The sequence below is a fragment of the Citrus clementina genome, unplaced genomic scaffold (assembly GCF_000493195.1).
Source record: "Citrus clementina cultivar Clemenules unplaced genomic scaffold, Citrus_clementina_v1.0 scaffold_2, whole genome shotgun sequence".
Taxonomy (NCBI): Eukaryota; Viridiplantae; Streptophyta; class Magnoliopsida; order Sapindales; family Rutaceae; genus Citrus; species Citrus x clementina.
Window position 1 is genome coordinate 30,701,427 of NW_006262688.1, and position 284,541 is coordinate 30,985,967.

A 284,541-nucleotide genomic window follows, 5' to 3' on the forward strand; every position below is an offset into this window, starting at 1 on the left:
TTAAGATTACAGTAAAATCAATACCTATGAGATTTAATAAGTCTGACAGTTATTTCAAAGTTAATTAAATCTCATATGTGATCCAGCTCAATGTAGTTAAACTACATCAGTAAATTCATACATGATTAAGACAAATCATTTAATTAATTTACTACAGTCTAAACCTAAATAAAGTGCCCAACTTTATTTATCAACTGCGAACTTAATTTATTTAATTATAAGATAACTTGTATTTATGTCTTCTGTGAATCCACATGGTGATCACATAAATACATATAATATGATTAAATAGACTTTACTAAAAAAATTATGCAATTAAGATATTTATTACAATTAAATAAATTATGCAATAGACTTTACTCAAAAAAATTTATTTATTACAATTAAATAAACACATATGCTTTGAAAGAACATATTTTCCCAACATCCTCCACCGGCACTAGGCTGTCTTTGTTTCAGAAACTAGCAAATAGTAAGATCACAGCAGCGAGCGACAAAATATTTCTCACCTCCCTTCTGCTACGATAACAGCTAGCTGTGTGACATTTACTGGGAAGAGTAATGCATCAATTCCTTCACTATGATCGTCAACTGGATTTTCTCTTTGGCTTTTCTCCTTGCTGTTACTTCTTTTATTAGATGATGAAGGCGTTGGCGTGTCTTCGTTCAAAAAGCTTGCTGTTATATCTTTAAAATCCCAACCTGTCAAATAACTTGGCTTTGAAACAACTGTGCCAACTTCTATATCCCCAGCAAGCATGGCCACAACGCGTGACATTGGTGGCCTCATCGTTGGTGATGTTTGAGTGCACAAGAGAGCTACTCCTATCACTCGAAGAGCTTCCTTGTTGTTAAACTCTGTTAATGTAGGATCTACAAGCCCCAAACTTTGATTATTTTCATAGAGATTCCAAGCCTAGAAACATCATATAGACAATAATTCAGATAAAGATTTAAAAAATTAAGTTTCTTTAACCAGAAGAATGCAGAGATAAGAAAGGAAGAAAGCAGAATGAAGTTCAAGATTATTTTCTTCACCCATTCGAGAAGATAAATCTTTTCCATATCCAAACTGTTGTCAGAGTTTGCTCTTCCACTTATGATCTCCAATGCAACAACGCCAAAACTGAAAACATCGGCCTTCTCTGTCAAGTGTCCGCGCATTGCATACTCCGGTGCCAAATATCCACTACAAGATCAATAGTTACCGATCAAAATCTTCAAACTCCATTGTATCCAAAAATTGGAAGATAAGGCCTGTATTATGCACTATGGAATTATCATTTTTGGAAGAATGGTAAGAAGAAATGTTAAAGGAGATTACACGGTCCCTGAAACTCTTGTGCTGATGTGGGTTTTCTTGTCATCATACAGCTTTGCCAATCCAAAATCCGATATCTTGGGGCAGAGCTCTGCATCAAGTAAAATATTACTTGCTTTGACATCTCGATGTACAATCCTAGGCCTGGATTCTTCATGAAGATAAGCCAGCCCTCTTGCTGTTCCCAAGCATATGCTGAACCTGGTAGGCCAATCCAGATGCAATTCATTGTCTCCTGCAGAAATGTTGGCTGCAGTGGTTAGAAATTTATGGAGTTACAGAAGGGCAAATTGACAATTCATTTATCTGCATGAGGTCTCACTGAGACATTGTCAATCAGCTTTAGGATAGTGATTGTGGCTAATTTGCAGTTATGGACATTGTCTAAACAATATATTCTGGATTTAAGATTACAAAATAGATCATGCTATTTCCAAAAGTCAGTGACTCAGCACTTTCTTCTTTGAATTCTTTGCCTCAGCAACCAAGTTAAAACACGGCGTTTGCGCTATTTTCTACTACTTATTTGTAGTAAGAATGAATTGATTATCATAGAGTAAGAATGAATTGATAATCATACCGAAAAATACTTGATCGAGGCTTTTGTTTTCAAGATACTCATAAACAAGGAGGCGCCTGGCTCCTTCAATGCAGCATCCATACAATCTCACAAGATTGCGATGTTGCACTGCAGATATGGTCGCAATCTCATTTACAAATTGATTCTTCCCTTGGTGAGATGCTATTGAAAGTTGCTTCACAGCTATTACTCTCCCATCAGATAGAGTACCCTGTCAAGTACAACATTTAACAATTTGAAAAATATCCCCTACATCCTAGTGAAAATTGCTTTGTTTTCTAGTTGCAATGTCAGGCTATGATCACCCATTGATGGCAAAGCCAGGATGCAAGACAACTATGAATTAGCTGTTACCTTGTACACAGGTCCATATCCTCCCTCTCCAAGCTTGTTTGAACGGTTAAAGTCTTTTGTTGCAGATCTCAACTCAGCATAGCCGAAAATGTTTGGTTTAGAGCCTATCCCAACTAGCACTGCAGGCCCAAACCAAGACAAAAATTATGGACAGAGTATAGGATGGGATACCATAACTGTTTGTGATATCAAAATTACAAAATAATGAAGGATTTATATGACAAAAGATGAATTAAGTGGAACATCTACCAATATGGAATTACAAATTCATTGAGTTTCATGAACAAGCTTGCTACAACTACTATTACATATTGTTAAATTGTCAATGGACTCTTCTTACCTTCCTCATCATCGTTGTCTTTTTCTCTCCACAAGTAGAACATTATAGATATCACTATCAAGCCCAAAATTCCAAGAGGTACTGCAATGCCAACAATCAACCCTGTGTGGTTCTTATTCCCCGGAGTACTTGGGGGTAATCCACTTACAGATGGTTTGAAAGCTGAGCAGTAAAAACTCAGTTATTAGGAGCAGAGAAGCATGTAAGCCATTTTATTTATTATATTCCATCTTAAATGAAGATTCACTCGAATCATATGCTTTACCTGAAACGACACTGAGAGCTGAAATTGCTGGTCCATAATTACCTTGTTTAGGTATGCAGCAGGTCCCTTTACCAGCCCAAAATAGGTGAATTTCGAGATGGTTTTCTGACACAGTAGCACTGAAGTTTTTTATAATAGCTCTGTTAGGCCCTCCCGCCTCCTTTGATATGTCAAAATCCTTCCACCGGAGAGTTCCCTAGAAGATCGACAATTAGAGATAGAATTATTATTTCTCAATGCATAAAAAGAGAGAGAGAGAGAGAGAGATTGTAATCTCGGAATCACATGATCTCCAGCTCCAAATTTTTGGTTCAGGGCATTTGTTTACCTGAACATAGATATCAAAAACACGCCTTCCACGACTCTCCCACCTTTCTGTGCTTGGATCAGGAAAATTTGTTTCTGCGAATAACAAGCTTACATTATAAGGTCCATTCACAAGACCCAGGCCATAGTATCTAAGTGATCCGGCGGATATCCTTGACGTCTGATAAAGCTTTGGAGTCCGGGTGCCCGTCACTTGATCTTGAGTGTTTAGCACATAAGATGCATTTTCTCTTCCATTAAACAGACCCACTTTACTAACTGCCCATTTTTCTGTATTGGTCACAACAAAGGCCGATGCGCCAAGATATGAGTTATCACCCTCATACACTATGTTATCAGCTCTCATTTCTGGACTAGCACATTTGATTGAGAAGTTTGCATCTGCAAATGCAAAGACAAAAATCGCTAGCTATTTTCAGATTGAATTCCGACATCAAATTTCAACAATTTTTTTGCATAAAGGTCAATAACTGGGTAATAGGAAATCATTCAGGCAGTGTTTTTTTTATTTACACATCCAGCACGTTACAAATATTTTTCAATTCTCATCACATGGAAACTCACTTTATCACATCAAAGCTTTTTAAAGCCAAGATGGCTTAATACACCAAATTTACAATGTAACTACTCTACAATTTCGACTGACAGTGGTAACAAAAATTATCCCCACTTGCAACAAAGCTACCTGAAGTCATATTTAAAACTTCTGTACTACTTCCTGCTCTTATTAAAGTTTTTTCCTCAGCAATTCAGAAGTATAGTTAGACAGGCGTTCTTTCTTCTTAAGTGTGGAGCCACAATAGCTTATGAAAATATGAAACTGCAAACAGCACAGAGAAGGCAGCTTACATTGTGGAGCATTTCTATTGCATGTGAAGTTCCTCTGAAGACAGTTCAATCCTGGAAAGACACTGGCAAGCACAGAGAACAATTAGTTCACATTATCTGTTAACATGATTAAAAGAAAAGTAAAGGACCAAAACTCACCTTATGTTTGATATGTCAAATTTGAAGTTGTTCACTGCCAGATTCCTATACAGTTCCATGCAATGCATTAATTGTAAAATTTTTGGACAGAGATGCAAGGGCAGGAGACTTCATGAAATTCTCATACAACTGTTATAGTAGAATGATAAAAGTAAAGAAACTAGGACCATTGGTTTAGTATGAGCAATAAGCTTGACAAGGTCTGAACTCCAGCACAAAGAGGCAATTCTAGAAAATGAAGATGAACGGAGCATTATCATAGTTTAAGAGACATACATTTGTAATTCTGAATTCACCCACAATGGAAAAGTTCCTGATAGATGATTATGAGATAAATCTCTGCAGGAAAAATTTTGTTAAGCACTAGTAAACAAGTTCAAACATGTGAACCAACGTATATATATGTTAGACAAATAAAAAACCTGGCTGAGTATATTGTTTTGTTGCCAGAGAAAGAAGCCAGAAGTCACAGCTGATGCATGCATGGAAGATGATAATCACTGGCCTAAATCTAAAACACTTTCAAATCGAAACATGCAACGTATATTCTCATGGTTTGAATTGCAAGTACTGAGGAGAAAATCAGTGTTTATCTGTGGGTATAAGGGCACATTGAGGAGCAAGCATAGGGATGAATTTCTAGAATTTTTCTTTCAATAAATCAGAAAGCTGAACCAAAGCTTACATTTTTTGAAGGTTTTCACTTTTTTGATCAGGAAGTGTTCCTGACAAACTATTGTTTCCAAGAAACCTGGCCATTGAAAGCAGCGTAAGCAGCATTGGCAATAACAAAACAATGACCAAAGTCCAAAAGTAAAAATCTTGAATTGATGAAGGAAAGCTTCAAAGAATTTACAAGTATTCAAGAGAATCGATATTGAACAAAGTTGCTGGGATTTGGCCTGTTAAGTTGTTGAAACTCAAGTCCCTGCAAAATATAGATAAAAATTTTGGGAAAAATATATATCAAAATGAGAAAAGGAAAGTGGCACTATATAATTTATTTCTTAATATCAACTTACAATATCTGTAACATTTGAAGCTCTCCAATTCCAGATGGAATAGTACCAGTGATCAGAGCATTTCTTAGGGACCTATGGAGTAGAAGAACAAAAAACCAACTCATAACTAATCAGAGTCAAAATGAGAAGGCTGCCAAACACAATGAAATATATAGGCAGTATACTTACAAGTCATTTAAGTTCTTCAAACTCATAACGAAATCAAGAGATGAACTCACGTTATATATATCGCCCATTTGTCTAAACAATCAATTCAAACATCACGGATATGATTCATGCTTCCAAAGAGAGAATGAGAGACCAAGAGATTGTCAGGAAAAGATTTACTCACAAGGATTCTAATGAAGCCAACTTAGACAAACTGGATGGGATAGGACCTTGAAAAGAATTCCCCTGAAATCTCCTACAGCAACATTTTGACAAACATGTTAGGAAAACTATCAGAAGCCAAGCAAAATCTTTAATGCGCTACACAGAACACAGATAATGTATATAGTCAAGGAGTTATACGAAGCATACAAGGACTTAAGCTTAGTCCAATTGCCAATGAAGTCTGGTATTTTGCCTGTAAAAGGATTATCTGATGCCCACCTGAAATTTAACAAATTAATCAATTTAGGCAGCACAATCTTTATGCCGGAGAGAAACAAAATGTCATATGTAAAAAACTTTGCTTACAGAGTTTGCATATTGCGAAGTTTAGCAAATGTGGAGGGAATTTCACCACCGGCCCCACAACTGTCTATGTAACTGTTGAATTTATCAATTGAAAATTACTTTGTTTCATAAACCTGCAGCTTTGCTAAATTGAAAAAAAAAATGATAATGATCAAATATGTAAAAAGAAAGAAAGAAATTTAGAAACTACAGTTGCTCAAGTTTGGCTAAGTTGCCAAGTTCTGGAGGGAGCGCTCCTGAGAAATTGTTGGTACCAAAAGCACTGCAATTTGAAATTAAAATTTTTACACTGATTTAAAAGAAGAAGAAGAAGAATAAAAATAAAAATGAAATTCCAATCTTACAGAACAGTTAACTCCTTAAGGTTTCCCAGCTCCCTGGGGACAGGCCCCGAGAAGTCATTGTGGGAAAATGACCTGTACACAAAAATATAACACTCCGTTACACAACACACAAAGAATAAAGAATTTGCAGCCTAATCCAAAAATCAAATCAGAGAATATTAGAAAAAGCCAATTTCAATACTTACAGAAACATCAATCGAGACAAATTTCCAATAAATGAAGGCAAGGGGCCAGTGAAGAAATTTTGATCAATTTTCCTACAAAATTCAAAGAGAAATTGTTAATCATGTTGATTACATAAATTTGATTTATACATACAAACTGAAGGACAGATAATATATATAAGTGACAAATCCATACAGAACTGTCAGGTATTGCAAAGTTACTAGCTCTTCAGGAATCACCCCTTTTTTGTTTAGTCCATATACTCTCCTGTGAAAAAAAAAAAACAAACCATTAGATTGCAGATGCATCAACCATTTTAGAAATTAATATTAATTAACAAGCGCAGAGATATACTAAGAGAGCATTACAGTTTAGTAATGTGGCAAGTAGCACCATTGTCAAAGGTGCAGTTACAAACAATAGCAGGATTGTTATTTGGGCTCTCAAATTCAGAATCAGTTGCATTGAGTGCAGATCCACTGCATGGGTTTCCACTTATGTTCCATAATGGCGCGGCCGGTGCATCCCATTGCTGCAGTATTGAGTTCAGTGCCCTCACTGCTCATCAAACACATGCATGCTAGTTTGTTACCAAATGAGATCATTTAATTCCATAAATTCATTAACATATTGTGATGCACCTGCATGCTTGTAAGCCAAACGCCGCTGATTTTCAAAAGCAACAGCAAGCTGTTTGTTTTAGAGTGCATTTGGGATTGAGATTCGACAGCTGTAACTTAAAAGTTATAGTATTTAAGTGTTTAATAAATACTAACTGCTGTATCTTTTAAGCTATTTTGATATGATTTTTCACTTATATAATGAAAAATATATTATATCTTAATAATTTTATCAAAATTATTATTTAAAAATTATATTCATTATATATTATTAATTTTTATTTTATAATTATAATTTTTTTTCCACAACAACTGAAGTTTAAAAGCTGCAGCACCTCAATCCCAAATAGACTCTTAATTAGAGCACACGCATACTTCACATGCGTGCTTGCCGTGCATGCTTATATACGGTGGGCACATATAAAGTGAAGAATTGAAGCAGCTCTCACCATTTTCATAATCGAACCATAAAAAACAATTGGAAGATAGAAGAAATTGAAAGAAAACGAGAGAAAGAAAGAAAAGAAAAGAAAAGAAGAGATAAAATAGAAAGAAGAAAATATAAGGAGAAAAGAAATTAAGAAGCCAAGAGTGAAAATCAAGTAATAATGAAAGCTAATACGGGAAAGTTGAGGGGACATGGAATTCAACAGTTAGATTTATATTTCGAGAATTAGTGGATAATGGATTTAGAAAGTATGAACAGTTATGTTATAATTTTTAGCATACTTTTGAGTTTTTATATCAGTCGTTAATTTTTTATAGTAGTTTTTTAGTCTAAAATTTTAAAGTGTGGAAAAGGTTTGAAATTTTTTTTAAATTACACATCTTTAAAGAATTATGAAATTAACACTTTAATACTGTAGGATTTAAAAGATTTATTGGACTTTCTCGCACTTTAAAATTTAAAATTAGAAAATTTCTATAATTTTTGAATCTTGTGTTTAAAAGAAATTTAAGTTCTTAGGAATTAACAAAAGCCCCACAAAACAAAACAGTAATTGAGTCAGGATTTGTGAGATGATTTAATAGTATGATTTAGTAGTATATCATGATTATATGTATGCTCATTATATGAGTGATTGAATCCCTAAATGTGATTGCCAAGCACCATATGTGTACTCTTCTTGTTAAGTACTTTGCGTATACATATTGAGAGTTAGAGTACTATACCTGTGTGATGAAGTTAAATTCCGTTGGATATTAAGAGGTTATTCCTCACTATATTCACGCAATGATAATCCCGACGAGTGCGACAATTATTTCCCCTGGGTATTATTTAGTGCATTTTTCTCATGTATGATTTTATGTTTTCTTATGTATTATGTTCAGTGTAGAATTATGTCATATGATTGTGTATAATTATTAGTGCACTACTTTATTTTAATATATATAATTGTATCTACTCATTGAACTGCAAGTTCACCATTTTCTTATTTATCCAAATTTTTCTAGGTTTTCGCAGGGTTTCATACAGTTCATTTTCCAATTAGTTGAGGTTGGACCACGACGTGCAGTGCTGCATGACTTGCATTTTAAGCACGTTTATGCTCATATGTATATATTTAAGATATATGCATATATAGTAAGATGTGAAGTGTGCAAATTTCAAATATGCTTTTGAATAAGGTATAGATGTTATTATATATTTTAACGTGATGTAGTCGTTCTTTAGTGTGGGTGCCATTTTTTTATGCGGCATGCTTTTAAACCATGGTATTTAAGAGAGTTATGTTTTTTTTACTCTTTTAAGCCATACGGTTTAAAAACGTGATATGCATTAAAAAAAAAAAAAAAAGAGGGCGCTTGCACCTGAGAATCATTTTCAGGTTCGAGTACTTTTTTTTTTTTAATGTGAACACACTGCTAAACCGTGCGATTTAGTAGCGTGTCTAGAGTTGACAAAAACACGGCCTTGAAGTCTGGTCGACATGAGTTGGGCCTGAATATGGGTTGAAAAATATAAAGTCGACACAAATTGGATCTAAATAAGGGCCTAGCTTTTTAATTTATACAAAAAAAAATTAAATTTAAATAAAAAACTCAAAATATTAAATTAATATTTTTTTCATATTAGTATTTGTGATTTATTATGTTGTGTTATTTTGTGTATTAGACTATTATTCTATTATCTATTGGATAATTATTTTTTATTTAAATATTTTTTATTTTATTAAAAAATTATTTTATATTTAATGGAACAAGCCCAAGTCTGGCTCAAGGCCTGTCCATCCAAACTTGGACTTATCTAGGCTTGTTGTCTACAATATGGACATGGGCTCAGGCTTGGAAAAAACTTAAATAAGTCCATATTTTGCCAACCTAAACGTGTTTGTATTGACTCTATTAAATTGCACAATTTAACAATGCATTCGTATGAAAAAAAAAAAGAGCTCACACATTAGAGAATGGCTATATATGTACACTTTAGAGTTAATGCACTTTAGATATGATTATATATAAAATCAATATCTGTTTTTTTTTTATTATTAATTAAAGAGTGAATACGTACAACAAATTTTAAATTAGAAGATTTTGAATTCCCTCGTGTACGATGTAAAAGTATAAACACAGTTAACAAATTTGATAAAAATTAAATTAAGAGTTTCTAGCAAAGAATGCCAAAATTCAGTCCTGCCTCTAAATTAATTAAGTTATCGCCTTTTTTTTTTTTTGGCCCTTTTGCGGTGGGGGTGGTGGCGTATGGAATGAACATTTATATCGTACTGTTTGGGATATAATTTGGAAGGTTTAGGATCACTCTTTTTCAGAACGTTTCAACTCATTTATTAAGAAGGATCCACATGCTTGACTAATAGGGGCTTGAAACCAGGCAGCGAAGATAGTCCTTAATTATTGTATGTATCTATGATATATCTCAATGTGAAAATTTCAATTATTATAATTATTATATTGAAAAAAAAAAGTGGTCCCATTAGATGAAGAAATTATTGAAGTTAAATAGTTAAAGGTCTTTATATATGTAGCCTCGTTTGTTTGAAGTCTAAAGAGATAATAATGTGAAATATATGATTTAGGAAAATAAATTGGAATTGCACAACTACTTTCACTTTTTGGAAACAGAAAAAGTCCACGATTTTTTTTTTAGGAATTTTAGGACTCAGAATTATATAAATATAAAATTTTAGAAAGTTAATTAATATAAAAGCTCACTGTGCATATAAAGTTAATTGTTTTCAGAAAAGAACCAAGCTACTACACATACACATAATTAATTTATGTCAAATTAAACAAAGAAAAGAAAAAAGAAAAAGAAAAGAAAAGAAAACGGCGGGCGGTGGCTGGCTAGCAAGAGAATTAATTAACGAGGAGAAATTAAATGTGTTAAAGAAAATGGATATATATACCTTCAGCAGGGTCGGTCGTAGCATTGGTGTTATGTTGAGCGTTGGATAAACAAATTAGCAGGAAGAGATGAGCGAATAGTAGTGAGGAAGAAAGCAGCAGCTTCAACGATCCCACTCCAAAATTCATCTTCATTTCTCGTTACAATTTACAAACCCAGAATAAGGAGAATTTAATGCTAATTTTTGAATCTATAGTTTTGTTAAAGTTAAAGAATATGTAGAAGAAGAAGAAGCTGGCCAGAGTCAGTCAATATTTGTCTTTTTCTCCAGTGTCGTGCAAGCATTTTAAGTCGTTCCATCTATCAAAGAAAAGTCGTTCAAAAACAAAATAAAAAATAAAATAAAATAAAAATGTATCAGAATTGACCAAATTCAACTCTCATATGTGCATAATAAAAACAATATAATACATTGCATCTTAACCAATACGATGAAATCTTAGTGTCTCTTTCCCACCCTCACCGGATTATTATCATCCACAGCACTTTTGCCGACGCAAACTCAACATAAAATTGTATCAACATATTCAATTTAGAAGAACGCAGAGTGTTACTCCCAGGGACACAGTACATTTGTACACACCCACAGCAGAAGAGGGGGAAAACAATATCTGCACATGCGGAAGAAGCAAAGCAATGAATTAATCAGAGTCTAGACGTTGGCTGAATTGTCGGGCTTGAATTTAGTAGCAGCAGCAGCAGGAGGGGATGGGTAAGTGAATGTAGTAGCTTCACTGCCTGTGCCTGGCTGTCAAGGAAGCTCATATTTGCAAGAGCAGAGGATCACAGCAGCAGCCACATTCAGTTACGAGTTGATGATATGGCATGCCAGCTGGAGTCTGGTGGTTATGTAAATAGTTGTGCATGTGTTAATTAGCTTAAGCTGTTATGATTAGTTGTTAGAATCAGTTAATTAGCTGTAGCTAATTACAACTATCTAAGCTGAGCTTCAGCTTAGTATAAATAGCAACAGCATTGTGTATATCATTAATAACATGATTAATGAAAATGATGTTCTAGAAAACTCTTAGATTCCGTTCTTATTTTCTCATTGATTTTCTCAGTTGCCAAACAATATTTTCATTCTTCAACTTGGTATCAGAGCTAGTAGCAATGGTTTCAGTCCATCTAGTTTCTTTTTCTTCTCAAGCGCCAGTCAATCACACAACTGTTAACTCAACAAATGTGACATTCACTTTCAATACACCTATTAAGCTAGATCAATCCAATTATTTGATTTGGCGATCTCGAGTTCTTGCTTTAATTCGTGGCAACAGACTTGAGAAATTCATTGATGACTCAACCACTCCACCTCCTTCACACATTGCTCAAAGAATTAGAGATGATCTGAGATCTGTAGAGAATCTAGACTTTGTAACTTGGAGATCACAAGATCAGGTGCTTCTTGGCTGGTTGCTTTCTTCAATGAGTGAAGGTATCATTAGTCTAGTTTTCAATCTAGAGACTTCTCATGAGGTATGGAAAGCTATTGAAGTTCAATTTGGATCACAATTTAAATCTAGGCTTCTACACTTGAGATATATGATGAACTCAACTAGGAAAGATGATCTAAAAATTACTGATTATTTCATTAAGATGAAAAATATTGTTGATAATATGGCTGCAGCAGGAAATGCATTAAGTGATGATGATTTAATTCTGCATATACTCTTTGGCTTAGGTCCAGATTATAACTCTATTGCTACCTACATTACTGGACAAGTAAGAGTGAGGAAAATGAATGTAAACGAAGCTTATGCTATGCTCCTAACTCAAGAAGTTAGGATTGAACAACAAACTCATATGCTGGCTAATACAGATGTGAAACAAAATTTTGAGGCTAATCTTGCTCACAACAGAGGTTATAAAAGGGGAAATATGTCAGGAGGAAAAGGTTTTGGTGGCTTTGGATATAATTCTGGCTATGGAAACATTAACAGTGCTGGCTATAAAGGAGGTTATGGAGGCTCTGGATTTAATGCTAACAGTGGAAATGCTTATGGCACCAATCATCAGTTCAAAGCTTATCAAGGAGATAATCAGAGAGGTTGAGGAGGAGGTAACTGGAATTAAAATGCTTGAAATAGTGGATTTAACAATAGTAGACCGCTTGGAAACATTAAACCTCAGTGGAATGTCTCTAAGCCAACCTGTCAAATCTGTTTCAGAACAGGTCACACTGTTAATATTTGCTAGAAACTTGAAGAGTTTATTGCATCTGGAGCTTACAGACCACCACCAAACAGAAATCCAAAATCTACATATTTGGCTAATATGGAGGGACCTGCTGATGCAAATTAGTATCTGGATAGTGGTGCAACACACCATCTGACAAATGATATCAACAATATGCATGTTTCTAAAGCTTTTGTAGGTACATCTAAACTTTTTGTTGGCAATGGTGCTGGATTAAATATAACACACATTGGAAGTGCTGCATCGAAATCATATAACTCCAATAATGCCTCCTTTAACTCTTAAACTAAATGATATCCTTTTAGTGCCACAAATTACTAAAAACCTCATTAGCATCTCTAAGCTCACAAAAGATAATGACGTTGTGATAGAGTTTACTGATAACTTTTGTTTTGTGAAGGACAAGGTGAGGAATTTGATCATACTGCAGGGCAAGGCTGAAAAATATTTATACAAATTGCTATTGGTTGCATCTAATAAGATAGTCTCTTCTACTTCTAATCAAAGCTATGTTGTGGAGTTAATTGTATCAACTACTCCTCTTTCAATGTTTTCAGTTGTCAATTCTACTATTTCAAATAACACCTCTTGCCTGTATACTGCAGCAACTTCTTGTAAAAATTGAGTGTTTGTTAAGTACATCTGTACTGCATCAAAGATTGGGATATCTATCTTCTAAGATCTTGAATCATGTAATCAAATCATGTTCATCTCTCAATCTTGTCAATAAGAATAAAACCTTTTATTTATGTGATGCTTGTAAAATAGGAAAAATGCACAAGCTTCATTTTCCAGCTACTGATATCAAAACAAAGTCTCCCCTGGAAATATTACATACTGATTTATGGGGACCAGTCCCTGTGATTTCATTACAAGGCTACGTATATTATGTAAGCTTTATTGATGATTTCACAAGATTTACTTGGATATTTCCTTTGAAAACCAAAAGTAAAACATTGTCAGTCTATAAAATTTTCAAAAACCAAATTGAAAAACAACTTGACAGACCTATAAAATGTCTTCAATCATACCGGGGTGGAGAATTTAGATCCTTTGTTAACTTTCTTCACACTGAGGGAATTCACTTTAGACATTTATGTTCATATACTCATAACCAAAATGGAATTGTAGAGAGAAATCATAGACATATTACCAAACTTAGTCTTACTCTACTTGCACAAGCAACTTTACCTATTAAATTCTAGTGGGATTCTTTCCATACAGCCACATACATCATAAACAGATTACCCACCCCAATTCTATCAATGAAATCTCCTTATGAATCTATCTATCATCTTCCTCCAGATTACAAATTCTTAAGAACATCTGGATGTTCATGTTTTCCCTTTCTTAGAAACTACAATCAACACAAGTTTCACTCTCATACATCTAAATGTATTTTCCTGGGGTATAGTCATTTGCATAAGGGTTACAAATGTGTCAATCCCTCTGGTAAAATCTATATAGCTAGTCATGTTATTTTTTTATGAAACCTCATTTCCATATTCATATATTTTCAGCTCATATTCTCCATCCAAATCTTCTGAATTTCAATACAATCTTCTTCAACAGTATATTATTCATGTTTCCAATAGCAATTTAAACACCTTTGAAGTCGATACTGTAGATAATGATACATATTCTCATCACCTTCATACCATATCTTCACCACTCTTTCACAATACATCATCTCAACCCTCACCACCTGCTACTTTATCCCATTCAGCCATAACTTCTTAACCAACTCAACCAATTCCCTTTATACCTCTAACTGATACAACACAAAATACATCATCCTTACAACCCATCATATCTCACTCTCAAATTCAACCAACACACTTATCTAAACCTAAACCAATTCTCTCCACACATAAAATGATCACTAGAGCATAAGCTGAGATATTCAAACCGAAAGCCTACTTAACAAATCACAACAGCCCGGAACCATCTACTGTTTCAGAAGCATTATCTGATCCCAAACGGAAAGCAGCAATGCAAACTGAATATAATGATATGATTAAAAACAAAACTTGGAATCTTGTGGCTTTGTGCTCAACCTATAAACTAGTTGGGTGCAAATGGGTGTTCAGAACCAAGTACAACATATATGGCTCAGTTTCAAAATATAAAGCTAGGTTGGTAGCCAAGGGATTTCATCAAACTGCATGTATTGATTATTCAGAAACATTCAATCTTGTAATGAAGTCCTCAACAATGAGATTAATTCTTAGCCTAGCTGTCATGAAAGGTTAGACAAATTGATGTCAATAATGCCTTTTAAATGGGGATTTGTCAGAGGATGTGTATATGATTCAGCTTGAGGGTTTTGTATCCAAAGAAGGCTACATATTCAAGCTTAACAAGGTACTATATGGATTGAAACAAGCTCCAAGAGCTTGGTATGATAAACTGAAAAGCTATCTTACTACTTGAAAATTCTTCAATTCTAAAGCTGACACGTCTCTCTTTGTTGAACATGATGAAAAAGGCATTATTATTGTCTTAATCTATGTTGATGATATTTTGGTTACTGGCCCTGACTCAGCATTACTTGAAGATTTCATTATTAAACTCAGTAAGGTTTTTGCTCTCAAGGACTTAGGATTAGTGGCCTATTTTCTTGGAGTAGAAGTTTGTTACACAACTCATGGAATGCATCTTTCACAGACAAAATATATTAAGGATTTGTTAAGTAAAGCCTCAATGCAAAATTGCAAAGGATCAGATACACCTTTTAGTACTGGTTTCAAACTGGAGAAAAATGTTAAGGGTCCATTGGGGCAAGAATTTGAAGAACCAGCACTTTATGGAAGCGTCATTGGGGGACTTCAGTACTTAATTCTCACCAGGCCTGACATTGCATATTCTGTACATAAACTCAGCCAGTATCTTAGCAATCTTACACTCCAGCACTGGTTAGCATGCAAGAAAGTTCTCAGGTATCTTCAAGCTACAACCACTCATGGTTTATACATTCAAAATGAGGGAACACTTGGAATTGCAGGTCTAACAGGTTACTCTGATGCTAACTTGGCACGTGATGTTGATGATAAAAAATCTATTGGAGCTTACTGTATTTACCTTGGTAATAATCTGATTTCCTGGTCATCAAAAAAGCAAGTTATTGCAGCTAAGTCCAGCACAAAGAGTGAATACAGGGCACTATCTTCAGCAAGTTCAGAACTCTCTTGGTTGCAATCCCTACTATCAGAGCTTAATATTGTGCAATTACCAACTCCAATTCTTTGGTGTGACAATCAGAGTGCTGGAGAATTAGCCCGAAATCATATTCTTCACTCTAAATCTAAACACATTGAATTGGGTGTTCATTACATTAGAGACAAAGCGCTTGGAAAAGAATTAGAAGTAAAATACATTCCTACTGAAGAACAAGTTGTTGATGTCCTTACTAAAGCTCTGTCATTTATCAAGGTTTACTACTTTTGATTCAAGCTCAATGTCATCAACAGGCCATTGAGCTTGAGGGGGGGATGTTAAGGAAGCTCATATTGCAAGATGGTCAGCAGAGCAGAGGATCACAGCAGCAGCCATATTCAGTTACGAGTTGATGACATGGCATGCCAGCTAGAGCCTGGTGGTTATGTAAATAGTTGTGCATGTGTTAATTAGCTTAAGCTGTTATGATTAGTTGCTAGAATTAGTTAATTAGCTGTAGCTAATTACAACTATCTGAGTTGAGCTTCAACTTAGTATAAATAGCAACAGCATTGTACATATTATTAATAACGTGATTAATGAAAATGATGTTCTAGAACACCCTTAGATTCAGTTCTAATTTTCTCACTGATTTTCTCTGTTGCCAAACAATATTTTCGTTCTTCAACTCTGGCGGAGGCGTTGGCACCCCAAAAACTTGTGGATTGGTTCTGATATCTTGTCTTCCTCTAGCTCTTCCCAAGTAAAAGCACCCAAATCCAAGCAATAGGCTGAACAACATCAACGGAATGATATCACCACCACCATACCCATCTTTATTTGATTTGATGATCAGAAATCGCAGCAGAAGAGAGGTTTATATAAGAATAAGAGAATGAGAGAGAGCTATGAATGAACTATGATGATGATGATGACGATGATACGGAGGTTTCGGATTCTCTCTTCTTTTAAGAACATGTTTCTTTCTTAACGGTTGGCTTAACGTTCAAGCTCTAACGGTTACTTTTATTGTTGGGCCAGTTAAATAATTCTCCTAATACAAAACAACGTTAAATAAATATTGAGATGGCTATTCATCCCGCAATTATAAAGGTATAGTATTTTGTTCATTCTTGTTTAAAAAAAAAAAAAAGACTCTATAGAGTTCAATGTATGGAGCCTTCTCATGGTGTTCGGATTCAACATGTGCCAAAGTCCTCTAATCAGCCGACCCATTTTCTATCTAAACTAACTTTTAACTGAAAGCTATGATTTCATAATTTTTAAACCAGTGTACTGGAAAATGAAGCGAAAAAGAAGATGGAAAGATGAAGAATAATAATACAACATGCTTGTTACCTCAATACATTAATAAGGGTAATTAACGGTCTACAAATACATTTTGTTTATTATTTTGAGGACTTGTTTCATTTTATTTACGTGCATTGATGTCTTCCCAAAATCAGAAGTTTTTAATGAACTTCGACAATGTTGCCTGCCACTCGTAGTCATAGAACAGTATTTCGTGCTGCACATATGCATGTACTGTAATTGCTAGAAATAGCTCGACGGGAGAAATTTAAGGCACCATAAGAAGCAGATCATTCCACCACCACAAGGCTGCTTTTGTTTCAGAAACTGTCAAATAGTAAGATCACAGCCGCGACGCGACAAAAATATTTCTCACCTCCCTTCTGCTATAATATCACTTAGCTGTGTGACATTTACTGGGGAGACTAATGCATTAGTTCCTTCACTATGATCATCAACTGGATTTTCTCTTTCGCTTTTCTCCTTGCTGTTACTTCTTTTATTAGATGATGAAGGCGTTGGCGTGTCTTCGTTCAAAAAGCTTGCTGTTATATCTTTAAAATCCCAATCTGTCAAATAACTTGGCCTTGAAATAACTGTGCCAACTTCTACATCCCCAGCAAGCATGGCCACAACGCGTGACATTGGTGGCCTCATCATTGGTGATGCTTGAGTGCACAAGAGAGCTACTCCTATCACCCGAAGAGCTTCCTTGTCGTTAAACTCTGTTAATGTAGGATCTACAAGCCCCAAACTTTGATTATTTTCATGGAGATTCCAAGCCTAGAAACGTCATATAGACAATAATTCAGATGAAGATTGAAAGAATTAAGTTTCTTTAACCAGAAGAATGCAGAGATAAGAAAGAAAAGGAAGCAGAATGAAGTTCAAGATTATTTTCTTCACCCATTCGAGAAGATAAATCTTTTCCGTATCCAAACTGTTGTCAGAGTTTGCTCTTCCACTTATCATCTCCAACGCAACAACGCCAAAACTGAAAACATCGGCCTTCTCTGTCAAGTGTCCGCGCATTGCATACTCCGGTGCCAAATATCCACTACAAGCTCAATAGTTACTGATCAAAATCTCCAAACTCCATTGTGTCCAAAAATTGAAAGATAAGGCGTGTGTGGAATTATCATTTTTGGAAGAATGGAATGAAGAAATGTTGAAGGAGATTACATGGTCCCTGCAACTCTTGTGCTGATGTGGGTTTTCTTGTCATCAAACAGCTTTGCCAATCCAAAATCTGATATCTTGGGGCAGAGCTCTGCATCAAGTAAAATATTACTTGCTTTGACATCTCGATGTACAATCCTAGGCCTGGATTCTTCGTGAAGATAAGCCAGCCCTCTTGCTGTTCCCAAGCATATACTGAACCTGGTAGGCCAATCCAGACGCAATTCATGGTCTCCTGCAGAAATGTCGGCTGCAGTGGTTAGAAATTTATGGAGTTACAGAAGGGCAAATTGATAATTCTAGGGTAATTTATCTGCATGAGGTCTCACTGAGACATTGTCAATCAGCTTTAGGATAGTGATTGTGGCTAATTTGCTGTTATTGACATTGTCTAAACAACAGATTTTGGATTTAAGATTACAAAATAGATCATGCAATTTCCAAAAGTCAGTGACTCAGCACTTTCTTCTTTGAATTCTTTGCCTCAGCAACCAAGTTAAAACACGGCGTTTGCGCTATTTTCTACTAATTAGTAGTAAGAATGAATTGATTATCATACAGTAAGAATGAATTGATAATCATACCGAACAATACTTGATCGAGGCTTTTGTTTTCAAGATACTCATAAACAAGGAGGCGCCTGGCTCCTTCAATGCAGCATCCATACAATCTCACAAGATTGCGATGTTGCACTGCAGATATGGTAGCAATCTCATTTACAAATTGATTCTTCCCTTGGTGAGATGCTATTGAAAGTTGCTTCACAGCTATTACTCTCCCATCAGATAGAGTACCCTGTCAAGTACAACATTTGGCAATTTGAAAACATATCGACTACATCCTAGTGAAAATTGCTTTGTTGTCTAGTTGCAATGACAGGCTATGATCACCCATTACAAGTACTGGATGGCAACGCTAGGATGAAAGAAAACTATCAATTGGCTGAAATCTTAATATGTATAGTTACCTTGTACACAGGTCCATATCCTCCCTCTCCAAGCTTGTTTGAAGGGTCAAAGTCTTTTGTTGCAGATCTCAACTCAGCATAGCTGAAAATGTTTGGTTTAGAGCCTATCCCAACTAGCACTGCAGGTTCAACCAAGACAAAAATTATGGACAGAGTATAGGATGGGATACCATAACTGTTCGTGAATATCAAAATTACAAAATAATGAAGGACTTATATTACAAAAGATGAATTAAGCAGAACATTTACCAATATGGAATTACAAATTCATTGAGTTTCATGAACAAGCTTGCGAAACTACTATTACATATTGTAAAATTGTCAATGGACTCTTCTTACCTTCCTCATCATCGTTGTCTTTTTCTCTCCGCATGTAGAACACTATAGATATCACTACCGATCCTAAAATTCCGAGAGGGACTGCAATACCAACAATCAAACCTGTGTGACTCTTCTTCCCTGGAGTACTTGGGGGTAATCCACTTGCAGTTGGTGGGAAAGCTGAGCAGAAAAAACTCAGTTATTACCAGCTGGAAGAGGCATATAAGCCATTTTATTTATTATATTCCATCTTAAATGAAGATTCACTCGAATCATATGCTTTACCTGAAACAACACTGAGAGCTGAAATTGCTGGTCCATAATTACCTTGTTCAGGTATGCAGCAGGTCCCTTTACCAGCCCAAAATAGGTGAATTTCGAGATGGTTTTCTGACACAGTAGCACTGAAGTTTTTTATAATAGCTCTGTTAGGCCCTCCCGCCTCCTTTGATATGTCAAAATCCTTCCACTGGAGACGTCCCTAGAAGATAGACAATTAGAGATAGAATTATTATTTCTCAATGCATAAAGAGAGAGAGAGAGAGAGAGAGAGAGTTGTAATTTCGGAATCACATGATCTCCAGCTCCAAATTTTGGTTCAGGGCATATGTTCACCTGAACATAGATATCAAAAACACGCCTTCCAAGACTCTCCCACCTTTCTGTGCTTGGATCAGGAAAATTTGTTTCTGCAAATAACAAGCTTACATTATAAGGTCCATTCACAAGACCCAGGCCATAGTATCTAAGTGATCCGGCAGATATCCTTGACGTCTGATAAAGCTCTGGGGTCCTGGTGCCAGTCACTTGTGCTAGAGTGTTTAGCACATACGCTGGATTTTCTCTTTCATTAAACAAACCCACTTTACTAACTGCCCATTTTTCTGTATTGGTCACAACAAAGGCCGATGCGCCAAGATATGAGTTATCACCCTCATACACTATGTTATCAGCTCTCATTTCTGGACTACCACATTTGATTGAGAAGTTTGCATCTGCAAATGCAAAGACAAAAATTTCTAGCTATTTTCAGATTGAATTCCGACATCAAAATTTCACCAACATTTTTGCATAAAAGTCAATAACTGGGTAAAGAGAAATCATTCAGGCAATTTTTTTTTTTTTTTTTAATTACACATCCGGCACTCTACAAATATTTTTCAATTCTCATCACATGCGAACTCTCTTTATCACATCAAAGCTTTTTAAAGCTAAGATGGCTTAATACACCAAATTTATAATGTAACTACTCTACAATTTCGACTGACAGTGGTAACAAAAATTGTCCCCACTTGCAACACAGCTACCTGAAGTCATATTTAAAACTTCTGTACTACTTCTTGCTCTTTTTTTCCTCCGCAATTCAGAAGTATGGTTAGACAAGCGTTCTTTCTTCTAAATGTGAAACTACAATAACTTATAAAAATATGATACTGCAAACAGCAGACAGAAGGCAGCTTACATTGTGGAGCATTTCTATTGCACGGGAAGTTCCTCTGAAGACAGCTCAATCCTGGAAAGACACTGGCAAGCACAGAGAACAATTAGTTCACATTATCTGTTAGCATGATTAAAAGAAAAGTAAAGGACCAAAACTCACCTTATGTTTGATATGTCAAATTTGAAGTTGTTCACTGCCAGATTCCTATACAGTTCTATGCAATGCATTAATTGTAAAATTTTTGGACAGAGATGCAAGGGCAACAGACTTCATGAAATTCTCATACAACTGTTATAGTTAAATGATAAAAGTAAAGAAACTAGGACCATTGGTTTAGTATGAGCAATAAGCTTGACAAACTCTGAACTCAAGCACAAAGAGGCAATTCTAGAAAATGAAGACGAACGGAGCATTATCATATTTTAAGAGACATACATTTGTAGTTCTGAAGTTGCCCACGATGGAAAAGTTCCTGATAGATGATTATGAGATAAATCTCTGCAGGAAACATTTTGTTAAGCACCAGTAAATGAGTTCGAACATGTGAACCAACCAACATATACATATGTTAGACAAGTAAAAAATCTGGCTGAGTATATTGATTGGTTGCCAGAGAAAGAGGCCAAAAGTCACAACTGATGCACGCATGGAAGATGAAAATCACTGGCCTAAATCTAAAACACTTTCAAATCGAAACATGCAATGTATATTCTCATGGTTTGAATTGCAAGTACAGAAGAGAAAATCAGTGTTTATGTCTGGATATAAGGGCACATTGAGGAACAAGCATAGGGATGAATTTCTAGAATTTTTCGTTAAATAAATCAGAAAGCTGAACCAAAGCTTACATTTTTTGAAGTTTTTCACTTTTTTCATCAGGAAGTGTTCCCGACAAACTATTGTTTCCAAGAAACCTGGCCATTGAAGCAGTAAAAGGAGCATCAGCAATAACAAAACAATGACCAAAGTCCAAAAGTAAAAATCTTGAATTGATGAAGGAAAGCTTCAAAGAATTTACAAGTAATTAAGAGAAGATATATTGAACAAAGTTGCTGGGATTTGGCCTGTTAAGTTGTTGAAACTCAAGTCCCTGCAAAATATAGATAAAAATTTTGGGAAAAATATATATCAAAATGAAAAAAGGAAAGTGCCACTATATAATTTATTTCTTAATATCAACTTACAATATCTGTAACATTTGAAGATCTCCAATTCTAGATGGAATTGTACCAGTGATCAGAGCATGTCTTAGGGACCTATGGAGCAGAAGAACAAAAAACCAACTGATAACTAATCAGTTTCAAAATGAAAAGGCTGCCAAACACAATGAAATATATAGGAAGTATACTTACAAGTCAGTTAAGTTCTTCAAACTCATTACGAAATCAAGAGATGAACTCACATTATATATATCGCTGATTCGTCTACAGAATCAATTCAAACATCACGGATATGATTCATTCTTCCAGAGAGAGAATGAGAGACCAAGAGACTGTCAGAAAAAGATTTACTCACAAGGATTCTAACGAAGCCAACTTAGACAAACTGGACGGAATAGGACCTTGAAAAGAATTCCCTTGAAATCTCCTACAGCAACATTTTGACAAACATGTTAGGAAAGCTGTCAGAAGCCAAGCAAAATCTTTAATGCCCTACACAGAACACAGAGAATGTATATAGTCAAGGAGTTTTTTGAAGCATACAGGGACTTGAGCTTAGTCCAATTGCCAATGAAGTCAGGTATTTTGCCTGTAAAAGGAGCGTCTGATGCCCACCTGAAATTTAACAAATTAATCAATTTAGGCAGCATAATCTTTATACAAGAGGAGAAACAAAATGGCATATGTAAAAAACTTTGCTTACAGAGTTTGCATACTACGAAGTTTAGCAAATGTAGAGGGAATTTCACCACCGGCCCCACAACTGTTTATGTAACTGTTGAATTTATCAATTGAAAATTACTTTGTTTCATAAACCTGCAGCTTTGCTAAATTGAAAAAAAAAATGATAATGATCAAATATGTAAAAAGAAAGAAAGAAATTTAGAATCTACAGTTGCTCAAGTTTGGCTAAGTTGCCAAGTTCTGGAGGGAGTGTTCCTGAGAAATCGTTGGTACCAAAAGAACTGCAATTTGAAATTAAAAGTTATACACTGATTTAAAAGAAGAAGAAGAAAAAATTGTTGAAAAAGAAATGCCATCTTACAGAATAGTTAATTCCTTAAGGTTTCCTAGCTCCCTGGGGACAGGCCCCGAGAATCCATTGTGGGCAACTGACCTGTACACAAAAATATAGCACTGCATTAGACAACACACAAAGAATAAATAATTTGCAGCCTAATCCAAAAATCAAATCAGAGAATATTAGAAAAAGCCAATTTCAATACTTACAGAAGCATCAATCGAGACAAATTTCCAATAAATGAAGGCAAGGGGCCAGTGAAGAAATTTTGATCAATTTTCCTACAAAATTCAAAGAGAAGTTGTTAATCGCGATGATTACGTAAATTTGATTTATACATACAAACTGAATGGCAGATAAAATATCTGAGTGAAAAATCCATACAGAAATGTCAGGTACTGCAAAGTTACTAGTTCTTCAGGAATCACCCCTTTTTTGTTTAGTGCATATACTCTCCTGTGACCAAAAAAAAAAAAAAAACAAACAAACCAATCCATTAGATTGCAGCTGCATCAGCGATTTCAGAAATTAATATTAATTAACAAGCGCAGAGATATATTAAGAGAGCATTACAGTTTAGTAATGTGGCAAGTAGCACCATTGTCAAAGGTACAGTCACAAACAATAGCAGGATTGTTATCTGGGCTCTCAAATTCAGAATCAGTTGCATTTAGTGCAGATCCACTGCATGGCTCTCCACTTATGTTCCATAATGGCACCGCCGGTGCATCCCATTGTTGCAGTATTGAGTTCAGTGCCCTCACTGCTCATCAAACACATGCATGCATGGTAGCTTTGTTACCAAATGATATCATTTAATTCCATAAATTCATTAATATATTGTGATGCACCTGCACGCTTGTAAGCAAAACGCGGCTGATTTTCAAAAGCAACGGCAAGCTGTTTGCTTTAATTAGAGCACACGCATGCTTCACCTGCGTGCTTGTCATGCATGCTGATAGACGGTGGGCACATATAAAGATAGAAGAAATTGAAAGAAAACGAGAGAAAGAAAGAAAAGAAAAGAAGAGATAAAATAGAAAGGAGAAAATAAAAGCAAAAGAGAAAGAAAATAAAAGGAGAAAAGAAATTAAGAAGCCAAGAGTGAAAATCAAGTAATAATGGAAGCTAATAAGGGAAAGTTACGGGGACATGAATTCAACAGTTACATTTATATTTCGAGAATTAGTGGATAATGGATTTAGAAAGTATGAACAGTTATGTTATAATTTTTAGCATACTTGTGAGTTTTTGAGTTTTTATATCAGTTGTAAATTTTTTATAGTAGGATTTTAGTCCAAATTTTAAAGTGTAGAAAAAGTCTGGAAAATCTTTAAAATTGTATAGTTTTAAAGAATTATGAAATTAATACTTTAAAATTGTAGGGTTTTAAAGTTTTGTCGGACTTTCTCGCACTTTAAAATTTTGCATTGAAAATTTTTTATAATTTTTTAATCTTGTGTTTAAAAGAAATTCAAGTTTCTAGGAATTAACAGAAGCCCCACAAAAAAAAACAGTAATTGAGTCAGGATTTGTGAGATGATTTAATAGTATGATTTAGTATCATATCATGATTATATGTATGCTCATTATACGATTGATTGAGTCTGATTGCCAAGCACCATATGTGTACTCTTCATGTTAAGTGCTTTGTGTATGCATATTGAGAGTTAAAGTACTCTACCTGTGTGATGTAGTTAAATTCCGTTTGATAATGAGATGTTATTCCTCTCTCTACTCACGCGATAATAATCTCGATGAGTGTTGCAATTATTTTCCCTGGGTAATATTTAGTGCAGTTTTCTCATGTATAATTTCATGTTTGCTTATATATTATGTTCAGTGCAGAATTATGTCATATGATTGTGTATAATTATTAATGCACTACTTTATTTTAATATATATAATTATATCTACTCATTGAGCTGCAAGTTCGCTATTTTCTTATTTATCCAATTTTTTCTAGGTTTTCGCAGGATTTCATACAGTTCATTTTCCATTAGTTGAGGTTGGGCCACGATGTGCAGTGTTGCATGACTTGCATTTTAAGCACGTTTATGCTCATATGTATATATATTTAAGATATATGCATACATAGTGAGATGTGAAGTGTGCAAGTTTCGAATATGTTTTCGGATAAGGCATATATGTTATTATATATTTTCACGTGATTTGGATTAGACCCAATAGTTGGGTCGGGTGGGGTCGTATCACACACACACTCATGTAGTCGTTCTCTAGTGTGAGTGCCATCATTTTTTTCATGCGGGCATACTTTTAAACCATGATGTTTAAGAGAGTTATGATTTTTCACTCTTTTAAGCCGTACGGTTTAAAAGTTTAAAAGCATGTCTGCATTAAAAAAAAAAAAGAGAGAGAGTGCCTGCACTTGAGAATGATTATGTATATATTTGTAATCATTCTCAGGTTCGGGTGCTTTTTTTATTTTTTAATGTGGACACGCTGTTAAATCGTACGATTTAATAACGTATTTAGGGTTGGCAAAAACACGGGCTTGAAGCCCCGTCGACATGAGTTGGGCCTGATTATGGGCTTAAAAATACAAAGTCGGCACATATTGGACCTAGATAAGGGCCTAGTTTTTTAATTTATAAAAAATAAATTAAATTTAAATAAAAACTCAAAATATTAAATTAATATTTTTTTCATATTAGTATTTGTGATTAATTATGTTGTGTTAATAATATTTTGTGTATTAGACTATTATTCTATTACTTATTGGATAATTATTTTTAATTTAAATATTTTTTACTTTATTAAAAAATTATTTTATTTTTAATGGAACAAGCCCAAGCCTGGCTCAGGGCTTGCCCGTCCAAACTTGGAAGGATTTTTGAAGGGCCTGGGCTTGTTATCTATAATATGGGCTTGAGCCAAGGTTTGGAAAAGTCCGACACAAGTTCATATTTTGCCAACCTAAGCGTGTCTGCATTGACTTTATTAAACGTTTAATAGTGTGTTCGCATGAAAAAAATGAGAGCCTCCACATTAGATAAGGATTATATATGTACACTTATTAGAGTTAATGCACTTTAGATATGATTATATATAAAATCAATGTCTTTTTTTTATTATTATTAATTAAAGAGTGAATTTGTAGAACGAATTTTAAATTCGAAGATTTTGAATTCCTTCGTCTACGATGTAAAAGTATACACACAATTAACAATTTTGATAAAAATTGAATTAAGAGTTTCTAGCAAAGAATGCCAAAATTCAGTCCTGCCTCTAAATTAATTAAGTTATCGCCTTTTTTTTTTTTTTTGGACTTTTCGGGTGGGGGTGGGTGGCGTATGGAATGAACATTTATATCATGTACTGTTTGAGATATAATTTGGGTTTAGAATCACTCTTTTTCAGAATGTTTCAACTCATTTATTAAGAAGGATCCACATGCTTGACTAATAGGGGCTTGAAACCAGGCAGCGAAGATGGTCCTTAATTATTGTATGTATCTATGATATATCTCAATGTGAAAATTTCAATTATTATAATTATTATATTGAAAAAAAAAGTGATCCCATTAGATGAAGAAATCATTGAAGTTAAATAGTTAAAGGTCTTTATATATGTAGCCTCGTTTGTTTGAAGTCTAAAGAGATAATAATGTGAAATATATGATTTAGGAAAAAAAATTGAAATTGCACAGCTACTTTCACTTTTTGGAAACAGAAAAAGTCCACGATTTTTTTTTTTAAAGAATTATACAAATATAAAATTTTAGTCGAAGTTAAAAGAATAACATCTCTAATTGGACAAAATGAAACACACATATTTATATCCTGGTTAAGAATTCAGTTTTAATTTATGTTTTTGCTAAACAATGAACCAATGGTTATTAGGCAAATATTTATATATATAATTCTGATCACGACTCAGTATGAAAAAAAAAAATTCAATATATATATAATTCTGATCATGACTCAGTATAAAAAAAAAAATTCAATTCAGTATTAAATCCTAATCTCTATATCCGTACGGGTTATATTGATGATATTGGGATGAATATATTTTATTGAAACAGAAGTTATAGACCTAACATCCCTGACTGTACAGTAATGAACTCTATATTACTACACTGCTAGCTTAATTATCATCTAACACTGTAATTTTAAATAACGAACTAAAGCTTCATATATTTTAGCTACTGGCTAGGTTTCTGACTTTCTGCAGCTCACTGTGTATATAAAGTTAATTGTTTTCAGAAAAGAATCAGGCTACTGCACATACACATAATTAATTTATGTCAAATTAAACAAAGAAAAGAAAAAAGAATAAAAAAAGAAAAGAAAAGAAAACGGCGGGCGGTGGCTGGCTAGCAAGAGAATTAATTAACGAGAAGAAATTAAATGAGTTAAAGAAAATGGATATACATACCTTCAGCAGGGTCAGTCGTAGCAGTGGTGTTATTTTGAGCGTTGGATAAACAAATTAGCAGGAAGAGATGAGCGAATAGTAGTGAGGAAGAAAGCAGCAGCTTCAACGATCCCACTCCAAAATTCATCTTCATTTCTCGTTACAATTTACAAACCCAGAATAAGGAGAATTTAATGCTAATTTTTGAATCTATAGTTTTGTTGAAGTTAAAGAATATGTAGAAGAAGAAGCTGGCCAGAGTCGGTCAATATTTGTTTTTTTTTGTTTTTTCAGTGGTGCATGCATTTTAAGTCGTTCCATCTATCAAAGAAAAGTCGTTCAAAAACAAAATAAAAAATAAAATGTATCAGAATTGACCAAATTCAACTCTCATATGTGCATAATAAAAACAATATAATACATTGCATCTTAACCAATACGATGAAATCTTAGTGTCTCTTTCCCCACCCTCACCAGATTATTATTATCCACAGCACTTTTGCTGACGCAAACTCAACATAAAATTGTATCAACATATTCAATTTAGAAGAACGCAGAGTATTACTCCCAGGGACACAGTACATCTGTACACACCCAGCGCAGAAGAGGGGAAAAACAATATCTGCACATGCTGAAGAAGCAAAGCAATGAATTAATCAGAGTCTAGACGTTGGCTGAATTGTCAGGCTTGAATTTAGTAGCAGCAGCAGCAGGAGGGGATGGGTAAGTGAATGTAGTAGCTTCACTGCCTGTGCCTGGCTGTCAAGGAAGCTCATATTTGCAAGATGGTCAGTAGAGCAGAGGATCACAGCAGCAGCCACATTCAGTTACGAGTTGATGACATGGCATGCCAGCTGGAGCCTGGTGGTTATGTAAATAGTTGTGCATGTGTTAATTAGCTTAAGCTGATATGATTAGTTGTCAGAATTAGTTAATTAGCTGTAGCTAATTACAACTATTTGAGCTGAGCTTCAACTTAGTATAAATAACAACAACATTGTACATATTATTAATAACATGATTAATGAAAATGATGTTCTAGAAAACTCTTAGATTCAGTTCTTATTTTCTCACTGATTTTCTCAGTTGCCAAAAAATATTTTCGTTCTTCAACTTGGTATCAGAGCTAGTAGCAATGGCTTCAGTCCATCTAGCTTCTTTTTCTTCTCAAGCGCCAGTCAATCACACAACTGTTAACTCAACAAATGTGACATTTACTTTCAATACACCTATTGAGTTAGATCAATCCAATTATTTGATTTGGCGATCTCAAGTTCTTGCTTTAATTTGTGGCAACAGACTTGAGAAATTCATTGATGACTCAACCACTCCACCTCCTTCACATATTGCTAAAAGAATTAGAGATGATATGAGATTTGTAGAGAATCTAGACTTTATAACTTGGAGATCACAAGATCAAGTGCTTCTTGGCTGGTTGCTTTCTTCAATGAGTGAAGGTATCATTAGTCTAGTCTTCAATCTAGAGACTTCTCGTGAGGTATGGAAAGATATTGAAGTTCAGTTTGGATCACAATCTAAATCTAGGCTTCTGCACTTGAGATATATGATGAACTCAACTAGGAAAGATGATCTAAAAATTACTAATTATTTCATTAAGATGAAAAATATTGTTGATAATATGGCTGCAGCAGGAAATGCATTAAGTGATGATGATTTAATTCTGCATATACTCTTTGGCTTAGTCCAGATTATAACTCTGTTGCTACCTACATTACTGGACAAGTAAGAGTGGGGAAAATGAATGTAAACGAAGCTTATGCTATGCTCCTAACTCAAGAAGTTAGGATTGAACAACAAACTTATATGCTGGCTAATACAGATGTGAAACAAAATTTTGAGGCTAATCTTGCTCACAATAGAGGTTATAAAAGGGGAAATATGTCAGGAGGAAAAGGTTTTGGTGGCTTTGGATATAATTCTAGCTATGGAAACATTAACAGTGCTAGCTATAAAGGAGGTTATGGAGGCTCTGGATTTAATGCTAACAGTGGAAATGCTTATGGCACCAATCATCAGTTCAAAGCTTATCAAGGAGATAATCAGAGAGGTGGAGGAGGAGGTAACTGGAATCAAAATGCTTGAAATAGTGGATTTAACAATAGTAGACCACCTGGAAACATTAAACCTCAGTGGAATGTCTCTAAGCCAACCTGTCAAATCTGTTTCAGAATAGGTCACACTGTTAATATTTGCTAGAAACTTGAAGAGTTTATTGCATCTGGAGCTTACAGACCACCACCAAATAGAAATCCAAAATCTACATATTTGGCTAATATGGAGGGACCTGCTGATGCAAATTAGTATCTGGATAGTGGTGCAACACACCATCTGACAAATGACATCAACAATATGCATGTTTCTAAAGCTTTTGTAGGTACATCTAAACTTTTTGTTGGCAATGGTGCTGGATTAAATATAACACATATTGGAAGTGCTGCATCGAAATCATATAACTCCAATAATGCCTCCTTAACTCTTAAACTAAATGATATCCTTTTAGTGCCACAAATTACTAAAAACCTCATTAGCATCTCTAAGCTCACAAAAGATAATGATGTTGTGATAGAGTTTACTGATAACTTTTGTTTTGTGAAGGACAAGGTGAGGAATTTGATCATACTGCAGGGCAAGGCTGAAAAACGTTTATACAAATTGCTATTGGTTTCATCTAATAAGATAGTCTCTTCTACTTCTAATCAAAGCTATGTTGTTGAGTTAATTGTATCAACCACTCCTCTTTCAATGTTTTCAGTTGTCTATTCTACTCTTTCAAATAACACCTCTTGCCTGTATACTGCAGCAACTTCCTGTAAAATTTGAGTGTCTGTTAAGTACATCTGTACTGCATCAAAGATTGGGATATCTATCTTCTAAGATCTTGAATCATGTAATCAAATCATGTTCATCTCTCAATCTTGTCAATAAGAATAAAACCTTTTATTTATGTGATGCTTGTAAAATAGGAAAAATGCACAAGCTTCATTTTCGAGCTACTGATATCAAAATAAAGTCTCCCCTGGAAATATTACATACTGATTTATGGGGACCAGCCCCTGTGATTTCATTATAAGGCTACGTATATTATGTAAGCTTTGTTGATGATTTCACAAGATTTACTTGGATATTTCCTTTGAAAACCAAAAGTAAAACATTGTCAGTCTTTAAAATTTTCAAAAACCAAATTGAAAAACAACTTGACAGACCTATAAAATGTCTTCAATCAGACTGGGGTGGAGAATTTAGATCTTTTGTTAACTTTCTTCACACTGAGGGAATTCACTTTAGACATTCATGTTCATATACTCATAACAAAAATGGAATAGTAGAGAGAAATCATAGACATATTACTGAACTTGTCTTACTCTACTTGCACAAGCAACTTTACCTATTAAATTCTAGTGGGATTCTTTCCATACAGCCACATACATCATAAACAGATTACCCACCCCAATTCTATCAATGAAATCTCCTTATGAATCTATTTATCATCTTCCTCCAGATTACAAATTCTTAAGAACATATGGATGTTCATGTTTTCCCTTTCTCAGAAACTACAATCAACACAAGTTTCACTCTCATACATCTAAATGTATTTTCCTAGGGTATAGTCCTTTGCATAAGGGTTACAAATGTCTCAATCCCTCTGGTAAAATCTATATAGCTAGTCATGTTATTTTTTTATGAAACCTCATTTCCATATTCATCTATTTTCAGCTCATATTCTCCATCCAAATCTTCTGAATTTCAATACAATCTTCTTCAACAGTATATCATTCATGTTTCCAATAGCAATTTAAACACCTTTGAAGTTGATACTGTAGATAATGATACATATTCTCATCACCTTCATACCATATCTTCACCACCCTCTCACAATACATCATCTCAACCCTCACCACTTGCTACTTTATCCCATTCAGCCATAACTTCTTCACCAACTCAACCAATTCCCTTTATACCTCTAACTGATACAACACAAAATACATCATCCTTACAACCCATCATATCTCACTCTCAAATTCAACCAACACACTTATCTAAACCTAAACCAATTCTCTCCACACATAAAATGATCACTAGAGCAGAGGCTGGGATATTCAAACCGAAAGCCTACTTAACAAATAACAACAGCCTGGAACCATCTACTGTTTCAGAAGCATTATTTGATCCCAAATGGAAAGCAGCAATGCAAACTGAATATAATGATATGATTAAAAACAAAACTTGGAATCTTGTGGCTTTGTGCTCATCCTATAAACTAGTTGGGTGCAAATGGGTGTTCAGAACCAAGTACATCATAGATGGCTCAGTTTCAAAATATAAAGCTAGGTTGGTAGCCAAGAGATTTCATCAAACTACATGTATTGATTATTCAGAAACATTCAGTCCTGTAGTGAAGTCCTCAACAATGAGATTAATTCTTAGCCTAGCTGTCATGAAAGGTTAGACAAATTGATGTCAATAATGCCTTTTTAAATGGGGATTTGTCAGAGGATATGTATATAATTCAGCTTGAGGGTTTTGTATCCAAAGAAGGCTACATATTCAAGCTTAACAAGGCACTAGATGGATTGAAACAAGCTCCAAGAGCTTGGTATGATAAACTGAAAAGCTGTCTTACTACTTGGAAATTCTTCAATTCTAAAGCTGACACATCTCTCTTTGTTAAACATGATGAAAAAGGCATTATTATTGTCTTAATCTATGTTGATGATATTTTGGTTACTAGCCCTGACTCAGCATTACTTGAAGATTTCATTATTAAACTCAGTAAGGTTTTTGCTCTCAAGGACTTGGGATTAGTGGCCTATTTTCTTGGAGTAGAAGTTTGTTACACAACTCATGGAATGCATCTTTCACAGACAAAATATATTAAGGATTTGTTAAATAAAGCCTCAATGCAAAATTGCAAAGGATCAGATACACCTTTTAGTACTGGTTTCAAATTGGAGAAAAATATTAAGGGTCCATTTGGGCAAGAATTTGAAGAACCAGCACTTTATGGAAGCATCATTGGGGGACTTCAGTACTTAATTCTCACCAGGCCTGACATTGCATATTCTGTACATAAACTCAACCAGTATCTTAGCAATCTTACACTCCAGCACTGGTTAGCATGCAAGAAAGTTCTCAGGTATCTTCAAGCTACAACCACTCATGGTTTATACATTCAAAATGAGGGAACACTTGGAATTGCAGGTCTAACAGGTTACTCTGATGCTAACTTGGCACGTGATGTTGATGATCAAAATCTATTGGAGCTTACTGTATTTACCTTGGTAATAATCTGATTTCCTGGTCATCAAAGAAGCAAGTTATTGCAGCTAAGTCCAGCACAGAGAGTGAATACAGGGCACTATCTTCAGCAAGTTCAGAACTCTCTTGGTTGCAATCCCTACTATCAGAGCTTAATATTGTGCAATTACCAACTCCAATTCTTTGGTGTGACAATCAGAGTGCTGGAGAATTAGCCCGAAATCATATTCTTCACTCTAAATCTAAACACATTGAATTGGGTGTTCATTACATTAGAGACAAAGCGCTTGGAAAAGAATTAGAAGTAAAATACATTCCTACTGAAGAACAAGTTGTTGATGTCCTTACTAAAGCTCTGTCATTTATCAAGTTTAACTACTTTTGATTCAAGCTCAATGTCATCAACAGGCCATTGAGCTTGAGGGGAGGATGTGAAGGAAGCTCATATTTGCAAGATGGTCAGCAGAGCAGAGGATCACAGCAGCAGCCATATTCAGTTACGAGTTGATGACATGGCATGCCAGCTAGAGCCTGGTGGTTATGTAAATAGTTGTGCATGTGTTAATTAGCTTAAGCTGTTATGATTAGTTGCTAGAATTAGTTAATTAGCTGTAGCTAATTACAACTATCTGAGTTGAGCTTCAGCTTAGTATAAATAGCAACAGCATTGTACATATTATTAATAACGTGATTAATGAAAATGATGTTCTAGAAAACCCTTAGATTCAGTTCTAATTTTCTCACTGATTTTCTCTGTTGCCAAACAATATTTTCGTTCTTCTAACTCTGGCGGAGGCGCTGGCACCCCAAAAACTTGTGGATTGGTTCTGATATCTTGTCTTCCTCTAGCTCTTCCCAAGTAAAAGCACCCAAATCCAAGCAATAGGCTGAACAACATCAACGGAATGATATCACCACCACCATACCCATCTTTATTTGATTTGATGATCAGAAATCGCAGCAGAAGAGAGGTTTATATAAGAATAAGAGAATGAGAGAGAGCTATGAATGAACTATGATGATGATGATGACGATGATACGGAGGTTTCGGATTCTCTCTTCTTTTAAGAACATGTTTCTTTCTTAACGGTTGGCTTAACGTTCAAGCTCTAACGGTTACTTTTATTGTTGGGCCAGTTAAATAATTCTCCTAATACAAAACAAGGTTAAATAAATATTGAGATGGCTATTCATCCCGCAATTATAAAGGTATAGTATTTTGTTCATTCTTGTTTAAAAAAAAAAAAAAAAGACTCTATAGAGTTCAATGTATGGAGCCTTCTCATGGTGTTCGGATTCAACATGTGCCAAAGTCCTCTAATCAGCCGACCCATTTTCTATCTAAACTAACTTTTAACTGAAAGCTATGATTTCATAATTTTTAAACCAGTGTACTGGAAAATGAAGCGAAAAAGAAGATGGAAAGATGAAGAATAATAATACAACATGCTTGTTACCTCAATACATTAATAAGGGTAATTAACGGTCTACAAATACATTTTGTTTATTATTTTGAGGACTTGTTTCATTTTATTTACGTGCATTGATGTCTTCCCAAAATCAGAAGTTTTTAATGAACTTCGAGAATGTTGCCTGCCACTCGTCGTCATAGAACAGTATTTCGTGCTGCACATATGCATGTACTGTAATTGCTAGAAATAGCTCGACGGGAGAAATTTAAGGCACCATAAGAAGCAGATCATTCCACCGGCACAAGGCTGCTTTTGTTTCAGAAGCTGGCAAATAGTGGATCATAGCCGCGACGCGACAAAATTATTTCTCACCTCCCTTCTGCTAAAATATCAGTTAGCTGTGTGACATTTACCGGGGAGACTAATGCATCAGTTCCTTCACTGTGATCATCAACTGGATTTTCTCTTTGGCTTTTCTCCTTGCTGTTACGTCTTTTAATAGATGATGAAGGCGTTGGCGTGTCTTCTTTCAAAAAGCTTGCTGTTATATCTTTAAAATCCCAATCTGTCAAATAACTTGGCTTTGAAATAACCGAGCCAACTTCTATATCCCCAGCAAGCATGGCCACAACGCGTGACATTGGTGGCCTCATCATTGGCGATGCTTGAGTGCACAAGAGAGCTACTCCTATCACTCGAAGAGCTTCCATGTCGTTAAACTCTGTTAATGTAGGATCTACAAGCCCCAAACTTTGATTATTTTCATGGAGATTCCAGGCCTAGAAACATCATATAGACAATAATTCAGTTAAAGATTTAAAGAATTAACTTTCCTTTAACCAGAACAATGCAGATATAAGAAAGGAAAGAATGCAGAATGAAGTTCAAGATTATTTTCTTCACCCATTCGAGAAGATAAATCTTTTCCGTATCCAAGCTGTTGTCGGAGTTTGCTCTTCCACTGATGATCTCCAACGCAACAACGCCAAAACTGAAAACATCGGCCTTCTCTGTCAAGTGTCCGCGCATTGCATACTCCGGTGCCAAATAGCCACTACAAGATCAATAGTTACCGATCAAAATCTCCAAACTCCATTGTATCCAAAAATTGGAAGATAAGGCCTGTATGGAATTATCATTTTTGGAAGAATGGTAAGAAGAAATGTTAAAGGAGATTACACGGTCCCTGCAACTCTTGTGCTGATGTGGGTTTTCTTGTCATCATACAGCTTTGCCAATCCAAAATCCGATATCTTGGGGCAGAGCTCTGCATCAAGTAAAATATTACTTGCTTTGACATCTCGATGTACAATCCTGGGCCTGGAATCTTCGTGAAGATAAGCCAGCCCTCTTGCTGTTCCCAAGCATATGCTGAACCTGGTAGGCCAATCCAGATGCAATTCATTGTCTCCTGCAGAAATGTTGGCTGCAGTGGTTAGAAATTTATGGAGTTACAGAAGGACAAAATTGATAACTCTAGGATAATTTATCTGCATGAGATCTCACTGAGACATTGTCAATCAGCTTTAGGATAGTGATTGTGGCTAATTTGCAGTTATGGACATTGTCTAAACAATAGATTTTGGATTTAAGATTACAAAATAGATCATGCAATTTCCAAAAGTCGGTGACTCAGCACTTTCTTCTTTGAATTCTTTGCCTCAGCAACCAAGCTAAAACATGGTGTTTGCGCTATTTTCTACTACTTATTAGTAGTAAGATGAATTGATTATCATACCGAACAATACTTGATCGAGGCTTTTGTTTTCAAGATACTCATAAACAAGGAGGCGCCTGGCTCCTTCAATGCAGAATCCATACAATCTCACAAGACTGCGATGTTGCACTGCAGATATGGTTGTAATCTCATTTACAAATTGATTCTTCCCTTGGTGAGATGCTATTGAAAGTTGCTTCACAGCTATTACTCTTCCGTCAGATAGAGTACCCTGTCAAGTGCAACATTTAGCAATTTGAAAAATATCCACTATATCCCAGTGAAAATTGGAAAGCATCAACTAAGTTTTCTAGTTGCAATGTCAGGCTATGATCACGGATTAAAAGTACTACATGGCAAAGCCAGCGTGCAAGAAAACTGTCAATTGGCTGTAATCTTAATATATATATAGTTACCTTGTACACAGGTCCATATCCTCCCTCTCCAAGCTTGTTTGATGGGTCAAAATCTTTTGTTGCAGATCTCAACTCAGCATAGCTGAAAGTGTTTGGTTTAGATTCTATCCCAACTAGCACTGCGGGCTCAACCAAGACAAAAATTAGGGACAATAGCATAGGATGGGATACCACAACGGTTTGCGGATATCAAGATCCCCAAATAATGAAGGATTTATATGACAAAAGATGAATTAAGCAGAACATTTACCAATATCAAATTACAAATTCATTGAGTTTCATGAACAAGCTTGCTACAACTACTATTACATATTGTTAAATTGTCAATGGACTCTTATTACCTTCCTCATCATCGTTGTCTTTTTTTCTCCGCATGTAGAACACTATAGATATCACTATCAAGCCCAAAATTCCAAGAGGTACTGCAATACCAACAATCATTCCTGTGTGGTTCTTATTCCCCGGAGTACCTGGGGGTAATCCACTTACAGATGGTTTGAAAGCTGAGAAGTAAAAACTCAGTTATTAGGAGCAAAGAAGCATGTAAGCCATTTTATTTATTATATTCCATCTTAAATGAAGATTCACAGGAATCATATGCTTTACCTGAAACGGCACTGAGAGCTGAAATTGCTGGTCCATAATCACCTTGAGTAGGTACGCAGCAGGTCCCTTTACCAGCCCATAATAGGTGAATTTCAAGATGGTTTTCTGACACAGCGGCATTGAAATTCTTTATAATAGCTCTGTTAGGCCCTCCCGCCTCCTTTGATATGTCAAAATCCTTCCACCGGAGAGTTCCCTAGAAGATCGATGATTAGAGATAGAATTATTATTTCTCAATGTACTTGAAAAAATAGAAAAAAGAAAAAAGAGAGAGTTGTAATTTTGGAATCGCATGATCTCCAGCTCCAAATTTTTGGTTCAGGTCATATGTTTACCTGAATATAGATATCAAAAACACGCGTTCCAAGACTCTCCCACCTTTCTGTGCTTCGATCAAGAATACTTGCTTCTGCAAATAACAAGCTTACCTTATAAGGTCCATTCTCAAGACCCAGGCCATAGTACCTAAGTGATCCGGGGGATATCCTTGACGTCTGATAAAGCTCTGGGGTCCTGGTGCCAGTCATTTGTGCTAGAGTATTTAGCACATAGGCTGGATTTTCTTTTTCATTAAACATACCCACGTTACTCACTGCCCATTTTTCTGTATTGGTCACAACATAGGACGATGTGGAAAGAGAGGAGTTATCAGCCTCGTACACTATGTTATCCGCTCTCATTTGTGGACCACCACATTTGATTGAGAAGTTTGCATCTGCAAATGCAAAGACAAAAGCGCTCGCTATTTTCAGACTGAAGTCCGACATCAAATGCATAAAGGTCAATATCTGGGTAATGAGAAGCCATTCAGGTCAATGTTCCTTATCATTACGCATCCAGCACTTTACAAATCTTTTCCAGTTCTCATTACATGCAAACTCACTTTATTACATCAAAACTTTTTAAAGTTAAGATTGTTAAGACACCAAATTTATAATGTAACAATTCTAAAATTTCGACTGGCGGTGGTAAAAAAAATTTTCCCCACTTGCAACCCTGCTACTTCAAGTCAAATTTAAAACTTCTGTACTACTGGTTGCTCTTATTAAATTTTTTTACTCAGCAACTCACTAGCATATTCCTTACATAACTTAGAAGCATAACACAGAAGTATAGTTAAACAAGCATTCTTTCTTCTAAATGTGGAACTACAATCACTTATGAAAATTTAATATTGCTGACATCAGAGAGAAGACAGCTTACATCGCGGAGCATTTCTATTGCACGGGAAGTTCCTTTGAAGGCAGTGCAATCCTGGAAAGACACTTGCAAGCACAGAGAACAATTAGTTCACATTACGTGTATTTAGGGAATTTTATCTCACCCAAGATCTTGTAATAAAAAATATCAAAAAAATAATAAGTAAAAAAATAGATGGTAAATAAAATCAATCACACAACATAAAAATTTACGTGGAAAACTCTTGTACTGAAGAAAAACCATGGCCGCCAAAGACGACGAGAGAAAAATCCATTAAATGAAAAATTATTACAATCACACAAATATTTTTTTTCTTGCACCCAAAACTCTAATAACACCCAATCTTTTAATAAACCTATTGTTTCTCTCGCAATAGAAGCTGTCTACTTAAAGAGAACTAATTGTTATAGTATGCAAATAAGTGAACTCAACCTCCTTATATATAGTAATTATTTATTGTAGGAGAAATATTCCTTTCCTTATACTAGTTATATTCCTCATTGAAGAAAAATTACCCATGACATAAATAGAAATTCTCTTGAATAAGAAAACAACTACATAAGAAAAGCCTAGGAAATATCCTAATTTAGGATTTAAAAATCCTTATTGAAAAAAGAGATATATTTCCTAACAATCGTCATCTTGGTGAGTTTTCAATTTTGCGACAAAACATGATCCACCGTGAATCTACACAACCATGTAGTCACCACCTTCTTTGCTCCACCAAAACCATACTCAAATAGGGTTTATGAGATTCACTCCATCATGGGTAAAATCTTATTCTCTGTTCAACAGCTATAATTATTTATATTGAGAATCTTAATACTCCATCTTATCCAAAGTACCCATATTCGGCACATGTCGATTGCCTTGCTAAAAATAATCACTCTCATATTTGGCTTCCTTAAGAGTCACAGCCATCAATATAAAAATTCCACCACACACCTTACATAAATGTCAAACCATTGTCTTATATATAAATCTTGTGGACCTACTAGCAGTAGTACATCCTCTTTCATGACACACTAAAAAGCATAAATCAGTCTCTTTGGAGAAAAGAGACATACAACTAGTTGAAATTATCAGTATCTTCATCTACTGGATTAGAGTTATTTGTCCAACTTGCTTAAGGTGCCTTGATTATCTACACATCTTCACTAGTTTCCACCAATGGGAATAAGACCTACATCACCTTTACTTTTCTTGTGTAACCAAATTGAATTAATATACCCTTGACTTGATTTGCCACAAGCCAAAATTGATTCTTCCATAAGACTTTTGTATTTCTCCCTTCATAGGTTTTGAAAACCTTATTACTAATATATTAGCTCTAAGTCACAATCTTAGCTCTGATATCACTTGTTAAGAAATTTTAATCCCACCCAAGATGTTGCAAGTAAAGATATCAAACAGATAATAAACAGAAAAATAGATGGAGAATAAAATCAATTGCACAACACAAGAATTTATGTAGAAAATCCATATATTAGAGAAAAACCACGGTCACCAAGGACGACAATAAAAAAATCTATTATGTAAAAATTATTACAATCACTCTAATATTTTTTCTCACACCCAAAATTCCACCAACATCTAGTCTCTCAATAAATTTATTGTTTCTCTCACACTAGAAACTGTCTACTTGTAGAGAACTTGTTATTTTGTTATACAAACAAGTGACCCCAACCTCCCTATATATAGTAATTATTTCTTGTAAGAGAAGTATTCGTTTCCTTATACTAGTTATATTTCTCATTGAATAAGTTAAGTTCGAAAAGCAAAATTACTTATTTCTTAAATAAGAATCCTCTTAAATAAAAAAATTACTAAATAAGAAAAAACTAGAAAATATCATAATTTTCAAATCCTTATTAAAAAAAAAAGGCATATTTCCTAACAGCTGTTAACATGACTAAAAGAAAATTGAAGGACCAAAACTCACCTGATGTTTGACCCGTCAAATGTGAAGTTGTTCACTACCAGATTCCTGTGCAGGTCAATGCAAACCGTTAATTGTCAAAGTATTGGACAGAGATGCAAGGGCAAGAGACTTCATGAAATTCTCATACAACTGTTACAGTAAAATGATAAAGGTAAAAAAACTAGGACCATTGATTTTGTATGGCAATGAGCTTGACAAGGTCTAAAGTCCAATACAGGCAACTCTAGAAAATGAAGATGAACAGAGCATTATCATAGTTTAAGAGACATACATTTGTAAATTTGAAGTCACCCACGATGGAAAAGGTCCTGATAGATGATTGTAAGATAAATCTCTGCAGGAAACATTATGTTAAGCACCAGTAAACGAGTTCGAACATATGAACCAATGCATATATTTGTAAGACAAAGGAAAAAACTGGCTCAGTTTATTGATTGGTTGCCAGAGAAAGAAGCCAAAAGTCACAACCGATGCATGCATGAAAGATGATAATCACTGGCCTAAATCTACAACACTTTCAAATTGAAACGGGCAACGTATATTCTTATGGTTTGAATTGCAAGTACCGAAGAGAAAATCAGTGTTTATGTGTAGATATAAGGTCATATTGAGGAACAAGCATATGGATGAATTTCTACAAGTTTTCTTTCAATAAATCAGAAAGCTGAACCAAAGCTTACATATTTTGAAGGTTTTCACTTTTTTGAGTAGGAAGTGTTCCTGACAAACTATTGTTTCCAAGAAACCTGGCCAGTGAAGCAGTGTGAGGAGCATCAGCAATAACGAAACAATGACCGAAGTCCGAAAGTAAAAATCTTGAATTGATGGAGGAAAGCTTCAAAGAATTTACAAGTAATTAAGAGAATCGATGTTGAACAAAGTTCTTGGGATTTGGCCTGTTAAGTTGTTGAAACTCAAGTCCCTGCAGAATATAGATGAAAATTTTGAGGAAAAATATATATCAAAAAAAAAAAAAAAAAAAAGTCGCACTCTATAATTTATTTCTTAATATCGACTTACAATGTCTGCAAGTTTTGAAGCTCTCCAATTCCAGATGGAATGGTACCAGTGATCAGAGCATTTCTCAGGGACCTATGAAGCAGAAGAACAAAAAACCAACTGATCACTAATCAGTGTCAAAATGAAAAGGCTGCTAAACACGATGAAATATAGAGGAAGTATACTTACAAGTCCTTTAAGTTCTTCAAACTCATAACGAAATCAAGAGATGAACTCACAAAATATATATCGCTGATTCTTCTGCAGAATCAATTCAACTAGCACGGATATGATTCATTCTTCCAAAGAGAGAATGAGTGACCGAGAGATTGTTAGAAAAAGATTTACTCACAAGGATTCTAATGAAGCCAACTTAGACAAACTGGATGGAATAGGACCTTGAAAAGAATTCCCTTGAAGTCTCCTACAGCAACATTTTGACAAACATGTTAGCAAAACTATCAGAAGCCAAGCAAAATCTTTAATGCCCTACACAGAACACAGATATTGAATATAGTCAAGGAGTTCTTCAAAGCATACAGGGCCTTGAGCTTAGTCCAATTGCCAATGAAGTCGGGTAATTTGCCTGTAAAATGTGCATCTGATGCCCGCCTGAAATTTAACAAATTAATCAAATTTATGCAGCATAATCTTGATACAGGAGGAGAAACAAAACGGCATGTGTAAAAAACTTCGCTTACAGAATTTGCATATTGCGAAGTTTAGCAAATGTGGAGGGAATTTCACCACTGGCTCCAGAACTGTCGATGTAACTGTTGAATTTATCAATTGAAAATCACTTAAGTTTCATAAACCTGCGACTTTGTATACTTTAGAAAAAAAAGGAAAAAAAAAATGATAATGATCAAATATATAAAAAGAGAGGGAAGTTTAGAACCTACAGTTCCTCAAGTTTGGCTAAGTTGCCAATTTCTGGAGGGAGTGCTCCTGAGAAATTGTTGTTCGCAAGAGAACTGTAATTGATTAAAAATTATACACTGATTTAAAAGAAGAATAAGAAGAAGAATTAAAAAAACTTAAAAAAGAAATGCCTATCTTACAGAAGATTTAACTCCTTAAGATTTCCCAACTCCCTGGGGACAGGCCCCGAGAATACATTGTGGGCAAGTGACCTGTACACAAAAATGTAACACTTCATTAGACAACACACAAAGAATAAAGAATTTGCAGCCCAATCCAAAAATCAAATCAGAGAATATTAGAAAAAGCCAATTTCAATACTCACAGAAGCGTCAGTCGAGATAAATTTCCAATAAATGAAGGCAAGGGGCCAGTGAAGAAATTTCGATCAATTTTCCTACAAAATTCAAAGAGAAGTTGTTAATCGTGATGATTACGTAAATTTGATTTATGCATACAATCTGAATGACAGATAAAATATCTGAGTGAAAAATCCATACAGAAATGTCAGGTATTGCAAAGTTACTAGTTCTTCAGGAATCACCCCCTTTTTGTTTAGTGCATATACTCTCCTGTGAAAAAAAATAAAAATAAAAATAAAACAAACCAAACCATTAGACTGCAGCTGCATCAACCATTTTAGAAATTATTATTAATTAACAAGCGCAGAGATATATTAAGAGAGCATTACAGTTTAGTAATGTGGCAAGTAGCACCATTGTCAAAGGTACAGTCACAAACTATGGCAGGATTGTTATCCGGGCTCTCAAATGCAGAATCAGTTGCATTGAGCGCAGATCCACTGCATGGGTTTCCACTTATGTTCCATAATCGCACCGCCGGTGCATCCCATTGCTGCAGTATTGAGTTCAATGCCCTGACTGCTCATCAAACACATGCATGCATGCATGCATGGTAGCTTTGTTACCAAATGATATAATTTAATTTCATAAAATCATTACTTAAGATTAATGCACTCTGGATATGATGATATATAAAATCTAAATCCGTTTTTTATTATGAATTAAACGGTGAATATGTCTAACACAGGAGTGTTTGAAATATTTGGTAATCAAGTTATACCAAGTGCAGCTCAAGTTCTTACATTAATCAAGTGAGCATAATTTCTATGCAGAAGGGGCTTTGGAATTAAACTGTACTGCATGAGATCGAATTAATTTTCGAGCCATACATCATTGGAAAGATATTTTTGGATATTTCTGTTAGCTTTCCAATGAATTTTACTAATCTAAATTTGGAGTTTTCTACAGTAAGTTATGATCAGTTAAGTGCAGACTGTTCAGTTTTGAGTCAAGAAGAATATTTCGGGACTTGAATTTTTTTTAATGTTCTTTGTTGTGTTTTAAGCATACCAATGTTTTATTAATGTCTAGCTTTAATGTTGGTCTTTAAAGTCAAGTTATTTGAAGGGTTTCTTTGTAGTAAATCTATGCTTGGAGGATTGTTCCAAGAAAGTTATTTAAACTTATGTAGTTGTAACCAAATGATGGAGATTAATTTTGGAAATTGAATGAACTTTGAGCTATTATCAAACTCTGTATCTCTTTGGTGGATTCCATTGAGTGGTGAGTGTTTTAAGCTCCGTATCCTTAGCTTAACAACTTTAGGTGGTGAATATTTTCTATATCCTTTTGTTGTTTGTTGTGGTGGTGAGTTTGTGATTTCTTGAGTGTGTGACGTTGTGCTTTCTCATCTATTGTGTCCGGTGTCAAATTTGTGAATATTTTCTGTATCCTTTTGTTGTTTGCTGTGGTGGTGAGCTTGTGATTTCTTGAGTGTGTGACGTTGTGCTTTCTCATCTATTGTGTCCGGTGTCAAATTTGGTATCAGAGCCAGGTTCTGAAAATTTATGGCTCAACGACGTCGGCGTAATGCAAGAGTTGCAGAGCCTCCTGTTCGTGAGAGGGACTTGGGTGATATAGAAAGGAATGATCTTAGAAGACAAGTAGAACAACTTCAGCAACGATTACAACACCTTAAAGGAACTCGAGAAGCTGCTCCTAATGGTAGTTCGGAAGAAGAAGGCTCAATCAATGACGGAGTAGATTATAATCCCTTTCATCAGGAACAAAGCTCTAATAGTGAATTTTCTTCTCATTCTCAAATTCATAGGCGTCGCGATTCTTATCAGCCTTTTGACTTCAAGGTCGAAATTCCTGAATTTGAAGGAAGAATGCAACCAGAAGAGTTTTTTTATTGGCTTAATACTGTTGAATGCATTTTTGAATACAGAGATGTGCCTGAAGATCACAAAGTGAAACTCATTGCCATTAAACTTAAAAAGTATGCTTCTTTATGGTGGGAAAATCTTAAGAGGCAAAGGGAACGAGAGGGACGGAGGAAAATTATTACTTGGGAGAAAATGAAAAAGAGCTTAAGAGAAAGTTTTTGCCCGATAACTACAGGCAAGATATCTACCTTAAGTTCCACAACTTCAGGCAAAATGAATTGTCAGTGGAAGACTATGCAACAGAGTTCGACAACCTAATGATGAAGTGTGATTTGGTAGAGGCGGAAGAGCATACGATCGCACGCTATTTGGGTGGTTTGAAACCTGAGATTGGTAATGTGGTCCAGTTCCAACCATATTGGACTTATAGTGATGTATGCATGTTTGCTCTTAAGGTGGAAAAACAACAAAAGGATGCTCGTGGTGGGGGTATTCGGTTCACAGTTCGTGATGTTAATCGAGGGAGTGACTCCGTTTCTAAGCATAATTCTGGTTCGAATTCTACTGCAAAGAAAATTACGAGGAATGATATTGGGGAAAGATCTAAACAGCGAGCAAGTGGTTCGAATGCTAGTTCTCGTCAATGTTTTAAATGCCATGGTTATGGGCACATTGCTTCTGAGTGTCCTAATCGTAGAGTGGTTGCCCTTGTTAAAGAGGAAAGTGATGATGAAGATGCGGAAGATCATGAGAATCCTAGTGTCGAAAAGGATGTTGAAGATGGAGAAGTTACATATGCTGATGATGGAAACTCTCTAGTTATTCAAAAGAGTTTGAGTATTGTTTGTGAAGATGGGGAAGATTGGCTGAGAAAGAATATCTTTCACACCAGATGCACTTGTCATGGAAAGATATGTAATGTCATTATTGATAGTGGCAGTTTTGAGAATGTAGTAGCAACTGAAATGGTGAAGAAGTTGAAGCTCAAAACGGAGCAGCATCCTCAGCTTTATAAACTTTCTTGGCTTAAAAAGGGAAATGAGATTGAGGTAAACACACGTTGCCTTATTTCATTTTCTATTGGGAATAAATATAAAGATGAAGTTTGGTGCGATGTTGTCCCTATGGATGCATGTCACTTGCTTTTAGGTCGTCATTGGCAGTACGATAGAAGGGTTGTTCATGATGGTTATAGGAATACTTATACTTTCATTAAAGATGAAAGTAAAGTCATTCTGGGTCCTTCAAAGGTAGAGAAAAGTTCCAAACCTATCAAATGAGTGGAAAACAATTTGCTGAATGTTTCAGATTGTAAAAAAGAATTTGAAATGGGTAGTGAAGTTTACGTGCTGGTGGTGTTTGAGGAAAATGAAGATAGCAATGAGCCGCCTCTGATTATGAAGTATTTGCTTGAAGAATTCTCAAATGTTGTTCCAGAAGAATTACCACATGGCCTTCCTCCCATGAGAGACATTCAACATTGCATTGATCTTATTTTGGGTTCTGTACTACCAAATAAAGCGGCTTATCGAATGAATCCAAAGGAGCACGAAGAATTACAGAGGCAAGTTGAAGAGCTTATAAGGAAATGGTTGGTGAGAGATAGTAAAAGTCCTTGTGTTGTTCCTGCCTTATTGGTACCAAAGAAATATGGGTTTTGGCGTATATGTGTTGACAGTAGAGCAGTGAATAAGATAACGATTGATTATCGTTTCCCTATTCCACGCCTTGACGATCTTCTAGACCAGCTCTATGGTGCTACAATCTTTTCTAAGATCGATCTTCGAAGTGGCTATCATCAAATCAGAATGAGACCTGGTGACGAATGGAAAACGACCTTCAAAACGAGGGATGGACTTTATGAATGGATGGTTATGCCATTTGGTCTATCTAATGCCCCAAGCACTTTCATGCGGCTGATAAATCACGTTTTTAAGCCTTTGATTGGTAGATTTGTTGTTGTTTATTTTGATGACGTCCTTGTGTACAGCTAAAATGAAAAATAACACTTGGAGCATCTTCGCCAAGTCTTCGAGATTTTGAGAAATCAAAAGCTTTATGTCAACTTGAAAAAGTGCAGGTTCCTCACTGATAGCCTTGTCTTTTTGGGTTATGTTGTATCGAAAAATGGAATTAAAATGGATCCAAGCAAGGTGGAGGCCATTTTGAGTTGGCCAATTCCTAAGTCGTTACATGACATCCGAAGTTTTCATGGTCTTACTTCCTTTTATCGACGATTTATCAGAGGGTTCAGTACAATTGTTGCTCCAGTAACTGAATGCTTGAAAGGAGAAGGTTTCAAATGGACCAAGGAGGCACAAGAGAGTTTTGACATCATCAAGAGAAAGGTGACTGAAGCGCCTGTTCTTTTCACTTCCAGATTTCAGCAAGGTGTTTGAAGTTGAGTGTGATGCCTCTAATACTGGAATTGGTGCTGTACTCAACCAAGAAAGGAAACCAGTCGCTTTCTTTAGTGAAAAATTGAATGACTCCCGCAGAAAGTACTCAACTTATGACAAAAAATTATATGCTATTTGCCGAGTTTTGAACCATTGGAGTCCATATTTGCTTTCAAGGCCATTTATTCTCTTCTCCGACCATGAAGCACTAAAGTTTATCAATAGTCAGCAGAAGCTTAGTAGAAAACATGTCGGATGGGTGGAATTTCTTCAAGCTTACAATTTTACCATCAAGCATAAATCGGGTGCTCAGAATATTGTGGCTGATGCTTTAAGCCGAAAACATTCATTGCTTTCTTCTATGCAAGTGAAGGTTGTAGGCTTTGAAATTTTAAAAGAGCTATACAAGGATGATTCTTTCTTTGGCAGGATTTAGAGAGAATGTGAGAATGGATCATATGATCAGTACCAATTGCATGATGGCTTTCTTTTCAAAGGGAATCGTTTATGTATTCCTCAGTGTTCTTTGCGGGAATCTATTATCATGGAGGCACATGGCAGTGCTGTTGAAGGTCACTTTGGAAGGGATAAGACGTTAGCCTGCTTGCAAGGTAATTTCTATTGGCCAAAGATGGATAAAGATGTTGTGCATCATGTGCAGAGGTGTAAAATCTATCATATTGCCGAAGCTCATGGTCAAAACACAGGCCTATACAATCCTTTACCAGTCCCTGAAGCTCCTTAGGAAGATGTTAGTCTAGACTTTGTTGTTGGGTTGCCAAGAACTCAAAGAAACAAAGACTCTGTCATGGTAGTGGTTGACCGATTCTCAAAAATGGCTCATTTTATTCCGTGTAACAAGACATTGGATGCCTCTCATGTGGCTGATTTGTACTTCAAGGAGATTGTGAAGCTACATGGAATTTCGAAAACCATTGTCTCTGATCGGGATTCAAAGTTTTTGAGTCACTTTTGGCGTACTCTTTTGAAGAAGTTGGGAACTACTCTTAAATTCAGCTCTTTTCATCATCCTCAAACTGACGGTCAGACTAAAGTGACAATGGGATCTTATTTTGCCTCAGATTGAATTTGCTTACAACCACTCCATACATCAAACTACTGGTTCAAGTCCCTTTGAAGTAGTTTATGGCAAGAATCCAATCAGTCCTTTGGATTTGGCTCCACTTTTGACTGATCATCAATTTAGTGGGGAGGCTGAAGAACGCTCTAAAAGTATCAAGAAGATGCATGAACAAGTTCGAGATAGAATATTGAAGCAAAATGAGAAGTATAAAAAATTTGCAGACAAGCATCGAAAACATGTTAAGTTTCAAGAAGGAGATTTGGTTTGGGTTCATCTTAGAAAAGATCTTTTTCCACCTGGGAAATTTGCTAAGCTTAGACCAAGGGCTAATGGACCATTTAAAGTGTTGCAACACATTGGTGATAATGCTTACAAGATTGAGCTACCAGATGGCTATGGTGTTTCGTCAACGTTCAACATATCAGACTTGTCTCCTTATCATGAAGAAAATGATCAAAACTTGAGGTCGAATTTTTTTCAACTAGGGGAGATTAACACAGGAGTGTTTGAAATATTTGGTAATCAAGTTATACCAAGTGCAGCTCAAGTTCTTACATTAATCAAGTGAGCATAATTTCTGTGCAGAAGGGGCATCTTTTGGAATTAAATTGTACTGCATGAGATCGAATTAATTTTCGAGCCATGCATCATTGGAAAGATATTTCTGTTAGCTTTCCAATGAATTTTACTAATCTAAATTTGGAGTTTTCTATAGTAAGTTATGATCAGTTAAGTGCAGACTGTTCAGTTTTGAGTTAAAGAAGAATATTTCGGGACTTGGATTTTTTTTTAATGTTCTTTGTTGTGTTTTAAGCATACCAATGTTTTATTAATGTCTAGCTTTAATGTTGGTCTTTAAAGTCAAGTTATTTGAAGGGTTTCTTTGTAGTAAATCTATGCTTGGAGGATTGTTCCAAGAAAGTTATTTAAACTTATGTAATTGTAACCAAATGATGGAGATTAATTTTGGAAATTAAATGAACTTTGAGCTATTATCAAACTATGTATCTCTTTGGTGGATTCCATTGAGTGGTGAGTGTTTTAAACTCCGTATCCTTAGCTTAACAACTTTAGATGGTGAATATTTTCTGTATCATTTTGTTGTTTGTTGTGGTGGTGAGCTTGTGATTTCTTGAGTGTGTGACGTTGTGCTTTCTCATCTATTGTGTCCGGTGTCAAATTTGTGAATATTTTCTGTATCCTTTTGTTGTTTGCTGTGGTGGTGAGCTTGTGATTTCTTGAGTGTGTGACGTTGTGCTTTCTCATCTATTGTGTCCGGTGTCAATGTCGGACGAATTTTAAATTTGAAGATTTTGAATTCCTTCGTGTTCGATGTAAAATGATACACTTAATTAACATATTCGATAAGAATTAAATTAAGAGTTTCTAGCAAAGAATGCCAAGATTCAGACTAGGGGTGGGCAAAATCGGGTTCGGGTCGGGTTCGGGTCAACCCGATCGGGTTTTAGGTTGTTCGGGTTAGACAAGGAACAATCCGAACATAACCCGAATTAATGACCCGACCCGAACATAGTTCGGGTCGGTTCGGGTCGGGTCATTAATTCGGGTTATGTTCGGGTTGGATTTAAAATGGGTAGAATTGAGTTCGGGTCAATTTGGGTTAGTTCGGGTCAATTCGGGTCAATTTGGGTCAGTTCGGGTCAATTTGGATCAATTCGGGTCGGTTGAAATAGGGTCAGTTCGGGTCAGTTCGGGTCGGTTGAAATCAGATCAATTCGGGTCAGTACGTTTTTTTTTTTTTTTAAGAACCCGATCGGGTATTCGGATCGGGTCGGGTTTGACCCGAACCGATCACAACCCGATCGGGTTTGTAAATTTCAAACCGATCGGGTTTCGATCCCGACCCGATCCGACCCTAACCCGAAATTTATCGGGTCGGGTAAAATGTCCACCCCAGACCTACCTCTAAATTAATTAAGTTATCGCATAGTTGATTTTTTTTTTTTAAAGAGAATCACTCTTTTTTCTATCACATCGAATCATTACAACTCATTTATTAATGAGGACCTACATGCTTGACTGATAGGGGCTTGCAACCGGCCAGTGAAAATAATCCTTAGTTTTAGTATATGTCTATGATATATCTCAATCATAAAATTTTCAATCATTATAATTATTATTTTGAGGAAAAAAAAAAGTGACCCCAGTAGACGAAGAAATCGTTGAAGTAGTTAAGGGTCTTTATCTAAGAGTAATTCTCATCTCTATTCTGTAGCCACATTTGTTTGAAATCTAAAGCAGATAATAATGTGAAATATTTGATTTAAAAAAAAAATAAAATTGCACAATTACTTCCAAACTTTTGAAGTTAAAAAAGGACCGCCATTGTTTTTTTAAGAATTATACAAATATAACATTTTAGTCTAAGTCAAAGAATAATATCTCTTGTTGGACCAAATTGAATCAAATATGTTTGTACAAGCATTATGTATTAAACTAAATTTTTGTTAAGCACGGAATCAATTGTTATTAGGTAAGAGAAATTAAAAAAAACAAAATTTGAAATAATATTCAATCCTCATCAAAAACTTCAGTTCAGCTCCTAATTCCTATATCCTTGCATTGTATTGATGATATTAGGATGAATAATTGTAATTAAATAGACCTTATTTGATATTAAATACTGTAATTTTTAAACTATAATTGTTGTAAAAAAATATAATGATAAAATATAATTATGTAATAAATATAATTTTTATATAATAATTTTAACAAAAATAATATAAATATTATAAATTTTTTATCATTTAAATATAAAATTAAGTTAACTCAACTTTCATATTATAATAATTAATACTTATCAAATATTATTACAATTTTTTAAATATAATTGTCCAACTATAATATTAAATTGGGCTTATAATCGTTGATGTCAAAGTACGCGATCTTTCAAAAGTTGACGTTTAATGAAATAAAAATTTCTTGACCTTCCATTAAAGTCCTCTTTATTGACTGTGAGTCAATAAAGAAAACTGTACATTACATTAAATGGAAGGGAGCCGCTTCCATGAAATAATCTTTTATATATACAGTGATGATAATGACATCACTGGTTTGAACTTTTACATGTCCTCATTTCCAAATTCAAAAAATAAAAATCTTTGACATCTGAGCACGCGATGCGCGTGCGGCCTAAAATAATCTCATCCCTGGAATTTATGTTCCCACGTCATTGGTTGAGATGATGATAACAATAGTGAGGAAGAAAAATATACTTTCTCACACCTGATAACCGGCAAAGTACGATAATATAATATATTTTAAATTGGACGATTTTTAATATAAAAAAAAGAGCTTTAAAAATGAAAGCATTATGGAGTCTTAGTTAATGAAATTAAGATCAGTTCGATCATCATCATCATCACACAACATGTTGAGATATGTATTTTTATTAAAACAAAAGTTATAGACCTGACATCCCTAACAGTACAGTGATGAATATCTGTCAATTAATGTCTTCTTCCTTAATTAGCATTCACTCTATTTTACTCCACTAAAAGCTTAATTATCATCTACCATGATGATTTTAAATTGAGGTGTTAAAGAAAGAGAAATTAATTGTTAATGTCTTCTGACTTTCTACAGCTCACTCTGAATATATAATTAATTGTTTTCTAAAAGAATCATGCTACTACGCATACACACAATGAATTTATGTCAAAATAAAGAAAGAAAAAGAAAAGAAAACCCCAGGGCGGTGGCTAGCTAGCAAGAGAATTAATTAATGGGAAGAAATTAAATGAATACGTTTACCTTCAGCAGGGTCGGTCGTAGTAGTGGTGTTATTTTGAGCGTCGGATAAACCAATTAGCAGGAAGAGATGAGCAAATAGTGTGCAGGAAGAAAGTAGCAGCTTCACTGATCCCACTCCAAAATTCATCTTCTCTCTCATCACGATTTACAAACCCAGAATAAACAGAATTTAACGCTAATAATTGAATCTATACTCTCATAGTTTTGTTGAAGTTAAAGAATATATAGAAGGAGAAGCTAGCCAGAGTCGGTCAACATTTGTTTTCTTATTTTTTTTCCAATCGTCCATTTTACGAAGTGGTTCAAAAAAAAAAATGCATCTTAAAGCTGTGGCAAGAGGTGTTTTTTAAAAACAAAAAATAGAGAAAGAAAAGGTGAACGGTAGACACAAGAGGTACAATAATTATACGTAACCTATCATATATAAAAGATGAAAGTTGGCAGCTTGACGAATCCTTTCATGTACATATTGGCAATACCCATATATATAAAAGCCAATTGACGGGCTTTTTTTTTTAAATTTTGGTGTTTTGCTATGCGTGTAAAGAAAAAACTTCGAGTGCATCAGAAATTGACCAAATTCAACTCTCGTGTATGTACATTGCGTCCTAATCTTGTTGTTATCAACTGCCCGTTTATTGACGCAAACTCAACATAACACTGTATACGGATGCGATTCGTGGTACATAAAAGTTAGAATACTGCAGAAAAATAATACATGACAACTAATGTACTCTTATTACAAAATTCTTAAAAGTTAAACAAAAATACTTGCAATGAGGCACCACCTCGACTATTACATTAACGGATTGTTGAACTAAACTTATTCCCTTATTATTATTATTATTATTATTATTATTTGTTGAGTAATAAAAAATACTAGGCAGGTATCTCCCCATTCCATACCTAGGGATGAATCTCCCCGACTGAATGATACGAGCAGATTCCTGGTAGTATATTTTTTATGGAGCACATGCCGACTAGAAACGAATACCGACCAGGTACTTGTCACTCAAAGAAAGAGGACATGATCTCACCAACACACGACAGTTTTGTCATGCCCCAACACAAGACCCTACGTTTACCCACGTTCGGTTGTTGAAGACCCATTAAGGCCCTTAATCACCCGAATATGACGGGCATGAAAAATACTCTGAGAAAGTGGGATAACGGCCTATAAAAGGCTGAGAAATCAATGAAAAAAGGGGACACAAAAAAAAAGAAAAAAAGAATGGGAAACTCTGCCAAATTAATATCACGCATTACTACATAAACATCCCGAATACACTTTTTCTAGACACATTACAGTTAACGTGCATAAACAAAAATCATATAGTTTTCATGTAAACCCCGCATACTGACTTAAGCATCGGAGGGTTTGCGCTGGAAAAACCACCGGCACCTCTGATTTGTTTCTGTGCACGCAGGTCTGAAATGAAGAAGACAAGTCATTTGAGTCCAAGGAGCTCGGGTAATTGCAAAAGCTTGTGGAGTGCAACCTTCTTGTCATAATCAATACAACCGTTGGTGATCCAATTTGGTCGGGCAAAGGGCGACCAGATTTCTGCATCAACATTATTATTATTATTATTATTATCTGTTGATTTTTTCAGAATCGACCTCTTTCTTATTGATTATTTATTCCCTTTTCTGAATTCTCTTTTCTTTCACGTGTTCTCACAACTCACATTCCACTTTGCACTTAATTTGCAATAGATATATGAACACATTGAACTTTTTCAAGCTCATGACATTGGCTCATCCTCTGTATATCTCTATGCATGAAATCATAAACCGGTAAAATATTAGTTGGCAAACCCTTAGAATTGTCAATTAGATGATTAATAACACATCAACTACTTCTTTTAAAATGTATATAAGTATACCAACTACTTGGACAAAATGAGAAAGTCTTAGGTTAGAGTACGATTTCATTGTGCCATCATGTAATCATCAAATCACGTAACAAGAAGTGATGTCACAATATCATAATTAATATACTTGTCAGTAATTTCAACGCTGTAACAATTGTATCATGCATAGCCAGGGCAGATCCAGAAAATTAGCTTATAGGGGGCCAACATAATAACAGAATAAAATTTCTTAATGAAAATAGATATTGATTATGTGTTCATTGGGGGCAATATAATTATGTAAGTAACTATGTAATTTCATGAAAATATTAGAAAACATATAGAAAACTAAGGAAAAATAAAAGCTCACCGGGTCAGTTGCCCACTGTACTGTAGGCACAATGTGAATCTGTCCCAGCGTATGGCACTAGGTGATTGGTGGTTCTGGTATTGCGGTCGTATACTGATCAATACAGTCCTCCTAACATAAAACTTTCTTCACTTCTTATATGCCTATTATAATATTTTTTTAAAAAAATTAAAAATTATTTTTATTTGGTTTTTTATTAATAATGTTTTATTATTCATTCCATCAAGTTCGCAAGCGAATTGAAAAGAAGAACTAGTGGTTTTGGCTTCTATGATCACATGCATTGTAATATTGATTTTGATTTTTTATTTATTTACTTACATAAGACCGAAACCGAGAGATTGAAAAAATCAAATTAAGAAATGCATGGGATTTTTATTCGTGATAAAAATTAAGAATGAAATGTTAAATTAGTGTGATATCGTGGTAATTAATTTGACCAACATGCAATCTCATTGATTGGTTTTTCATTGAAGAGCAACATGGAACTTAAGTAGGCAGCATAAGCATATGGTTGTTTTCAACTATTTATAAAGCAACAAACGATACAGAAGAGTTTTAGATTTCTATCTCGGCTTGGAAACTCTTTCATTGAAGACTTTCTACTTAAGACAATCATCTTCTTAGAGGAATGTACATTGTTTCTGCTGCCAATTTTGTGCAACTATGCGAGCGAGGAAACTATCAACCAGCTTTTTGTTAGTTGCCATTTTGCTAAAGAACTTTGGGATTGGCTGTTGTTTAACGATTGCTCCCCACCCCTGGCAATGTTTGCGATCTTCAAGAGTTTATTTTAAGCAAACTATTTCCTTCTCATACATCTCGCATGTGTGGTTGATGATTTCTCTTGTGATTTTGTACCATATTTGGAAGGTTAGGAATAAGCTGAAGTTTGAAAATATTAGACCTTCAATTACTCATATTAAACATCAATATTTTAGGCTATATCTCTCACTTGAGAAAGTTATGCTCAAGCTTTCTAAGCCTTTCTCACTTTTTTCCTATTTATAACATACTTAGTTTGAACAGTTATCTTTTCACTTTTCTAAAGATCTTTACAATTTTATGGCATCGTTCGATTTTTTTAGGGTTAAAGTTAATACTGATAGTCTTGCTACATTAAGGAAATTATGATCCAACTTCTTGTGGGGTTATTTATAGAGATTCTCATGAAATTTTTTTCGGTTGCTTTGCTATATCAATAGGGAATGAAACCTCTTTTTTTTTTTTTGTAGCTTCTGAATATATATAGCACAAGGGTTGTCATTTATTGTGGCTAGAATTTGATTCCATGGCTGTTTATTCTTTCCTAAAAAGCAATATCTTATCTCCTCCTTGATACTCCATAAAGCCAATTTCAATACATACAGAAGCTCCAATCGAGAAACTTTTCCAATAAATGAAGGCAAGGGGCCAGTGAAGAAATTTTGATCAATTTTCCTACAAAATTCAAAGAGAAATTGTTAATCATGATGATCACGTAAATTTGATTTATACATCCAAACTGAATGATCGAAAAATATCTGAGTGAAAAATTCATACAGAAATGTCAGATATTGCAAAGTTACTAGTTCTTCAGGAATCACCCCTTTTTTGTTTAGTGCATATACTCTCCTGCAACAAAAAAAATCAAACAAACCAAACCATGAGATTGCAACTGCATCAGCCATTTTAGGAATTAATATTAATTAACAAGTGTAGAGATAAATTAAGAGAGCATTGCAGTTTAGAAATGTGGCAAGTAGCACCATTGTCAAAGGTACAGTCACATACAATAGCAGGATTGTTATTTCGGCTCTCAAATTCAGAATCAGTTGCATTGAGTGCAGATCCACTGCATGGGTTTCCACTTATGTTCCATAATCGCACCGCCAGTGGTTCCCATTGTTGCAGTATTGAGTTCAATGCCCTCACTGCTCATCAAACACATGCATGCATGCTAGTTTTGTTACCAAATGATATCATTTAATTCCATAAATTCATTAATATATTGTGATGCACCTGCATGCTTGTAAGCCAAACGCGGCTGATTTTCAAAAGCAACAGCAAGCTGTTTGCTTTAATTAGAGCACACGCATGCTTCACCTGCGTGCTTGTCATGCATGCTTATAGACGGTGTGGACATATAAAGTGAAGAATTGAAGCAGCTCTCACCATTTTCATAAATCGAACAGAAAAAAACAATTGGAAGATAGAAGAAATTGAAAGAAAACGAGAGAAAGAAAGAAAAGAAAAGAAAAGAATAGATAAAATAGAAAGGAGAAAATAAAAGCAAAAGGGAAAGAAAATCAAGTAATAATGGAAGCTATTAAGGGAATGTTACGGGGACATGGAATTCAACACTTAGATTTATATTTCGAGAATTAGTGGGTAATGGATTTAGAAAGTATGAACAGTTATATTATCATTTTTAGCATACGTGTGAGTTTTTATATCATTTCTAACAGTTAATTTTTTATAATAGTTTTTTAGTCAAGAATTTTAAAATGTGGAAAAAGTTCGGGAAATCTTCAAAAACGCATGGTTTTAAAGTATTATGAAATTAACACTTTAAAACCGCAGAGTTTTAAAGCTTTCCCGAATTTTCTTGCACTTTAAAATTCTAGATTAGAAAATTTCTATAATTTTTGAATCTTGTGTTCAAAAGAAATTCAAGTTCCTATGAATTAACAGAAGCCCCACAAAACAAAACAATAATTGAGTCAGGATTTGTGAGCATATTCTTATTATTACTATTTTGTATTATGTGAACTATTTATGATTTAGGAGCAAAAGCTCGTTTAGTCCCTATATTTTTAAAAATACCTCAAAACATCCCTCTCGTTAAACTATTGACACCCTTGCGGTTATTTTTTTTTTCCTTTTCACTTGCTTTTATAATATTACTCTCTTACAATAATGTTTCTTTTTTTGGACATTAATAAAAAAAATTAACTTAACAATTTAACCCAAAAAGTGAAATAAACACAAAAAGAATATCTATTAATTTTTGTGGAAGCTCATGTATGTCCAAAAAAAATTAATATTATGTAAAAAATATTAAATTACCAATTCTTGGACATTAATAAAAAAATTAATATATTAACTCCTCAACGGAGTATTTCACAAAAACTAATATTAATTCTTTTTGTTTTCATTTTATTTGTTTGGGTAAAATTGGTAATTTAATTTTTTTTATTAATGTCTAAAAAATTATTATAAGAGGGTAATATTATAAAAGCAAACTAAAAAAAAAATAACGACAAGGGTGTCAATAGTTTAACAACATGGATCTTTTGAGGTATTTTTAAAAATATAGAAACTAAACAGGCACTAACCTCATAATGTAGGGACTAAACGAGCTTTTATCCTATGATTTAATATCATGTCATGATTATATGTATGCTCATTATATGATTGACTGAGTCACTAGACGTGATTGCCAAGCACCATATGCGTACTCTTCTCGTTAAGTGCTTTGCGTATGTATATTGAGAGTTAGAGTACTTTGCCTATGTGATTTAGTTAAATTCCACTGGATATTGAGAGGTTCTTCCCCGCTCTACTCACGCGATGATAATCCTAATGAGTATGACAATTATTTTCCCTGAGTATTATTTAGTGTAGTTTTCTCATGTATGATTTCATGTTTGCTTATGTATTATGTTCAGTTCACTATTTTCTTATTTATCCAATTTCTTCTAGGTTTCTGTAGGATTTCATATAATTTATTTTCCAATTAGTTGAGGTTGGGCCACGACGTGCAGTGCTACATGACTCGCATTTTAAGCATGTTTATGCTCATATGTATATATTTAAGATATATGCATATATAGTGAGATGTGAAGTGTGCAAGTTTCGAATATGTTTTCAGATAAAGCATAGATGTTATTATATATTTTCACGTGATTTGGATTAGACCGACAGATGGGTCCAGTGGGGTCGTGTCACACACACACACACACACACTCATGTAGTCGACCTCTAGTGTGGGTGTCATCATTTTTTTCATGCGGACATACTTTTAAACCATATTGTTTAAGAGAGTTAGGATTTTTCACTCTCTTAAGTCGTATAGTTTAAAAATGTGTCTGCATTAAAAAAAAAATATGAGGGCGCCTACACTTGAGAATTATTAGGTATATATATGTAATCATTCTCAGGTTTGGGTGCTTTTTTTTTTTAATATGGACACGTTGTTAAACCGTGCGATTTAATAGCGTGTTTAAGGTTGGCAAAAACACGGGCCTGAAGCTCGGTCGACATGAGTTGAGCCTGAGTATGGGCTTAAAAATACAAAGCCGACACATAATGGACGTAGATAAGGGCCTAGCTTTTTAATTTATAAAAAAATTAAATTTAAATAAAAACTCAAAATATTAAATTAATATTTTTTTCATATTAGTATTTGTGATTTATTATATTGTGTTAATAATATTTTGTGTATTACACTATTATTCTATTATATACTGGATAATTATTTTTAATTTAAATATTTTTTACTTTATTAAAAATTTATTTTATATTTAATGGAACAAGCCCAAGCTTGGCTTAGGGCTTGCCTGTCCAAACTTGGACAGATTTTTGAAGTATCTAGGCTTGTTATCTATAATATGGGCTTGACCCTAGATTTGGAAAAGTCTAACACAAGCCCATATTTTGCCAACCTAAGCATGTCATCATTGACTCTATTAAATCCCACGGTTTAACAATGTATTGGCATGAAAAAATGAGGGCCCTCACATTAGAGAAAGATTATATATGTACACTTATTAGAGTTAATGCACTTTAGATATGATTATATATAAAATCAATGTCTTTTTTTAATTATTAATTAAATAGTGAATATGTAGAACGAATTTTAAATTCGAAGATTTTGAATTCCCTCGTCTACGATGTTAAATTATACACACAATTAACAATTTTGATAAAAAGTGATCCCATTAGGTGAAGAAATCATTAAAGTTAAATAGTTAAAGGCCTTTATATATGTAACCTCGTTTGTTTGAAGTCTAAAGAGATAATAATGTGAAATATATGATTTAGGAAAAAAAATTGAAATTGCACAACTACTTTCACTTTTTGGAAACAGAAAAAGTCCACGATTTTTTTTAAGGAATTTTAGGACTCAGACTTATATAAATATAAAATTTTAGTCGAAGTTAAAAGAATAACATCTCTAATTGGGCAAAATGAAACACATATATTTATATCCTGGTTAAGAATTCAGTTTTAATTTATGTTTTTTGCTAAACAATGAACCAATAGTTATTGTGCAAATATATATATATTTGGCTAGATCACGTATTAACCAATAGTTACGTGATCTGGCTAGCAAGAGAATTAATTAACGAGGAGAAATTAAATGAGTTAAAGAAAATGGATATATATACCTTCAGCAGGGTCGGTCGTAGCAGTGGTGTTATTTTGAGCGTTGGATAAACAAATTAGCAGGAAGAGATGAGCGAATAGTAGTGAGGAAGAAAGCAGCAGCTTCAACGATCCCACTCCAAAATTCATCTTCATTTCTCGTTACAATTTACAAACCCAGAATAAGGAGAATTTAATGCTAATTTTTGAATCTATAGTTTTGTTAAAGTTAAAGCATATGTAGAAGAAGAAGAAGCTGGCCAGAGTCGGTCAATATTTGTCTTTTTCTCCAGTCGTGCAAGCATTTTAAGTCGTTCCATCTATCAAAGAAAAGTCGTTCAAAAACAAAATAAAAAATAAAATAAAATAAAAATGTATCAGAATTGACCAAATTCAACTCTCATATGTGCATAATAAAAAAATATAATACATTGCATCCTCACCAATATGATGAAATCTTAGTGTCTCTTTCCCCACCCTCACCTGATTATTATTATCCACTGCACTTTTGCTGACGCAAACTCAACATAAAATTGTACCAACTTATTCAGGCAATCCCTATCTTACATGCATGTAAGATACATCTCCCTCACATGAACAGTACATGTGTGAGACTCATGCATTGTTCATGAGAATGTATCTTATATGCAGATAAGATAGGAGAATCACCTATTCAATTTAGTTTTCGTTTTAAAAAGTATACGGATGGGATTCGTGGCAGATAAAAGTTAAAATAATGAGTCCATATATTGTATGCACACACACACACAAATGAATGATAATGTGCGCGTATTATAAAATTCTTAAAAGCTAAACAAAAATACTTACAATGAGGCACCACCTCGCCTTTTATAATAGCGGGTTGTAAAACTGAAGCTATTCCCTTATTAATTATTATTATTTATTTATCTGTGACCTCTTTCTCATTGATTCCGCTTTCCGAATTTTCCTTGCTTTCACGTGTTCTTACAAATTACATGCCACTTTGCAACTTGAAAGAAATGAAGAAAGTTTGTTTGGCTTGAGAGAAAATCTCAGAGAAAATGTTTCCAATGAATTCCAAAACTTTCATTGACTAATCAATCATTACAGTGATGCATTTATACATGCTTAACAACAACTGAGCTAATCACAATTCGTTACATAAACATTGTATGTTAACAACAATCCAACAAACTAGTGCTGAGCTGAAAGCTGAGTTGGCATTCTTCTTAACAACTTGTGCTGACCTGGCAGTATTGCTCTGTGTAAGCATGAGCTTGTTTTTCTTCTTATCTGAAAGTTCTGAGTAATGAGCTACTCAAACACAACTTGCACTACATTTTATAAACACGTTGAACTTTATCAAGCTCATGATACTGCCTCATCCTCTGTAAATCTCTATGCATGAAATCATAATCGGCAAAATATTCGTTGGTAAACCCTTCAAATTGTCAATTACATGATAATAACATGTCAACTACTTTTGAATAATAATAATAATAATAATATTATTATTATTATTATTATTAACAAATTACGAGAGTAAGAATAATAAGAATATAATAATATTTTAATCGAGGACAAAAATAAAATTATAAAATTTTAAATTTAAATGGGTAATATATTTCATTCTAGTTTTTACTTTTATTTATTAAATAAACACTATTCATTATTTTCATTCCAAATTTTGATATTTCAATCTAAAAGTAAACACACTAATAATAATATGAATGATGCACTGGATTTCATTCAAATGAAGGAGCTTTGGATGCTGATGATGATAATAAGAAAACTACAAGGTTGCTTTCTTGCAAATACGAATCTGCCCGTCTAAAAAGAAAATTTCAGAACAAAAAACAAGCTAAAAATTATTGAAATGATCTATTCATCCTATAAATATAAAGGTACCGTATTTTGATGATTAAAATTTAAAAAAAAAGGCCCTACTCTTCAACAACGTGTCAAGATCCCCTGTAATCAGCCGGCAGATTTTCCATCTACATTAGCTTTTAACTGAAAAATGAAGTCAATACGACTTATTGAAGGGTGATTCACCATCTACAAATACATATGTTGCAAATTCTTTTTTTAAAAAAAAAAAATTTGAGGACATTTTCATATTATTTAGATACATTGATGCCTTCCCAAAATGAGAAGTTTTGTTGCTGTTCGAACTACGAAAACTTTGCACTCCTAGTCATATAACAGTTATTTGCGCTATACATATGCATCGACTGTAATTGCTAGAAATAGCCCCGCAAGAGAAATTGAAGGCACGATAAGAAGCAGATGATTCCTCCACCAGCACTAGACTGTCTTTGTTTCAGAAACTAGACAATAGTAAGATCACAGCAGCGAGCGACAAAAATATTTCTCACCTCCCTTCTGCTATGATATCAGCAAGCTGTGTGACATTTACTGGGGAGACTAATGCACCAGTTCCTTCACTATGATCATCAACTGGATTTTCTATTTCGCTTTTCTCCTTGCTGTTACTTCTTTTAATAGGTGATGAAGGCGTTGGCGTGTCTTCGTTCAAAAAGCTTGCTGTTATATCTTTAAAATCCCAATCTGTCAAATAACTTGGCTTTGAAATAACCGTGCCAACTTCTACATCCCCAGCAAGCATGGCCACAACGCGTGACATCGGTGGCCTCATCATTGGTGATGCTTGAGTGCACAAGAGAGCTACTCCTATCACTCGAAGGGCTTCCTTGTCGTTAAACTCTGTTAATGTAGGATCTACAAGCCCCAAACTTTGATTATTTTCATGGAGATTCCAAGCCTAGAAACATCATATAGACAATAATTCAGATAAAGATTTAAAAAATTAAGTTTCTTTAACCAGAAGAATGCAGAATAGAGTTCAAGATTATTTTCTTCACCCATTCGAGAAGATAAATCTTTTCCATATCCAAACTGTTGTCAGAGTTTGCTCTTCCACTTATGATCTCCAACGCAACAACGCCAAAACTGAAAACATCGGCCTTCTCTGTCAAGTGTCCGCGCATTGCATACTCCGGTGCCAAATATCCACTACAAGATCAATAGTTACTGATCAAAATCTCCAAACTCCATTGTATCCAAAAATTGGAAGATAAGGCCTGTATTATGTACTATGTAATTATCATTTTTGGAAGAATGGTAAGAAGAAATGTTAAAGGAGATTACACGGTCCCTGCAACTCTTGTGCTGATGTGGGTTTTCTTGTCATCATACAGCTTTGCCAATCCAAAATCCGATATCTTGGGGCAGAGCTCTGCATCAAGTAAAATATTACTTGCTTTGACATCTCGATGTACAATCCTAGGCCTGGATTCTTCGTGAAGATAAGCCAGCCCTCTTGCTGTTCCCAAGCATATGCTGAACCTGGTAGGCCAATCCAGATGCAATTCATTGTCTCCTGCAGAAATGTTGGCTGCAGTGGTTAGAAATTTATGGAGTTAAGATTATACAATCTGAAAGTGATTTTGATCATTTTAAAGAAGGACAAATTGACAATTCATTTATCTGCATGAGGTCTCACTTGGACATTGTCAGTCAGCTTTAGGATAGTGATTGTGGCTAATTTGCAGTTATGGACATTGTCTAAACAATATATTCTGGATTTAAGATTACAAAATAGATCATGCTATTTCCAAAAGTCAGTGACTCAGCACTTTCTTCTTTGAATTCTTTGCCTCAGCAACCAAGTTAAAACACGGCGTTTGCGCTATTTTCTACTACTTATTAGTAGTAAGAATGAATTGATTATCATAGAGTAAGAATGAATTGATAATCATACCGAACAATACTTGATCGAGGCTTTTGTTTTCAAGATACTCATAAACAAGGAGGCGCCTGGCTCCTTCAATGCAGCATCCATACAATCTCACAAGATTGCGATGTTGCACTGCAGATATGGTAGCAATCTCATTTACAAATTGATTCTTCCCTTGGTGAGATGCTATTGAAAGTTGCTTCACAGCTATTACTCTCCCATCAGATAGAGTACCCTGTTAAGTACAACATTTAGCAATTTGAAAAATATCCACTATATCCTAGTGAAAATTGGAAAGCATCAACTGAGTTTTCTAGTTGCAATGTCAGGCTATGATCACTGATTACAAAGTACTACATGGCAAAGCCAACATGCAAGAAAACTATCAATTGGCTGTAATCTTAATTTATATAGTTACCTTGTACACAGGTCCATATCCTCCCTCTCCAAGCTTGTTTGAAGGGTCAAAGTCTTGTGTTGCAGATCTCAACTCAGCATAGCTGAAAGTGTTTGGTTTAGAGTCTATCCCAACTAGCACTGCAGGCTCAACCAAGACAAAAATTAAGGACAAGAGCATAGGATGGGATACCATGACTGTTTGCGGATATCAAGATCACAAAATAATGAAGGATTTATATGACAAAAGATTAATTAAGCAGAACATTTACCAATATGAAATTACAAATTCATTGAGTTTCATGAACAAGCTTGCTACAACTACTATTACATATTGTTAAATTGTCAATGGACTCTTCTTACCTTCCTCATCATCGTTGTCTTTTTTTCTCCGCATGTAGAACACTATAGATATCACTATCAAGCCCAAAATTCCAAGAGGAACTGCAATACCAACAATCAACCCTGTGTGGTTCTTATTCCCCGCAGTACTTGGGGGTAATCCACTTACAGATGGTTTGAAAGCTGAGCAGTAAAAACTCAGTTATTAGGAGCAAAGATGCATATAAGCCATTTTATTTATTAGATTCCATCTTAAATGAAGATTCACAGGAATCATATGCTTTACCTGAAACGACACTGAGAGCTGAAATTGCTGGTCCATAATCACCTTGTTTAGGTACGCAGCAGGTCCCTTTACCAGCCCAAAATAGGTGAATTTCAAGATGGTTTTCTGACACAGTGGCATTGAAATTTTTTATAATAGCTCTGTTAGGCCCTCCCGCCTCCTTTGATATGTCAAAATCCTTCCACCGGAGAGTTCCCTAGAAGATCGATAATTGGAGATAGAATTATTATTTCTCAATGTACTTAAAAATTGAAAAAAAAAAAAGAGGAGTTGTAATTTTGGAATCGCATGATCTCCAGCTCCAAATTTTTGGTTCAGGGCATATGTTTACCTGAATGTAGATATCAAAAACACGCCTTGCAAGACTCTCCCACCTTTCTGTGCTTCGATCAAGAATATTTGTTTCTGCAAATAACAAGCTTACATTATAAGGTCCATTCTCAAGACCCAGGCCATAGTACCTAAGTGATCCGGGGGATATCCTTGACGTCTGATAAAGCTCTGGGGTCCTGGTGCCAGTCACTTGTCCTAGAGTATTTAGCACATACGCTGGATTTTCTCTTTCATAAAAGAAACCCACGTTACTCACTGCCCATTTTTCTGTATTGGTCACAACATAGGACGATGCGGAAAGAGAGGAGTTATCAGCCTCGTACACTATGTTATCAGCTCTCATTTGTTTACCACCACATTTGATTGAGAAGTTTGCATCTGCAAATGCAAAGACAAAAGCGCTCGCTATTTTCAGACTGAAGTCCGACATCAAATGCATAAAGGTCAATATCTGGGTAATGAGAAACCATTCAGGTCAATGTTCCTTATCATTACACATCCAGCACTTTACAAATCTTTTTCAATTCTCATTACATGCAAACTCACTTTATCACATCAAAGCTTTTTAAAGCTAAGATGGCTTAAGACACCAAATTTATAATGTAGCAACTCTAAAATTTCGACTGCCAGTGGTACAGTTTTCCTCACTTGGAACACGGCTACTTCAAGTCAAATTTAAAGCTTCTGCACTACTTCTTGATCTTATTAAAGATTTTTACCCAGCAATTCACTAGCATATTCCTTACATAACTTAGAAGCATAACACAGAAGTATAGTTAAACAAGCATTCTTTCTTCTAAATGTGGAACTACAATAACTTATGAAAATATAATATTGCTGACATCAGAGAGAAGGCAGCTTACATCGCGGAGCATTTCTATTGCACGGGAAGTTCCTTTGAAGGCAGTGCAATCCTGGAAAGACACTGACAAGCACAGAGAACAATTAGTTCACATTAACTGTTCTTAGGGAATTTTATCTCACCCAAGATTTCGTAATCTCACCCAAGATTTTGTAACTAAAGATTTCAAATAAATATTAAGTAGGAAAATAGATAGAGAATAAAATCAATCACACAACATAACAGTTTATACGGGAGAAAAATTCATTATATGAAAAATTATTGCAATCACGTTAGTATTTTTTCTCACACCTAAAATGCCAATAACACTAATCTTTTAATAGACCTACTGTGTCTCTCACAGTATAAACTGTTTACTTATAGAGAACTGATTATTGTATTATGCAAATAAGTGAACCCAACCTCCATATATACAGTGATTAATTTTTGTAGGAGAAGTATTTTTTTTTCTTATACTAGTTATATTCCTCATTGAATAAGTTAAGTTGCAAAAAAAAAAAAATTACTTATTCCTTAAATAAAAGTTCTCTTGAATAAGAAAACTACTAAATAAGAAAACCTTAGAAAATATCCTAGTTTAAGATTTAAAAATCCTCATTGAAAAAAGAGATATATTTCCTAACAATTTTCATCTTAGTGAGTTTTCAATTATGCGACAAAACATGATCCACGTGTATCTACACAACCATGTAGTCACTACCTTCTTTGCTCCACCAAAACCATACTCACATAGGGCTTATGAAATTCACTCCATCATGGGTAAAATCTTATCCTCTGTTCAGCAGCTATAATTATTTATCTCGAGAATCTTTGTACTCCATCTTATCTAGAGCACCCATATTCGGCACATGTTGATTGCCTTGCTAAAAATAATCACTCTTATATTTGGCTTCCTTGAGAGTCCCAACCATCAACATAAAAATTCCACCACAAACCTTGCATAAATGCCAAACCATTGCCTTATGTACAAATCTTGTGGACCTACTAGCAGTAACACATCCTCTTCCATGACACACTAAAAAGGGTAAATCAGTCTCTTATGAAGAAAAGAGACATACAACTAGCTGAAATTATCAGTTTTTTCATCTACTAATTTAGAGTTATTTGCCAAACCTATGTATGCACTTCCATAGGTTTCCACTAATAGGAACAGGGCTTACATCATCTTTGTTTTTTTTTTTTTTTGTGTAACCGAATTAATATATCATTGACTTGAATTTTCCACAAGCCAAAATTGATTCTTCCATCAAACTTTTCCATTTCTCCCTTCACAAGTTTTGAAAACGTTATTATTGATATATTTGCTCTGAGTCACAACTTTGGATCTGATACCACTTATTAAGAAATTTTAATCCCACCCAAGATCTTGCAAGCAAAAATATTAAACAAATAATAAACAGAAAAATAGAAGGAGAATAAAATTAATGGCATAATAGAAGTATTTACGTAGAAAACTCTTATATTAGAGAAAAACCACAGTCGCCGCCAAGGACAATGAGTGAAAAATCTATTGTGTAGAAAATTATTACAATCACTCTACTATATTTTCTTACACCCAAAATCCTACTAACATCTAGTCTCTCAATAGACTTACTATTTCTTTCACATTAGAAAATATCTATTGGTAGAGAACTTATTATTATGTTGTACAAATAAGTGAACCCAACTTCCTTATATATAATGATTATTTATTGTAAGAGAAGTATTAATTTCCTTATGACTTATACTAGTTGTATTTCTCATTGAATAAATTATTCCGAAAAGAAAAATTAGTTATTTATTAAGTAGAAATCCTCTTAAATAAAATATTACTAAATAAGAAGACATATTTCCTAAGACCTGTTAACATGATTAAAAGAAAACTAAAGGACCAAAACTCACCTGATGTTTGATCTGTCAAATGTGAAGTTGTTCGCTACCAGATTCCTGTGCAGGTCAATGCAAACCGTTAATTGTCAAAGCATTGGACAGAGATGCAAGGGCAAGAGACTTCATGAAATTCTCATACAACTGTTACAGTAAAATAATAAAGGTAAAAAAACTAGGACCATTGATTTTGTATGGCAATGAGCTTGACAAGGTCTAAGGTCCAATACAGGCAACTCTAGAAAATGAAGATGAACAGAGCATTATCATAGTTTAAGAGACATACATTTGTAAATTTGAAGTCACCCACGATGGAAAAGGTCCTGATAGATGATTATAAGATAAATCTCTGCAGGAAACATTTTGTTAAGCACCAGTAAACGAGTTCGAACATATGAACCAATGTATATATATGTAATACGAGGGAAAAATCTGGCTCAGTTTATTGATTGGTTGCCAGAGAAAGAAGCCGAAAGTCACAACTGATGCATGCATGAAAGATGATAATCACTGGCCTAAATCTAAAACACTTTCAAATTGAAACGTGCAACGTATATTCTCATTGTTTGAATTGCAAGTACTGAAGAGAAAATCAGTGTTTATGTGTGGATATAAGGGCACATTGAGGAACAAGCATATGGATGATTTTCTAGAAGTTTTCTTTCAGTAAATCAGAAAGCTGAACCAAGGCTTACATAATTTGAAGGTTTTCACTTTTTTGAGTAGGAAGTGTTCCTGACAAACTATTGTTTCCAAGAAACCTGGCCATTGAAGCAGTGTAAAGAGCATCAGCAATAACGAAACAATGACCGAAGTCCGAAAGTAAAAATCTCGAATTGATGGAGGAAAGCATCAAAGAATTTACAAGTAATTAAGAGAACCGATGTTGAACAAAGTTCTTGGGATTTGGCCTGTTAAGTTGTTGAAACTCAAGTCCCTGCAGAATATAGATGAAAATTTTGAGGAAAAATATTTATCAAAATGAAAAAAAAAAGAAGAAAGAAAGTGGCACTCTATAATTTATTTCTCAATATCGACTTACAATGTCTGTAAGTTTTGAAGCTCTCCAATTCCAGATGGAATGGTACCAGTGATCAGAGCATTTCTCAGGGACCTATGGAGCAGAGGAATCAAAAACCAACTGATCACTAATCAGTGTCAAAATGAAAAGGCTGCTAAACACGATTAAATATGGAGGAAGTATACTTACAAGTCAGTTAAGTTCTTCAAACTCATAACGAAATCAAGAGATGAACTCACATTATATATATCGCTGATTCGTCTACAGAATCAATTCAAACATCACGGATATGATTCATTCTTCCAGAGAGAGAATGAGAGACCAAGAGACTGTCAGAAAAAGATTTACTCACAAGGATTCTAACGAAGCCAACTTAGACAAACTGGACGGAATAGGACCTTGAAAAGAATTCCCTTGAAATCTCCTACAGCAACATTTTGACAAACATATTAGGAAAGCTATCAGAAGCCAAGCAAAATCTTTAATGCCCTACACAGAACACAGAGAATTTATATAGTCAAGGAGTTTTTCGAAGCATACAGGGACTTGAGCTTAGTCCAGTTGCCAATGAAGTCGGGTATTTTGCCTGTAAAAGGAGCGTCTGATGCCCACCTGAAATTTAACAAATTAATCAATTTAGGCAGCATAATCTTTATACAGGAGGAGAAACAAAATGGCATATGTAAAAAACTTTGCTTACAGAGTTTGCATATTACGAAGTTTAGCAAATGTAGAGGGAATTTCACCACCGGCTCCCCAACTGTTTAGGTAACTGTTGAATTTATCAATTGAAAATTACTGAAGTTTCATAAGCCAGCGGCTTTGCTATACTTGAAAAAAAAAATGATAATGATCAAATATGTAAAAAGAAAGAGAGAAATTTAGAACCTACAGTTGCTCAAGTTTGGCTAAGTTGCCAATTTCTGGAGGGAGTGTTCCTGAGAAATTGTTGTTGCCAAAAGAACTGCAATTTGAAATTAAAAATTATACACTGATTTAAAAGAAGAAGAAGACAAAATTGTTAAAAAAGAAATGCCATCTTACAGAACAGTTAATTCCTTAAGGTTTCCCAGCTCCCTGGGGACAGGCCCCGAGAATACATTGTGGGCAACTGACCTGTACACAAAAATATAGCACTGCATTAGACAACACACAAAGAATAAAGAATTTGCAGCCTAATCCAAAAATCAAATCAGAGAATATTAGAAGAAGCCAATTTCAATACTCACAGAAGCATCAATCGAGACAAATTTCCAATAAACGAAGGCAAGGGGCCAGTGAAGAAATTTTGATCAATTTTCCTACAAAATTCAAAGAGAAGTTGTAAATCGTGATGATTACGTAAACTTGATTTATACATACAATCTGAATGACAGATAAAATATCTGAGTGAAAAAACCATACAGAAATGTCAGGTATTGCAAAGTTACTAGTTCTTCAGGAATCACCCCTTTTTTGTTTAGTGCATATACTCTCCTGTAAAAAATAAAATAAAATAAAATAAAACAAACCAAACCATTAGATTGCAGCTGCATCAACCATTTTAGAAATTAATAGTAATTAACAAGCGCAGAGAGATATTAAGAGAGCATTACAGTTTAGTAATGTGGCAAGTAGCACCATTGTCAAAGGTACAGTCACAAACGATGGCAGGATTGTTGTTTGGGCTCTCAAATTCAGAATCAGTTGCATTGAGTGCAGATCCACTGCATGGCTCTCCACTTATGTTCCATAATGGCACCGCCGGTGCATCCCATTGCTGCAGTATTGAGTTCAATGCCCTCACTGCTCATCAAACACATGCGTGCATACATAGTAGCTTTGTTACCAAATGATATCATTTAATTTCATAAAATCATTAATGAAGATTAATACACTCTGGATATGATGATATATAAAATCTAAATCCGTTTTTTTCATTACGAATTAAACAGTGAATATGTAGGACGAATATTAAATTTGAAGATTTTGAATTCCCTCGTGTACGATGCAGAATGATACACTTAATTAACATATTTGATAGGAATTAAATTATGAGTTTCTTGCAAAGAATGCCAAAACTCAGACCTGCCTCTAAATTATTTAAGTTTTCGCATAGTTGGTTTTTTTTAAAGAAAAAGAATCACTCTTTCTTATTATCACATTGAATCACTATAACTCATTTATCAACGAGGAGGTACATGCTTGACTGATAGGGGCTTGCAACCAGCCAGTGAAAATAATCCTTGGTTTTAGTATATGTCTATGATATATCACAATCATAAAAATTTCAATCATTATAATTATTATTTTGAGGAAAAAAAAAGTGACCCCATTAGATGAAGAAATCATTGAAGTTAAGTAGCAAAGGGCCTATATCTAAGAGTAATTCCCATCTCTATCCTGTAGCCACATTTGTTTGAAGTCTAAAGCAGACAATAATGTGAAATATCTGATTTAGAAAAAGAAAAATGAAATTGCACAAACTTTGACTTTTTTGACGTTAAAAAAAGTCCACTTTTTCTTTCTTTTTTTAAAGAATTATACAAACATAACATTTTAGTCTAAGCCAAAGAATCGTATCTCTCGTTTGACCAAAATGAATCACATATCTTTATGCAAGGATTATATGCTAAAGTAAGTTTTTGCTCAATATTGAATCAATTGTTATTAGGTAAGAGTAGTAAAAAAAAAAAGAGTAAAAATCTGAAATAATTTTAACTATTGATTCAATACTCAACAAAACTTCAATTTAGTTCTTAATTCCACTATTCTTGCATTATATTGATGATATTGGAATGAATATTTAATTGCTCTATCCTTGCATTATATTGATGATATTAGAATGAATATTTGTAACTAATTAGGCCTTATTTGATATTAAGGTATTATACATTTTAAACTATGATTATTGTAAAAAATATAACGATAAAATAAAAGTCGTGTAATAAATATAATTTTTAAATTATAATAATTAATATTTATAAAATATTACTATAGCTTTTAAAATTGAACTGTCCAACCATAATATAAAATTAGGCCTCACTATGGTTGAAGTCAGAGTATACCATCATTCAAAAGTTGGCGTTTAATGTTAAAAAATCTTCTATATAGACAGCGATGATAATGACATCACTGATTTGAACTTTGACATGTCTTCATTCCAAATTCAAAAATAAAAATCTCTGACATCTGAGCACGCGACGCGTGTGCCACCTCAAATAATCTTATCCCTGGAATTTATGTTCCCACGTCATTGGTTAAGATGATGATAACAATAGTGAGGAAGAAAAATATATTTTTTCACACGTGATAACCAGCAAAGTACGAGCACATAATATATTTTAAATTGGATTATTTTTTATGTAAAAAAAAAAAAAGAGCTTTAAAAATGAATGCATTATGAAGTCTTTGTTGATGAAATTAAGGTCACTTCGATCATTATCATCACACAACTTGTCCAGATATGTATTTTTATTAAAACAAAAAGTCATAGACCTGACATCCCTAACTGTACAGTAATGAATATTTGTCAATTAATTAATGTCTTCTTCCTTAATTAGCGTTCACTCTATATTACTCCACTAACAGTTTAATTATCATCTAACATCATGATTTCATAAATTATGGTTGCTGTAAAAAAAATTATTAAATAAAAATTTATAATACATAATAAATATAATTTTTAAATAATAATTTTGATAAAATTATTAAAGATATGATAGATTTTTTATCATACAAATGTACTTAATTTTTAAATTATAATAATTAGTGTTTACTAAACGTTTAAATACAGCTACAATTATTCAGTTTCGATCCCAATCAAAACCTAAAACTTTATATATATTTTAGTTGCTGGCTAAGTTAAGTTTCTAACATTCAGCAACTCACTGTGAACATGTAGTTAATTGTTTTCTAAAAGAATCATGCTGCTGCTACAAATACACATAATGAATTTTCATGTCAAAATAAAGAAAGAGAAAGAAAAGAAAACGGCAGGGCGGTGGCTAGCTAGCTAAGCAAGAGAATTAATTAATGGGAAGAAATCAACTGAATACATATACCTTCAGCAGGGTCGGTCGTAGTGGTGGTGTTATTTTGAGCGTCGGATAAACCAATTAGCAGGAAGAGATGAGCAAATAGTAGTAGTAACAAAGAAAGCAGCAGCTTCACTGATCCCACTCCAAAATTCATCTTCTTTCTCGTCACGATTTACAAACCCAGAAAAAACAGAATTTAACGCTAATAATTGAATCTACACTCTCATGGTTTTGTTGAAGTTCAAGAATATATAGAAGGAGAAGCTAGCCAGAGTCGGTCAACATTTGTTTTTTTTTTTTCTTTTTTTCTCCAATCGGGCATTTTATTAAGTCGTTCAAAAAAAATAAAAGCATTTTAAAGCTGTGGCAAGAGGTGTTTTTTAAAAAAAAAAAAATACAGAAAGAAAAGGTGAACGGTAGACACAAGAGGTACAATAATTATATGTAACCTATCATATATAAAAGATAAAAGTTGGCAACTTGACAAATCCTTTCATGTACATATTGGCAATACCCATATATATAAATGCCAATTGGAGGGCATCTTTCTTTTTTTTCAAAAAAAAAACAATTGGTGTTTTGCTATCCCTGTAAAGAAAAGACTAGAGTGCAGCAGAAATTGGCCAAATTCAACTCTCATGTATGTACATTGCGTCCTAATCTTCATGTCTCATTCGCCACCCATGAGGGTGGGGTACGTTCACTTAATAATTGTTATCAACTGCACGTTTATTGACACAAACTCAACATAACATTGTGTACGGATGCGATTCGTGGTAGATAAAAGTTAGATAGAATACTGAAGAAAAATATAAATGCCAAGTACTTATGTACACTTAATACAAAATTCTTAAAAGCTAAACAAAAATACTTACAATGAAGCTGGCACCACCTCGACTATTACATTAACGGGTTGTTGAACTAAAGCTATTCCCTTATTATTATTATTATTATTATTATTTTGAGACTGATTAATCATCAGATTACTGCATTACATAGATATTTACAACAACTGCTTATTGTATTACACAGATATTTACAACAACTGCTTATTGTAGCAGAGATATTACACTGATATTTACAATCAGATATACATGATTGGGACTTACATTATTACAATGAATTCTATGAAGTACATGCCCAATACAAATAACCCCTCACAGGAGAGGATGTCCATACTCCACTTACATTTCGCAAGGGAGAAGGATATAAAAAACATTTAGCCCCCACAATGCTTTTGTGGGGGCTAGAACCGCTGCCCTCACAATCCCACCACTTCGGCCAAGGCCGAAGTGGCATTATTATTATTATTATTAGTTACTTATCTGTTGATTTTTCCGGAATCGACCTCTTTCTTATTGATTATTTATTCCATTTTCCGAATTCTCTTTTCTTTCACGTGTTCTTACAAATCACATTCCACTCTGCAATTTGCAATAGATATATAAACACATTGAACTTTATCAAGCTCATGATATTTCCCTTATCCTCTGTACACCTCCGGGCACGAAATTCATTAACCGGTAAAATATTCGTTGGCAAACCATTAGAATTTGTCAATTAGATGATTAATAACACATCAACTACTTCTTTTAAAATATATATAAGTATACTAACTACTTGGAGAAAATGAGAAAGTCTTAGGTTAGAGCACAATTCCATTATTGCCATCATGTAATCATCAAATCGCGTAACAAGAAGTGACGTCACAATATCATAATTAATATACTTGTCAGTAATTTCAACGCTGTAACAATTGCATCATGCATAGCCAGGGCAGATCTAGAAAATTAGCTTATAGGGGGCCAATATAATAACAGAAAAAAAAAATTTCTTAATGGAAATAGATATTGATTATTTATTTATTGGGGGCAATATAATTATGTAAGTAACTATGTAATTTCATGAAAATATTAGAAAAACATATAGAAAACTAAAGGAAAAATAAAATCTTACCGGGGTCAGTTGCCCACTGTACTGTAGGCACAATGTGAATCTGTCCTTTCTTATGGTACCAGGTGATTGGTGGTTCTCGTATGGTGGTCAGGTATTGATCAAGACAGTCTTCCTAACATAAAACTTTGTTAACTTCTTATAGGCCTTTTATAATTTTTTTTAAAAAAAAATTAATAAATTATTTTTATTTAATTTTTTATTAATTAATAATGTTTATTTAATACTTCATTCCATCAAGTTCACACGCGAAAAGAACTAGTGGTTTTGGCTTCTATGATCAGATGCATTGTAATATTGATTTTGATTTTTTTTTTTTTATTTACTTACATAAGACCGAAACCGAGAGATTGAAAAAATCAAATTAAGAAATGCATGGGATTTTTATTCGTGATAAAAATTAAGAATGAAATGTTAAATTAGTGTGATATCGTGGTAATTAATTTGACCAACATGCAATCTCATTGATTGGTTTTTCATTGAAGAGCAACATGGAACTTAAGTAGGCAGCATATGCATATGGTTGTTTTCAACTATTTATAAAGCAACAAACTATACAGAAGAGTTTTAGATTTCTATGTCGGCTTGGAAACTCTTTCATTGAAGACTTTCTACTTAAGACAATCATCTTCTTAGAAGTATGTACATTGTTTCTGCTGCCAATTTTGTGCAATCATGCGCGCGAGGAAACTATCAAACCATAATATTTTTGTTTGTTGCCATTTTGCTAAAGAACTTTGGGATTGGCTGTCATCTTTGTTTAACGATTGCTCCCCACCCCTGGCAATGTTTGGGATCTCCAAGAGTTTATTTTAAGCAAACAATTTCCTTCTCATACATCTCACATATGTAGTTGATGATTTCTCTCCTCATTTTGTACCATGTTTGGAAGGTCAGGAATAAGATGAAGTTTGAAAATATTAGACCTTCAATTGCTCATACTAAGCATTAATATTTTAGACTATGTCTCTCACTTGAGAAAGTTATGCCCAAGCTTTCTAACCCTTTCGGACTCTTTTCCTATTTATAACATAGTTAGTTTGAGCAGTTATCTTTGTACTTTTCTAAAGATCTTTACAATTTTATGGCATCCTTCGATTTTTTTTAGGGTTAAAGTTAATACTGATGATCTCACTAAATTAAGGAAATTAGGATCCAACTTCTTGTGAGGCTATTTATAGAGATTCTCATGGAACTTTTTTGGGATGCTTTACTATATCAATTGGGAATAAAACCTATTTTTTTGTAGCTTATGAATTTATATACTACAAGAGTTGGCATTTGTTGTGGCTAGAATGTGATTTGATGGCTGTTTATTCTTGCTTAAAAAGCAATATCTTATCTCCTCCTTGGTACTCCATACTAAATGGTTTAATTGCCTAATCATGATAATGTTTGTAGGATTTTATTGTTCCCATATTTGCAGAGATGGTAATGAAATTGCAAACATTCTAACTGATATTAGATTTAATTTTTCTAATTTAACATGGTATTATTCTCCTCTATGAAAAAATTAAGAAATCTCTACTTAATAGTTCTTAAGAATGCCCTACTGATTTTCTTAATCATATTATTTTTTACTAATGTATGGAATATTTACAGGATTTTAATTGACTTTACCATTACTACATGGACTTTGTACCTTTATTTTCATCTAATATATTATACCTCTTCTGAGGTTTATTTAAAAAAAAAAATGTTTTGGAGGGGGAATCCAAAGTGGAGTGCTCTTGATATGATCAATGTTGAAGCTGCATGAATCACAGTAATACATTATTAAACAGCCCACAGTGAAGCCCATATATAATCACATGGACAGCCCAAAGATTAAACCTTTATAAGCTTGAATTACACATTTCTTTGGCCTCTTGTTTATTTAGTCAACTAGGAAATAGAACCGTGATTCACGCGGCTTTTAAAAAAATTTAATATTATCTTTTTTTTCTTATTCTACTTTTAACGAATTATTCTATTCGATTTAGAGGCAAAACTTCCAAATAAAAAATAAAAAAATAAAGTAAAACTAAAATCAAAAAAACTTTTTAATTATTTAAAATTGTATTAGTTAAATTAACACAACAGAAATAGAAGTGCCATAAATGCACCTTGTCTAAGCCAAAACCTTGGAAATCTGAGGCTGATATATCATTGCGAGGCCACCTGGAGAAGGAGCAAAAGATGCATCACAGTAGTAAATCCAAGAGAGGTGAGTATTGCAGGCCAGCAATTATGGGTGATGATATCAATGGCGCGGCAACAGTCAGGGCCAATATCAACCTGGCTATTAAGGAAGAATATAACAATCTCATTTCAGTGTGATTTCAGCTCCATTAACGCGTTCCAGCACTTCGTTAGGCCTCCGCTAGCTTCAAATCTTATTGCAAGATCGTAGTCTTGTTTCATATTATTGTTGAGGCGATCATTCCTGCTGATTGCATTTGCAATATTTGCCATGATCAGGCAAGTGATGGCCAAAATAAAAAAACATATATTTTAGAGCCATTGTTATTTTGTATTCTTTTATATTGTGTTTATATTTACGTGGGATATCATATTTTTATTGCTATTTATAAATTAAGGTGAGGTAAAGGAGAAGAGTGATTAAAAATGTTTATAAATTATTGCTTAATTTATAATCAAGAAGGTTTCAATTAGAGAAGATAGTGGGTCTTTTGATGAATTGTTACATATTAATTGTGTAATAACAATCAAATTAATTATGAGAAGATGAAAAATTAAATCTAAAAGAAATTTCTCTATTTATTAGATAATAGAGAATATACAAAGATGAGAAATGGTGATGACACATCACCTCTTGTAGTCCCAACTTTATATAAATATATAGATAGATAGATAGATATAGATAGATTGAACTTATTTGATCTACAAAATATAATCTAAAACTTTAAAGAATAATTAATAAATACGGAGGCATAAATGAATAAGTCACGTATAAAAAAAAATAGTGAAATTAAGCAAAAATCCACGACTATGGATGGCAACTGGATCGCTCCATAATGGATATCCACAATATCCATCCAATTGGATCGGATAATATCCATCCAAAAATTTTTAGATTTTGAAATGGATATTTTAAAATTATATCCAGATGGATATGGATGGATATGGATAATTATTTTTACCCAATGGATATCCGTTTAACCCAACACAAGTTTAAAAAATTTTAATTTTATAAAATTAAAAATAAAAAATATAATAAACAAACAAATGTAAAATTATTATATTAACTAGTGAAAATTTTAAATTCCTCTTATATTAAAAATTAAAAATTTTAAAATTATCCTTTAATTTTTTAACTTATTTAATATTATTAATAATTATTATTTTATTTTATTAATTTAATATTATAAATGGATATCCACCGAAAGTCGCCAGACCTTGCCGGACTAGCACCGGACATCGTCGGAATATCGCTGGAACACCACCGGACCTCGCCGGACCACCGTCGGACACCACCAGAAGGTCGACGGACCACCACCGGACCTCCCTGGATCACCGCCGGAGTGTCGTCGGACCACCGTCGGCTTTCCCGGAAAGTCGTCGGACCGCCGTCGGAAAATTACCGGACCGCCGCCACCGACCACCGAATCGCCATTTTATTTTATATATATATGTGTGTATATATATTACATATATAAATAGTTTAATAACTAAATTTAATATTAAAATTTTAACTATTTTATATTATTATTTTTATATAATAAAAATAAAATATTCATGGATCTCCATAGTTATATAGATAAAATCTATATCTATATCTAATATTAAATATTAAATATAAATATATTTATTATAAATAATTATAAATTTATATTTAGATAGATATTATCCATTCATAATTGAATATTTACCGTCGCTATCCACGACCGGTTTATGTGGTTGCACAGCGAAGCCACTTTATAGATGGGAAACATGGCCCCCTAAATGGAGCCTAAAAAATACACGTGGAAGGTGACAAACAAAAACGTTTCATTACAAGCTTCCCCACTAATAAATAAGAGCGCTGGCCCCTTTGAATTTATGAACAAATGAACAAGCAATTACGAAATAACATTAAATGCGGCCATTAATGAGCTCGCTCAGCAACATTTTCTTCCTTTGCTAATCCTTAACGAGTAAAATCAAAGGTCATTTAAAGCACCATCATCAAGGCCATTAAGTTCACATATACGTACGTTATCGTTGAAAAGTCAATTGCACTCCCCTATCTCAAAAATTGCACTGCAATTCACGGGATTTAATGATGGCCATTTCGTCATTTTGGACCCCAAATTAATGGCGTCCCATGTAGGAGCGTCGGCGTATGAATCAATCAGCTTCATTTATTTATTTATTTGTCGAAGCAGCAAGGCTTTATAGCCACCCATTCCGCCTTTTAAAGCCTCTTTATAAATCATATCACCTCTTTATTGCCTTCCGTTTCTGGAGCAGAGAAATGACTTCAGAAATTTTGATTACTAAAGACTTTCTTGGAGGATTATCAAATAACACAGAATCTGATCTCAACTCAAAGGTCGGTTTAGACAAATTATTCAATAAATATAAACTGTACCATTGGTTTTTTTTTTTTAAATTTTTTGCACTATTCTTCATGTAAATATGTTCTGTTCATTTTTTGTCCTCGTACAAAGCTTTTGAATTGTCCAATCATGTTGCAGACAGAACACGCAAGCCATGAGAGATGCAGCTCACCCAACTCGCCATTATCTTCATCATTATCGTCGGATCATCAGACACAAACAAGCCCAGCTGCTGATTTTGAAGCCCTTAACTTAAACTACCCGCCGCCGTCATCGTCCTCATCATCAGCAGCAGCACAAATGAATCTTTTCGAAGAAGCGTGCTTAGACCTAAAGCTTCAGTCTTCATCATCGTCTTCAAGCCATAATTACCAAAGTGTTTGTACGCTAGACAAGGTCAAGTCAGCCCTGCAAAGAGCAGAGAAAGAGACGGAGAAGAAACGGCAGTCGCCTTCGTCGTCGTCAGCTATGTTTGCCGCTGCCTGCCCTGGTTGCTTGCTTTACGTGATCACCCTAAAGACAAACCCTAAGTGCCCGCGTTGCAATTCTACTGTTCCTTCTCCTTTAGTTGTTAAGAAGGCCAGAATTGATCTCAATGCTTCGTTTTAATATATTTTAAAGCAAATTCCTTTTGCTTCATTCTTCCATGTAACTTCTTTTTTTTTCATTTCTTTTTCATTTTGTACAGTGAAATCATATCATAGGTTTTTGTTTTTCTGTACTTTGTTATTAGGGTTGGGGGATCATGGTATAAAACATTTTATAGATAAAAATGATTGTAATTACTTAATTAAGGTTTAATATTAAATATACGTGTAGTTATTTTTCTAATTCCCCGTCTTTAAAGTTTTCATGCGATAAATTTCAGCAGTTTGTAGTACTAGTAAAATATCATTTTAAGGCACCTGTTTACTTTTTATCTTTAGTTTTTTGCAGTATCTTGTTATAATGAATATATTTTAGATATAGTGGCAGCACAGACAGAAGGTCAGGACGTAAATCGGCTATTTATGAATTTTGTGTTTTATTTTCTACACCAAAGATTATAAAATTTTTATCTAACGATAGATGTTCTTAAATAGAAACTGTTCGATAGTTTTTGAAGTTTGATTAATAAGTAAAGAAGATTAGTTCTGATTAGTGTTGTATAGAAAGTTTGGAACTGTCAAGATTTTGCTCAAAGTCCCATCGAATTCATTCTGTCATTTGTTCAGTTCAATGGGACGATAAACTTTGTCTTTGTTTTTTTCCTTCCCCTCCAGGGCAGACTTTCGAGTTTCATGTTGACAGATTGTTGTATGTGATATAAAATATTTGTATCTAAAGTTTAGATTGAAAGTATACGTACCTGGATTGTGGAAATTTAAAAAAATTAAAAAAAAAAAAAAACTGTTAAGATTTTAGAAGTTAGTGGCCATATTTAATGAAACTGGGAGAGAAAAATCTGGAGTGGATTTTAAATTTAATACGACATCCCGTGACCGGCTGCAGCGCAAATACGACATCCCGTGAGGGACTGCGGAAGCGCGAAGTCTCTCTCTCATTTCCTTTTCCCTACAATGTAGCCAGATGACATCAAGACTCAATTAATGAGCCACGTCAACATCCGGGCAATTAAAACGCATCATCACCACTGTGGACAATTGACTGCACTGCTACCCACGTCCACGTGGCAGCGTCTGCTTTCGGAGCATTAATGTCCCCTTAGATTTATGTACTACGTGTCGGCGACTTTGACATCTGGTCATTTAATGCGGCTGTCGTTTTGGCGAGATTGGCGTTTTTTGTAACTGTAACGCGTCATGCAACTTACGAAGAAGCTCATAAATTGAGTAAACCAAATTAATAAAAAAATCGTGAGGCGGATATGAGTTTGAGTTCGAGATTGGGTATCTAATTAATATTTTTGAATATTTAATGAAGGAAATTGGCAATGGAAGGCAATTATGGCAAGCAATGCATTTAATTGGGAGCTGCCCCATTTCATGCTCCTGCGTTGATTAGAATAAAGCCGATGAGGGGGTTGCTCTCAAGCATTTAGAGTAGTTGGTTTTTGGTCATTGAGTTTGGTCTTGTTGCTTGTGCCAGCCTTGTTTCTTCCAGCCAGATATTTGATTTATTAATTTTGTCTTCTTACTACAGTCCATGTAATTTAGTCTGTTCCAATTAATAATCATATGATAATTCACTCATTAAAATTTCATTACAGCTCAAACTTATTGGAGGATGAGCAACATGCAGCACAAAAGAGTAAGTGAGAAAATTTTCAACACGGATATTACTTGAAAATTTTTGAGTTCTCTCCTTTTCGATATTTATGTATTGTATTTTTAAGTCACAATTATTGTAAAAAAAGTTATAATTATCAAATTAAAATTTATAATATATATATATATATATATATATATATATATATATATATATCACTTTAAATTTCAAGTTACAATAATTAGTGTTTATAAAATATTTTAATGTTGTAACTTAATTATAGTTACCTAATCTCAATATAAAATAAGACTTTTGCTTTTCATAAAATTAAAAAAAAAAAAAAGAGATGTGAAATCTACGCAGCTACTGCATCAGGATGGTTTCTTCTTCTTCTTTGCTGGTTGAAAAAGCCAAAATTAAATTTACTGTTGTGGTATGAAACAACTGTATTCACAAAAATAATTGCAAAATTATCCCAAACCTTTCCCGCCCGAGGCTCGTCGTTCATCACTTAGATAACATGTCTTGTGTTAACAGACCCCATGTCTTATTTATCACTTACTCTTACCGACTATGAAATCTTGGGATGAAATTAACTTTAATAAAAGCGTACTCCTTTTTTCTTTTTTTCCTTCCTGAAAGTTTTAATAAAAGCATCCTTAAAACTTAATTTTAGGTTAAAAAAAATGAAAAAAACTTAGCATTGAGGTTTGATCGAAGAAAAGTGAGACACAGACCCCGGGCCAAGCAGATCCAGGCCCAGCCCAGGTAATGCAGCATCTTGATAGTTGATACTAGCTCCCTTTCAAAACTAGTGTTGCCCTGGACCTGGGCTCCAAGCAGGAGCTCGTTCAAGCTGTCTTTTTGTGTGTTAAACTGACCGTGGCTAGATCTGATAAAATTTGATACGATCTAATTATCTTACACGAATACGATAAGAATAAATGAAAATGAGTCGTCAAATTTAAGATGATTATTAAATGGGCCGGGTTCTAGTCGACATGATTTTTTTTTCATTTCGGGTTAAGGCCAAAGTTCTTAACTCATTTACCTAATCAATGATATGATTATATTTTTCATTTTAAATTAATTTGTAGATTCTTATCATCAAAACTTAAATATTGGACATAATTATTTATTTCTATTTTTTTGTGGAAAGGATAAACATATGCACATTATTTTAGTTATAAAATTTTATATAGATTTAGCATTTCAAAAGTGTAAATGTGTAAAATATTTGTAGACATGTATATTTTATAATATCTATATCATATATTATTTACATTTGTACAATTAAAACTTCAATAATATAAATGTGTAATATTTTAGTAAATATGTATATTTTATAATAACAAAATATGTGTGTGTGTGTCAAATAGTGTGTAAATGTTTAATGTAAATTTTATTAAGTATATAGATATTAAGCTGAGTTATTGAGTAACTCGTTTATTTTCTGTTTTAGGTTATGATCAAAATATTTTGATATGATTATTAAATGGATCATATTTGGGTTGACCTAAATTTGATGCGACAAAAACTGACCCTGCGACCCGTTTTGCCAACTCTACCCGTGAAACAAACATCCGAACCCCAGTAAATATATAAAAATAACTGACCATCAAATTTATGATACTTGTTTCCTGTGCTGCTTTTCCTCGCCAATTTTCAATCATAACCTGTTGCCATGATGATGAAAGAGCAGCATTGTTAAGCTTCAAATCACAGCTTAATGATCCTTTAAACAGGGAAGGCCAAAACTGCTGCAAGCCTGCAAGGGGCATGGAATTTGCTGTTCAGCGTCACTCCATGTTATGGCTATCATTTATCAATCTGGGGAACCCGAATTCTGATGAATACAAATTAATTTGTTAATAAAATTCAGAACTCGTTCACATCTCCGACTCCACATCTACAGCCATTACTGGTATTATCTCTTCATCTCTATTGTCCCATGGCCGTCTTCAACGCCTTGACCTCAGCTTCAACAACTTCATACCTTTAGTGAAAGAAATGGAACAAGAACATACGTTAGGTCAAGTCCCTCCAAAATATTCACCCACCCCTTTAATTTTCTCAAAATTCTGACACCTGCATATGCAACATCCATAATGGTATAGAGTAGAACCTTTATAAATTAATACTCGATAAATTAATATCTCTATTATGTAATAAATTTCCATGGTTCCGTTTAGCCCAATAGACTAAACTAATAATTTACTAATAATTTCATCAAATATGACTCTGTTATTACTTGTTTACATAGTAAATGACTTTATTTTGAACATCTTTCAAATGAAAAGTAATTGTAAAAGTTCAAGTAATTTAAAATGAAATAAAAGAAGACTTAGTGTTTGTTCATATAAAGATTATTTTTAGTCCAATTTATTGAACACATTTAATTAAGTTAATTAACATGAATACTATCTAATTAAGTACATAGATAAATACAATGTATTTATTTTTTTGGTCAAACGCTTAGTTAAATACATTGAATATAACACGAATTAACTTATTTTTAATCTAATTCATTGAATACATTTAATTAAGTTAATGGAACATCAATATTATTGAATGAAGTAGACATGTCCAATGTATTTATTATTTTGGTTAATTGAATGTATAGTTTAATTCATATTCAATATTGGTAAAATATATTGAATATTTAGTTATTAAATGTATGTTAATTGAATTGTAAATAACTCTATAAATTAATAAATTATTAATTTATGAATTAATTAATAAGTTATTGATTTATCGATTATTTAATATCTCTTTTAATTAATATATTCTATATGGTCCTAATCCTATTAATTTATAGATGTTCTACTACACTTATGGTGTGTTTATTTCTTGGAATAAGGAATGAGAATCAAAGTTATGTTTACTTGACAAAATTGAATTTGGGAATGTGAATAAATTGTGTGGGTCCCACACAATTTGGGAATAAAGAATGGGAATCATATTCCCATGGGAGGGTTGAGAATGAAAATGTGGGAATGGGAATGAAACATAAATTTACTTTTCTATCCTTCTAATTTTTTCATATTTCTTAAATTACTCTTGTTCAAATCACAAATAATTTTATTATTTTAAATGTCATTAATAATAATTATAATTATTATTATTCTTAAATTTTATTAACTTTATTATTTTAGTTTTTATTAATTATTTTTATTTTTATTAATATTATAATTATTAACAATAAAAATAATGATAAAAATAATAATTAATAATAACTAAAATAATAAAGTTAATAAAATTTAATAATAATAATAATAATAATAATAATGTAATTTTCATTATCTACATACATGTATAAATATTATTATAAAAATGATATTAATTAAAATAATAATAATAAATTTTAATAATGATAATATTAATAAAAATAATATTAATAGTAATTAATAATAACTAAAATAATAAAGTTAATAAAATATAATACTAATAATAATAATAATAATAATAATAATAATAAATGTTAATAATGATAATATTAAAAAATAATATTAACAGTAATTAATAATAACTAAAATAATAAAGTTAATAAAATATAATAATAATAATAATAATAATAATAATAATAATAATAAATGTTAATAATGATAATATTAATAAAAATAATAATAACAATAATTAATAATAACTAAATAATAAAGTTAATAAAATTTAATAATAATAATAAATGTTAATAATGATAATATTAATAAAAATAATAATAACAATAATTAATAATAACTATATTATTAATTATTATTAATAATAACTATATTATTAATTATTGTTAATATTATTTTTATTATTAATAATAATAATAACAACAACAACAATGATAATATTGTCAATAATGATAAATTAATTATTTTTATTAATTATTAATACTATGGGTATTTTGGTAAATTGATTATCATTCACATTCCTCATTCCCATTTATTTTGCCAAATAAACACATCAATGGCATTCCAGCACATTCTCATTCCCATTTATTTTTGCCAAGTAAACATTGAAATCTCATTCCCATTACTCATTCACATTCCAGCCCATTCTCATTCTCAGATCATTCTCATTCCACCCCAATCTCATTCCCATGAAGTAAACACATCATTAATTAAGATTCACAGTGGTCGTTTGTTTTTCTAACTCAATGACTTAATTGAGTTTATTGACTTTGTTTTTTTTTTCAACTTAATGAGAATTCTCAGTCATTAAATTATTAAGTTATTAAGACAAATTTTTACAAATCTAAAATGCATGAATAACATTATTACAACATATTATCTAAAATATCCCTATTCGAATTAATTTATTTTCATATTTACCTTAATTAAACCTATGAATTAGCATTACTATTCGATTCTAAAACTTGTGATAATAGTAGGAGATTATTTTTATTTTTATCTTTTAATTTTCTTCAAACTAACATTATTTATCTTTATAAATTTTATGAATATTTTTCATATAAAACATCATAAACGACAATCAAATTGATTAATACATTCTAGTTTAGAATATAAAAGACTTATATTCTTTTGAACGTGGTGTATATTATTTTATTTTGATCTTTGAACATTAAAAATAAGGTCGCAAATGTAAAATTACTTAATTTTAGATTTTTTAAGTTTGAAAAAAAATTTGTTAGCACTTATTTTCAGAGATTCAAATAAAAAAATAATTATATCATTCAAATTGGATATTTAGGTATCATCAAAACTATTCAGATTCTTGGTATGTTTACTTACAAAGAAAGGGAATGTGAATCAAGATATGGGAGTGATTATTGTGTTTACATGCAAATTTTCTTAGAAAAATAAGAATCAAAGTGTGTAGAACTCACAAACTATTAGAAATGAAAAATGGGATTATGATTCTTGGGAGTTAAGAATCAGAATCCCATTCTCAAAATTTTTCATTTTACCTTTACTAAATTTTTAAAATGCACAATTGTCCTAATTGAAAAATGATAAAATTGAAAATACAAAAACGTAATTCCCAAATCATGACATTCACTCTTCCGCGTCAATCTTGCGCAGCACCTATCAAATTCGCGTTGCTGGCCTTCATCCAACGCCAACAGCAGGAATCAATCGACAGCCGCTTGTCGATCTTACTAGAAATATCAAACTAGCAACAACAGCAACAACAGCAACAATTTACCGATTACCAATGATGTGATGATGGATATTATTATTGGTATTATGAATAACCACCATTATTATTATTATTATTATTATTATTACAACAATAAGGATATTTTAATTATTGAAACAATCTATTTCAATTTTAAAACAAAACAAATGCGTTAATCGGAATACAATTCATTTTGATTCTTATTATTATTATGAATAACCACCATTATTTTAATTCTTATTACTCGTTTTCAATCCAACCAATTCCCATTAACAATCAGTAAACACAGTAGACATACCATTAGATTTGAAATTCAATATCCAATTTTGGCACGAGTTTGTTTTGCAAGTTTGTAAAGCAATTTTGCATTTGCACAATACAGTGTCCCTCCAATAGGGTTAAAAATCACCCAGTATCTGGGAATTTTGAAATAAAAGCTCAAATCTGTACCTAGCGATACAAGCTAAAACAGAAGAGAATTTCATGCAATAACTATAATAACATACAGAACAAAGCAAAACTGGCACAGCGCTATCTGTGAAATGTATACATCGGAATAATTTGAAGCTTTTCAGACATTGGCTAGATTAGCTAAAGGACAATTATTTAATTACAATATACAAACAGTAAATTGCAGCGCACACAAATGCACTACACTACACAAATAACTAACTGCATGAGGTCAGTGTGCTCTTACCAAAACTCTGCCACAACATTCAAGAAAAGAATAGTATGCGAGATCTACATACGGTGTGGCAACAGCACACTCCACTCTGCTCCTTTTCCATTTACAAGAATGGCATTTAACTCTCAAGTCTGCAACTCATATTATTGTTGAATTAAAGGGGTTCAATTGTCCCACTTTTTAGTCTTTCCATTCGGGCTTGAAGTCCTGACAATGCCTTCTCATCCATAGGGAGAACAGACCCCTGGGCAGGATTCTCCACACTAGCACGGTCTGAGGAACGGCTTTGACTAGAGAGTCCGTTATTTACATTATCATTCATGTTTATCAAAGGCCTGTTTCCAGGATCCGGATTTCCAGCAGCTGCAGCCAATTGCATGCTCTTCATTCTTTCTCTAATGGCATCTAGTGTCCCACTGGTTACTGCAACTTCCACAATGACTTTTAAACTTAGGTATGTCCTAATTTGTATTAAAAAAAGAAAAGCCAAAAACATAGACATCAGGTACAATACCTCCAAATCTCTCATTTCGTTGGTCACTCAATGGATTCTCGGGGGGAAGAACTTTTGAAGCAATGGCACCACCGATCCTGTTGTCTTCAGTGTATGAAGGCGGTAAATTAAAGTTTGTTGGCTCCGATTTTACATTCATTGATTTAGCATCATTCATTGAATTTGTATGTACTGGAGATAAAGGTGCAAATTCAGGGGAAGAAACACCTAAAGCTGCTGGAGGCGGGGTTGCCATTGGCACACTAGAAGGTGTCCTCCCAGCTGCTGCATTCTTCTCCATCTGAAGCATAAAATATAAGTATCTATTACTACGCTCTTCCTTCTAAACCATGTAATATGTACATTTTAGTTTAAATGACAAATACAAACCTGAGCTAGGCCATCCCTGATGTAAGTGCGGAATGCCTCACTAGCATTTTGGAGCTGAGCAAATATGTCAACCTGAAATAAATGTTACAAAACAAAGTTTGAAATAATAAATACATAAAAATGATAAATCAAACAAAACCTAAGTGGTTCACAAAAACAACTCATTAGCATCTCAAAATCAGCAACTCAAACACAATTATTTACCTTTGGGTATAGTTGAGTAATGCGATATAGTTCATATAGACCAATAGTGCATGTCTGCTTGTCCCCAATTTTCTTGAATATTGCAGCAAGCTCTTGCTGCAGATAGAGTATATCCAAGAGGTATTAGCAGAAAAACAATGAATACAAGTGCAAAAAGATAGATTAGCTTCAACAGTTGAAAAGTTAAAGATAAAAAATGGAATGGATAAACAAAAGGAACGAGAAAAAAGGTGCTGGGAAAAAAAAATAACCACGATAAATAAATACCATTGTCCAAGAATGATATCGTCTTGAAAAATAAAACAATTATTAAAGATGAAACTATAAAATGATACCTTCAACTGGGCATCAGCCGAATTTGTGGCAGATGTTGGATTGTTGGCCGCTGAATCACCCCAATGAGTTTGGCCCCCAGGACCAGTTGATGTCAACATTCTTGCTGCTGCTAAAGTCTGAAAATATAGAAAAATGTTATCAAAATAAGGGGGTAAAAAGCCTGAAATTTAACCAAAACAAACCAGTGAAGTTTATTGTTTGCTCAATTTACTACCTCAAGATTAAGATCAATATAAGCAAGAATAATTGGCTGAGGTTTCATGTCTATAGGAACCATTGACAGGTGACCCTTGATTGCAGCTCCACGAAGTTTAACAAGTTCATGAAGAACTGTTTTGACCATACGCAATGGTTTGTCATCAGCTCCAGCTCTTTCGGAATTCATATTACAACAGGTAAAGAAACCAGTTAATCATCCAGTGCAAAGAGATTGAGATAACAACCAACTGCACCAAACAGTTGTCTACCCCCTTTTTCCACAAAGGAAAAGTAAACAGGCACCTTATTCACCCCACAAAAGGAAAAAAAAAAAAATACCTTCTCCTAATTTCTTCCATTCCCAATTCCTGCAAGTATACATGAATGCTTTGAAGGATTCGGTCGAGATCAACATCATATATAGTGCTTTGAAGAACCTGTGGCAAAGGGTAGCAATTTATCACATTTTCAAGTTTCAACCATATGGCACTGAAAAATGAACACTGACATTCATGTGCCAACTCATGGAAATTTCTCCACTCTATCCATGAAGTAGTTAAGCTTATTATTATTATTTTTTTAAATGTTAATTCAAAGAACTAACTCAATTTGTCACTAGTCATCTTACATAGATTGTATTGTGGTATGGACACAACTTGCCCTACCAATTGACATGTTCAATAGTGTTTGTTATGTCTATACAATTACTGCCTCAATCCCCAAAAGTTGTTAAACATTTATCAAAAAGAAGGAAAATGATATATATAAGTTCAAACAATGAACTCAATTTGTCAGAGGAATTTCCAGAATCCAAAGTAATGAAGCACCAACAGCAAAAACTTACCTTTGTCAATTTGATGAGACATTTTACAACCAGATCGGAGAAACGCTGGTTTCTGGCAGCAAAGCTCTCATTAGATGCAGGTGAAGGCCACCTTGAGGGATCTAACGGACGCAAGAGATTAATCAGGACAACAAAAGACGAAGTTCGATCTGCATTATCCTGTACAAACAATCACCAGTTGCTTAAGCAAGAAACACGGAGAAACCATGCACTATTATGTAAAAAATAGAAACCATTTTCGGGTAAACTTTACCAGAATCTTAAGCATCAACACATTTAAAGCTTTCAAAAGTTGACTGCCATCATCCATATGAGGTACTCTTTCATCTAAAAGCCAAAGCAGAAGCTCAGTAATAAGACTGTCCAGAGTACTCTCCTGAACAGCATAAGCAAGCCTTTTATTTTGAAATGTCTGCAGCAAAGTTCATATGGTTAGTATGTTGCAATGAATGGTGTTTAACTGCTGATAAGATGAAGATAAAAGAGTTAAATAATACAAGTCAGAACATATTAGAAATGTAACAGCTAAAATCATATATCTACAAATGTAATAGCTGCATAAATTTCAGTACCTCTTTTTGCCCATAATTCTTTGGAACCTAAACAGCAGCATTAAAAAAAAAAAAAAAAGGATTGCAAACTTACCTGCATAAGCGTGTTAAGAACATATTTACAAGACCTTGATGATGCCCCCGTCAAACTGAAGTCAAATGTTTTGGCTACCTAGCAGTGAAAAGAAGACAAAAAGTTAATTTTCCAAACGAATAAGGATTTTCGTATTGAGATATTTAATGCCTATATGAGGAAGAAGGAAAGTTGAAAGGGAAAAGAAGACCCAAATTATTTTAAATGAACAGTAATTTTGATTACCTTATTAGCTAAGCATGAAACAAGTCTATCAGCATCCTTCACAAGTTCGTCCATTACACTACCTTCTGGATCATTGGTGGCCTGTGCCAACTCATGGCACACAACTTTCATCCCTTCAACAGACTGCAACAGGTTAAAATGTAAAATGTTAAATTTGGAACAGTTTTCTTTGTCTGCCCACTGGCCATTACTTAGGTGTGTATGTGTGCGTCTTTGTAGATGTGCCAGCCCATTACACCAAGAAAAAAAGCCCAAACAAGCCACATTTCTAATAAATCAGACTCCAAATCAATATATAGCAGTCTAAAACTAATGACAAGGCTTTTCTTAGAGGTTGATAACACTGACCACATTTAAAAAATGGAGATGTAGTGGAAAAAAGAAAAAAAAGGGCCAATGTAGGTTGGAAACCTGCTCAGGTGAACCGAAAGAAATAATATCCAGGGCTTCATTCCAGTCTGTAGGGCCACTGACACTGGCAAGAGCACGAGGCATTATACTTCTTTCCACATGAAGCTCAGAATGGCCATAGTTTCTCCTGGAACAGTGATGCTATCAATCTCATAAGCTAGAAGTGCATACGACCACGATAGTTGCATCCTTATGGAAATGCAACATACGCATGCCAAACCCAAAAAAAAAAGAAAAGAAAAAGAAAAAGAATAAACCTCATAAATGTTGGGCCAGAAACAGATTGTGAAACATCCCCACTTTGCTCCGCTATATCAGACCTGGAAATCAAAACACAAAAATTCACAAGTTCAAACTAAGCAAAATTTTAGCAATATAAAACTTATTCTAATATGATTTCAAAAGCTAAACAAGGCAAACTCTCAGCAATACAAACTTATTATTATATGATTTCACGGACTAGACTATCCTTTGGGGATAGCCTCATTTGTCTTTGTTTATTTCACATTTGATTATACAAGAAACAAAAATAACTGAAGTAGACCAATACAGCATCATAAAAAGATGACCAGTTAAAGCTTTTCTGAAAGCATGATGACCACTTAAGCTTTTCTACAAAGCATCAACAGCTTTAGGCAAGACAAGGTGATCATCATGGAAAAAAATTGTACCCAAAAAACCTCATTTTACATACAATCATCTAGCTGCAGCATATAAAAGAAACATGCTGGCGAAAGCAAAGAAATAAAGTTGTGCTGTACTATGATAAGTACATTCAGCTGCACCACTATTAGATATAACACTCACCCATTTTCCCTGACAGAACGCCTTAAAGCAGCTCTTGCTTCTCCTGGTTTACCTTCCTTCTTTTTCTCCATCTCTCGAACCTAACATGATGCAGCATTGTGAAAAAAATGAAAACAAACCAGAGACAGAAATGGGTAGAAACACCAAGGTAATCTGACCTTCCACTTAAATCTATCATCTAACATGCTTTTCTGAGCATCCGTTAGCTTGCCAACATATCTCCATATATCCTCACCTGGGAAAGAGTTGGGTAAAAGAGAAATTAACAAAGCCAACAACAAATGGTGAGAATACTAAAGCAATCCACACCTGCCTCAACCAATGGTAACAAATTTAAAAAGAATTTAAATTTTGCAGAAGCAAAAACCCTCTCATAAAAAATATGATCACTCCTTCAAATAATGCAACTCTCAAAACCGAGACTTGCATGACCCAACAAATTAAAAATAATAAAGACAGGCCAGTAATCTAAAGGCAGCATCGTACAGTTTCAAAGCTTTTTCCATACAAAGAGTATGACACAGTCCTGGAACATCATAATATGACACACCTAGAATCTTGTAACCAGTAGCTAACGTATTTAGAGCAGCTTTTCTAATTTCACCATCACGTTCTGCTGTCAAACTTGCAACAATTTGCAAAGATTTTAATTGTCCACTGATCTGTTAAAAAAGGAATAAATATAAGTTTTCCAGAAAAAAATCAGAGAATTAGAAAACGATAAAACATCCTTCTAGCACCTCGGCCCCATGATGATCGATCAAGAATCCAACAAGGTCAACGCATTCTATTCGAGTACGGTTATTTTTTGAACGCAAACCCTCCAAAATATAGGGAAGTGTTTTTGTTGCAGAATAAAAGTTGACAATTTGTTTTGTCAGTTCCCGCATTTTTTCTCTTACTTTCTCAATGTTGTGCCCCGACTGCAGCACAAGAATACAAAAGTTAGCAAATGGACCAAATTGGAAACAATTAGACCCATGTTTAACAGTTCCAAAGAACAAAGGTAGCATTCAAAATCTCAAAGGGAAAAAATGCATGGATCTAATTCCATCCAAAATACTCAAAAGCAAAATCTCTCAAATACAAAACAGCAACAACCATCAAAAAGTCATGTTATCAGATATTCAAATACACCTTTTCTACCAAACAGGGAAGAAATACAGCAGCTTCTGATTCAGGCAGAGAATAGCCTTCATCTCTTAAAGTGTCAAAAAGTTCAGGGAGAAACTCCAACACCTGTTTATTCCAAAGGATCATGAAAAGTTGTTATAACTAACAATGGAACACGTTTGTGAAGGGAAAAATCCCTTCTCATCCCTAGGGTTTCATGCAATAGCCCATTTCATCCCTACTTTTTAAACAATAACTCAAAACATCCTTCTATTAACTCACTATTAATTAAATGCCGTTTGTTAGTTATTCATTGAGGGTAAAAAATGATTCTCCATTAAAGAGAAAATTAAAAAAAATAAATAAAAGTTGATATATAACTAAAAATGATGTTTATCTAATCCCACTAAACAAGAAATACCCAAAAAGATGAAAACTTCTATTTCAAGCAAATATTTTGCACTTCTCTCTATTTTGGCGGCATGAAAACCCTATAAACCCTAGATTTAAGTACCAAAAATAATCACAATTTTCATATTCGTATAAGTATACTCTCTAATTACACTGTGAGCCGACTTGGGGAGACAGTGGTAAGGACTTGGGGAGACAATAATGGTCAAAGAAGAGTGGTGGCAAAGCTCAAAATAAAAATTGGTTAAAGATTAAGAAGATTTTCAGCACATGCAAGCACATAAAAATTGGTTGTATTTTTGAGTTTTTCTTCCAATGACTTAAAGATATTGTGCTAATTACAATTTGTTGCTTATGGCGATTATCTAGTGGCTATATCAAACTACTTTATCGTTGATTTCATTTAAGAAAAAATTAATGAATTTTGCATATTTCGTAGTGTTATTTAATTGTGCAAAAAATTTATTTTAATATAGTTTGTACCACTTTAATAAAAAAAAATCCTATTTTGCCCTCACTGAATTATTTGTTAACGGCATTAAACTAACGGTGAGTTAGCGGAAGGATGTTTTGGGGTATTATTTAAAAAGTAGGGACGAAATAGGCTATTGCATGAAACTCTAGGGATGAAAAGGGCTTTTTCCCCGTTTGTAAATGCTGAAGAACTAGAAAATAATAAAAAGCCTCTGAAGCAAGAAACTAAGTATACCTTCAGCAGACATGTAGTGTTAGACTTGCAGAACTGCAAAACGAACCATCTCAACAGAATATCCAAAACTTCAATAATGTCCTTTCGGATGGATGGAAGTGCCTGCAAGTAAAAATTATTATAAGTTAATATATTGATAATTTGAAGGGAACTCAAGTGGCAGGAATGTGAGCATCACACCTTCTGTAGCATCTCAAGCCCATCAACCTGCTTCTTAAAATCTATGCTCAGTAGACGCCTATGCAAATCCTCTCTGAAATACTTCATCATGTCATTCTGCAAGAAAATGAAATCTAGATCCATCACTGTTCACTTCTAAAAGAAGAAGCAGAGATATCATCATAAATACATTTAATATAAACCTCAAGCTCTTGAATTTGCTCTATCCGTGGGTCCTCAAACTTAAATCTGCGAACAACCATTCTCTCCCTATCCTCCTGTACATAAATAAGTAAGAATGAAAGATGCTCCATCAATATATTTACTTCATACAACGATGAATGCTTCATATGTCACTCAAACAGTACCTTATTTGAGTCCTTAACATTTAACAAAGCCTGTGACTGAACAGCAAAATCTTGGACAGACATAATTGACTCTGGCCTTGCACCCTTGGTTGGAATGACTCTCTTTCCAAGACATTAAAACACAAAAATTCAATATCTTCATTACATTCAGAAAATGTTGAAACTCAAGCATGGAAAACTTACCGAAGATACAGCCCTGTTTCCATGCTTAGACAAACCATTAGAAGCAGATTTTGGAACCTTTGAGCTGCTCTTTGAAGTTGGACCCATAGAAACTGCTCTTGCAGATTCAAACGATATCAAGGAAAGAAAAACCATAAGACAGAAGGTAAAGGAAAAATGAGGGGAACAATAAAAGAGAGCCGAGTAACAAAAGAAGAGACCTTGGGATGCCCCATTAAGTTTTATTCTTTCAAGGATAAGAGCTAAAGCTGGCCCTTGAATATCCTTAAGATTCTTTTCAATCTGGAAAACAGGCACACCAAGAAGAAATTATGTTCAACCAATAATCAAAACACATTTGAATGAGAAAATGTACCAGAAAATTAATAGCACACATACTGTTTCTTGTCCACCAGCTCTTAAAATTTCCACAATGCATGCTTCAGCAGCTTTTCGAACATCTGAAGATTTATCCTAGTAAAAATTTCCAGAAAGTAAGGTTATTCAGAAGGAAAACATAATCAGTAATGTTACGTGCAAATTTTGTACTTGGTAAAAAGAAAATTTGGTCAAGTATTACCGTCATGGCAATACTAGCTGGTTTCAGCAGATGTGCAGCATCTGGAAAACCGCTTAGTCCAGTGAGTTGCTTTGACAACCAATCAAAAAGATCCTTGCGCCCTTCCGCACCAAGCTTAGCATCAGTCAGTGCTGTTGTAACATATGGAACCTACAATAACAGAATTACCATGAAACCTGCCAATAAGAGATCAAAATTGCCCCAAATACAGATATGATAAAACAGTTACCATTTTATCAAGATGAACAGCAGCAAGCCAAGCATCTAACACAGTCAAAGTACATTCTCTCATATTCTTCTTGTTGTCACCGAGACATTTCAAGATATCTGACAAAACGCCCTGCAAGAAAACATTTTATGCTTATTCACTTCCAAGCTTCAAATTTACAATTGCATGACCACAAACCTTGCTTGACTTCTCAACAGCAGGACCCATGGCAGAAGCAACAGCCCCAAGAGTGGTCAAAGTTGCCATTACTAAATTTTTGTTGCTGTCGTATAGACGTCCTCTAAGACCACCAAATAACTCCCCTGACAATCAAATAAAGGAACAATAATGGGCTGATTGAAAATGTTCATAAAAGAGAACGACAAGGATATGTTCATTTATAATAAAAAATAATAATAATAATCAAACTGATCCCAGTTATTAAAGCTCACGGTGCATAATCCAAATGATCCCAAATATTAAAGTTACCAGTTCCAGCAGGTTGAATGCGCTTATTAGCCTCCTCCAGAATTTTATTAACAGCTTCAATTGATTCCAGACGAACCTGGGAAAAGAAGGAAAGGAAAAAAAACACACAAATCAGAATTATTCAAAACCAACTACTGCACCATCCACAAACAACATTGGCAGCAAACATGAACAACATATCAAGCTAGCTTTGTGCAAGTAAGCAACCAGACCTTCCAATCAGGGCTTTCCAAGCTCTTCACTAAAGTAGGTGTAATCTTTCCACTAATATCTTCACGCGGCAGGCCATCTGATCCGCCAGCAGACACAGATGAAGTGGATTCAGAAGCCCTAACAGTTTTCTTAGGAACTACAGTACCCTGAATATAGTATAGGAATGGAGTCAGTATTCTACAAAAGTAGACACTTACGTGCGACAATATAACCAATAAATTGCTATACCTCAAAAGGATTTTTTTCATATTCAGTATCAAGTGCACTAAGCAGAGCAGGTTTGACATCAGCCAGAAAGCCCTTGATGTCTGCAAAATAGAAAAGTCTTAAGAATCTTAAAGATGAAACTAAACTAGATGTAGAATTCCACATAAAATGAGTAGTCACCTGGACCAACAAATTTATGCAGAGCACCCAAAAGCTTAATTGTAGCATTTCTTGTTGCTGCAGCACTTGACTGGAGACCAGTATCTTTACAAAAATCAATTAAATCCTGCAAACAAATCACATAAAATTAATTACAGCAACTGAGTGTCAAATTGTTAAAATAACAAAGAAGGAAAGTCAAGGAATGACCGGAAAAACCTTAAGTTTTAAATGTGATACACCGAAGTCCTCAACAGCTGAAACCATCCAGAGAATTCCCTCGCTAAGAACCTTAGGATTCTTGTGGTCTTTCATGATCTTGTAAAGCTATAATAAAATAACAAATTAACACATAAATAAACTTTCTATAAAATATTAAGACTGTAAGTTTAAAACAAAACACGGATGAAAGGACATTATTCATATCTGCTTCACAGACCACTTACTGCAAATAAAATCTCTATAGAAGATACTAATGAACAGATAACAATAAAACGGTTCGATAGTACTTACTCTTTCAAAAATAAATCCCGGGCCTACTGCTTCAGAGAATGTAGTAAGGCACTTCATGGCATGAGCGCGGGTCTTGATATCTGCAACCCGTTCGCTTATACCTGTTTATTACGCAAAACAAGACCAGCTAAGGATGAAGAAAAAAGGACAATAAAAGCATCTTTGCTGTCACAAGAAAAATAAGCACAATCAGCTAAAAGACTCCTGCCAGTCCACATGTGGTGGATCTGTGCACCCCAGATATCTAAGTGCGCTATCAAACTTGAAATAAGAGAACATGTATCTGAGAATACCCACCCAGAAGACAGAGAACAACACATTTCTTGGGAAATTTAGTTGCAGTGGCAGCTAGGTAATTAATAACTTCAATAACCTGTTGCTGAACCTGCATCATTATTCAAGACATTAAAAAGAAAAAAAATTGAAAGAGATCAGTGTACTCCAGGAGAAAAAGCCAAACCTTTACATACCTGAACATTTTTCTCACTCCAACCGGGAAGCATGCATACCAAACGAACCAAAATCTCCACAGACTGGTCAAGGTTTTGTACAGCTTCAACTTGCTGTCTAAGAGATGATATTGCTGCAACCATGGAAGATATAGATTCAATAATACAATTAGATGATATTGCTGCAACCATGGAAGATATAGATTCAATAATACAATTTGATAAACAACTTTGGAAGAACATTCCAAGAAGAAACTGTACATTTACATGAAAGCACAAGCCAAATAAAGAGGCTGTTAAAAAACTCAACAAAACTCAACAACTATTGAGTCAACCAATTTACCACTTTTTAAGACTAACATAACATGAAAACATTAACATCATATTGCATGCATTCAATACTTAGAGCTATTGAGAAAACTCTGCCACTAAAAGCTTTTCTAATTCCAAGAGTTAACCTCTGAAACTATTTTCTCAAAATCTTCCTATAGATAATCTTATCCTGTTAAGCAGATTACAATTCTTCTACTACATTTTCATTTCCTTCATCAGATGGTTATAATTAACACTGCTAAAATCAAAAAGCAACACAAAAAATTGCTTCTGCAGTGCTTTCAAATGCATGGTACACAACAAAAGAAAACCCACAGGCCACAATCAACATATGGGGGTAAACAATGGTCCCATCCCATCAAGGTCAAAGGTCAGGCCATACATGAGCAGGGCCAACGGTACTTCAGCTTAAAATCTCTTAGAGCCATTCGCTCCAGAAAGTACATAACGCAGGCATGGTTACCACAATTAACAGACAATTTTGACAACCGTGCTATACATGGTCATTCTAGTTTAAGTACGTCACATGGACAGTAAACCACCACATAGCACATGCACGGAGTATAGCAGTGTTCGATGAGAGAAGGGTTCAACACAAATTCTCACCACCCAAACTTTTATAAATTGTTTAAAATGTAATCCTAACTATACTCTATGAGCTTCGCAACATCTATATCTAAAGGTACGTCCTAAGTGATCAATACATATTCTACTACTCACATAACAATCAGAAAAACTCATATGACAGGTTAAAAAGATATGGGCGGTTTAGAAGCCCTCTAAAATTACACTTAATTTTGCACTAATTACAGACCTTTAGATTAAAAGCTTATCAAAGATCAGGATTTAATGGATTAAATGACATTAATTATTTTAGTTTAATCATTAATGCACACTTTCTCTCTCCTCTCATCCGTATGCGTCCCCAATGTTTTCTAACATCTTCCACTCTCTACCATCAACATCTTTTCTCCTCTTTACTGCCATTTTTCATCTACGCTCTTATTTTTTATTTTGTTATTTAATCTCTCTTAATAATTGGTAGATTAGAAAATATTGATAGATTTACTCTAAAATTTTATAGATTCAGATTCAAAGATGTGTAACATACATATTTCAGTTCAAAAAATAATAACAAAAATCACTTACTCATTTGCGATTTCCCTTGATAAAAAAGAAGGTTACTTCCGCTATCTCTATTTATATTGGTCACATATCCACCTGAATTTTTTTCTTTTTTTGTAGTTTTGCAGGGAATAAATTTTATATTACTAATTTTTACTTTTTATTCAAAGACAGTTGCATTTGGACAAAACTGCGAGAGAAATCAATTGATAAAACAAGAGATGAAGAAAAAATAAAGTTAGAAGGAAAACAAACATCGACGAATGATAAGCAAGGGAGAAAGAGAGCGAGCACAATAACACTTAACCTATGATAAAATTCCATGTCATCAATCAATTAAATCCAAACCATTGATAAGCTATTACCCTAAAGGTCTAAAACCAATTTAAAATTAAGTGTAATTTTAGGGGGCGCCTGGTCCCCGCTACAAAGATATATGAATAGAGAACTTGCAACCATGGAATTGAGAAGGAAGGAAATCCATCAGATTCACTTAAGAAGAAAAATGCCAACTGTAGAGTGCGTAAAATTCTATTTTATTAAGTGAGAGAAATAATAAGCAACCTTCAAGGCGTTCTTTCCAAACAGCGCTCTTCAACTGTCCTACTGTATCTGCCGGTATACGGGATCCTAATCTGCTTTCAATCTCTTCAAGACTCATTTCTGAAGGCTGCAACAATTAAACAGACCAGAGAAATTGAAGACGTTAAGATCACTTATCATCAGGGCCAATAAAAGTTACAGAGCCATGGTAGACAGACAATAGGTTCACCTCCACATCTTCAGGGGCTTCGGTTAATTTAGAAGTTTCTTGTTTGCCAGATCCATCTTTTTTGGCACTTGGTTTAACTGGACCTCCCTTCTTGCTAGCAGGCTGTCGGGAAGGGAAAAAAATAGCAAAATAGAATCCAAAGTCAAAAAATATTCACCCCTCCTGCCAAAACACTATGAAACAAACACGTGTATGAAATACAAAAACTCACTGCTGCTGAAACAGGCCTCTTCCCACTAAGCATGCTTGCTGCTGACTTTCTAACAAACGAACTTTCTGAAGCCTGCATAAATTGGAATATATAATATTATAAAATCAAACAAATTGCTGGATAATTTAATGTCATGTGCAACACCACACTTGGACACTTAATTATTATTGATACTTTGAGTTTCTCCTTGGTAATCAGATAAAATTTCAAAATCTCAAAACATTTTTCTTCCCGCAGCTGGAATGGAACTGTTCAACATTACAGTAACATGGACATTCAACTTTAAATCTAGAGGAGAAAAATCAACAGGAAGGAGGAGAAAAGGGGACATGTCAAAGTTTAAGACCATATCAGTGCGCAACCTCTTTATATGACAAAATGAATCCCCCCAAATAAATATGTATAAAGATACTGTTCTTAAAGAATAAAATACACTTTACCTAATGTGATAAACATATTTCTCCCCTTCAAATTTAGCACTGTATTCATTTCTGGAACTTATGGAACGGAAAAGGGATTTGCCACAAAACTAGAGAAACGAGGGAACATGCGGGATGTTTTTAAGCAATTAAATAGGTACTCACCACTAACATGACAGAAATCAAAGCCAACATTTCCTGATATAGATCCCACTGAGCATTTCAATTCTGCTCCACAAACATTGTGACATCTTTCCTACACATTTTAATTTTTAGGATATAGAAATCTTTGTTCCTAACTATACAACAGGCAATATACTAGTTTACCTTTTTTATTAGTTTTTTCAGTTTAACTCAAGGTAATTGCATGTCCAAATGTTGATACCTATCTTATCACACAATTGTTCAAGTAATAGCTACCACAAGACACATAATAAAAGACAATAATAAGGAAACACACTTTGTGAACCATATGAAAACTGGGGTGAAAACAAAGCGTAAACAGTAAACTGAAAAGAAAAGGCAAACACACCTCCACAGAGGGTACACTTCCACCAGAAGTTTGAACTCTAGCTGCCATTGCATGATAAACATAAGAAAAAAAATGACGTAAAATTCAAAACAGTAAACTAAGAGCAATTATTACTAGACAAAAAGAAAAGCAACAAACCTGAACTTGTACCAGTGGCCACATCACCTCCAGCACCCGCAATCATTTCAGAAAGCTTATTCCTTCTAACGTCATCAAGTTTCTCAATTGACCTCTCTAAAGGCCTCATGCCAACAGACTAAGAGAGAATCCACAAATATGGAAAAAGATTTATGATAGCAGAACTTAAATTTTTTTATAAGATGACAATGGGAGATAAATAAATTTAAACCAACAAAATGCTGAATGCAAATTTGACAGTATTACCTTAGCTATTGCAGCCAGCACTGAAAAGGCTGCGTCCCTCACCTCAGGGGTTCCATCATTGAGACACTACAAAACTTAAATTGCTTAAATTACAAGTATTACATAATATATTACAAAAGGTAATAGCAGATGGTCCAGATTTCCAATAGTATACATGTACACAAGTATCAATCCACACAAAAAAAAAAAATTTTTTTTGGGAGTTCCTAATATTAGCATGTTGCGAAAAAAACCCAAAATTGCTGGCCACAGGCTTCTACAGAACAGGATTAAAGATGTTTCAACGTTAATAAATCCATGAAAAAAGGTGCAAATAGATGTTTCAGCTTTCATAAATTGATGGGAAAAGGAGAAAAAGCACACAAAATATAGTTAAAAAAATAGAAACAAGCCTCTTAAACAACGGATGCACTTACCTCCATACAAATTGGAACATAGTCCTTATGCACCTTGAGAACAACAGCCTTGCTACTCGTTTCAACACAAAATGTCACCCAATTCAAAGTTAATGACCGCACGAGCGGAACTTTATTTTTCACTGATGTTTTAACATCTGCAATGAACAGCAGTCATTAAGCTGTTGAATACATTCACAAGAAGCCAACCATGCAGTGACAAGTACATATGGAAAACAAATAAATTCACATGGCCCAGAACTCTTACAAAAAGAAAATGTCCATATCAATTACCCTTCTGAGATCACAAAACACTAATTAGAATAGAAAGGAAACCTGCCTTCAACAACATCAACAAGATTTAAACATCCAGCCTTGTGCATTGCCTGGAGAGTTTGTGTAAGTGACTCCGCCACTGTAGGTTTTTTCTCTTTCAATTTTTCCTATATGAGAGAAAACTTGTTAGGACAACTAAATGCTTCATACACAAATACAATACATAGCAATTATTTGAAAGATGAAATTCATAAACATACTAATAAGTTAACCAATCAAAAAAACTTGATGAACCAGAATACTAATGACTCACAACACAACAATTTTTCCTTGAGAAATAGAGAATAAATTTTCCTTTAGAAATAAGAAATAAACTGTTTTCCTTAAGAAATAAGAATAGAAAGGTAGGATGATGAGGGAATCAGGGATGGAGATGAAGGCCGGATTGGAGACCCTGACAAAGGTACAGGGGCATCATCTTCAGATTCCAGTGACTAATGAAAGCAACTCAGCTGTAAGAGAGTTACTGAGTTACTAGAAGTTTCTTTGTGGTAAGTTGGATTGTGCAGCACTATCTCTGTAATCAAACTTTAAAAAATGTTAACAGATGTCCGCTGTATTAAAATTATATTGATGGATCATTGATGGCCCTTTAATTGGCCTGTAATCAATAAAAACAGTGGACTAATAATTCTTGGTTTAAAAACCTGTCAAAGTCAAATGATCCATTACTCTGTTGTCAAACATATATAAATATTCATGATGCAAAACTTCCATTCAATATGGATACGAAATATCAGAGAAGTATAAAAACAATGAATGACACAGACTGCCAAAATAATAATAAAAATAATAATAATAATAAGGTGATTAAAATAACAGCAGAGCTATTATTCAAGAAACCTAATACCATTCAACAAAGAACAGAAAATAGCTACCATTCTCAATGCATGCAAGCAGGAGACGTCAAAAGTTTCTTTAAAAAAATGCAGCACAAGATAAATTAGAGCTGAGGTTTTCAAATGTTCTTATATGCTTAGGTCCATATATGGACAAGCCTATTGCATAATCAAAGGGAAACTTGTTGAAACAAAAAGGGCAGAGAGCAAAAAGGAGAAACAGAGACGGCCATAAAAATCCACTCAACATAATTTCTCATATATACCAGATAAAACATATGAAGATGCAAATATACTGATACAAATATGTATCAAAGCGTGTGTGTACAAAACTACATATTGTACTCACAAGTAAAACTGGCAATAGAAAGCGTGAACTGCCAGAAAAATGGGTCCTTAGACCACGGGCAAGATTGCCAATAGCTTGAATTGCTTCAACAGCAACAGCAATGTTCACATCCGTAATAAGCTGCGCAAATACACACAGTTAGAGATATGCTTGGTATAACAACTAACAACTGCATAACTGGCAATCCGACCACAAACAAGATTTGTATCAACATGCCAACATTAACATTCAAATTTCAATCAAAGGAACTCCACGTATATTAGAAAAATTGATCAAAGGCAGCTCTTTAAATTAATGCCAATAGCAATGTCCAACACACAATACTGTGTCAGAAAGCAATTCATCTATGGTCCATTGCCGACAAAATGCTGACTATACCTTATTGATAAGAGCCAAGATGTAACTTTCAAAAAGTGTCATCTCAGAGTGAACAATATAATATCACTGTGACAATATACTGTCGCTTTAAGGCAACATCATTTCAACCATTCATGGAATCATGAAAAACTTTGGGGGTCACTGAGAGAGAAGAAGGCACAGGGTTTAATATTAAGAGAGAACGGATCTGATTCTCAAATTGAATTGAACATAACAAGAATAAAAAATTAGAACAGGAAGTAATTATATTTTTAGATGTCCACTGGAGAGGCAAAAACAACTTTACACAGGCAGCAAAACTACACGAAAAGATGATAACTCATCTAAAATAACTATAGACCACAACTCAAGCCCCTGCAACTAAACTGTACAGGAATAACCATACCATTCCAACCACATACAAAAAATAAAATGCAAAAAGAAAAGCAGCGTACCAAAACAGCTCTGTCCCCTAACAGAAATAATGGAAGACATCACATGGCGTCAAAGATAAAAACAAATTCACTTCAAGTAAGAAGCTCAGAAAACCTTCTTTAAAGTCCGACAAACTTCTGTAAAATCACCAGGTGCTATCCTTTTCGTGGAAGCTAGCTTGGTTAGCTCTGCAATGGCGTCTTTCCTTTCTGACCACTTGGTAGCTTTCTATAAGACAGAAAAATTGGCAAAAAATAAGCAAGAGAACAACAAATTGCATAACCAAAACATCATTAACAAGAGATTAACAGCAGATCAAAATTACATAAACAATGAAATGTAAAGATATATCAAGTACCAATGAACAACAATTGAAGGACTAAGAAAGAGTACTAACCACTCCTTCCCAAAATCCAGACTTCTCTAAAGGAGTCAGTATATCAACAGGATCGACAAGTTCATACTCATCTATCTCCGGAGGAACTGCAAAATTATTTAAAATAAAAAAGTATGAGGCACTACATTAGATTAACCATAAGAAAATAGCATATTCCAGTCCCTAGATGCAAATGGCATTACCATCAGCTGTAGACTCTTCAGAAGGGCCCGGACCCACATCTTCAGAAATAAGTTCCTGCCCTAGCTCCTTATCTTGTTCAGCCCTGAAAATTATATATGTATTAATCCCACAGGGAATATGGCAAGATAGACCAACAAGATCATCTTAAGCCATCTTAAATATGATTACAATGTTGATACAGGGGCATCTACATAAAGTATATGTTGACAATGCTATAATGGCTATGAGCGCTGGTCGTCTGAGAATGATTAAACACAATCAAAACAAATAACATCTTATGGATTTTAACTAAAATCAGATCTATACAAATGAGACAAAAACGTTTTATTTGGACCAATTGGCAGTATAGTGCATCACAAAGGGTTTACATTTGACAAGACCCAAATTCATCAGATCTCCTGGTTCACAAATATTAGCCATTGAAACTTTAGGTGGACTTAACACCAAATTATTGCAGGACATGGACTAGCATTCATGCTGCCTCAGGTAACTGAACAAACCAAGAAGGACAGGTAAAAAAATAGAAAGAAAGAAAAAGAAAACTGTTTGAATAAATATTCTGGAGTTCACAGCACTAACTGCATGACCTGAAATGATGGAAAAATTCTAATTACAGAAAACACAGAGAAAGTCTTCTCAAGAACAGGGCACTGACCTTATCTTCCTAGTCGGCCTAGCTGTCCCCGACACATTTACAAGCTCAGCCTCCAGCTCTTTTTTCTAAAAATTACAAAAGAACATATAATTCACTAACTACTTCCACATAAAAGGAAAGTCGCACAAAAATTATTTGTCAAATTAATATTCACATACCATAGTATCTCTCATCTTCTCAAACAATATTGTTTTTACAGGATCTTTCCCAATCCACCGGCAGAGCTCGAGTGTCAGTCCTTTAGAGGAAGCACGAACATTTTGATCTTGATGGTCAAAGAGCTCAGGAAGCATCTTCAGAATCCTCTTCGGAGGTATAATTTTCGCTCCAAATTCACTAATTAAAAATAATAAAACAGCATGACCCAGTTAGATTTAAAAAAGAAAAAGAAAAATTTCCAACAAGTTACTCATAGTTTGCACCAAAATTATCTCATGTGCAGACCTTAATGCTTGAAACATGACGTCAATAGCAGGCACAACTGCTTTGGCAACCTTGTTCTTTATTGCTTTCTCCATTACATCCTACAATTAAACAAAATTTACCTCATAGCTTTCATTCCATCCCAGGTCAATAAATGAAGAATGAAACCGCATGCAATGTAAAGATAAGCAAAGGAAGAAGCGTACAAGAAAAACATCAACTGCCTCCAATTCAACCCAAAGCATAAACACCGCCTGAGCCTTCTCCACTGTCTTCGGTCTCCCCGTCAGGCATTTTGCCGCAATTGCATCACAAACTTCTTTGGCATATCTACAATGACAACATTACAACGTCAGTCAAAACTTTCCATTCATTTATATTTAAAATGATATAAATAATTAAGCAGCAATTGCACCTTCCGGCATCCGCATCCGCTGCTTTTAAGTAAGCAATCAACGCATCAAGAGCCTTATCTTGTACCGGCGCATTCGAATCCGCAACAGTCTTCTTAAACAACGGACCTAACATCAACACAAAAGAATAAATAGAAGTAAAACGACAGCGCATCATTTCACAACCACAATGCTCAATGCAGATCCATACAAAAGTCAGATCTGAGACAATGAAACTATACTGACCTAGTTCTCTGATGCGATTGTCCTTAGGATCAGTAATGGAGTCGCATAGAGCGGCCAAATCAATGTTAGCCTCGTTCCTAACTTTCCAATTCTTGTGCAGTAACCGATCTTCCCACGGTAATTTCTTCGCCTCTTTCAATAATTTCTCTTCTTCGGACATTTTCGCTTTGATCTAAGTTAATCTCGCAAATAACGAAATAAATTTAACTGAAGCTTTCTTTCTTTCTCTTTCAATTTTCTTTGATATTTTCTCGGCGAGTGCCGGCACTAGGAGACGGAAAGAGAGAGAAACCAAATGACAAAAATGAGGGTACTCTATCTTTATCTCACGCTCTTTCTCTCTCTAAAACAAAAGGGACAGAGAGAGAGACAGACGGGGTATTTTGGGTTGTACGTTTTGAACAAGAGTCATTCCCACGCTTCTATAAATGAGCGTGTTTCCACTGGCCAATCACTGGAGAATATCTGGAAATTCAAATTTGTTACGTCGCATTTGAGTTACTGGCGGTTTAAAATGGCGTTTAAGTTGGCGCGTGAGATATGTGATTGTGGTTGAGCAGTGCAATGTTTTAGGCCTAAGACGGGTCCCAGAGACACTTCAGAGAGGGAATAGAGTCGTGAGTTCTATATTAAATAAAAACTGAAAATTCAAAAAAAAAAAAATGAAAACTGTATTAATTTATGGGGTCTAGCTATGGTGCAACTGTAGTACCATACTACAGTTGTACCTAGCCATTAGATTCAGCTATAGTACATGTGTGCAGCTAAATCTAATGATTAGGTGTAACTGTAGTATAGTACCACAGTTGCACCATAATTTTATCCTAATTTATGATGATTCTTTATTAGCGATTCGGAGAAAATCTAATTTATTATTTGGTTTTGTCTTGATTTCGTAAATAAATAAACCATCAAACGGCCGTTAGATGGAACATCATATGCTTATCCTGGGCTTGATGATACCGAATCTAGACCTAAAATTCACTTTGCCGGCAGGTTTTATTAGTTTATTCCTATTGCCGTTGTATGAAATTTACCTACCCTCATCGGAGATTTGAATAATGTCTGAATTCATATTATAATAATTTCGGCCTTAGACAATAATTCCGCATCCGCGCAATTTGAAAATTTTTTAAATTGGTTTCCGTTGGAATTTCATTTTTTTTCTCTGCCATTTAAGGGTATATAAATTATTGAGCCTAATTTGAAGAAGTAACTGGTCCATTTCCCTGAAACTCAGTTAGAATTAACAATACAAAAATTAGATAAAGAAACAAGTAAAACAAAAACAAAAATACTGAAGTTTAAAAGGACTTGTGTACGAATATTGAATGATACATTTATTTGTATTTTTTAATGTCTAAATATAAATGGTATCCTATTTATATTTATGAATAAAAAAATCATAAATATGAATAAAAAACATCATAAAAACATCACAAAACAAACCCTTAGTTTGCCATTAAATAAGCCAATATCATATCATATGTTAATTAACTATGAAATCATACGCAATTTATTAAGTTTCGATTTTAATATATATAAGAACCATTTACAATTTTGAAACAATAAACTCAAAACCAAACTTCTCAAAATTTGGACATTGGAAATATATTTGTGTAAATTGTGGTTATATTACTTCTTTAAAGTAATGCACATACATATGTACACGGCAACTCATTGTCATTTTTTATTTCTTCAATATGTTATGATTCTTGAAAGTTCCTTTTTTTTTATTTAATTCATGCAACCTCATATGAGAGGCAAGAAAACCTTCTCAGCCCGGATTCGGACTGGACCGGTACTGAAAATCAATACCCAACTCTTCCCAAGCACAGGTACGGGCGTGACCCAGAAAATTCAAATCCCAAGTTCGTGCTTGGTTAAATTTTTTAATTTGAATAAATAACTTTCAAAAATAAAATAAAACTAATATATTACATTTTATAAACCCAAAACTCTCATTACACACAAAAGCCACCACCTCCACGGCTCCACCCACCTCTAACTCTCTAAGCCAGTGCCTAGCATCCACAACACTCATTCCTATTCAAACAGAAAAAATACCTCAAATCTCAATCCGATAATAAATTAATATAAACATGGGAAATTATCAGCCATATATCCTTGAATGACACCCGTATCAAACGTGTGTGAACACTTTTCAAGTGTATCAATCGTATACCCTAAGTTGACAAAACACTTCTGTCGTCCACCAATCCGTTAATTTCCGTTAGAAAGTTAACAGAATTGTGGCAAATTGACTATTTTGCCTTTGAAACTCAAAATGAGATAAAAAGATAAATTTACCCCAAAAATTAACATAAATTTTCAATACACAATTTCTTTTATTTTGTTATTAACAATACATTTTTTTGATTAAAAAAATAAATTATTAATGGTACATATTATTAACAATTATCCATAAAAAATATCCATATTATACAATAAAAAATTATTAACAATTATACATATTATACCATGAAAATTTCTAGTTGGAGTTTGGAGGAGTAGATCTTCAAAATTTAGGTTAAATTTTAGAGGAGTAGATTCAGTTGTAAAGTAATTTTGTTAAGCAATTATTAACAATTATCCGATAAATGGGATGACATGTCATTTTTATCAATATATATCATATGACATGTCATTTTTTACTAGGTAAATGGGATGATATGTCGTTTTTTTAATCAAAATTCTATCAATCTTAAAAGACTAAATTACCCTTATGATGTCAACGCTTGCAAACGGAAATTAACGGATTGGTGGACGGCAGAAGTGTTTTGTCAACTTATGGTATACGAGTGATAGACTTGAAAAGTATTCACACACGTTTAATACGAGTGTCATTTAAGGGTATATGACTGATAATTTCCTTATAAACATTTTCTTTTTCTTATTCCTATTATTTTTTTTATCTTTTTTTTTTTTACACTTCTTATATTTCTTATGTGATCCTCTATAATCTCTCGTGCACCGAACCACCACATCACAAGCATGTGGTAATTTCAAGTGATGGTGGTGAGTCATAAGTGTCAAGAAGCACAACACGAAGTTGTTATTTACTTATTTTACATGAGAATAGTTTTGAGACTTTTATGACCTATTTGTTAGTGGTTAGATATTTTGGGATTTTTATATGTTATATTGGTAATTATATTGTAATTATAAATTTATGATATGATAGAATTTAAATGTTACAGTTAATTAGATTTATTTGTCAATGTGATTATTGCACTGCTTAATTTAAGTTTTTGACAAAGAATCAATGAATTCAGGCAGTAAATTGAAAGAATTCATATTTTTCATTTGTTTAAAATTTAATTTGTATTGATACGATTTTTTTAAAAAATCACTTATTCAAGCAATTGAAGCCCAGATCAAAAACTCGTGCCCGGAAAACCGAGCTTGACTCTCGTGTGTCAAAAAACTGGGTATAAACTCGAGTCCGCACATTTACCGAAATAACCTGGGCCGATTGTAGATAGGCCCTAATTCAACCCCATCCCTACCTCAAGTCACATTTGATTAAGAATACGACAAAAGAACTTCGGCCTTCTTTACATACGGCCCAAATGGGTGCGTGTAATGGGCCTAATTCAAGATTCAAAGTCCAATAGGATTTTATATCATTACTATTTTCAAAATGTTTATCCTAAAACAATTTAAAAGAAAATGACAATAATTGCTTCATTTAGAAGGAAATCGAAATAACCGAATTTAAAACAAGATAAATTTATTATCATATGATATATCAAAGTTGAAAAAAAATTGTATAAATCAGGATCTGACCAGTGATTGGGAGAGGTTGGGAATTGGGAATTGCCAGTATTGCTATTTTAAATTTTTTAGTACGTCCTAGATTAGTTGAATGACCGCTCATTTCATTTTTCCTAACACTTAAAACCCTAAAAATCAAACAAAACCCCACCGCCAATCTCCGCACCCTCTTTTCAGAAAGTGCTTTCTGTTTCCTTTTAATTGGTTCTCTTTAATTTCACTCTTCTTGCCAATAATTTAACGAAGAAAGAAATATGATGTATTCGCTTCATCGAGTAATGGCACAAATCGGGCGATCGCAGACCACAGTGAAACGCATCATTTTGTATTCGCCCGCTCGTTTTACTCGGCCTTTCTCCAGTAGAGCTCATCAGTTCACTAAAGCCACGACGAAAACGACGACGTCGAAGGATGTGGTTTGGCCGAAGCCGAGCGAAATTCCATTTCAGGTGAAAGTCGCCAACTCGGTGAATTTGATTGGACATGTGGATGCACCGGTTCAGTTCCAGACTTCTTCTGACGGCAAACACTGGGCTGGCACTGTCATCGTTCAGCACGCCGCTTCGCATTCACTCTGGTAAATTCACTTAAGTATGCTCATTGAATAAATTTTTTTATCGGGTTTCTGATTACGATAAACTTGAAGGGGTTAGCTGAAATTTACGCTATTCGGTGTTAGGATTCCTATATTGTTCGAAGGTGATTTGGCTCACATCGCTTCTAGCCATTTGAAAAAAGATGATCATGTACATATAGCGGGACAACTGACTGCTGATCCACCTGCCATCGAAGGCCAAGCCAATGTTCAGGTTAAAGATTTCCGTTTGCTTTCGAGAAAAAGTTAAATTATGATCATGTTATAAGCTTATTATGGATGTCTATCAGTTTTTAAGTCTCCAAAAGATATCTTCTGAACAATTTAATTCTTGAAGAACCTCTTTCTGAAAGCCTTACAAATGCAAGCTTAATGGTGGTGAACTTGAGAAATATTAACATTAGAATCCTTGATTTTCACACTTCAAGGTTTTGTCACAAACTTTCAGAGAGTTCTCTTAGAATCTTCAAGTTGATATTCGCTGTTGATGATTGAACTGAACGAATTATGGGCTTCTACTACTTAGGAGTTAAACATCAAGGTAAAAATAACAAGTTCGGATTTTCGGCTGCTAAATTAAGTTTGATGCCCTGGCTTCCACTCAATTATACCAAAATGATACATTCAGATAGTTTAAGTGGCTTTCTCTCTCTCTCTCTCTCTCCCCCCCCCCACCCCCCCCCCCCCCCCCCTCTCTCTCTCTTTTTTTTTAAAAAAAAAATTTGGAGTGGTGTATGCTTACTTGTAAAAAGTGGGGCAAAAAGGAAAAGAGCGAAATCAATGGCATTGTAAATACGGAGGATTAGAACAGAGCCACTAAGCTGAATGGAGGAGTCATGACTCTTCGGTTCTTCGGCTTTAAAGTTACAGAATGATAAAGCACAAAAGAAAATGATGGGATGCATTGCAAGTGCAAGTGCCACCCCCCATATTGCAGCTGGGTTGCTTACAAGTTGTTAGTTTGAACACATAATATACCATCTATTGAAGTTTTCTCGCATACTGCTAAAATTGTTGATGGTTTTCTATGTTGAAGTCTGTTTGCTTTTTTATTAAAATCATTTTTACCGATATATTTTTACTTATGAATTAAGCACCTCCTGAAAGCATCATTTTGTTTCTTGGAGAAGTTGCCTTTAATCCTTATCTGCTGAAATTTCTGAGGTTATTTACCATTTTTTTTTGAGTAGTTTTTAATCAGTAATTTATAATCTAGGGTAATTTTAACCTGCAAAATTTCATGTTAGGTTATGGTCCATAGTCTCAACTTGATCGAGCCTACTTCTCAAAAGAGGATGTTCTTTGTATCAAAAAAACAAGAAGCAGCGACCGTGGATCATTCAGTTAAAATATGTAATGTTTGGTTCTTATTTTCATTCTGCATGCATCTCAGTATATCGAAAGATGTGGGGTTTCCTGATTTTTATTGTTCATAATAAGCAGGGAGATTGATAATGTTAAAAAGAGCCAATGATAGACATGTCCTTTCTTTCTTTTCCACCCAAAGGAGGGGGTGAGGGTGATGATAATGGTTCGAAGTCTTTTGACTATAAAAGAAAGCAATGCCCTTAAGATAATCTAGGATGTTACTCATTACTATTTTTGGTCATGCTTAAGCAGATTTTGAGAGGGCTTACAGGACTCAAGTCTGTCTCCATTTACTTTTTTTTTTAATCTTTGGGGTTGATAGTCAAAATTACTTGGTCATTACTTATATATTGACCTCTATATGTCACGTGGCGTGATTATTGATTTTCAGCTAGCTCAAAGAAAGATGGCGATTCTGCCTTGAGTTCTTGGCGTGACCTTCTTGATAATCCAGAACAATGGCGAGATTACCGCAGTGATAAGCTTAAGGGATTGGTGATGACCCCTCCTCTAGATATGTCCTTTGCATTTGGTTAATATTAATGAAATCTCAATTTTGAGTTTAATTTAACAGGCGAAGCCTAGATACCCTGACTTCAAACGCAAGGATGGCACCCTGCCACTCTGGCTAAACAGTGCTCCAGATTGGGTTTTGTCTGAACTCGAAGGAGTTGTATTTGATAAATCAAAGCCTGTGCTGGATGATCAAACTCGAAAATCAAACTATGTGAAGAAATCTAAAGGTATGAAACTACTCTTATTTTGTAGTAATCTAATGCAATGTACATTTGTTCATATTGGGTTTTGTCTGAACTCGAAGGAGTTGTATTTGATAAATCAAAGCCTGTGCTGGATGATCAAACTCAAAAATCAAACTATGTGAAGAAATCTAAAGGTATGAAACTCCTCTTATTTTGTAGTAATCTAATGCAATGTACATTTGTTCATATTGGATGACTGCACCATTTGATTTCAAAATTTTATTTCTGCAGATGAATAAAAATTCGATTGTAGTTAGAAGTAATCATTGCTTAGTTCTACGAACCCAGTGAATTCTAAATTCTTGCTATTAAACTATTTGAATCCAGTATTTTTATTGTTTTTATATTCATCGTCGTCATTATTTTTAGTTGCAGTATAATATATTAATAGTTTTGTGGAGGCTTGAATTATAATATCCTAAAATGTGGTTTATAGCAGTTCATATTTTGTTTTTAATGCTTAATGAATTCATATTTTTATCATGGATGGAAGCCTCTTGAAATAAACTCTGGGCATCTCTACTGAGTTTGGACATGGTCTTATTTTGATAAACAACTAACAAGCTTCAGTTTATTCATTTCAAGTTATTGTTTTCCCGAATGACTTATGAAAATGTGGAGGCTTCACTGTAGAGTATTGTCATTCAGAAGCTAAATAGATACATAGAACACCAAAGATGAATTTTGAGTGGACATTTGTTTGTTTGTTTAGTTGATGGGGGAAATAAGATGAAATTTGTGGCCTTAACCGTACTGTTCTCTGATATCTAGTGGATGACCTCTGGAAGGATTTGGTGGAAAATCCAGATAAGTGGTGGGATAATAGATTGGATAAGGTAATCCTGTACAATCTTTGTTTTTAATGTCTCTCTGTGTTTTTGCCCCCTTCTCTGTCTTTCATTCTGTAATTCTATCTGCAGAAGAGCGAAAAAGGTCCGGACTTTAAGCACAAAGAAACTGGCAAACCCCTATGGCTGAACTATTCACCTGCTTGGGTGAGATCACAGTTGCCTCCTGTAAAAAGTACAGTAAAAAGTAAATGAAATGCAGATACTGGTAAGACAGAAACCCTGTTTTTGTGAGCCACCTGAGGTCACGGGATGTATCTGTAGTCATCAATTGGATTCATAGTACTTCAGTTCAATCAATTTTCACTGCCTAGTGGTTTGACTGCATCCTGACATACTTCAGTGGAGAGCTTTTATAGTGTTTCACTATCCGCTATCCTATTGAGTTGCAGTTTCAAAGTGCTACATGCATAAAAAAGCCTGAGAGGAAATATTTTCTCCGATTCATTTTGTGATTCATTTTCATAGTTGATGAGGAGTGCGAAAGAACTATAGATGATCCTACAAGTTCCTCCTGATGATGAATATTATCAAGAACTTGTGATTTAATTTAGTTGTGAAGTTGTATACAAGGGTATATAAACGTTTTTATTCGTCATTTAATTCACTCTCTTGAATTATGCGTTCATTCTTCAATCCTTTTTCATGCTTGAAACTTGAGAAATTGCCTAATTTTCACTAAATAAAACCCAATGCTTTTGCCACGAGTTGGAGCTCCTGATCGAATCAAAATGTCGTCATTTTGTTGGTCCAAAGGGAAAATGAATTTCAGAATATTAAAGAGGAATAAGAGGTTTGTCCTTTTGACGTGAGGATTCATTTCGCAAAAAAAATCAAATCCTTTTGTTAGCATGATATATGTAATGGAACTAATCTTAAGATAAAACTAAATTGCCCGTATAGAAGAAGATTAGAAGCGTGTTTTGGATATAGATTCCCAGACTTTTTAACCTAAAACTGATGCAGAATTGAAGCATTAGCTGCTTGTGTACAAGTAAGAGAGTCATTGGTTAATAATTTAGTTGTCAAGAGTTGGAGCAAAATTAAGCACGATAGTCCTAAATATATTCCAAATCTTTGGGAAGGAAAGCATCCATGTAATGGGAAATAGTTTCAGTTTGATTCCTTGCATATCTATTTATTTATCAATTAAAAAAATCAAATAAATAAATCACTGCAGACAGCAGTCGCCCAAGGCCCTTTTTTCAGATGTTTTTAAAGGGGAAATCTTTTTATCAGCAAAACATTTGTATGATAAACCTAAGTACCTAACCTTGATTAACAGAAATTGATATTGCCAGAGTCAGGGGTCTTATCTTGTGACATAACACATAATTATGAGTTCAAAGGACATTATTTTATTAATTTTCTAAAGTGAAAAACTGGTAAATGAGAATATCTAATTCAATTAAGGAATGTTTGTTACATTGCATTATGGGGTATTAAAATATTATTCATATTAAAATAATACTAACCCTATATTTGAAGTAAATTTGCAAGGAATTAAAGTGGGTGGCTAATGCGGTAGTTGCTGCATTAGCTTGCTTGCCCTTTTTTTTTTTTTGCTTTTGCTTTTGTTTTAATATAATATAATATTATATAATGTTATTTTTTATTTTCATTTTTATATTATAATTATTAATATAAATTAATAAAGTTATAATATTATTATTCAATAATATAATTTTAATTTGTAATAATATATTATATTTTTACCTTATAATTTATTAATAAATTTATAATTTAATATAACTAATAATAAATATTTAAATTTGAATAATATTAATTTAAAATTAATAATAATATAAAATATTAATATAATATAACATAATATATCATTTAAAATAATAAAAAAAATTAATATAGTATAGTGCAACATCATACATAGCATAATTAAAAATTAATACAGTACAGTATAATATCAACATTATATAATATTATTATAATATAATGCTAATGCAATACACCATAATACAATACACCAACATTAAAATAATACAATACAGTGTGTCAGACGCACCGTTACGTATTCCAACATTATTCTTACTGTGGCCACGAGTATCTACCAAATTGAAAAAGCTTTTGAAAATAACCAATCACAATCTATGGAGCAGGCATCTCCATCCTGATCATATGCATCAAATTGAAGCTAAGGTGCTCCTTCTAGATTCAAAAAACAAGTTAACACGGTATTTTTAAAACTCCCAAAAACAATCCGCATTGTGATATTTATTTTATCCTTGTCACGGTGAAAATTCAAAGAACTTGCTATTACCTTAGTAGTTGAAACAAACACAAACAAAACTAAAACTAAAAAAGAAAAAAAGAAAAAGAAAACGATGTGTATACTTTATTTTAGAAAGAATATCCATTATTATTTTTATTTTATTAGAATGAGCCACCATTGAATTATAACAAGTGCAATGAAAGTTAAATATTATAAAAGGAAAGGATAAAAAATGGTAAAATAAATATATTCGTTTCCAACTAATAATTTGTGGTACAAAAGTCATGTTTATTTATTTTTATGGGTTTTTCTTCCATGTCACCACTAACGCAGACATGACATAAACTGATTTTCATCACTCACGCTTTGGCGTGTAGGTACTGATCCACCGTGAGAGGTTTAGGCCCACCAAACCAGTTAATCAAAAATATATCATCAATCTCCAATTTGAAGATCTGGAAGTTGTGATCCTTAGGCCAGCCCTTCATCTCGGGGTGCTTTGCGAACAGGGCATTCCTAGCAAATTCCGCTGCTTTAGAATTTACATCAACGAGCACCAACTTCCCAGTGAGTGTAATTTTGGCACAAACGGGGTCCTCAGGGTCTGTTTTACCGCAAGTTCCGAGAGGGTACTCACTGATTGCCAGTGAAGACCGCTTGTCCTTTAATGCATTACTTGCAGTTGGATCAAGAGTCGTCAAATAGAAGTACGGCACACCGCTACCCTCATTCGGAAGCCCATCGCTGAATGAAACAACATTCCCGAATGGTGCCCCTCCCAAGCCGCTTGAAATCGTGCTTAAGACCCCCCAAGAATTCTGGGAGACCAACCAACGAGCATAAGCAGCAGCATCATTTGGGTGAGGTTTGTTTGAGATTGCTGGTATCAAGCGACCCTCTACAGAATCTTGAGTGCCCACCACAACAAAAAGCAAGACCAGAGACAAAGCTTGTGAAAAACGAACCGGGCTTCTGTTGTTCATGTTTTTGTTTCCGTTTCTTTTACTGATTACAAGTCAATGAGAAGATGAAGATGAAGATGAACAGTTTTATGGTTGTAACAGATAATTCTTAAGATTGGGATAACTTTAAAAGGCAATTATAACAAGATTATTATATGTGATCCAAATATGTCCAAATGTGTACAATTACAGCCAATCTCATTTTCATTCTTTTATTTTATTAAATTACATGCCAACATTCAGTAGCTTACTAGCTTATTATATCAACCGGCAACCAAAGCATATCAATTTTGCACCGAATATAGAATCTATAGATATTGTACAAGCTAGACATCACTGTGAATTTTCTAGAGGCTTTTAAATTTGAAATGAAATTGTAGATTCAATTTGCATAAATGGAAGGGACAGCTAAAAAGTACCTTTATTTTTGGGTAAGGTCATATAACCTATCATTTCATTTATTCTCTAGATGGGTATTATCTGTTTAAAATTAAAATTTACGTGGACTATAATGTAAAAATATGAGTTTTAATTTCAAATTTAAGAGGTTCACACTTCAAATCTCAATGCAAATAATCATATTTTATAAATTACGAATTTGTTATATAATTCAATATTGAATTTCTCACAGACGCATATAAATCTCTGAACTATATAATGATTATATGCATATTCTTTTATACACTTTCATATGCGATATAATTTTATTTGATGAATATACTAATGAAGCATCATTAAATAAAATCGCTTAGTTATTTAATATTTCAGTAGGTCTCATAGTCCCTACATGCATTTCCCAATAGTCCCTTCGATAAATCTTGGGTACTCATGAAAACATGTTGGCCGAAAATGAAATATATGTAGGGACATTCAAAATTAATGGGGTAATTTTCATGAAGGTGACTGAAGTCCACAACTAATACATTTGCTTCATCATAAATGTAAAGAATTTAACCACAAGAAGAAGAAAAGAGCACACACGTATATATTCTTAGATTCATACACCCATATTTTTTTTAAATATTGACACGTTTTTAAATCGTACCGTTTAAAATAATTATTTTAAATAAATTATAAAATCATACAGTTTAAAAACATATCTACATAAAAAAATAAAAAATAAAGATGTTCACACTAAAAAATATATATATATATATATATAATTTAAATAAAGTTTCTCCAATATATTATAAAATTCTTACATATATTAAAACACAACCGTTTATATTACTTGCATATACACAAATTGAAATTAATAATTAATGTAGTGGCGGATCAGCAGCTCGGCTCGGACTCTAATTCGTCACAAGCGGCAACAAAGTAGGAACATATTAATCACAAAATAACTCGACTAATCGAATAATAACTCCAAGTAAATCTCTTGAATTTTTCCGAGCTAATTAATTAATTAATTAACAGCTTGAAGAAAGAGTTGATAGAGTCGTGGCCGATGATGTTCTTGGTGTGGGAATAATTGCGTGCTTCAATACCACAGTTGGTAAAATGCTCGTTTTTCTCCTTTCTTGCTCTTTGATTAACTCACCAGCAAACAATTCTAATTTGTCTAAATTTGTGCTTTCCACCATTTTCTTTCCTTGAAATAAAACCGACTCGTAGGTTTTTTCGGATAACATTTCTTCAACTGCTATCAGTATTTCTGACTTGTCGTTGGATTTCAATGCCTTCTCTAAACTCCCTTGCTTTTTAGATACAATCCCATTCGTCTGCAAACAATTTTTCCACAAAAAAAATAAAGTTATTTTGTTATTCAATTTTTGGAAAAATATATTTATAGACATAATCCCAAAATGTACACCAAATAAATTATTAGTACCTGAATTCGAGCATAATTGCTTGTTCCACGCTGGGTAAATGCCATTGAAACAGCTTGATCAACCTATAAAATAAGAGAGAATCTGTTAATTAACAATCAATTACAATTACAAACAGGACACAATATGTCTGATTATTAAATTTTAAGATTCTTTATCCTCTATTAAAAAAGTTATCAGATTAATTTTTATGAAAAGTGTTGGGTGAAACTTTTATTGTGGTCTCCCCCAACCACCAGGCAATTAGTACGATTATAGTAATTATAATAATGCTTTCGTAAGAAAAAAATAAATAACTAAAATAATTTAATTTAATTTAATTTAATTTGTACCATGTCCGAAGCTCCGTCACCGGCAATTCTAACGAAGGTTGACGGCAGCAAGCGGTGATTTGATCCAGTCCCAGAATCGGACTCTCCGTTTCCGAGAGAAACAACCACAAGATCCTCAACGCCGTTACAAAACGGAAACTCCTGCTTATTATTCAACACGTGAGTAATAGCAGAAGCCGTCGGATTGTTCATCGCAATGCACCCATCAACGCCGACGATCTTAGTCCTCCGGTCAACCGACCTCATCTCGACTGCCCCCGTTACCGTCGGGTTAACCGACGTGGCCAAACACACGTCCCTCATCTTGAAATCGTAGCCGTCCATTTCCAACGCATCAGCGCGGGAAAACAAAAACGGCGCGCACGTGGAAAGATCGTAGCACGTGATCAAAACCGGCTTCAAGGTGTCCTTCAAGGTTAAGTCCCCGAACGTTTTACGCAACAGTTTTTCAACCTTCGACGCCTTAAAACACCGGCGGAGAAGCCCACCGGAGGGCGACCGGAACAGTCTCCGGCGATTCCCCACGATGAAGTTAAGAGCTCCCTCGGCGGAGAACATGGGGTTACCGTCTTTCCCGTGAGTGAAGAGAAGAGCGGCGAGTATGCCCCCGGCGCCGGAGCCAGCGACGACGTCAAAGTAATCGGAGATGTGGGCGTCTGGGTTGCCCGATTTGCGGCGGATGAAGGATTCCAAGTGGGCAAGTGATTTGGCGGCGAGAATGCCGTCGGTGGAGCCGGCGCCGTCGATGGAGAGGATCCTGACTTTGCCATTGACATGTTTGGTGTTGAATTTCGATTTGGTTTGGTGGTGAAGAGAGAGTTTATTAGGTTCGTCGTAGCCGAAGAGGAACTTGTTTTCAAGAATTGAGAAGATTTCGCAGCTGAGCTTGTCTACGTCCAAGGCTGAGTCAAGCATTGGCAGTGCCATTTTTTTTTTTTTCTTTTTCAGATCAATTGAGTTTAAAATTGCGAAATTTGAATTTTTGTTGGAAGGTTTTTGAGAGTGTGTAATCAAGTGTAAAGTGTGAAATTGAGGAAATTGATTTTGATGGATGATGATGAAGATGGGAAGACAAATGGAGGGATTATATAGTGAGAAAACGAAAGGGAATTACACGTACGTTTCTTTGGTTTTTTTTTTTTTTTTTAAATTGAATTATGTAAATGTCAAGGAACATTCCTTTGCCTTTTGCCGATTAGTCGGCAGAGTTTTTTTTAAAAATGTTTTATTTTATTTTATTGCAGGTGTCCTTTTTAATTAGACTCGTTTTTCTATACGAGCAAATTTAAATTTGATAATAATTAAAAATTACAAAAGAAGAAAAGTGAACAACCTCTGGCTTTTCTTCTTCTTCTTCTTCTTCTTCTTTTTTAACTTTCTTCTTTATTATTTATTAAACCTTTCATTCAATTTGTTTTCCCTCTTCATTGATCGCCATCATTGAGCGCTCAATATCATGGTCTCTAGGCATGCTTCAAACTTTTCCAAATTCATAATAGTAACAGCCACTAGAATAAAATCCCTTAAGTCATGGCACTGCCTGGGCCACTATGGGACAAGCGGAGTAACAATAAAAAATTTCAGATGACATGTTTTTACTTAATTAGTTGAAATTATAAATTTATCTTTATTTAATTAATTAAATACATCACATTCAAGTTTAAAATTACACGACAATCTCATTCAAGTATAATTTATTATTTTTTAGTTGCACAATTTAAATACCCAAAACTTAATTGAATCAATTAAAAATAATAGGATCTAATTTGAATTTTTATACGATTTAGTCCAAATATGCAACTTAGTATTAATAACTAACCAAAATTAAATCTATTATTTAAAAAAAAAAATATTTAAACATACATATTTATTTACTCTTCAATTTTCATGATTTGACACTGAATCATGATGACGCACCAAAGATAAAGAGAAATAATAATAATAATAAAAATTGTTGATGTAGAAATCTAGTCGAAATCATTACTATGACCAAGTGACTACGTCAACACTTGAATTTGTAGTTTTTAGGGGCGACGGTGTTGCTTGAACTTGTTTTCTTCGAGTAGAAGTTGACTACCATGAACACTCTCACTTCACTTGCAAACACAATGAAAAGTTGGGGTGGTGTCGGATGTTTTTCCGACAAAAACTCTCCGACACTCAAGCCAGTTCTCGAGTCTTGGAAAAAACTTGCGCCACGCTTCCTTTGGCTCAATTGTAACTATTTGAAGTAAAGATGTTAATTCTCCACAGGAAAAAAAATAATTCAAAAAGATAAGTTTGATAATCAGAGCGACAGAGTTTCCCCCCAAAAAGAACTGTCTTACCTTGGTTTAGATTTTGTAGGATTTTTATAAACAGTCGAAGAAGTTGTGCCACCATTAACTTGTAGATCTTAGTGGGTTGTTTGAATGTGTCTGTTGAGTAATGGGTGAGTGCATCAGTTACTAGACAGTTGGAGGGTTGGCGTGGCAATTGTCATGGCATGGGCATCGTGCTTGATTTTTCTGAGACAACTCGCCGGTTGACCTTTGACCAAATCTTTGGATTGACATAATTTTTGCTCTTCTCACGGATTTTTTGATCATCCTCACATATGCGACCAGATGAAAACCTTCTCGAGGCACCACTCCCCTCGAAGATTGCTTATAGAACAAGGAGGTAACATTATGCTCAGACGTTTATCGGGTAGCGTTGTTTTAACCACCCAAACAATAATCATAAAAGGAAAGAAGCTCTGGGTATGGTAATCTCATTAATTGTTCTTCCTCGTCAGAATTTAAAATCGAGATATATTATAATAGATAATTTTACTGTAAGTGTCTTATGTTTTTTAGTTCTTTAAGACTATTGAAGATCAACTAAGCAATACCGCAATTTGAATATTTGAGGCTAGAAGAAAATTACCAACCCCACTGATTCACTCAAGAGTTTAGAATCCCTTTCCATTTGAGAGTAGGGGTTAATTGTTTACTTTCATATAAATTTTCCATCAAATTATGCAAATTCCACTTGGAATAGGAGGATGACACGACGTATAAATAAATAAATAAGTATATATATATATATATATATATATATTAGCCGAACTTTGGCGATAGCCCTAGCTAGCCAACAAGAAATATATCCACGTTGCATCATCCATCAAATTAAAAGTTAAAAATATCCACAAACAAAAATTCTTTTTTCATACCCCAGCTAATTTCACAGGTGAGGAAAGAATTAAATAAATAAAAGGAACAACTGGATACACCGAATATATAATAAAACATCTTATCTTTCTTTGTCAATAGTGTCCGAGAAACGTCAAATATGAACTTGGCCATCAATAATAATACGTACCTTGTGCAAAAGCCTTGACTGTGATAGTCAGATAGAAAATCCTTGTAGGCCCTCATAAGATGCGGTGGTTGCTACTATTGCTTCCCCCACCCCCCAATATATATATTATCATAATCTTCTGCTCTAATCACTCTCAATAGGGATAAAAAATAAATTGACCCTAACTTTGGATTGTTGTTCTGAGTATATATTAATTTATTAAAAATTTTATAGTAGCTTAAGAACCCAACAATTGGACAATAATAACAAATATAGTGTAAGCACATGGATCGTGAATGTAGTAAAGAATTGACAACCAAACGAGTGTTTGGCAGAAAAATATTGAGAAATCTTAAGATAGAAATTGTTAATTAACGTCTCAACCATAGCTGTCCGATAAATTATTAAGCTTAACTAATCACAATTCTAGCTGAATTGGAAAAAAATAATTTAAAAAAAATTTTTTTTTTTGAGGTGCGAAAGAGTCCGTGGCACAGTGCGTGTACGGCTGTACCGACACCCAATGTATCGGCAAATATGTTGTAATTTTAACCTCCAATCAATATCTCGACTTGGACTAACTAACAAGATAAGATAAAATCAACCACAAACCAAACAAATTTGTCATAAATGCATCGTACATCCAAGCGAAAAGAAAAGAGATGCAGAAGACGACGTGGGAAACCTAATAATAAATGTGACCAAAGTCTCGAAGTTTTCAATCACAGTTGTCCTTCCGATCCAGTGGTTCCGTACCAATCAAAGTTTTTGCCAACCTGTTAACTATGCCTTTTCGATTCGTACCCGAGGCCCATATTTAGTTGGTTTTGTTATCCTGGCCATTTCGTTCGTCGTTGCCATTAATTTCTCAACGTACTGAAGAAAAAAACGCAAAATGTACAAGGAAAATAAAAAGCAAAGCTGTGTGATTCATGAGTGAGAATTGGTTCAACATAAATGGCTTTGCTTACACGTTACTCGATCGATTTGATTTAAGATAGGGTTTGTTGTTTGCAGATTCTATATAATCAAATCGATCAAATATTATAATTTTATGATACTAGTTGGAGGCTTTTGCTACCTTACATGCAATGTAAGGTACAACCTCTCACAAGATTTGTGGATTCAAGTGAGACCCACAATTGAGTTTGTGAGAGATTGTACCTTACATGCAATGTAAGGTAGCAGCTCCCCTAATTGGAACGTACTTTTTCTTTTTTAGTATTTCAATCATTATAATTACATACCAATATTATAATAAAAAATTTATTGAAACCCATCTTGGTGAGCACAATAGCGATGATATCGTAAGTAGACTTGCACTAATTATTCTTATTAATTGTCTAATTAATGTGTTTGTATCCTAACTATTTTATGAAGAACTCATGTTCAGACTTATAGAACAACCTTATACATGGAGAAATTCTACTAAAAATAAATAACCATTTAGTATCATGCCAAGTGCGATAGTATTTTAATCTCAAATCAATGCACACAAGTCAATACATGATTTACTTGTGCCGTAGTACCTATGATATTATTCTAAAATTAAGTTGCTACAAACTATAATCTCAATGCTCAAAAATAATTTCTCTATATTTCTTCGTATATTCTTTACATACCCCAAAATTTTCAATATTTTCATCTCACGTCTCTTGTTACATATTCTTTTTTTTTAATTGGATTTCTCAATTTATTCATAGTAGTTACTTTAAGATAACTTAATAAGTTGATAAATTTTTAGCAGAGAATTTGAGAAATTTAACATCGTAATGACCATTTAATCCATGTGTGTGGAATCTACGTACAGTGGTTAAATTACATCAAACATTCTGGCGGCACTCTTCTTTTGACTTTGTAACTGAAAAATGAACTCAAATTTAAATCAAACAAGAGATCAATCTCTACTTTTTGACCATAACCCAAAAAGAAATAGCAAAATATATATATATATATTAATTGAAATTGATGGAAACGGAATTTGCTTGGCTGAGTTGACCACATTTTCATTAAAAGATCACCATTCATTGACTGGTCCAGATAGTAACCGCACGGGCTTCCCGCCAAATGAGCCCCACGTAAGTGATGGTCCTCACGATCCATTTCCTCGCCGATGTTTTGAACCCGTGCAGCTTCCTGCCACCTTCCCTCGCAGATCACCGACGTTTTTCTTTCATTATTGTACGTGCATGCTTCAGAAAACGACATCATTTTCTGAACAAAATAAAAAATATTACTCAGAGCGAATCAGCACCCGATATTTGTCAGCTGAGCGTGCCGGGCCTCGTGGGGACACCGCCAAATATAAGCGTTGGGTGGTGGTGATCATAAAATTACAAAATTAAATTAAAAAAATAAAAAATGAAACAAACAAAATAAAAAATATTGTCGCCCACGCATTGTTGTCGGACCACTCCCACTAACTAATTACCTCATGTTAATTAATTTATTAAAACGTTTTAATTACTCAATTTGTCCGACAATTGGATGGTCCTTCTTTTAATCATGTCTCGACTACTTTAATCATTCCGTTAGTTATGTACGATTACGTAATTTTACTAATTAAATGATAATCTTTTTTTTTTTTAATTTATATTGTTTTATCTGTCTGAAGGTCTGGAATGGTGGATAGAGGGGAATAATCTCAAAATATAGTTATATTTTAAGTTTTGCATGGTATGTTAAAAAATGCTATACGGCGCGAATAAGTTAAGATGCACACGTGTGGGAAAGAGACAGGAACAGGATGTCAAGTAGGAGGACTGCAGAAAAAATGAATTTCTTTTATTTTATTTTTATTTTGGGTCGAAGTTAATAGAGAAGTGGGCGAACCAAGTCTTGAGGGCCACCAAACGGACAATGTTATTGTGTAGTACATTATTTGTGGCCGACACTGCTACAGAAGATCTGTGTTTATCAGCCGTCAGATCAGCACGTTTTGAGATTGACCAAAGACATTTCTTGTGATTCATTTATTTAGGAAAAAAATCCACCGTTCACTTATTTTTTCTAACTTTTTAAAAATATATAATTCTTTTTTTAACTAAAATCCATCTAAAGTTACATTTTGTTTAACTTTTTCACTTTCATTTGTAATTCGTTAAGAAAACTAATGGAAACTTAAAAAAAATGATCATTTTACCCCCAAAATAAAGATTATAATTTCACCCAAAAAATACAAAAAAATAATCAAATTTAATGATGAATATCATTATTGATACATTAATGAAGTACAAAAAAATCTTAACTACTGAAGATTATGACTCAATGAATAATAAACTCTACTTATCTTAAATTCAATTGATGGCTTGTGAGATTGGGCTATTTTTAATATTACTGTTATAATTTAGCATTCTAATTATAAACATATTTCAAAAAAAAAACTCTGCATTTGATGGTTGTAGAATTAATTTCTTTATTGACCGATGGAGAAACTGTAATTTTAAGGTGAAACTGTAATTTTCGTTTTGGGGGGTAAAGTGGTCATTTTTTATGTTTCTGTTAGTTTTCTTAACGGATTCCAAACGGAAGTGGAAAAGTGAAATAAAATGTAATTTTAGGTGGATTCCAGCAAAAAAAAAAAAGAATTATGTATTTTTAAAAAAATTGAAAAAAAAATAGATGGACGATGGATATTTTTCCTTTATTTTTATTTAATTAGTAAATTTGGGGTTTGGGTAAGATAGATATTGTACATGTTAATCCTAGTCTCGAAATGAAAATATGTGATGTATTTCAAATTTTTATGTTTATTGATTGAAATGAATTTTCTCATAAGTGGATGGTGATTGTGACAGTTTAGAGAGAGCTGAGAGATGAACATGTATTATTTTATTAAATTTTGAAGAAGAAGGCATATTAAAATGTGCTGGAATTGAAAATGATAAAAAAAAAAAAAAAAGATCTACCGGCCAGAGCTCCCTGGCTAGAACCCTTTTTGTACTACTTTCGGCTGTAGTGAGGTGAGGTTGATGTCGTATTGGCTGGTGACGGCGGGTAGGCGCAAGTTGGTTCGCGGTTACAATGGCTAGAAAATAGGATTTGAAAAGCGGATCTGAAAGTCTGGAGGTTTAAAAATCAGGGGGTAATGGCCACGTAACTTCATGGTCGGTGATTGATCATAAAATTTTAGCCAGTTTTTCTTTTTTTTTATTATTTTTTCTATTTTCTTTAGTTTTATTTTCGTATCTACACATCTTATTGTACTTGTTTATATGCTGTGTTGTTTTGTATGATTTTACACTGCACCAACAGTGGTTCTAGTGGTCTACATTAATGGTTTTGTTTCAATGTTCGAATCGGAATCGTATCAGTGTTTGGACGGGAAGGATATGCCTGTATTGAAGCTATTGAGGGCAGAGGGCTTTAATAGTGCTGCATCAAGGTTTCTATGATCTGAGATGAGGTTATGATGACCTGAAATAAGGGCTCATCGAGGGATTTTTTGGTGAATAATAGGGATGAATTTTGGTTGAGCTTTTGTGGGCTTTTATTTTTTTTTTTTGGTTTAAACTACCCGATTTCCGGCGACCGCATTGGGCCCCGACTAATTCGGATTCGGGGTGTAGTCACAGTTAAGGCTCTTTACCCCTCCCAAATGGTGTGTTTAGTGGGGATCGAACCCGAGAGCTCTTCCCACTTACCCAGCCTGCGTTGCCAACTGAGCCACAACCGTTTGGTTGGGCTTTTATTTTTGTTTGTCTGTGTTCTGTTGTTAGAATTGTGTTGTGTAGTATTATCGGACACTACGAATTTTCCATTTCTGATTGAAAAAGGGGTTTTTACCTGCAGTAACGGAGGTTGATTCCGACCATACTTTATTAGATCTTAATGTGTAAAACTATTTAGTCTCCTTTCGGTTATTAAAAATTTCGTCAATTTGTAGTTGTGTAGTATTGTTAGGCATTACTCTAGCTTGAGTTTTAAGTTTTATCATATGTATTACACTTAAGCTTAATAAGATAATATATTTATTCCTACGTGATGATTTTTTTTTTTTTTTTTACCATTACTAGTGTTTTAATAAAACATGCACTTTTCTATCTAAAAAAGGGAAAAAAAAAAAAAGAACTTGAATCAAGTTAGGGCTAAGGTTTGATGAAAAAGGATTTGGGTTTGGGTTATAAATTGTAAAATTTATAAATGAGCGGTGATTTTGACTTACTCATTTTATCTCACCAACTACCAAAATTCTCAATTATCTCTATTAAAAATTTCAAAATAATTGTTATTTCTAAATATTACCATCTAATCTACATTTTATCCTTGTTATAATTTCAATCCTCTTTTACACTCCTCCACTGTATAAAACTTAAAAAGACATACTTAAAAAAAACTGATAATCTTTCTTTTTATGCTTTTTTTTCTTGTTACCAGTGCATCTGTGGTTCCATGCCGTGCAGGGTTGCATTTAGAGTGCGTTTAACACATTGTATTGTATTATATTGTATTATATTATTTTAATACATGTGTATTATATTATGTTATATTGCATTAGCATTATATTATAACAATGATGTATAATATTTAGTGCTATATTGTACTATATTAATTTCTAATTATGCTATGTTTGGTGTTGCATCGTATTGTGTTATTTTTTGTGATAATTTAAATTATATATTTAGAAAATAATATTTATTAGTACTTAGTACATGTAATACATTTTATTTGAAATATTTTTTTTTTCATCATACCAATATACCCGGATAAGAGACGGTTTATAAAATTGAAAATTGAAAAAACATTGGCTAAATCCGACCAAAATAAAATCAAAGTACCCCATGTGTGCTGAAATGCTCTTTCTCTTATTATTATTATTATTATTTAAAAAAAGCTTGTACTTTGCAAAAAAATTGGCTAAGGAAAACAAAGACCATTAAGTTTGCTTGTCTATTTTTCCTTTTCATAAAAAAAAAAAGAATAATGTCCAATTTCAATTTAGACATAAGAAGTCGTCTATTTGTCAACAAAATTACATCAAATACTTCAAATTTTAAATTTTTGTAGGCAAGTCGAAGATGAGACATTGTTTGTCATTTTACAAGGTAATGACATGACGTTTCCCTTATTTATGATGGAATGACATTCATTTACATAAACGACAATGTGTGAATAGAATGTGCTCGCACATATTGTTTATATCGTTTGGACTTTTTATCGAAATGACATGTCATTTATCTTATCTATGAGCAAACAACACGACATATGTGTACCTCATCCTAAAACGACAGGTCATATAATAGTTAGATTTCATGTGATTTTTAAGGAAAATAAGAGATTGTTTGTTTCTTAACAATTAATAATAACAAGCTATTCAATTATTCATATATTTTTACATATTTGGTTTCTCCAACATTGAAAATAAGTTGTTTTCATGTTTGGTAAACTCTTTAATTTGAAAATCACACTCAAATACAAATACACATTATGTAAAAAAAAAAAAAGCACATGTATTACAGTATTTGTGTGTATATAAGAAAATGATCCCTTGGCCTCTCGTTAGGTTTACTCAAAATTTGGTCCAATATATAAATATCATACATGATACATGCGGGTAATACATTTTATTTGAAATATTTATTTATTTATTTTTTTCATTACACTAGTATATGTGGATAGGCCATTCATAAAATTGAAAATCAAAAGACTAGCTAAATTGGACCAAAATAAAATCAAAGTAACTCATTTATGCCGAAATGCCCTATCTCTCTCTTTTTTTTTAATTGTACTTTGCAAAAAATTGCCCCAAAAAAAAGACAATTACATTTGCTTTTCCTATTTTTCCTTTTAAAAAAATGAATAATGTAAAATTCCACGTTAGATATGACATGTAGTATATTGTCAACGGTATTATATCAAATATTTAATATTTAAAAAATTTATGGAGTCGAAAATGACACGCCGTTTGTCATTATACTAGGAAACGACATGATGCTTCTTAATCTAAAGTCGGAACAACATGTCATTCTCCTCATTTACATAAACGGAAAATCATAAATAGTATGCACTGGCACATAATATTTATGATACATCCTTTGGAGTTTCCACGTAACCGATATATCATTTATCCCATCAACGTGTAAACGACATGTCATATTTGTTATTCACCCTGCAATGACAGGACATACAATATGTTGAATTCCACGTTATTTTTAAGGGAAGTAAGAGATCGTTTATTTCTTAACAATTAGATAGAATAATAAGCTATTTCAATTATATTTTTTTTTTTACACGTTTGTTTTATCTAACACTAAAAATAAGTTATTTATATATTCTTTGTATATATATGTTGTGCTTTATATATGAACTTGATCCCTTGGCCTCTCGCTTACTCAAAACTTGGTCTAATAATATAAAAATGTAGATGATACATGTAATACATTTTATTTGAAATAGTTATTTTTTTGTAACATTAATATACGTGGATAGAGAGACTATTCATAAAATCAAAATCGAAAGACCATAAGTCAAACTAGACCAAAATAAAATCAAAGTAGCCATTTGTCTCGAAATGCCCTTTCTTTCATTATTTATTTATTGTTTTTCTAAAAAAAACTTGTACTTTGCAAAAAAAATTGACAAAAAAGGACCATTAACATTAGGTTTGCTTTTCTATTTTTTCCTTTTTTAAAACATGAATATAATAAAATTTCATTTTAGACATGACAAGTCGTTTATTTGTCAATGACATTGCATCAAATGTTTTTATTTTAAAAATTTATTGGCAAATCAAGGATGACATGTTGTTTGTTATTATGAAACAATAGAATGTTTTTGTTTCTTAATTTAGAATGACATGTCATCCTCTAGTTTACATAAACGACAAAGAATAGATAGTATGCGCTGGTGCATACAATCTATGATATGGATTTCCATAGAAATGACATGTCATTTACCTTATTGATGCTTAAATAACATGACGGATTTATATTTCACCCTCCGACAATAGGTCATAGAATATGTTGGAGTCCATGTGATTTTTTAGAAAAGTTAGAGATCGTTTGTTTCTTAGCAATTAAATAGAATAATATATAAGCTATTTCAATTATTCATATAGATGACATGACATAATTGTACTTCACCCTCCAGCACAGGTCATATAATATGTTGGAGCCCACATATTTTTTAAAAAGTAAGAGATCATTTGTTTCTTAGCAATTAAATAGAATAATATACAAGCTATTTTAATTATTCATATTTTTTTACATGTTTGTATCTCCAACACTGAAATTAAGTTATTTGTATATTTGATAAAATCTTTCATTTGAAAACCAACCTTAAATATGAATTCACATTATGTTTAAAAAAAAATGTACATGTATTTTTGTGTTTATATATATTGAACTTTATATACAAAAATTATCCCTTGGCCTCTCCTCAAGCTCACTTAAAACTTGATCCAATAATATAAAAATTGCATATGATACATGTAATACATTTTATTTGAAATATTTATTATGTTATTACACTAATATATGTGGATAGAAGGACTGTTTATAAAATTGAAAATCGAAAGAACATTAGTTAAACCAAACCAAATAAAATCAAAGTGGCCTATTTGTGCCGAAATGCCCTTTCTCTTATCATTTATTTAAAAAACAAATTGTAATTAATGCAAAAAATTGACAAGAAAGAGACCATTAAATTTGTTTTTCTATTTTTCTTAAAAAAACAGAATAATGTAAAATTTCACTTTAGATATCACAAACTGTCTATTTGTCCACAACATTAAATCAAATATTTCAAATTTTAAAAATTTGCAGCACGTGAAAGATGGCACATTGTTTATCATTTTACTAGGAAATGGCATTACTTTTTCTATATTTACGTCGGGATGACATGTCACCCTCCTCATTTACATAAAGGACAAAGTATAAATCGTATCCAATGCAAACTATTTACAGTACATCGTTTGGACTTTCCATTTGAAAGAACATGTCATTTATCTTATTGATGCTTCGACGACACATCTGATTTATACTTCACCCTGCAACGATTGATCATATTATATATTGGATTCTACGTGATTTTTAATGAAAGTAAGAGATTATTTGTTTCTTATCAATTTTGTAAAATAAAGGCTTAACTAGAGTTTTGAATGCCTCCTGAGTGTTGGGCTAGTTATGGATTTGCTTAATTTGGGCCCATAATAACCCAAGTTCGAATAAGACTAGTGATTAGTGCTTATTGACAAAGTTTCTCATTCCCTTTTTTTTTGTGTTTAAAAAAAAAATAAAATTGATGAAGTAAATAGTTGCTTAGTTACATTAATGGTTAATTGTCCCATTCCCTCTTCCTCTCCCAGGCACCCCACTTCCCACCACAATAAACGTGTGGTGTTTGCTTGAAGTAATTAATTTATATTCAAGGTAATTTTTTTTTTTCAAGAAATATGTCAACTAATTAATTAAAAACAAACCTTAAACATCATTCTTAGTCATTTAATTATTTATCTATTAGAAAACGAGAATAGACTTTTCCTAATTTAATATAAGCCTATAACAATTGAAAACGATGGGTAATAGAAATAAAAGTAAAATGAAAAGATAACAAAAAGAAAAGCTAAAGCAAAAGCAAAAGCTGAAAGGTAAAAAAATTAATTTGAAAACTCGGACCACGATGAGGAAGCAAGATTGGACTTCTGTCCTTTTAATTATTTCCACTAACTAAATAACGAAATTCTTTTCACTTTCACGATAGGAGATATCAAAATTCGAAAACACTTCCACCACACTTTCATCAACTTGCTTGTTTCATTTTGCCTCCAATTGTTATGAACACTGAAATTAAATATGTATGATTGATTTGTTAATTACCAATGAAAGAACGCCCATCTAAAGTTTATTTATTTTTTATTTAAAATAATTATGAAGGCAAAAGCTAATTAAATTTTTTAGTTCTTATCTCTTTTAAAATTTGTATTCGGGTGGCAATCAAGTAAAACTTATTCAAAAACACCTAATCAAGCCCCTAGGAGGCTAGGACCTAACCAATGTTTTAATATATGTGGCTTGTGAAAAAAGTATGATCGATCCCCTAGACACGCTTCATTGATCTTTATGTCATGTTTGTACTTTGTTATGTTTATCAAGGTATTAAAGTATAAAAAGAAACTCTAAAAAATTTATTATAATCCTTTATTCAATCTCACAAGGCTTTTCAAATTAATTTTTTCTATCCTCTGAATTTGAAAATTTAATCATAAATTTCTCAAAGAAATACTATAGTCGTTAACTGTAGGAATATATATGCCAATTAAGAAGAAAGTACTAACAGGAAATTAGATTTAAAAAAAAATTTGTAGCAATAAACTAAGTACATTCAATTAATATTAATATTGATAATTAAATGGAAAACATTAGCATTTAATCTCGTAACAAGCATGTCTTAGAACAAGTTAAACTCCAGGAAGGATTGTGATATTATTTTGTTACGGTGAATTCTTGACTACAGTAACATTTTACAGGGCAAAATGAATACAAGAGCAAGGAATTAATATATATAATCATAGACATATACAAAATAAAATCCAAGTAAAATACTAAAGCAAGTGTAATAACCGATTTAATTGCAGCAGTGCTGCTGATCAATCGAAATTCTTCTGTAGCAGATTCACGGGATTAATCTTACAAGCTTTGGGGGGGTTGGTGTTGGGGGGGGGGGGGGGGGGGTCGTTCTTTTGTCGAAAAATTCCTTTGGAGTGGTGGGAAAGCATCAATAACTCTTTATATATTTGACGCGAATAAAGCTGAAAAGAAAAGAAGAAACAGGCAACGAAAAGAAAACCTTATATGTGAATTTGTAAACCCTAGCTACCTAGCTCCTAGTACTACCAAGACCAAATTAGAAAATTTATTAATTAATTTCAAGAACAGAAATAATTGGAGAAAGATATCACAGTCAGTCAACTTATCTGAAAAGGAAAAAATAATATCTTATTAATTAATTAAAGAAAGATTTTCAGCTCATATCCAGAGTGATGAATGTCTTCTTCTTCTCTTCTTACCTTTTCCGTTTTCTCCTCAAATGGGTTGAGTTTGTAACAATCCATATCTCAATATTATATCACCATCACATATCCCACATTTTTTAACGGTATAAAAGAAAACATAGGATACGAAAGAAGAATGGTAAAAAATGGGACAAATTTAGATACAAAACTCAAGAGGAATATGATGCTTTGAAAAGTCTTTGCATGCATTTATACCACATAGATTTTAGAATCAAGAAGCGAAAGGAATATGGAAAGTTGATGCTCACATACAGCTATGGATCTCCTAATGGTAAGTAATGAAACCTGTTTTCAAATTCAAATCACGTTTATTTTTACAGCTCTTTCTGTGTTGACTTTATTTCCGTGATTTAGGGTGTACTGAGAATACGTACACAAAAAAAAAAAAAAAGCTTTTGACAAAGTTAGTACAAATAAAAACATGTGACGGAAATAAAATATACAATCTCTCTACAATTCAAAGCGAAAACAGTTCATCATCGACTTTAGAACATTAACAATTTTGATCACTAACAAAAAGATTTAAAACAAAAGGATCAACTTATATAGCTAATTATGAATGAACATGCAAACATAAAATACAAAAAAACAAAAAGCATTAAATTTGTAAGCGCAGTTTGTATTGTCCAGTATTATTGTTCATGCATATAAAGAGAAAGGGAAGGAAGAATAGTATGCTTGGCTCCTCGTACGCCACCAGCAACGGCCAATCTCCGGCAGATTGTCGTCTGCTTGCGGCATACAGGGAGCCAGGCATAACCCATTAATTTCACCTTCTTTAGAAACCTTTATTTTTGTATATATCCTCTTGACACGTCTATTCATTCACTTAAGACTTGATCTTTGCTGTCTCTTTAAGAATGAAATATAAAGAGAGAAAAAGAGGTAGATATAGAGAGGAGAAGGAGAGAGGGAGAGAGGGAGAGGGATCACTGGCTGAGATGTCTATGGAGTCTCCTTTATATAGAACTTATAGGTGCCTAGGTGGGGAATTAAGAGTGGATTTTGTTACCATAAAAAATGAATCCCTCGATATGCACTTTCCATAAAAAAATGTTATAAAAAATGATTATTTCTCAAAATTGATGTTTAAATTTAAATGTAATCCCAGTAGGAATATTGAAGCAACCGCATCCGCATATCGCACACCAACCACCACATATACACCACCTAATAATCAGAACTAGAAATAAAGTTAACGAGTTAGCAAATAATATATATATATATATATCGATACATGGTGAGATAATAAGTAATATGCAATATACATGTCCAGAGAGAGAGAGAGAGAGAGCTCTTGAGTATTTACTGTGTAATTCTAATACACCTTTTTTTATTTATTAGAATTTATTTGTTTACACAGGGATTTTAGACTTTTAGGATGACATTAGTCACCCCACGAGAAGAAAATAATGGTCCCCCACCTTTCTTTTTCTTTCTCTCCTCCATACATGCATAATTCTCATTTTCTTTTTCAAAACAAAAAAGCAAACACAGCACAGCAGGCAAATTTGAATGCATTGGAAGTGCTTTAATTCATTTCTTTAGTTACCAAAGTGGGAATGCTTTTTCCCTTTTGGAGCCAATACAATTTTGTCGGTGTGAGTTCTATACATGGCATTGGAGGAGTTTCACATAATATCAGGCCGGATTCTTTTAATTTACTTTTACCAAACAAATGCCACTCTCTCAAACGAAACCTACCCGCACTATTTTGCCCCTTCGTGTTTCCACTTTCTTTGTTCTTTTACTTGTCTCTCTTGTCTTGCATTGCTCTTTAAATTTAATGCAATTTCATAGAACAATCACAATTTAGCAGACATGATAGTGACGGCCTTCGTTTTCCATAAATTTGGTATTTTAAATGCTTAAGCAAACTTGATATTTGTAACGTCTTAAGTTGCTTTCTCAAACATTAATAAAATTTCTCGAAAAACTATTAAGAAGTAAAGTTCATCACGTCTTTTCTAAAACAACTGGGAAATTATTCACTAACCACCTATTTTTTTGGGGATTTTTCAAAAATACACAATTTTTTTCGGCTGAATTCCACTTGAAGTTACATTATTTTGCATTTATCCATCTCCATCTTCAAACTGTTAAAATAACTAACGGAATTTTATATAAATGACTTTATTACCCTTAAATGTAAAAGGTAAATTATCCACCGACCACCTGATTTTTTAAGATATTTTTAAAAATACACAATTCTTAATTTTTTTTTTCTGAACTCCATTTGAAGTTATATTGTTTTGTACTTATCCACTTATGTATCGTTGTGAAATGACAATTTTACCTTTATGATGTCAGTAAATTTCTAACAGTGTTATAACGAGAGTGGACCAATGAAAAAAATGCTAAATTTAAGTGGAGCGCTGTAAAAAAAAAGATTTGTGTATTTTTTTAAAAAATAAAAAATAGGTAGTCGGTGGATAATTTCCCAAAACAAAATTAGGTTTACGTTGGAATCTTATTAAATCGGTCCAAGCAAATTTAGGGTTAAGCAGTTAACTAATAAATCATATTAGCAAATTTAGCATTTTTTTATTTATAGTTTATGCTATGCACATGCATGGGGATGCATGGGGATGGATACTATTAATTAGTTGATGTTAACAATTCAGTTGGTAGGTACATTCTGTAAGGCTTTTCCTAGATTTCTAGACCATTTTGTATTGTTAGAGAAATGTCAATCAAAGGAACAACACAATCACATGGCAGGCATGCAACTCAGAGGGTGACTTTTCACTTTAAATTCTTCTAGGTCAAAGATCAACAACAGCTTCCATGATTAACTTTCACTTTGGTGCTTAACACTTTGATCATTATATTAACTTTATTTGGACAGGGAAAATCTTCATGTAGGACCCGTTTTCTGCAGTGGTCGGTCCGTTTACATGATCTTTATCTGCTTCATTTCCGCCGATGATGAGTTTTCTGGTTTTCGGTTGTTGCTTGATATATGATTGATCATGATGTTGCCCACGTTCTTTTAGAAAATTTGCACAATCACAGCACACAAATATTACACTTTTAACAGCGCATGAGCATACATGAAGCTGTGGAAAAGTGCCCGTCATTCACTTATGCAGTCAGCGACTCGATTCCACATTAAAGAATAAAAGTACAATTGGGAAAATTAGGGTTTACTAGTCCTCACTTGTATAAGCTCATGCAGTCCCGTAAGAAAATAAATATAAGCCATATTTCTAATTTGAGCCTAAATTGATGAGGGTTTATTACTTTGGCCTTGGTAAGGATAAAAATGTTTATCTCTTTACCTGCAGGTTTTACGAACTGTTGCAGTTCATAGAACTTTACTACTTCGACGGTGGCCCCCCTAGAGGCCTAGAATCCCAATTCTGGCTTTGTCCCTGTTTATGCGTGAGAGTATGATGATCCCACAAGTCACGGCTCTCGTGTGCACAGTCTACACAACCCATCTCATGATTAAGATATACTAGAGTTATATTTATCCAGAAATAATATCACTAAATATGATTCACTGAAATGGCTCATAAACTTAATTTATGAAACTAACCAAAATAAGCTTACCAAAAAGTAATTCAACTACTTAATTTACACTAATCACGTGTTAATAACATTTAACCGTAAAACATGGCAATGATTATTCAATGGAAATCTACACGACACTTTCCTCAAAATTGTTAATGAAAGAGTAATGGTTTTGCTAAAGAGTCTTAGAATTATAGGAATGCTTTTAAAAGGATTTTTTTTTTAATGAATTTATAGAAAACATTTTGGATACTTTTGCTAAAGAGTAACACTATACTTCTTAACTAGTATTCAACTATTATCATGAGTTCTCTATAGCATTTATTCATTGGATTGTCTATCAAAGTAATAAGTAATTTTATAGGTTATAAAATTCATGATTTAAGAGATTATTGACACATAGGGTGCGTTTGGGATTGAGGTTGGACAATTATAACTTAAAAGATACAGCAGTAAAGTGTTTGGTAAACACTAATAACTATAACTTAAAAGTTATGTTAATATAATTTTTTACTTGTATAATGAAGAATATATTATATCTTTAATAATTTTATCAAAATTATTATTTAAAATTTATATTTACTTTATATTATTAATTTTTGTTTCATAGTTACAGTTTTTTTTTTTCACAAGAGCTGCAACTTAAAAACTACAGCACCTCAATATCAAACGCACCCATAACACTTGAAATTTAAATACTGAAATAATAGAAGGGAACTTGAGTATTCTAATAATTAAAATTGACGATTTCATTCTTATCCTTATAATTCATTTTCATAATTTATTTTGCTTTCCCTTTTCGAGCGTGACACAAGTAAACTAATCTTATCTACCTAAAAGGAGAGCTTTTGCTAGCATAGCAAGTTAGCAACATAATTATTAGTTGATTTTATTTGAATTCATTAGTTTTTATACTTGCTAATTAAGAACCGAAATTGCTTATCTTGAAATAAATGATGCTTTATTCCGTAATTAATTTTAAATGTAACCCTGCATTGTGGGTTTTTGTCAAAATTTTGTAAATTTTTTTTGTTGAAGTCATAAAATCATTAAAAAAAAAGAATTAATTGATCAGCAGTACCAATGTTATATCTTGTAATGGCTTCACACACCTTTACTCATTATACTGTCACTATTTTTTAATCAATAACAGAAGCAATTATCATTTTTCCCATAATTAAAAGATTCCAGAGATCGGAGTGATTTTATTACGCATATAATCAAATAATATTTTACAGACGTGATATCGTATGCTTTGTGGAACACTGAAAAAGTAAATCTCATTAATCTTTAGCCGAACACGTGTCTGACTTAATTTTTACTTTCAGCGATGAAAGCGACTGGAACTCAGAAAGCCGGAAAACAACAACTGAGCCGAACAATGATCAATATCCATTGAACAAAGCGAATAAATAATATTTGGCAAAAGGTTTTCTCAATTTCGGGTCCATCCACGTAATTTCTTTGGATTTATGTTTAATTCTTCCACCGCTCATAATCATTTTACCAGCATTATGATTAGCATCGGCCTGAAAGTTAATTGATAAAATAAGCTAAGCTAGAGCTAGAGCTAGAGTTTTGACTGACACCAGAAATCTGAGACAAAGAATCCTCTGGAAAAGCTAACAGTGCTTCGTTTTTTTTGGTCAAAAGATAGAATTCAAAAGACAGCAACTTTCTAACCGAATGATTAAAGGCTAAACCAGCAATTCAAAAACACTATTATTGTTTAACATTATCTTATTTTATATACTATGATTGCTTGTACAGTAATACTGTAACACCCTAGGCGAATTCCACATCGGCAAAGCACGAGAGAGATGCTGGGTTTATAAGGGGTGATCCACACCTTAATTGGCAAGACGCATTTTGGGGTGTATGGGCGCCCCAAGAACAAATCCGTGCGGGCCTTGTTAAGGCCCAAAGCGGACAATATCTTGTCAGGTCTGGGTTGGGTCATGACAAATACTGGTTCAATTGATTATCTTTTTTTGGACAAAATCATGCTGTGTGGGGATAAAAGATTTCTCAAGTTATGCTGTCCATTCATTAAAGAGGAAAAAAATAGTTAATGAATAATGAGTTTGAGTTTAAATTTTGCATGGTAAATTACCTTTATATTACTTGTAATCTTTGCCATTGAAAACTAATGATTTTTTGTTTCTATTTTTCGGTCTGGTTTAATCCCGATACATAATTAACTATTCATTTAAAATCTTATCAAATTTCGTTTGTTAAATTATTTTTTCTTCCCTTTGTCTATGGGTCATCTCCCTGGTGGCCCATTGAAAGTTTTCTCGCATTGAGCCGACGGTGCTCTCTGTTTATGATCCACAATTTATGGGCCCACAGATGTCTGTGTTTATGATCCACAATTCTAAATACACCCGTTGGTATTTTAATCACGCCTATGCAAGATACAAAAAATTATTGGAGCCCACAGAGTTGAGAGGGCAATGAGTCCATTATCTGGGGTGTCTTTCGAAGTGTCCTTTTATTTATTTATTTTATTTTTTTGTTACAACGCTTAGTTCATAGTCCAATGTCGCAATCAAAATACAAATTTTTGAGTGACATGAAATTTTCTTGGTTTCGTAGGAAAAGCTGGTGGAAAGAGAGGGAAACTTTTGTTTGTTGGGCAGCAGTCCGAGGTGACAATATCTACGTAGAGCCACAACGGCGGAGCCTGCAAAGATTCGATGGCTGTCCTCTTCTCCATCTGCCGTCCAATGCCCTCCTCAAATCTACCACCATCAATACCACTACTTGTTTCCTCTGCTTTCTCCTCTTCATTCTTCAGTCTCTGAGCAACTTAACATGAAGTCCCACCGAGTTACCGCTCAGGTTTTGTTCATAACTGTGCCAGCTTTTATTTATTGTTACTACTTTTTGATAAGAATTTGTGTCAGCTTTGATGTTATAACTTAATGCTAATACTATCGTTTGATCCTGTATAGCTAGTTATGTTTGGACCCATAGTGATTGCAGCAAGCAATGGACTGTGTCTTTGGTCCTTTAATCTTTTTTTTCTGGCTTGTTAAAGCTTAGTATTATTCATTGCGGGGAGAAACTTCCTTGTAACAGACTAATAGTTGTATACGTGTCACAACAGTCACAAGTTGTGTTTTATATATAGGTCACAAGTTCTTCGCCATCATAAGTTTATCGTTGCATGTAAGAACTTATGCTTTAACTAGGCAGTCTAAAAACAAGAATTGGGATGTGTAGCGAATATATTCCGGGAACTGTAATGAAAAACTTATGACGGGTCACGGTTGTAATATATAACTGTTGTAAGGTGGAAAAACTGTTGTAAGCTTTTAAGTGGGTTAATAACTTGCCAATGTCGAGTGTTGGAAACGATGATAGGTGAGGTGCCGCCAGACTGATTTTGATTGGACTTACTGAGGGGCGTAATTTGAACTTGTGTGACTGAGCCATTGTTTCTGATCTTCAATGGATGCAATTAACATTGCAAGTTTAATCTTAGATAAGGCTCAACCAATGGGCTCTAGTTAAGTTCAATTTCTCTGTATGCTTGAGTTGGGGTAAGTAATTTCTGTGATGGTCTATATTTTGGTTTACAGGATAAATATGTTCATGGGGAGGATCCGTATTTTGATGGTCTGTTAAGAGGTGATGGCACCATAAAGCATCAAGCTTCTAACCCCATCTTTCGAGGAAGTGCCAACAGTGGGAAGATTTACCGTTCCACATCTGATATTGGTGAGACAAGACATAAGACATTTGATTTAGATGTAACTGAGAAGCCCTTGGCCACAACATTTGAAGATTCAGTTTCTGATATTAATCTAGAACCTTTTGGGCCGTCTTCGCCTGGGATATTTTCAAAGATTGCAAAAAGAAGTTCGTTTTCATTCCCAAGCGATCATTTGGAGGACTCTAGCTTTGATATAGGTGGTGATCTGAGTAATTCAATTAAGGAGCCAATTCCCAGAAATTTGAAAGCACTTGAACAGTATGGTACTTTAGATTTGATGTTACCTGCATTTGCGAAATCATATAGCACAAAGAGAACTAAACCAAACTTGTCAAAGATTCCACTTCCTCAGTCTGCAGCATCTTTCTATAATGGGTTTTCACCTCAAATGGAAATTGTGGAATCATGTGAAAGCATTAACAGGCTTAATTCATATCTCAAAGCCAGAAAGGATGAAGTCAGTGCAGGTGTCCCTGGAAGATTATTACATGTTGTAATTGGACAAGATGTCTGTGGTAATCTCCCTTAATCAACCGTGAACTTTTTTAAAATTCTTCATGTCTGTGGTAAGATGCCTAGTGTGTATGTGATCCATATGTGAATCAATCATGAGGAGAATGTTGTGGGATACATGCAGATGTTGGATCACTTGCATCAACCTTCATGTATGCCTTCTACTTAAACCTAGTACAAGAAAATGAATTGTTCTGCACCGTGCCTGTCATCAACATGAAGAGAGCAGACTTAAATACTCGTGCTGAGCTTAAATGGTTGCTGGATTCATGCCAAATAGACCTGTCATCATTAATATTTGTAGATGAGGTATGTTCTAATTCTACAGCGAAATTTTTAAACTGAGGTGATCTACTTAATAATTACTCATGCCACAATTGTGATTGTGGACTTATGATTATATATTCTAACCAGTCCATGTAACTGACATTTTTTTTTTCACTTTTTCTGATGAAACGTTGAGCAGATTGATCTTTCATATTATGATCTGTTTGGAAGCCTTAAACTGGTTCTGATAAATGGTCATAAGCTCCCAACAAGACAAGAGGTAGAAATATTGGAAAAGCTTGCTTTATTTTCAGTGAGAATTTAAGAAATATTGATACTTTACTGAGATGCTCCTGGTGCAGGCTCTCAAAGATGCGGTAGTAGAAACCTTCAATTGTAGAAAGGTGTAATTAGTTAGCTCCTTGTGATTAAAATTCTTGCTTTTCTTACGATTTCAGAAATAGTGGCAGGAAATCTCTTAACATGAAGTTTCTCTTTGTTTTATAGGGTGAATCTGTATATCCTTGCGTTGAGACTGTCACCGTGGGGGAGGTATATCAAAATCTAAAACTTTCTTATCTTCACTAAGTTGTTGGGTTATCTTCTTATCTGTGCCGGATTTTATGGTTTTCTGGATGAGCACTTTTGTTATTACAAGCAAGCATTTAGCTGCCTTGTCATTATTGTTAATATGTTCCTTTGTGGTGAATGTTGATTATCCATTACACATTTGCGTGCAGGATTGCTCGTGCTGTACTGAAGTTGCTGAAAATTTTGCACTTACTTCACCTCAGATATTGGCTGGGCAAGGATTCAGCAGAATTTTGGTATTTACTGCTGAGTTCTGAGGTTTTCTGAATTTCTTGTATTGCCATTGCTTTTAGATTGTATCATCTTTTGTTTAATATGCTTGTTCAATTATTAAAACGGATTAAATGTAGGGCGTAATGTTACTTGAGCTATCTGATGGAACTTTAAATCCAGCTCGCAAGCCACATGTATGGATGCTAATGGGGGTGGAGGAGGTGGGGAGCCGTACCCCATTCCCCACCTGGTTAAAATTTTCGCCTCCACTCTTCACCTTGCTTCCTAATAAATTTAGTGGGATGGGAATGGGGAATCCCCATGTAGGGAATGATTTCCCCATCACCACCTCACTCTATATTATATATGGGATAAATGATTGCAGTAAATTAAAAATTAAATATTTAAATAAAATAATTACATATTATAAAATATTTAAATTATTTAAAAAAAATCTACAAAAGGATGAAACAGTATCTTGAAATGATATTCGAACTAAAAAATGTTTGAAGAGAGTAGCATCTTAAGGGAGAAAAAAACATAACAATGTTTAAGAGTTGAATAAGTATTATATTGTAGGATTTTATTTTAGTTATAAGTTATTTATATCAGGTAAAAATAAAATGAAAATTTATTAACCAATATTGTAATCGATAAAACAAAAAAAAAACATTCATATATAATGAGATTGGGGTGAGATGTGATGGAAAATACAAAACCAAACTCCACTTATTTAAGAATTTGAGGATTATTTTTTCCTCATTCTGTATCTCATTCTTTAAACATTATTAAAAATTCACCCCATTTGAGATGGGGGTCCAGGAATTCCAAACCCGTAGAGAATTTTGCTATCCCTAATCACACGAAGACATATAAATTTTTTAATTAATTGGATGATATATTTCATTTCTTTGGCAACAGTAATCAAAAGGGTGCCTAGAATTTTCTGTGAACAAAACCAACCAGATTGTTTAAATCAACATACTAATTTATGTTTTTCCTAATCTACTTCTTTTGTTTTATTTTACTTCGCTTTCCGTTTTAGTGGGTTACAATCCATGATAACTTGGATGAATATATGAATTCATATCTGTTCAATGTAACCCTATGTTTCCCCTTTCCACCTGATTGTTTTATTGTCTTCCTACTGTGTTCAGCTAGCTGGCATCCTGTTAGACACAGGGAACTTAACAAATACTCAATGTACCTCCAAAGACAAATACATGGCTACATTGTTGATCAATGGAGCAGGTCGTTTTGGATGCAACGGTCTTTACCAAATATGTAAGGTCTTATCTGCTTACTTCTGTTTGCGATTCAGAAGGTTTTGTATTGCTTCTTTTTTCATTTTCCTATTCTGTATACTTCTAAAGCTCATTTGTGGAGGTAAAATTAACAATCGGCAGTGAGATACTTAATGTACGACGTGTCTGACCTCAAAGTGGTGGATATTTTGCGCAAGGATTTCAAAAAGTGGAAAACAGCAGGTATGAACTTGCTGTAACCTCTGATTTTGATAATCAGAATGCATTTGAATATTGTGAATCTGTTAGAAACCATTGTATTCCAACTTCATCTTCTAGTACCGGTGATACACTGAACTCTCGATATTTATGGGGAAATGGAAAATCCTAAATTCTTAAGCTTCGTGACCAATTACTAACGTGGATATAAACACATTCTGCTTGACATTTATGTTCTATTGTCATGCTGTGGCAGGTAAACAAGACAATGTTGCTTCAAGATCAGTATTGGTTTCTCACATTGGGATGAGTTCTATTGGGATTTCCATTCAGCAGCTTCTAGCACACGAGGATGCTTCAATTCTAGAAATAAAATATTTCCAGCGTGAGTTGCCAAATCCATATCCAAATAGCATATATTAAGAATATATTCTGTCATGGAATTATTGCCGTCATCTTCTTGTGTCTTTTATGAAAAATGCACATATATCATGATATTGGGATAAAGAAAGGGCAGCATGCAGTAACCATACAAGTCTAATTTAGAATTGAGTGACTGAGTAAATAATCTCTCAGCTTTTCCTTATGCTCTAGAAGTACCATAAAGAAAGGGCAGCATGCAGTAACCATGAAGTAATGTAGAGAAGCCGCTAGATTAGCCTTTGTAGCATCCAACTTAGAGTTAAAAAGTATCTAATGAAAGGAATTTCATTTCCTTCATTAGCCCTGGCATTTATTTTCTCTTTAGGCCAACAACTTCAATACAAGTGCTTTCTCTTAAAACATCTTTCTCTTAAAACATCTAGGAAGACAAACCGTTGTTCAATTTATTTTAAAAAGATCAAAGGAGGCTCAGCAGCACAATAAGTTTGCAGAATAATCATCCAAAAATAAAAAAAATAAACAGATGGAAAATATAAACTTAAGTTAACCAGTCTTGGTATAAAATAGAAGCATATTAAAGAAGGAAAATCCTACATTTAATTATATACATTATATGAACAAGCTGTACCTATAGGCTCTGACTTTGTGTTCTTTTACAGTCATTTGAACAAAGTTTTGTGTTTTGGATTATTTGCTGAAATTTAAATATTTTCTCTTCAATGCTTTGTTGCAAATTTTGCAGAGTTGGAGAAAGTTCGTTTACTGATGATTGTTTCAGGGTATTATGATTCAGAGAAGAACTTCAAGGTTTGCAAAAATTTATGTTTTCACATTTATTTTCACAATTACTTTGGCTAGAAAGAGGGGATTGTAACTACTTTCTAGTAGAAACTCAATGCTTCAACTCATGGAATCAGGAATGATTTCTAGATAATTTCAGCTTAAGAGGAGCATTAAGTAATTTTTTTTTCCTTATATTTTGCGCATCCTAAAAATGAGATATAGATAATGTTGTGGTAATAAGACATTTAAACTAAAAGCAGCAGCTTGGAGGAACTAATGTGTAAAAAGTGCTTGTCAAAAAAAAAAAAGTGAAAAAATAGTGAAGCTGTCCATCTGCATACTCACCAGAATTACTACTAAAATCTTTCCTCATTATCTAAGCGATTATTCATGAAATTTTCATATATTTCTGAATTGTTGCTCACTTCTTTGTATTTGTACTAATCATTATTCTCATTATTTTGTGATACAGAGAGAGATTTTGGTCTCTGCTGAATCTGTGGAGCTCATGAGGAATTTGCTCACCTTCCTCAATTCTAATGCTTCACAACTGCCACTAAAAGTTCTTCATCAGTCAGGTCAGCATCCCTTAAAACAATTCCTATCTACTTAACTAAATTTGCTGTGATTAACCAAAATAAAATTTGGGATACATTTTCTTTTCTTGATTTAGAAAAGAAAAAAGAAAAAAAGAAGTTTGTTACAAGATACCTAGGGAGTCTTAAAATGACATCTGCATAACTTGTTACACACTGGCTCATATTATGTTGGCCTATTAACTCTTGTAACTCACTGTACCACAAGTAGTAACTGCCATTTGTGAATTATAATCCCTCTTCTGGATTCACTAAGCTCACTTCAATTTGGTTTTGTCATGCAGGGCTCAAAGAGGAGATGAAAGCATTTGAGATTGATAAGTTTACATCGAGGAAAACAATCGAGCGGCTTTTGGAAGAGTTTGGTGGGACATCAAAGACTGGTGGAATTTCGTTGTTAAGAGATTAAGAAAAGATCAAAGATATCTTCATAGTTCAATTTGTAGACAATGATGAACCAACCGAAATATGTGTGTGTGTGTGTGTGTGTTAGCAGTATAATATATGTCTTAGAATTGTGAGTGAATAACAAATTAACAATGCATTTTTTTTGGGTTTGCTCCTTATATGCACAAGAATAAGATAACTACAGTTGAACTTCTAACAGGCTACAGATTTGATGTATGCCTTCAAGCACATAAGAATGTCAGAGTTATATTGTACTTGACTTATTTTGTAGAAACTAGTGCAAATAGTGGTGTTGTGGTCGACATGAAGCAATGGTTTGTATATTGGAGAATATCACTTTGTACTCCAAAGTGAAAGTTAGACGACAGTCGTTTACTTGATAATGAACTAAATGTCATGTTGTCGAATATACATAAATATTACTGACATGTCTACCTTAAACATTAGGGATACACATTAGTTATTTGTCTATCTGCTTCACACTCTCAAATATTTATAAATTATAATGTGCATGCTTATGTTGGCTCCCCACTAGACATAGTTTCTCCTTGAGTATATGAGGTTTCACTTTACTACAACCTAAACTGTATATGATCACATTGTAGCCATTTAATTGTTGTCCAAGCCATTGTTGTTGTTACTCATCACTAACAAGCAAACTTTCAAAGCTTAGACAAACATATTTGCCTTTTCAATTAGAGAGAAATTACTTCAGCAGAAGCAACCTTTGAGTGCTTTTATAGAACTTACAATCCCATAAAATCTTGCGTGGATGATAAACTATGCAATAATGTGGAACAATACTAAAACTTTTGAATCAAATATGAGAAGATAAAAGATCAGGTATTTATACAAAGATCAAGTATTTATACAAAACCATAAACATCTGTCAATGTCTTGTACCATACAGACTCATATAAAATGTTCGAGAGATGAAAGAACATCATCAGGCATGAACTCTTAGTTGTTTAAGATACCCTCAACAATGTTAGGGAGAGACTAGGCATTCCCATTATCGACTCCCCTCATGCATGCTGAAATACAGAAAATGTGAAACATTGTACTTAAAGCTGAAATTTCCTCTCAAAACAAAAGGTATAAGATTAGTATTTATCTAGACAAAATGCTTATGTGCAGGCAATACCAGAGAATCACTGCAGTCCATACTGCAGAGCATCATGATTGAAGCCCCTCTGCTGAGTTTGCTGAAAGATTATCAACAGTGCTCAAACCACTTTCTGACACAATCACGACTGCACACCTGTAGTTTCTTGGCAAGAGGAAAACAAATTAGACAATAACGGACAAGCTACACATATTTGGACCAAAAGAATTAAGAATATTCAAAAACAAATTAGCACACACATCAAGTATGTCGAATATTTACTAGCAGCACAGAAAAGGTAGAATGGAAACTTAATGCATGCAAGAGAATTATGACTTCCTCCCTCCAATACGAGATGTGATGAATCAATAATATTTTTTGAAAATTAGCACATGTGTAAAAAAAAATACAGTGAAAATTAGTGATATTATTCACTAGTAGGTGCTACAAATGCAAATTCACTAGTTGGTGTAACATGAAACAGAAGCAGAATAAGAATGCCAAGGAACAAGGAAACTAACGGGAACTTGGAAACGACTCCATGATCCACAACTCCATCAATTTTATCAAGACTTTCAGCTACTTTAGCTGCAAGTATTAGTTGTGCAAGTCAATAAGAAAAATCTTGGAACCTAAAAGTAAGCACTCAAATAGGAAACATTATGATTGCAAGACCAACCAAGGCTTGGTATTGGGGATGTGAAGATGATATCGAGAACATGATGACCTTCTTTGGTAACCAATGGGAAGTCACCTCCAAGAGGACCTGCAAGCCCAATTGATGCTCTCCTCCAAACCTTCGGTTATTGAGCAATTGAGTGGAAAAATCATTCTAATAGGCAATATATTTTCTTAAAGGATAGTTTTCAAATGCTAGTTCCTTCGATCTGAAGCAATACATTATCTTGCAAGCATAGTTTTGGGCCATGAAAAGACCACGCACAACTCAATTTAATGAAATTTTCAAAGTCTGTTGTACGGAATAGAAAATACCTCTGCATCACCAATAAACAAATCATCAATCTCTTCTGCAGTTTCCATCCAGTTAACCTGAAATATAGTTCTCAATTTTAATAAGTCAACCTTGTCCAAATGTGGTATTTGCTAATTTCATAAATTTGTTTTGCTGCTTACAGGTTGAACTAGAACTGGAACAGAACCATCTAGAACACCTTTATACTGATTCTCTGATACCATGAAAACCAGTTTGTCGGCGGCATTAAGTACAGACTGCAATCAAAACAAAAAGAAGTGCGCTGTTACTATAAATGCATAACTAAATATACTAAAAACTATCAAATAAAACTCACCTTCTCTTGGATTATGGACTCATCGCCTTTCGGTTGCTGACGCCCAATGACTGCAACAAGTGTTCCCTCTTCAATAATATCAGCATCATCAAATGCAAAATCAATCTACAAAGAAGAAGATAAAGTGATATGTTAATAATAATTCAAACTGCAAGAAAAAATTATGCTATCTGCAGTCTGTTGTATCAAAAACTATTGAATCACTCACATAGAAAACAAATTCATTTCTTAAAAGTAATTTCTTTGCATATCAAACTTTACACGAATCATATAACCACGTAATACTCACAAAAAACAATAAGAAGGAAATTTAATAGATGATTAAAGTCTGTGCACACTTGAGAAGTATCTTGGTACTGATCCAACGGAATCCCAGCCACCGCTGCTTCATTAGCACTAGCCACAGACCTGCATAAGTCCAAAACAAATAGTACATTTTAATTTGACTGCAAAAAATAAGGCGTCATTGAATAACATTTTCTAATTAATTTTCCTAAGGTAGATAGAAAGTACATTCAATATAATTGTGGAAAATATACTCTTAAATCTTGACATTACACAATTTTATATGTGAACTTTCGTAGATACATCAACTGGAAACAACACAACAAAACTAACTGCTGCATTTTCATAATTAATGTGAATGAGAAATTATATAAGAAGTAAACCAAAAAATACTCACGTGGGTATCCCTATAACATCTTTTAAAGCACCAGCACGAAGCTGGCGACCCATATATTCTATGGCCATTGCAGAAGCTTGGCCAGACCCTAACCCAACAACCATGCCACTGGTAATGTAAGTGTCAACCTAAAATTCAACACAAGACAAGAGGAACTCAAAACTCAAGTAATATACATGCATGCATAAAATAATAGCATCTGTATGAAGAAGCTGACAATGAGGAATGTTACAGTGTGCTTGGCTGCACGGAATAGCACTGATGAGCCATTAGAAAGAACGCCACTGCCGTCGCTGCTACTGCTTCCCCGAATCATTGTTTTGTTCATTCTAACTTTGTTATTATTATTCTTGAAAGTAATGAATGAACGATTTGGGATTGTAGCTGATGATGATGACGACGACGACGACAATGATGAGGGTGACGTTGAGATCAATGCCATATTTTGCCGTTCTTTTTAGTTCACCTTACTGCTCTTTTTGGTTTCCCTCCGTGCGTTATCCATTCCTCTGGTTTCAGTTCAATAGGGTCAATAACTTCTGGGTCCCTGAATTGCTTTTATTCTTAAAAAGAGTGAGGAACTTATTTGATACAATTTGAAATACTATGGATTTATTTAAGAATATTTAACAATGCAGGAACCCAAATGTTATTGACCCAAAATGTCAACGACTTGATCGGTTGACCCGACGAGCCCAGTCCAAATCCTAATGCTGGTCCGTGTGGGGTTAATTTCCTGACTCGAGCCCAATCTGTTTATGAAGTTAATAGAACAAAGCCCAAGCAACATAACTATTTTGCTCCAACGACATTTTAGCAATATTTGATATTTTATTTTTTATTTTATTTTTCTCCCAAAAGCAATCTCCATTATTCGAACTCAAAATTTCTGGTGTGATCTCCAAATAATCAATTTATGCAGTATTAAAAATGATGTTAGAAAGCTAATAATGTTGATAATTATATTACAATTATCAACACTGTATCTTTTAAAATTTTGGTGAGGCAAAGAGACAAATGATTCATGCATATGTCATCAAAACCCAAGAGCCACTACCATATTTTTGCATAAAAGATTAAACATTATAAAGAGAGATTTAGCCAAAAAAGGGCCACACTCGATACTACCATTAAAAAAGATCAAAGCAAAGGAGATGATGATCAAAATCTGAGCTTTGGAACCCACTTGCCCAACACTCTCTTAAAGATTGATGAATCGCAAGCACCAATTCCACTGATTCAGGCAAAAAGATCACTTTCGCAGATTATTATTATTATTTTTACCGACTTTAGTTCGTTCTTATTCCTTCCTTAGTTTTCCCAATATCAAACTAAACGACACCGTTTTCGTTCATCATTCTTTTTTCGTGTAATCAAACAAAATGATAAAAAGTCACATGGAGAAGGCCAGCCATCAATTGAAACCAAAGTGAAAGTGATGCTAATGATTGTAGAATCAACCTCTTTTTATAACTTTACATAAATCACTTCTATTTCCCATAATCAATTGGAAACAGTAAGATCATCATCGTCCCCCAACGACTCTTACCATAAGACATAATGAAAGTGGTGAAAACGGCGTGCATGGCCATTGGCATGATAGCATAGCTTGACCCACTTATCTCTTCGACAAACAACATTTAATTATGGGAATATTTTTTATCGCACGAGATTGAACATTTTTGCGGAGGTAAGTATTTATAAATAATAACGAATAATTTTAGCAAAGAAGAATCAAATCGATCGAAGTGTATGTAGTTGTTTAAAGAATCCCATATCACCTCCACTCACTTTTGTTTGTTAACTTTTAATTGGCATGTGCCCACTCAAAAACTTAAGTGTCTATACACACACACACACACACACACACACACGACACGGCCCACCGTCCCACAAGACCCCCCCCCCCCCCCTTTTATCTTGTATCCTTTTATTAATTTATTTCCCCAGTCTCTCTCTCTCTCTCTCTCTAACTAGATCTTTCATTTTCTCTGAAACTATATGATATATATTTTGGAATTATATGTTAAATTATGAAGTTTTTATATGGGAATTGAAAGAGAATCAAAATCCGTGAGTACATATATTTTTCGCATAATGTTTATGTGCAGTTGTATAATAATGACTATAGAAATGTGTCACGGGGGGTTAGAGCAGCAAAGTGATGACTTTTAAAGAATTAAAACGTTGGGGGAAGAATAGAATAGAATTAGAAGACAAAAGTTGAAAGAAAGGGGGCCGACACCAACGGCTGAGACCCGTCAATTCCAAACCGTCATTTTCATACTCAGCCCACTATCGCCGACCCCCCTACCTTTTTTTTTTAAATAAATATTTTTGTGTTATTACTTCTATAGAATGAGAGTTTCTTCACTCTTCATCTCAGAATCATTACGTCATATTGCATCATATCAAATGATAAAAAAAAAAATGTAAAACTAAAGTTATAAATAAATGACTAAGTTGATTTATAAAGAAATTATAAGTTACATGTTAAATATAAAAGAGAAAATTCATTCTTTTTAGTTATTACATTGAAACTCTTTTTTTTTTTGGGGGAGAAATAGGGAAATGTCTTATTTATAATAGAAAACAATGATTTTTAGTACATTTATTAATAATAGTAGATCTTGATTATCTTTAACGTATTTTAAATAAATAATTTAGATAAATTTCAAAATTAAGGAAATATAATTGGATTTTACCCAAATTTCATAGAAGGAGAATTAATGTTCTAGAAATTACTTCCACTTATTTCCAAACAATTTTTCATTCACTTTATAATAAAATAGGATAGTATTTCATATTCATGGATTTTTCTTTTATAATGAAGTTGTAAAAATGCATCTGATCACATTTAATTAACTCTCTCGTTTATTTGTAAGGTTAACCTCTCTTTTTTTTTAAAAAAAAAAACTTCATAAAATACTATTATGAAGACTTCTATAGCATCGATGTAGAGAACATCAAGGTGATGATTGATTGGAATATCTAGCATCATGTTATGACAATAAAACATATTAAGACATAAGTTTTTTTGTTTTTATATTACTAAGTAATCGGGATAAGCCCAAGAGCTTGCACATATTTTTATGACCAGAATTATTTTGATTCTCTCATTAATAATAAGTAAAAATAACGTCAATATGCTGCAATAATAGGAAAAGAACAAATTGAATTATTGATAAGAAAAAGACGGCAAAAGTTTCCAAAGACTCCCAACAGTCGAAAATAAGTGGAAGAATCCAAAAGCAAACGTTCATTTTTTTTCTCGTCATCCTTTTGTACAATTTTTCTCTTCGTTTAAACAAAACGTTCATATTCACACGGCCCAAGAAAGTTGCTCATTCTCCATGCCACTTCACTCCAGCTATTTAATTCTCTCTCTCTCTTGCCCTTTCACTCTTTAAGCGAAAGATTTCTTATTCCATTCGTTTCTCATTAATAATAATAATAATAATAAAATGCTTCACAGCTTTTACTGAGCCATTGCCAGTACAGCTCATATCCTGTTGAGGTTTAATGGGCATTTTAGCTTTTTCAGTTCGCAGTCACGGCTTGTTTCCACTTTCTGCAGAAGGGTTTTTCTTCTCGTGGCTGCCAGAGCTTTGTTGAAACCCTTCCTTTTTTTATTCATTTTTTCTTTTTTCGTTTTTTGGGATTTTTGATTTGGCCTTGAATTTTCAGCAAATGGGGAGCAGTTGTCGTAGTTGCAGGTGGCTGCGTTTATTCGTGGTGGTTCTTTTGTTGGGGTTTTTGGTATTCACTAGTTTTTGTCGGGCTCAGGATGATTCAGAACCAGATGATGAAATTACAGCTGTGTACATTGTTACTCTTAAACAAGCTCCTTCAGTTCATCGCTTTGCTCAGGAGCTCAGAAGAGGAAATAAAAATCACGGCTTTCACAAAAAGAATGGAACTTCTGGTAGATTAAGTAGGCTTAACAATCTCAGGTACTGAATTTTCACTATTACTATCATTTTTCTTGTATTTAAATGGCTTAATAACTGAACCAATGCTCTTAATGCTGTGTATTATTTGTAATTACTGTGCTGTTTACTACTTTTCAGTTTATTACATAAGTGGTTCAACAGTTGGTGATTTGATGAACAGAATTTGTCGTATGCATAAGTTTTCTTGAGTTCTTTTTTTTTTTTTTTAAATTGTTTTTGTTGGATAAAAGAATTAGTGTTTGTTTATGATTGTAGACCAAGTGTGTGATGGGGTCCTCTCGTGTCCCTTTTTGTGGGTTCTTGTCTAATATCTATCACGAAACCATGAAACGTGCATATATGTATCATATCAGTTTTTCTTTTTAGTATTTCCTCTAAAAAGAAAATCTATATGATGAGTGGTCTATGTATTGTGGAATTATATTTGGATTCGTAGTGGGAAACAGTGAGTTTTCATTATTTAAGATACTCTTGTTTAATTATTTGAGCATAATTCACCTGAAAATAGTAATTATAATAGACAATGGTTAATCTCCAACTTGTCTTTTTTGTTTTTTGGTAAACACTAAATAAAGAGAGTTCATTTGACCAATTATTCTTTTTGTGTATTCTTCCTATTCCTACATTTAGGAACGTTTCAATATCCCATCCACGGTCTGGTTATAATATTTCCAGAGTTCATGATTCAATATTGAGGAGGGCTTTTAAGGGGGAGAAGTATCTAAAGCTTTATAGCTACCACTACTTGATTAATGGGTTTTCTGTGCTTGTTACACCACAACAGGTATATTATCAGTTGATATTTATTTTTAGCATTCATTATTATGTTGTTATGATGATGATTATGCTGGTAAAAGTATTGGCATGCTCTCATTGCTAGATTCCTTTCCCTTTTTACTTCTCTTCCTGCAATGTTATGAAGTATAATTTTTTTATATCTTTTATTATTAATTCTGTATTGTTCAGTTATAGTTGCACAATAGTAGCGTAAGTCCCCTGAAACTGTTACTTTTTTGTGACTGAAACTTTTTTTCATATTTGGGTAGAAATTTACTTACAAAGTTCATAAACTTGTCCTATTCATCAATTTCTAAGGCGGAGAAGCTTTCAAGAAGGAGAGAAGTAGCAAATGTGGTTTCGGATTTTTCTGTTAGAACTGCAACCACACATACACCACAGTTCTTGGGTTTGCCACAGGGAGCGTGGATCCAAGAAGGTGGATATGAAACTGCTGGAGAAGGAGTAGTAATTGGTTTTATTGATACTGGTATTGATCCAACTCATCCCAGCTTTGCTGATGATGCATCTGAGCACTCCTATCCAGTCCCGAGTCACTTTTCTGGCATTTGTGAGGTTACCCGGGATTTTCCATCTGGATCATGCAACAGGAAGCTTATTGGTGCTCGCCATTTTGCGGCATCTGCTATAACTAGAGGAATTTTCAATTCAAGCCAGGACTATGCTTCACCATTTGACGGTGATGGCCATGGCTCGTGAGTTTGTTTCTGCATTCCTTTATAGTTAGTAGTTATAGTTTTACAGTAGTGGCTTTCAAAGAGTTATAGAAGCTTCTATTTTTCCTTTTAGTTAAATGTGTTCAAGACATTATCAGATTTCTGTAGATTATAACCACTTTAAGCCTGCATTAGGACTTGGACAGTGAGAAAATAGTTGGGACGTACTCAACATAGAGATTTCTGGATGAAACTGAATTCAGAAATCGAGTTCATTTCCTTATGATCCATTAAAGAAAACAATGCAAAAATAAATAATAAATAAATAAGAATTTTGATACTCGGTTTTGTAATTTCCATGATTAGTTTGTTGAAACACTTAAGAAATTTTTTTTGATGTCTACAACTCTTTCTGTTGCTGGTATTTGTCATATTTACAAATTATAATATTCAATTTCATTCAGTTATCCAGTTCTTCAGAGTGCAACTAAATTGATCTAATTTATAAATACAGGCACACAGCATCTGTTGCTGCCGGAAATCATGGCATTCCAGTGGTAGTAACCGGGCATCATTTTGGAAATGCGAGTGGGATGGCCCCTCGATCACAGTAATTTTCTATACCAGATTTTCTTTTCTTTTTTTCCCTATTAAAATTGTCTGATGTGTTTGACAAAATACTACAGCTGGAGTTAAATGCATAAAGCAAATCTGAGAATTATCATCGTGCACTGCACGCCATTTCATTGTCTAGACCAACATCGAATCATTTCATGTGTAAATCTTTTATATTTGTTATTTAAGTTTTGTTGGTTAACATGTTATTAAGCGCCCATCTTTTGCAGTATTGCTGTTTACAAGGCATTGTACAAAAGCTTTGGGGGCTTTGCTGCAGATGTGGTCGCTGCCATAGACCAGGTATGTATGACTGGTTCAATTTATTTTTTCTATCAATCTCTTGTATTATTAGAACTGATTTTTGTTCAAGGAGGTTCTGCGATGCAAATTGTTCATGTTTCTCTCGAACAGATATCAATCTTTCATTATCAAAAAGTCATATACAGAAACAGAAGATTACTCTTAACAGGACCCTATGCGAACAAATATTTGCTTCTTAATAGGGAAGAGAAAGAACCTGTTGGTAGAGATATTATCCACTCTGATACAACCATTCTATATGAGAACCATTATTGATATCCTTAGTCCATGGAACTGTAACAGATATGAGTGCACTTTTTGTTGCTGGTATTGTTTGCCAGTGCTGATGCAGATTCCCGAGCAATATCTAGTCTGTTGAGATGATTCGGCTTGTTTTGGAATCAGATATTTAGTGTTGCTTTTGGGGCTGTCACATTTAGTTTAGTAGTATCCTTTCATTAGCTGTTTGTGCTCTTTTGTACTGCTACAGCACAGTTTCTGTTTCCTGTCAAATAAAGAAAATTATAATCTTGGTCCATTTTGTGTTTGCAGGCAGCTCAGGATGGAGTTGACATTATAAGCTTATCAATTACTCCTAACAGGCGTCCTCCTGGTATTGCAACTTTCTTTAATCCAATTGACATGGCCCTGCTATCAGCTGCAAAGGCTGGCATTTTTGTTGTGCAAGCAGCAGGAAACACTGGACCTTCACCTAAGAGCATGTCTTCCTTCAGCCCATGGATATTCACTGTTGGTGCTGCCTCTCATGATAGAATTTACACAAACTCTATAATCTTAGGCAACAGTTTAACAATTTCTGGCGTTGGACTTGCACGTAAGTTTTACTTTCAGAGTATGCCTAATCCTTCTGTTTCCTTCATACAAGAATGCTTCATAAATTTAAGTTCTTGCTTTGTTGTATAAGCTTGAGAGTTTAGCCAATGGGTATCTGAACAGCTTCTAAATAATTGGAAAATTTTAAATAAATCAAGGTCCATGGAGTGAGCTATCAATGCCTTGCAATGTTATATTGTAGAACAGCAGATGAAGCTACTGAATTTGGTTTACCATGAGAAAGCAAAAAGGGGAAGAAAGGAAATAGAATTTGAGATACTTAGGCAATTTATTTGCATGTTCTGCTGAGCAGTAAGAAATCTTAATTTCAAACGGTGGGTAAAAGGTTGATAATTGCTTTTTATTTTCCTTAAGTAAAGGAAAGTACGTGGAAAAAACTTCAAGATGCATGACAATGGCATGAAAGTAATTGGTTTTTATTTGCACTAAACACTGGCATTTTCTTCTTGTGCCCCCCCAGCTTTCTTGTCTGATATCCATATCAGTGCCAGCCTCATTGCACTTCATTTCAGTGACTGTTTTGTTAATTTAATCAATTCCTGCTCCCCCCCCCCCCCCCCCTCTTCTTTACGTTATCAAGCTCTCTGTCTATTTACTCACTGATATAACCTAGTTTTAGATATGTCAATATAAAATACTTTTATGTTTTCGAGATCCATGATAATGACACTTTTTTTTTTGGCACGACACACTCTTGTGCCCTCCATCCCCTCCCTCCTTTTTTGATCGTTATGTATTTGCAGTCACCATGTAGTTTATGGTGGTTGTATCAGGGTGCCAATGCTTGCTTCATATGAATGAGCCCTTCAGTGGATGGAGTAGTTGTGTAGTACAATATTGATCTGATATAATATTATACCTTTCTTTAATTCCTTTGATCATGTCAACATAGTCTGAACTTTACATCACAAATTATGTACAAAACTGTGAATGCATGCAATTTTGTTTTGGTACAACATTATAATTATTACCTCTTATCACCGAAGATAACTAATATACCTTCTCCTTTTTTTTTTTTTATTTGGGTTCAGCGGGGACTGATAAAATGTACACATTGATTTCTGCACTTCATGCTTTGAATAATAACACAACAACTACCGATGATATGTATGTGGGTGAATGCCAAGATTCCAGTAACTTCAATCAGGATTTGGTCCAAGGAAATCTTTTGATTTGTAGCTACTCAATTCGGTTTGTTCTTGGGCTCTCTACTATCAAACAGGCCTTTGAAACAGCAAAGAACCTCAGTGCAGCTGGTATTGTGTTCTACATGGATCCTTTTGTTATTGGTTTTCAGCTCAATCCAACTCCTATGAAGATGCCAGGCATCATAATTCCATCCCCCGATGATTCCAAGGTTCAGTTTCTGTGTCTGTTGTGCAGACAACATTGATTGTTTTACTTTATGATTTTATTTTTTAATTAGTTAATTTATTTACTTTTTAACCTATCACAAATGGTAGGGCGCCCTCAACCCTTGTTTTCTGAAAGAAAACATAGCATTTGGCGTTAGGTGGTACTAGCCATTTTGTTTACAGACCTAAGGTCCTCCAGTTCATGCCACTTATTGGGCATTTTATGTAGTTCGTTTAAAAAATTTCAGTCGACATGGCTCAAATTAGACTACGTTTTGGGAGTGAATTTTCTCTTTCGTACTACTTTTGTACATCCTCACTCTCTCTCTCTGCCACAATCATACATACCCACTCTCTGTGTGTCATAATCGTTAAACTTTCATGGTCTGTTCTGCAGATTTTACTGCAATACTACAATTCTTCTTTGGAGAGAGATGAAGTTACAAAGAAGATAATTAAATTTGGTGCAGTTGCATGCATTTTGGGTGGGTTAAAAGCAAACTTCAGTAACTCTGCTCCAAAGATTATGTATTACTCTGCTAGGGGACCAGATCCAGAGGACAGTTTCCTTGATGATGCTGACATAATGAAGCCCAACTTGGTGGCTCCTGGAAATTCCATTTGGGCTGCTTGGAGTTCTCTTGGTACAGACTCAGTTGAATTCCAAGGTATTCATGCCTGTCAATAATTATTTTATATAGGTTCAAAACTTGACAGTACGTAGTAGTAAAATGCGTCTTATATAATTTTCTGTAAACTTAAAACTTCCAGGTGAGAGCTTCGCGATGATGTCTGGGACTAGCATGGCTGCTCCTCATATTGCCGGACTTGCTGCACTAATTAAGCAAAAGTTTCCCAGTTTTAGTCCTTCAGCTATTGCATCTGCACTTTCCACATCTGCTACTTTATATGACAAGAATGGTGGGCCAATAATGGCTCAGCGTGCTTATGCCAAACCAGATGAAAACCAGTCACCTGCAACGCCATTTGACATGGGCAGTGGTTTTGTAAATGCAACTGCTTCACTAGATCCGGGTCTAATTTTTGATGCCAGTAAGTCATAAGCCTATCCTCACTAGTTGGGGTTGATGGTACAAACTCCCTTTTTGTTATTAACCATGTACCAGCCTGTAATTTTTTCTTCCCCCAAATGTTTTTCTTCCTTGTTGCAAAAAAATGTCATTTGCCGGCCATATTAGTTCTTTGTAATTGTCTCGAATCATCACATTTTTGTGTTGTCAGTCTCTAGTGCTCATAAATAGGATCTAAAGCCTTCTGTTGATTTTTTATCCTAATGTTAGTTGCTTGATGATTGTTGCAGGTTACAATGATTATATGTCATTTCTCTGCGGCATCAATGGTTCAAGTCCGGTGGTGTTGAACTACACCGGTCAAAACTGTTGGGCATATAACAGTACCATCAGTGGTGCTGACTTGAACTTGCCCTCGATTACGATTGCACGGCTGAATCAATCAAGGACAGTCCAAAGGACATTGACCAACATTGCCGGCAATGAAACTTACAGTGTTGGTTGGAGCGCTCCTTATGGGGTTTCCATGAAGGTTTCTCCGACTCATTTCTCAATTGCCAGTGGCGAGAAGCAGGTCTTGAATGTCTTCTTCAATGCAACCACGAGTGGCACAGCTGCCAGCTTTGGAAGGATTGGATTGTTTGGAAATCAAGGGCACATTGTGAACATTCCATTGTCAGTCGTAGCCAGACTGTCGTACAATGCGACTACTAATAGCTGAGCATTTTAGAAAGTATGCTTTTTGTTTTGTTTGCTTGGTTGCTCGTCTTAAATCTGTGCCGATTATTTCATTCATTCTTCTGTAAATGTTGAATGTAGCTGTTTGTAATGTAATGTAAATTCCGCGATAAATAATTGATAACTTATCTGTCTTTGAGCTCTCTCTTTCTCTCTAGATTTTAGGTTAAATAAAGGGCAGCTGCAAAGTTACGTCGAGAACAGAAAAGCTTTGTTACTTGAGGTTATTAAATTATCAGGGTTTTATGAACATCTAAAAATTGAGGAAGGTATTTGTCTTAATTTGAAAGTATATGAATTGAAGTGCATTTACACAACTTCAAGGGAGTCAGCGTAAGTTGACGTCTTGACATATGGGTATTTTGTATATTTTCTAAACCTTAGAGGGTACTTGTTACAATTTTAAATTTCTATGAATAAATCTTTATTTAGAGCACCTTACAAGAAATTCTTGTGGCTTCATGTACGACCTACCTATTACATAAATTAGTAATTTACTAAAATGCAACGAAATTTATAAAAATTATCAATAATTAATTATCAAGATATAAGGATATTCTATATTTTCATGTCAGCAACATAAAAAATTGTCGACATTTACATGCCAATAAAATAACACAGACTATCTTTTAAGTCATGCAGAATCCTTTGATTATAGTTGTCAATGGCTACAAGATTGAGTTTATCTCCAGATGTTACAATGTTCCATGTTGATTTGTTTTGCAGTTCTGAACTTTCTATTTTAGAAAAATAATTAAAAATTTACGAATATTTAATATTCACATGTCAATAATATATTCATAGTCAACATTTATATCCAATAATATAAAAATCATTGACTATCTTTCAAGGTAGGCCCATTTCTTTTTTCTCCAATTTTAGCCTGAATGGCTATTGTGAAACGTGATTTGATGAAAAATTAATTAGTAATTCACTTTATATGCAACAAAATCCATAAAGATACTCAATATTAAATTACATACCAATAGTGTAAAGAATATTGAGTACTTTTGAGGTAGCCCGAGTCCTTAGATTTAAGTCTTAATGGCTATTATTTTGACTAAATCACGTGATGTTTCATGTTGAACACAATTTTATTAAAAGATAATTAATAATTTACTTAAATGCAACAAAATCCTAAAGATAGTCAATATTTATATGCCACCAAAAAAACAGAATGAAATGTGTTGTATTCGGTAAGCACCATGTTATCTAAACAACAATGTAATAAAGTTTTGTTAAATATACTATGAATTTGAAAGATGTCAAATGGGTTAGCTACTAGTAATTACAATAAATTAATAGAACGTAGATATATATATATATATAATCCTTAATTAAATGATTGTTTTACAACGAACGAAAGTATATTAAAATTTTCTCGATCGGTAGTAATTGTTAAGAAAGATAAATAAATTAAGTTTAATATTCGCCAAGCTCAAAATGCAATTATTTGAGTAATTGGAGCTGCTAAGACATATCAATAATGTCAAGACAAAGCATCCTAATGCAACAAAAATTATTGATCGATCCGCATGCATTTAATTTTCTTGCTTGCAATGTGTGCCTATAATATAGCACACCATTATCAGCTTATCTAGAAATGTTGCGTAGCAAAACTGCAACAGGCCATTGCTTAAATGCCCGAGTTCTTGTGCTGGCTCAAACTTCACAGTCAGGCATGTTAGACACATGCGATTGTGAATTCATGTCATGCACACACGTTTCACAATTTTAAGTTGCTTCGGGCTCATTTTACTTGGTTTATAACGTTAATAAATTATGAATTAAGATGAGGTGGTTCCTATGCTTATATAATGCACTGAAACTTCTGCCCGTTTTGGTGTTCCCTTTTAAGTCTCTCAATCCGGCACGGCCATCAAGATCAATGAGACACAAACACACAGAATCCATTTAATGCAGTAATAAATTTTCTCCCCATATAAAACCGAGTTGGCTTCTACACTTTACGCAATTAATTCACATCTCCTTCAAAGTTTCAGCAGCCATGGCTTCTCAAGCTTCCCGTTCATCAGCCTTCAACATCATCTTCATTTTGAGCTTGATCATTTACACGACAACATTTGTAGCTCGAGTGGATTCTCGCCCACTGCAGAAACCATTAAATGATGGTGATCATCATAGTGAAGGAAAGAAGGTGACGAATTCAATCAGTTTCAATGAGAATAATAACGATAATGATCAACATAAGGCTAAGGGTATGAAGCAGCCGGTGAATGAAATGAAGGACTTGCCACCATTTCCAAATATACCGGATATGCCATTTGTACCACTTCCTCCATTCCCATTCCCATTTCCATTTCCTCCTCCATTTGATATCCCTAACTTTCCCCCACCATTTGATATCCCCAACATTCCTCCACTTCCTGATTTTCCTTTGCCTCCTTTCCCTCCTTTTCCCTTTTCTCCACCTGCTTAACTATTGAGTTTCATTTGTTCCTTGTGTGCTTTTCTCTCCTAGCTAATTGCATGTGTGTTTTGATTTTATTTATCTCCTCTTCCCTCTTTTAAGAAAATAAGAAATGATATATTCCCGTTTCATGTTCTCGTGCAAGGTTGCATGGAATGTAATGATGTAATAACATCATGTATCTTTACTTCTAGTTTAAAGTAATATGTATGGGAAAATCTAATGTTCTTTTTAAGGTATATTTAATTTATATGCTCTCTTTGTTATTATATTCATTATGCCTATGAAGCTATGATTGAAATATTAATAGTGCCTAATTATCCTTGTGATGATTGATTGGTGGATGTACATGTATACGTGATAAATTAAAACAGGTCTTGTTGTGCACACACACACGATAATTATTTATTAAGATTATAAAGTGTTATGATTAACCTTTTATTGATATGACAATCAAAATAAAAAAAAAAAGTACACTGTAAGAAAACACACTGAAGACTACAAGTTCTTGATTCACCACCCGCCCAAGTACTAGTCACTTAAAAGAGAAAATCAAAGAAATACTCGGTTAATAATAATAATAAGAACAACAACAACAACAACAGTACAAATTAAAGCATTAAATTATCCTTATACATTGTAGCACCATGTTGCTAATGATTAATTGAACCCTGCAATTAATGAGTAATATTAGTTTTTATGGCTCAGTAATTGGGGGAGGAGGGACAGAGTCAGCTGCTGGAAGAGGATCGAATCCAGGGGCAAAAGGCAAAGAGGGAATGAATGGAAAAGGAGGGAAATTTGGAAGAGAAGGCAAGCCAATGCCAGGCAATGGGAAAAAACTGGGAGTAATGTTGGCCGCAAGCTGCTGCTCCTGCGGCACTTGCGGGCTCGATATCAATGTTGGTTCTTCAGAATATATAGGAACTGTTAGTAATACGGCATCCCCCTCTGGTGGTGGTGGTGCGCCGTCGTCTGAACCGAACTGCAGCGTTCTTGATGGCTCTTGAAGGGCCAGCATGCGGCGGTTATGAGCTGAGCACGAGTTGAAAGGGTGGAGGAAGATTGAAGCTATTATGAGGAAGTGAACGAGGGTTGAAGAGGAAGAATATCTAGAAGCCATGGGTGTTGATCGGGTTTGATTAATGATTAATGAGGATTATTCATATGTGATGATTGGTCTCAATTGTGTTCGTTTTTATACAGGGCGGAAAGGAATGTAAGAACGCAGAAAGTGTGGATTGAAAAGTTGGCTGCATGGTCGTTGGTGTTCATGAGTTTCATGGGAGTTTCTACTACGAACCTACTTGTTGAGTCGGAGAAATTTTAGAATGCGTTTATTGTATTACAACTAATTAATGCATGCATGACATGTGTAATTGAGTTTAATACAACCATTACTTGCATGATAGTTTACAAAATAAATGCACATATGTCATGACATTATTTACTTATTGTATGGGTGACACGACACAATAGATGTATTCTAAAATTTTTCGTTGAGTTGAGGTTTATGTGTTTGTGGTTAGAGTGGTTGACCGACTGATGTCAAACCACGAGATTTCACCGAAATTTAAGATTTTATGTTTGGCCTCTCATAATTGCAGTTATTATACAAATTTGTTGCATTTATATATCAACTCATTTAACCATAATCTTATGTTGCGTTTACTTCCCGAATTAGGGAATCAGAATCTGAAATCAGAATTATTGACAGTATTTATTTCGCAAAATAGAGTCGAAAATTGGAATTAGAATCGTGGAGTCCACCACAACTTGGAAATGAGGAATGAGAGACTTATTTCCAAGGGAGAGGTGTGAATAAGTCTCCTATTCCCTATATTGACTATTTTGCCCTCTCCAAAATAAAAAATACCCATATTATCCTCATTGATAATTAATTAATATATTATTATAATTAATTAATTAATTATAATAATATTAACAATAATTATTAATAATTATAGTTTTTGAATAAAGAATCACAATAATTAATATATTTAGTTCATATATTATTATTAATTAATATAATTGTTACTATTAATTAATATATTAATATATTATTAACAATAATATATTAATAATTATAATTTATTAATTAATATACAATTTTAATAATTATTAATATAATTATTAATATAATTATTACTATTAATTAATATATTATTAACAATATATTAATATATTAGTTAATAATATATTAATAATTATAGTTTTTGAATAAATAATCACAATAATTAATATGTTTTTATAATAATAATTAATATAATTAGTATAATTAATTAATTAAAATTTTTACAATTAATTAATATACTAACATATCATTGACAATAATTATTAACAATAATATTTTTTGAATAAATAATCACTATAATTAAAATATAAAATAATAATTATGATAATAATTCATTAAGTATTTTTAAATAATTGATTACAATCTAACTCATAATTTATTATAATGTAACTCATTCCGATTTTAATTTCAAGATAAAATAAATACAATAATGAGATCACAGTCCATTTCGATTACTGACAATCAAACGCAGCATTAGTTCTTGATTTTATATAATTACATTTTTTCGTATGGATCCATATGCCTGTACAGACTGTACAGTATCCGCCCAAATTTGGGCTTGCCTTGTCTCGCACCTTTGAATAAAGACGGGCCCAATTTTTCAAAAGAATGGCTTGTTGGATGTATGTGTTGTATTATGATGGATCCTCAATTCATGATCTCAAAATCCAATCATTTTACAGTTTTATTTAGTGTTGAGGTACGCGTAAAAAAATTTAAATTTTTATAATAAAAATTAATAGTATATAATAAATATAATTTTAAAATAAAATTTTGATAAAATAATAAAGATATAATAAATATTTTATTATATAAATAGTTGAATAATAATTTTTTATTTATATAGTAAATATATAATAAATTTGTACCGTGTTTGAAAAGGAAAGAAAAAAAAAGAATTGACGTGCACCATTGCTTTTTTGTTACATTCCACCGACCATACTTGTTGCAAGAGGGAAAAAAAGGGCGCATTTCACTGTGCCTTTTCCAAAAAATAAAAAATAAAAAATAAGAATTCCTAGTCCCAAAAAAATGGGGTTTCCATTTTAAAAAAATATAAATTTTATTTAATTATATTTTGATACTACCATATAAAAGGATAGTAATTTGATTTGAAATAATGATAACAATGATCCAAGTATGACATTCATGTGTCATTTATCGGGGTCAGGCTACAGTACAACTGTAGTACTGTGCCACAGTTGCACCAGCCGTTAGATCCACTCAAATGAGTGGGATCCACTTAAATAAATGAGAATTTAACGGTTGGGTGCAATTATAGCACGGTACCACAGTTGTACCACAGTTTTATCCCATTTATCGATAGCATTATTGTTTGATTTATTAAAAAAAAAATTGAACATTTCAACGTTCGAAAAACGCAAAAGAGAGAGAGAGAAAAAAAAAATCCTTTAAAATTAAAAGAATATTTTAGATAAAAATAGCTTTTTCAAAAAAAAATTTCTATTATCTTCTTTTTGAAATATAAATTTAAAGAAAAAAAATTGGCCGAATCCAGCAGAGTCAAGTGCCGTGTATGTGATTGAATTGCGCGGAAATCTGAGAAACAGGTGGACTGTTGGTTCGGAGTGAGCTGCGATGGCGAGTTCCGATCCTCACAAGTTGATGGTCAAAGCCGACAAATTGTAGGCTTCTTTCTCTTTCATATTAAAAATAAATGGAAGATCAATTGGAATGAGTCTTCTTATCATTCTTGAATTGAAGCATCAATTGCTTATGCTCAAATGTTCTTTTATATATATATATATATATATATATATATATATATATATATATAGGTTTAGGTGAAGATGATTATGAATTGATTCAACCGTATTTAATTTACATTGTCTAATCATTGATGAATCTAGCTAGCTCGATATTCACTTTATTCAACATGAATATTGGTTAAATGCAACAATATTCAAGATGTAAAAATCATTTTGTTCTCGAGGAAGAGGCTTTTTTTTTTTTTTAAAGATCCTTTGAAGTTATGATACATTTTCCTTTCACAATGTTTGTAGAACAAAACTCAGTCTTACCAGATGGAGTGCTGATTGGAAAAGTGCTACTCAATTGTATGAACAGGCTGGTAGGCAAATCTTTCTATTCAGTTTGGTTTTCCTTACTGTTGTTTTCGGGTTTATTGATGGTTAATTAATAATTTGTTTTGGGTGATTTGGGATTCTGCTTTAGCTAATGGTTTCAGGGTTGCCAAAAATATTGAGCAAGCAAAAATTGCATTTGAGAAAGCTTCGCAAGGACAAGAGATGCTCTCCTCGTATCCTCGTAATTTTTGAGTAATATAGCTCATGCATTTGTTATTATTCATTATTTTTCTTGGATGCATACGTAATTCTATCAATTCCATTACATCCTTTACAAGTAAATCAGACCATGGGATGCGGCTAAGCATATGGAGTCTGCTGCTGCTTTAGCTAAGGAACTACATAATTGGAGGGAAGTTGCTGACTTTTATAGAAAAGCATCAGAGTTGTACAATGAATGTGGGAGATCACAACCTGCCTCAGATGCTCTAGCAAAGGCTGCTCGGTAAACAGATAATTAAACCCTCTGATTATAATTCTGTACTATTATCCTTGATGTTTTTGTTTATGGTAGTATAAATAAATTATTGTATTAGAAACTGGCTGAAATAGTAGTTCTCTCTCTCTCTTTCCACCTTTGGTAGTGCATTGGAAGATGCTGTGCCAGAGGATGCTATTCAACTCTATACTGATGCATGCATAATGCTTGAAGAGGATGACAAGGAACAAATGGCCTTTGATGTATATCGTGCTGCCACTAATGTTTATATAAAGCTTGAGAAGTAAGGGTTTCTTTCTTACTGTTATCTTCATTTCCCTTGACGCTAAGATACAGCACATATGATATGTTGAATCATTTCTATGATTAAGAATTTGAGATGATGCATTTTTTATTTTTGCTTCTTCTAGACTAGTGAGTTGTTTTTCGTTTTGAACCTAGGCCTGGACCTCTTTCCATTGATCTTGTACCCTCTATCTCTGTCAAGTGAATTTGATCAGATCTACCAGATTCTTTTTTCTAGTTTTCTCAATTTAACTCTGTGGATTTTTCTTTTATTTTTTTATTTGAAGTATTTTAATTGATAATAAAAAGTAGAGAAGCATTTTCTTTATTTGTGTTACAAGTTTTTAGATGAACTTAAATTGTTGTCATTGTGTCTTATCCTAATCTCCTAAACTTTTTCTAATAGAAGTTTAAAGTTTGGTTTACGATTCTTTCCCACAGGTATGCTGATGCTGCCACTTTTCTGTTGAGATGGGGTTTGGCAGCTGATAAGTGCAATGCTACCAACAGCCAGTGCAAGGTGTGTAACTTAAACCATTTGCCTTTGTTCCTTTTAATCACATCCATTCCAGCAGTCATTTTATTCCATTTTTTTAAATTGTTCCAAACATCTCCAATTATTGATCCAATATAGCTCCCGATAAATTATTCTGAAGATGTTTGTTGCTCCGTTGTTCCTTGCTCTTCTAATTTTATTGTTTTTGCTTTTTATTTTTCTCACTGATCAACAAATAGTCCAACTCAAGCTACTATATATCTTTAGCAATATTTCTTCATGCTAATATGTCTTCTTTTTTTTTAATTTCAGGCATATCTTAGTGCAATTATTGTGTATCTTTATGCTAATGACTTCAAGCAAGCAGAGAAATGCTACAATGACTGTTCCCAGTGAGTGAAAATTTTATACAGCTTCTTTGGGCAATATTCATGTACTGAGATTTTTTATTTATTGTCCACCTTGGAGATTAGCTTCTTGTTTAATCTTCTTTGTTATAGAATTAACAATGATATATTGCCATATCAAAGGTTGGCTGTTGCTGCTGCAGCTGCCACCTTTCTTTCTTAAACTTGGCCCTTTTTAGCTGAATGCATTGCTAAAACATGTTTATATAAGGAGAGTAATTTCTGTTCACTGCTATTGGTTTTGAGCGACAAACTTTTTAATTATTTATTTGTTATTATTCTTATTGTTGGTTGCAAGGTAGGGAGGAGATACGAGAAATGGAGAAAGTTAACTTATTTCCTTGGATTTTCGCAGGGTTGATGCTTTTTTGAGAAGTGACCAGAATCGCTGTGCTACTAAACTTATTTCTGCCTACACTGAAGGTGACGTTGAAGAAATTAAGCGTGTGGCTCAATCGAGCACTATTTCAAATCTTGATCATATGGTAAGCATCTTATTGCATGTACCCTGCATTTTGCTTGAAATGCATCAGCCTGTCTTAACTCTTAAGTCCATGGGAATGATGTGATACTGGGCTTGAGTGGAGATGGCCAACAGGCTGTCCCTTTAAGGAGCGGCCCATTCATGCAATTAGTGGGTGGTGCCATGCTAAGGCACGATAGAAAAATTAATTTTTTTTTTTGGGTCATGTGGGGCTCAATTTTAATTAAAAAATTATTATTATTATTATCTTTGGCTTTTATTGAGTCTTGGACCTTGGTACAAGCAGAAAGCTAAATTGCCCATATCCACTTGGCTAAACAAATTTAATATTAAGAAAGCATAATAATAATAATTTAAAGACTGTAACGTGCTTTTAATTAATTCATTAATTTAAAACATATTTTATATTAGAAAAAATAAGAATTAAAAACATACTATAACCTTAATAAGAGTAATAAAAACAAAAAAAAAAAATCATTCAATTTCATTAATAACGCAAATGTAATTCTAATTTAACAGCGTAATAAAACCCACAAGTAAACATTTCATTAATAACACAATATATTAAATAAGGTGTGCGAACCCTGCCTCTCCTCATTTGATTAAACTTGTTAATAGATTCAAATCAGGCTTGACAAATCTGATAGATAGCTTAGTGAGCCAACCTAGTTGGGATGTACTGTAAACTATAATAATGCAAATTATGCCATATTTGTTTTTATTTGTAATTTGCAGCTTTTCATTTCATAAAATCAAAATTTATTTTATTTATTTCTCAAATAATGTTTATTTTAATTTAATTGAGTAATATTTCTATTTATTGTTTAAAGTTTAAATTATTAATATTACTCAAATCATTCAATACATTTATCAATGTGACTATGTGAGAATGTCACTAATTTTAAAAAAATAAATGTGAAATTAGAAATTTAAAGTGAAATTTCAAATTTAAATTTTTTGTTTCTAAAACAAAACAAAACAAGAAATAAAAAATATTTAAAAGAATTGGCATGGGCCGAGGGATGAGCCCTTAATTGGCTCGTGGCCTTGCCGTGCCCATTACCAGGCCTTGCCTAGGCACAGCCCATGGGCCGAAAAGTTGGGCCCGTCAGGGCCTGTTTGCCATCTCTAGACTTGAGCTAGCTAGCATATTTATAGGAAACCATCTGATTGAAGAGGTTACTGTTGCTGACTTCTGATATGCCTAGTATAATGTAGTTTTTGGTATAACATATGAATTACAGTTCACAAGTTTCTTAAGCGATTCAGGTACAAATCTGTAATTTTGTTTTGAGTTGTAGCTTTAGAATACCTGTTAGAGCTACTAACTAACATATGGTAAAAGGCACCCTTTCTGGTAATATTTGACTCGTCCATCCTTGTTTACTAGCTCCTGCATGGTGCTCCTCCTAGGAGCTGCAGCTGGATATGCATTTAAATGATTGATCATAGTTATTATGGCTAACTTGTACTTGAGAAACTACAGGTAAATGCATCTACCTGTAGAGAACTTGTGATGGAGAATCGGGAGTTCTCACATATACCCTCATTTGTTTCACCTTTTGGTCTTTTCCAGCTGCCATGATTTCACAGCATTGAGCTTCAGATGCTGCTGTGAGAAGATAAACCAGCATTGTTGTTCGCGAACACTTATACTCTGGTTTAGCTGGGTTATTACTGGAATGATTGCCCTCTTAAAGTACACTCGCATGATCTTGGCGAACAATCTTGGGTAGAATACACCCTTCTACTAATTTCTTGTTATGTGAACCTCAGAAGTTCACAACCTATCATGGAAAAGCCAACACACTCACAACTTTATGTTACAATGTCTAGTTAATGACCGCCAACAAGAAAAATTGGACAATTTTTCAGAGACTTTTTCTTTTGTCTGAATGAGAACAAAACTGCTCATTGCTGCATTTTTATGCGAATATTTATTTGAAATGAAATGGTTGCAGATAATCAAGCTTGCACGAAAGCTGCCGACAGGAGATGTTAGTGCACTGAAAAAAGCTAATGCCGTTCAAGATGAAGAACCACTGGATGAAAACGATCTCACATAGTTTCTCTTTGTATAATTGAAAATGTTTGTTCCATAAATGAGTGAGCTTTGGTGTGTTTATACCGCAGAATAGAACCAGAAAATTGCACTGGCGGATGTTATGGTGTAAGCTTGTTTGCGTTTGTCGCCTTGATGTAAACATTAATATTTAGTTGCTAGTTTTGTCGTGTTAAATGTGCAAATTCTTCAAGTTTGTTCAGGTTTTCCGTTGTAAGGTTTTTACCTAACAATTTTAAAGTAAAATGACAAGGATTCGGAGGAATAGTACGTTAGACAAGGTTTTTAAGTAAATTTTATGGAACGTAAAGTTTGTTAAATGTGTCTTGGTGTATATGAAATGTAAATGTTAAGTATATGTCGTTTATATATAAAGGCATACATTATATGACGCGTACATTATATGACATGTCATACAATTTTTACTATAGGGTCAAAATTACACCATCTATCGTGTATAAATCTATCAATTATCTAAATGATATCCCATAAATTTAAGGATAAATTACGACATATTGTATATCTTTTTAGTTGATATGAGAAATGACATACATGTTTTTCACTCCACAGTGAAAGTTGTATGACTAATCATTTATAAAATGTTTACATTGATGATATATCGGAAACTTTACTAAATGTATATGACATGCCGTTTATGTTTTAATCACCCATGAAAGAAAACCAAATGTTGTGTTTGGTAAACGAGAAAGTTAAACGAAAGAGAAAGAAAATATTGATTAAATTGGAAACTTCTTATTATTAGAATCAACGTATTTTACACACTTATATAACAAGAGTCAATTCCTTGTTGATAAGCTGTTACACATGCCTTAAACCAATATAACAGATTGAGCCACATCAGCTAGCTATAACAAACTGAGCCACGTCAGCTTAGGGAGCTAATCTGCTACAATCTAACACACAGTAATAATCATGTGCTCGCTTCCTCTATTTCATCACAACTAATCAGTTTCACTAACATCCACTCTTAGACTAAAGTTCCTTCTTCCCTCAGAACTTGCTTTCTCTGTTGTTGCTGCTGCTTCAGTCATTTTTACTAACATCCCCCTTGAAACTAAAATGCCTGGGTTGAACATTTAGTTTGCTGCGCAAGTAATAAAATTGATTAAAAGTAAGAGCCTTGGTTAAGACATCTGTAGTTTGATCCTCACTAGGCACAAAACAAATATCGATTGCTTTTGATGCCACCTTATCTCTGATGAAATGAATGTCCAGCTCAACATGCTTTGTTTTAGCATGATAAACTAGATTATAAGCTAAGGCAATAGCACTCTGATTGTCACACCACATAAGTGGTGTTGTGCTTAGCTGAACCTGCAACTCAACAAGTAAAGACTTGATCCAAACAACTTTTGAAGCAGCATGAGCTAGAGCTCTATACTCAGCCTCGGCATTGGACCTGGATACAACTGACTGTTTCTTAGAAGACCATGAAACCAAATTTAGACCCAAGAACACAGCAAAACCAGCCACTGACTTTCTATCATCACGATCACCAGCCCAATCTCAAGATTGGCAGCACAAGTTGCTTGAGTTGATGGTCCAGAGGTACTAGGCACACCATTTGGAACATTCCCAGAGAAATATGGAGAGGAACTATGAAAGTGTCCAGGAGTAAACATATTAAAACCAAAAGTGTAATTATAAGGAGTATACCCAGGAATAAAAGCAGGATCTGAGTAAGCCATGTTGGCTTGATAAGAAGCTCCCCTTGGCATATAAACATTCCCAAAATTCAGTCCAGAAAAACTTGGCCCTCTGCCAAAATTGTTAAAAGGCCTGTTACCAAATTGTCCTCTAAAGTTTCCTCTGCCAAAGTTCTTCTGAGGAACAAATGATGGATTGAACCTATTTTTGCACTTATTGGCTCCATGACCAGGAATAAAACATATCTGACAAACAAGATCAGAAAAATTCCTACCACCAGCAAATTTAGATCCTCCATTATTATTAAAACCTCCATTATAACCACCAAAATTCGAGCTATTATCATTTCCAAAATTACCTCAAGAATTTTTCTGAAATCCATTATTATTTTTGCCAGAATATGATCCTTTTTGAGCTACATTTGCAGACATATAATGCATGACATCATTAGCAATTTTGTCTTTCTTTTGATCGATTCTATTTTCATGATTCAGAAGTAGTGAGTACAAATCATCTAGATTAATAGTTCCTTCTCTAGCTAAAACAGCTGTTGTCAAGGACTCATAATCAGAAGAATCGAGACCAGTCAACACATGCATAATAAAATCACCTAGCTCAACTGGTTTCCCTGCTAAGGCTAATGTATCTGCTACACGTTTGATCTTAGAAAAATATTCAGCCATAGTCATAGATCCTTTTTTTATTGTCTGGATTTGCATTCTAAGAGTTTGAATTCGTGCTTGAGATTGAGAAATGAACATACAGTTAAGTGATTCACAGAGTTGCTTTGAAGTTGCGCAATCGATCACAGTTGATAGTAAGCTCTGCTGAATGGATGACATCATCCAGCTCAAGAGGAGTTGATCTGCCTTCATCCAAGCAATGAACTCAGGATTTGCTGATCGTGGTTCATCAGAAATTAAAGCTTCACCATTGCTAGAAAGTGACATAAACTTCTCTGGACATTTCAGATCGCCATTAATAAAACCTTTTAAACCATTTCCTTTAATTGAAGCCAGAACTTGTGTTCTCCATAGAATGAAATTGTTTTGATCCAACTTAATTGGTGTAACAAAACTATATGATGAATTAGATTGAGTAATGCTTGCCATTGTTAGCTCTGATACCATGAAAGAAAACCAAATGTTGTGTTTGGTAAACGAGAAAGTTAAACGAAAGAGAAAGAAAATATTGATTAAATTGGAAACTTCTTATTATTAGAATCAATGTATTTTACACACTTATATAACAGGAGTCAATTCCTTGTTGATAAGCTGTTTACACATGCCTTAAACCAATATAACAGATTGAGCCACGTCAGCTAGCTATAACAAACTGAGCCACGTCAGCTTAGGGAGCTAATCTGCTACAGTCTAACACACAGTAATAATCATGTGCTCGCTTCCTCTGTTTCATCACAGCTAATCGGTTTCACTAATAACCCAGATGACAAATATGACCTGTCTTGTTATTAACTTGATTGAATTATTTAAGTAAAATAATTTATGTTTAATGATTTTACAAAAGCAATTAGCGACTATAACTCACAAATCAATATTTTTTATGTTATCAATTAATTAATATTTAATTATTAACTGAATAAAAAAGAACTAATAGCTAGACTTAATTTTAAGTTAAATTGTTAAAAGAATATTTTAATTAAATATAGATGTTATTTTTCATTAGTTGTCACATAAACCCCCAAATGCCCCTAACAGAATATCATAATTACTTATAACACTGACACTCTACACTAGGCGGGAAAACGTACAAGTTCGTTACAAGTTAGTTAGCCGTAGCTTCTTCGATCTCTCTACTAATTGCTTTCAACTCTCACAGCGATCAAACAAATCAAGAAACCAAAACCAAAAGCTAAAGAATCTCCTTCTTGATTCCATGGCCAAACACCATCCAAATTTTCTCCTCCCTCTCTTATTCCTCATCACAGCCACCGTCTCCGCCACGTTCCCGCCGCCGAACAACAAGACTAATACCCCCCCATTATCAACAATTCCCCAACTAGACGATCGACAACTGAACAACATAATCGACGCCCTGGTCGGCACCGGAGACTTCAATAGCTGGGAAAACATAATAAACGCTGCCGACGAATCCACTTCCGCCGTCGTGGCCTTCCCTTTCTCGGCCACCTTCTTCATCCCTTCGAACGACTTTCGTTTCCCATTAGACCCCTTCATTTTCCCGTATCACATTGTCCCTCAGCGCCTCTCTTTCTCCGACCTTCTTCTCCTCAAGCCCTTGTCTCGTCTCCCCACGTTGCTTCCCAAAAAATCAATTCTTGTCACCAACACTTCCGCTTCCAACTTTACCCTCGACGATTCTCTTGTGTTTTACCCTGATCTTTATCTCACTTCCACTATTGCTGTTCATGGCATACAAAACATTCTTGATTACTCATTGGGCAGCACTCCATCGCCTCCATCTTTGTTTCCGCCACCCCCGCCGCCACCACATTCTAGGGATTCCTTTGTTGAGGAAGCAGAGGTTGCTGGGGTTGGTCAAAGGTCATCAGATGCTGTGCCATCTTTGTGCGGGGTGATTTCAGTAATTTTCTTGGTGGTTTTTGGTGTTTTTTGGGTGATATGAGCAGGTTTCTGGTTTTCGCTGAAAGATTGAATAATGGCGATCAAGAATTCTCTCATGCCTTTGATTGACTACGTGATTGTTTCCTTTCTTGATAAGATTTCGTGTGTTATGTTCTCGTAGTAGCTTTGTATTTGATCGGGTCTGTTTGGATTCTCGGAAAATAATTAGATTCTTTCTCATTTGTTTGTAAACCCAACTACTGCTCTTGTTTGCGGATGGCGAAAGAATGGAAAATGAACGATTCATTGATATTTTATTTCTTATTTTTAATTTCAAGGGTTTCTAATTAGACCATTGGCTGTGTAAACCTCTGGTTTCCTCCCGTGTTTATAAAGCAACATCAGTTATTGAATTTTCTTTTCACACATCGCGCCGTTTCTGGGAAGCTGAATGACATTAGCATCTGTCTAGAAATGAAGCTAGCAAAGAACTGAAGGGCCAATAATAACTTCCTCGAAAAATACTAAAATCGAATTATATTTCATCAAAGGTTAGTTACAATGTAGCCCTATGTTTGCAGTCGGTTAATCTATTTGCCTCATGAGTGGCAAACTAAAAATATTTGAGCAAAATTTGCGACCTTCAGCCGTCTTTCACTTCTACGGATTTCTAAAAGAATTGGCCTAATGAATGACTTGAGTGAGAAAGAATCATTGGACCTACTTGTCTTCTTATTTTATCTACATGATTTCTGGATCTCCTCGATCAATGTTGCCAAAGCCACTCTCCATTCGTCACTCCGTCCCTCGCTGTAGAGGATTCTTTGCATTACTTTCAACTCTTTGGGACTTGCCTTCTGGAAAAGTCCCCGTAACACTAGCTGTGCCTCTTCTTCGACAGAATTCTGGCCAGCTGTAGATGGACTATTCTGGTCTTCATCCGTCAGGGCAACACCAAATATTTTTGATTTGGTTTCCTCTTCAGAGCAACTCAATCCAGATGATGAGTTTTTATTTACTTCAGTAGTTTTGCCAAAAGTCAAAAGCTTGTGATTCCAATATTCCATGCATAAATGATTTGGATCAACAGCCTCAATAGCCTGCAAGTAATGGATTCAGAACAAAAATGTTAGCAAATGCATGGGAAAACATAGAAAGAGAATCAATATATTCATTTATAGGAATAATCAAATAATGCAACTTGGACCAGGAGAAGCTTTACCTGAATAATGGGCGACGATAGAAACCCAAACATTTCCAGGCCATCAATGCTTTGCAAAGACTGGGGGCGGGGCAGTCCTCTTTCGTGTAAACCACCCTGTCTTTCAATTTCTTGGTTCAGTCTTTGCAGCACCATTTCCCAGCACTTTTGTGCGGAGACATTCACAAATGTTTCACTAGGGCATTCTTCTAATGTAACCTGAAATTGATTCTGCTATATTAGAGATGAGACAAGAAATAAGCTGGAAAACTCAATAATGATAGGGTGCTTAGCTTGTCTGTAATCATGAAAGATGATTAAATAGATCAGTGGAAGCATGTTTTGCAGGTGGTTTTAAATCCCTATGCATGAAGAAGAGCGCTTGTTTTGAATACTCAAAATAGAGCAAACAATGTTTAAAATACGGCCCTTAAACATGATAAAAGCTATAAATATAGTAATGTGAAATTAACCAATTTTGCTAACATTTACCTCAATAAACAAAGATCTTTTTAAATAAATATTGAATGGGGAAATGAATAGGACCTGAAACAAATTTCCTAAGCCGCGATTTCTAGAACAATTAAGCATAGTGCATTTCAAACAATGAAATATCAGGTCTCAATTTAATTTCTAGTACATTAAGGACAATTTAAGTAGAGAAACTCCACCTTAAAAAGAGGACCAAGGAGTCCTGCATCCAGGACTTCCGAAATATAGTTGCAGACCTTTTCTGGATTAAGTACACTATAGAAGTTAACCCGACTTCTAAATCCTGCAGGATGAACAAAAATTGCAGATAATATCATTCACTAAGCTGCGACTACAATGGCATGAAGCTAAAAGAATTATAAACAAATTCAAAGGAAATACCCACTGCAGCATACCTTTTGGAAATATGGCCTGCTTGCTGCACCACAACTTTCCGCACATGACGCATCCAAAATTTATTGGTTCAACACAAGTTTCCAACTTCTTTTGAAATCTCTGGTCAGTCACACTCGTCCTCACGTTTGAGCCATTGATGGTATCAGTCTTTAACAAGTCAACTAGTGGCAGTTTTGACTGTTGATGTGGCAACGAAAGATCAACCCCAAACAATTTTTTAACGTCAAATGAACAAGTACCCTCAATAACCCTTGAACATGAAGGTTGATCTTTGTTTAGATCTTTATGAGAATTAGATGAATTACAATCACTACGTACTTGCATTGTGTCCTGTTCTTTCACTGTGCCTGAGCAGAGGACTTTCTCTTGATAGCACGCAGACAAATGAGCCTTCAGATTTTCAATAGCTTCTTTACCATGGCTATCAGATAGCAGCAACTTGCTTTCATTACCATCAGGTATAACATCCATATTTAAATCAATACAAACCTCATGTTTCACCTTAGCCTTTTTGTTCATGACTTGGGTTTCATCATTACCTTCATTATGGCTATTTACACTTACATGAGATGCACTTAAACCAGATGTTCCACGCTGGGGCTCTGACTGGACTACTTCTGAAGAGACATGGCTACGTGAACAGCAAGGACCATTGCCCTCCACGATATTTTCTACTCTTGGGGAAGAAGATGAACTTTCCTTCTGTTCACAACAGTCCATTGGGAATACTTCACTCTCCATATCCATCTTAACTAGACCACCATCAGTGTCACTGCAATCAGCCCATTTGAAGTTTTTGGATGCCAATTCTTTTAAAGCATCTAATCCTCCCTCCAAAGCTTCAACTAGTGTGTTCAATTCATCCGTGCTGTAACGGAGAATGACAAATCTATGGTCTATTTCACATGAACAAAAAATATTTGCATGTTTAAGGCATGCAAATCGATCAGGGGAGCACTTGCAGCCAGCAGCAGACAGGTGTAAATCATAGAAGCATGAAAAGCATTCTCTCTCAGTTTTCAAATCAAAATCTATTTCCATCTTTTGCAATTTAAAATAAGATGGGAGCTTCTGTAGTCCTTCCTTCTTCATCTGTACCCTTGTCTGAAAGCATTTTGACAAAGAGGGGGAAAAAAAAAAGTCAATCTCTTGCTTTCACAATATTACTGTGTCTGTGTGCAAGTGTTGTGAGAGAGAGAGGTTAACCTTAATTGCCTTGGTAAGCACTCCATCCTTCCCACACGCATCTTTCCACTTCCGATTTCCTGGAGTTTTCTTCTGAAGCACGGATAGTTCCCAAAGGGCTTTAATAGCTGCCTGGACTGATCCAAACAGCAGCTTGTCATGGGAAAGAGATGTCTTCCGATGCTGCTCACTGTAGAGCTCCACTGCTTGTTGACCATGTGCTAGCCAATCAACAGGGGCCACATTCACTGCCTCTGCACAATTAAATCCACAATTGAATCCAGAGTGGTATGCCCTTGGAAAGGTTAGAACGAACTCCCCAGAATGCTGAACAACACGATATACTGGTACGCCCTCTGCCTTAAGAACTGAAGGCGATAGTTGAGTGACCTGTTCCACGAGAAACATTATAAACTTTACACCTCAAATATGATCATAGACGAAAAAAATGACTGAGGCCAAAATAGAAAGGCCAGAATTTCTAATGCCTCAGTGAAATCTGAAGGAAATGTCCAAGAGGGTGGCAAAAGCTGAACAATGTAACATGAATTCAGAACAATCAACTAGTAAAAGACAGCTGGGGAAAACAACAAGAGAAAAGCTAAAATGAATAGAGAAATAGCCTTGGAATCTAATAGAAATGATCTATGGAACCGGTTATTTATTCCTTAACTTTTAGATAATGAGCCAGCTTTGGCAAGATGAACAGCCTCTTCAAATTTTGAAGTCCCTTTTTGCAAAGTGTTGAACAATATTCATTCACTTTAAATCTATGCTGAGGCCTTCAAGCTTTTTTTCAATTTCTTAAGAAATTGCAGAAATACAAATGCAAACATACAGAATAAGTATCACGCACTATGTAAATAATTATTTAAAGGACAGATATGTAATTAAGAAAGCATATTTACAAGCGTTGTCTAGCACAATCAAAGAAGCATTAATTTTTTCAATTTAAAAAAATTAAGAATAAAAAGAAAGAAGAAAGAAACACTTACAAGTTCATGCAATAAATCAGGTTGTTCCTCGAACAAATCTGGTAGATGCTTCCGCATTGCTTTCTCCAAAGTAGAAGCGTGGCTTCCAGGAACTCCATACCATATTTTTGGATCACCCCAGTGCAGATAGTTCAGCGAATATAAGTGGTGGTCCTCAACATGCTGTTCCAAATCAGCACGGGAAAAAGAAAGTGAAAACATATAGTTAATTAATTGTTCTTGCAATTAAAAAATAAATAACTATTTGACTTCAAATGTTATGATCATAATGTATTCCAGATCAATCGACATCGGTATTTCTTGAAACTATTCAACACACCTGGAATATGACATGGCATCATAAAATGTTTAACCTGACTAGTTTAAAGATAATACATTAGAACGAAAAACTTACAAATTCCCAACCATCTAACTGTTCTAATTCATTGGTTTAGAGAGTTTCTGAGTTGGTAATAATAAATATTACCTTTTAGACTTTAATTAACTCCAATTCTTAAACTGTGTTGGATTAAAACAAATAGAAAAGTTAAAATTTTGCAACCCATTTTAGGTCAAAATTCAAATTATATTAACTTATGGTGGTTCCTATCTAGAGCTTCTAAGGGACAACGGCAAAGACAGAGAATATTGTACCTTCTGATTAGGCATACAGAGACAAGGATCTTAGTGGCACATATGACTAACATTTTATACCAATTATCGATAAAACTTTGAAAGCAGTATTCCAGTTACTTACCCAACAAAATGATGAGAAACACATTCCCACATAGAGCCATGGCACCAAAACTCCTGAGATATCGCTTCCTTCAAAGCCTAAAACAGAACCTGGCAAGCGTGGTAAGTTATTAAGGTTCCAGCCTGACATTGCATACTGATCCAAATCACTTTCAGTACCCAAGGATGATGCCTTGGGAAATCCACTTGCAAATGCTCCTGTTTCCAGATCAGCCCCATAGTATACCTGCAACATGGAAAAACAAATTTGCCCACCGGAAAAAAGAAAAAAAAAAAGGAAAGAAAAAACAGTTAGAGAACCATAGTTCATACCTCAACTTCATCTGTTGGTTGCTCAATTATCCTCCAGTATTCACCTTCGATATCCACCACAGAGGGTTCCAATCTTTTATGTTCAAACCCATCAGATTTTACATCCTCCTTAGAATCGTTCATCCCAAAGTAACATTCCTTAAAAGTTTGAGCATATTTCTGAAAACCCTCAAGTGTTAAGTCTGGTCCTGATTGAAATCCAAACTTCTCATCAGTCTCAGCAGCATTAGCTTCAGAACTAGAATTAGCATTTCTCCTGGTGGATCCCATTCTAGACTGCCTCCTTCGTTTCCGCTTTCGGCTTCTGATTTTCTTTCTCATGGGCTCCCTATTTTGCAGCAAGTCAATTTGCTGGATTCGAGTAGAAAACTTGGCATTTTCCCATATATTTTTAGCTTTAAGAGGGCATGGTGGAGTCCAGGAAGATGGGGGAACAATCCGACATATCCCAAACGATTCTGCTTTTGAGCGTATCTTTGCTATGTATCCAAGGGTATCTTCAAACTCCTGACGAATGAAAAATCACATAATATTTAATAGTGAAAATGATATTGCTATGAAATATTTCCAAAATATGATCTCTGTTCTTTTGCAACAGAATACCTCCACAGTTGGATAAAAGACAGGAGCTTCATCAATTATAGGTCTGCATGCTTCAGCTGGATACCATCTAGCGGAAATCTGAAAAAAACCAACAGTAGTCTCCATATATAAGCATCATGGATTAGCAGAAGAAAGCAGGGGAGAATTTAAAATATTTCAAGTCCGTTCTGTATCAAATTGCATTCCAACTGTGTAGGTAATGTTTTTTTGCAGTCAGATGAGCCTAACATGCTCCAACTACATCTCAATTTTCTTGAAATAAGCGCTTTCAATGACTACAGGCGCTATGTCATAAGGGGATTATGTGTTAAAATACAATGCAATAAACAGTTGACAGAGTTAAAAGATTAGAAAATCCAAAGATGTCCCAAATTTGTAATGCGCTGCAACAAAAATAGAGCTTATCAAAATTGGTACCACAACTAGGACATAACCAAAGCACTGTACTAGCCCATCAATAACCTCCATAAGATGCCCTAACTTAACATTGGAAATCATTATAAATTTTATGTAGCTTTTCTCTTTGAGGACTGCCTGAGTAACTGGTGGTCTTATCATTTTTTGAAGTGTGCTTTAAAGGATGATCCTGCAAAACAACTTTTTTTAAGAAATCTACACATGGTTGGACTTTTGATTTATTATCCCAATCTAATTCGAGAACACATCATGCTCTAGTCTGCATTAATGGAAAATACGATTGCAAGCTTCAAAATGATTGCACATAATCAATAAGAAATAGAACTACAATATCGACATTCAGGCATGGCAAGACAATGTATAAATCCAAATAAATTAGTTAAAGATGGGCATCCTAAACAAGTTAATGGAGGTTGAACAATAGCTAATATAAGAATGCATTCGGCAAGAAATGTTAGAACCGCATATATTAACTAACAGGATATTCACGCGGCCAGAGCATTCGACGTGAAATGTTCTACGGACAGTTTTAAAACACCGGCAACACTCAATAAACCTAATACCCAATCAACCAACAAATTTGAGAGCCTACCCACTAAATTTATTTGATCCATCTACATCCTAGTTCAAATCATTGTCTCGAATCAAAAAGATATAAATAATTCTCTTGCTGCAAAGAAACAGCAGATCATAAACATGGTATGCCCAAACAGACACCATGATCAGAAGAGTAAAAACATGAGATTTGAATAAGTTGTTGTAAAAATGAATGTGAATGAGTTGTGATCAAATATAGTAACCCAGATACCTTAATGCACATCATTAATCTGGAAAGCTTGTAACTTTCTATAATACAATATTAAAATTAAAAAAAAAAAAAAAACAGATCTGCATTTCATAACATGAAATTAACAAACATTAGCAAAAGCTAAGCATACGAAATACCTAAACACGTGAAACTAACACAGATAGCTGATTGCATAACTACATAAGAAAAAATGCATGAAATTAATTTAATTGGAAAAGATGATTTAAAGAACTAACCTCTTTAATATGAGATTCTGCGGCCAATTTGGAGTGTTCCATTGATGGCTAAAAACAAGATTTTAAGAAACCAAATTTAAAAAAAAAATTAATTTATATTCCCAAAAACCTAATTGATCAAAATACCTACCCAATTCCCAGAAACTTTTTTGTCAAGCAAGCAAATAGAGCCCCTTAAATTCCAGGAAACTCCGAAAACAATTTATTTTATCAACCTTTTTATTATAAAAATCCAGTGAGGGATAAATTAATCAATTTTATTAATAAGACTCAATTTGATTGTGAAAGTATTTGCCCTGAGCAAAATATTCTTTCAAATCTTAAATTTTTATTTGGAAATCAGAGTTGGATTTGACCTAGTAAACCCTAAATTAGTCTAACAAATTGACTGAATAATAAATTAAAAATGAAAATACCTAAAGAAAAAAAAAGGGGGGGTGAATAGAAGGAAGGAAGGAAGGAGGAGGTGAGAGAGACATGAACGGGTAAGATTTTATGTTGAAAGACGTGTAGTTTAGATAATTAATTATCTTTTTAATGGTGTTTTGATAAGATAATTGGTAATTAATAATCATAAAATAAGTAAGAAAATTATAAAATTATAATAATTTTTAAAAAAAAAATAGCGTGAAACCAGGCTTCCTCGTTAAACAAGTCAGTTGGATCTGCCGCAGAGAGAGAGAGAAATGAAATTTTATTTTAAACTTAAAAAAAAAAAAAACGAAAACGGAAATAAAAATATGAAAAAGAGTTAAGGGATGGAGATAGGGTCAACAAGAACCCGCCGAAACGCACATAGAATTTAACAGAAACCAACTAACTAAATTAAAAAAGGACACGTGTATCGGATTCTGGGTTCTGCCACTGTTGTGTTTCAAGTACAGAACAGAAGTAACAAAACTGAGGCGGTTTGCATCCTGCCTTTAGATTTCTTCGCTTATTTACGGTCTATGCCACCATTTGATGATTCTACTAATGAATTGTTTTTTAATTTATTACTATTACAAATTTGCTGATATTTAAAATTAATAAATAAAAAATCCGGGCATCTTCAATCAGCTTCATGTGATAGGGTTAAATATTTACAATAAATCTCACTAAACTCGAATCTCTTTCTTCAATTTAGAAATAAAAGTGATTTAATGGTCTTTTGAACAACAAATTTTTATATCTCAATTTCATAATTATGATGTTATTATTTAATTAATAAATTGATAATAGCCCCCTAACAGGAAGAGATGAATTTCGAAAGATTTCATTGATATTTTTACCTGTAATCATTAGCACCCGCTGGTCACAAGCCGCTTTCAATTAAAGGTTTGGGCTTAAATAAAACATAATAACACAATTTTAAATGCAAACAAACTATTTCTTCTTAATTCTTATAGAACAAGTATTTGGGATTTTTGGGGGACTATTTTAATTAAATATGAAAAATATAAGTAAAGAAATGTACTTGCGAGTAAGGATAAAATTCTAGAGTGTAATGTATCAGAGTATCGAATTGAATTTTAATTATAAATACATCAAGTGTATTCTATATCTAATTTAAAAAAGAAGGAAAAATCATTAACTATTAAAAAAAAAAAAAAGTCAACAGGACAGGAAGCGGTCCACACAGTCTCGCGAACATAATATGAAGTTATTATTAACGGAAAGTAACCGACTAGAGATATATAGAAAACAACCAGGCACCGTACAAACGAAACTCATATGATCTCGTTCTATGATTGTCCTAGAATTTCCAGGTTATTACAGTCTTTGCCATCACTTAGAATCAATCCGGGCTTGCAGTGGAGGGTAAAGACAACGCGTGAGAAGACACGTGATGTCACGTCTTTTCTAAGATAGCTGGATCCCAGTTTTATATTTGAGGGAGATCTTTTTTATTTTTATACTCTCATACGTGTACGCGTAATCATCTTCCTTTAGTTCTGTAATTTTGTTCGTCAATTTTCATGCCATTCGTTAAACACGTCAGCGATATTCCTAAATAAGGAATTGGGGATAAAAATCATAAAACGAAAAATAGAGAAGAAGAAAAAGAAAAAGAAAATGGACTATTTTGCACGTAAAAAAATCATCCAACCACACTATGTATTCCCTTTGGGGGCAATTACGCAGCACTCTCAACACATGTTATTAGAAAGAAAAGAGGAAAAAGGGGAAACTCAAAAGAAGCATGAATTGAATATTGATCACAAGAAGTGGAGACACACTAGGGTTCCCCTAAAAGGGGTGTGTTGGATTTAGACTTGGCTAGTTTGACAATGGAGATTATGGAAATGACGATCATGAGGGCCAGCCCAATGAAGGAAGCGATGATGGCTCCACCACCGTGGTCGCAAAAGGTTTTAAATCTGTCACAAATCTTGTTCCATCTTGCATGAGAGTTGCCGTGCTTCCCCAGCTCTGCCATATAAACCGCTCCGTTTACACCAGCCGATGCCAGGACTGTGTTCAGCTGCAAGCTCACACCAAACAATTGTTATTTGTTACGTTATCATAGATAAGGCGTGGATGATACGGTGTAGGTAAAATTTATAACATTACAAGTGTGATAAGTAAGGAATTATTTTTAGAGTTCAAAATCAAATAGCCTTGGAAATTTGAATATCAATATACCAGGTCGAAAATGGCAATCATGGCGAGGCGAAGTCCTTTATAGTCAAGCTTCTTTCCAAATAAATTTACTGATATCATCACCAGGTTATGAAAGCTGACCAGTCCATTAGCTATCACAAAGAACCTGCATCATAATTGAACACTTGAATTAGATTCCCAATTTATGTACTTTTACGAGTGCCTATTGGGAGATGCCAATATTGGCAAAATTTGTCAAAATAAGGCCTTTCCAGCATGATGCTTGTAACATTAAAAACTCATTGTGTTTAAAATTACTTTTAATTTAACATCGTACAAGTGTGATGTTTTTATGTTACCAAAAGTCGTCGTTTTGGTGATTATTATCGAGATTCTTGTACCGATAACCCAGTGTGATGAACTGATGGTCATGACAAGGGGATTGAGATATGAAATTAGGAAAACTTACACGAATGCAGGGGTGTGTTGAAACTTGGCACTGAAAGTAGCCTTAATAGGAGTAGTGCCAACAGTAGCAACCACAAAGGTTTTGGTTTCTTTGTTGAGTCCCATCACAATTGTGGCTGAAGCAGTGGCAGCAAGTGCAAGCAGCCTCAAAACCAACACGACCCAACCTTTAGGCTTTGTTACAGGCACTATTTTGGGCCCTGGCTCTGGCTTTGCGTTATTTTCTGGAGCCATAAATGATTGAAAGTAAGGGAGAAACAAAGGGAAGGTGGTGGTAATAAATGAAGGAAGTTCTATGATTCTTTGAAGATCAATGAAATGGATAATTATATATAGAGTTTAAGAGGTAATTAGATGACCAAAAACCAATAGTAGAGTCTAATAAGAAAAGTGAGATACAAGTAGTTTTCTTTGGGTGGTCTAACCAACCACTAATTTTCCTATCAGTGTTTGGTGGTTGGGAAAACTCAATACCCTTTTCTTGTGAGAAGATGAATAATTTGATATTCTAGTTGGTTGTGTAGTCAATACTTCTTTTTGTAGAATTCATTCACATGCCTTCTTTAATGGTATTTTCATCTTCTTTAACTGCTTCGCTTCTGCAACCATGGCATAGACTATTTAAGCACTATCAAGTAATAGGTGATCGAGAAAGGACGTGAAATGAGCTGTGTAACACAGAAAACATTCAACAAGGGGCTTACAAAATTATACGCTTGAGGACTGCTATTTCTGTTTTTCTTGGCTGCAGCTCTCGTAGATGACCACCTTTTTCAAAACACATTCATTAATTCTTTAATCATATATAAAAACCATCTTATTAATTTGTATAATTCATGTTTAATTATTGATCATGGAGGTTGCTTGAGCGCAAAACAACAAAGACAGCAGAAATCTGTTGAATTTTAAAGAATATATCCGTTAATTTCATACAATCCATACTTCTTAAATGAAAAAGTTACCCAAGAATTGTTTATTTTTATTCATAATAAAATTTTTGTTTCGAGAGAAAGCGAGAGAGGAAAACCTGAACTAAACTTACAGAGATCACAATATTCACAAGAACAATTTATTTTTTGTACAATCACATTAAACATGCCCCATCCAACAGCAATAGATGGGAACAAAAAGAGCTAAGAACAGACAATGCCACAGACAGTAAGTACAATTATACAATGTATTAAGTAAAATATATATAGTAGAAGGTTGATTAATTTGTATTCTGGAAAGATACATGTTTCTTAAACAGCACCTTCAGTCTTATATATGCGACAAACAATAAGAACAGTTCTGCTAATCACACAACAAAGGAACAATGCCCGGTCGACTTCTTGTCTCCTCAAAATGTACAGCAGCACACTTTTGAAATCTCTTCAATACCTCAAACCAAAAATAGTTCTCTTTTTCTAAATGAATGTCAACCATAGCCATCTCTAACATATTATACACAAACAATTTTCATGTCCCATCTTTCCGGATTGTATAATAAGGATTAAGACTGCATCCTACTGAATTAAACAGTGAGATCTTGTAACCCCACTTGGCTATTTTTTCTCTGTTGAGACACCGACAACAACATTGCTCACCTACAATGTTCAATTCAAAGTTTCATTAGTACAATTATATTGTTGAGAAGAAATGTAAGGATACAAGTAAATTAAGTTAAACTCTTACCAATTTTCCACTTTCATCAACAGACATGGGATTTTCGACAACAACAGTTTGTGTCTGAGAAAAGAGCATTAGAAGGAATCCATTAAGAGAATGTCAAAAGATTCAAATCAACATCATATGAGTACCAAAAGTTTCTCATAAGCAAAATTCAGTAACTTACCATTGAAGTAGAAGGCAAAGTACCAGGGATAGCTGTCCCATTGGGTCTGTTCGCTGGAAGCGGAACCCTCGCATTTGCCATCTGCAAATAAGAGAGAGAGAGAGAGTGAGAAGAAGCAGGAGAGAGAAAACAGAACTCACAAAGGTTTCAGAAACATATACAAGCAGAAAGTACTATGATAGTCTTTTGTTGATAGAAAACCAGCACTTGCGACAAACTGAGTGAATACAAGAGCAAAGTAATGCAACGATAATAGATTAAAAGAGGTGATCCTAGCACTTTTTGCAGGAACAAACAAACACACAAAGTAAGAAGAAAAATATATGTTCCATTAGTACATGATCTAACAAAGTGAACTACAGAAACACTCAGCCATGATCCAATCAAGTAACAGCATAATATGTCCTAATCAACCACCACTAAACTCCTGCGCTTCTTTCTCTACAAAATACAAATAGGCACAAGTCTAGAAATAGAAACTCCCTGTAAGATCACAGGGGTTAAAACTCCAGAGAGCCAAATTGAAGTGTATTCAATTACTAAATTATGATTTACCTAAGCAATATTAAACATGTTGAATTATACTTACATTAACATTAGTAACATACTGACAGACAGCACATTTAACTGATGGAGCTCCATGTGGGTACATAAGCGTTGTCCGGCAATGGCCACAGATGACGTGAGCAAACTGGTTGGGTGCTGTTTCACAAACAGGAAAGAAAAAGCAAGTCAGTAAGATGAAGGACCCCAAGAATTTTTAAAAAAGAAAATCGAGACAGATTGAGCTGAATAAGGGAGAAGTAGGAATATTCACAAGCGCGTGAAGGAATCTGTGATAAAAAGGTAGAGAACCGCTGATAAGAAACCAAAGATAAACACATAAACTGCATCCATTTCCTAAAGTTCGCAGAACAGAATCCAAAGCACAAATTTGAGAAAAACCTTTAATAGAAACCAATACTAATATCTTTATCACAAATTCACAGTAGAAAGTGTAATATCCAAATCTCCTAAGAGTATTTAAGTCTTTTTAATTTTTAGTAATCCTTTTTAACCTAGTATAAATAGAACAAGATGTCTTTTTCATTATAAGAGAGAGAGGAAAAGAGGGATCGGTTGCAAAAAAAAAAAAACGACAGAAAAAAAAAAAGAGAGAGAGATGGAGAGACAAGAGAGAAAAGCAAAGAAAAAGAGAAGAAGAAAGTCTTCTTTTTCTTCTTAGTTCTGCCATAGGCAACACATGGGATCAAGTTGTTATTGTTGGGAGAAGTTTTGGAGGTAAGTTTTAATTATTGGTTTCTATTAAATTGTTGTGGAGAAGCACGATTGCAATAGAAGTAGAAATCTAAGATTTTGTAGAAATATGCTGACAGTGAATTATTACGGAAATCATAGTAATTTGTACAAATTGATTTTGATTCTGAATTTTGGGTATGTTAAACTAGACATCGTCTAGAATGTTTTGAAACTTGTTTCAAGTTAATCGGATAAGATTTCAATTAATTATGATTTTTCAAATTCAAGTCTGAAAACCTGGAAATTTATGATTTCAGTGAATAACGTGAATTACGAAATTATTTTTACCATAGTTAGACTTCTTCAAAAATTATGAAATTTGGACCAATGATTTTTATATATGTCTAGTATGATTCTGGAAATTTTCATGATTTTATGATAAAGAAATAAATTGTTTTGTATTTGTAAAGCAAGTGTGTTCAAAACAGAAAACTGTTTGACAGTATTGATGATGTCTGAAACGTGAATTATTTTCAATAGTTTTTTAAGGAATTATGTTATGAAATTTTTATCAATGAACTTTCAATGTGTCAGCATATGGTCTGTAAAATTTGAGATTCTTCCAATAAGAGAATAATTTATTAAAAATCGGAGTAGTATGGACTGTTATGTTTTGAGGGCCGATTATTGAGGACATTTGAGGTTGAGCTTAGGAGTTGTTTAAATTGAGATATTTGAGGACATTAGAGTTTATGGTTGAGATTTGATTATATCTTATGAGGCGTTATTGATGATTTTAGGTTGATGGTATTAGAAAGCATTTGTTACATGAGGATGCCAAGAGGTAAGTAAACTAGACTTCAAAACGAATCACAATAAACAAGATATATGTTTGACTTGTGTGAAAAGTCTATTTTGATATGTACGAATATGGATCTATATGTCTTTGCCCATATGTTTATGTGATGTGTTGTTATGTGTTGAGCATGATTATGTACATGGGCAAATGTATGTGTGATGGTTCATTGGCATGAGCACGAAAATGCATTGAGTTTTCTACGAATGAGAAGTGGATTTTAACAAATAAGATTTTTGTTTTATGAGATTTTGCATTGGGGGTCACCTCTTGAAGTTGTGTGGGGGCCACCTCTTGGGACTATGCGAGGGCCACCTCTTGAGGGCCAGAGAGCCGCAAAGTGCCACGCACGGTGCAAAGTGCCACGCACAGCACAAAGTGCCACATTGCAGGATATGTATTTCATCGAAAGAAAATGAGAAAGTTGAAAGCGACAGAAAGAGATTTTTATGAATTTATTTTACAGTATTTCCAAAAGATCATGGCATATCAACCATTGCATTATGTATAAGTATGTATGTATTTTTCGTATAAGAAACACTAGTTTGCTTACTGGGTTTTGTACTCATTATAGTTTATTGTGATTCAGTTTCCAGAAGTCAGGATTGATTCGTGATGAGTGAGAAGATGGATTTGAATTGAGGATAGTAGACGGTTTGGTTAAGTTTTTAAGTTATTCCGCTGGCTTTTGAATTTGAGGCTCGAATTTTATCGGTCGTAAAGAGTTATTTAAATTCATATGTGAGTTGTGGACATATTTGCCCTTAGATTTCGGATTGGGGTGTTACAGAAAGTGTGATCATTTAGAGAATTAACTGACAGCAGCAAATAGCTTCCATGTTCTCTTATGTTGAATTTATCAAGATCCTTATACAGTCGCTACTTATGTCCAACAGAGGTAGCAGACACGAACTTCTTAAAAAAAAAAAAAAATCTCTATTTTGAACTCCTTTAAGAGTCACTAAAAAAGGAAGAAATCTATTATGCCATTAGCAATACTCATTCAAAAAATCTCCACTTCTAAAAATGTTCTTGGTGGAGAAAATATTTAGGCATGAGATTAAACCTATTAAAGCAGATAATTAACGGATTAAATGCATCTTGCAAATCCTAAAGAGATTTCACATTTTCTTGAGAGATTGAATGAAGTTCACATCTCATGGTAAAAGCTTATTTCATATACCTGGTGCAAGATTCACTGTGTGACAACAAGAGCATCTCACACTTGTTGCCCCACGTGTATACATGAGCAATGTCCTGCAACCTCCACAAATTAGCTGAGCCATTTCCATTCCTGCAGAGGCATTGTACAGACTTTGGTGATACACTCTCTATCATTAGATTTAATTATATAACTGTTTATTAAAGTTCTCTTAGTGAGTGTCCCTCGTGTACATTTTAATAACTAGTTTACAGCTAATTTCCTTTTAAAAACAGCAAGGAAGAGCTCAAAACAATAGGAAAAAGGGAAGCAAAGAATAAAAAATAAGAAAATTGTGCCAAGATAGAAAGTTCAAAAGTACAGAGGGCGAGAGAGTTAAAAAGTAATGAAAGGGAGGGAGGGAGAGAAAAAAAGTACAGAGAGAGAGAGGGAGGGAAGAGCTATGAAAGAAAAAGTTAAAAGCTGTTTAATTACGTGATCTATCAAGTTAGAAAATGGTGAAAATTTGATTACTTTCACAGATTTAGGACACTTTATTCTACAGGAAGTGCAATTTACTATGACTTACTGACAGACCCCCACCAAGACTCTTGGCTTTGCCACCGTAAGTGAGAGTTGCCCATAGATGTCCTATAGAAGCAAATACTAGAAAAATCAATGCAGAATTAAACAAAAGATTGTCCACATAAGGTGAACACCGATAACTTGCCATCTTTTTCCTCATCTTCAACAAAAACCTAAGTTCTCCATCCAAGGTTGTGAAAAGGTAACACTTCATATCAATATTCTGCCTATTCGATAACTAATTGAAGTTAAGATCTAAATCACATGCTATGTGCAAGTGACAGTGAGACCAAAAGAAGTTCTGTGCGATTAGAGAGAAGATTAAGTTCGGAGATTTTAGCCAAAACTAAGAATGTGCTGTGTGAATCAGGAATAAAATATTCTTTCAAGACTCAGAGACTGGATGAAGAAATAGTCCCTGCATCGACTAATTAAAAGGGATGTCAAACTAGCACTATTGGCTAAAACATAAGATGAATTCCTCCACCTTATTGTGAGTGATCTTTTGAGATATCTAGCCTAGGCAGCTAATCACTAACTAAATACTGCAGGAAAGACCAAAAAGAATGGCATTGCTGCCAGAACTAATATCTTTCACCAAAACCAGCTAAAACACAGCCCATCAGAGTAGAGAATAGAGAGTGAAAACCACAACTCTCTAAACAAACATATTAACCAAAAAAAAAAAAATTCAAATCCAATTTTTCAACCCATCAAGCATTCGAGTATTTAAGCATGCAGAAGGGAAATTAAGAAAACTTAACAATGTACAAAGCATTTGTGCACAAGGACAGACCGAGCAACAAAACATACCTGGAATAGGGACAGATGTAATTGTATTACATAATGCACAACAAACATTCGTAGCTCCTCTAGGATAAAGAAGAACGCTCCTGCAGCCACTGCACACAAGCTGACTCTGCATACCTGAAATTCGTCAAAAAAATATTAAATGAGACTTCTTTGCCAACAAAGCAAATCCAAAATCACCAAACAAGTTTCATACCCAACACCCAATTCATGTTACTTTTATCTTAATTAGCCTACATATGACCCACATAGTGATAAATCAAAATCTTGTTCACTTGTTCAATCCAAAATCTTAAAAAAGAAAAACATAATGATAATAACTAGAAATTAAAAATAAAAATAAAAAATTGTAACAAGCTACAATTCTTACCTTTCAACTGCTCTCTTGTAATAAAAATTCAAAAATAAATCAAGAAAAATCCCTAGAAGAGGGATGGATTGTTGAAAGGATCTATCAATTTAAACTATAAAAGGCCGAATGCAATTAAAAGACTCACCTGATGGCTTTAAAGGAACCGAATTTAAAACGCGTTCACGCGCAATCAATCAATTTTAAACCTAAAAATTCAACGAAAAAATAAATTCATCAAAACGAATCGTGTTAAACTAAACCCATATCTAAGGGGAAATTAAAAAAACAAAAAATTACCTTGAAGAGAAGGAGAATTGAATCGTTGGAAAAATCGAAGTCGATCGACAGTTGCGTGATTGTGTGGTTAATATAAATAAATAAAAAAGGAGAGTTTTATTTGTTTGGTTTGGTTTGGTTTCCTGATCTCGTTGTGAATGAGATGGAATCCTCTTAACGGCATCAACAATAAAACAGAAACCCCCACCTCATTTTTTTAACCTTATTTTTTTATTACTTTTCCCATTTTTTGTATTAATATTTCCATAAAAGAAATCATATTATAATAATGTTTCTTAGGTTATTTTAATTAAATTTTCTAAATTATTTGGATTAATAAAGGTAAAGTGTTGTAAACGTATATATTAACATACATATCATCAATTTAAGTTAATTTTGAAGTTGTAACATCTCTAACTATTTCAACAAAAATAAATAGGTGGTACTGTAATTTTTGTTTTCTTGCTTTTGTTCTAAATATGATTCGCTAACTAATAATATGAACAAACAATCAATCAATTTTAGTAATATATTATAAATAGACTAAAATAATGACCATTAACCATGTTAATTGACGAGGGTTTGAGTTTCCTGAATGAGATTATTATTTTTATTTAAATACTGATTAAAATTTTCTCCTAACCATTTTTTCTTCCTTTTCAAAACTTAATTAAAAAACTACCGTAACTATACATAAAATGAAATTAATTGGCTTGATTGTCATATTAAAACTTAAGACTTAATCTTGACCACTTATTTTATTAAGAGAGGCGATCCTCGCCTTTTTAAATACACAACGAATTCAAGTTATGCCATCATATAAATTTGATGTAAAAACTTTTGGTGTCACAAAATTCATAGTGTAATATTCAAACATAGACCAAACAAATTTGTCCTGAACATTTGATATTGCAACGATGCAACTTCTGTCCATCCCATCACCGTCATAGACACATACATAATTGATAGACGAATGAATTGGTCAAAAATTTCGTCAACAAGACTTGTAATTGCAATCCTCTAGTTGTTCTAGATGACGTTGATTTGTACTTCTGTATCAATGGCCTAAAACTCCGTGTTACGCGTTGGTCAAGGGAAAATAAAATAGGTTAATGATAATTAATTAACTGGACAATATTACCCACTCAATCAATGCCATTGTAGGCCTCCTTGTATGTTATTATTACGCCACTTTGTGCAACATTGTCCACAAGATTATAAAAATATGTCACAACAAAGGATATACAAATCAAGAAACAAGAGCGAAATAGGTAACTATAGCAAGTTATTGTGAAAGTACATTGTTTCATCACGAACATAGATATAACAATCCAGCAGCAATACAATTCCAAGCTCGCACGCATCAAATCCACTTATACTACACACATAAAATGTACACTAGAAAGCACAGACTTCGAAGAGAACTGACTGCCATGCATTTCAGATCAGATGCGTCGAAGGGAGGCAAATCTCTTTTCAAGATCCTCAACATCAGCAGATTCAGCACTGGATAGTGGTTAATAACAGTTGTTAGAGATTTCAAGCTCGCGTATAATCCAAGAAAAGAAAAGTTAAATGGTATACAAGTTTTTCCAATGTTCAGCTGACTCTTTACCACCACCACCGTTTGCAGAAATAAACAAAAGCCTGATATAATCATTGACCGGTCTTTGACTTTTTTTTTGGGGGGGAGGGGGGGGGGGGGGGTGGTGTTGTAAAATTCATGAGTAATGCACAACATTTCAATATTTCACTTCAATTTAAACTAAGAGTCCGAACCCAATTGAGACAGTCTATTTAAACTAAGAGTCCGAACCCAATTGAGACAGTCTAATGGTACAACATTTCAACTAAAACAAAATGACTTCAGTTTTCACTGCCAGAAATCATCATTCTTAATCTTTTTTTTTTTTTTTGTATAAGAACATTCTTAATCATTCATCTCATAAACATAACAAATCCAAAAGGGAGTTTACTGTAGAACATACCTAGTATTGGTCTTAGGAGCATTTGCAACAGCGTTAGGAGCATTCCTTGATGCAATTCGACCTTTTGGAGCTGAAGATAACTGTTCAATGAAGAGCAGGTTCATAAAATTGTTCGGCACATCATTGAAAATTCCGAAACAAAATCAAGAAAAACATCATTAGAATGTGCATGTATCAATATTCATGACGAACAATCAATCAATCTAAAAGAAACCCACCTGAGATGCAATATCCACACCAATCTCATCAAGCACCTGCAGATTAATAGTGCAAAATCAGAGACCAATCTAACAGATGATACCTAAATGTGAGAAAACTGCAAAGAGAGTGAAAAAATAATGCCAATTTCTACCTGGTTAGTAAGTTCCTCTGTTTCCTCTTCAGCCTCGTCTTTGTCTAAAGTTTCATCAATAGACTCTGACATCATCTCAATCTGCAAAGAAAACAATAAGGAATTTATAAAATGCAAAAGTGCAGGTGAGAAAAGAAACCGACTCTAGGAGAAGAATACTTCCGCAATTTCTACACAATCAAGGTTGGCAATGGGGAAGGTCAGAAGAATCCATTCAAGATGATGCAAAAATTATATACTATTGTGAAGAGCGCTATACTCAGCAGCTGAGTCACGTTAATGCCACAACATTGATTTGGAATACACAAAGGCTTTTTACATAGAGTTTTAAATCTAAAGAAGGAAGTGAACAAGTCATGGTGGCACTATATATTTTTGGGTTACAAATGCAATCTGTCAGGAAAGGTTGGCGAATGGGAAAGTAGCAACCAATCCCCAGTGACAGTGTTTAGAATTAATCCAAACCCTGTCATGGTTGGCAATGGGGAAGAATACTTCCACAATTTCTACACAATCAAGGTTGGCAATGGGGAAGGTCAGAAGAATCCATTCAAGATGATGCAAAAATTATATACTATTGTGAAGAGCGCTATACTCAGCAGCTGAGTCACCTTAACGCCACAATATTGATTTGGAATACACAAAGGCTTTTTACATAGAGTTTTAAATCTAAAGAAGGAAGTGAACAAGTCATGGTGGCACTATATATTTTTGGGTTACAAATGCAATCTGTCAGGAAAGGTTGGCGAATGGGAAAGTAGCAACCAGTCCCCAGTGACAGTGTTTAGAATTAATCCAAACCCTGTCATGGATGCATACTACATAATTTTAAGTTAAAAATACAATCTGTCAGGAATTGTTGGAGTATGGGAAAGTAGCAGCCCATCCCATAACATTGCTGTTCAGAATCCATCCAAACCCAGCCAACAATGAGGTTATGAGCTGAACAACAAAGTGTAATCCCAGACAACTCCCCAGAAATTACCCAACTGCTAAACAAGAACTGCAGGTAGACTTATATAACCACATGGAGAAAATTTGGAAAACATAAAAATATTACCGTCATATCCATTTGTGCCGACTGCTTCTGGAATTCTTTAATCAATTTAGCTTGTTTTGCAGGTTTCATTTGCTGGAAAAAAGGAAGATAGATGACATAGTGATATTATTACTTCAGCCAACAACAATTAATTACCAATACTTCAGCCTTTAGAAACAAGCAATGAAGATAGATGAAGGATAAAGAAATATTGCAATATTAGGACACAATTTCAAATTGCAATGACTTCCAGTTTGCAAATACCTATGAAAAAGAATCACGGACAAAAATACACACACACACACATATATCACTCAACTCATCTTTAAAATTCTTTTTTTTTTTTCCTTCATTTTTCTGACACAAACCACAAGGAAATATTTATTTTGATGTACTGTAGATAATCCAGTCCATGATTTAAATGATTGGTGGAACACCAAATGGCAAATGCCATTAGCTAATCCCAATGCAGAAATGCATACCTGGTTCATTGCCACCATTGCCTTGGTTGCGCCTCTCATTCCAGTAGAAATTGAAGTACTAGCATATAGAGCCTATGAATGAAATAATGAATGCACCAATGATTAAATAAACGTAAGAAAAAGATTTATTTTACATCTTATTTACAGCATTTTGCTTGCAGAAACCACCTGTGTATGAGTTGCTACGCCTCTGATTTGAGCACGACTCCCCTGTAAATTAGTTATTTGTTGGCGTAGCCGAACAAGTTGACGGGCTAATATTCTAGTGGCAGCCTAAGTAGTTAATAACAAGTCAGAAGTAAATTAACTGAGAGCTATATATTAGACATGATGCGACTGAGTTAAAAAAAAAAAAAAAAAAAGCTAAGAGCTCTGGAACCACAGCCAAATATTTGGCTCATGAATGGGCCCAGCCAGCCAATTATTGACACAGACTTCAGTCCCATAACAAACAAATACTGGGCCTATTCCTTAAAATGGAAACGTTTCCAGATTTTGTGGAGCTTAAGCTGCTTAATTAAACACCAAACATGAAATTCACATATGCCTGGTATTGAGGCTACACATCATCTGGACATTAATGGCATCATTATGCTTTAGGAAGAGAATTAATTAAACAAATAGGTCAATAAAGAATCAGCCTCAAAATAAAAATCAGAAATGCCTGATATTTTGGCTACACCGCATCCGGACATTCATGGCATCATGAAGCTCTAGGAAGAAAAAAATATTCAAAGTTCAGACCAAAATGTTTCACATAAAACACCAAGATGCAAACTTTAAAAATTCCAACAGGTAGGTCAACAAGAAATCAACTCATCCTCTACCAAATGTTTCCATCAGATTCCAGACTCTATATTTACACAGTAAAAACATTCAATAAACTAGTGCACCACAAAATAAACTTACCTCATTGCCAGTTTTGGCAGTTTTCTTGATCTCTGCAACCAATTTCTTCTCCTGAAAAATTCGGCAGACCAAAGCTTTTAATATATATATATATATACAAGTTCGACAAAACTGAAACTGTGGGAGGCAGTAACATACCTCCAACTGAAGAGCTGCAATCTCACGTTCAACACCTACAAAATGAAATATTAATTAGGTTACTACCACAGCCACAGCATAAAGACTGCAGCATGATGGGAAAACTGATTTCGATAAACTGATATCCATCTCAGGAAATCTAATCATTTAGTTAGTGATTCAGGAGCACAATGGTCACAGAGGCGCCTTAGCAAAATAAAACAAAGTTAAATGTCTTCAATTCGAAGCAATGCATTCCAACAATTATCACTTAATATTGACTGAGAAAGGTATTTTAAACTACAGGAGTGAAAAAACAAACATACAAACGTACCTCTTGTAGCAGTAGCCATGTCCCTCTTGCTCTCCCTCAAAGCCTCTGTACCAATACATCATAATTAATCACTCATCACCATTTAGATCAACAACGCATACCCTTAGCAGAAGTAAAAGAAAATGAAAACAATGGGGGGAAATGAGACAAAAAAGAAATGACGACGTTGTGAGAGAGAAAGTAAGCACCCTTGGGTGTGGTTTTTTTCCTGAAAATGTTCATGGTTTTCTTCAAGATTTTCATGGTTCTTTCTCTGGCCTCCGATGCGAGCTCCTTTCGCGTCATCCACTCTCTCCTGCACTGTGAACTGTGAAGTGGAGGCCGCCGTTGCAGAATTAAGCGACAGTGGTTTTCGTTTCGACTACTAAACAAGGAAAGAGGAAGAGAATTCTTCGGGGAGCGTGCTTCTTCACTCCGGACGGGAGTTTCGACGTTTATGCAACGTTACTCGTCCAACTAGCCGTTATAGACTTGTTCATTTACTTATTTACCCCTTTCTTTTTCTTTTTCTTTTTCGATTTGCTAAATCGATGTGCGATACATATCATCTTATAGTTATTTTAAAATTATTAATTATCTTAACGGAACATAACAAATGAAAGATGTATGTGATAGAAATTAGATCATTAACTATAATTTACATCATCAACCATCACAGTTCTGATCCCACCTAGGGATGTTCACGGATTAAATTTTACAGATTGGACATCAATCTATATCCGATCAATAATTTTACGGATTATAATTTTTTAATCCAATCTAATTCACGGATTGATTAAACTCAATCTAAATCCAATCCATACATCTGTGGATCGGATGCGGATTTGACTCAATCCATATCTAATCCATACGTTTGCGGATCAGATGCGGATTTAACTTAATCCATATCCAATCTACCATTTTACGCATTAGTTTCCGAATTAAAAATTTTTAGTTCTCCCCAATCCATGAACTAATGAAATTAAAAAAAAAATCTAATATAAAAATATTTTTACTACCAATTAAATTTAAAATTGAATAAAATTTAAACAAATTAATTATTTAAATAAAACTAAAATAATACATTCAAAGTTTCAAAATATAGCACATCGAGATTAATTGTTCAAATAAAGTTACAATAATACGTTTAAAGTTTCAAAATATAACACACTAAGATTAATTATTCAAATAAAGTTACAATAATACATTAATATAACACCGAAATTAATTGTTCAAATAAAGTCATAATTAATTGAAATGGCGAAGTTTTTGAAACCAAACACAGTATGATCCTTTATCAGGGCTGTTGTACTTGTCAAAAAGTGGTGATTACGGAGCCGTCAACGATGGGAACCGGGAGAAGTACGAGTGGTGATCTTGAAGGTTGTGATAGTGCAATTGTTTGCTTGGAACCAGTGATTGTGAAGTGGCTCGATGGACTCGGGGAAGAAGATGACTTGCTTTCGCTGGAATCGTGCGGCCGACGTCCTTCAAATCGATGTCGAGAGTATATCGAACCAGTATTGGGTGTTGCTAGTGCATGTGACGGCGGGGAAGCTTAGGGTTTTTTGTTTGCAAATTGTTGGTGACTTGGCGTTATGTTACTTTACTTTTGAGTGACTTTGCAAATTGTTGGTAACTTGGCGTTATGTTACTTTGCTTTTGCTAGTGCGTGCGACTTTGCTTTTATTTTGTTTTATAATTTTTACAAGTTATATTTGTATATTTGACTATTTAATTATTGTATATTATTATTGGGTAATGGCTGAGATATGTTATAGTGCTTATGTAACTATGTAATGTCACATTTATAATATTCTTTAATTAAATTTATAATAATTTTTTAACTAACTAACTAACTATATATATATATATATATATATATATATATATATATATATATATATTTTACGGATTCACAGATTTTTACGAATTTACAGAAATAAATCAATATCCAATCTATCGACTATGGATTTTTAAATTTTCAATCCATATCCAATTCATGAATTCACGGATCGGATTTTCACGGATTAGACGGATTGAGCGGATCGAATTGGATTCTGAACACCCCTAATCCCACCATGATCACATTGTCCTTAAGGTGTTAACAATCTCTATTCGGGGTCCGGCTATAGTGCAACTGTGGTATCGTGTCACAGTTGCATCCAACCGTTGGATCCACTTAAATAAGTGAGGTCCATTGAGATCCAACGACTTAATACAACTGTGATACGGTACCACAGTTGCACCACAGTTTTTCCCCTCTATTCGAACCGAACACCGCAAAATACCTCAGAAAAATGAGTTCTACTTTAGTGTCTTGCAACTCTCTTGAATTTGCTGTTCAGAGATCGAACTCCATCCCCATTATTAAAATAATAAAATTTATTGTACAGAGTTTAAATTCTAATTCTTATTGATAAGAAAATTAATACCATGCTATTAATAAAAGAGCAGGTTTTGGAATTTGGTGAAATAACAATTATACGAACCATCAAAGGAAATTAACAAAAAAAAATGCAAATTTTCATTATTAAATAAAAACGACTGCCAAATTCATTCTTGGAGTAAAATGGTTCAATAGATAAATTATACAAACAAAATGCAAGCTGTTTTGACACTAACTTAGAAAAAATAAAACAGTTTGTTTTTTATTTTATTATATGAGACTATTACTCAAATTACAACGCATATTATATGAGAATATAATTGATATTTATAAATCAGACTATTACTGGGACCAGCTTACATCAATACTAATGAAAGTCTGCCCAAATTTTAATCCTCACAAATATTCGAGGGATGTCCACTCCTTACTCATAGCTAAGGAAGAGAACTGCCTTCACTTAATTTTTAATTGAGGAAAAAAATATCCCCACAATACTTTTGTGGGGGTTCGAACTGCTGAACTCCAATTTAGCCGAGTGAAAACAGTTTGTATTAGAATTAGGACAATACCAGTTCGAATTACGAAGCTTGGTTTTATTCTGACAATAGCTATTAAAAAAGGTTACCGGGACCCCGGGGGAAAAAAAAGGAGAAATATAATACTAACTCCATTTGAATAAAGAGTTGGTGTTCACAATAGTCAAAAAAATTGTTCGAATACCACAATCATTGAACCATATAAGTTCAAAAATTGTTAATTTAGCCAATAATAATAATAATAATAATAATAATTCAACAAAAAATTAAACAAAACAAACTGATTTTACATGAAAAACATACATCAACAGTTAAAAAAGGAAAAAGTAAAAGAAAAATTATTTAGTACCAATAAATAAGCAATATGAGATGAATGTTGAAAAGTTTTTAAGTCCTTGTATTATGCAACAAATTAAAAAAAGAGAAGAGAGCCAAAGCCATAGATTAAGCAACAAATCAAACCATTTGTGTCAGGAAGAGAGAACCTACATACACTGAATGATAATAGGTTTCATATTCACTTAAACAACCTAAACTGCCAGAATATTTTGTCTACTGCAATTCTTTCTTTTTCAGGCAATAAACTACCAGGATAACATATTGTACTACCAATTACATCGTCAAAATCCTCAACCAAGCGGGGTGCAAAAGGTCTGTATTAGTCCAAACCACAAGCAAACCCAAAGCCAGCTTAAGTGGGATTAGGAACATTCTGATTTAAGAACCTTCACAGCAAGACTTTCACCATTCCTGCTACAACCAAGAAAATGCAAGTCATTTTCTAATCAAGAAATAGTTCATATACAAGGAAAACTATGGTAACAAAACTGAGAAAAGCATTGCAGTAACTTAGTAGAACAACAATGCAAGACACGTACATGCATGTAACCCCAAAAGTTGAAGAACATGGCAACTTCGCTAATGATATTGTCCAAGCTCCCATAAAGTATTTGCGGAGTATGACTGTATGAGATTCAGATAATCAACAAGACAACTTGGAACCATGCCCATATTTAGAACTTCTACTGTTAAAATAAAAACTAAAAATAACAAATGGAAACTGAAAAACGTGGAGAGCTCATTATCAAATTAAGTTGGCGAATGTGGTAGATAACTAACAAAAGGAACAAACGTAGCAGGCCATCCCAGTATTTTGGACAGTTATTTGGCAGCTTTTCAATGTGTTTGGATATAAATGGTGACAGATTGATTTACGGTTATCAAAGACGGGGCTTTGTATGATTTAACATTGATGCTGTATAAACAAGGTCTCTAGTGTTAAAACTACTCACAAAAGTATAAAAAATGTAATGTAGCTATAAGGCATTACACCCAAAATTCCTTGGGCATTATACCCAACGAAACAGGGCAAAATACTTAGTGTTTGATCATGCGCCACAACCTCAAGTGTCAAATTACTAGAAATCTCTCATTATATGGCTATGAATGGAATAAAATATGGTTATGAAGGGAATAACAAGAATATGTGCCAATTCGTACTTGTGTTGTATTGTGCAAAAGAAGTGACTGAAGCATTAATCATCTTCTATTCTACGTCATGGCCTCTGATTTGTGGAGTAAATTAATTGAGGGGGCTAATTTTCCATGGAGTACAATTAAGAAAACTGAGTTTGTCCTTTGATATTCTCTACCAGCATAGTAAAAAAGAGAAGGCCTTATGGCAAAATTTTGGCTTCTCTTGCTGATTTGCAACCTTAGAAGTATTGACTGCATTTTTAGACTATAAGGCACAATTGAGACACCGCAATCAAACACCTCAGAAAACCTAAAGAATATCTTTGGACCCTCGCTGGGACATTGCCAAAGAGATACAGAATTTTACAGCCATTAATTAGAAGAGACGCTAATGAGGGCCTCATGAATGCTTTCGAAATATCTTTCTTCCGGATTCTAAACAAATCAGGGATGACATCAGAGGAAAACATAGAGCCAGACATGACAAAACTACTATGTGACCAACATCTAAAGTGTATTTAAGTAAGAAGATCAGAGTCTTTAAATTACAGACAGTTGTGAATATCTAGCCTTCGTGAGAAGGTAAGTACTAGTACATATTGGTGTGAAAGCATCTCAAAACCCAGAAATTTTGCCTACAATAGAAGATATTTACTAGTGTATATTATTTAGACTTTCAACCATATTGCTATGCCATACAGTTTGCAGAGGTCAAGCGAAATGCAGAATAAACGTACCACATTACTATTGTATACTTCAGTGAGAAGACGGAGAAGACATAATACAAAAGCAACTGCAAAAACACTAGCACCCAAAATACATGGGTAGGAATATCAAAGTACAGCAGAAGCTAGAACTTGAAAGAAAGAAAGGAGAATTAATGTACTTGTACTTCAGTAATGTTAGGTTTCATAGCAGAACTATCTATATATGGAAAAGTTATGAAGCACCATTCAAGTCAGGCTATCATATGTCATCTCCCCATCTCATTTTCTCAAGTGTTTGTCAAGGATTAAATGCTTAGAATAGATCTATCTTGTATTTTTTTTTTTTTTTGGACTAGGAAAAGGGGACAAGACATGATACAACAGAGACAAAAGTAAAACAAAACACACCCACGGCATCATTGATCAGAAATACACAGAATAACTACCATGGAAGAAAAGGTATAGATCCAGTGAAAATTAAACATCCATAGAGAATTTAAAATTAATATATGAAAAAGAAGGACCTGCAAATGCAAGTCTGAACATCTAAATTTCTCAAAGCTGATCCCTAAACAAAGCATGTTAATTTTTTATGATAATAGCAAATATTTTAAAAAGAAAACATATTTGAACAAGAAGATAATAATTGGACACACAAAGATAATAGCCCATATCATTGCAACAAGGTAGCAATGTACAGCCACATCAACTTGCCAATATCACATATAAGCTTTCCAATAATTAATCAAAAACGTGCAAAGAAAGTACAATAATCCAAACAGTAAATCCAGAGTAATTGCGATTACGAAATAGAAACAATACCCTCACTGTTGTTGCTGATTCTGCTGCTGCTGCTGAGCATTTGGTGGAGGAGGTGGCATACCCGGACGAAAGACAGGAGCACCAGGTGGAGGAGGCATCCCAGGACGAGGAGGAGGTGCGTTGGGCATCCCTGGCCTTGGCGGGCCAGATGGAGGTCCTCTCATCATCGGCCCAGGCGGCGGCGGGACCATAGGTCTCTGCCCAAACTGCTGAGGCGGCATAGGGAACTGCTGAGGTGGCCTCACACCAAAACCCTGTGGCGGCCCCTGCGGTGGTGGACCCCGCGCCATTGGTGGACCCTGACCTGGGTAAACAGGAGGCGGCATCTGACCCGGCGGTCGAATCACAGGGGGTCCACCTGAAGTAGCTGGGTAAGTCATTGGTGGAGCGGAGAGTTGTGGTATTGGCGGCCGCGAGATCTGTGGCTGCATCATGCCGGGAGCGGGCCCACCAACACCACGAACGGGGCCAGCGAGGCCAGGCTGAGCTTGAACAAGGGGAGCAGCGGGGACACCACGACCAGCAGCGCGACCAATGCCAGGGCCAACAACGGCAGATGCGGACACGGCCTTGGCACGTGACTCTTCGGGAGGAGGAGGGCCTTCGACGGTCATGGAAATTACCTCTTCGCCCCTGAGAAGGACAAGGCCAAGAGTGCGGCGGTCCTCGCGCTCCTCGTTAGTGTTGTTCTTCTTTCCCTTGGCAGGAGGAAGCTTACGAAACTCTTCGCAGTCGCCGAGGACGAGGTTCATGTGGCGGTCGAAAGCCATGAATTTGCCGACAAGTTGCCGGCCGTCTTGGATCGTGACGCGCATCCGGTAATTTATGAATTGAAGCATCTTCGAACTCTTTGACATCGACATTGTGTTGACTTTAGGGTTTTTGCCCACTCTGCTGCTGCGATTTTGGTTTTCTCTTTGGTCTTCTTCGCTTCAAATCGAAGACCCAAGTGTAAGAGAAAGAAGTGAGAGAGGTTTTTACTTTCTAGGGTTTTGGGATACTGGAGCAGGCCGGTCGAATAGATTTATTAAATTTGGAGCCTTGGGTCCAGAACCCGGTTTGTCCGTGAAAGCGACTCAACTATTTTCTTTCGGGAAAAAATAAAAAAGACAGGGTTTATTTCCTTCACATCCCTTGATGTTTTTCTAATTACGATTGGTATTTAAAATTGATTTAATTTTATTTTCAAAGCCGGACACTAGGCCCCAATTAAATACGCGCACAAGGTTACTTTTAGAGCTACTTGCTAAACCCTCGTCGTCGTATTATCAGGCCAAAAAAAAAAAAACTCTTTTAAAACTTCTGAACACACCATTAAGAGAGATCAAATAGGATCCGGCTCCAATGGCAATTAGCATAGTAATCAAAGCTAATCAGTTGTTACTGTCAAAGAACAAACAAAAAACTTTTGATGGCAAATTTCATTGCATGAAATCCGCTAATTCTGGATTCTTTGTCGGCGGCGAAGTGAAAAGCTTCATCAACTGTTCAACTTCAACTGCCAAAAAACGTATTGTTTGGGACCCTTCTAAATGGGAGGCACAAGCACAATTTGCAAGTACAACTAGTAGTAGCAGCAGCAATTCGAAATCTAACATATCAAAAGAAAAATAAAAATCATCACGGGATCCACACAATATTGAAAGCACTGAAATTGATTAGAGTCCAGGCCACAGTGATCGTGATGTTTTGCTTGTTTATAGCGGTGGCTATGTGCCGTCCTGAATCAGCATTGGCTATTTCGGTTGCTAAGATGGGTTCGCTGGCGAAATCATCATCCAAGTGAGTTAACCTCTTCATTGAGTTAGCAAAGCTGGCCTTTCGGACCGTGCAGAAGCGTCTGTAGTGATGAAGAAAGGTGAAGAAAAAGAAGTTTCTGTCACTAAAGTTGATCCATGTGATTTTCTAGTTTTGGTTGCTATCTTCGGTTTCATTTTTATTTGCAAATGCGTTTTATGCATTCTGGCAACAAAAAAGTGTTGTCAAGCTCCAGGTACAAGTTTTCTTGAATTATTATTATTTTTTTTTGTCAAGAATTTTCAATCTCGATTATTAGCCAAACCACCGGTTACTGTCGTTGAATTTTTCATTAGGCGTTGTTGGTGATGCATGGACAAAGTCTTCAAAAGGAACTTGCTTGTACAACAAGAACTACTAACAAAGATGATTGGAAGCGTATATTGATGAGTAAAGCCTCTCAATTCTTGTTAGACTTAACATTGTTAACTTCATAATTGATAGTTGAAACCATCTAGTTGGCTTTGTTCTCTATTGAAAAATAAACTCTAAAATGTAGCAAATATTTAACCAGAAGCAGCGATGGAAATTCCTAAATTTTATCCCAAATTGTCTTAGTTAGGGAATTTTCTCCAATCTTTTAATAAATAAATCATAGTTTTGTTGGAAAAGTTGTATTTGTGGCTTGTGTCTTGTGAGGGACTCTTGGAAGCTCCTAAACAACTTCATGTTCAATATTTGACTTGTGCTTCCTCTTCGTTTCTAGCTTTATACTATAAAACCAAAAAGTGATCAAGAGTCAATAACTCAATTTGTTTCCTTGGAAGCTTAGAAGTAAATAAATATATTAGGCTAATATTGAAGGATTCAGTTTCGTGTATTTATTATGGTTACAGGTACAACAGATTCCTTGTTGCAGCATAAGAAATTTTGGCTCTCTGGTGATTTGTCAAGTTGAATACATTCTCTTTGACATTTGCTTGTTACTTGAATTGACAATTGTAAATTGCAAGCCAGAGCTGAATAGACATTAGATTAGAGAGGCGTCCACTTAAACCAAACTTTAATTTTGTTTATTTAGATCAAGATTCTAGCAGCATTTTATTTTCTAATCTCTGATTCAGTGTATTATATTTATTTGTGAGGCGGTTCATTGTTTTATTACAATCCATTCAAAGCATTTCTGCAATCTTGTAGTTGAAAGTGGAAGACAACATTGAAGATACAGAGAAATACTTCAAGATACTTATGGAGAAGAAGAATATGAGTTTGAGTGTAGAATCAGTTGCTAATTTACCCATGGAAAATGGAAGAATCACTAGTTACCGAAAAGTAAATCCACACAGAGTCACGTACATGGTGGTAAGGTTAAGTCTTTGTTAGTAGATTATGTCTTTACTATGAGTACTATTGATCAAAATGTTGATTAATCATCACTACCATATTGCTAAATAGCTTTGTTTTGTTCTTTTAGAATGAAACTCAACGTCAGGAAATTCAATGCAACTTTATCTCCATTTGCAATTTCTTTGTTTCTAGGTGACTATCTTGGTGGTAGTTGGTAACGGGATATTTTTTAAGCCTAATATGCCTGTCATTGTTGATCCAGAAGATGTAGAGTGCTTCATGAAGCAGCTTCCACCCCTCACTGAACATGGCAAAATACATGAAATTATTCTTATAATTAAGTTTCCTCATCTTGTGATTTTGTGGGTTCTCATTCTAATGTGTGGATTCTACGCCTAATCTGTCTCTTTTTTGTTTTCCTCTACAGGGAATAAATGTATTTTGGATCCCTCGGGAAGAAAATGACACCCCGTCATGTCATCATCAATGTGTGAAGAAGTATCCTCATTTATATCCTTTAAAACACTCCAACTCAAATGGGAGTTAGAGCTCTATAATGCTTTGATGCAAAATACTCCCTCTTTTGTTCTTTCGTGGTTTAATTAGAAAATAACATTGAATTTGATTAGAAAATAACATTGGTAGGATCTTGGTATTCATTTAAATTATTGTAATTGATTTTGTTAAGAATGTCATTTGGCCTCGTGGCTAGAGCAACTCCCTCCCAATTATAAGGGCAAAGGTTTGAACCCCACAAAAGTATTGAGGAAGTTTAATTTCTTTCTCAAAGCTCATTAAATGTCAGTGGAGTAGACGTCTTTTGTGAAGGGTTTATATCATTGCTCAAAGCTCACTACTCGGGGTTTTAATTTCATGAAAAAAAGGCCAAAACCGGTGTGTTATAACATTGGCTTTGAGGCTCAAGGGCAGAAGTTGGCTTTTTCTCTAAAAGCAACTTGGTTTTTCTCCCATGGAACATTCCTTGGGAACTTTTTTTTTTTTGAGAATTTATTCCAAAAATAGGCTGAAAAAAATAGTTTTTCTTTGAATTTTGGAAAAAATTTCACCAAAACTACTCTGGGGCTCTAAAATGACTCTCATTTTTTTCCTGTGGCATCCTGTTGCCTGTGGGAAGGCACGTGCAGAAAAATAAGTCAAAATTCTAAAGCACCCCCAAGAAGGCCCATGAAAAGAGGCCAAACTGATATGCTATAACCTTTGGCTTTGAGGCCCAAGGAGAGAAATTGGGTTTTTCTCCAAAAGCAACCCGTTTTTTCCCCTTTGGGACATTCCTTTGGCTGGTGGGAGTACTCCCTAACAATACTCCAACGCCCTTGTGAGGCTCTGATAGTTTCTTGAGAATTTATTTAAAAAATAAGGTAAAAAAAAATAGTTTTTCTTATAATTTTGGAAAAATTCCGTCAATATTATTCTGGTGTTCCAAAAGGACTCTCACCTTTCTTCAAAACTCACTAAGCTCACTAAATATGAGTGGAGTCGACATCTTTTGTGAGGTTTTAATTCCTTCCTTGGAGCTTAATTCCTTCCCTAAATCTCGGTACCCATGGGTTTAATTCCTTTATTTAAAGCTCATTAAACTCGCCAAATTTCATAAGTAGACATCTAATGCACTCAAGTTAAGCTCATTAAATGTCATGAATAGACGTCTTTTGTGAGAGTTTAATTCTTTTCTCCAAGCTCACTACTCGAGGGTTTAATTCCTTCCTCAAGACTCACTAAATATCATAAGTAGACGTTTAATCCACTCAAGTTCATTGCAAAGCTCCCTAAATGTCATACCATAAACAATTTTATTAAAATCCTGATGTTAGCAGATGCTTAAAAATTATTATCATGATGTTGGCAAATGCATAAAAATTATTTAATTATTAACGAAATTAAATTAGAAAGGAACCTTATGTATTAATGAATAACAATTGAAATCAATGCACTGTTGATATTCCATCATTTATATTTTCCAAATCAAATCAAATCAATTATTTACTTTCTATATTCTATGCATGTCTATGAAATAAACTCATCGCTCTCTAAGTCAGTTGTTACTATGTGCCATTGTTCTCATCTTTCATCTCCTGTTGCTGTTTGGTCTTCTTGTTTGACCTCAAATTCTCAATAATCATCTCCCATCTATCCCATATTTTGAACAAGTACTCATATGAGTTATAAATCTTGCCCCTTGCCACCACCTTAGCGGGCACCATAAACTAGCTTGCACAAATTATGGGTATTTATTGGTCTAAAATGCTGCTTTCAATAGCTCCCCTCATTGAATCATAACCAATGGAATCACCAATGATAAAGCTATAAGCCCTAATAAGAACTTCTTCAACTTCATTAGAACTTTTGTTTCCACTTTCACCGTCTCTTCATTTTCACTACCATTAACTGTTAGATTTATTTATCACATTTTGTAAACTGGCATAAATTATTCTAATTGTTTTCTATATTTCATCGAATTAATACGTGACTGATGTCAAATATTAAGGAGCAATATTGAACAACTCATTTATTAAGTGATCAAATATTGTATTAATGAGTCTGATTTTGACATACCGTATACAGTAGTCTATTATGGACAAGCATAATCCTTAATTGTGTTATTTTAGCTCATAATTGGATGGGCAATCTTGTATTAACACATGAGAGGTCTCTGAGCTCAACCACAATATTTAAGTAACTTCAACCTATTAGAAGTTTACTGTTCACGAATTTGTGACATGAGTGCAGTGCACTTTTCTCCCTTCCTCTCCCGTGTGTACGTGTGCAGTGAATTTTGAAAGAAGCCCGAATCTTGAGTTGAAGTGAAGGAACCAAGAATTCATAAGCCAGATCAAGGCTGTAGCAACTTAGTAGAAGCTCCATAACAAGCTTCCAAGTTTAGATTCATGGATGATCAAGGTAAATCTCGAAAATTTACCTAAAGTATGTGTTTACTTGGAAATGCAAGATTAAGGGTATAAAACTCGTATTTATTTCAACATTAACCTCACTCTTCTTCAACAATTGTTGTTCAAATTCCTCCACAATCATGCTCGCAACCACATTGTTGGTGTTCTGATGAGTTGTCAATAGGCTTCTCCACAATTGGCTTAGATGCAAATTGCCATTAGATTACTAATTGAAGGCTGAGATTGATTAAACTCGCGCGGATTGCAGTGGTTGCAACGTTAGTGAGGTTAAAATAAAGAATATTGATTTATTGTTACTATTTCAGCAAATTACCAAAATTTGGAAAAGGCTAAATTGAACTCAATCTTTCAGCCAGTTCCTTAAATGTAATGGTGCTTTTGGTCTTTCATTTTTAAGAACATGTATCATGCTCCTGTCTCTTGTGTGTGGTTTGTTAAATGCCTAAATTCAAAGACATGGCAACAAATTTAGAAGCAAAACCAACTTAGCTAAACACCATCGTTCGTGGAAACACAACAATCCATTTAGATTTTAATGGAACCGAATAAAATTGATCGACTCATTGACACTAATTTACTCACTTGCCATTATGTCCCACACCTCTCTTTTTTCTTCAGTCCCTATCAACTCTTTTTAGATCAAAATTCTGATTTAAAGTTGAAAAAAAAATCTCACACATTGAATTTTTACTAAATTTTCTATTTCTTTTTATTTTCATGTAGATTTACCAATCAGTTGATCTCAATTCAACATACTTATGAAATCTCATATCATATTTCTTGAATTCATTTTAGGTTTTTGTTGAGTAAAATTTGAATTAATATCATTTTGTTGTTGTCGACAGATTTTTGAGTTTAATGGGAATATAAACTATGTCTAAATTAAGGGTGCAGGTGTAAATTCTACCATCAATGAAAATTGATGTTAAAACTTTAGTTCTCCTCCTATTAATACGAGAAAAATCTAGCTGAGTAGCTGCAGTTTCTTTTACATTTGTTTATGGTGCGCTTGAGATTGAGGTTGGACAGCTGTAGCTTTTAAGTTACAGTACTAAAGTACTTGGTAAACACTATCTGCTGTAACTTGGAAGTTATGTTGATATGATTTTTCACTTGTATAATAGAAAATTTATTATATCTTTAATAATTTTATCAAAATTATTATTTAAAATTTACATTTACTATATATTACTAACTTTTTATTTTATAATTATAATTTTTTTTCTACAATAGCTGTAGTTTAAAAACTATATCACTTCAATCCTAAACTCATCCTTAATGGGTAGAATACACGACGTCGTTTACCCAAAAAAAATTGCTCGATCTTTTGTTGGATTCATGGCGGGACCCAATTCAGAAAAGTCCGGCCCATTGGCCATTGGCCATTGGCTCGAATTTGTTCATCACTGGCCATTATATCACTCCCTTCTTCTCTTTGTCCAGTCCTCGTTCGATCTTCTCAGATCCAAATCCAACAACTCGAACGAAATTAACAGCCAGATCTTACTCCAGTTTATAGAATATAAAAAAAACCCGAAAAAAAAAAAGTAAATGTTGAATTTTAATTAAATTTTATACTCTTTTTTTTTTCCATGTAGATCTACTAATCACTTGATCTCAATTCGATATTTTTTCACCTCTGTAATCTCAGATCACATTTCTTGAATTCATTCTAGGGTTTTGTTAACTAAAATTTTTCCTCCATTTCTTTCATGGTCTCTAATTCTTGAAAATGGATTCACTACTCCATTTCTTTCATGGTCTCTAATTCTTGAAAATGGATTCACTACCTTCCCATTCGGGAAGGTCACATGTTGATTCTCCAACCACTACTACCAAGACGCCGCCGTCTTACGCGAAATCAATCTCTGATGCCGGTAGCCAAAGCCTCTCTTCGATACTTAACAACCCTAACGTCGGCAAATCCGGCGTCTACGGGAGCGACGCCTCTTGGGTCGGCTGGTGGTCTTCCTCTATCGCCGTTTCCCCTCTCGAATTCGCGCCGTTGATTCCGAAATCCACCTCCGAACTCAATCGATCCGACTTCCAAACCTATTTGTCCTCCATATCCGATTCGTATCACCGATTCGAGGACATCCGAAAGCACGCCAGCAAAGAGAGCGTGGACGTTGAGAACATTGGGGGGCAAGGTGAGGCTTTAGTTGCGTGCTTACGCGAGGTCCCCGCGCTTTATTTCAAAGAAGATTTCTCTCTATCAGAGGGTGCTACGTTTCGTGCGGCGTGCCCTTTCTCTAACGTGACTGAGAACGTTGTCTTGCAAGAGAAGCTGTCACAGTACTTGGACGTTGTTGAGTTACATCTGGTGAAGGAGATTTCATTGCGATCAAATTCCTTTTTTGAGGCTCAGGGGCAGTTACAAGACTTGAATGTGCAGATTGTGGAGGGGTGTAGTCAGATACGGGAATTAAAGGAGACGATCAGGCTTTTGGATACTGATTTGGTGGATTCTGCACGTCAGATTCAGGAGTTAAATGCTACGAGGAGTAATTTATTGGCTCTGCAACAGAAATTGAAGCTTATTTTAGATGTTAATCAAGCTTTATCCACCCTTAAATTGGTAAACTGAGGCTTTGTAGTTAAATTGTTAATCTTTTGGTATCACTTTTGAGCTTCTTTCTTGTTTTACTTCTTAGGTAGCCTTCATTTAGTTATGCATTTCTTATTTGTAAAATTGTTAAGCACACTGTAAATGCTAATTCATGATCCCTTTTGCTTGTTTTTTTGTTTCTGTATTAGGGATAAAGTTTCCATTAGCAATTTTAGGTTTATTCTCAGACATACAGGATACGTTATAGCTGTTAAAAATTTGAATTCAATTGTTTTGCCCCATGATTATATTATCATGTAATTTGATTAGGACCTTGGAAAAATGTTTACGATGAGATTTTGGTACTTGTTTTGGCTGTGGGTAAAAATGAGTTGTTTTATGTTCATCTCACAGCTTGTTGCATCTGGAGACTGTGCTGGAGCCTTGGATGTCACGGATGATTTGCAACATCTACTGGTATGTTTTCATAGAGTGATAAAATCGTACTTCAAATTTTTCGTCCATTGTTCCAAGGTTATATCAAGTTTGAGTTTAAAAGATCTTGCACATAGTCATCATCTAAAGCATCCTTGTTCTTGTGTTATCTTTATTCAAATTTGTGAATGCGATATGGTATCTAGTTTATGATCTAGCTGCTTTTGGCTTTAGTCTCTGTTTAACTTATTACTTCTCTTTGTATTTAATAGGATGGGGATGAGCTCACTGGCCTACATTGCTTTCGTCATCTTCGGGATCATGTAGCAGCTTCAATAGATTCTATTAACAGGTGATTTCTAGTTATATGGTGACATTGATTTGTGATATTTTAGGTATTTGTATGTTGATGAAATATGGATCTCTTTAGCCTATTTTTATAGTTTAGCCTTTAGCCTGCCATGATAGTTTATGGACTTAATATTTTCCTTGAACTTTGTTAAACTTTTTGCAACTTCTAGGATTTGTGTCTCATAATAACTTTGCTTTCCGAGAGAGAGAGAGAGAGAGAGAGAGAGAGAGAGAGAGAGAGAGAGTGTGTGTGTGTTAATGTATAGGTTTTTTTCTTAAACAATAATGCCCTTTGCCGAAGAGTAAAATGTCGATTGTAGGTCCACAATTTATAATCCCTTATTATATTTATTTTTGTAGCATTCTTTCAGCAGAGTTTATGCGTGCTGCAATACACGATGCTGGGGATACAGATGTGGCTATTATATCGAAAGCAAAAGCGAGGGCATCTATTTCTTTGAATGGAAAGGATGATGAAGTAAGTTCATCAGAGATGTTTCAAATTGAGTCTCAACTTCTAGGTTTTCATGTGTTTAAAAGTATAACTTAATAGAGCGTGGTCTCAGTCTGTTTAAGAATTATTGTAAACTTTTTTTCCCCAGAACTTGTTGGGAGTACAAACATCTATATTTATTGAACCAGGAATCATATGACAAAGCTAAGATATCTGTGTTATTATAACATATCAGCTGAAACACCTACAAGTTGTTTCCCTTTTGAGATAAATTAGCTATTCTTTGCAGATAATTGAGCATTTCTTGGTGTTGCATTAGAATTTGAATTTGGAGTGAGACTTTTTGCTAAATTATGGGTTTGTAAAGTACCCTTCCACACTCAGCTGTCACATGAAGGCACTTTTTTAGCTGATTTCCCAATATCACACATGAACTAGCCATTGCAATAGCTTCATGCAGCACAGCACTAACACATTCCAATTAAGTTTGATTGGCTGATCTGTAGATCCAAGATCTTTAGGCTTAGGAAAGAGTATAACAACTCAAGTGAGGTAGAGGAAGGCTGAGGAATGGTTAAGTTGGTTTTAACGAAGATAACCGAAAGAATTAACTCAGGGATCACACCTTAGTTGCATTACGCATCCATTAGTAAGGTATCAGAAAGCAGTATGAAGGACTTTAAGTTCCTCTAAGTCTATTTGACAATAGCTCATCAACTTTTCCGTTTTAACTGTAAGTTCTATTGATTTAGCATTAGGCTTCAGCCATTGCATGCTGGATTTTTAAGTGGTTATGTTGTTCCCTGGACATTTGGACAGACGTTTTACTGGCTGATTTTCTGTGTTTTGCCTGACATCCTGAGCTGAACAGATTTATCTTATTTATTGATCTACAGTATATATTGGCTTATGTTTCAAAATATCTAGTCAAATTGTTTCTGCAATAAACTTCACGATAGATGATTCAGTTTGTGAACCGATTTCATTGATTAATTTGTTAGCAGGTTACAGTAGATGATGAAGAAACATCTAATTTCCGTGATCATCTTCTTCCTCTCATCATTGGGTTGCTCAGGACGGTGAGTAATCTTCCCACTAATTGGTGTATTATCATTTGAAATGTTATTAGGAATATAAATTAGTTAGTTAAGTTGGGTGCTTTGATTTTTAATGCTCCCATTTTCTGCATTAAAATGATTGTGTTAGCCCCTGCTTCTAATATAAGTGAAGAACTGATGGAGTAATTTTTGTATTTAGGCTAAGCTCCCTTCTGTTTTGAGAATATATCGCGACACACTTACTGCTGATATGAAAATGGCTATTAAGACTGCAGTGGCAGAGCTCCTTCCTGTTCTTGTTGCTCGACCTCTGGAGTCAGATTTCTCACCTGGAGAACGTGCAGTGGATGCAGATGGTGAGAAGTTAATCATGCAATAAATTTTCTGTTTACAATTTTCATCTCCTTCAGGAGAGAACCTTTGTACATGACTCTGTCAGTGTGTCTGTCTGCTCAGCTTCTTCCAAATTTTTAACAGTAATGTGATTACTTAGGTGGGGGCTCATCACTTGCGAGCAAGTTGAGAAGCCTGTCATCAGAAAGCTTTGTTCAACTATTGGGTGCTATCTTCACGATTGTGCGGGTAATGTATACTTTACTATCTGATTCTGCTTATGACGGTGGTGGTCTGTGGCTGTTAACTCCAAGCTGGAGTAAATGTGTCAAAGAAAGCAGTTACACAATCTAAACTTAAATTGCATTACCTTAGTTGCACCGCGTACTGTATGATCTAAAAGAAGCAGTTTTCCTACTTACCATACCAAGATCAAAAGTTTCTTTCTCCTTTGACAAACAGATTAAGTGATCAATGGATATGGACCTGCTCTTCTTCCTCTTTTTTTACCCCCTTCTTTTTCTCCCTTCCCCTAGAGAGCGGGTTTTAGGAGAGGTGGTTGTTGGGCAAAAGAGCTTCTAACTGTTAAGGAAGCAACTTTTTCCAGACATTGTTTTGACTGCATTAAATTTGAAATGAAGTATACGAAACATATCAGCCTTATTAAATTTGACTTGTTGAGACTGATTCGTACCATCTTGCCTAACATGAACTATTGAACTCTCCTCCTTTTTCTCATTAATCATTGTTTAAAGATGTAATATGAATTATTTTCTTTTAGTGAATGCAGGCTCATTTAATGCGGGCAGCTGAAGTGAAAAAGGCTATTGAGTGGATTATGTGCAACCTTGATGATCATTACGCTGCTGATTCAGTTGCTGCTGCAATTGCAATTGGTGCTGCAGCTGCAGAAACAGCACAGGACAATCATATTCAAAGTGGTTTGCTTCTGCCATATTCACCTTTAAGAAGTGGTGCAAAGATTCCTTCATTTCAGGGAAAAGCAACTGATGCAACAAGTCCCTCAAATATGTCCAAGAATTTCAGGTTAAGTATCATCCCATTGTATAATGTTGTTCATATGATTTGTGTACATTTGTAGCTATTTTCTTTAGTCTTATCTTTTGGTTAATTTCAGATATGGATATGAACCTTCTCATGTTCCTTCTCAACATATCACTGTTTTGGTCTGATTATATCCCTTACCATTATTCTATAAGCTGTCCTTGCTGCTAAATTTTTAAGGGGATGGAAACATAAGAATTATAGCTGTTGGCTTATAGATGGCTTGGCTTGGTAATTGAGGTCCTATTGACTTCCTCCTTTCTTTTTTGCCCCCATGAAAAACAATTGGCTTGTTACATTCATGATAATCTCCGCATACAGACTGAGACAGAGGCTAACTTAATTTTCAGTTTCTATTTTATCTATGCAATTCAAATGTTGCATTTGTAATATCTAATCTAAAGTATCTTTTACTGCACTGTCTTGATTCAAATGTTACCGTGCTGCAATCGGTCATTAGTTTGGCCTGTCTGATGACAGAGGTTCTGTTACTTTTCATGGTCCAATGATTGCTGTAACGTGGTATATTAATCACCTATTGTACTCTGTCCATTCTGTTTCTCTAAAACTCAGAATCTACATTGAGCTTGAAATTGATCTAGTTAGAAGTGATGCTTTCTTGTGGAGTTTTGTTCTGATTCCTGTCTTAAATCTGTGAATATGGCATCCTGCCCTTGACAGAGCCGACGTATTAAGAGAAAACACAGAAGCCGTTTTTGCTGCATGCGATGCTGCTCATGGAAGATGGGCAAAGCTTCTTGGGGTCCGTGTACTTCTGCATCCTAGATTGAGGTTGCAGGAATTTTTAAGCATATACAATATCACACAAGAGTTTATAACTGCAACAGAGAAGGTGGTGGTCTTTTCATTTTCCTATAATAGAATTTAGTGATACAAGTTACCTCTTGGTTATTCTGATTTACTTCTATGCAAATGGACAGATTGGTGGAAGGTTGGGATATAGCATTCGTGGAACATTGCAGTCACAAGCCAAAGCCTTTGTTGACTTCCAGCATGAATCCCGAGTTAGTTTGAATTTCTTCTAAATTATTTATTGGACCTATGGTTGTTATTATTATACTTATACTTCTGTTGTTATTTTAGATGACAAAAATTAAGGCAGTTCTTGACCAAGAAACATGGGTGGAAGTAGATATTCCTGATGAGTTTCAGGCCATTGTTACTTCACTAGTTTGCTCTGAAGCAGTTGTTACAGAGAGTACAGATGATGTCCAAGGTAATTTGATGACGAACGACAATGAAGTGGCCACAAGCAACAATAGTACACTTAAAGCTCAAAGTGGACAAGAAAGTGCTCAACAGCAGATTGATCGAACAGACTCTAGCGAAATCCTTGAGCAAAATATGGCCCAAATACAACCTACATCTTCAACCGAGGGAAATGAAAGAAATAAAGCAGATGCTTCATCTTCCTCTGTCCAAAGTAACAATAATAACATTGAACGTGGAAAATCTACCTCGCAAACCCTTATCTATGGAGGTGTTGGTTATCACATGGTAAACTGGTTAGTTATCTTGTTTTTCTTATCTTTTTCTCCCCAACTTTCTCCCCTTGCCACAGTTTCTTATTTCTTCTTTTGGAAGTTGTATTTATGCTGCAGAATCCGCAATTATTTTCTGTGGAGGTGTTGGTTATCTATGTGCATTTTGATACTTAAACTTCGTTTATTCTGTCATCTATTGAATTACTGAATTTAGATTCTTCTGTCAACATTTTAGTTTAATCCTGATAATATAATGATTAGTAAGGCAAAAACGAAAATTTCACCATGAACAAGTTTTGATATGATTTTATCTTCTTTTCATGTTGCTTCTGCAGTGGCTTAATATTGCTGAAGATGTTATCAGAGTACATTGATATGAATCATTTTTTGCCAGCTCTATCTTCGGAAGTTGTTCATCGTGTTGTGGAGATATTAAAATTTTTCAATACCAGGACTTGTCAGCTTGTTCTTGGTGCTGGTGCCATGCAGGTAGTGTTTAGTTTGGAACTTATACATGAGTATCCAAGCAGATCACTGTTTGGAAAAGGGTCTGCAACATGCATGTTATTGCATATGAACTCATTTCTGTGCATGGTTTTATTTTATCCAAGTTTGTTCTTTTCTTTCAACTGATCTTTGTGGATATATCTCATGTAGCCTGGTAGTTTTAAACTAATCATTTAATATTATCCTACCCATTTTATTTAGTGTGTTTTAGAAACTTGCACATTGTTTTCCTGTGGTAGAGGAGTTTACTTTCTACTTAGATTCTCTACTTTTTCTTTTCTCTTGCAAAGATAGCTTCTCCATTTCCATGTAAATCAAGCATTCTTCTGTATATAGATTTTTAATTATTCTGCAGTTTCCATTTTTCGTTTTTGGAAAATTAAAAAAAAAATGGAGGAAGAGTCCTTAGCATGTTGGTTCACGGGCTAGTAGAAGCCTCTTCTTGTTCTATTTACTTGTGGTGCTCTTTTTACATGAATTTACTTCTGAAGTTTGATCACCTCTGCAATTTTAGTTATGTTATATGTGGAATTGCAGGTGTCTGGTTTGAAGTCCATTACTGCTAAACACCTGGCCTTGGCAAGTCAAGTAATCAGCTTCACATATGCAATTATTCCTGGTAGGTGATGATAAATTAACAAACTCATACTTGAAATTCTATGCTGCTCTTTTAGTATGTTATTCCTGATTGATTAGCTGTGTTATACTTTATTTGAAAATTGTTATTGAAATAGATTAAACATGGTTTTGGTTTCCACATCTTTCACATGTTTGTTCAAGTCTGCTTCTTTCTTTGTCTGGTATCTAGCTTTCAAATAAGTACACTAATAGCCCGTTTGGGAGTGTGGTGCCCAGCTACTAAGGTGTTTGGTAACACTTATAATTGGGCTTTGACAACTTAGCTAATTTTTTTTCCTAACTTCTATTCCACAGCTGTAACTTTTACTCCACAGCAGCTGCAGCTTAAAAGCTACAGCATCTCACTCCCAAACACACCCTAAGTTGTCTTAGGCTCTTTTGGTCAACGCACAGATTTACATGGAACAGTAGATGCGTCTTTGAGGAAAATTATTTAAAATGTAGCATATTTGAACTTATGTAGAAAACTGACTTGGAAACATTGTGAATTTGTACAATACTCATTTTTCTTAAAACAATAGCCAGCTACCCTGTAATTTGCCATAATGATAATTTCGTACCTATGAGTTTGAAAAATACTAGAACAATGAAAGATGACCTGCACCAAACAGACACCATAACAAATTGAAGGGTGTTCGGATGTCTATTTTCCTTTAGTTTATAGATACGGGTACATAGAGAGCCTATGCATTTCAAATGTTTTACCTTTTCTTTTTCAATTATTGTTATAAACAAGAAAAGACTTCTAAGTATTTTTTCTGTTGCTAATATTGTATGTTTATGCTTTGATGTTTCAATGTATACTTATATGCATTTATCTGTTTTTTCCTTTATGAGTGATTGTAATATAATTGTTGAAGTTCCTATGTCAATTTATGACTTTCTGTTTGTTTCTGGACCAGCAATCAGGCAAATTCTCTTTCTGAAAGTACCTGAGACACGAAAGCCATTGTTGCTATCAGAGATTGATCGAGTAGCTCAGGTATATCTATGTAAATTAAACAGCTTTGTATGCTTGTGAGCACATGCATTGTACTTCCTCCGCTGATGCAACGCTTTTCTAGAATATCAATACGTGTTTACCTTTTGTTCTTACGGTTTAGTTAAACATGGAGACATTCAATCGTCATGTATAGTTTTCACAGTGGCATTTTCTTCTAGTCAGTTGCAAGGGTTAATCTAAAATGAACAACCACCCACACACCCACCTCCCCCCCCCCCCAAACCCAATAAATTGAATATTGAAAATACTCCCCAAACTATTATAAACCTCAATTTACCCCCAATTACTGTTAAGAAGATAATCCTTGCCCTCAATTGCCATAGTTTGGGGGCTATTCTCAAGATAGTCAATTTATTGGGGGTAAACAGAAATTAACCCCACTTGCAACTTACAATCTGTAAAACAAATATATATCAATGTCTTTCTGGTCTCTGTTTAGGATTACAAGGTTCACCGAGATGAAATTCATACAAAGCTGATTCAAATAATGAGAGAAAGGCTGTTGCACCACCTGCGACAGTTGCCTCAGATAGTAGAGACCTGGAACAGACCAGATGATGGGGATGCACAACCCAGTCAATTTGCTCGATCGCTAACGAAGGTAAGTGATATAATTGATCATTTAATAGATTGCTTAATTACTATACCTCCCCCCCCCCCCCCGGGGGCAATTTGTGGCTAATGTGGTTCTGGTCGAGGCTTGAGCTGTTATTTCCAGCAATTAATTTTCTTCTGATTCGTTTTTCAATTGGTTTGCAGGAAGTGAGCTACCTTCAACGTATTTTATCTCGAACTTTACACGAGGTTGATGTTCACGCAATTTTCAGGTGCGTATCTATAAAACTGGTTTACTGAACTGCATGTTTTCTAGTTTTCATGGTTCATAAGATGGTTCTTGGCATACCCTTTTTGCAGGCAAGTTGTCATAATCTTCCATTCAATAATTTCAGAGTCATTTTCTCACTTGGACATTAGTACTCCACAAGCAAAAGAGAGGTAATACTACCCTCTTTTTTAAAGGGATATGTTAATTACTTTGTTGATGTATCCTTACGTCTTCTCATTGATGGCAATTTTTTAAATTTCATTATTCAGGTTGTATCGGGAAATTAAACACATTCTTGCATGCATTCGATCATTGCCCTCGGATAAGTCAAGCGATTCTGCAACCCCCAACTGGGGGCAGCTTGATGAATTCTTGGAACAAAGATTTGGAGCTGATGCTGGTTGACAAATTTTACTGTAGAGTAGAAAATTGATTGCTTCCCTGACAAAGTCTAAGCAGATTTGAGGGAACTGTTGGGGATGTCAGAACCAATTCCATGCCCATGCCCTTTCCATTTAGTATTAAATTGAGGTAATTAAATTTGTAGTACCTCTCTATGTTAATTATTTATCTATTTATTTTTTCATCTTCACAGTTTTGTTGAGCAGTTTTATGATATGCTAATTCAGCTAATTAGAACTAAAAACATCTGTTGGATGATTATTGAAAAGAGTAAAGAATAAAGATACGTATTTCTAATAGCTGGAAATATTTCCAGGTGTTCTGATGTTTCCCGGGCAATAGGTAAAGTATGTATCACATTCATTTGTAGCAGAAGGAAGTGTTTTTCAAGCCAGTTTTGTAGCAAGCATGCGATAAACAGCGCGCAATGAAGAGAACCGTATCTGTTTTGTTCCCTTTGTGTAGTTTTGGGTTGAAGATGGAATTAATTTTTTCCCCAATGGAAGAACGAACAAGTAATTTGATTGTTAAACTTTGATCATCTTTTGGGGTAAGTGTATCGCTATTCGATTTCTGCATAAAGCAAAAGTTTACAATATTATATGAGATGTTCTTCCTTATCTAGTCTTTTGATTTATAGATTTAACTTTGGTTTGTGTTGTGTGTACATCTTTAGCAGGCAATTTCTGTGTTGTTTCAAATTTCTTTCAGAAATCTCCTCTCCTTGGTAAGAGAGTAATTGTAAGGGGTTTGGATTCCTATACATCCGACATTATTTGAATTTTGAATTTTGTTCCAAGGACGAGTAATATTTTTATATTGTAGTTAAATTCTTATACCAATATTTGGATAGGAAAGCTTCAATTTTGAGTCGAAATAAGTGAAAAATGTCGTTCTGTTTAATTTAGAACAAATTGAAGAGAAAAGGAACTCGGAGAGTCTTTTCAGAACTGCTGGTGGTAACTGGTAACCTGCTGATTTCATGCCAAATAAATGACATGATCTTGATTAAATAATCGGTTTATGAGGAATTCTAATATCATTCGTAACATTGTTAATTATTGTCTTAGCACGTCCCGGAGTCATTGACTTATAATTGATCTTGATCATCACTCGAATTTATTTGAATAATGTCTTTCATTCGGAAACAAATTTTCTAAAATTAGTGGAAGATTTTCATTAAAGCAACCATATTTTCTGGCAAATATTCAATTATGGATATTCATCCAAACATAAATCTATAATTATTTATAATGAATATATCTATATCCATGTTCAGTATTTAATATTGGACATGGATATGGATTTTATCCATATAGCTATGGAGATCTATGGATATCCATAAATATTTTATTTTTATTATATAAAAATATTAATATAAAATAGTTAAAATTTCAATATCAAATTTGGTTATTAAACTATTTATATTAGTAATAAATGGCGGTCCGGTGGTTTGTGGCGGCGGTCCGACAATTTTTTGGCGGAGGTCCGGCGACCTTCCGGCGATGTCCAACGGTGGTCCGGCGAGATCCGGTGGTGGTCCGACGACTTTCCGGTGGTGGTCCATTTATAATATTAAATTAATAAAATAAAATAATAATTATTAATAGTATTAAATAAGTTAAAAAATTAAAAGATAATTTTGAAAATTTTAGTTTTTAATATAAGAGGAATTTAAAATTTTCACTAGTTAATATAATATTTTTACAATTGCTTGTTTATTATATTTTTTATTTTTAATTTTATAAAATTAAAATTTTTTAAACTTGTGTTGAGTTAAACGGATATCCATTGGGTAAAAATAATTATCCATATTCATCTGGATATAATTTTAAAATATCAATTTTAAGATTCAAAAATTTTTGGATGGATATTATCCAATCCAATTAGATGGATATTGTGGATATCCATTATGGAGCGATCCAGTTGCCATCCTTATTTCCCACTCACCAAATAAGATAAACCTTATGGTTCAACTATGGCATGTAATTCGAACTTTTACGCTCATTATACTATTATACATAATTAAACATTCGCAAGTAGCCTTATAAATTAGATTAATCTAAACAAGGCTACTTGAAAAAACTATTAATAGCGATTGTTAAATTGTTATTCTTCGTCCATCTTGTCCATTCCTCGAACCTTAACCCTAGAGTTTGAATAGATATCTAGAGTCTTGCATTATTTGATTGAAAGAAATGGACAAGTACCCATTTTGAGAGTCCAACACATGCCAATGATTATAATTAAACTCGCAATTTTTTTTAGACAAATTGTAAATTTGAACAATAATATACTATAATCATAGAATTTGAATATTTTATTTGTATCCTAAGTGACACAACAAATATTAGACAGTTAACTGAGATAAAAATAATTCTAATTTTAACCAAGTAATTGTAGTGGTATTAAATAAACTACCAAATTTGTGATTGATGTAACAATTTATATATAAATTAAAAACGTAAAGTTTATGGCCGTATTTAATTTTTATTGTAACAAGTTATACCGTTACTCTTTCAAGAAAAATAAAATCACTTATTAAAAATTAAAATTAAAAAAAAAAAAAGAAATTGGGCCAAATTAGCTACAGTCTAAAAGCCCAATAAACGGCAAGATTAGAGAAAAGGTTGTGTTTCAAGATCTGAAAAGGTTTCAGTCTGCGCGTTGGAGTTGAAGAAGGGATCCAATCTAAATCAAAGAAGCAATCGATCAAGAAGCGAAAAAGGAATAAAGAATGGCAGCGGCAGCAGCACCAGATCACTTGTTCAATCTGAGAAACAACTTCTACTTGGGGGCGTATCAGGCCGCTATCAACAACAGCGACCTCACCAATCTTCCACCAGACGACGCCGTTGAGCGTGACTGCCTCGTCTACCGCTCTTACATTGCCCTTGGCAGTTACCAGGTCCCTTGATCTCATCGCCATTATCATTTCTTGTATTATTTGTTTTACAAACCATCTATTTATTACTGTTATCTTTTTTTTTTCCAATTTCATTTCTGATTATTCTTCTCGATTGAAATAAATTACAGCTTGTGATCAGTGAGATCGATGAGTCGGCTGCTACTCCTCTCCAAGCCGTGAAGTTGCTTGCTCTCTATCTCTCTAGCCCTGACAACAAGGTTTTCTTTATAGATCCTTGAAATTGTCTTCTTCTCATCTTCTGTAGATTTGATTTGTTGCATCTAAAATTTTGATTTAGGCACTTGAGATTTGCTTGATCTTTATATGCTTCATCACATGTAAACTGTTAAATGAAAATCATGTTAGAATTCTAAGGTTGTGGATATGATTGTTATACAGTCTCACTAGAAAAACAAGCAACTACGACACATGGCGTGTTTGCATTGGTCGACCTGTTTTATGCAAAATATACTGTTATTGAACTTTGGAATTGAGTTTAATTTGTGTACTTGTATAAGTGTTTAAGAAGGTCAGAGCTAGACCTATTAAGAATGTAGATCCATGATTTTTTAATTCAAATCCTGTCTTACTCGGTGATTGTTACATCAGGAATCAACAATTTCAAGTTTAAAAGAGTGGTTGTCAGATCCAGCCATTGGGAGCAATGTGACATTACGCTTGATTGCTGGTATCGTATTCATGCATGAAGAGGATTATAATGAGGCACTCAAACACACCAATGCTGGAGGGACCATGGAATTGTGAGTCAGATTTGACTTATCTTGTGCTTAACATTGAGTAGAATGTTGTGCAACCATGCTTTAGCAAATGGTCTTTCTTGTCTCTTGTTTATTGTTAAGAGAACAATGTTGTGAATTTTAGTGTAAATACAGTTGTTCTGTAGCATTTGATTTACATTGATGTTCTACATCCTTTTTTTTTTAAAAAAAATGTAACTTTGGGTTGGAATAGAGAAAAAAGAAAATGTAATAGGCACTTAATTCTATCAATAAGGTCGCAGAAATGTATGGCTACCTTTATCTGAATAATCTCAGGAATTGACAAGCCCAAGTTCCACTGGGATCTGCTGGAATCTTTTCAATTCATTTCCTGGTGACTGCCATTTGCCTTGAGTCTGAGTGTGAGTGTTTGGAGTGGATGAGGCATCTCTCTTAGTTTCCCGACTCCTGAGGCTGATACATGCTATTCTCTTTTTGCAGACATGCATTGAATGTCCAAATATTCCTTAAGATGCACAGGTCTGACTATGCAGAGAGACAGCTGAGGGCCATGCAACAGATTGATGAGGACCACACCCTAACTCAACTCGCAAATGCTTGGTTGAATTTGGCAGTGGTGTGTATATATGTTCTCTTTTTGGTTGCATTGCACGAGAGACTTGTGTGTTCTTATGCTCTGTTTTGTTTAATCAGGGTGGTTCCAAGATACAGGAAGCATATCTCATCTTTCAAGATTTCTCTGAGAAGTATCCAATGACAGGGTTGATCTTGAATGGAAAGGCTGTTTGCTGCATGCATATGGGGAACTTTGATGAAGCTGAAGGACTGTTGCTTGATGCACTCAACAAGGCAAGTTTTAAATAGCAAGTGCATTAGTTATGGTTGAGAATTTTTAAAACCTGGTTGAGATGGTGTTTGTTTCTTGCTGCTTGGACCATAATTCACAACTGTTACATATCACTTTATGAAGCATGTATGCCTTACATCATGTTCAACCTTATGAAGCATGTATGTCTAAATCTGTAAGGAAAGAAAACAGAAAAAATTTGGATGATGTTGACTAATGATTATTTGAGTTTGATCCATGATGATTGTAGCTCATTTCTGGTTTATCTTTTTAATTTTCTATAAGTCCTTTTACTTGCCTGGTTAAATCCAATATTTGTATGATCATGGCATTCAGTCCCTCATTTTTTCCATTTTTCTAGTATTGGCATTCACCAGTCTGAAAGTTCTTCGGAGATTGAGTAATTGACTAAATGGTGTTTTACTTAATGACACAGGATGCTAAAGATCCAGAAACTCTTGCCAACCTGGTTGTATGCAGTCTTCACCAAGGAAAATCAACTTCACGTTACCTTAAGTAAGCCATCTCTTCATGTCCTCATTTATTTTTCCCCCTCTTATACAACTTCTTAGATAACCAACATGAATTCAGTTTTAAGTGGAAATAAGTAGTCTCGCTTTTCCCTAAGATTTTCAAAATGAGAAATAACGTTTTGTTGAGTGAGAGGTAAAGTAGGTTATCCAATTATTTTGTTGACTTAGCTAGGTTAGTAGGATCTGAATGTTCAAAAAGTTTGTCAATAAGATCATGCTCTCTCTGAGAATATCCCCATAGGACAGCTCTAGTTCCTTGGCTCACTTTTATTATGGCTAGATTTATGTCATTGGCTCGTCTTTCTGTTATGGGATACCACTGGTTCTCGTCTCCGTGTAATATACAGGGAGGTGGGGAAGTAAGGTTGCCTATTAGATTCCTCCCCCTGCTTTTGTGTTCTTCCAATTTACCCATGCTTTGGGTTAATGAGTGCATTGACTGATTGTTTTGCAGCCAGTTGAAGCTTACACACCCAGACCACATGCTTGTCAAGCGTGCTTCATCTGGAGATGAGAGCTTTGAAAGAGCACTTCAATCTGTTGCCTGAAAACTAGAGTCATTTGGGGCCAAGAGGTGAACGATTTTGTAACCTACAAGAGAAGTATATGATTGATTTGAAAGATTGTATTTGTTAGCATAAAGTTGGGTATTGACCCTTTTTGAATTCTTGGATAAAGATACGTCTCTATATGTTATAAATTTCAAGAAATTTCATCTTTTGTGGGTTTTGTGGTGTGGAATATATTCTGGTGAGTCAAGAATTTTATGGTATAAGAATCGTAGGAAGTGCCAGCCAACTTGTTTATTTGATGAAAATTAGTGATTGAAGTAAGGTGTAATCAATTTCAATTTAGCTTAATGAGAAAATGGATTTTAAAATCTATTTGAACTCAAGACTTCAGCATGCAAAATCAACGCAAGTAATTAATGAAATTTCAGGTTTTTAGCAAATTGTCTATACTAGGAAATTTAAACATTAAAAGGGCTCCCACAATTACACCTGATAAAAATCTTATATTATTTATATTATATCTGTCAAAATGATCAATCTAAAAGTCAGATCTACCAAAACATTTTCATTTTTTTTTTTTGGGTCTTTCACAGGTAAGAGCTTTAATTTAATGACTATAGCCCACAAGTTTATGATACCAAATGGTGTTTCGTCTCAGCAAGCTAACTGTTATCAAGTTGATGGTAGAGAATTCCCAGAAGCTGTATCATGTATGAAGTGTTACTTATGATTCTTTCTTAAACAAATAAATTGAAAAAAAAAAAATCAAAAGAATTTAATGAGAAATAAATAAACCCTGTTAAACAAAAGGATAACAGAACACGTCTAACATAATACTTGTAACATAAAGTTAAGACCAGTGCTATGTTACGTTAAACGTAACATACACGCACTCATAGCAACAGTATTAATGGTGGGGTCTGTTACTGTTGCTGTAAGTGTGTGTATATTACTAACGTAACATTAGGGTGATCCGACTAGTTAAACTAAAGCGTGTTTCTTCCATACGGTGTATGTTAATCATATTCCAAAATCTTCTTTGTTAAGGGTTGCTACTTGCCAGATTCATTGATCCATATTTAAGTATCAGTTGGAGTCGGTACTTTTTACAGATTTGGTTATTTGGAAAAAATAAATAAATAAACAGTGTTACCACTTAGCAGGCCACAAGTTTTGCACTCGCGGTAGCGTTCAACAGAATTTTATACCAATAACTTGGACGGAGGGTGGCGGTGCAGCTTTGCCACCTTTTTCCGTTCCAAGTTTTTCGCAACAAATCTCAAGTTCTTTTTTTTTTTTTTTTTTGGTTAGAAGAATTTCCCAATCTATAGCGGAGAAAAATCAAGGTATGGCAAAAAATAAGGACTCACGCAATTGCAAGGAGCAGGAATTTACTATGTAAACACTAACGAAAAGTAAATTGTTGAGCTTATCTAAAATAATAAATATGAGAAAAGAAAAAGGAAAAAATGCAGCAGCAAGCACTCATGGGACTGAATGAAAGGTGCATAGCTGCACCAGCCACCAGGGCATATCATAATTATTGAGCTATTATCATCTGTTCAAATACATTGAATAATGCCGGGTCCTCTCTAAAGCTAAACCACAATATATGATCAATAAAGAAATAATCTACTCTCCATTTCACCCCTATTCTAACTGTGGCTGCTGGGGGGCCTGCCTCCGTTGTCTATTACATTAATGGCTATAAAATAAGTTCCCTACATGATCGATGCATACCCACCACGATGAGACTTCTGCCATCTCCAAGCGATTTCTAAGCTTTCTTGGAGATTAGTGTATTTAGCAGTCCAGTTAAGTTCAAGCCTGATCTTGGTCGGGTCACTATACACTTCAGCATAGTCACCTGGGCGGCGAGGTTCATATATAACTTTGATATTTGCCGATGTTGCTTTTTTACATGCCTCAACAAACTCCTTTACCGATCTCCCTGGTCACAGAAACACCCAAAAAAAAAAAAATAACATTTGATTCAACTCCATTTCCAAAGCTTGAATAGTATCCAGGTAATGCTATCAGAAAGTAATCTAAAAGTGTACCTTTTCCCGTGCCAACATTATAGATTCCAACTTTCTTAGGTTGTGCCCTCTCAAGAGCTTTGACATGAGCGTCAACCAGATCATTGACGTCAATATAATCACGAACACAAGTTCCATCTGCTGTACTGTAGTCTGTTCCTTTGACCTTCCAGTAAGCCAAATCACCAGATTTGTCAGATGCCAAGTAATTGTATATTATGACACATCAAGAAGCATGTTCACTCACTATAAACACAGAAATTTCAAAAGAAACAGGATGACTGTTAAAAGATAGATGTTCTAATTATTTAGTAATGATACCATATAATTCCTGTATCATGCAGTCAGTTTTCAATTGGAAAGGCCAAGAGAAAAATTTTCAAATATCCAATTATAAACCATGTACAGAATTCTGAACTCCAAACAGTCAGTTTCTGTTTCTTCCATTCCCTACACACACCAGGCAGTCGCTACCCTCACATCAGCACATTTTAATTTAAGAATTAAATGATATGAGAAAAATTGTGTTCTTCTTTTGCCAAACTGATGATTTATTTATATGTCGAGTCTAGTTCTTAATTCATTCATTTACTTCAAAACTCATTCATTTTGCTTCCTGTACTCGTATGAGAATGTGCCTTCTGTCATATATTTAGGCAGATCAAAAAACCATTGTCCATGAAAATATAAGGTCAAGTCATAATATGATAGCATACCTTCAGCCCAGCAATAATACCACGAGCTGCATCAAAACATGCACCTGATATTCGCCCATGCTCACGCAATTCAGGTCTGGGAGCTTCACCTAATCTACCCTCTGGATCAGAACTGATGACATTGAAGTACCTGCAAATTATCACAAAAACAAGTTAATCTGTAACTATTATAGTGAGTAATTCTGATTTACCAGGATGAAAAATCCAAAAGAGAAGGTATGTGTCTAATATTTCAAAAAGAGAGGCATATGAATAGAATAACATTTTAATCAGTCTTTGTAAAATTTTCCGCAACAAGTTCAAAAGTACTTGCACAAAGATCAAACTCAAGTACATTGTTTTCAAAGCCTACGGTCAGTAGGGTTAATTTTAATAACAAAAGCAACTAATGTAAAAAAGACCACCAACCTTAGGATCATAACTGCCATGTCTGAATTTTTAGAGAAGTCCAGGATGATATCTTCTGCCATCTTCTTAGCTTTACCATATGGATTAATTGGAGCCTGCATTTATTCAACAGTATTGATCAGTTGTCTATAAACAGACACAATGCATCCCCAAAAAAAAAAAAGTCAATATAGCTCAAAATAAAAACATAACTAATTAAGACAAATGACTATGAATTACAAAATTTCTTGTTGTCAACAGTTAACCAAGAATTTACACTCACCTGTGGAGTTTCTTCAGTAATGGGCATCTTTTCAGGCTCTCCGTATGTTGCGCATGTACTGGAATATATCAAAGTATCCACGCCATGTCTGGCCATTGACTCCAATACTACCAAGGTATTTGACGTAATGTTGTGATAATATCTACAAATCAAGGTCAAAGATATCATTAATGGACATACATCTAATATGTAAGGAAAAGAAAATTGCAGGCATTAAAAGTAATGACGTTACTTTTGGACCAAGTAGTCCCATTCCTAAATCATTCTTTACTTTTAATATTGTAAAATCTAGCCATCCCTATTTTCCCCTTCTCATGTTTCCAGTGTTATCATACTCAATCCAGCAATTGAACACTTAGATTGGCTCATATGAACTTTTTTTTTTTTTGGATCCAAGACATTTTTTTCTGCAAAAACCTAAAATCGATCATTTTCATAGAATGGAATGTCAAAACATCTCAAGAGAGGGGGAAAAAATAGATACAGACGTATAAAAGGATTGTAACTGCAAATAAAAAATAAGGTTTCCCCTTAAATGGTGTAAAAGATCACATTTTCATATCTCGTACAAGGCTCTATGATACCAAGTCAACATTTAAAATCAAAACAAGCCCTGGAGAACTTGATAAATTTCAGTACCATTGCCGAGAGGGGCCAGTTCTCACAAGCAAAAGATGTATGTACCTTTCTACTGTAGTTTTGACTAGTTAAAATTGGCATAATAAATATCCCAAACAATACTCACTTGAGAGGATCAAGGGTGCTTTCTCCAACATAAGCAACAGCTGCAAAATGCATTACAGCATCAAATGCATTTTCTGAAAAAAATTTGTTAACCTGAAATAACAGTCAAGTAATCAAATCATAACATCCATGTCACAGTTATAATCAAAAGCTGAACTTCAAGAACAAAGGCATGGTTATCATACAGCTTTAGCATCACCCAGGTCAGCATAAATAAACTGAAGCCTCCCAGGCTCTGGAAATAATTCTTGTAGGACCTTTACGGCACCTATGTTTCCCCGTGAAAGATTATCCTGTCAGAAAGAAAGATCATTTTCCTCAAGATCTGCATCAAGTGACATTATTGAGCTAACAATGACTGAGCAGTGCACTAATTATATATGGATAAGAAACATACAACTATGGTTACACGGTATGAGTTCTTCAGTAATCGTAATGCAGCATGTGAACCAATGTAGCCAGCACCACCCGTTACCAGGACATGAGTTACCCCTTCTTCATGTTGGGAAAACTAGAAGGATGGCAGATCAAGTAAAACAATTTTAGAACTGGAAATTTGATAATCATCTACTTAAAATAAACAAATAATTAAAATGAAAAATAATTGCATAAACCGATAATCACTCTTAGCCAACATAATACTCAACAATTAGATGAAATTTTGATATATGACCAAGGACTTACCGGGCTTGGGCTACTGAAAGTTGGAGATTGCTTCAGCAGGAAAATGCACAATGCAGTAAGAGCAGCAGCCAAAATAAATTTTCCAGCAAAATTGCTCTTCCTTTTGGGGTCTGCATAATCCAAACCTTCATGCACAAAAAGGTTCTCGTTACATAAATTAACTCAACCCATTTCAATTAGGAAGCAATTGTAACAAATATTACAAAAATGGACCATAATTCAATTATTATGAAGATTCTGATTCTTACCTCCAAAGGACGTAGGTCTAGTCTGCCTTTGCTGAGTTCTGGCCCTGCCAAAATTCAGCATCTCGGCAGATTCTGGTTGTTTATCTATGTTGCAATCAATTGTAAGCCTCAGTTATGTCAGTAATCAAGTATAATACACCCCCTTGTGAGCTGCAAAACAAAAAAGCAAGCAATTGTGAGTAAATCCGCAAGCAATATCAGTTCAGTTAACAAAATATGAAATTTTTTACATGTGAAAGAAAAGGATTAAAATTTTGATACTCAGAGATGAAAAAAACAGTCGAGATCCAGAGAACAAACCAACCAAAAGAACGCATCAAAAAGGGGGGAAAAAAAAGGATCGAAATTGAACAAGAATTTTAAAAAATACATAGACTATAATTAAGACAGAGCATGCCTGCCCAGTAAATTAAAAAAATATAGATTTACAAACTAAGCCAAGAAAAGGGTCGTTTCGCAAATCAATACTTCGAAAAACAAAACTAAAAAGTGAATAATTTTTTTGAAGGAACAAACCCAAATCAACGGAATTCAGATTCAAAACCACCGATCAACAAAATCCCATCTCGGAAAACCTTGTGATCCTGAGAGATAAAACGAGTGGACAACTGGGAATAGAAAGCAAGGTAGCTAGCACAAGAACGGCAGAAGAATAAAAATAGTATTAATAACAGGCCTTTTAAAGCAAAAACAAAAACAACAATTTGTTTTTATTGACAACAAAACAACAATTTGTTTTTTTTTTAATAAAAATTCTACTAACAAAATCTTTACTTGGAAAATTATATCAAATAGAGTTTAAATAAAGCCAAAAATACTTATATTTTCCAAGAGTAAGAGACCTTTTTTTTTTTAATAAGAAGAGTAAGAGACTTCTTTTAAAATAAATAAACAAAAAAATGCCATTATTTAAGGAAACATAGTGGTATTCAAGGATTTGTATGCTATTTTTCCATTATTTTCATGAATTATCCATTTAAAATTCCTATTTTTTTGAATTTTTATTTATTGTCAAGTTGTGTTACCATCATGACCAAAAAAGAAAAAATCGCTTATCATCGCAAGTAATTGTACTAATCATTAAAATTAGTAACCAATTTATTAAAAGATGGAAGAAAAAAGAAAATATTTTTTAATCGATAAATAATTTTATGGATTTTTTTTATAAACTTTAATATACACTTTCATATTACCCGCAAACATAACAGCATAACACAGCTTTACTTAGAATATAAATTTAATAATTTTTTTTATATACCGACATTTTTTTGGGACATAAATAATATCGGGGAGCCTTTACATTAATCGTAACGTACATCCACACACAGCAACACTATCTATAGTGAGATCCGCTACTGTTGCTGTGTGTAGCGTACGTTACTATCAACGTAACGTAGCATTGGCCATAATATCGACATCTGGACATCGACATGGTAACTTATATTAAAAGCATTGTTATTTTAGTCAGAATATTTTAATTGGATGGAGAGGAGCCAATCATATGACGCATCGTCGCATGTCTTGCTATAATTCAATAAATATTCTCTATTATTTTTGGAAAATAATAAATTCGATTCAGCGGCAAATGCGGATGAGCGTTTTCCGTTACTGTACATTCACTAATCAGACGTTGACGTGTCAGCTGTTCAGAGTAATGTTTTATAAAAGTTATTGGGGGCCATCATCATGTGGGACCTCTTTTTGGAAATTCAAGAACACTTTTTTTTGGAAAACGATAGCAATTAGCAAGTCCCTACTTTTGTTTAAAATGACAAACCGTTTCAAAAAAAGAATATAATTTTCATTTTTATTATTAAACTTTATTTATTTTAATAGTAAATTTATTTTTAATTTATAATTATTATTATATTCTTATAATAAATAATTAAATATTTTGACTTAAGACATATTATGGGTATAATAAAATTAATAATTTTTTATTTAAAACTTAAAATTAAGAGCTAATTACCTTTTACCCATATTAATCACTCCAAAGTATGAACATACCCTTTCTAATGATAAATTTGATTTTAATTTTACATATTATTCATCCTTTTTTATCATCATATCATTGGGAATGGTATATTAATAATTTAGAGTGAATAATTCGTGCAAAATATAATTACAAATCAATTTTAAGTTTTAAATAAAAAAATTGTTGATTTCATTACACATGTTATCAATGGTATGTTTTAAGTCAATATATTAAATTATTTATTATAGGAAAATAATAGTAATTATAAATTAAAAATAAATTTACTATTAAAACAAATGAAATTTAATAATAAAAATGGAGGTATGTATTTTTTTTTTTAAACGTCAAGAGATTTTATGTATATTTTCCCAAACGTTAAGGGTTTCACTATTTTTTTCCTTTATTTTTTTTAGAGGAAATTCGACAACTTTAATAGTTGAAATTGAGTTTGAAATTTACATTCAAAGAGTAGTATGCATACGACCTTTACATTTCAATTTGAGTCCTAACTAATGTAACATTTTATTTATTAAATAATGGTTGAATAATTTAATAAATTATAAGATTTATCATTTAATTATATAAGTGACACATGACATTAATAATCGAATTGGAACTTAAATGTTGGGATTCCTAATGATATTATTTAATATATTATTTCAATCCCCTTTGAAGATTAAATTATACATTTTCAATATAAATTTTAAATGTTGGGATAATTTGAAATTTACCAAAAACTTTAATTGGTTTCTGCAATTTCGTCTTTATTTATTTTTATTTTTTGAAAGATCATGTCTTATTTTGGAAAAAGTACTTTTCAATTGTATGAATATCACTTAAGTTTTAAGTAAATTTTGTTAGTAGCATTATATGTTTGCAAATATTTGTGAGCAGTCTCTCCAAATTGTGTGTGAAGGAGAAAATCTGAGTAGGACTGGATAGACACAGTGAGATCTTTTGATAAAATTGTACTTATTGTCAGTTTTATCAACATAGTCCTATTATATGTAATTAAATAATTTTTTGTAGGCTAGGTTTTATTTATTTATTTTATTAATCGTTTATATTTTAGTTGATGAAATACAAAGATGAAAAATGGGGCAAAACTATATTGAAAGCAAATGTAATACCATAGTTGCAATATAATTAGACCTTGAAAAATGACATGATACTCTCTAATCCCACTTAAGTTTTTTGAATAGGACAAATTTTTATTCTTAATTGGGTGGATATATATATATATACAAATTTTTTCAGATAAATAATAACAGCAATATTCTATAATCCAAACTACCAGACAATAATGAAATAACAGTTTCACTAATGATTATTTAACAGATTTAGTATCAATATAAGATAATCTTACCATAATTGGAAAATATTTTACCTAACGTTGATGGGTACGTTGACAAAAATATCACTAACATTCCTAAGATTAATTAAAACCATCTTGTATAAAATTAATTAACTAGCATCTCTTTAGACCACATGCACTGCTGCTTCCTGCCACTTAATTTAAAAAAGTCAAATGAGACTCTATAGTTGATGGAGAAGGCATCTCTCTCTCTCTCATGTCATTGTGAATTAAAAATAAAAAATAAAATAAATAAACATCCTCAAATATTCCCACGAGAAAATGACTATTAAATTCCCAGTGGGAATTTTTTTTTTTTGGGTCCATGTTAAGAAATAGCTTTGTCATTGATCGTGCAACTTGCCTACCAGCTCTAGCATGAAATAAAATAAATTCTAATGCAAATAATTAGAAGGCTCAGCTGTCTCGTTCTGATGATGATGGGGATGCACTCGTTTCATGCAATAGATAATTAATTTGATTTTAATTTGGTATGATTTAAATATATGGTTTACCTAATATGCACATCGTGTTGACTATTGGGCATAGCCATCAGCCAGATTAATTAGCTTGGCACCGAAGCATCAGCCAAAAAAAGGAATCACACTAATCCACGGTAACAAGTAACTAATTGATCATTTGGGCGACTTTCAAACTAAAAGGCTACAAATTGCAAACAACGAAGCGGCACCAACTCTCTTACTTGATTTCGTATCAAACGCCGAGCATTATTAAACAAGTATGAAACTGGGTCAAGTTCATGACCCTGACGTTGAAAGGGGGCCGGCCGGCAATGCTAAAATGGTGGGAACTACTAAAGATTTAAGAGCACCAAAGACATTGATTTGGCCGCACTCCACTCACGACAAATGCTTTTAAAGCCTAAATATTTGGCGAGCAATGAAAATCGACGGGCCTACTAAATCGCGCAATAAGACGAGTCGGGGGACGTGAATCGTGATTGATGGTTTTGCTTTGCCTTTGCCGCGTCTGCATGCGACTCCTTATTTGACTAATAATTTGTTTGTCATCATTTCATTTTACCTTCTTTAATTCTAATTAATTATTATTATTATTATTCGTACATAACTGTAATTTTGATATTTCATTTGATTTAGCCAAGCCATCGTGAGGAGAGCGGGGTAGCGTTTGATCAAATATCTTATGATCATCCCACAGTAATGAGTAGTTTTTCATTCAGGGTATCTCGCTTTAATAAAGTTAAGAATAAATTAAAAAATAAAATAAATATAAGTTTTAATATATTATATTTTATTATATAGTATATTAAAATTATTTTTTTTATTTTTAACTAATAAAATAAAAAATCTCTAATAAAAAAAATGACTCATATATATATATATATATCAAGTTTAAAAAACAAAACACATACGACATGTTATTTTTTAAAAGTTTATTGATCTGACAAATCCAATTTTAAGCGTTATGATATATTTGATTAAGGCAGAATCACAAGCATATGGCAACTAGCATTTGTTTTCCATCCAATTAAATGAAATCACATGTTTTTACTTCAAAATTCAAACGACGCGGATGTATGTCACATTGAAAAAGGATTAATTAAAACACGTATCACAAGTGTGGAAGGTGGTTAAAATCATTCAAAGAAGGATTTTCACTTTAAACTTTATCCTAATTGGATTAAGAATTTCACATAACCCTTTGATTTCACTCGTTTTCCTGTATTAATAAAAATTTTGCTCTAATCTTCAAGTGGGCGTCGGCTGAATAATTAACCGAATCTGAATCACTATTAATTCTTGTGTCTGATTTTTGTTGTTTTGATTTTATTGGTGTGATTAAACTTTGTAATCAAGTTTATTAATTACTCCTTGACTAAAATTAGGTCTTAGGTAACTGGTTAGGTATATTTACAGTCGAATCAGTCTCAACGAACAAAAATATCTTATTATTATATTTCAAGATTAACTTGTAGGTATGTATTTTTCATTGGGTTATTTGCCATCAGCATCCGCTCTTCCCCAGTAGAGAACCGGCCAGCTTGAGCATTTTTCCTATCAAAAGATGTAATCTTTATTATTATAGTAATGGAGAATTAATATACGTGTCCCTTTACAGCTTATAATGTGGAGGATTCTAGTTATCATATGAAATCTTGGAACGCGTAATATAAAATGTAAAATTTGAAACATTGAAAGATTCAATATTTGATGTAAACGCCGACAGAAATTAATCTTATGTACTGAATCAAAAAATAAAATTTTTTATACATATAATCTTAAAAACTTGAGATTAAAGTGATTAGGTGACTGGGTTTTTTTTTACTTTTAATTTTAGGATATAATTTGTACTTATACATTTGATTCATAATAAGATGAATATCAAGTCTAAGGAGAAAGGAAAATCAACTCTCATTCGTGTGGCCACGAGAGAGCTCAACTCCTTTCCATTTTTTTTACCATTGGGGTTATTTCTCCCCTTTTTTGGTTGGGGGAACTTATAATGGTTTGAATTTGACCCATGTGGGGCTGTTATATTTCCTCATGTCTGTAGCGTGAGAATTTTGAAGTTGGAGACTTGAGAGACAGGCAGCTGTTGAAAATATAAGTGATGTAACCACACGTGTCGCTTAGCAATGAATAGATCTGATCTGACCGAGAAAAGAGAGCGGTCTGTGTTTTTCTAACACAAGAGAAAGTGATTGGTCACTTCCCAACTTTTTGCTTTTGTCTTCGTGGTTTTATCTTTCTTGGCGTCCTGTTCGTGGGGACCAACTGTGTCTATGCACTCATTCATTTGATTTTGATTTGAAGCTACACCTATCTCCCCAAATATCTCTCTCTCGGTTACAGGCTCAAAACAGACCGGAGTTAGCCATCACATTACGGTTCGCTCTGAATTAATTATTTAGATTTATTGATCGAATTATAAAAATTTAATTTCATGTTCGAATGATATTTCAACAAAGTTGGGGTATTCTATGTGAGGTGACAATTGAATTGAGTAAATTATAAATTAATAGGGAAAAAAAGACGTATACCTTTTTTTTTTTTAAAGGAAATTAGTAAATGACATTAAAAGCCTCGAATTGGCGAAAAAGATGTAGAAAATAATAGTTCATTAACCTTTACAGAAGCACTACCTGCACTAATGGCAGCCTATTATTACAGACCTTTTATGCCCTTTTACCCTTTTTTTTTTAAAAAAAAAAAACTTGATGCTAAAAAGGTAACTCATTAACAAGATGCCACGTTACAGAGAGGCATAAAGATTTAAGATCCCGAGAACAGAGGACACTCGCTGGTCCTGTACCAACATTTTTTTTCAAATGCAAAGAGGCAAGGGCCCCCAGCGTTTCAAGAATCAGGAGCCCACACCGATTTTTTTTTTTTCATTAAAATTTTCAGTTATTTTTTATATTTTTTAAATCTGCTGAAATTATTAATTTTTGTTATTAAAATTTTTTAATATCCAAATTTTGCAGAAATTATTGATCGCTTTTTTGAAAAAATTGGGATCCAATTTTCACATTGTTTACGAATTTTGGGCCAAGATATACTATCGTTCGAATTGTGGGGTGTCCTTAGGAATAGTGGGAGTGCATTTAAACTAAAGAATTTGGGTGATAAATCCCATGGCAACTCATTAGATGCTTCAAGTTGTAAGCCCAGTTTTAAAGCACCTACAGCAAAATCTCCCTCTCGCATGCTGATAGGATTCTAGGGTTTTGATTAGAGAATTAAGAGAGAATAGATGAAGAATTTAAAGAGAAGGGAGAAGAATTAATAGGAATTAGAATTAATTTTATTACTTCCCTTCTAAAAACATAATAAGAACCACTTATTTATAGTAGTTCAAGACAATCCTAATTGTAATTTAATAAGGACTTTAATTGAAATAAGAAATCCTAATACTAATAGGAAAGAAATTAAAACAAGCAATTAAAATAAAATAAACTATTAGAGTCCTAACATTCCTTGCCCCTTAAAACAGGCTTGTCCGCAAGCCTTTTACCCAGTCTCAATAACCGAGATTTTCCAATCCGAATGATGGTCAGGCGTTGGAGGGTTGTGAACAGGTATATCAGCGTCTAAAAGCAATAGGTGAGGTTGTTTGCAGCGATGCCCAGGCTTGAATTGCTCGTCACAGTTAAAACAAAGTCCTTTAGAACGTCTGTCCGCCTGCTCAATTGAGGATAAACGTTTGACATTATTAGGTAAGGCAGAGGGAACCGGTCCTAATAAAGATGGTGCTGGTGGAGTAGGAGTCGATTGTAATTTTGTGATTGGATCTTGGAGGGCAGGAATGGGGGAATAATTGCCTTGTAAAGTAATTGCCTTTTCCTGAAATCTAGCAAGTTCAAAAGTTTGTAGGAGACTAACAGGTTTGAATAGTTGTACGCCAGCCTTGATATCTTCACGTAACCCAGAGAGGAAACAACTAATGAAGAAAGGCTCTGTTAAATTACTAGTCCGATCAGCCAACTTTTCAAATTGTCGTTGATAGTCAAGAACAGTCCTTGTTTGACGTAGTTTGGTAAGGCTGCCAACGGCATCATTCTCTTCTAATGTCCCAAATCGAGTAGTCAAAGCCCGTGTAAATTGCGCCCAAGTCATTTCGCCCACAGTCTGCTCTAGCCAATGAAACCAAGGTACCGCATCACCATCAAGATGGCCAATAGCTAAAGACAATAAGTCAGCATCTGATAATCCAATAAGGCGACGATATTGCTCACATCGAAAAATCCATCCCGTTGGATTGTCACCATGAAAAATAGGAAAATCAAGGCGTATGTTACGAGCTTGCACGAGAGTACTTCCAATGCGTTCAGTAGGTTCAAGAGGGGGTTGGGTAGCAATTACCGTTTGAGGAGCAGAGGTCCCGCCAGTAAATATATTAACTTGTCGTTGATCAGTAACTGGGTGTTTGCCTTTTCGTAGCTGACTCAATTGCTGAAGGATGCCGTGCATGAGTTCCTGCAAATCGTTATTCTGCTTGGCTAAGGCTGTAACCTTTTCATCGATGGCTGTAAACTTGTCATGAAATTGTTGTGACAACTGCTCAACTTTGCCTTCAAGCTCCTTAACAGTCATGATGCCTAAAAGTCTAAAGAAAATTCACGCTTGGTTGAAAAAATTTAGATGCTGGAAAAAGTTTGGAGGGTGGGCCCGGTTCAAGTCTCCAAAAGCCAAGAGATATTGGCAAAAGTTTGGTTGTTGGGTTTTTTTTTTTTTTTTTTCAAATAGTGAACGAAAGAAAAAAAAATGGTGGCAGGAAGGATGTGCTCTGATACCAGATGATAGGATTCTAGGGTTTTGATTAGAGAATTAAGAGAGAATAGATGAAGAATTTAAAGAGAAGGGAGAAGAATTAATAGGAATTAGAATTAATTTTATTACTTCCCTTCTAAAAACATAATAAGAACCACTTATTTATAGTAGTTCAAGACAATCCTAATTGTAATTTAATAAGGACTTTAATTGAAATAAGAAATCCTAATACTAATAGGAAAGAAATTAAAACAAGCAATTAAAATAAAATAAACTATTAGAGTCCTAACACATGCTCACTTTTTTTGGAACATCCCCTGTTAAAATTTCGTCAAAATTTCAAACCAGCTCCGGTTCAGATAGAGCTATACAAGGGAGTTCCTGTTAGATCAGCTACAGGAGCTGGGGATTGAGTCCTTAAAAAGTCTTTACAAGATGATATTAGATTCTGCAATACCGGGTACGGTGAGCCATTTCTAGTGGTAAGACTGCTGCTTGCCTCATGTAATAACCGGATTAGAGTATCCTGTCCGAAATGCTGGGAGTTTTCCTTGAAAAATTTCAACCATGCATTCCTGGAAAATTCTGGTGAGCCACTAACAGGATGACTGACTAGACAAGAAATAGCAGAACCATAGTCTTTGTTCTCAAGTCTATTGCAAAACCTTTCTTTGATGAGAGCAGGTGGAGTAATCCGATCAGCCCGGGCCAAGTGTTCCCAAGTTATTTCCAGGAGCTCTACCTGCCAGCAGAAATAGCAGAAACAGTGATTTTGTATCTTCAGGGAGAGAGTACTGTGTTTATGCAAGCAGCAATAGATGGCTCGCAAAGATTTTAAAAATTCCAAAAGCAGGATACCTTTCCAGCCCTTGAAGCATCCAAAATCATTCGGAGATGACGTTTTGCATTGAAATGCAATCCATGGTGCAGCATCCGTTTATAAACAAGCTCAAGATCATACCACCTCTTCTCTGCAGCACAAGCATCTAACATGGTGTTGAACGTATAGATATCAGGTATTACCAGACCCTTCTTATCATATTCACGGGTAATATGATTGCTATCTTCTGCCATCTCCTGGAACAGTTTCATTGCCTCTTCAAACAAACCATGCTCCAGATAAGCTTTCACCATTATGTTGCAAGTGACAAGATTTGGGGAGCAAAAATTCTTCATTTGGTTGAAGATGTATGCGGCATTTTGAATATTTCCAGAGTCCAGACAAGCTTGAATTAAGCCAGTGTAAGCTACTACTAGAGGCTTGTTTGCAACCTTGCATATCTTATCCATCTGTAAAAAGAAAAGAATGACTGTCTCTGTAAGCAACAACTGAATCAAGTCATACCTACGATCACAACTACATATCGAATACCCACTGCAGATAGGTTTGAGTTCTAGTTTTAAGCTGAAGGTTGTGATCTTGAACTTCAGTCTCACAAGACAAAAATACAAAAATACAAAAATATCAGTTGGTGGGAAGAACAGAAGAAGGATACTTGTAAAATGGTTGGTTGTGATCTTTGCTTAAATGCGTTCAAACATTAATTAATTAAGAAATATATCACACAGATCAAAAGTGGGCCCAAGGATCCCATGATTCAAATGCCAGTCAGGCCCATTCAAGTACAGTCTTGCAAGTGGTGATTGAATTTTCAAGCTAAAAAGCTATAAATATATAAAGGCAAAGAGGCAAATATTTATTTAAAAAAAGAAAAAAAAGAAAAAAAAAAGCAACCTCAAGATCAAGCATGATAAATCTACCTGCATTAGTGCTTCTTCACACTTCCCAGCACTACAAAGGCAACGAGCAAGGTCATAATAAAGAGCAGCAGAACCTACAATTCCTCTTCTTTCCATGTCTTCAACAGCTGAAACAGCCTCATCTGTTTTACCTTCTCTCCAAAGAGTATTCACAAGAACTGTAAATAACAGAAGGTTAGTATCTAAATGAAATTATAAAAAACAGCATCCGAAACTGGTCAGATCACTAACATACCTTTATATGCTAAAGCATTCGGAATATGAGATTTTTGCACTTTCCTGAAGAACTCGTAAACCAAGTTGTACTTGCCACATGCTAACATCACCTGTTTGGGCATAAATTCAACAGCTCACAAATAGTAATCCATAAAGTATAAGATTATTCATGCAAGAAATGATCAACAAAAGCAAGACTCATCTAACAACGGCTTTGCAATAATTGCCACAATAGCAAGTCACTACATAATTTAACAAGAAGCTGTAACAGTTGCTGACCCTTTCCCATTGAAGCCAACAATGGAGACACATATCTAAATCTTGCTCCATAAACCTTGTAGGAATGGCATGGCTTTCTTTTCTCAAATTTGGCACTTTCCATATCAGTTCTACTATGTTATTGATAAGAAAAAATGGAAAAATGAAGTTTGGAATGGAAATTGTATTTGCATCCAGGTGTACCAAATGAAATGCACATGTTTATATCTACATCTGGAGTTTGTATTCAGTTGCACAGTAAATAAATAACTGGTAGAAGATAACACACACAGCAGCAGTTGGAGAACTGATGAAGGCTGGCTAATACCTCCATAACAAGTCCATATGTAGTAGCGGAAGGCTTCTGACCTTGTTGTTTCAACTGCTGCAAAACCCAAAATGCCCCTTCCCATTGTTTCCGCCGAACACAAGCGTTTAAGACCTTGCAAAGACAAGAAATGAATACATTTTTCAGCCAAACCATATAAAGATAATTACACAATTGCTACATATTAGTGTAACATTGCAAAGCTTTACCATATAATATGTCTAAACATCCAACAGATATTTTTTTTAAAACAAAAACGAATTATTGCATTTGCATAGTCTTTCAAGACATAACCATCTTCCCAATGGAGTCAATAGTTATTGAGAGGAAATAGAATGAAGACCCGAAAACAAAAATATACAGATGTTAAGTTCTGAAGATTCGAGATCCTATTTTTTTTTTAAAAAAAAAAGGTTGTGCAAAATTACTAAGGTATAATTTTACAAGTCAGTTTCTGTATGGCACAGACTTCCAAGGACAAGTAAGCAGAAAAAGTACACTAACATCTGCTATAATTTTTATATGAAGTTAAAGAAATTCTGATGCTTCAAGTTCAGAAAAGCGTGGATGCAGGGAAGGAACCTTTTGTTGAGGCTTATTGCATTATAATAATAAAATCAAATTATTATTTAACAGGTTTAACAATTAGTGAATTATTCAATCTCTAATTTTCATAAAATGTGCAGAACATGTCAGTACCTATACAGAATAACTTTTAGATACCAAAAGTTAATTGAGATATCTCATCTGACTCAAGGAGGCTTATTACATTGTTTACTGTAAACATGTTATCATCAGCTGGTAGTCTTAACAAGTTCTAAAATATTCATGAAATGTGCCGTATACCTTCACTAAATTGTGCAGAACATGTCAGTACCTATACAGAATAACTTTTAGATACCAAAAGTTAATTGAGATATCTCATCTGACTCAAGGAGGCTTATTACATTGTTTACTGTAAACATGTTATCATCAGCTGGTAGTCTTAACAAGTTCTAAAATATTCATGAAATGTGCCGTATACCTTCACTAAATTGTGCAGGAAACCAAATTAAATGAGACTTGGAATGCAAATGAGACCATCAATAGCCATGAAGACAGGTCAAAAACAACCTGTACAGTTTCCCCAATATAGATGATGACGAACAGAGTACTACTCACCGCATTGTAGACAACAATATCAGGTTCTAAACGTGGGTCCCATCTCTCAAGTGTGCCAGTTTTGAACTTCTTTTTGGGAAGAGAACGCATGCTATCAATCACATCAAAGAGTTCCTTAATATGCCCAGCTTGTCCAAGAGTGACGGCAATGGAACGATAAGCCACTGTGTCAGGATATGAGGACATTTGTTGCTGAACAGGAGATAAAACTTAAATGTTAGGTCTATTTCCTTCTTCCCTATCATTATGAATTATTTCAAGAAAGACACATGCGACATGCATGACAATTGATGCACATTACCTGCATTGTGAGAAATACATTGAGTGCCTCGACAGGTCTCCTTGCTTTTCCGAGGACATAAAGTGCAGTTGTGTAAATGTATCTACATCAAAAAGCAGAAATATAGTGAAAGTGTGCTTATATACAATTCCATGAATGTTTTAATGTGCTTACATACAATGACCATGAATATTTTAAGTGATTCTAATCGCACTAGAATTTCAGAGCGACATAGTTAACACAAGATTAAAGAATAATGAAAAATCTCAGTCAGTATTCTTGTAATGACAATTCCAAATGACTGACAAGTAGCATTCTTACATTATGACAAATATAGCTCAGACAACTTTGGGCTTTGCCTACTCCTCTACCTTTTCAAAAAATAAATCAAAAAAAGAATGAAGAAAAAAATTAATAGATTGTTAAAGCTGAATAGTCCTTGCATAATAATACAATATTCTTTCAAAATAAGGGTCTCCCAACTAAGCCATTAGAAGTTATTCTATTAAACCAAAAGTACATGCTTTAGTCAATAGATAACTTAACACAATTTCCCGATAACATTTTTCAAAATTCTACCTCTATGGCAAAAGCTCCATTCTTGAGGCATTCAATCAATCAGATGGGTAAAGTTAATAGTGATAAAGATTGTAGAAAGACTTGTAATACTTTTCTTTCAACAACAATGAGAAGTCAAAACAGCTTTGTTGATGCAAATCTTTGTTCCATTATGCAGACGAAGGATGCTACAGTCAAACATGCACTCTGTTCACCAGAAAAATAGAAGGTAAAAAGAATACCGAAGCCTGTAGGATTTGAAGCGTTCACGCATCTGAAGCCACTCAATCACTTGTAGCACCCGCCGCCAATTTCCTAGTTTACCCAAAATCTGGATAACCCTCAATATACAATGATCTGAATATCTAATCTGTGCACTTCGCATCATCTTAGAGAATATCCACTCAGGCAGATTGATATCTGCACCATTCAACCTGTTAAACTGCACTTTAGCTTAAATAATAACATTGACTGTTGAATCTGTGATAGAAATGAAATACAAAGACATGTATGAGCATCCTATATATATTTGAAGGAGTCAGGACACGCTTCAAAAAAAAAATGATGCTCTGTTGCCTTCAGAAACCTTAATGGCAGGAAGTTGATGCAGATTCAACCACACTACAGGGCACATGAACAAAATGAGAAACACATTTGTACCTAACGTCAGGTGAAGTACTGAAGAGTAATAATTGAAAGATAACACCTACAAAATCAGATGATCCACATGGAAAATAAAGAGCATATAAATACATACTGCCTTGCTAGTTTTTGGATTCGCTCCTCCATTTCCATTCTAGAAACTCTTTGCTTGTCCATGATGTCATTACCTTCCTCAAAAGTTTTGAAGGCTGCTCTTTCCTCCCCCCAACTATCATCATCTCCTTCTTCAAGAAAGGACTTACTGCCGCTAGTTAATCTTCTACTTTTATGCTCAATTTCTTCATGAGTATTTTTTGAAATTTTGATGAGGTCCGTCACATTTTCACCACCAAGTGATTCATGATTTCTGTCACCAACTTCCCTCTTCTCAAAACTTTTCCCTTTTGTTTGAATCATTTTTGGGGAATCTCTATCATGAAGAAGCTCTCCCCTTGGGTAAACAGTAATGCCATTCTTTTTATTATTAACCAATATCATAGAGCTATTTCGTGCATTCTGGAACTTTTTAACCTTTTCTGGGTGTGAGTTTTTCAACTCTGACTCCACACCTATAGATTGATAATGCAACTGTCTTTCACCCATTGTCTCTCTTCTGAAATTCCCTTTCACCTTCATATCCACAAGGCATTCTTTGCTATTCAACTTACCATTAGACTTTCTAGTTGCACTCCCTGTTCGATCGAATTTACCTCTAACTGCCTCTTCAGGTTGAGTAACTCCATTATCATTTCCACATAATTCTTGATGCTCCAAAACTCTAGAAAGAAATTTTTTATTCGAATAACCTTCAAACTTCTGCAGTTTTACATTTGCGTCATCTCTTCCCGATGATGGTGTCCACACATCTTTTCCCCTTGAACCATCCTTCGACATATATCTATTCAACCTATGATCTTGTGTTGACTTTCTGATTACACTCCCTTTTCGATCAAATTTACCTCTAACTGCCTCTTCATGTTGAGTAACTCCATTACCATTTCCACATAACTCTTGATGTTTCACAACTCTAGTAATCATTTCTTTGTTAGAATAACCTTCAAACTTCCTCACTTTTATAATTGTATCATCTCTTCTGGATGATGATGTCCTCAACCCATTATTTTCCCTAGAACTGTCCTTCGAATTATATCTGTTCGACTTATGATCTTGCTTTCTCAATTGACCACTTTTCCATGTCTCCATATCCTTCAAATACTCACTAAAAGATGGCTTAAATTCAAACTCTTTCTCCAGAACCCCACCTCCAACCAACCGCTTATCAGACTTTTCGTCCGACATAGCAGAAATTGTTCCACAACGAAGCTTTCTAAGCATAAAACTTCTACTATTTTTAACATTCTTGGTTTTTAGTCCAATGCCTAGAATGGAATGCCGTGAATTCAACATCTTACTTGAAGGACACTGTTTCCAGTTGCAATCCAAAGTAATACTCCCATTTCTTCCTAAACAAGAGGTACCCACTTGCGCATTTGTCATAATTAACACCTCCATTTCAATTTTACACCACTAAAACTCAAAAAAATTCGTAAAAATTGCCTTACTTTCACATAACTCGGAAATCAAATTACAGAAACAAACAATCGCAATAAAGGAGAAACTGCTTTCTTCTACTAGCAGGGCTGAACCATACAGTAGCTAGCAAAAGAAAAAAATGAAGATAAATACAAGAACAAGGTTGATGAAAACTTTGCTTTCAAAAGAAACTCACAGGGAACATTCGGCATTTGAAAAGCTTACAGTTTGTCTTCACTGCTGGGTACAAGGAGTATGCGACCATATACGAATCACTAACCGAACTAAAAGATAAATGTAAAGGCGGGGTCGACTTACCAACGATTAACAAACCTGGTAAGATATTAGATATTTAATCAGATAAAATAATACTATGTGGACAAATAATTTAACAAAAAAAATAATGCGAAAGCACTAAATGGAGAAATAAAAGAAAGTAAAGGGACTTAACTGATATATCACAGTTAATGGACTTCATTTTATAGTTTTGATATATTTTGGTAGAATATAAAATATCAAAAAGTAAAGGGTCTTAATGACAAAGTACAGTAAACGAACTCAAATTATCATTGAGGCGAAGAAACAATTTGAGAATTTAGAGCAAAAAGGAAAACCCTGATTTTGCATTCTATGATCTTCTCTTAGCCGTTCCACACTATCGGTCGCCCGTCGGTCGCCGTCAGCAAGCCGGAAGCCGTTAAAGAAGGTCAGTGTTTTCAAAACTTCTTGATTTGGCGTCTTGTGGAAGTTCCGTCAAGAAGTACAATTAGAAGTTCATTTACCTTGTACAGTGTATTATACGACATTGTAATTGGTTAAGATTTTCGGCAATTTCACTTTCTATGTATTTATTTGCCTTGTTTTTAGATTCGCATGAGGAGTTTGTGTTAAGTAGTGAAACAGATTGAGGAAAGTTTTTATATTATGGGGAAGAGAACGACTGGGAAGAAAAACAAGGATGATGAGACCGACGCCGATACCTTGGAAGAGGAGGTAATTAATAGCAGAATAAGGCATGAGGTTAGTGATAATGATGTTGAATTCAGAGCTACTCCAAATGACGTTGTGGCTGAGGATGATGTTGATGTAAAAAGGCAGAAGAAGAATAAGAAAAAGAAGAGGGATGAGATTAGAGGCGATGACGTTGAATTATGTGCTGTTAGCAAGAATGAAGTTGCGCTAAGGGATGGGAAAAAGAGAAAGAATAAACAGCGGAATGAGGATGGTGTTAATGATGCTGGATTACGTGAGGGTCGTATTGAGGATTTGGTGGAAAGTAATGCTGATGAAGCTGAGAGTGAGAAGAAGAAGAAGAAGAAGTTGCTGGAGGATGGTAGTGATGGGGCTGAATCTAGTGTGAATCAGAGCAAGGCTGTTATAGATATTGATGTACATGTTCACAAAGAGAAGAAGAAGAAGAAGAGTAAGAAGAGGCAAGAAGTCAGTTGTGATGATGATGAATTTGGTTCTACTATAAATGAGACTGTTGTAGAAGGTGACGTGGATATGAATACTGAAAATAAAAAGGATAGAAAGAAGAAGAAGAAGAAGAAAAAGAGAAAGTTAGAAATTAAGGAGGATGAGACTGTTTTAGAGGGTGACGTGGATATGAATACTGAAAATGAAAAGGATGGGAAGAAGAAGAAGAAGAGAAAGTTAGGAATTAATGAGGCTAAGAAGAACAAGGATGAGAGATTTAACAATGAAGATGAAGTCAGTGGAGTATTAAATCAGGGTTTAAAGCATCACCTTGAACTGGAAGAGAATACTAGCCTGCACAAGCAAAAGAACGACCTTGAAGAGGAAGGTGAAAACAAGAAGAAGAAGAAGGCTATGTCAATAGGAAAACATTCAGGTGGTGATAAAAAAGTGTCAAGAACCAAAAAAGGTGTTAAGCCCAATGATCCATCTGAAAGTTCTGCACACAAAGAGAGACCTAAGAAAGTAAGCTTTTCTGATCATGTTCAGGTTGTTCCTTCATCTGAGGCTAAAAGTGACAAAAATGATGGCTTCGTCCGTGGTAAGCGGTTCTCTTTAGAAGAAGATGAGATGATTAAAAAGGCTGTAATCAACTACATTGAGGCTCATAGACTAGGTGAAGATGGTCTAAATATGGTTTTGCATTGTAGATCTTACCCCGAAATCAAACACTGTTGGAAGGAAATAGGGGCAGCCTTACCATGGAGGCCCTGTGAGAGTATATATTATCGAGCTCATATTCTATTTGAAAGAGATGAAAACCGTAAATGGACACCAGAAGAGCTAGAACTTGTCCGGAAGTTCTATGAAAAACATGGATCAGATTGGAAAACAATGGCTGACACACTTGGCAAGCATAGATTTCATGTCAAGGATGCATGGCGCAGAATAAAACTGCCCAATCAGAAGAAAGGACAATGGTCCCAAGAAGAATATCAAAAGTTATTTGACTTGGTGAATATGGATTTGCGTATGAAAGCTTCTGAAGAAAAGAGAACTAAGCATGGAATGTTGCGAGATAATATCAGTTGGGAGGCAATTAGTGAGAAATTGTCCACCAGAACAAATGCTATTTGCTGTATGAAATGGTATGATCAGCTAACCTCACCTATGGTTGCTGAAGGCAAATGGGCTGATACTGATGACTTCCACTTGGTGAATGCTCTTTCTGGCTTGGATGCTTGCTGCATGGATGATGTAGACTGGGATAATCTTCTCGAGCATAGGTCTGGAACTATCTGTCGAAAGCGATGGAACCAAATAGTCAAACACTTAGGTACAGATGGAAACAAGTCATTTCCCGAACAGGTTGAAATTCTTTCAACACGATATTGTCCGGATGTTCTTGAAGCACGACTCGCCTACAATAGCAAGGGGACTACTGTCTAACGGCCCCTTAAATTGTCAAATGGTTCAGTTTGATTAGCGCTCTCCTGAAGCCAAACTGCTGTTGCAATCTCTAGATTGTTGCATTATTGTTGTGAAGTAGTTCCACTATTGTTTAGAATTTCCTCTCAATTTTCTTTCAGTTGCCATGCATATAGCAATCTGTTTTTAAGTTAACAATTAGAAAAGTGTGTTCATCTTTAGGAGTTCTGTGAATTTCTAGAAATCTTATGCCTTGAATAGCTTTTCTTCTAGCAGAGTCAGCTGTAGATCACAATAATATTTAATGACCATATATATGGAGTTCTGAATGGAAATTTGCTTGCTACAGATTTTGAATCTTTGTCCTTATGTACTTGATGTTAAATATGTATAAAGATTTATCAGCATTAAGAATATGCAGATATACCAAATATCTCCTGGGAAATTAAACCATGCTTGCTGAGGGGCAGATACTTGGGCTGATTTCATATCTTCTAATGTGAACTAATTAATCTATATGTTATATTTGTTTTGTTTCAAGAGTAACTATAGACATCCGAAATTTTTATTTTAAATTACATTTCATTTCAAATGATATGTCATTCATTAATTGTTTAGTAATTTTTTATAAAATTAAAGCGAATTAATGAATGTCATATTATTTTAATAGTTTTTTGGGACAAATAATTTGAGATGTGTAGTATTATTCTTATCTTTAATTCTAGATTCATGTATCATAGGGAATTATAAAATCTCTTTAGAAGAACGGTATTAATTTTAAAAGTAAATAGAAGTTACTGTTATTCTGTTAGGACTGTGTATGTGCCTGAATAATGATTATTACGTTAAAGATTAAACTAATAAATTATAGCAAAATCTTATGAACTAAAACGTGGCAGAATGGGACAAAGTCAAGGTCAGCTGGCTCATAAATTGGACCACCTTCATTTCTGGACTTTGCTTTACAACGACGCCGTTACGTGGAACGTTTATTTTCTTACAAACCAGCACGTGGGCCCCGCGACGCGAACGGAACTAGACCGTTGGCCCGTTGCACGCTCGACCTCGTACAGTCGTACTCTTCAGAATTCGAAGTAAAAACAAAAAGAAAAAATAAAAATAAAAAGAAGAAAAGGTAAAAGCATTCAAATTCAAAAATTCAAACAGGGCAAAGCAGCAATAAAGAAAAGGGACTGCCTGCCACTTCTCTTGCAAAACCTCTCAGTTGATCTTGAAATCAGAGCTTTCATTTACTCCATACACTTTCCACTACAAGTAACTTCAAGCTCCTCCACCTCCACTTCAAATTTCAAATCTCCACTCCTTTTTCTTTCACTGGGGACCCCATTTTTATTTGAAGAATATTTGATGGATTTCCATTTTTTCATCATATTGTATTGAACATTCCTTAAAGCTTGCTTTTAAGTTTTTAAGTTGTCTTGTTTCTGTTTTAGAGTAAGTTTACTCGAATTGAAAACCCATTTTAAGTACTGGGTTTTTTCTTATTCACCAGTTAAAGTTCATTTCAGCTTGAAAGCTTGCTTTTTCATGCTAATTTTTTAGTTGCGAAGCTTAAAACTTTGCCTACAATGAGGGATGAAAACGCATCAGAGAATCGAGCCAAGACGCTGAAATTTGCTGATCAAAATCAACCACCAAAGTCTCAAAATACAAAAACCAACAGCAGTGCCAATCCTTCGAAGCCTCGATCTTCATGGGGACTGAAAGGCTTCACAGCAGACAAGAAGACAAAGTCTCAAGCGACTGCTACAAGCAAGAAGCTTCCTTTGACGACAAACTCATCAGATGTCACCAACCAGAAGAACTCGATTGTTGCTTCTCATTCTCGTGTGAAGAGATCATTGATTGGAGATTTAGCTTGCTCGATGAATCCAGCTCAAGTTCATCCAAACTCTTATCAAACTCATCGGCGACAGTCTTCAGGGTCACGTGATTTGTTTCTTGAACTGGATAGTTTGAGGAGCTTACTTCAGGAATCGAAAGAGAGGGAGTTTAAGCTGCAAGCAGAGTTGTCAGAGTGGAAAAGGAATCCAAAAGTACTGGAACTTGAGAGGGAACTTGAAGCCAAGAAAATTGAGAATGATGAGATTGTAAGAAGAGTTGGGATGTTAGAAGATGAGAAGACAAGTTTGTCTGAGCAATTGGCAGCGTTGAGTGTGATTTTGGAAAGAAAAAATGACAATGAGAATGCAATCAACATGGGATCGTCGTCGTCTCAGAATCTTGAGATGGAAGTTGTTGAGTTGAGGAGATTGAATAAGGAGTTGCAGATGGAGAAGAGGAATCTTGCTTGCAAGCTTTCTTCAATGGAGAATCAGCTTACTTCTCTCGCTAAGGCTTCTGAGGTACAACTGTTTAATGAATTATTTCTTGAATTTTAAATTTGCTTTGTTTTTTATTCTTTATATCTTTTAGCACTTGAGTATAACCATTAATTGTATTGACATGGGTTTTGATTGTTTGTGTTGATGTTTTATAGAGTGACATTATTTCAAAGATTAAGGCCGAAGCATTGGTGCTAAGACACACAAATGAAGATTTGAGTAAACAAGTTGAAGGTTTACAGATGAGTCGATTAAATGAGGTTGAAGAACTTGCTTATCTTAGATGGGTTAACTCTTGTTTACGGGATGAGTTGCAGAATTCATGCTCGACAACGAATTCTGAGAAGGCATCAAGTCCCAATACGATAGAGGAAATTGTTGAAAATGTTGGTTCTTTGCCTAATCAAAACAATAAAGTGTTAGAATATAGTGGTGGCAGGAAATTAAGTTTCATTAAAAAGTTCAAGAAATGGCCAATTGCTGGTGAGGAGATGTCAAATTTAGAATGCCAAGATAATGTTTTAGATAAAACTTGGGTTCAATTAGAGGAAGGGAGAAGTCCTAGAAGAAGGCACTCAATAAGTGGATCAAACTGCTGTGCGGAAGAGTTGATGCCAAACAAGAGAAGGCAATCTGATGGTTTTATGTGTACAAAAGAAATGGAACAAGAAGAAGAGTCCTTATCATCTCAAAAGTATGATTTTGATCAAAGACCTCAATTTTCTGCAAACCGACTGGAGGTGAATAGAAATGCTTCTGTTTTAGAGGTGGAGAAAAGAGTCTTGCGCGTACCGAACCCGCCACCAAGGCCTTCCTGCGGTATATCAGGAGGAACTAAAGAAGAACGTCAAGCTCAAATTCCACAACCACCACCTCTTCCACGTCCACCTCCCCCGCCACCAGCTCCAAAGTTCTCAGGGAAGAGTACCACTGGAGTTGTGCAGAGAGCCCCACAAGTGGTTGAGTTTTACCATTCACTTATGAAGAGAGATTCCAGAAAGGACTCTTCAAATGGAGGTGTCTGTGAGGCCCCGAATGTTGCAAATGTTCGTAGCAGCATGATTGGTGAAATTGAGAACCGTTCATCACATTTGCTTGCAGTAAGTACTAGCCTATTCCTACTCCCCTTTGCTTTTAGTGTATCACACACCTTACTTGTTACAAATTGTTTGTAACTCCTAACTTTTTAGCTGTAACAGTGAGGCCTTTTTTTTTCTCTCTTTAAATTGCTGAGAAATCACTATTAGAATCAATATGCATTTATTTTTTCCATGACTACTTATCCATTTATGGAGTACCAATGGCAATCATTGCAGTTTAACTGTCCTTTTGAAGTTTGAGCTATACTCAGTTATCCTTATGTTAACATCATTATTTGTGCAGATAAAGGCGGATGTTGCAACCCAAGGAGAGTTTGTAAACTCATTGATCAGAGAAGTTAATAATGCAGTTTATCAGAACATTGAAGATGTTGTGGCCTTTGTGAAGTGGCTTGATGACGAACTTGGTTTTCTTGTGAGTGTATCCCCATCTTCTGTTTCATGCTAATTATGTGGAAATCCTACAATCTGCTTTTTATGTTGTATTTGATTCTCGCTAGGATAATCATTCGAATGTAATTGGAAAATCTGACATAAGGTTAACTTCTGAATAGCTACAGCATACCTTTGCAGAAAAATATATGCATTAAATTTTGGTAATTTCTTAAAAGAAAATTGTTCTTTCTAACTACTACTCTCATGGAGTAGAAGTTTCTGACCCAATTTTACACATGCATTTTCAAACAATTAAAGATTCCGGGCATTTCCTCTGTATTACTATATCGGTGAGTTACAGACCAACCTCAACGTTTTTGTATTTTTCTTACAGGTGGATGAAAGGGCAGTCCTAAAGCATTTTGATTGGCCGGAGAAGAAAGCTGACACATTGCGAGAAGCAGCATTTGGATATAGAGATCTGAAGAAGTTGGAATCTGAAGTGTCTTATTACAAGGATGATCCCCGTGTGCCATGTGACTTGGCATTGAAGAAAATGGTTTCTTTATCTGAGAAGTGAGAACCTTTCTCTAGATGAAAATGCATTGGTTCTCTTTCATTTGTTTTATTTTAGTAACCCAATATCTTCTTACTGTAATGGTTGATGGGCAGGATGGAACGAACAGTTTATGCTCTTCTAAGGACTAGAGAGACTTTGATGCGCAACTGCAGGGAGTTTCAAATTCCAACAGCTTGGATGCTTGACGACGGGATTATCAGCAAGGTAAACTCAATAACTTATAGTTTTGTTGTTCAAATTGTCTACAGATGCAAGATTATATGAACTTGGAATCATAAATGGATTACCATTTCATCTGTTAATTTTGATTTGTCAAAACTCATCTCCATTATAAGAGGATTTCAGACACTGACTGTTGTGAATATTTTAGCAGTAGCCTGCCACACCCATAATAAAAGGATGGCTGTGTCTTCAATATGAAATATTGATCACTCACACATATGGATCAATCTCAACAAAGCTTTAGCACAGAGATGTTAGGCAATCTTAAATATTACTTGTAAGAATTCTGTAAATGACATGATTCAAATTATTATATATATCGCTTCATCCTGCGATTGCCTAATCTAGTAAGTCCATTTACCATATAACTAAACCCTGGGCACTAGTTGCTAGCTGACTAAAATCAGCAAATCTCTTGGTTGTAGACTTTCTTTCAATTTGTCAAAAGTTCGTCCTTGTAATATCCCGATGGCTTGGACTAGCAATTCATTCAACTAGTATGTGATGTATCAGATAAAGCTCAGCTCAGTGAAGTTGGCTAAGAAGTACATGAGGAGGGTAGCGATGGAGCTTCAATCAAAGGCAGGAGTGGAAAAGGACCCTGCAATGGACTATATGCTTCTTCAAGGAGTGAGGTTTGCTTTCAGAATTCATCAGGTAATGTGCTGTCTTGTTTAATTCTGTCAACTTTGTTATCTTGTGCACTCAGTAACTAAAAACTTTTTGATGAACAAGAAAGAGTATTACTAATTTATGATTCAATGGTGCAGTTTGCAGGAGGATTTGATGCAGAAACGATGCACGCATTTGAAGAACTTCGCAACATCGCACATCTTTTTAACAAAAAGTAAATAGAGGGATGGAAAGTTGAAACAATCTTGGCTTACCATCTCAGTAAGCTTCATACTGTTATTGTATATATACAATTTTCAAAGGTTGGTATCTGGTTGCTGGGCGGAGATTGTTTCAAAATTGTGATGACAATTCAATTTTTTATCATATTATGGAAGTTGAACATTTTGTTGTGAGATATGATCATATGAAGGAGAATTTTGTTTGGAGTTTTAAGCAAGCACGTTTTCTGTCATTGGAATGTAAGACATCACTCTCACGCAACGCAACAAGATATTGATGAGAAAATTTTGGAGCCAAAATGCACCGATGAAGGAAGCGTTGCTGCCATTCCATTTCGATGCTCTCTCTCATTAAATAGATGGGGTCTTCGATTTGACGCTCGAATCATATAGTTTTGCCACGTACATGATTTCAATAACTTGTTAGGTATGCTAAGCCTGCTGGCCTATTTATTTGATAAACAAATAAATAAAACTTTCCGATATACGGCCACAATCATATAACATTAATCAGGTAGTGCTCCACCATATATCACTGCTTGATGATCCACGTAATTAAAATGATAAATAATAAAATAAATAAATTATTACTATGATAGTGTAGTTATTAACAGTGTCCTACGATGGAGCAACTCCAATATAACTAAATCCTCAATTAATATTAATGCATGTGGATGATGTGATGTGTATTCAACTTTTGGCTATATTTCATTGCTAGTATATGTTAGACGACCTTGTTATCTTGTTTAACTGCTAGCTGTAGTACATACATATCAGTTATCATTAGTAAGGAATGGACATAAACAGGAGCCATGCTGGTTTCAAAATAATTAATTTGTTCAGGTATCATGGCAACGTTGTAATATTAATTTACTTTGGTTATATGGATTAATGTTGATGTTAGACTGTCCGTGAATGATGACATCAACAAACATTAATTCTCTTAAGCTGTACCGCAAAGTAACATGATCTTGTTCGGACAATCAAAACAAAACCAAGTACGTGCATAATTGAATTGACATTGTCCAACCACTGAAGGCCAAATAACCATGTGACATCGCATTCGCATCAGTGGGAAGTGATGATATATCAAAAATATATCGTCTATAAACCCTAGAATAAGCATCAACCACCGGTCCACCGCCACTTAAGCTAGTGCCAAACAAAATTAAAAGATTGAAATTAAAAGAAAAAAAGAAGAAGAAGAAGAAAAGACATGCAATATTTTAATTTGTGATAGGTTAAAATAAATAAAAGCTGGCCAAGAAAGCAAAGATGATAACATTTTTGATAAGTGATACATATTCAAGCTGTCATCAGTCATCACTTTCCCTGGACGTGTATTTTTCCTTTGCATGGGCCACCTCTTGTCTCCTCCAATTCCCCGTTCAATCTTTTTTCCTAGCTTTATATACCTCACCGCACTAATCCCCTTCCCTGCCCCAAATCTTTCGCATATTCATATTGTTTCTTTCCCATTTCAATCTCTCATGTCAGCCGCCGTTTCCGCCGCCGCCGCCGCCGCATGCTGCTCTTCCAAGAGCAGCAGCACTACTACTTCTCGTACAACTACCACTTCTGCGAGGACCCACCATTCAATGCTCTTTTCATCACCACAAGCTTCAATACAGTCACCGGTAGTATTATTTGGTCGATATGAAGCTCAAAAAAGAAGAGACTGGGACACGTTCATGCAGTACCTGAGCCAGCATGGTCCGCCGCTGGCTCTGTCCCGCTGCAGTGTAGCCCACGTTCTTGAATTCCTGAAGTACCTCGATCAGTTTGGCAAGACCAAGGTGCATGCTCAGTCTTGTCCTTTTTTCGGCCACGCCCACGCCCCTGCTCCGTGTCCGTGCCCGCTGATGCAGGCCTCGGGCAGCCTCGATGCTCTCGTGGGGAGGCTCCGGGCAGCCTATGAAGAGAACGGGGGGCAGCCAGCGATTAACCCGTTTTCTGCTCGTGCTGTGAGACTGTATCTTAGAGATGTGAGGGATGTGCAGGCTGAAGCTAGAGGGATGATTGGCTATGATCAAAAGAAGACGAGAAAGAAAAACTACATGCCACACCACATTCAACAACAAGAGCAGTACTATGATTGATCTTTAATTTGCTGATTACTATCACGAGCTGAAAACAGGGTCTGATTTTAGTGCATGATTTATCAATTAGATCTTGAAGAGTCACTTTTAAATTTTGCACCTGTGGTTTAATTGCTTTGAATGGAACAAGTTGTTCTGGGAGGACATCCGGACAAGTATCCTCTCCTAATATTTCTTCGTTCCCAATCTCTGGTAGCAAAACAAGTGGTGGAGGTTGAATTCTTTATTTTAATATTGTTCTTTCTTAATCTTTAAATCTAGTGAAAAACAAGTGGCGGAGGTTGAATTCTTTATTTTAATATTGATAATCAAGCTTTTTTTTTTAATTTTATTTACAATTAAGCTAGTTTTTCACTAGATTTAAAGATTAAGAGAGAATTTCGCTAAGAAAGAATCTTAATCTATTGTGGGATAAATAATTTCGAACAGTTCAAATATTTCAATATCTTAAAAATAAAGTTTTGAGTTCGAAACATGACTAATATCAAGATTAGAGCTAATACATTAAAATTGGAATTAACTTTAATTTCATTTTTTTATTTTATTTACAATTAAGTTAGTTTTTCACTAGATTTAAAGATTAAGATAGAATTTTCGTTAAGAGAGAATCTTAATCTATCGGGATAAATAATTTCAACGGTTCAAATATTTCAATATCTTAAAAATAAGTTTTGAGTTCAAAACATGACTAATATCAAGATTAGAGCTAATACATCAAAATTGGAATTAACTTTAATTTATTGTCATATAACTGCTCCTTCGTTCGATGATTAGCCCTGATCTTCAAATTAAACATTTTTAATAGCTAATCCTTTCGTGATTGTATATTAGGATAAAATGAAAAATGAAAAATAAATTATGACCATTGATATAGTTCTCGATCAGCCAAACAAAGAAAAAATCAGTTCACTAGGTCTTTTTCTTTTATAAAAATATCTAATTCCACAATTTTTGATGGTATGTTCGAGGTGATTGGATCCCTGTGCAGTTGGTGAACTAATGAATTATATTAGCCGTTCAAATTTTTAAAAATATTTTCTTGAGTTTTATGTTATATTTTAATTCAAAAACAAATACATAATTAAGAAAATGTAATTCCAAATATAAGAAATTGAACAAACGAAACAAAGCTACTGCAACATTGAAGTTTTGCCAGTGTTTGGGATGAAATATTCAAAATCCAAATAATGAAGTAAATTTAATTCAAAACGAAAAAAGACAAGACATGCAGGTGCACGAGTGTCCTTGCTCCCCATTTTAATAGTTAATTCATGTTACAATAAGTTGTGGTAATTAAGGGTCTATATAGAATTGAGGTTGGGTAATTGTAATTTAAAAACTACAACACTTAACGTTGTGTTTACTTCACATATTAGGGAATTGGAATTCGAAATCGGAATCATTGACAACTTTAGCTTCGCAAAATAGAGGCGGAAATCAAAATTGAAATCGTGAACCCCACCCAAATTTGGGAATGGAAAATGAGAGATTGATTCCCAAGACCCTCTTAGGAATCAATCTCTCATTCCCTAGATTTTCCAGTTTATCCCTATTAAATTTTTATAATCTATTATATTTTAATAATTTTATCAAAATTATTATTTAAAATTTATATTTACTATATATTATTAATTTATATTTCATAATTACATTTTTTTTTCACAGTAATTGTATGTTAAAAGTTACAGTACTTTAATTTCAAATAAGACCTACATGAAAAAAAATTCTAAATATTAATTAATATCCTTGCGTTGTAATATATATGCATTTCAGTTGCCAAGCTAAGGAATCTTTTTATTTTTTATTTTTTCCTAAGATGAGCATTCATATAATAAGTTACCTTATAAAGGAATTCTATTCCTTAAGAAATGGGGCTGTTTAATTTTAAACTTTTTATAAATTTCCAAAAGTGTTTTTCGTTTTCTCCATTTCGTTTCAATACGAAAAGTGAATGACACGATTGATCTTGGGGAAAAAAAAAGAAAAGAAAAGAAAAGAAAAAGAAAGGGTATATGACATGTAGGATTGACTTTACTTCAGCTGTTGACCTTTTGTCCTTATAAAATTTTATAAGCATACTTACAATTACAATGTTTGCGGTGCCACCGTCTCTAACAAGTCACCATCATTTCAATTCTTTGTATTGGAAAAATATCTTCATGTTTAAGTTACGTGTTAATCAAATAGCTGGCCATCTACCTCTATACTATATACATATATATATGAGCAAGCAAAAGTATGTTTGCTAATTACACTGTAGTCCCTGTTGTTTGTTGTAAGATTCAAAAAAATCTTTTTTTTTTTAATTTTCACGGAATAATACTGCCTGCTTTAATCTGTTTCTGTTTATTTAGATATTTGATCACAGTAAAACAAACTGGGGATACTTTAGCATATTTATAGTGACTATAATTAACTTTCTATCAGGTAAACTTTTATCATATTTGATTATTATTGGTACCACTATCTGGTCAATGATGATGGAGAAAATTCCAATTTGGGATAAGATCATATGATTTTATGAGATGTTAGTTACTCAGCAGACATCTTTTTTCATCCACAAAATAGGCATTAATTTAAGAAGACCAAACCCTTTATTTCTCAACAAAGTAGTGGTCCAGGAAGCCTGTGCTTTTATGTGGACATTTTTTTTTCCCTCCATTTTATATCAAGCTATCATCATTAGTACTCCTTAGTGGTAGAAATGAACAGTAACCCCATTTTACATGGTTTATATACGTAGGCAAGGCCAAAGCTGGGCAAGTTAAAAACCCGCAGGCAGACGAACACTTGGCCCAATTAGCGTTGATTTGGCCCAATTAGCGTTGATTTTGGTCACTTACAGGAATTTTTAACAAGACATTGCGACGTATAAATGTGCATATACAGTCAAATACTTTTCGTTCACATCCTGGTTCTCATTGCAATTCCTCTGGTTGCTTCAATCAATTTATTTCTCCTTTTCTCATATTATTTGTTTGTGCAAATATCTTCTTAAATTTTTGAGACTATCCTTTCCGGAAACATAGCTCGAGCGCTTCAAAATTTGATGGCTCATATATTGATATTTGTCAAAATAGATGTGTTACACATTGCATTTATACAAATCCTACAAAGTGTTTTTAAGTCAAATTCTAATTGGGTTCAGTTAAATTTTCCTATAGTATTTACCGGTTTATAAATAACAAAATATGGTAAGTTCATAAGAATGTGCAGAGCTCCTTGTCAGTCGGAAAGATCGAACATTCTCCGGTAATCACAAACCTAAGGTTTGCAGGTGCATTGAAAGGCAGGGTTGAGGAATGTTGTAACCCTCCTTTTCCAGATCTGGAAGAAGAATGTTCAACAAAGAATAGATCTGAGCAGACTCTGAATGACTTTCATCTGCAGCAACAAACAAATAGGTTCTGTTATTGACCTCAATCCAGCTATACCCGGGTATCTTCTGAACTCCTCTTTCTTTCATTAAACGTCGTATCTTATTCACATTTCCCCACTGTCCGGCATCAGCATGTATATTTGAAAGCAGCACATAGTAGCCTGAGTTTTGTGGGTCTAAATCAAACAGATGACTTGAAGCCACTTCAGCTAGCTCAACATTGCCATGGACCCGACATGCTCCCAGCAACGTTCCCCAGACACCTGCATCAGGTGCAAATGGCATACTGTTTATGGTCTCTAATGCCTTATTCAAACGACCAGCACGCCCAAACAAATCTACCATGCATGCATAGTGCTCCATGCGAGCTGGGATTCCATATTCTTCAGTCATACAATGGAAGTAATGAATTCCAGCTTCAACTTGGCCAGCATGGCCACAAGCAGATATTATAGCGAGAAACGTGACATGATCTGGCTTGATTTTATTATTTAACATTTCATGGAAAAGAGCAAGAGAGTCCTTCAGATGGCCGTGGCATCCATAAGCAGCAATCATGCTATTCCATGCAGCTTCCTGCTTCCTCTGCATCATGTCAAACACAGTACGAGCAAAATCCAAGTTTCCACATTTAGCATACAAGTCTATCAGTACACTCTCAGCAATATTATCAGAGCGGCAGGAATCTTTTATCATCAAACTATGAATCTCTTTTCCATAATGCAGTGCATGTAAGTTTGCGCAAGCAGAAAGAGCAGCGGATATACTCACACAATCGTGCTTCACTCCTTCAATCGCCATTTGACGAAAAAGATCAATGGCCTCCTCTGGTTTGCCGTTCTGAGAATATCTTGTGATCATTGAGTTCCAACAAACAACATCCTTTTCAGACATTCTTTTGAATATTTTATAAGCAAGATCCAATCTTCCACACTTAGCATACATGTCTGTAATTGCACTTCCCACATGACACTTCCCATCAAGCCCATTCTTCAGGATGTAACAATGCAACTCTTTTCCCAGTTTCAGAGCAGCCAAATCAGCGCAAGCAGGTAATATACTTGATAGGGTCACAGTATTTGGAATGATTTTTTCTTGAATCAACCACCTAAATTTTTCTAAAGCTTCATGGCTAATCCCATTAAGCACATACCCCGAAATCATAGCTGTGAACATTACTACATCAGCTGCAGTGTTCTCTTTAAAAACTTTGCAAGCCATCTTCACATCCCTGCACTTGAAGTATATGTCAATAAGTGCACTCTTCAAGAATGCATCCAAAGGCACACCATTTCGTATTATATAGCCATGAATTTCCTTACCTTGTTTGATACTTGCAACTTCACAGATTGAAGGAAGAAAACTTGAAAATGTGATCTCATCTGGTTTAACACCAGAAACTATCATCTTATGAAACAAGTCCAAAGCCTCATTCATAAACCCATTTTGTACATGCCCTGCAATCATTCCATTCCAGGTCACCAAATTAATCTGAGGCATCAATTCAAACAATTTGAGTGCATCATACAATCGCCCACTCTTCGAATACATAGACAACAGCGAATTTGCCACCTGAGGGTCAAACTCCAACCCAAAGCTTACAACAACACCATGCACTTGGGTACCAAAATCTGTCATAGCTTCCGCGGCACAAACAGATAAAATACAAGCAAATGTCACAGAATTTGGTTTGGTTTCACTAATTCTCATTTCTTTAAATGCCCTTGTCGCATTATCTGATTCCCCACATGTAACATAACCATTTAGCATCACATTCCATAAAACACAATCTCGTTGCGACATGTTATCAAACACGTAACGTGCCTCGTCAATACAGCGGTTCTCAGTGTAAAGCTTAACCAAAGAACTCCCAACAAACACATCAATGCCACAGCCCATTAACCAAATCATATCATGAACCAACTTACCAAATCTCACATTACCCAAAGCACTACAAGCCTTCATTACAGAGGGAAAAGTGTGATTATCAGGGCGAATCCCGCAACTCAACATCTTAAAATAAAACAACAAAGCGAAACGAAACAATCCCATTTTAGCAAAAACTCTAATCATCCGATTCCACGGCAAACTGGTTGCCAAATCAAGACGCGGAAACATGTTGCCGGCGTCAATGAAGCCCCCGCAAAGAACATACATGCCCAGTATCTTTGCACCCAATGCCGCATTGTCACTGATTCCATTTAGAATGAACTGGGAATGGACTTGTCGGCCTTGTTGAAGAACTGAATGATCAGCACAAGCCTCTAAGATTGAACCCAGATGACTTGCGAGAGCAGTGTCTGTTTTGTGGGACGACACGAGTTGATTCGTGAAGTGTTCACAGTTTGAATGTATGGATTTGCATTTGAATGCAGAGAAAATAGATAAACATTTGTGGGATGAAGTGATCAATCTTTGATACATTACATTATGAGTTGAACAAACTGCAAAAGCGTCACCCCGCAGAAATTTTTGTTCCGCCAATCCACCTCGCGGGAGAATGACGGTCAAATGACAAATACTGGGTAATAACAAATCGATCCCCACTTTATAGAAAAACCACATTTACCTACCTTAATATTTACTTTTTTCATATAGGTCCCACATTTCAAAACTAGTAAATCTTCGGATTGGACCCATTTCGGCCTTCTTGATCTGCAATTCATGCATCCGCAAAAGTGTTAGGAGTACGAGTATCTAGGGCTGAGCTAAGCCCAACCCAGTAAGTGTTAGGGTTTTGGATGAAAAAAAGATTATTTATTTATTTATTATTATTTAAAAAAAAGGGTTCTTCGGTGCCACTTAAGATCACCCAAAGAAATAATTAAATTCTCATAGATTTGTCTTTGTATAATGAAAATACATGCAAAATCATCATCGTGATTGGAATAACTAATAACATAAGATAGTGGACAATTATTACACCAATCGATCATAATAAAAGTCTTTCTAAAAACCCTTTAAAATCATTACTTGATATCTTTTTTTAATTTTCTCACAGTGAGACACACCAAAATCTACTAAAATGAAAATTGAAATGGCATTTGATGATTTTGAAGCTCTCAAATGATGAGAAAATGACGTGCACTGACCCCTCATATGCAGAAGTGAATTTAGTGACATTGAAAAATGCAATGGACACTGAGCTCAATCAACACTTCGAATAGTTACTATCAGCCAGCAGCAGCAGCAGAGACCCCTTTTGCACTTTGGCTTTAGACACACACAAGTAGTGTGATTTAATAGCATTAAAAATTAACTTTATTAAACCTTACAGTTTAATAATTTATCCGTATGAAAAAATATGAGGGTGTCTGTATTAAAAAAAAATTTATTATTATACATAGATGCGGGCATCCTTTATTATTTTTTAATGCAGACATACTATTAAGTATTAAGTCATGTGATTTAATAGAGTGTGCACTTATTCTATCAAATCACTTAGCTTAATAGCATTTTTGCATGACAAAAAAATGAGCATGCACTTATTCTATTACCCAGCATCCTCAATTTAACACACGCTAAAAAATACAAAAAAAAAAGTTGTGCTTTTTTGTCTGTTAGTGTATTGAAATATGCATTTTTTATTTGTTAGTTGCATCCTCGCTTTGTTAAAATGAGAATATCCTCACTAATATGTATATATATATAGAAATTCTATGGTCCGGACGCCCTTATTTTTTATTTTTTTTCATGTAGATTCACTATTAAATCATATGGTTTAATAAAATGTCTGCACTTATTCTATTAAACCACATGACTTAATAACATATTCGCATGACAAAAAAAATGAGAGTGCCCACATTAGAGTAAGAGAATATATATATATATATATAGAGTGAGGATGCCGCAAACAGACAAAAAAAATCAATGTGCTAACATATTAAAAATAATCGTCTCAATGTATTGAATTTTTTTTATTTTTTTTATTTTAATGATATCCTTAATTTATTAAAATAAAAATGTTCTCATTACAGAATAATAATATATTTAAAATAATTCTCTAATAAAAAAAAGTAAGAATGTTACTAATAGATAAAAAAAACTACATATATATAAATACACAAAAAAAATTAGAGACTGTATTAAAAAATATATTTTTTAAAAAAATTTTAGTAGGATTCTAACCGAATATCCTCATTAGAGTAGAGTAGTAGTATGTATAAGTGCCGCTCTTCAAATTGCGCGGGGCAGGGTCATGTTATTTCAGTTTTTATTTGTTATATAGATTTTTTTTTTGTTGAAAATAATTTGTTAATATATTTTTATTTTGCATGGAAGTCGAATAATAATGGTTAGGAAAAAAACAAAAGAAAAGAGAACTCCCATCATTTTAGCTGAGAAAGAGACTCTTGTGGGGCTGCAGTCTGCAGTGCTAGGTTTTCCACCGCTTTGGGATCTGCAATCAGATCTGCTTGCGAAATGCAAATATTTGAGGGCGAAAAGTAAAAGAAATGGTGTGTGTTTTTTCTGTATTGCTAAAAATTACTTTAAAAAAAAAGAATTTCTAATTACAAATACGATTGTGTAAATTAGCTAATAGTTGATAAAATTGATGAGGATTTTTAGAAGGATGCAATATACTTCTTAAATATTTAAACATAACAAAGAAAAAGAGTGAAATCTTTTTATTGTTTGACAAAGTTAATTGAAATCCTCTTGATATTTTAATAAACATCCAAACTTCCTTAAGTGTCAAATTTTTTCCGTTAATCTTATTTTTTTCCTTGGAGGTTGTTTAATATTAGGAATATGAATACTTTTAACTAATTAATTACTTGACTAAATTTTTTTTCATAATTAATTGACAAATTATGGAAAAAAAGTAAGGGAGTTGTCATAATTTTTCAAACTAATTCTAAATTTTTTCTCAGAATTAATTGAAAAATTAAATGCAAACTTATATGTGTAATTAATCGAGTAATTTTTTAATCATAGTTAACTAAAAAATAAAATTAAAATTATGGAAAAAGAAAGGGAATTGCATTTAATTTTTAATTTTTTAAAAATCAATTAAAAATTAAATGCAATATATATATATATATATATATAATTTTATTCTTACAAATACCTCAATTTATTATTCTACAAAAAGATACATATGTATATGTATTTTTTATTTAATTTTTAATTAATTCTAAAAGATTTGGAATTAATTGGAAAATTATGAAAATTCACTTACTTTTTCTAATAATTTTGTATTTAATTATTCAATTAATTAAATAATTAAATATAATCGTATTCTCAACATCAAACAACCACCATGGGTAGAACAATAAGTTCAGCCAAAAAAGAAAAATTCACATTGAGGGTGTTTGGATGTGTTTTAAAACATTAGGAGGGTTTCGATTAGTTTCATCCAACAAGAGAAGAATTTTGTTCTTTTTTAAATATAATATTAACAAAATAGATTTGAAGTTCAAATTGCACTAATATTAGAATTAAAAAAGGTTTAGTCTATGTTAATGAAATTTTTAAATATTTGAAAAAAGAATCTACACGATGACTTGAAACACCTCAATAGGTTATTAATGATGCTATCTAGTGGTGATATTCAAGAGTTAATGATCGATAATGCTCGTGGCCATAGTGACGACCCATATATATGAAAACCGAAATAACATTTATTGCTGGTAACATGATGTTGCAAGTTGCATCTACTGTTGTTTCAAAGAAAAAAAAAAAAGCTGCGTTCAGTCTGTGGGAGGGAGATGTTGAGGTTCGATTTAATTAAATAACAAAAAACACATATTTGAATTAGTCTACTATGTATATACTAGAAAGTACATTTACAAGTTTCTTTTGTGTAAAAACGACACATCACAGTATTTAAGAAGTTATTGTATAAATTAAGTTGTATGACAGAACCCAGATTAGACGCCTTTATTTTGGTGGCATATTTAAGACCTCTATCCCCGGCTTGAAAAACCCCAGTCCTGAAATTAGTGATTGAAATCCAAAGAAGCTTCAATTCATCCCATTTTTCCTATAAGTATTGTGACAACACCCAAAATATAAGTAAATAAATTAATAACTAAATGAAAGAGAATTAAAAAGCTCTGAAAAAGAGATGTGAAACCATGACTATGGTTTTTTTTTTTTTTATTTGGCTTTGAATGTATATAACTTGCTCTGCCCTAAAAGAGGTCATCATATTCATATGGGATCTCTAAATGATTCCCTAAATAAAGGCGGAAATATTTTAGGGTTCTTCTCACTGGAAGTAAAGTCATTTATATCACATGGCGAACTACCATGTGCCACACTATCCAAGATCAAGAGTTTAGTTACCCCCATGAATCTTATTTTTTAATCTCATGTAGAGATGATGATTTGATGCTCCCAATGTGTATACAGTTAATACTAATACTATCATCATCATCACCATTATTACTATTTGTCTTAAGTGTTATATATATATATATAGAAGGTTGAGTAGATTACGAAATTCCCCCCAAAAATAAGAATAGATAACATATACATGGGGAAGAAGCTTCCATTGACAAGTAACACTTGAAATAATTTATGAATTTTGGGCCTCTACCCTATAAATATTTCTATGAATACTTTATGTCATTTGTATAGTGATTAATGTGCCATTTATTTACTGGATGATTTAATAATAATTTTATTAATTATGAAATTCATCATCTAATGAATAAGTAACACATGTCCATAAAATATAAATTGAGATTCAAAAATATTATATTCTTGTATGTATGAGTATGACATCCAACTTTGACACGGTTAATGTACTATATAATGTAAATGGCAGCATTAGAGAATGTGATAATTAATTAATTAATTAAGGACAAAGTATATACAGGTGGCATTTTTAATCCAAGCCGTCCATGTAGAATATTTAGACGGTCTTGATCCACGTAACCGGTGAGTTTGCTGGTAGATGGCTGACGTCTGGAGACGTATTATGCTTAGGCATGTGTCTCGCGTGCTGATCAACACCGTTGTCACAGGCAGGACTAAAGATGATATGATCATATATAATATAATCTTTACGTATTTTTAAATTGGATTTTTTTTAAAAAAAAATACCGAACTTCTTATTAATATAATTAATGTAGTAGGCAATCGTCAGCATCGAGAAAGGGCTGGCATGTTAATGAGGATATACATAAGATTTTATTTAAATTAATAATAAAAGTATTTATATAATAAGTGAGTAAATTATTGGCCTGCTTCACATGGCAGCTTGCTGTGGTGATGAATATGATTCTTGTATATACAAAGACAAAAAAACTGTGTGTATACAGTATTGCATTGCTCAGAGAATCCCAGTTGAATTTGTTCTCTTGTGGGTGCCGTGTGATTGGGCTGGCTCTGTCATGCAGGAACGTGGGGCAAGTGTTGTCCCCAAGCCAATCAAAATCTGTTTTCAGAAAACAAAAAATGAACAAAATATTTAAAAACAAAAACTAGGGTTTGTTGTTGGTCAGGGCTCATCAAGTGAGAAGAAGCAAAAGCATGGACCACAAAAATCCCAGTTAAGAAATAAGAAACCCTAACAAATTGGTTTATCATGGGAGTCAGTTCTTGATAGAAAGAGACAAATTGAAAGATATTAATTATATAATTGAGACAACCAGTAAGCCAAGTTGGTGAATTTATTTTATTGCTATTAATATTTTAACTCCTTATAGGTATAGCTCATCATAATTCAATTAACAAAAAGCTAAAATCTGGCTATATGCATATAAATCTATGCAAGTAGGTGCCGTTTGAACCATTTAATTCTTCATTATTCCAACTTCATGAGGGGAATTTATTAGGCTCGAGTTTCTTCTAAGAATATCAATTTGAGGAAGAGAAAGTGGTCCATCATAAATATGAGAGAGGGAGACAGTCATCTTTGAAGAATAAACAAAGTGTTTTGAGCTAGATTGGCAACAGAAGAACAGTTGTAAATTAGTGAGAGTAGAGTGGATAGTATTAGTTGGCAACCATGGTCTTTTGAAGAAGTCCAAAGCCAGGAGCACTTTTGAGAGAGAGAGGGAGAGGGAAGCACTTTGAGATAAAAGAGAGAGAGAAATGTTGTTAGCATAGCAATAGTAGATTCTTAAAATGTCTCATCAAACATGAAAGGTCGGCGACTCTCTCGATGATCATTGGCCCATTTGATGAACACTTCACATCTTTTGTTTTGTATATATGTATCTGTAGTCTGTGAAACGTTTCTCAACTTGGAAAAGAAACTCTCCTCAATTTTGAAAGCCATCAAAAATGTCTAATCAATGTTATGACCTTTATCTAATTCTGCATGTTTGAGCACTCATTTTTAATTGAATTGAATGGAACTGAACAGTTCAGGTCATGACACCCACCAGATTTCAAAAAAGAGCTGGACTTTAAGCCTAAAAGAAAAGGCATGTATATGTTATGTTATTTGACCTTTCAACCTTACAAAAGAACAAAACTTCAAATCTTAAAAATTTATATACATGATTAATTTAATCAGACTTTCTAAAACCAATCTTTGTCCTTAATCATCCCGACATAATATGCTATAACCCTAGTTTATATTCTTCTTAGTCGATCTTTATCACCTTTTTGTAGGTTACATACCATAAATCCCTTTTGAGCCCCAAATTAAACATTCTAAGTTAAGCTGTCAAATTATTTGTCCATGTTCGTGACTTGCTTGCACATAGCTTTATCATCATATGATCACCTCAAATCAAATCTATGCGCGCACACACACGCACATATGAATGTGTGTGTGTGTGTGTGTAAAATTTGAAGACAAAAGGATGATCAACACATGATGGCAAGAGGTTGGAAGAACAGTGCAGTGGGAAATAAAGTGGATTCTGGAAAGAATGAAATCAGGCAAGGACAAACTTCTCTCTGCCATAGCAAACTCATGCCATAGCCAGAAGCCAACTCAAGTTAACTCTTTCTTAAGTCAATCGTAGCAATCCAGTGCTGTGTTGTTGTAGGATTTCCAGCAACTGTTCTTTTAGGTTAATAATCGTTGAGAAAGTTTTAAGTGGGGCTATTCTCACTCACTATGTCATCGTATATACGTGCTATAACATTCGTAAGAAGTGCATCTTTTAAAATTATGCAATAATGATGTCAATGAAGAAACACAAATTAAAGGATATAAAATAATTCTTTTGTGAAGATGTACTTATTTTGAAAAGGGAGTACACCGCTAAAAGATTGGGAAAAAAAAAAAAACACTCATTGTATTGAAAGTTGTGCTTCGTATTTTTTCCTTTTTGTGCATTGAATTTGTCTTCTAAATTCTAATAACATCCCTATGAGAGAATAACTATATAAATATAACGTATATGTGCTAGAATAAGTCTAGAATTCATCCTAAAAATTTGTTTGTTGATTAAAGGATTATAGATCTTTTAATTTTAAATATCATTTTAGATCTTTTCCGCAAGTACACAGTATACTTGTAAGTCTCTTCGTACTTCAAGGAAAAAAGATTTGTTGTGGAGGGAACCTTTTTTTCCGTAATAAGTAGCTGTTGTCACTATTTTTCGTCCTTTTTTTTTTACCCACTTGCCTTTACATGTTGAAATTTCTGCCAAAATGACGCTTCTATGAAATTTTTTAATGCCCCTTTCTTCACTTATGCCTAAGAACCAAAAAAAAATTGATCTTCTAATTAAATTAATTTCTTATTATACGATATATATATATATATATACTTTTTTCCGATACTATATAATACTTGAAAAATCAAATAGAAAAAAAAAATCTTAGTTTTGAAAATCAAAGGACTTTTATGACACAATGGTTCTCTGAAAATGGAAAGAAAAATTGGAAATGCATGTGATTCCAAAAATCTCTGTACAAATCTTACTTTCCCATTCCACATCCCTCTTCCTTATCCTTGCAAGATACTCATTTCCAATAAACATTTGCATAAATTTTGACATCCTAATCGTTTCTAGTTAATTATTCTAAAAATGTCTTGAATATTAAGTATAAATCAGCGACTGGATCTTTTACTTCATAATCACTTTCTCTTCTCCTTACAGAATGCTCCAAAAAATGGTTTCACTTTTCTGGACTCTAGTCTTTTCAAACATTCAAGACTGCATCGTGCAAAGGTACTCATTATTTCTCATTTATTTCCATATACATATATTGTAATCTTAATTTTTCAGTGTATAGCCTTGTCCTCTTGCTTTTCTTATTCCTTTTTTTTTTTAATTTAACAAATTAATAATGACAGTCAGAAAACATTTTGGACTTTGTGCACATAACATAAAAGTTTGTAATTGTTTGTTTTTCTTCCATGTATAGGAATGTAAATGAGGGGATGAAAATATTAAAAAGAGAGCCTATTACAACTTTTATAGAGTCTAATAATATCTGTAAGTGTTGGTGTTTGATTTTTTTTTCGTTCAAATATTTTCCATTAATTAATCTATTTGATTATTGTGAGGACATTGTTATAGATGTCCCATTCTTTCATTATATCAATGCCATTGCATTATGTTCGGACCATAATTGAACCAAATTGATAAGGTATATTTCCACCGATGAGTTACAATTTGCAATGCTTTTGATTGGTTGTTTGTGTAGGGAGGCTAGCTTTTCTTATATTTTTAAACTGGTTTTTGGATAAAAATTGAACGATGAATAAAAAATCAGGACACCGACTAGTTGTTTAACTAATAATCAATCAATGGACATTCATAATATGAATTTTCACAAAATTATGCAATCAAAAGTACAATTTCAAATTGAATAATTGTTGTGAATATTTCCTTTGGTGGGATTGTGATTGTGGGGGGTGGTATTATTTCTATCTTGCAAGCTAGTTGAATAAAATTTAACAAAAGTGCATATCACATTGTGAGGTGCGCAGGCTTCCCAAAAGAAACGGGTCATATTCGAAACGGGGTTCTAACCAGAAACGTTTCCGAGAAATGCGGCTGCCTGCCGCCTCTTTACTTTCCCATCACTTGGTTTTTGATTAAAAAATAAAAATGGAAGGAAACAAAACAAAAAGACTTTTAGCCAAAGTCTTTTTTAACTCTACAACTAAAAAAACTAAGCAGTTGTAGGTATTTGACCATTTGGATGTTATATGATTATGAAATAATTAAATCAAATTAATCGAGCAGCTAAACTTAATATAAAAAACCCCATTAATTTTAGTTTAAACAATTAAATCCTCACTCTGTCTCTTTCTCTCTCAATCTGGTTGCGTATTGAGAAGAGCTGTTTTGTATGAAAAGTCAGCGACTCTCTCTCTCTCTATCTCTCAAACACCATTTATCTTTAACAACAACAACAACAGCAGCTTTGTTTCAATCTTCAAAAACCTGTTTCTTTGTTTTCTTGCTTCCTAATAACCAAGACCCCATCTCCCCAGAAGAATTCTAATTACGCCTACTAATTATCTGCATGTTATTTTTTAAGCCTTGCTATTTATGTGCTTCACAAAAGCACAAGCTAGCTAGCTAGCTACTAGTTATAGCCTGCAGCCAGCTAGAGTAGCTAAATAGATGAAAGCCCTATTGAGTATTGACCCTCATCACTTGTTGTTTGATCATCACTAGTATGTGCAGCTTCTTTGGGGTAGAAATGGAGAATTATCAAGGGGATTTGACCGATATTATTCGAGCCGGCGGTCGACAAATTGGCAGTAATAATTCAGCTTCAGTTTCAGCTTCTTCATCATCAGCGTCTGTTGTTTCGGCCTCTGATCATCTTAATAACCCTTTGCCCACCTGGCAGTTTCCTTCCGATCCACTAAGCTTTTGTTCATCAATTGATGATAACAGAGAGAATCTTTTTGGTGATCCATTCTCTAACACGCGAGATCCGCTGCTTCACGAGCTGAACATACCCAACTCATCAGGCTATTACGCTCCACCACCACTACCACCAGCAGATAGAGTTGTTGATCATGAAGCAGCAACAGCGGCTTCTAATATTAATATTGGTCGTCGTCATCATCATCAGAGAGGACTTTTTCATGAAGATGAATTGAAGAGTCCTTGCAACATATTTTCGCGGATTCAGATCTCACCATCATCACAAAGTCCTAAGCAGCAGCCTGCTGTATCGCCATGTGAATCACCTGTGATAGCCGCTGCCGCGTCACCGAGGGGAATTAAGACGCCTGTTGTGGTTGCAAGCGACATGATTAATGCTAACAGCACCTCAAAAAGTTGTTTAGTTGACAACACCGGCCCTGCTCAGATCTCATCTCCGAGGAATCTGGGTATTAAGAGAAGGTCAGATTTATTATTTAATCTCTTTTTCACCTGTTGCTTGCATGAATTAACTAAAAACAAACTGGATTATTATTATTATTTATTTATTATTAAAGTATTACTTTACCCAGGGGGCTTATTAAATGTTGCTATGATGCCGGCTGTATTTAGAGAAATAATGAAATTTGTTGTATTTTCATAAAATCATGTATATATGAGGATCTGCAGCAATTAGGGTTTGGTATTAAGCACAAGAACAGTTGTTAGAGAGGGGGCGGGGTGTGATTTCAGGTGAGATTGCTCTCCTAGTCAAAATTTGAACACCAAAAGTGAATAACATATCTATCTTGATGATGTGTTTTTATCAACCTGAAAAAGGTAATCTAACTGTTGTCACAATAAGATTCACATACTTTGCTTTCATGTTGTTTTCAGAAAATACTTTTCCTTTTTCTTCTCTAACTAGCCTGGAAAGATAACCATGTATTGGTCGATTTGTTCTTCCAAATATGCCAACCTTTCCTCTTTCTTCAAGAGAAAAATATAGAGAACTTCGGCTAAAAATTAAAGTGAAAAGGTGATGAATATATGCCTCATGCATCCTCATGCTGATGTTATTACTGTTATTGTTATTTTTCTGAAATTAATTTCTGTTTGTGAGAAAATTGAAGAAACATACATGGTCGAATGTTCCAATTATTTACAGAGTTATTTTATACTGTTATTATAACACAGGAAGAGCCAGGCGAAGAAGGTGGTTTGTATTCCGGCACCGGCAGCAGCAAACAGCAGGTCCAGTGGAGAAGTTGTTCCTTCTGATTTATGGGCATGGAGAAAGTACGGACAGAAACCCATCAAAGGTTCGCCTTACCCAAGGTAACAAAACAAATATCCTTTTAGCTTTAGGTTTTTATTTTCTTGTTACAGAATAAACCTAAAGTACCTAATATGCATGATCGGTAATTATATAACTGATAAATCTTCTCTCTTTTTTACTTTTTCTGACAAACTTTAATTTGATGCTAAACTAGTTATGTTACTTTCTTAATTCATCATATGCTCAAGTAGTAATTAATCATCTTCAGCTATGAACATACTCTCTCTCTTTTTTAGTTTAAATTTATGGTTTTATGATATTGTAAATTGCTGAAAATTATTTTACAACATTGTAAAAGTTAAAAAAAATATGGATATTCACATTAGAAAAGGACTCATGTAATTATCAACTATAAATTTTTAGTATTTGATAGAATGATTATACTTAATAATATTTTATTTTGTTGATGTTTTGAAATACAAAAATTCAGGGGCTACTACAGATGCAGTAGCTCCAAAGGTTGCTCAGCAAGGAAACAAGTGGAGAGGAGCCGGACAGATCCAAACATGCTGGTGATTACTTACACCTCAGAGCATAACCATCCATGGCCAACACAGAGAAATGCTCTAGCTGGCTCAACAAGGTCTCAGCCATCAAAAGCTAATGCTGCTGCAAAGGGCTCAGTCTCACCAAGCTCTCATCAGCCACCTCAAAACACAACTACAAATAATAGTAACACAAAGGAAAATGTGAAAGAGAGCAGCAATGACACTACTACTTTGTCTCCTAGTAATAATAATTTTAATGCTGCACCAAGCTCAAGTACTTCTGTTAAGGAGGAGATTGAGGAGATTGAGAAGCCAATCGATGATGATCAAATGGAAGGTGCTGATCTTGATGAATTCAGTGAAGGGTTTTCTAGTTCTCATGAGATATACAAGCCTGCATTGCCTGACTCTAACCAATCTCATGAGGACTTCTTTGCTGATTTGGGAGAAATTGAAGCTGACCCTCTTAATCTTCTGTTCAGCCAAGGATTCAGTACTGGAGATCACGAGAATAAAGGAACCAGAGTTTTGGATCCATTTAATATCTTTGATTGGTCAGGGGACAACAACAATAACAATAGCAGCAGCAGCAACACTTCATTTGGAGAAACCAAGAGGGGTTTATGACAAGACCTTGAAGCAATTAAGCAAAGCAACAAAAGAAAAAAAAAACTTCATTTCCCACTTAAAAATATAGAGATTATATATATATTTTTTTATGTAAGTTGTTGGGGTGCTATTGCACTCAAGGTCATGCTATAAACCTTGTCATTCTGGTTTGATTTTCTTACCTAGGTGAGAGTTTTTCTTATCTACTTTTTATTTTTATAGTTCTTGTTATTTACCGGAAGAGTCAGTACCTTATATTAATTAGGAGAAAAGTGTAGTTTAAAAAAAGAAAAACAAATAAAAAGACGAGTGTTGGTTGATTGGGAGCAGAAGAAATGAGTCCCACATTCTCTTTTGGAATATTGGTGGATGGGACAGAAAGCTGAGAAACAGAAGGTTTCAACAGTTAAAACCAAGTACATCCATCGGACATGACTGGAAAGCTCAGAGAGAAAGTGATTGATTTAGGATGGGACTTGCCATTTCTTCTTTTCAAGTGGAACATAATTTAATATTTTCAAAAGCCCTACGCACCCTCTATCTTAGGGAGTTAGGGTCATCATCATAGAGGTATTCTCAAAATTACCTTACCCCTCGGGGGAAAAAAAATCCCCTTAAGTTTAATTGCTTTGATGCAAAGAAATAGAGAGAAGGTGATAAACGACTATTATGATACGGGAAAGAAAATGAAAAAAGAGATTGAAAAAAATAGAAAAAGCTTGACCTTTCTCATCAATCTTCTCTAGGGATGTGCACAGGAGAGAGATGGGAGAGAGAGACGCAAAAGCAATACAATTGCAAGCCTTGGGTTCCTCAGCTTTGTTATTATCCCATCCATTCAGTCTTTGTTTATTTCTTGAAGTCTTAGGCATTGGAGGATTGTTTTTGCATTAATATATATATATATATATATATATATATATGTATGTATGTATGTATGTATGTGAAGAAACGTTTCCATTCAAGATTTTAGATTTTATTAAAATTTTAAAAAATTATTAATCTATATAATTTAATAGTATTTTTTAATTTTAAGAAAGTTCAGGATTTTAAATTAGATCAATACTCTATAAACGTGTGTATATATAGTCATAATCTAATAAGAATCTCTTAAGTTATTAAAATAAAGAATAAATTGAAGATAAATAAAACGCATAGTAGTATATTTTGCCCTATAGTGAATTGAAGTATGTATTTTTCTTATTTTTTAACTTATCTCTTACTCTAATATCTTAAAAGGATCTCTCATTGGAAAATTATTTTATCTGTGTATATATAAACACACACTCAAATATAATTGGAAAATTATTCTATCGATGTGTGTATATAAAACACACACTCAAATATAATTTTGCATATATTTTAGTTCAACAATTACTTAAATAAATTAATAAATTACTTATTAGGTAAAAGAGAATGCATGTTTCATTTCTAACAAATGTCATATTTATCACTTATAACTTTATTAGATTTTTAATCACTTGTTTCATCTCTCCCACTAAAAGTAAGTATGAAAAGTTAATTTTTTTTAATTAATATACTATTCTACCCTCTCTTATAAGATTTTATGACATTTCTAAGTAGTTTGATACCAAAATTACAGAGGACATGAAAAGCATTAGTTCTGTGTAATTACCATTCAATCTTATCTCTAATCATTGGCTTCTCTTCTTAATTCACCGCTAATTATGATGGATCAAGTCTCAACTGATCAAGATTTTGTCATTTTATCACGTGAAGGGCCATTATTTTTTTTGCAGTTGAGTGTGCATGCATTGGATAGATTTGTTTCCTGCTATCTCTACGGCCGAATATTTTAATCAAATCAAAATTGATGAAAATTTTAATGACATTTTTAAGTTAGATGATAATTAACTTACGTCAACACAATACCCAAATTGAAATTGTTCTCTCTTTCTGGTAATTGTACTTTTTATTTAGAATGAACTGATTTGATACCAATAGCTGCAATCTCTTTGAACTTCACTAGAGATAAAAAAAGTAAATAAATAAATTCCAAAATTTATCTCCTTTATCATTTGTAAATCATATATTATCATTATCTTCGTCAGAGAATCTTGAATACACACCATACTCTAAGATAATTTTAATGAATAGTTCATATACAGACATAATATTCATAAGATAAATATGTTATAATATTAAAAAAAATCGAAGACTTAAAAAGTAAACAACTATACATATGAGTCATATGACCATAGCTTGTACTTAATTCATCAGCAGTAAGTTGTTCACTTATAATTAGTTTACATCAACATGCTAGGTAAAGTTCAATTTACTCCTACTGAGAATGATAATTTTTAAATTATTCTGAAAAATGTGAAAATATTAATTTACTTTATTTATTTAAAAAATGGTAAAAAAAATAAATTCATCAGCATGCCCTCCATTTTCCTTATTTTGTTAGAGTTGGACTATTAATACCCCTCCAAAATTCTATTGAAACCCATTTTTCAATTATATTCCATTTAATACCAAAAATACCCTTCTTTCTAAATGACCACTCTTTTCATTTATGAATTTTTCAGTTTCTTATAATTTTCTCACTCTTTTCAGTCTTAACATTTATATTTCTCTCTTCAAACCTTCTTTATTATTTAACTAGAAAATAGAACCGCGCTTCACGCGGCTTTGAAAAAAGAATTTAGTATTATCTTTTTTTCTTACTTTACACTTGATGAAACTGATAAAAAATATGAGTTGATTTTTTTTTTAAGATGAGCCAGCCTTATAAAAAATAAAAAAAGCTATTGGCCAGCAATACAAATAAAGAAGCAACGCAATATAAAGAATAAAATGAGAGAATATATTATAGAGTGATTTTATTCATTCCAATTATGTATGTACAAAACAAAAAGATGAGTTCTCCTTTTATAGTTACATAATCACTCCATGAAATTAATGAAAAATTATGGATCATAATTCCTTGTGAGATAGTGGGAGTTATAGGGAAGCTAAATGTTGCTAATGGGAGATAGTAGAGAGACTAAGAGATATATGTTATGAACATCTACATTTATTTTAATAAATTCATAACACTCTCCCTTGGATGTTCATTATAAAGAATATACCTCATTAAAATCTTTATATAATTGTTATTGTGTAATAACAATCAAATTAATTATGAGAAGATGAAAAGCCAAATTTAAAAGAAAATTTCTCTATTTATTAGATAATAGAGAATATACAAAGATGAGAAATGGTGATGCCACATCACCTCCTTAAGTCCCAGCGTTATATATATACTAGAAAATAGAACCGCGCTTCATGCGGCTTTGAAAAAAGAATTTAGTATTATCTTTTTTTCTTACTTTACACTTGATGAAACTGATAAAAAATATGAATTGATTTTTTTTTAAGATGAGACATCCTTATAAAAAACAAAAAAAGCTATTAGCCAGCAATACAAATAAAGAAGCAACGCAAGATAAAGAATAAAATGAGAGAATATATTATAGAGTGAATTTATTCATTTCAATTGTGTGTGTACAAAACAAAAAGATGAGCTCTCCTTTTATAGTTACATAATCACTCCATGAAATTAATGAAAAATTATGGATCATAATTCATTGTGAGATAGTAGGAGTTATAAGGAAGCTAAAGGTTGCTAACGGGAGATAGTGGGGAGACTAAGAGATATATCTTATGAACATCTACATTTATTTTAATAAATTCATAACACTCCCCCTTGGATGTTCATTACAAAGAATATGCATCATTAAAACTTTTACATAATTATTATTGTATAATAAAAATCAAATTAATTATGAGAAGATGAAAAGCCAAATCTAAAAGAAAATTTCTCTATTTATTAGATAATAGAGAATATACAAATATGAGAAATAGTGATGCCACATCACCTCCTCAAGTCCCAGCTTTATATATATATATATATAGATATATATGGATAGATAAATATAGATTTCTAAAAAAAATATAAAAGAAAAGTAAGAAAAACATTATACTTAGAAAATAATGAGTATTTTATGGGTGTAATACAATTTTATCATACATATAAATTTTGGGTTCATTGGGTTCAGCAATTAGTTTGAGAATCCTTAAAAAACTAGTTGCAATGGGATAAAATTTTATTTATTTTATTTTTCTACTATGTTGTATCTTAATTAAGTTGTTATGTTCGTCACAAAAATTTTGTTTTGGCTTAGAGGATTACTTCTCAAATTCAAATAATTTTAATGATAATAAAAAAATTTATATTGTGCAAGCAAAATAAAATTGAGGAGAGAAAGAAAATATAAATGGTTTAATTCTATTTATATTTGTCCTTAAATGTAATTGTTATATAACAGGAGTTTTATGAGATTAATGAAGGGGTGTCAATAGTCCAACTCATCTTCTTAATGGAAATGAGAATAAATTGAAGTTTTCACACTTTTAGAGATAAACTGAAGATTGTCATATTATCTAAGGATAAATTTAAATATACCAGGGATGAATTGAATTTTTTTCTATGATAATATATGTATAGTGTAGAATTAGCATTTAGTTAAAGAAATCATCAATCATTTTTTTCACCATGTAAGTTGAGAAGATCTTTTACTCCATTTCAATGGAAACCCATATAAACAAATACAATATTCTTTACTTTTTCAAAAACATTTTTCATAAACTCAATTTTTTCCCGTGATAATATATGTACAGTGTAGAATTAGCATTTAGTTAAAGAAATCATCAATCATTTTTTTCACCATGCAAGTTGAGAAGATCTTTTACTCCATTTCAATGGAAACCCATATAAACAAATACAATATTCTTTACTTTTTCAATTTTTTTTTCATAAACTCAATTTTTTCCTATGACAATATATATGTACAGTGTAGAATTAGCATTTAGTTAAAGAAATCATCAATCATTTTTTTCACCATGTAAGTTGAGAAGATCTTTTACTCCATTTCAATGGAAACCCATATAAACAAATACAATATTCTTTACTTTTTCAAAAACATTTTTCATAAACTCAGTATCTGTTAAAAGAAGGTCGCTCTAGTCGACATCTAATAATTTCAAATTATTAGAGTAAATTTTGAATTATCATCATGAAATGTAATCTTTAGAATACTTCTTAAACTATTGTAAATTTTTACTTACTCTTGTTTTTATTTAAAAGATAAAGGAAAAATAAGGACTATTTAATAATAAAAAATTGTCTTTTAATAAAAATAGATGGTAAGTTTAAATTTATAATACTTTGACAAATATTTGAAAAATTATCATTTTTTGAGGGTGTAATCCAAAATCAACTCAAATTATTAGCACCATAGTTTAAAAACTTTTTCTCTATTCAGATTTCATATGCTGGAGCTATCAATGCAACAAATATTTGACTTCATTTTTTCCTGCTAACACATTTCAACTGCTGACATTACGGCTTTGGAATCTTTATCCCTCCTTGGGTAATTGAAGCAAATTCTACGGATCAGGAAACAGTGACCCTAAGTTCTGTCAAATCCATCAACTTTAATGAAATTTTCACATCAATACAATTCAAGTCACTTCAATGGAGAAAAAAAATGAACAGTCTAAAGTTCTACTCATCAGTTTTGGTTTTTATTTTATTTTATTTTATTTTTTTGCCCTTCCCTGATTTATGGGATGAGAGTCATTATACACACGAAGGAAATCTGGGTGCAATTGGAGGATATGGGAGGCACCGTATTTAATGAATTTTGAAAAGAAAGCAATGGAATTTGTTGATGACGTTCATAAAAGCTTCATCACTATATTCTCTCTGCCATCATCGTAATCTTAAAAAACATGTGCATGACAATCATTTGTAGTCTTGATGCCTGGTCATAAAATTTTTAAGTGCAAGTTGTCGCATCAATTACAATGGTGATTAAAGGATTTTTCTGCAACGTTATGATAGGACTGGCAACATAGTCATCAATCCCGACATGAATTTCGTTTCATGTGTTATTAGGTAGATAAAAATTAACATGAATAATAATTGTGTTAATGTTAAGGAGATTTCAACTCATGAATATGTTTACGAACAAGTATATGTGTCGTGTGCCAACTTATTTATAATTTAATTAAGAATAATGTTGACATATTTTTCGTATTTCGAATTATTATCTAACTCCTCTCTTTTTTTTTAATAAAATGTATTAAATAAGTAAACACGATTTAACACGTTTAATAAAATGATAGGAATTCATTTTAATTTTTTAAATTATTAATTTATGAGTGGTATTTATATTAGTTTAATTTCAACAATCTTGGATGACATGAATTATCACCCGCAGTTGTGATGGGTCAATTTGTGATATTGACTCCGAATAGGCTCGACAAAAACACCTTTTTAGGTAATTTACAGGACGAACGCAATATTTTATTAAATTCACTACTATTTTCATATTTAAAGTTGTTGGTTACAAGTTACTAATTTCTGTTTGTTAATAAAACTCGTTGATCGTGACAACTCCACGAGATTATTCAATCCCCATCCTTTGATAATAATAAGATGACAAACATTTAATTCCAAAAAAAAAAGATGACAAACATTGGAAGAAAATTATCATAATGCTGATTATTTCAACCCATTAAAATACTTTTTAAGCTTAATTATTTATAAAATATTTTTTTACAAAATTCTATATAAAGAAATTACTGATAAGTACAAGGCACAATTATTCAGGAATGTAATTACTTTTTTACATCTATTTATAGTAAACTGCAATTCTCTTCATTTTCTTTCTCTTATCAAAATATAGAGGATCATCTTCTAATCTAAACTCTCCTGAATTTTTAAAAATCTTATTTCACATGTTTTTTAGTATTAGTGTATGATTATGATTTAATTACTTTTATTGTTTAATTTATTAACCACTAATTACTCGAGTGAGTTTACTCAAGAGAAAAATTAGATTATAAAATGATCCTGATGTCAATTAAATTGTTCCAAGCATAAGAAACTTAAAAAAAAAAGTTTAAGAATAAGAAAGGTAAATAATTAAACTCTTGACCAATGGAGGAGGTGAAAATATTGGTCGTGTGTAGTAGGTTGCCCTCCATTTTCAATACAATACTCATGATTGTCATAGCTTTTTAAATTGAGCGAAACCAATTGCAGAGGACTATTCTTAGAAAGAAAATTATATATTTTGTTTTCTAAGAGATCCTCCATTTCATAAGAATGATGTAAGTAACCTTATCATGTTTATAGCTATTAGAGAGATCAAAATGAATGATGTCAATTTGCAGTTTTGAACCAATGTTTGAAAAAACAAAATTGAAAAGTGAAAACGAAGAAGATGAGAATAGCGGGTGTAAAAGTTAGGGTACTTTTGGCGTTTACAGAGGTGCGTAGCGTAAAATTTTTATTTTTAAGTTTTAACGATTTGTTTATTGAGAAAGCGAGTGTGAAAATAAATTTTGTGGGTGAAATTTTAAATCATATCACAAACAGTTATAGAAATAATATTGTAAAGTATCTAGTTAAAATTTAAAGCTTCCTAAAATTAAAAATAATGACAAAGACGTTAAAAGTACTCGGGCCCATTTAAGGCCGAAGAACTCGGCATTTGGCATTTTGATTACTAAAACAAACAACGAAAAATACAAACGACTAGCGTCATCGTTTTACGACAAGTCGTCTATACGGAGAGGTTACATTCTCCCACGATGTGCTGCCGTCTTTTGCGTTTTTTATCCAGATCAAAAGGAACTTGTCTTACTTTTTTTCCGGAAGATTTTTGTAATCATGTTTTAGCCTGTAACTTGTATCATCATTCAATTTTATCTCTCGAGGCTTTTCTTCCTAGCCTAATGAATTTTCTTCTTTAAAGAGTTTCAGTTTATGATCCATTTATTAGCCAAAATAATGGGACGAGCCAGAGAAAATAAATTAGTTTGGGAAAGCTGTTATGAGATCTTTAGCGTTAAACATTTTCCTATTGCTCTTTAATCCTTCTCATTAATGCCTATGGCATTCTCTCAATTCCAAAACGTCTTGCAAGTTGCAACCAGGTGGGTGTAGAATTATACTGTACTAAAACTAAAAGCTCCAGAACTATTTTACCTTTTTCAACTACTAGGCATAGATATTAGCTTATTTCCTATCATTTTAGCGGAGAACTAGAATGAGGTAGATAGACAATTCTTTGATGGTTGCTTATGAGGTCAATTCGGTGGGCCGAACTCTAGTGATAGAGGTCTGATCAGTTGAATCTCAAGTTGTAAGGGCCCATTGGGACTGTTACCCTGAAAGGGATGTTGCCATTGTGGCCGATTCAAGTGCCGGTGGCCCACTGCCAGGTCAGGATCCATTGGGAGGGACAATCGCCTGGGTAGTGGTTGGCACTCTTATCGAGCATCAAATGCTGCCCTTAATCAGCGTAAGATCCTTGCTTTGCATTTTGGATACTGAAGCAATTGATGCTTCTTGATCACTTCCCAAGCTTTGAAACATAGGACACTACCACTCGTGTAATCCTTTTTCGTTGGCCTATTGAATGCAATCAACTCAAGGGCTTCATATGCTTAACTGGTTTTCAGTGAAGTTACGGATGTTGTTCTATCTCATTCAAAGATTTTTTTTTTTTTTTGGGGGGGGGGGGGGGGATACAAGGAATAAATGTAACGAGTACTTATGATCCCCTCAAAAATGGGACTCTCTTTTATGCAGGGATTCTATTATAACAAGTATCTGTAGCATGATCTTATCTGCCCTTGTGTTGTGATTAAATATGACTGTAAATATGTATCTGTGCGAGTATCTCTATATATATTCTGCTGTATTTTTCAGATTAAATAAACAGAGTAGACACAAACAGACACTGTCGACAGAATCTTCAAATTCCCTAAAAGGTTAATGCAAATTCGGAACATGTTGTCGCATTACTCCTAGTTTCCCTTGAATGACATCTGTTTCGTGGCAACTGGATGGGTATGAACACTTTGTCACATATTCTCAGATAAATCAGTAAATGGTTTTGTACTGACATTTCTTCCATTGATGGATGTGCCTGATCAAATATGCTTGCATCTTGGCCCTGTACAGAAAGAGTTAAGCTGATATTCGGTTACCTGTTGATTTGCATTGGTGTAGTGCTCTCTGCAGTGCAGTAGTACTATAATTTACTTTATACCTGTTGATATATACATGTTTTTTTGGTATTGTTCCAGTGACAAATCATTGTTCAACTGAACTGATGTATTGCAATAACAAAAACTGTGCCAGTGGAATTTGGTCGAAATAAAACGATCCAGTTTACATACATTCTGTTGCATGTGGATACTGGATAGTGATCTTTTAGAGATTTAACGTTCCAGAGCCAGAGGGCAAGTTTTTCATCGAAGAGTTCTCAGTGCAGAAGCTCTTAAACATCATCAACAGTGCAAAGAGCCCTGACGACGGCATGAGATGGTCAAGGAATTCTCTTTGGAAGTCCACATTATTCCTTTTGCATATGCAATTCAAAGCAATTTGGTGAAGAATGAAGATGAAAACTTGTGTGTCTTCAATATCGGCACACCTCAGACTCAGTTGATTGAGCTACCTGCTTGTTGAGCATTTCTCATATTTTCTAGTATCTGATTTAGGTGCTTGAATTATAAATTCGGTTGTAAGAGCAGGACTCCTTTATTATTAACCTTTAAAAGAGACCACCTATAATATAATAAAGGAGTTAGATTATTTGAACCCATTAAACTCAATTTTACTTTTTTTATTATTTAAATGTCCATAAAATAAATTACAATCGTTAACGATAAATTATAATTAAATAAAAGTTTCTCTTTGAATCCGTGTCTCTACCTCTACATGTTATTCGAGTCAACTTATAATTAGATAGTAGATTTTTTTTTTTTTTTCAAATGAGTGGAGAGAGGACAACTTATGACTTCTACATGCATATTATAAATGCAGCCATTGTATATTGGAACATCTAAAAAGGTTGGAATATAAATTCATAACTTGAAATTTATATTCTTATATTTGTATATATAAACAACACCATTTAAAACTTTTCCTGTTGGAGATTGAGAAGCATAACATCATAAAAATTAAATGTTAAAAGGAGAGTAGCGCTTTTAACACCTCCTTAAAACACTTCTTTTAAATTTTATTTTCTAAAATATCCTTAGTTTATTTTCACAAAACAAACACATGAATTAAAATAAACCATTTTGTCATAAAAGTTTACTTTAAAATGAGTATTTATTTTAAGGATTATAAAAGGACTTGTGATATTTGTCCTCCTTTATTTATCGGAGCAGCCCTCACTTTTTAATTTACTCATCTATTTTTAAAATTACCCTCATTAAAAATTCAAAATAAATAATTTTTTTAACTTATTATTTTCCTCTCTTTTACGCACTTTTTCTATTTCTCTTAGAAATCAGCATCATGTCAAATATTAAGAAGTTTTGTTGTTGAATTTCTGATTCTTTATCTGGGCATTCTTGAAACATTCATTAGGAATGAGATTTTATGTGGTGAAAATTAGTGATCTATGTTTAGAGCATAGTATTTTGATCTATTTATTTTCGCATCTTTTTTCTGATGCTTCATCAATTTCAGTTCTCATCATAATCCTCAAGTTAAAGCAAAATTTCAATGGATGGTTATAGTTGGTTCAGTTGATTAAAAATATATTTTTAATTTAATGTTATATGATTAGATATTGGGAATTCTGTTCATATGAATGACTTATGAGAAATAATGACAACAATAATAGCAACACACAACCACGATAAGATTTATCCTCATAACTTTGACATGACATTATTATTATTATTATTAGGATTACTATTGCTGTAACAAAAGGTAGGGTCTGATTAGACAGTCCATGTACCACATTGCAAGTAGAGTTTTATTGAGATTTATCAGCTCTCCATACTACGTTTTTTTATCTTCAATTCCTTGAGCTTCGAATAGAAAATTTTAGGGAATCCTGCCAAAAGAAACAAGAAGCACAGAATATGATCATTTACTTTGGACTCGCAGCTCAAAAATGATAGTGTGTTTAACATCTTTTAAACCAAACAAGAAAACAAGAATTTAATTAATTATCTACTCACGTTTCACAGTTGGTGGCGGTGGAGACGGGGAAGCCAACTTTGATGCCGCAGGCGCTTGGAATTTTGCTCAAGAACCTGTCCTGAACCCCCAATGACCTGGCTCCGGCCTTCAAGCATCGGCAAATAGCCTTTTTGTCATCAACTGTTTTCACACTCTGAGAAAGCTGTTGCAGCCCGCTGCAGCATGCTGAAGTCGGCGTTGGAGCCTTGCCCGTAGCGAACCCAAAGCATGCAGCTGCTTTGGCGTCGACTGTGCCGCATGCAATGGCTGCCTCGCTCACATTTGCGAGGAAGAAGATGAGAGACACCATGGAAACCATGGAGAAGAAGAGGTTCTTCATTGTTAAATGGCAAAGTAGTTCTCGTAATAAGCTCTTGAAAAGT

At 34.0% G+C, this 284,541-nt stretch overlaps 27 protein-coding genes, 1 long non-coding RNA gene, 2 other non-coding genes and 1 pseudogene across 45 annotated transcripts in view; 16 read left to right on the forward strand and 15 right to left on the reverse strand.

Annotated features, from left to right (window-relative positions):
• Positions 1–361: 361 nt before the first annotated feature.
• On the reverse strand, positions 362–51,839 carry LOC18051905 (probable LRR receptor-like serine/threonine-protein kinase At1g56140). 6 transcript variants are annotated; one of them, XM_024190449.1, is made up of 24 exons: positions 51,438–51,835; positions 42,681–42,870; positions 42,490–42,561; positions 42,315–42,386; positions 42,130–42,201; positions 41,971–42,042; positions 5,875–5,946; positions 5,716–5,787; positions 5,528–5,599; positions 5,365–5,436; positions 5,197–5,268; positions 5,031–5,102; positions 4,860–4,925; positions 4,451–4,513; positions 4,175–4,219; positions 4,037–4,098; positions 3,189–3,568; positions 2,861–3,056; positions 2,596–2,757; positions 2,256–2,374; positions 1,902–2,112; positions 1,325–1,556; positions 1,039–1,189; positions 362–916 (listed from the first exon to the last, which is right to left on the reverse strand). In XM_024190449.1, exons 1-24 carry the CDS (start codon positions 51,574–51,576, stop codon positions 506–508), a joined length of 3,147 nt encoding a protein of 1,048 aa, XP_024046217.1. In that variant the 5' UTR covers positions 51,577–51,835; the 3' UTR covers positions 362–505. The 6 variants fall into 6 exon arrangements, with proteins under 6 accessions (XP_024046217.1, XP_024046219.1, XP_006448775.1 ...); XM_024190451.1 differs by lacking the exons at positions 41,971–42,042; positions 42,130–42,201; positions 42,315–42,386; ... (1 more) ...; positions 42,681–42,870; positions 51,438–51,835 and adding exons at positions 6,065–6,136; positions 6,219–6,290; positions 6,404–6,475; ... (1 more) ...; positions 6,752–6,941; positions 27,521–27,768; XM_006448712.2 differs by lacking the exons at positions 41,971–42,042; positions 42,130–42,201; positions 42,315–42,386; ... (1 more) ...; positions 42,681–42,870; positions 51,438–51,835 and adding exons at positions 6,065–6,136; positions 6,219–6,290; positions 6,404–6,475; ... (1 more) ...; positions 6,752–6,941; positions 10,372–10,592.
• LOC112101347 lies at positions 12,006–12,142 on the forward strand. The gene has a single exon (XR_002907474.1). It is a non-coding gene; the product is annotated as a small nucleolar RNA Z247 (small nucleolar RNA).
• On the forward strand, positions 29,157–29,292 carry LOC112101350. Its single transcript, XR_002907477.1, has one exon. It is a non-coding gene; the product is annotated as a small nucleolar RNA Z247 (small nucleolar RNA).
• Positions 51,840–54,889: 3,050 nt separating the features above from the next.
• Positions 54,890–59,260, reverse strand: LOC18051268. Its single transcript, XR_002907085.1, has 4 exons — positions 59,033–59,260; positions 55,434–55,573; positions 55,203–55,274; positions 54,890–55,100 (listed from the first exon to the last, which is right to left on the reverse strand). It is a non-coding gene; the product is annotated as an uncharacterized LOC18051268 (long non-coding RNA).
• A 1,745-nt stretch (positions 59,261–61,005) lies between these two features.
• LOC18051269 (probable LRR receptor-like serine/threonine-protein kinase At1g56140) lies at positions 61,006–72,311 on the reverse strand. Of its 2 annotated transcripts, XM_006448718.2 has the most exons (24): positions 71,901–72,308; positions 69,453–69,642; positions 69,262–69,333; positions 69,087–69,158; positions 68,902–68,973; positions 68,750–68,821; positions 68,558–68,629; positions 68,398–68,469; positions 68,210–68,281; positions 68,047–68,118; positions 67,879–67,950; positions 67,702–67,773; positions 67,532–67,597; positions 67,123–67,185; positions 66,852–66,896; positions 64,972–65,033; positions 64,107–64,486; positions 63,776–63,971; positions 63,511–63,672; positions 63,170–63,288; positions 62,776–62,986; positions 62,163–62,394; positions 61,877–62,027; positions 61,006–61,776 (listed from the first exon to the last, which is right to left on the reverse strand). In XM_006448718.2, the coding sequence occupies exons 1-24, from the start codon at positions 72,028–72,030 to the stop codon at positions 61,366–61,368; spliced, it is 3,138 nt and encodes a 1,045-aa protein (XP_006448781.2). In that variant the 5' UTR covers positions 72,031–72,308; the 3' UTR covers positions 61,006–61,365. The 2 variants fall into 2 exon arrangements, with proteins under 2 accessions (XP_006448781.2, XP_024046220.1); XM_024190452.1 differs by lacking the exon at positions 62,776–62,986 and having other exon boundaries at positions 62,165–62,394; positions 71,901–72,311.
• A 5,590-nt stretch (positions 72,312–77,901) lies between these two features.
• Positions 77,902–79,198, forward strand: LOC18051271 (sericin-2). The gene is made up of 2 exons (XM_006448720.2): positions 77,902–78,363; positions 78,509–79,198. Exons 1-2 carry the CDS (start codon positions 78,154–78,156, stop codon positions 78,977–78,979), a joined length of 681 nt encoding a protein of 226 aa, XP_006448783.1. The 5' UTR covers positions 77,902–78,153; the 3' UTR covers positions 78,980–79,198.
• A 6,986-nt stretch (positions 79,199–86,184) lies between these two features.
• Positions 86,185–105,790, reverse strand: LOC18051272 (protein MOR1). Of its 4 annotated transcripts, XM_024191757.1 has the most exons (55): positions 105,467–105,790; positions 105,244–105,349; positions 105,035–105,158; positions 104,850–104,929; positions 104,564–104,741; positions 104,406–104,470; positions 103,750–103,832; positions 103,568–103,653; positions 103,285–103,398; positions 102,379–102,498; positions 101,195–101,297; positions 100,876–101,012; positions 100,460–100,525; positions 100,214–100,331; positions 100,076–100,116; positions 99,125–99,196; positions 98,914–99,015; positions 98,706–98,811; positions 96,705–96,817; positions 96,532–96,619; positions 96,235–96,335; positions 95,941–96,048; positions 95,743–95,848; positions 95,584–95,663; positions 95,355–95,501; positions 95,143–95,218; positions 94,852–94,976; positions 94,675–94,785; positions 94,446–94,595; positions 94,265–94,339; positions 94,087–94,168; positions 93,887–93,978; positions 93,704–93,805; positions 93,539–93,613; positions 93,357–93,452; positions 93,177–93,278; positions 92,081–92,182; positions 91,684–91,866; positions 91,494–91,605; positions 91,102–91,178; positions 90,944–91,023; positions 90,394–90,456; positions 90,137–90,263; positions 89,726–89,848; positions 89,501–89,578; positions 89,109–89,267; positions 88,856–89,014; positions 88,351–88,448; positions 88,028–88,184; positions 87,813–87,929; positions 87,478–87,573; positions 87,274–87,345; positions 87,112–87,184; positions 86,905–86,988; positions 86,185–86,819 (listed from the first exon to the last, which is right to left on the reverse strand). In XM_024191757.1, the coding sequence occupies exons 1-55, from the start codon at positions 105,624–105,626 to the stop codon at positions 86,545–86,547; spliced, it is 5,925 nt and encodes a 1,974-aa protein (XP_024047525.1). In that variant the 5' UTR covers positions 105,627–105,790; the 3' UTR covers positions 86,185–86,544. The 4 variants fall into 4 exon arrangements, with proteins under 4 accessions (XP_024047525.1, XP_024047524.1, XP_024047523.1 ...); XM_024191756.1 differs by having other exon boundaries at positions 86,905–87,184; positions 105,467–105,788; XM_024191755.1 differs by having other exon boundaries at positions 86,185–86,813; positions 86,905–87,184; positions 93,887–94,168; positions 105,467–105,788.
• A 3,409-nt stretch (positions 105,791–109,199) lies between these two features.
• LOC18051273 (protein OSB2, chloroplastic) lies at positions 109,200–113,435 on the forward strand. Of its 3 annotated transcripts, XM_006448724.2 has the most exons (8): positions 109,200–109,820; positions 109,923–110,052; positions 111,086–111,191; positions 111,598–111,701; positions 111,781–111,949; positions 112,027–112,101; positions 112,739–112,803; positions 112,888–113,435. In XM_006448724.2, the coding sequence occupies exons 1-8, from the start codon at positions 109,498–109,500 to the stop codon at positions 113,008–113,010; spliced, it is 1,095 nt and encodes a 364-aa protein (XP_006448787.1). In that variant the 5' UTR covers positions 109,200–109,497; the 3' UTR covers positions 113,011–113,435. The 3 variants fall into 3 exon arrangements, with proteins under 3 accessions (XP_006448787.1, XP_006448788.1, XP_024047379.1); XM_006448725.2 differs by lacking the exon at positions 112,027–112,101; XM_024191611.1 differs by lacking the exon at positions 112,888–113,435 and having other exon boundaries at positions 112,680–112,761.
• A 1,966-nt stretch (positions 113,436–115,401) lies between these two features.
• On the reverse strand, positions 115,402–116,062 carry LOC18051274 (protein CREG1). The gene has a single exon (XM_006448726.2). It carries the CDS (start codon positions 116,023–116,025, stop codon positions 115,402–115,404), a length of 624 nt encoding a protein of 207 aa, XP_006448789.1. The 5' UTR covers positions 116,026–116,062.
• A 1,125-nt stretch (positions 116,063–117,187) lies between these two features.
• On the reverse strand, positions 117,188–119,274 carry LOC18051275 (patatin-like protein 6). Its single transcript, XM_006448727.2, has 3 exons — positions 118,169–119,274; positions 117,839–117,901; positions 117,188–117,728 (listed from the first exon to the last, which is right to left on the reverse strand). The coding sequence occupies exons 1-3, from the start codon at positions 119,093–119,095 to the stop codon at positions 117,417–117,419; spliced, it is 1,302 nt and encodes a 433-aa protein (XP_006448790.1). The 5' UTR covers positions 119,096–119,274; the 3' UTR covers positions 117,188–117,416.
• A 20,104-nt stretch (positions 119,275–139,378) lies between these two features.
• On the forward strand, positions 139,379–141,365 carry LOC18051276 (annotated as a pseudogene).
• Positions 141,366–142,335: 970 nt separating this feature from the next.
• LOC112101055 lies at positions 142,336–143,207 on the forward strand. The gene is made up of 3 exons (XM_024190961.1): positions 142,336–142,605; positions 142,728–142,808; positions 143,041–143,207. The coding sequence occupies exons 1-3, from the start codon at positions 142,545–142,547 to the stop codon at positions 143,205–143,207; spliced, it is 309 nt and encodes a 102-aa protein (XP_024046729.1). The 5' UTR covers positions 142,336–142,544.
• Positions 143,208–145,957: 2,750 nt separating this feature from the next.
• On the reverse strand, positions 145,958–148,564 carry LOC18051277 (probable ribose-5-phosphate isomerase 4, chloroplastic). Its single transcript, XM_024191638.1, has 10 exons — positions 148,285–148,564; positions 148,053–148,180; positions 147,709–147,778; positions 147,371–147,475; positions 147,195–147,290; positions 147,054–147,110; positions 146,740–146,857; positions 146,582–146,648; positions 146,100–146,216; positions 145,958–145,989 (listed from the first exon to the last, which is right to left on the reverse strand). The coding sequence occupies exons 1-9, from the start codon at positions 148,492–148,494 to the stop codon at positions 146,132–146,134; spliced, it is 936 nt and encodes a 311-aa protein (XP_024047406.1). The 5' UTR covers positions 148,495–148,564; the 3' UTR covers positions 145,958–145,989; positions 146,100–146,131.
• Positions 148,565–151,321: 2,757 nt separating this feature from the next.
• LOC18051278 (subtilisin-like protease SBT2.3) lies at positions 151,322–158,590 on the forward strand. The gene is made up of 10 exons (XM_006448735.2): positions 151,322–152,005; positions 152,636–152,789; positions 153,101–153,498; positions 153,974–154,069; positions 154,305–154,377; positions 154,930–155,212; positions 156,264–156,589; positions 156,985–157,255; positions 157,359–157,640; positions 157,909–158,590. Exons 1-10 carry the CDS (start codon positions 151,743–151,745, stop codon positions 158,337–158,339), a joined length of 2,577 nt encoding a protein of 858 aa, XP_006448798.1. The 5' UTR covers positions 151,322–151,742; the 3' UTR covers positions 158,340–158,590.
• Positions 158,591–160,364: 1,774 nt separating this feature from the next.
• Positions 160,365–160,796, forward strand: LOC112101056 (probable F-box protein At1g30780). Its single transcript, XM_024190962.1, has one exon. The coding sequence runs from the start codon at positions 160,365–160,367 to the stop codon at positions 160,794–160,796; it is 432 nt and encodes a 143-aa protein (XP_024046730.1).
• A 3,527-nt stretch (positions 160,797–164,323) lies between these two features.
• Positions 164,324–169,319, forward strand: LOC18052100 (gamma-soluble NSF attachment protein). Of its 3 annotated transcripts, XR_002907302.1 has the most exons (10): positions 164,324–164,507; positions 164,886–164,953; positions 165,058–165,142; positions 165,256–165,414; positions 165,554–165,691; positions 166,135–166,213; positions 166,502–166,581; positions 166,952–167,081; positions 168,657–168,812; positions 169,042–169,117. XR_002907302.1 is itself a non-coding variant. In XM_006448737.2 (9 exons), exons 1-9 carry the CDS (start codon positions 164,461–164,463, stop codon positions 169,144–169,146), a joined length of 891 nt encoding a protein of 296 aa, XP_006448800.1. In that variant the 5' UTR covers positions 164,324–164,460; the 3' UTR covers positions 169,147–169,319. The 3 variants fall into 3 exon arrangements, 2 of the variants coding, with proteins under 2 accessions (XP_006448800.1, XP_024047701.1); XM_006448737.2 differs by lacking the exon at positions 168,657–168,812 and having other exon boundaries at positions 169,042–169,319; XM_024191933.1 differs by lacking the exons at positions 168,657–168,812; positions 169,042–169,117 and having other exon boundaries at positions 166,899–167,054.
• Positions 169,320–172,646: 3,327 nt separating this feature from the next.
• LOC18052101 (FAS1 domain-containing protein SELMODRAFT_448915) lies at positions 172,647–173,626 on the forward strand. Its single transcript, XM_024191703.1, has one exon. The coding sequence runs from the start codon at positions 172,707–172,709 to the stop codon at positions 173,415–173,417; it is 711 nt and encodes a 236-aa protein (XP_024047471.1). The 5' UTR covers positions 172,647–172,706; the 3' UTR covers positions 173,418–173,626.
• A 236-nt stretch (positions 173,627–173,862) lies between these two features.
• LOC18052102 (probable lysine-specific demethylase JMJ14) lies at positions 173,863–181,625 on the reverse strand. Its single transcript, XM_006448740.2, has 10 exons — positions 180,737–181,625; positions 179,276–179,353; positions 178,673–179,179; positions 178,362–178,586; positions 177,626–177,787; positions 176,652–177,020; positions 175,445–176,549; positions 175,229–175,332; positions 174,579–174,776; positions 173,863–174,456 (listed from the first exon to the last, which is right to left on the reverse strand). Exons 1-10 carry the CDS (start codon positions 180,776–180,778, stop codon positions 174,094–174,096), a joined length of 3,153 nt encoding a protein of 1,050 aa, XP_006448803.1. The 5' UTR covers positions 180,779–181,625; the 3' UTR covers positions 173,863–174,093.
• Positions 181,626–182,791: 1,166 nt separating this feature from the next.
• Positions 182,792–184,137, reverse strand: LOC18052103 (CASP-like protein 1B2). The gene is made up of 3 exons (XM_006448741.2): positions 183,789–184,137; positions 183,362–183,485; positions 182,792–183,200 (listed from the first exon to the last, which is right to left on the reverse strand). Exons 1-3 carry the CDS (start codon positions 184,019–184,021, stop codon positions 182,955–182,957), a joined length of 603 nt encoding a protein of 200 aa, XP_006448804.1. The 5' UTR covers positions 184,022–184,137; the 3' UTR covers positions 182,792–182,954.
• Positions 184,138–184,805: 668 nt separating this feature from the next.
• Positions 184,806–196,528, reverse strand: LOC18052105 (vacuolar protein sorting-associated protein 2 homolog 2). The gene is made up of 17 exons (XM_006448744.2): positions 196,290–196,528; positions 196,102–196,146; positions 195,789–195,823; positions 195,651–195,701; positions 194,910–195,014; positions 194,742–194,813; positions 194,281–194,352; positions 193,221–193,301; positions 193,087–193,122; positions 192,869–192,948; positions 192,334–192,386; positions 190,256–190,369; positions 188,900–189,010; positions 186,211–186,323; positions 185,622–185,702; positions 185,462–185,515; positions 184,806–185,373 (listed from the first exon to the last, which is right to left on the reverse strand). The coding sequence occupies exons 1-17, from the start codon at positions 196,384–196,386 to the stop codon at positions 185,332–185,334; spliced, it is 1,242 nt and encodes a 413-aa protein (XP_006448807.2). The 5' UTR covers positions 196,387–196,528; the 3' UTR covers positions 184,806–185,331.
• Positions 196,529–199,417: 2,889 nt separating this feature from the next.
• On the reverse strand, positions 199,418–203,033 carry LOC18052106 (small nuclear ribonucleoprotein-associated protein B'). 2 transcript variants are annotated; one of them, XR_002907226.1, is made up of 3 exons: positions 202,011–203,033; positions 199,884–199,968; positions 199,418–199,755 (listed from the first exon to the last, which is right to left on the reverse strand). XR_002907226.1 is itself a non-coding variant. In XM_006448745.2 (2 exons), exon 1 carries the CDS (start codon positions 202,871–202,873, stop codon positions 202,013–202,015), a length of 861 nt encoding a protein of 286 aa, XP_006448808.1. In that variant the 5' UTR covers positions 202,874–203,033; the 3' UTR covers positions 199,418–199,755; positions 202,011–202,012. The 2 variants fall into 2 exon arrangements, 1 of the variants encoding a protein (XP_006448808.1); XM_006448745.2 differs by lacking the exon at positions 199,884–199,968.
• Positions 203,034–209,422: 6,389 nt separating this feature from the next.
• LOC18052107 (vacuolar protein sorting-associated protein 54, chloroplastic) lies at positions 209,423–219,949 on the forward strand. 2 transcript variants are annotated; one of them, XM_024190397.1, is made up of 20 exons: positions 209,423–209,739; positions 209,785–210,602; positions 210,987–211,049; positions 211,280–211,359; positions 211,719–211,836; positions 212,814–212,891; positions 213,070–213,226; positions 213,364–213,452; positions 213,994–214,250; positions 214,950–215,121; positions 215,210–215,293; positions 215,373–215,794; positions 216,109–216,262; positions 216,818–216,899; positions 217,822–217,901; positions 218,362–218,523; positions 218,682–218,749; positions 218,838–218,918; positions 219,018–219,279; positions 219,467–219,949. In XM_024190397.1, exons 2-19 carry the CDS (start codon positions 209,802–209,804, stop codon positions 219,151–219,153), a joined length of 3,084 nt encoding a protein of 1,027 aa, XP_024046165.1. In that variant the 5' UTR covers positions 209,423–209,739; positions 209,785–209,801; the 3' UTR covers positions 219,154–219,279; positions 219,467–219,949. The 2 variants fall into 2 exon arrangements, with proteins under 2 accessions (XP_024046165.1, XP_006448809.1); XM_006448746.2 differs by having other exon boundaries at positions 209,424–210,602; positions 212,817–212,891.
• Positions 219,950–221,776: 1,827 nt separating this feature from the next.
• LOC18052108 (coatomer subunit epsilon-1) lies at positions 221,777–224,950 on the forward strand. Its single transcript, XM_006448747.2, has 7 exons — positions 221,777–222,058; positions 222,187–222,276; positions 222,668–222,819; positions 223,279–223,414; positions 223,492–223,647; positions 224,082–224,161; positions 224,633–224,950. Exons 1-7 carry the CDS (start codon positions 221,888–221,890, stop codon positions 224,724–224,726), a joined length of 879 nt encoding a protein of 292 aa, XP_006448810.1. The 5' UTR covers positions 221,777–221,887; the 3' UTR covers positions 224,727–224,950.
• Positions 224,951–226,184: 1,234 nt separating this feature from the next.
• LOC18052109 (UDP-arabinose 4-epimerase 1) lies at positions 226,185–230,453 on the reverse strand. The gene is made up of 11 exons (XM_024191505.1): positions 230,308–230,453; positions 229,792–229,941; positions 229,544–229,668; positions 229,257–229,370; positions 229,045–229,152; positions 228,861–228,952; positions 228,116–228,257; positions 227,854–227,948; positions 227,446–227,575; positions 226,751–226,895; positions 226,185–226,641 (listed from the first exon to the last, which is right to left on the reverse strand). Exons 2-11 carry the CDS (start codon positions 229,850–229,852, stop codon positions 226,412–226,414), a joined length of 1,242 nt encoding a protein of 413 aa, XP_024047273.1. The 5' UTR covers positions 229,853–229,941; positions 230,308–230,453; the 3' UTR covers positions 226,185–226,411.
• Positions 230,454–238,662: 8,209 nt separating this feature from the next.
• Positions 238,663–245,470, reverse strand: LOC18052110 (pentatricopeptide repeat-containing protein At1g30610, chloroplastic). The gene is made up of 10 exons (XM_024191199.1): positions 245,335–245,470; positions 243,692–245,232; positions 243,177–243,368; positions 242,398–242,479; positions 242,097–242,288; positions 240,936–241,049; positions 240,369–240,459; positions 240,134–240,291; positions 239,231–239,662; positions 238,663–239,114 (listed from the first exon to the last, which is right to left on the reverse strand). The coding sequence occupies exons 2-10, from the start codon at positions 245,086–245,088 to the stop codon at positions 238,728–238,730; spliced, it is 3,045 nt and encodes a 1,014-aa protein (XP_024046967.1). The 5' UTR covers positions 245,089–245,232; positions 245,335–245,470; the 3' UTR covers positions 238,663–238,727.
• Positions 245,471–245,696: 226 nt separating this feature from the next.
• On the forward strand, positions 245,697–248,286 carry LOC18052111 (RNA polymerase I termination factor). The gene is made up of 2 exons (XM_006448750.2): positions 245,697–245,815; positions 245,977–248,286. Exon 2 carries the CDS (start codon positions 246,034–246,036, stop codon positions 247,975–247,977), a length of 1,944 nt encoding a protein of 647 aa, XP_006448813.1. The 5' UTR covers positions 245,697–245,815; positions 245,977–246,033; the 3' UTR covers positions 247,978–248,286.
• A 1,042-nt stretch (positions 248,287–249,328) lies between these two features.
• On the forward strand, positions 249,329–253,646 carry LOC18052112 (protein CHUP1, chloroplastic). The gene is made up of 7 exons (XM_006448751.2): positions 249,329–250,322; positions 250,457–251,401; positions 251,685–251,816; positions 252,171–252,352; positions 252,449–252,560; positions 253,092–253,235; positions 253,349–253,646. Exons 1-7 carry the CDS (start codon positions 249,546–249,548, stop codon positions 253,427–253,429), a joined length of 2,373 nt encoding a protein of 790 aa, XP_006448814.1. The 5' UTR covers positions 249,329–249,545; the 3' UTR covers positions 253,430–253,646.
• A 1,039-nt stretch (positions 253,647–254,685) lies between these two features.
• Positions 254,686–255,759, forward strand: LOC18052113 (protein G1-like1). Its single transcript, XM_006448752.2, has one exon. The coding sequence runs from the start codon at positions 254,788–254,790 to the stop codon at positions 255,529–255,531; it is 744 nt and encodes a 247-aa protein (XP_006448815.2). The 5' UTR covers positions 254,686–254,787; the 3' UTR covers positions 255,532–255,759.
• A 2,698-nt stretch (positions 255,760–258,457) lies between these two features.
• LOC18052114 (pentatricopeptide repeat-containing protein At4g21300) lies at positions 258,458–261,377 on the reverse strand. The gene has a single exon (XM_006448753.2). The coding sequence runs from the start codon at positions 261,332–261,334 to the stop codon at positions 258,788–258,790; it is 2,547 nt and encodes an 848-aa protein (XP_006448816.1). The 5' UTR covers positions 261,335–261,377; the 3' UTR covers positions 258,458–258,787.
• Positions 261,378–270,097: 8,720 nt separating this feature from the next.
• LOC18052115 (probable WRKY transcription factor 14) lies at positions 270,098–273,172 on the forward strand. Its single transcript, XM_006448754.2, has 3 exons — positions 270,098–271,140; positions 271,855–271,995; positions 272,427–273,172. The coding sequence occupies exons 1-3, from the start codon at positions 270,461–270,463 to the stop codon at positions 273,109–273,111; spliced, it is 1,506 nt and encodes a 501-aa protein (XP_006448817.1). The 5' UTR covers positions 270,098–270,460; the 3' UTR covers positions 273,112–273,172.
• Positions 273,173–283,862: 10,690 nt separating this feature from the next.
• Positions 283,863–284,541, reverse strand: part of LOC18052116 (non-specific lipid-transfer protein D, cotyledon-specific isoform) — a 708-nt gene continuing 29 nt past the window's right edge. The window contains exons 1-2 of the mRNA XM_006448755.2: positions 284,158–284,541; positions 283,863–284,030 (exon numbers count right to left, since the gene is read on the reverse strand). The exon at positions 284,158–284,541 is cut by the window's right edge and continues 29 nt beyond it. Coding sequence (XP_006448818.1) covers positions 284,021–284,030; positions 284,158–284,498 — 351 coding nt within the window. The 5' untranslated portion in view covers positions 284,499–284,541 and the 3' untranslated portion in view covers positions 283,863–284,020. The remainder of the gene's footprint in view (positions 284,031–284,157) is intronic.

What these genes read in the sequence shown, in the direction of transcription:
- LOC18051905 (XM_006448716.2), bottom strand. Translation starts at nt 51,576, where the DNA reads ATGAGAGAGAAGATGAATTTTGGAGTGGGATCAGTGAAGCTGCTACTT. An exon ending in TTGCAATACCTGACATTTCT is followed by an intron (nt 42,387 to 42,489) that starts GTATGGATTTTT and finishes TGAATTTTGTAG; the next exon opens with GAAAATTGATCGAAATTTCT. An exon ending in TTATCTCGACTGACGCTTCT is followed by an intron (nt 42,202 to 42,314) that starts GTGAGTATTGAA and finishes TTTTGTGTACAG; the next exon opens with GTCACTTGCCCACAATGTAT.
- LOC18051269 (XM_006448718.2), bottom strand. Translation starts at nt 72,030, where the DNA reads ATGAATTTTGGAGTGGGATCAGTGAAGCTGCTGCTTTCTTTGTTACTA. An exon ending in AGTGAAAACCTTCAAATTAT is followed by an intron (nt 67,186 to 67,531) that starts GTAAGCCTTGGT and finishes TGTTTCCTGCAG; the next exon opens with AGATTTATCTTATAATCATC. An exon ending in AGATTTATCTTCTCGAATGG is followed by an intron (nt 61,777 to 61,876) that starts GTGAAGAAAATA and finishes TGATGTTTCTAG; the next exon opens with GCTTGGAATCTCCATGAAAA.
- LOC18051271 (XM_006448720.2), top strand. Translation starts at nt 78,154, where the DNA reads ATGAATCAATCAGCTTCATTTATTTATTTATTTGTCGAAGCAGCAAGG. An exon ending in AATCTGATCTCAACTCAAAG is followed by an intron (nt 78,364 to 78,508) that starts GTCGGTTTAGAC and finishes ATCATGTTGCAG; the next exon opens with ACAGAACACGCAAGCCATGA.
- LOC18051272 (XM_024191755.1), bottom strand. Translation starts at nt 105,626, where the DNA reads ATGTCCGAAGAAGAGAAATTATTGAAAGAGGCGAAGAAATTACCGTGG. An exon ending in GAAGTGTACCCTCTGTGGAG is followed by an intron (nt 99,197 to 100,075) that starts GTGTGTTTGCCT and finishes CAATTTATGCAG; the next exon opens with GCTTCAGAAAGTTCGTTTGT. An exon ending in TTTCATGCTTAGCTAATAAG is followed by an intron (nt 89,579 to 89,725) that starts GTAATCAAAATT and finishes TTTCACTGCTAG; the next exon opens with GTAGCCAAAACATTTGACTT.
- LOC18051273 (XM_006448724.2), top strand. Translation starts at nt 109,498, where the DNA reads ATGATGTATTCGCTTCATCGAGTAATGGCACAAATCGGGCGATCGCAG. An exon ending in GCCGCTTCGCATTCACTCTG is followed by an intron (nt 109,821 to 109,922) that starts GTAAATTCACTT and finishes ATTCGGTGTTAG; the next exon opens with GATTCCTATATTGTTCGAAG. An exon ending in CTATGTGAAGAAATCTAAAG is followed by an intron (nt 112,102 to 112,738) that starts GTATGAAACTCC and finishes TCTGATATCTAG; the next exon opens with TGGATGACCTCTGGAAGGAT.
- LOC18051274 (XM_006448726.2), bottom strand. Translation starts at nt 116,025, where the DNA reads ATGAACAACAGAAGCCCGGTTCGTTTTTCACAAGCTTTGTCTCTGGTC.
- LOC18051275 (XM_006448727.2), bottom strand. Translation starts at nt 119,095, where the DNA reads ATGGCACTGCCAATGCTTGACTCAGCCTTGGACGTAGACAAGCTCAGC. An exon ending in GTGACGGAGCTTCGGACATG is followed by an intron (nt 117,902 to 118,168) that starts GTACAAATTAAA and finishes CTTATTTTATAG; the next exon opens with GTTGATCAAGCTGTTTCAAT. An exon ending in GCAATTATGCTCGAATTCAG is followed by an intron (nt 117,729 to 117,838) that starts GTACTAATAATT and finishes AATTGTTTGCAG; the next exon opens with ACGAATGGGATTGTATCTAA.
- LOC112101055 (XM_024190961.1), top strand. Translation starts at nt 142,545, where the DNA reads ATGGCTACATTGTTGATCAATGGAGCAGGTCGTTTTGGATGCAACGGT. An exon ending in CAACGGTCTTTACCAAATAT is followed by an intron (nt 142,606 to 142,727) that starts GTAAGGTCTTAT and finishes AACAATCGGCAG; the next exon opens with TGAGATACTTAATGTACGAC. An exon ending in CAAAAAGTGGAAAACAGCAG is followed by an intron (nt 142,809 to 143,040) that starts GTATGAACTTGC and finishes ATGCTGTGGCAG; the next exon opens with GTAAACAAGACAATGTTGCT.
- LOC18051277 (XM_024191638.1), bottom strand. Translation starts at nt 148,494, where the DNA reads ATGGCATTGATCTCAACGTCACCCTCATCATTGTCGTCGTCGTCGTCA. An exon ending in TTCCAGTTCTAGTTCAACCT is followed by an intron (nt 147,111 to 147,194) that starts GTAAGCAGCAAA and finishes ACTATATTTCAG; the next exon opens with GTTAACTGGATGGAAACTGC. An exon ending in ATCCCCAATACCAAGCCTTG is followed by an intron (nt 146,649 to 146,739) that starts GTTGGTCTTGCA and finishes TAATACTTGCAG; the next exon opens with CTAAAGTAGCTGAAAGTCTT.
- LOC18051278 (XM_006448735.2), top strand. Translation starts at nt 151,743, where the DNA reads ATGGGGAGCAGTTGTCGTAGTTGCAGGTGGCTGCGTTTATTCGTGGTG. An exon ending in GGGATGGCCCCTCGATCACA is followed by an intron (nt 154,070 to 154,304) that starts GTAATTTTCTAT and finishes CATCTTTTGCAG; the next exon opens with TATTGCTGTTTACAAGGCAT. An exon ending in CATCCCCCGATGATTCCAAG is followed by an intron (nt 156,590 to 156,984) that starts GTTCAGTTTCTG and finishes TCTGTTCTGCAG; the next exon opens with ATTTTACTGCAATACTACAA.
- LOC112101056 (XM_024190962.1), top strand. Translation starts at nt 160,365, where the DNA reads ATGGCTTCTCAAGCTTCCCGTTCATCAGCCTTCAACATCATCTTCATT.
- LOC18052100 (XM_006448737.2), top strand. Translation starts at nt 164,461, where the DNA reads ATGGCGAGTTCCGATCCTCACAAGTTGATGGTCAAAGCCGACAAATT. An exon ending in ATGGTCAAAGCCGACAAATT is followed by an intron (nt 164,508 to 164,885) that starts GTAGGCTTCTTT and finishes CAATGTTTGTAG; the next exon opens with AACAAAACTCAGTCTTACCA. An exon ending in TGCTACAATGACTGTTCCCA is followed by an intron (nt 166,582 to 166,951) that starts GTGAGTGAAAAT and finishes GGATTTTCGCAG; the next exon opens with GGTTGATGCTTTTTTGAGAA.
- LOC18052101 (XM_024191703.1), top strand. Translation starts at nt 172,707, where the DNA reads ATGGCCAAACACCATCCAAATTTTCTCCTCCCTCTCTTATTCCTCATC.
- LOC18052102 (XM_006448740.2), bottom strand. Translation starts at nt 180,778, where the DNA reads ATGGAACACTCCAAATTGGCCGCAGAATCTCATATTAAAGAG. An exon ending in TGCTTACCAAGGCAATTAAG is followed by an intron (nt 176,550 to 176,651) that starts GTTAACCTCTCT and finishes AAATGCTTTCAG; the next exon opens with ACAAGGGTACAGATGAAGAA. An exon ending in TATCGTCGCCCATTATTCAG is followed by an intron (nt 174,457 to 174,578) that starts GTAAAGCTTCTC and finishes CATTACTTGCAG; the next exon opens with GCTATTGAGGCTGTTGATCC.
- LOC18052103 (XM_006448741.2), bottom strand. Translation starts at nt 184,021, where the DNA reads ATGGCTCCAGAAAATAACGCAAAGCCAGAGCCAGGGCCCAAAATAGTG. An exon ending in CAACACACCCCTGCATTCGT is followed by an intron (nt 183,486 to 183,788) that starts GTAAGTTTTCCT and finishes ATTATGATGCAG; the next exon opens with GTTCTTTGTGATAGCTAATG. An exon ending in TGATTGCCATTTTCGACCTG is followed by an intron (nt 183,201 to 183,361) that starts GTATATTGATAT and finishes GTGAGCTTGCAG; the next exon opens with CTGAACACAGTCCTGGCATC.
- LOC18052105 (XM_006448744.2), bottom strand. Translation starts at nt 196,386, where the DNA reads ATGACGCGAAAGGAGCTCGCATCGGAGGCCAGAGAAAGAACCATGAAA. An exon ending in CATGGCTACTGCTACAAGAG is followed by an intron (nt 195,824 to 196,101) that starts GTACGTTTGTAT and finishes TTCATTTTGTAG; the next exon opens with GTGTTGAACGTGAGATTGCA. An exon ending in CTGCCAAAACTGGCAATGAG is followed by an intron (nt 195,015 to 195,650) that starts GTAAGTTTATTT and finishes TTAACTACTTAG; the next exon opens with GCTGCCACTAGAATATTAGC.
- LOC18052106 (XM_006448745.2), bottom strand. Translation starts at nt 202,873, where the DNA reads ATGTCGATGTCAAAGAGTTCGAAGATGCTTCAATTCATAAATTACCGG.
- LOC18052107 (XM_024190397.1), top strand. Translation starts at nt 209,802, where the DNA reads ATGGATTCACTACCTTCCCATTCGGGAAGGTCACATGTTGATTCTCCA. An exon ending in TTATAACTGCAACAGAGAAG is followed by an intron (nt 215,122 to 215,209) that starts GTGGTGGTCTTT and finishes GCAAATGGACAG; the next exon opens with ATTGGTGGAAGGTTGGGATA. An exon ending in ACTCCACAAGCAAAAGAGAG is followed by an intron (nt 218,919 to 219,017) that starts GTAATACTACCC and finishes TTCATTATTCAG; the next exon opens with GTTGTATCGGGAAATTAAAC.
- LOC18052108 (XM_006448747.2), top strand. Translation starts at nt 221,888, where the DNA reads ATGGCAGCGGCAGCAGCACCAGATCACTTGTTCAATCTGAGAAACAAC. An exon ending in GCTGGAGGGACCATGGAATT is followed by an intron (nt 222,820 to 223,278) that starts GTGAGTCAGATT and finishes CTCTTTTTGCAG; the next exon opens with ACATGCATTGAATGTCCAAA. An exon ending in TCAACTTCACGTTACCTTAA is followed by an intron (nt 224,162 to 224,632) that starts GTAAGCCATCTC and finishes ATTGTTTTGCAG; the next exon opens with CCAGTTGAAGCTTACACACC.
- LOC18052109 (XM_024191505.1), bottom strand. Translation starts at nt 229,852, where the DNA reads ATGCTGAATTTTGGCAGGGCCAGAACTCAGCAAAGGCAGACTAGACCT. An exon ending in AGCACCCTTGATCCTCTCAA is followed by an intron (nt 228,258 to 228,860) that starts GTGAGTATTGTT and finishes CTTGATTTGTAG; the next exon opens with ATATTATCACAACATTACGT. An exon ending in GTATTATTGCTGGGCTGAAG is followed by an intron (nt 226,896 to 227,445) that starts GTATGCTATCAT and finishes GCTTACTGGAAG; the next exon opens with GTCAAAGGAACAGACTACAG.
- LOC18052110 (XM_024191199.1), bottom strand. Translation starts at nt 245,088, where the DNA reads ATGGAGGTGTTAATTATGACAAATGCGCAAGTGGGTACCTCTTGTTTA. An exon ending in CATATGGACTTGTTATGGAG is followed by an intron (nt 240,460 to 240,935) that starts GTATTAGCCAGC and finishes ATGCCCAAACAG; the next exon opens with GTGATGTTAGCATGTGGCAA. An exon ending in GTGAAGAAGCACTAATGCAG is followed by an intron (nt 239,663 to 240,133) that starts GTAGATTTATCA and finishes TTCTTTTTACAG; the next exon opens with ATGGATAAGATATGCAAGGT.
- LOC18052111 (XM_006448750.2), top strand. Translation starts at nt 246,034, where the DNA reads ATGGGGAAGAGAACGACTGGGAAGAAAAACAAGGATGATGAGACCGAC.
- LOC18052112 (XM_006448751.2), top strand. Translation starts at nt 249,546, where the DNA reads ATGAGGGATGAAAACGCATCAGAGAATCGAGCCAAGACGCTGAAATTT. An exon ending in ACGACGGGATTATCAGCAAG is followed by an intron (nt 252,561 to 253,091) that starts GTAAACTCAATA and finishes GTGATGTATCAG; the next exon opens with ATAAAGCTCAGCTCAGTGAA. An exon ending in TTGCTTTCAGAATTCATCAG is followed by an intron (nt 253,236 to 253,348) that starts GTAATGTGCTGT and finishes TCAATGGTGCAG; the next exon opens with TTTGCAGGAGGATTTGATGC.
- LOC18052113 (XM_006448752.2), top strand. Translation starts at nt 254,788, where the DNA reads ATGGGCCACCTCTTGTCTCCTCCAATTCCCCGTTCAATCTTTTTTCCT.
- LOC18052114 (XM_006448753.2), bottom strand. Translation starts at nt 261,334, where the DNA reads ATGTATCAAAGATTGATCACTTCATCCCACAAATGTTTATCTATTTTC.
- LOC18052115 (XM_006448754.2), top strand. Translation starts at nt 270,461, where the DNA reads ATGTGCAGCTTCTTTGGGGTAGAAATGGAGAATTATCAAGGGGATTTG. An exon ending in AATCTGGGTATTAAGAGAAG is followed by an intron (nt 271,141 to 271,854) that starts GTCAGATTTATT and finishes ATTATAACACAG; the next exon opens with GAAGAGCCAGGCGAAGAAGG. An exon ending in AAAGGTTCGCCTTACCCAAG is followed by an intron (nt 271,996 to 272,426) that starts GTAACAAAACAA and finishes ACAAAAATTCAG; the next exon opens with GGGCTACTACAGATGCAGTA.